Here is a 233,764-nt window from a genome sequence, read left to right as displayed (position 1 = left end):
TGAAATAGCTCCTCATGAGCCTTGAAAGCCTCCAAAAGTTCCCTTCAATATGAACTTACGGTGTAGCACTCCACCGCAGTCGGAGAAACGCAGATCTCAGGGTAGCGCCACCCAGACGTTGAGAACGCAGCTACAACGACCACCCAGGTGCTTAGCACTGACTCCGCCGCCGGACACACGCTCCCCTGTCGGAGGCGGGGCCAGGGCCCGGAAGGGGCGGGGCCCGGAGCCCCAAAAGCCCAACGGAAGAAGCTGTGCTTTCTTTTCCGCGCGGCTGTCGACGGAGGAGGCCTTGCGAAGCTTGGTCGGTCATGCGGCCCGGGCGGCAGCGCCAGCGGACCAGTCGCTGGGTCCTTCGAGGTGGGAGTCCTTGCGGTCTTAGTTCAACCTGTTACTACCGGGAACCCGACTCGTTGCCGGAACCCAGGCCCGCCTCTGGTCTCTGCCCTGGGGCCCCCGTGTAAAGGGCCTCCGACCTTGCCGAGCGCAGCCGAGTAAGCGGCATGGCCGCGAGGTCGGCCCGGGAGGCAGCCTTCCCCTTCTGCCACCCAGAGCGTCCTGGGTTATTGGCTCTGTCGCATTTTTTAGTAACCAGCTGCGAGTCTCTACTGACCCTTTTTTTAAGTAAACGCCCGTTTCGACTGTTCTAAAGTCAAAAATTAATAAAGGACCTTCTCAGATTGAGGTGGTTTCGAGGCGGCTGGAAGGTATGGCGCGTGGTTTTGGTGTACGCCGGGGCCTCCTTCGGAGCAATTTTGTATCCCCAGCAAAGCCTTGTGTGCAGCCTAGACGGTTTTAGGGTCCCTTAGTGGGCGACTTATTTATTCGTAGTACGCAAGCATTTTATAAAAGGGGAAAGGCATTATCTCTAGGATATTAAAGACAACCTTAACTGTAGTTTGTGATTGGCTTTTAAAATTGTTATCAGTTTAGTAACAGTTCTGGTAGCGACTTAGGACAGTGACTTGTCGCATGTGTTTGTGAATCTTCCTTTGTAAATATCTTTTAAAAACGTGATGTTTTGAAGTTAGGAGAACAGTCTGTACTGTTTAGAACCTCCCTAAGCCATAAATGCCTGCTCTACCCTTAGATGCTTGCATTTGTATAGAGATGTGTATTTCTGGACATAATACTGAAGAAACTGGTCAACAGCTGGGAGGCTGGAAGAACGTGTTGCCTATTCAAAAACAAGTTATTGGGGCGCCTGGCTGGCTCAGTTGGAGGATCTTGGGGTGGGGGTTGTCAGTTTGAGCTCCACTTTGGATATAGAGATTACTTAAATAAATACTTTAAAATGGTATTAATACCTCATCGATGAAACGGTATAATCCTGTGTCGGGCTTTTTTGTTGTTACCTCCTCCCAAATATGTTGCTGTCACCAGGGCATTTGATGGCTAAAAATAGTTTACATTTGGTATTAGTCATCTTTATTTTGAGGCATAAGTGGCATCAATCCTACTTTTATTGCTAATTACTGGGGGTTTTAAAACCAAGTGTTTGGTAAAAATACTGATAACAGGTAAATCCTGAAGCATAATAAATACGGAGCCCACCACACCATTTAAGAACTGTGATTTTTCTCATTACTCTAGCATCTAATTCTTTACCTATCACATAACTCCCGCCCTCAACCTATCTTCATAACTACTGAGGTGCCTCTCATCTGGGATTTTGTATCCTGGCTCTTAGCTTTTTGAGCTGAGTGGGAAGGATAGCAGTTTTATTTATTTATTTTTATTTTTTTAATATTTTTTTTCAATATATGAAATTTATTGTCAAATTGGTTTTCATGCAACACCCAGTGCTCATCCCAAAAGATGCCCTCCTGAATACCCATCACCCACCCTCCCCCCCCCCCCCCCCACTCCCCATCAACCCTCAGTTTATTCTCAGTTTTTAAGAGTCTCTTATGCTTTGGCTCTCTTACACTCTAACCTCTTTTTTTTTTTTCCTTCCCCTCCCCCATGGGTTTCTGTTAAGTTTCTCAGGATCCACATAAGAGTGAAAACATGGTATCTGTCTTTCTCTGTATGGCTTATTTCACTTAGCATCACACTCTCCAGTTCCATCCACCTTGCTACAAAGGGCCATATTTCTTTCATTCTCATTGCCACGTAGTACTCCATTGTGTATATAAACCACAATTTCTTTATCCATTCATCAGTTGATGGACATTTAGGCTCTTTCCATAATTTGGCTATTGTTGAGAGTGCTGCTATGAATATTGGGGTACAAGTGCCCTTATGCATCAGTACTCCTGTATCCCTTGGGTAAATTCCTAGCAGTGCTATTGCTGGATAATAGGGTAGGTCTATTTTTAGTTTTTTGAGGAACCTCCACACTGTTTTCCAGAGTGGCTGCACCAATTTGCATTCCCACCAACAGTGCAAGAGGGTTCCCGTTTCTCCACATCCTCAAAAATATGGAACGCTTCACGAATTTGCGTGTCATCCTTGCACAGGAGCCATGCTAATCTTCTCTGTATTGTTCCAATTTTAGTATATGTGCTGCCGAAGCAGGCACAGCAGTTTTATTACAAATATGTATCACTAAACATTCTTGTAGGATTTACACAAATGAGATTATGCATATAGTTGTCAGTAGTTCCCATGAATCTCATTACACTGAAACTTTCCAAGTTGGTATTATTCATAACTAATAGTTTGTGTTCCTAATATTGACGATGTGAAATTATTTCCAGACTTGAAAATGATAAATTGTTTTGCAGGGTACAACATCTGATGTGTCTTCATAAATCATTTCCAGTAGCTGTCTGGTTCAATGATTTACCCTCCTGGGGTGCTGTAAGAGATGATCTGTGGCCCTGGCCATTCTTTGCACTACCTCAGTGTGCTTTCAGGCGACCTGGGACTTAATTCTACAAGACTGTCCAATAATGATGTCAACATAATGTATCTGCTCTAAAACTACATTAGATTTGCCATTGTGATGCTTTAGTTGGAGGTCTACACACTTGTTTTTATACATCTAACCTTTAACCTGACTCATCTCATCCTTGTCAAGCTCTGAGACAGAAAAGCAATGGCTAGGTACTCATTAGGACCATCATGTCCTAACATCGATACTGCCACAGTAAAGAACATCCTATATATAGCCACAATTTTTCCTATCCATGCTAATAAACCCATTTCCAGCTTGGAAAGATCATTTATAGAATTATTAGGGCCTAAACAGTCAAAAGTACTAATCTGTTCAAGCCATTACAGAGGTTCTAAATTTTGGGGTTATCCGTTTGGACTACCAAAAAAAGTAGAACTAAGCAGAAAGTACTTCATTCCATGAGAGATGTGTTAAATAACAAAATTATTCCAGTATATGGCCTCAAATGTTAGTAGTTTTTATAAAAAGTTAGATGGGAGTCAGGAAGGTTGTAAGTAAAATGTTTATGGCTCCTGATGAGAATGAAAAAGTCTTACTGGACCATTCCTGCATATAAGATGCCAAACAGATGGCAAGTACAAATGAGAATTCACAATGAAATATTTTGATTTCTAGGTACAACAGAGCCTATGAGTTGAAGATGAACGTTGTGATGTTTTCCAAAAACATCTGAGGATGGCTGTGATAAAACTACTAGGAGCACAACTGCATGTAATGAGGTACCAAAACTTAATGTTAAACACTGTGCTTTGTTATGTATTTATGGTACTGTCCAAGAAAAGCAGTACCAAAAACATTTAGTAGGTTTTTGACCTAGATAGGTTTAGTAACTGGCACAATGATGACTTAAATTACTTTTTGCCGTTTACCCAGCTGAGGGTTTCTTTGAAGAAATAATTTGAAGACTGAGATGCCAGTTACGTATATTGTTTATGTGAATTACTCAAGTATAATGCAGTTTTTCATTAAAATGGGTTATATGTTCTTTTCAGCATGTAGGTAGCTGCAGATGAATGTCCAAGTCCATAACTGTTGTGGTTAAAAATTCTTCATTGCCTCGGTAAGTAATTCTGGCAATCACAGCTAATAATAATTCAAAAGTATCTGAAACTCCAAAGGGTTTGGGCCATATCCTGTTAAAGTTGCCTGTGTGTGTGTTGTCAGAAGTCTGATTCTCCTTTGATTTTGACTATGGAGTGATTTTCATTGTTGGTTTCTGATTTTTTTTCCCCAGAGGCATGCAGTTGGAAGGAAAAATGAAGAATTGGTCAAGAAGACATGAATAAATACTTTATTTAACATTGATCACCTCACAATAAGTTATGTAGAGAAATACATGCTTGAATACTTTTAACTGTTGGGCAGTAAAGTCTGCTATCTTTAAAATATATCGAGTGTTTAAACATCTCCAGTTCCATAATTACTAGTCAGATTTGTTTTTAGCATACTTTAAGAAAGTATGTTCTTTATCAATAAATAAGTATTTGGAATCTCCTAAACACCTTAACGAATTATCCCTTACAAATAAAGATTTCACCTGTGACCTACATAGTTTAAGTTTTAATCTTATTCTTTGCTTTTGCCTTTGAACAAAAAAAATTGTGATCTTAGTACAAATAATAACATGTCATATTAAGGGAAATAGTGACTGGACAGTCCATTCCAACCAGGACTTAGAATTTATAGGAATTCTAAAGCTGAATTCTTAACTCTGAAGATTTGAACTTAGCTAAATCTTGCTTTTCCCCTGTTGAGTGCTTTTATCTAGGTTATAATTTCATTATGGCAAGTCTAGAATTCTAGAACTGTAATATGTAAATTGTTTTTAAAAACTGGCTTTGCTGACTCCATTTCGGCTCAGGTCATGAAATGGAGCCCAGCCCCATGTCCACACTGAGCATGAAGCCTGCTTGGGATTCTCTCCCACACTCTCAAAAAATATATAAAAGCTTAAAAGACAAAAACAAAACTAGCTTTGCATTCTGAAAAAGTAACACAAGTCTCTGAAACTAGTGAATATTCAGTAAATACTGTTGAATGAGTAGGAATGATTTGTCAAAGGCCTATAGAGAGAGCTGTCAACCTTTATGGTTTAGCTCCATAAAGTGCCAGTTTCTAAAGAATCGGCATGGTAGTATCTTATTTTTTTTATAATTAACTTATTGGGACACCTGGGTGGCTCAACTGCTTTAAGTGTCCAACTTTGGCTCAGGTCAGGATCTCCTGGTTGGTATATTCAGGCCCCATTTGGGCCTTGGAGTCTGCTCCAGATTTTGGGTCTCCTTTCTCTGGCCCTCCCTCACTCACACTGTTCTCTCAAAAACATTTTAAAAATTAACATATTAAACCTTTGAAAAATGAAAAGGATTTGGGGATTTTACAAGTTAAATATATTTTCTCTTTCTCCACACACACCTTTTCAGAATAGATCTCTTCCCTCCAAAAATGAAGATGGTTTGCAAATTGGGTTTCTTTGCCTTTTGGTGCCTTTCTTGTAACCAGTTAGGTTCAAGGAGCCAATTCTTACCCCTTGATTTGTTATAAATTACTTTTTTTCATTAACCTGGCTTTAAAAAATGGAAAATTTCCATGCTTTCCCTGAATTCATAATTAGGGCTTCCAAAACTATAATGGACATAAAAAGTAATGAAGTAGGAAATGTCCTTAAATTGGAGGCTTCTGCTTCTATATGTTGCTGTTATTTACTCCATTTGTCAGGTTCACAGGTGCAAGAAAAATGATTTATTTTTAGGTAAATATTCTCATTTAAACTGTTCTTGCCATCTTGTGACAAGTAGAACTACATAAAAGTGACCGTTTTTAAACATTGCTTAGTTTCCAGATTCTTTTTTTATTTTTTTAATGTTTATTTATTCTTTGAGAGAATGAGCAGGGGAGGGGCAGAGAGGGAGACACAGAATCTGAAGCAAGCTCTGAACTGTCAGCACAGAGCTCAATGCGGGGCTCGAACCCACGAACCGTGAGATCATGACCTGAGCTGAAGTCGGACGCTTAACCAACTGGGCCACCCAGGTCCCCCGACCAGATTTTTAATAATGAGACCTTTTATATTTTTAAGATAGCCTTCTAATGTACTACCATACATAGTATTACCTGAAGCATTACTTCAGAATCACACCTTTCCACTGCTTAAATATGAGTGAAGAAAATGATTTTCCTCAGATTGCCTATTCATCACTAGTGAAAATAGCTGTCCCAGGTCCATATGTGGCAATAAACTGTTGGAGCTGCTGTTGGCATTCATTCAAATAGATATCCCTTTGTTCCAAATATTCTTCATTATACAATTCAAATGGAAATACTGCATTTGGAGCAACACAAAATACAGTGGCCCCTAAGGAAAAAAGTGTAAATGAGAAGTCCTTAAAATGCTAAATGTGAAATCACATTTTCAGCAAAATAGTATGAGTTTGTTTTGTTTTATAGAGTGCAAGCTGGGGAAAGGGGCAGAGGGAGAGAGAATCCCAACCGTGCTCTACACTCTGCACAGAGCCTGCTGTGGGTCTTGAGCCCACGACCCTGGGATCATGACCTGAGCTGAAATGCAGAATCAGATGATTGGGGCATCTGTGGGATTCAGTTGGTTAAGCATCTGACTCTTCATCTTGGCTCAGGTCATTATCTCATGGTTTATGGAATTGAGCCCCACGTCAGGCTCTGCGCTGACAGCACTGAGCCTGCTTGGGATTCGCTCTCTGCCCCTCCCCCACTCTCTCTCAAATAAACTTTAAAAAAGTAGGATGCTCAATCTACTAAGCCACCCAGGCCCCCCCAATAAGAGTTTTTAAGTTCTGACCTATTTAATAGAATATTTCAATAATCATTTAAAACTGATCTGTTTTTGAGACTCATGAAATAGTTTCAGTATATACACAGACTTACCAGAGCCAAGAAAAAATACTACGTTTTAAAACATGGAAACTAGAGGGGCACATGGGTGGCTTGGTTTAGTGTCCAGCCTTGGTTCAGGTCATGATCTCACAGTTCATGAGTTCGAGCCCAGTGTTGGGAGTCACTGCTGTCAGTGCAGAGCCTACTTAAAATCCTGTCCCCTCCACCCTCTCTGCCCCTCCCCAGCTCATATTCTCTCTCAAAAATAACATTTTTTTAAGTGTAGAAACTAGAACTTTGTTATCTGTTGACCTAGTCATTTAGAGTTTTGAACCTGAATAGTGCTGTGGGGAGGTGGAAGAAGTAGGGAGAGAAGGTATTAGAAGGTAGGGAAACACTTTGATAAAGGTTAAGCGGATGACTGAGGATAAAGACATCATTGTAATCTCAATTATTCAGAACCACTGACAAAAAGACATAAACCTATGGAATTGAATAGCCTGGAAACCCCTCAAATACATGGTTAAATGATTTATGTTTAAGAGTGCCAAGACCAATGGGGAAAGGACAGTTTCCAACAAATGGTACTGAAAAAACAATACCCATAAGAAAAAAAAATGAAGTTGGTCCCTTATAGACCTAAGCATAAGAACTGAGACAAAAACAAAAAATTGGGGAAATGCTTCATGACATTGGATTTGGCAGTGATTTCTAGAATTTATGTAACACTAGATTTCTAGTGTTATAACACTAAAGTACAGGCAACAAGAGGGAATAGATAAGTTAAACCACATCAAAATAAACTGGTGCGTCAAATACTACAATGAAGAGTGAAAAGGCAACCCATGGAATGGGAGAAAATACTTGGAAATTGTATCTGATATAGGATCTACAACTGAACAAGAAAATAACCCAATTCAAAAATCGGCAAAGGAGAAACGGACATTTCTCCAAAGAAGATAGGCACATGAATGATGGGCAACATCACTAATCACTAGGTAAATGGTGTGAAATACCATCTTACACCCATAAGGATGGCTACTATCAAGCAAATGTTGGCAAGGATATGAAGAAAATGTACCCTTGTGCACTGTTGGTGAGAATGTAAAATGGTGCAACCCTTATGGAAAACAGTAGCAGTTTATTCAAAAAATTACATGATCCAGGGATTTCATTTATGGACACATACCCAAAATAATTTAAAACAAGGTCTCAAAGAGGTAAGTAAGCATATACTCATGTTCATAGCATTATTCACAATAGCCAAAGGTGCAAGCAATCTAAGGTCCATTGTTGGGTGAATGAATAAACAAAATGGTATGTGTGGTGTGTGTGTGTGTGTACATGTGTATACATACATACAATGGAATAGAATATTCAATCTTGAACAAGAAGGAAATTCTAATGCATGCTACCACATCAATAAACCGTTGGGGACATTATATGAAGTGAAGTGAGCCATAAGATAAACACATATGATTAGACTTATATGAGATACATGGAGAAGTCAAATTTATAAAAATAGAAAGAATGGTGGTTGCCAGGGACTGGAGGAAGGAAGGAGAGATTGGGGAGTTATTGTTTAATGGGTACAGAAAAAAATGAAAGGTTTATAGAGATGGATGGTGGCAACAGTGTGAACGTATTTAACACCACTGAATTATACACTTAAAAATCGTTAAGATGGTAAATGTTAGTATATTTTACCACAACTTAAAAAAACTTTTTGACTACCACTTTAGGAGTTAAGCTCTTAAATTCTGTTTCATTGTTGATTCATTGAATGAGTACATACATGTGACTGGCCAGGAGTACAGTTGCTAGCCAAGCAGACAGTGCCTACCTTCCTAGAACCGTCTGTTATCAGTATGCACTTAACATAGTCTCAGACTGCCGTGACTGCTCCCTTTACCATTCCCTTTATCTTACCTGAATCCTTACTGTTCCTTGAGAACACTGCTTTTCCTGTTGCTCTCTAAAGTGAAGCTGCTTTTTCTCAAAACACCACTCATACCTTAGTAACAAGACAGAGACAGTGACTAACTTGCTGCCCCTTTGCTGCTACCAGACCATTCTTGTCCCTGCTTTCCTCTTAATAAAAATCTCTCTGCTGATGCCCAGTGCCATTTGGGCTTACTACTCTTTCTCTTCCTTGGTGAAGTCAACCAGTTCTCAGCACGTGGCTCACAATATTCCTCTATTCCCTAATACCTGCCATTCAGTGATTTCCATGTGAATGACCCTCTTAATTCCAGACCTCTCTGGAGTTTTTCCTCTACCTCCACCACACATAGGAAAATCACAGGAAACTGACATTACCAAAAACTTACTTCAAAACCATTAGTTCAAATCCCCCTTCCCTCTTATACTTCCAGCTTCTATCCCAAGACCTCCAAGTGGCTTCCTTCAATTCACTTCCTTCTTTTAACCTATTTAAGAATCTATCCCAAGCCAGTGTCCCCACTCCCTTACCCCTCTGCAACACTCTATCACAGTCGCCTATAAAAACCTCAACTCTGCATGAACCCAACAATTTACTTTATGCCTGCACTCAGGCTGCTAGGCAGAAAATCACATAATTGGCATCTCTTGGTTTCACTTTAAATGAATCACAGAAACCTCAAATGGATGCCCACTGCCTGCCAGACAACCCTGCTGACTCTAAGACAAATGTTCTTCTGCCTCCTGCCCCCATGACTATGATATTCCATTCTTCTCTTCTCAAACCTTTTGCTTTTAGCTGATGACCTTGTGTAGAGTGTATGATCAAATGGATACAGACCTGATTCTGTATCCATTTGTCTTCCCTCCTATATAATGAAGTGACTTCTTTCATTAGAGACCAGTATCTTCACATGTGCTCTGGATCCCATCCCCTCTCACCTTTTTAAGGATTTTATTCCTTTGATCTTCCCCTAATTCTGTAAAATCTAATCTTAAACACTCTTGTTTCTATAACTACACTTGATTTTCTTACTACATTGTAGCTGCAGCTTCTCATTCTCCTCTATTTGTTCCCCCTCCTCAACCCCATTTCTAAATATTGGAATTCTTCAAGGGCAGTCCTGGAGTTCTCTGTATAGTCTCAATCTAGGTAATTTCAGGTAATTTCATCCATTCCATGGCTATGAGTACCATCTTTGGGCTGATGGTTCCCAAATTAAATTTCTAAATTAGAACCCTCACCTAAACTCCAGATTCTTGTATCAATCTAAAGGTATCTCTGTAGATGTCTCAAACATATCTATCTATAATTGGGTTTTTCTCCCAACCCTTTTTCTCTTTGTTCCCAGTTGTGGTAAATGGCATCATGGTCCACTCAGTTGCTCAAGGCAGAAAATTGGGAGTTTTCTTTAATTCTTCCCTATGCCCTCTGCCCCAACTTCTAAATCTAGTTCATGAGCACAACCTATTGTTTTTTGCATCCAAGAAAAATGTCCCTGAGTAGGGATCAATTTCTTGCTATGTTTTTTTCTTCTTTTTTTTCTTGTTTCCAATTTCCTGCTGTAACTGAAATAACACTTAAGGAGCTCTTTTTTTTTTTTTTTTTTTTTTAGCGTTTATTTATTTTTGAGAGAGACAGAGACAGAGACAGAGCATGAGCAAGGGAGGGGCAAAGAGAAAGGGAGACAGAATCTAAAGCAGGCTCCAGGCTCTGAGCTGTCAACACAGTGCCCCACGTGGGGCTGGAACCCACAAACTGCGAGATCATGACCTGAGCTGAAGTCAGATGCTTAACTGACTGAGCCACCCAGGTGCTCCAACATTTAAGGATCTCTTAACATTGTTTTGTTTAAGACTTAAAAATCAAGATACCTAACTGAAATTCATTATGAAAATAAAAAATAACTAAAGGAAAAAAAATCTTCATTTAGTTTTATATTCCTCAACAGATGCTTTCTTAAATACTTCACAAAAGTCTTGACAAAATAGTTACCAAGTGAAAATAGCCATATTCTACCATAGGGGTCCTTAATAATAAATAGTACAGTTTCTAAATTCAAAGACACAAATTTTTGTCTTCTTATTGAAATCTAATTATATTTTAATTTTGATAGCATGTCATAATAAACTTGGCAGAATTGTTTTGTTATGGTACATAAAAAATGTGTGTTAGATTTTATCAAGTATGCTTTTAAATACAAATAATAAGAATGTAAAAGATTCGGGCGCCTAGCAGCCTCAGTCGGTAGAGTATGTGATTCTTGATCTCTGGGTGTAAGTTTGAGCCCCATATTGGGTGTAGAGATTACTTTAAAAAATAAAACCTGATTACTTTTAAAAAATAAAATCTGGTGGATATGCAAGCTGGTGTAGCCACTCTGGGAAACAATATGGAGGTTCCTCAAAAAACTAAAAATAGAACTACCCTACAACACAGCAATTGTACTACTAGGCATTTATCCACAGGATACAGGTGTGCTGTTTTGAAAGGACACATGCACCCCCATGTTTATAGCAGCACTATCAACAATAGCCAAAGGATGGAAAGAGTCCAAATGTCCATCGATGGATGAATGGATAAAGAAGATATGGTATATATATATATATATACATACATATATATATATATATATGTATGTATATATATATATATATATGTATGTATATATATATATATATATATACACACACACACACACACACACAATGGAGTATTACTCGGCAATCAAAAAGAATAAAACCTTGCCATTTCCAACTATGTGGATGGAACTGGAGGGTATTATGCTAAGTGAAATTAGAGAAAGACAAAAATCATATGACTTCACTTATATGGGGACTTTAAGAGCAAAACAGATGAACATAAGGGAAGGGAAACAAAAATAATATAAAAACAGGGAGAAGGACAAAACAGAAGAGACTCATAAATATGGGGAACAAACTGAGGATTACTGGAGGGGTTGTAGGAGGGGGGATGGGCTACATGGGTAAGGAGCATTAAGGAATCTACTCCCGAAATCATTGTTGTACTGTACGCTAATTTGGATGTAAATTTTAAAAAATAAAAAATAAAATTAAAAAAAAAATCTGGGGTGCCTACGTGGCTCAGTCAGTGTCCAACTTTGGCTCAGGTCATGATCTCTTGGTTCATGAATTCAAGCTCCACAACAGGCTCTCTCCTGTCAGCGGGGAGCTCGCTTCAGATCTTCTGTCCCCTCTCTGCCCCTCCCCACCCATCAAAAATAAACATTAAAAAAAATAAAAAATAAAAACAATAAAATCTCTAAAAAAGGAAGCCTGTAAAAGATAAAGCAAATTAAAAATAAAAATATTTTTGTATCCTTCCTGTTATTTAGTATTGGTTGGGAATCAATGTCTTTCTCCTTTGGTACATAAAACTAACATGGGATGGTAACTAACTTTTTCTGGGGATCATGAACCTATAAGACATACTTTATAAAACTTACCATTCATCTCTCTAAGCAAAAAGGTGTCAAGCACATACATGTAAATATTTTCATATAATTTAGAGATTCACAAGTCCCGAGAACTCTAAGTATCCATGAATCCCAGGTTAATAATGTTTGATTTTGACAATTATAGAACAAAGTTCTAATGTTCTAATGAGTTTTTGCGAACCGTTATTACTGTATAAATTGAATTTAAGGCAAATTTAAGCACTGAATATATACACACAAAAAAGTCAGTGTTAATACATCCTTTAAGTCCCAAGGTTGGAGCCAGAGTTTGGCTTCAAGGATTGTAGTATCTTATGAAAATTAATGTCTGATCCAATTCGGCAAGAGCTTTGTGAGAATAACTCTGTTTACTCTTACTTTAGGAGCCCTTTCATGTTTTTATTAGCAAAACCATAATAAGCTCAAATTCATTTCAAATAATTAAATGCTAGAGTCATAGTATTATAGCTAGCAATTCAGGGAGGCAGTGATACAAAATGAACACATTTTCTTTGTCTCTGTGCTTAACTATATTGAGGGGACTGCTTGACAATTGAATGCTGCTTGTTATTTTATTTATTTTATGTTTATTTATTTATTTTGAGAAAGAGTGAGAGAGAGAACATGAGGGGAAGGGGAAGAAAGAGAGGGAGAGAGAGAATCCCAAGCAGGCTCCATGCTGTCAGTGTAGAGCCCCATGGCGGGGCTTGATTTCACCAACTGTGAGATTATGACCTAAGCCAAAATCAAGAGTTGGATGATTAATTGACTGAGCCACCCAGGTGTTCCTGTTGCATGTTATTGTAGAAGGAAGATACATTTATGGGGTACCTGGTGGCTCAGTTGGTTAAGCATCTGACTTTGGCTCAGGTCATGATCTCATGGTTCATGGGTTTGAGCCCTGCATTGGGCTCTGTGCTGACAGCTTAGAGCCTGGAGCCTGCTTCAAATTCTGTGTCTCTCTCACTCTCTGCTCCTCCCCCACTTGCGTTCTGTCTCTCTCTCTCAAAAATAAACATTAAAAAAAATGTTTAAGTAAAAGAAAGATAAATTTAGAATCACTTCATGTTGTATTTAATACATGTTTCATCAGAACTCTATAAGCAATGCAAAAGTTTCAGAATCCAAGCAATCATGCATAACAAGGAACGTGTTACATTACCTATAAACAATTAGTAAGTGTTCAAATTGAAACAGGCCTTACCTGACAAAAATTTATTATTCTATGGCACCTGGGTGGCTCACTTGGTTCAATGGGTGCTAGATTTCAGCCCAGGTTATGATCTCAAGGTTTGTGGGATTGGGTCCCGCATCAGACTGTGTGCTGACAGTGTACAGCCTGCTTGGGATTGTCTCTCTGCCCCTTCCTCATTCATGCCTGTGCTCACTCTCTCTCCTCTCAAAAATAAATAAATAAATAAACTTTAAAAAATTTACTAATTTTTAAAATAATAATTAATATATACATAATATTTTAGCAATCCCTATCAAAATAACACCAGCATTCTTCACAGAGCTAGAACAAATAATCCTAAAATGTGTATGGAACCAGAAAGACCCTGAATTGCCTAAGCAATCCTGAAAAAGAAAACCAAAGCTGGAAGCATCACAACTGTGGACTTCAAGCTGTATTACAAAGCTGCAATCAACAAAACCATATGCTAATGGCACAAAAACAGACATATAAATCTATAGAACAGAATAGAGAACCCAGAAATGGACCCACAAACATATGGCCAACTAATGTTTGATAAAGCAGGAAAGAATATCCAATGGAATAAAGACTGTCTCTTCCACAAATGGTGTTAGGAAAGCTGGACTGTGACATGCAGAAGAATAAACCTGGACCACTTTCTTACACCACACACAAAGACAAACTTAAAATGGATGAAAGTCATAAATGTAAGACAGGAAGCCATCAAAATCCTCGAGGAGAAAGCAGGCAAAAACCTCTTTGACCTCGGCCGCAGCAACTTTTTACTTGACATGTCTCCGGAGGCAAGGGAAACAAAAGCAAAAATGAGCTACTGGGACCTCATCAAGATAAAAAGCTTCTGCACTGCAAAGGAAATAATCAGCAAAACTAAAAGGCAACCAACGGAATGGGAGAAGATATTTGCAAATGACATATCAGATAAAGGGTTAATATCCAAAATCTATAAAGAACTTCTCAAACTCTACACCCAAAAAACAAATAATCCAGTGAAGAAATGGGCAAAAGACATGAATAGACACTTTTCCAAAGAAGACATCCAGATGGCTAACAGACACATGAAAAAATGCTCAACATCACTCCTTATCAAGGAAATAACAAATCAAAACTACAATGAGATACCACCTCACACCTGTCAAAATGGCTAACATTAACAACTCAGGCAATGACAGATGTTGGCGAGGATGTGGAGAAAGGGGAACCTTTTGCACTGTTGGTGGGAATGCAAACTGGTGCAGCCACTCTGGAAAACACTATGGAGTTCCACAAAAAACTAAAAATAGAACTACCCTACAACCTAGTGATTGCACTACTAGGTATTTATCCAAAGGATACAGGTGTGCTGTTTCAAAGGGGCACATGCACCCCATTGTATATAGCAACAATATTATTTATAGTTATCAACAATAGCCAAAGCATGGAAAGAGCCCAAATGTCCATTGACTGATGAATGGATAAAGATGTGGTATATATATACATACATACAATGGAATATTACTAGGCAATCAAAAAGAATGAAATCTTGCCAGTTGCAACAATATGGATGGAACTAGAGTGTATTATGCTAAGTGAAATATAAGTCAGAGAAAGACAAATATATGATTTCATTCATATGTGGAATTTAAGATCCAAAACAGATGAACATAAGGGAAGGGGAGCAAAAATAATATAAAAACAGAGAGGGAGACAAAGAGACATTAAGAGATTCCTAAATACAGAGAACAAACTGAGGGTTTCTGGCAGGGTGTTGAGTAGGGAGCTGGGCTAGATGCACAAGGGGCATTAAGGAAGACATTTTTAGGATGAGCACTGGGTGTTATATGTAAGTGATGAGTCACTAAATTCTATTCCTAAAATCATTATTACACTATATGTTAACTAATTTGGATTTAAATTTTAAAAAATAAAAATTAAAAAATTAAAAAATAAAATATCTATAACATTTTATTTTATAAATGCTATAAAATTTATAAAATTTTATAGATATTTTAACAGTCTAAGAATATTTAAATATAATTATTTATAGTGATCATTAACAAATTAATAATAGATTACCATATTTCAGTGTGAGAGATGTTTCAAACAATAAGGCTGCAATTAGTACATCTTCTTTAAGCACTTTATTCCTTAAGTTCAGTCGAGCATGTGCTTCAGCTAGGGAAACTCTGAAAAAGAAAATTGATGCTAATCAAATATGTTGATATTATAAAGATAAAATATATTTTGGCGGGGATAAACCAAGTTATATGTGTATACAAGCCATGCCTTAAAGATCAGCATATTTTTACTTTAAAAAAAATGTTAGTTTCTTTTCAAAGCATTTTTTTCCTACCAACTTCAATAAACTATGCCAGAACAAGCAAGTATCTTGACTTATTATCAGACTTCATATCTGCTCTGGCTTATCTTCATTTTTATGATTCTATACCCCCTTCCTCAATATACAGTTAGGAAAACTAACTCTTATAGTCACCTTTGGTGTTTTCTTCCAGTTCTTCATCTATTTGAAGTCCTCACAGAATCTTGAAATTTTAGTTTTGAAAGAGACCTTAAAGTTCAATCTCCAATCAGATAATTAAATTTTCTCCACAATATCCCAGGCTACTTATTGTCCAGTCTCTTTCGAACATTTCCTATGGTTCACTGGGAATACATTCCTTTATCTTTTATTTTTAAACTAACCTTTGATTACCTAAAAAATCTCCCTCAGGGGCGCCTACATGGCTCAGTTAGGTAAACATCCAACTCTTGATTTCAGCTCAGGTCATGATCTCATGGTTTGGGAGTTCGAGCCCCACATAGGGCTCTGCACTGACAGCACGGAGCCTGCTTGGGATTCTCTCTCTCCTTCTGTCTCTCTGCCACTCCCTAGCTTTCTCTCCCTCTCAAAAATAAATAAACATTTAAAATTGAAAAAAAAATCTCTTTCAAGCTCTCATTAGGCATATGTAATATACTTGAATGACTGCTGAACTTGGAAATCAGAAAACCTGGTCTAAGTCTCTAGACTTTACTAGCTGTGTGACTTCATATAAATCATTCACTTCCCGAAAATTTTTTGAATTTCAGGTATAAAATGGGGACAATAATAACTTACAGTTATTACTATTTCAGATAAAGCATTTGAAAATTTTGGGACTCACCCACAAAGAATATATAAATTTAAGCTGAAATTGGTTTCACTGAAATTTATACCCACTGGTTCTGTCTTCTGTGATTATAAAAAAAGCTTAATACTTCTTAAATATGACATCTCTTCAAATATTCAAAGACAACTTTTCTAGTTGTCCTATGTTTTCTTTTCTCCAAAATAAAATATTCCTAGCTCCTTTAATATGTCATAAGACATGGGGCACCTGGGTGGCTCAGTCATTTAAGCATCTGAGTTTTAGTTTCGGCTCAGGTCATGATCTCATGGTTTGTGGGTTTGAGCCCCGTGTCAGGCTCTGCACTGACAGTGTACAGCTTGCTTGGGATTCTCTGTCTTCCTTTCTCTCTGACCCTTCCCATATCATGCTGTCTCTGTCTCTCTCAAAATAAATAAAATTTTTAAAAAGGTAAAAAAAATGTCATAAGACAATTTTCAGGCCTTTCAACATTCTGACCACTCTCCTCATGACCAGATTTGGTTAATTTTTATTTATTTATTTTTTTTTTTCAGGGGCACCTGGTGGCTCAGTCAGTTAAGCATCCAACTTTGGCTCAGGTCATGATCTCACAGTCTGTGGATTCAAGCCCCACATCAGACTCAGTGTTGACAGCTCAGAGCATGGAACCTGCTTCCGGATTCTGTGTCTCCCTCTCTCTGCCCCTGCCCCACTCTTTCTCTGTCTCTCTTTCTCAAAAATAAGTAAACATTTTTAAAAAATGTTTTTAAACATATTCTTTTTCAGTATAGTATTACGATGTGAGTGTGATTTAACCAGCAATGTAGAGGTGAAGCAGAACTAGCATTTTTTCCCTCTTGATACTATGTTCTACTTAACACAACCTGAATTCACAGTATTTTTAATAGCCATATTACATTGTTTACTCATATTAAGTAGAAAAAGAATAAAACCTCAAGTCTTTTTCATAATAAGCCATCAACCTTTTCTTATCCATTCATACTCAGACCAAGATCATCATTTGAGTCCTTGGAAATTACTCCAGAGTTGTTATTTTCAGATTTGGCTATTATGTTCCTGATATCCTCACCTAAGCTCCTTCTAAAATGTCGACCACAACAGAATATGTATAAAGCCTTTCAGGGAAGAGAAGAGAGTATTGTCCAGCTCTACTTCTCTAGAAGAGCAAGGATAGTGTTATTAGGTACCTGTCTATAGAGGTAGGAGAAAAATTTAAGGTTTATGACTCTTATGAGTTCATTTACTTTGCTATTTCATAAACCTCACCTATACCCCTATACCTTCCAATTTCCACCATGGGAAGTAGATTTATCATATTAAAATGAACTCTGCTTTATATTTGGATTAATATAGTCAAATGTTAACTGAGGTTATATAAGTTTAAATAAATATCTTTTTGCTACAGAGAAAAAATATGAGAAAACAGGATTTCCGAGGCTTCAAGTATTGACTCTTTGAGTATTGATTTGAGTAACTTTTTTTTTTTTTTAATTTTTTTTTTCAACGTTTATTTATTTTTGGGACAGAGAGAGACAGAGCATGAACGGGGGAGGGGCAGAGAGAGAGGGAGACACAGAATCAGAAACAGGCTCCAGGCTCTGAGCCATCAGCCCAGAGCCCGATGCGGGGCTTGAACTCACAGACCGCGAGATCGTGACCTGGCTGAAGTCGGACGCTTAACTGACTGCTCCACCCAGGCGCCCCTGAGTAACTTTTTTTAAGGTAAGCTCCACACTCAACTAAAACCCAATGTGGACTTGAACTCATGACCCAGAGATCAAGAGTTGCATGCTTTACTGACTGAGCACCCCTGATGCGAGTATTTTAAACGTTACTTCAGAAAATGGAAAATATCACAAAATTCCATTTACTATTTTAAAATATCACAGTTGTTTTCTACTTTCTCTTCAGCACTTTTTTTTTTTAGCTCTATGAAGATAAATATAGAGTTGGAAAAGTTAGCTAAACATATTTATCTCTTGTGGACCTATATCTGACATTTCCTTCTAGTCCTTCACTTACCTTATTGTATATTATAGTTATAGCATGTTATTTATGTATTTAATGGATTATTTTACTCCTGGTCCTAGTTCCTAACTTGTTTGAGATTATACATTAGTTTGTATCAAATGAAATATCAAGAGGGAACTGCTTAAATTATGGTACAGCCACATCAAAGCACACTGTAAAGCAGCTATTAAAACAGAATAAGGTAATTCCTTATGTTCTGATAGTATTATAATAGGTAAACCATACATAATTCCATTTGTGCAAAAGGAAAGTATATCCATATGAATATATAGATATTTATATTTAGATCTTCCTCAACTTAGGAAATATCATAAGTCAAAAATACATTTAATATACCTAACCTACCAAACATAGCTTACCCTAGCCTGCCTTAAACATGCTGAGAACACTTACATCAGCCTTCAAAGCTGATTTTATAATAAAGTGTTGGCTATCTCACATAATTTATTGAATACTGCAATGAAAGTAAAGCACAGAATGGCTGCATGGATACAGCATGGTTATCAGTTTTACCCTTTTAATCTCGTGGCTGACTGCGGGCTGCAGCCTGCTGTCACTGCCCAGTAAGAGAGTATTGTACTGCATATTGCTAACCCAGGAAAAGATCAAAATTCAAACTTCAAAGTATGATTTCTACTGAATGTGTATCATCTTCACATCATTATTAAGTCGAAAAATCATTAAGTTGAACCATCCTAAGTCAGTAAACTGTCTCTCTCTATAATATGTTTAACATATTCATTGACAAATATATAACATATTCAAATAAAATATGTATTTAATATACATCATAAATTTAAATTATATATTTGTACACGTTAGTATTTAGATGGATAATTTTGGGGGGCGCCTATGTGGCTCAGTCAGTTAAGTGTCTGACTCTTGGTTTCAGCTCAGGTCATGATCTCTGGGTTCATGAGATCAAGCCCCGCGTTGGGCTCTATGCTGACAGTGCAGAGCCTGCTTGGGATTCTCTGTCTCTCTCTGCTTCTCTCCCACTAGTGTGTTCTCTCCCTCTCTTTCTCTCTCGAAATAAATAAATAAACATTAAAAGAAATAAATGGATAATTTTTGGAAGAGTACATAAAAACTGTTAACAGTGACAATCTCTCTGGAGAGTAGGACAGCAATGGGTAGAGTTAGCTGGACACCTTATTTATTACTTTAGACTTTTCTTTTACGGTGTCTATACTTTACTTTTATAATAAAAATTAGCTTTAAAAAACTTTAAGGAACAATAATAGATGTGTCTATTAAAGTATTTTAAAAGTACACAGAATAATATACTTAAAAAGAATTTTTTCTAGGCTCAACTAAAAAATACCTAGAGTGTAAAAAAGCCACGTTAAAAAAAAAAAATCAATCATTTGTATTTCAAATCAGTGCACTTTACTCAGACACATCTCATACAGAGATTCCAATAAAAAATAACTTAGTGAAAACATGTATTGGAGGTTCAAATGATGCAACAATAGCGATTGTTAAGTCACCTTAAATTCTTTTGAAACAAGATAAATGAGAAATCAACCAACTAGCAATTCAAGAAACAAGTGAAACATAAATAAGTAAGTTAATTAAACACATCACTTAAAAGTCAATACTGGTTTTAAAGTTTTATATTGAATACCTACAAATATTTTAATGCAGATGCTGACAGTTTTGATCCACTTATAGAATCTGTTCTGATTCTGCGACTTGCTAGATAATAGCCATGGATCATTCTTTCTGCCTCCAAACTGAATTCTACATTCAAATTCTTTGCAAAAGCCAGCAGCTAAATTAAAAATGTGAAAAATTTAAGAAATTCAAACTTTGTTATAGAATCTATAGTACAAAAATCCAAAGTTTGCATACTTTATTTACATCAAAGTTGATTAAATATCTGAGGCTGTCCCAAAGTCACTGAACACTTTAAATCATAGTCTTATACTTATAAATATTATTACAGTTTAGCCAGAATAATCTCTTCCTCCCTCTTAGTGCAGAAATGTTCTGTGCAATGTACTTGAATGACTATCAAGTCTTTGCTTCCAGTGGAAAAAAGGCTCACTCACCTCCTTTCTGTGGGAGAGAGGCTTCCCTCAACAGCTCATTTCCCTTTGAATAGCTTTAATTCTTTGACAATTTATTTCCTTATAACTTTCTCTCATGGGCCTTAGAGCTACTTGTTCTCCTTTTCCTTCCTTTTAAACACAAGTGATCACTAGCAATACGGAAGGCACTGTGTTAACTACTATGAAGGTAGGCCTTGGAGATTCCAATAAGCCTTCAACATAATGATTAGCACTATTTTTTCTGAACTTCGTGCTTTTATTCTTTCTGAGTGATTCCCAGTCCCTTAAATCCTTAATTCAGGGACATCATTTCCAGACTTTTCAACATCCTGGTTGTTTTCTGCTTTTTTCAACTCAGAATCAAAAGGAAAATTTAATCATAAGGTTGCTATTAACTATATTATATTTTAAATATAACTTTTTAAAGGATCTGTATATATCTTCTCTTCTTTATTCTCCTTACACTCCACAGTTCCCTCCAGACCTTCACAATTGGAAATTAATACCATTAATAATATCAGTAGCCTTCTCTAGGTTCTACCACATGGAGTCACAGTAATGTGCCACCTATCTCTGTCCTCAGGAAAGGACTTGCCCCAGCTACTGGAACTGCTGTCAGCATTGGTCTCCAGTCGTCAACTTCTTCAGGGAATGCCTCAGGACAGCCCATATCAAATGACTGACTGCAGCGGAAGTGGGGGCAGGTATTGTAAAAAAGTCCCTCTGTTTCTATCCAAAGCAGGACAATTCTGGTGGGTCTCTTTTAAGTCCAGAGCTCATTGTGGGGCTATCTTTGGGCCTGCGTCAGCAGCTTGACTACCTCCTCTGCCCAATCCTGCTCCTCTTCCCTTCCACAGGTATTGATAGAAGAGCTAGAGGAGCACTCCCTAATAAACAATGGCACACTAAACTCTCAGTCAGCCTCTTGGAGAGCCCAGGCAGTGACACACTCCATCCAATCTGTTTTGTGTAATGGACAGTTTTATCTTCTGGAGAAATCATTTTCGGTGTTTCACAAGCCTAGTAAAGTCCAACTGTTCTCTATAGTCTGATGAATCAGCTATAAAATCTTTGGCCGGAGCTTCAAGGCTTATTGTAAATTTGCCAAATAGTAATCCCAATGACTCTACAATAAAATTTTTGCTCCAGTCAGTTATGTCTTCTCATAGTTTTCCATGTATATTCATTTCTACTTTTATATCTTTGCTCCTACTTTTAATTCTGTTTAGAATGCCCATCCTTCCTGTCATTTAAATCATACCTTTCCTTAAGGACTAAAGTCTCACCTCCTTGCAGTCTTCCCAATTCTTGCATTCTACTTGATATCTTCCTTCCTGAATTCCTAAAGTACTTATAGTTAGCACCACCCAGCTTAGCACTTAAATTGTCCCTTAATGGTTTCATATATTTTGTTTATATCTCAATTAAATGATAAACTATTTAAAGAAGAAACTTTATTTTTTTGTGAGAATATAAAAGAGTGAAATAGGTTAATATATATAAAATATTCAGTAAATACCTAATTAATAAATTCCAAGGGTTTGTTGTTGTTGTTGTTTTTCAGGGAAAAACTGGGCAAAAATTTCTCTGGGTCATTAATATATGTAGATATAGATATAGATATAGATATAGATATAGATATAGATATAGATATAGGTATAGATATAGATATAGTACCCTAATTCCTAGAGACTACTACTTTTTTCTTATATACTAAAACAAACAAAAAGAGCTACTTTATCATAAATATTGTTCTTTTTCTATTCCACGTCAATAAACAATGTTCATAATTCAGTTTTAAGTCCACCTCACTTTTCAACCTTTTACCCATGCAATCTGCCTACAAAGAAGGCAGGTATGAACAAAATTGTTAATGACTCATAGATTCCCACTCCCAATATTCCCTGCCTTTTACCTATCCTACCCAGATACTTTAACTCTAGTGTGGATAGATTTCTGAATAGTTAATATTAAAAAGGCTTCACTTGTAAATACTTGTATACCTTTAATAGCTGTAAAAATCATTACTGAATTTACATCATCTACTCTCAGGTTCTCTGAACATGCTGCACATTTCCATGTCAGGACATTGAAATGGGTTAGTGAGTCATGACAGGTATTCTCTAAAGTCAGAACTCTGAAGGCATTTACATAAAGTAAATCCTTTTGAATAGTCTGTAAAATGTAAATAACTGTATACCTATACAGCCTCTCATCATAATTTTCTATAGAAATATTCTGTTGGTTTTCTTTTTATTGAGAAGTTTTAAAGCCATGTGGATAGTGGTGCAAATAATTAACATTTTAATATTTATGTCTTTACACAGTTTTTAATCTAATTATAATCTTAAATATTTTCTATGCAATGTCCTTAAAATATTTAAAAGCGAAAGGGACTTGGAATAAAATAATTCTAAATAAATAAAATTGGATGCTGAAAGTGAGTTCTATTTAAATTGAGAAACCTTAGCACATGTATTCTTGGTAATCATTTCTTCTACCTCTACCTTTTCAAAATCTTCAGTTGTGAACTTCTTAGAAGCTACATAAAGGAGCTCTTCAGGATCGATGGCTTTCTTTAAAGTGTGTTGCACAGTAGAAATAAGTGGGTAGCAAGAAGATGATTCATTGCAGTTAATCAATAATCCAAACGCCTCTACAAGATTAGCTGGAATCAAACTGCAATCCTACATCAAATGAAAATGTAAAAGGCAAACATGAAACTCTGGCATTTCCACAAACACTTTAGATTATTATAAATTAAATACTGTTTATAATTATTTATATTATTAATATATGTATATTATAATATGTTATATACCTATTATTTTTACTTCATTATTTGACATTATTAATTGTTATTTAAAGTGTTTCCTGAATAGCATGGGAACTTACTATGACCAATTTTTAATGCTCTTTATTAATTTCTTACACATTATTCACTAAAGCCTACTCTACTGCCTATTCAATAATAATTTCTAGTAAACAGACACCTGCTTTGCATGACTAAAAAAAATGAAAATTTTCAGACAATTGCACTGTTATTTAGTTCTAGTACCTGATTAAGGGTAGAAATGGGTTAACAACAAAACATTAAGAACAACAAAACATTAAGATTAAAATCTGTGATTAAATTCCATAAACAACATTCTAAAAATAAAAAATACATATACCTTACCATCCGACCAATGAGAGTGTTGGTTTTCTGCATATTTCTCCTTGAAGATGAATCCATATCAACAAAAGACCAAAAACTGCACTGAACTGGAAAAGTCATTTGTTGATTAATATCATCCCCAAACTTCTTTCCTGGGATGTATACTGTGATGCTTCTGCTTTCCACAACTAAGTAAAAAGACATTGCCCATTTGTTATTTCAGTTTATTTTGGTCTATATGTCTATAAATAACTAACAAATATTATTTTTAATAAGAAATACTATTATATAGAATTTTACTGTCTAACTGTGGGACAGTAAAGACACAAGTAAATTTGGTTGTTTTATAAGATATGGCTTAATTGGAGGATCTAATAAAAAGAATAAGGCAAGAGGGGTGCCTCAGTCAGTTAAGCATTTGGCTCTTGATTTTGGCTCAGGTCATACATGGTCTCATGGTTCGTGTGTTTGAGCCCCATGGTCGGGCTCTGTACTGGCAGTGCAAAACCTGCTTGGGATTCTCTGTCTTTCTCTCTCTCTGCCTCTCTCCTGCTTGCTCTCTATCTCTCTCTCTCAAAATAAATAAGTAAACATTTATTAGACTTTAAAAAAAAAACAAGGCAAGAAAAATATTTGAAAGTTTATGTGTCCCATGACTTGATGAGAACAGCAGTCCAAAGCATGTAGCTAGAATTATGGTCAGTGTCTGGGTAGTATAGGCAGAGGGTTAAGACACTGGTTATATTAGTGCAGGCTTATAAAGGGGGCTGAAATTAAGCAATATTCTTTTATGTGGAAAAAAAAGGATATCTATATGAGAGTGAAAGAGAATAAGATTGATAGAGAATATAAACTACAATGACTAGGGGGAAATATATCTCAAATTCAACATGCTAAAAACCAAATTCATCATTTTTCCTTCTCAAATGGCTCTGTGTGCATTATTTGCAATTAGAGGAATCACTATCCAACTACTTAAAACCCAAACAAACAAAAAAAATCTAGAAACAACATAGTTTCCTTTTTATCTTTCCTTCATCCCTTATAACCATTAAACCTATGGATTCAATCCTAGGATGCCATATTCCAAATATTTCTCAAATTAAACTTCTCTTTATTCATGATAAGAGAGTCTTTTCTTTATATTTATCTTTCTCTTGGGTCATAAGGTAAATACATATTTAACTCTATAGAAACTGCCAGAGCAGTTTTCAAAATGGTTGCACTATGTTATACTTTCACATACAGTATATAAGAATTCCAGTTTTTCCATATCCTTGGTAACATCTGTTTTCAGTCTTTTTAATTTTTGCCATTCTAGTAGCCAGGGCCAGTTACTTAATTTTTTTTTAATGTTTTATTATCCAAAGTTGAGATAGAGGGAGAAAGAGCGTGAGCAGGGGAGAGGCAGAGAGAGAGGGAGACACAGAATCTGAAGCAGGCTCCAGGCTCTGAGCTGTCAGCACAGAGCCTGAAGTGGGGCTTGAACTCACAAACCATGAGATCATGCCCTGGGCTGAAATCGGACACTTAACTGACTGAGCCACCCAGGCACCCCCAGGGCCAGTTACTTAATATGTGGGGCCTAGGGTAAACTAAAAATCTGGGCTCCTTAATCAAAATGCTAATTAAGAGTACTAATATAAAAAGCTTTTTCCTTTAAAAATATTTTATTACTTATGAAATGTAATAGGACTGATGTGGAGAATTTAGAACCATTATGCTTTACTCGTAAGAATATAAAATTGCACAGCCACTGTGGAAAACAGTTTGGTGATTTCTCATAAAGCTACACATAGAATTACCTTATGACCCAGCAATTCCACTTTTAAGTATACACCCAAGAGGTGAAAGTAGGGACTCAAACAGATACTTGGACTCATGTTCACAGCAACATTATTCACAATAGCCAAAAGGCAGAAACAACCTAAGTTTCTCTCAACTAATGAATGAATTTTTTTAACAAGTGGTATATACATAAAATGGGATATGATTCAGCAATAAGAAGAAAAGAGATTCTTAAATAGACAAATCCATAAAGACAGAAAGTAGAACAGAGGTTACCAATGGCTGGAGGTACAGGGGAATAGGGTTATTGTTCAATGGGTACAGAGTTTCTGTTAGGGATTATGAAAAGTTCTGGAAATGGATAGTGGTATTAATTACATAACATTATGAATGTACTTAATGCCACTGAATTGTACACTTAAAAATGGTTAAAATGGTACATTTTATGTTATGTGTATTTCACCATAGAGGGGAACTCCTTCAACTTGAAAAAGAACATCTACAAAAAACCTACAGCTAACTTCATATTTAATGGTAACAAAACTCAAAGCTTTCCTGCTAAGACCAGAAACAAGTCAAGGATGTCTCCTTTCACCACTGTTTTTCAGCATCAGAGCTGAAGTCCTAATTAATACACTAAGACAAGACAAGAAAAGAAATCTCGCCCAATACAAATTCACATGTTAGGACAACTGAGAGAAAAATTAAAACAGTGAATTTTCATATTAAATTCCTTTCTTTATTAATACAGGTAAAATGAGAAGTGCCATTTAATATAATTTCTCAGTTCCTAAAATGTGTACAATATGATCCTAACTATTAAGTAATTCCTTGACACTGATGAGACTATAAGTTAAACAGGTGATGGAATGCAAGCTGGTACAGCCCCTCTGGAAAACAGTATGGAGGTTTCTCAAAAAACTAAAAATAGAACTACCGAAAGACCCAGCAATTGCACTACTAGGTATTTATCCAAGGGATACAGGTATGCTGTTTCTTAAATTTTTTTTTTTTAACATTTATTTATTTTTGAGACAGAGAGAGACAGAGCATGAACAGGGGAGGGTCAGAGAGAGGGAGACACAGAATCTGAAACAGGCTCCAGGCTCCGAGCTGTCAGCACAGAGCCCGATGCGGGGCCCGAACTCACGGACCGCGAGATCATGACCTGAGCCAAAGTCGGCCGCTTAACCGACTGAGCCACCCAGGTCCCCAGGTATGCTGTTTCAAAGGGACACATGCACCCCAATGTTTATAGCAGCACTATGAACAATAGCCAAAGGATGGAAAGAGCCCAAATGTCCATCGATGGATGAATAGATAAAGAAGATATGGTATATATACTCGGCAATCAAAAAGAATGAAATCTTGCCATTTGCAACTATGTGGATGGAACTGGATGGTGTTATGCTAAGTGAAATTAGAGAAAGACAAAAATCATACGACTTCACTCATATGAGGACTTTAAGAGACAAAACAGATGAACATAAGGGAAGGGAAACAAAAAATAATATAAAAACAGGGAGGGGGACAAAACAGAAGAGACTCATAAATATGGAGAACAAACAGAGGGTTACTGGAGGGGTTTTGGGAAGGGGGGATGGGCTAAATGGGTAAGGGATTAAGGAATCTACTCCTGAAATCATTGTTGCACTATATGCTAACTAATTTGGAAGTAAATTAAAAAAAAAAAAAAAGGCCAATTCATCAACAAAAATTTTTTAAAAAGTTAAACAGGTGAAAATTAATTCAAAAAAAATATTGTTTACCTGATTGAAGCTGTTCTAGTTTATCTTTTTTGTGTGAAGCCAAGTCTCCTATAAAGCAGATACCACCTTTAGCTAGCAAAGCACTGCCAGCTTGAATACTAACTGCTCCAGTTCCATACTTATTCCTGGATAGAGTAGGAAAAATTTCAGTAGAGACTGGATGACGTATGCCACGAGGCACAAGTTTTATACTAAAATTCAAAAGCCTAGGAAAAAATAAATCATTCATTACTATTATTTACTACTTGATTTTCAGAAGTCATAATGTATAACAGCTACACAATTAAATTTGATTCAGTATTTAGTAAGGAACTTTTTCTTTTTTTGAAGACTTTATTTCTAAGTAATCTTTACACCCAACATGGGACTTGAACTCACAACCCCAAGATCAAGAGTTGCATGCTCTACCAACTGAGCCATCCAGGTACCCCACCCCTAGTGAACACTTTTGTTAGGGATAAAACCACTTTTGAGAGTTGGTCCTTAATTTGGAAAGCTCACAGCCTAGCAAAGGAGACATAAACAAAAAACTAAAACACAATGTGATAAGTACTAAAATAATATCATGAGAACATCCATATCAGAGTATTATTTCTTTCAGGAAGGAAGTTAGAGAAAGGTACAAAGAGATGACATTTGATCTGGGCCTTCCTCTTTACGGATTGCTTTCTCTTGTTTATTCAGAACGTTTGCATTTAGGCTTGCCAATAGCCCATCACGACTATTCCTGCTGCCTATATATCATGGTAACTCTTGATACATCTTCTTGTTTTCTAATTTCTTTGCCAATTGCCTGAGCCTCTTAATTTCTCAAATTTAAATTCTAAGAAAGGATGATGATTATTTTAAGCTTAGCTTTCAAATCTGATGCCACAGAAATCATAGCTCATTGGTGAAATCAACTATGATAAATAGACACAGACATATAGTACAAAAGGGTGAAGTAGTATTCCTTAAATGTGAATAGGTTATGTGGGGTAATGGGTTCTACTTACATAAATGGGTTAGAAAAAAGCTTAGGGCAGAAAGCTGCCACCATGAGGCAAAAAGCACCCAAAGTTAGCTATCGAGATACTGTAATGGGAGCACTAGTAACTTGTTATATCACCTGCAGGAAATTACTTTCCATCTGGTACCAATGTACCTTAATCACAAACTCCACTTGCCCCCCAGACCCTTTGCTTCTTACACACACAAGTTCATGATTACTGTCTGATTGTTTTCTCCACGTTCATCACATGTGTAAGATCTTGTTTTCTTCACATTCCTCACATGGGTAATATCTTGTGAGCTCAATAAATACAGAGATAAAACCCCTATTTGGGGCTCTTGTCTCCTCCTGGACATTAGCCTCCCTCATATTCAATTTTGCATCCGCTCTCTTGCTGGACAAGAGAGAACTCCAGACTCATAGTCTGCAATAAAGTTGATATAAAGTTTCTAGTGTATATGCCATTCCAAGGAATTTGGATGTTGGTTTGTAAAATGGGGGAATGAGATTTAGAAAGAAACTTTTGCAAGCCTGTAGAGCAGTGTTTTTCAACCTTAGCTTACATTAAAATCACCTGGGGAAATTTAAAAAATTCTAATGTCAAGCCCCAGCCCAAACCATGAAATTAGAATTCTTGGGGTGAGCCAGTCATAAATATATATATTTTTTACTTCTCCCAGGTAATTCTAATATGCAGGCAGGCTCAGAACCTAGTTATATAGAAAAATGGGCCTCAAACTTGTCTACACATTGGAATCTAATGAGGAACTTTTAAAAATACTGATAGAAGGTTATATAATGTAAGGTCAAAATACAAAAATCAATTATATTTCTATATTCACAGAAAATATTTGAAGAATGAAATTAATAAAACACTACCATTTTTAATAGTATCAATATTTTCAAATATTTAGAAATAACTTTAGCAAAATGTATGTATGACCTTTATAAAACATTGCTGAGAGAAATTAAGGGGGATTTAAATAAATGGAGATACACATAGATTAAAAGATTCAACACTGTTATGATTTAAATTCTCCCTAAAATTGATTTATAAGTTAAATGCAGTTCCAACAAAAATCTTTAATGGGCTTTTTTGGAGGGTAGGTGAGTAGTATTAACCTCTGGATTCTAAACTTTATAAGAAAATGCAGGATTCTCAACTTTCTAAGAAAATGCAAAGGACCTAAAATAATGAAAAAGAATCTTGAAAATGAAGAATAAAGTTGCACCACTTGATTCAAAACTTTACATAGAGCTACAATAATCAAGAATTATGATATTGGCATAATTATAGACAAATGGGTCAAAATAACAGATAAGAGTTCAAATAGATTTATACCCAATTCAATTTTATACCTAGTTTATACCCACTTCAACTGATTTTCAACAATGGTACCAAAGCAGTTCAATGGGGAAGGGAATTCTTCTCAACAAATGGTATGGGAAGACTGGATAAATGCATAGAAAAAAAACATTAACCTTGACTCCTACCTCACACCATATACAAAAATTAATTTATGATGTATAAAAGACAATATAAAAGCTAAAACTATAATACTTCTAGGAGAAAATATAAAAGACTATCTTCATGACCTTAGGGTAGTCAAAGATTTCTTAGATAGAATCCAGAAAACACTAAACTTAAAAAAAAACAATAAATTGAATTTCAACAAAACAAAAAAGTCTGCTCATCAAAGACATTTTTAAGAAAAAAATACTAGTTTTAGATTGAAAGAAAATTTTCATGGCACATATATGTGACAAAGGACATGCATCTAGAACAACCCCACTTAAAAGTGAGCAAAAGACTTGAACAGACACTTCATAAAAGAAGATATATGAGCAGCCAATAACCACATAGAAAAAAATTCAGATCAGTAGTCATCAGGGAAATGAAAATTACAACCATAATGTGATACCATTTCATATGCACCAGAATGGCTAAAGTGAGAAAAGACTGACACCACCAAGATGTTGGTGATGATAGAAACAACTGGAACCTTACGTTGTTAGTAGGAATGTAAAATGGTATAATCACTCTGGAAAACTGTTTGGCAGTTTCTTATAAAGTTAAATATATACTTATCTAATGACATAGCAATTCCATTCCTAGGTATTTATGAAAGATAATGAAAACATAGATCCACAAAAAGGCCTGTAGAGGAATGTTTACAGCAGATTCATTTATAATAGTCAAAACATGCAAAACCCAATGTCCATCACTAGGAGAATGGATAAACATATTCTGCTATATTTATGTAATCTGCTGTATTTATGTAATCATAAATAATCATCAATAAAAACAATGAGCTACTGATACACACAACTGGGTCAACCTCAAATACATATAGAGTGAAAGAGACTAGTCTCAAGAGAGGCATTGTATGATTCCATTTTTATGAAGTTCAAGAACAGGAAAATTGACCTTGGTTACAGAAATTATGTATGTAGATAGGAATTGATTGAAGGAACTTTCTGAGGTGATGGAAATGTTCTATATCTTACTGTGGTGGTGGTTATAGCAATATATATACTTATCAAAACTCATTGAATTATATACTTAAGATCTGATTATTTACTGATTATTTAGTTATAAATTTTAACTAATAAATAAAAAACCTCAAATCTCTTGTACTACCCCAAATACCATAGGAAAAGTCAAAGGTTAATGACAAACAGGAAAAGGCACAAAGGCATTAATTTATAGGAGGTATCACAAATCATTTAGAAATAAGCAATAGAAAAGGTGACAATGGTCAAGGAGGTTTATAGAAAAATAATAAAAATGTTTAACAAGCTCTTGGGGTGCCTGGGTGGCAGTCAGTTAAGCGTCTGACTCTTGAATTCAGCTCAGGTCTTGATCTTAGGGTCATGTCCTGCATTGGGCTCCACGATGAGTGTGAAGCCTACTTTAAAAAAAAAAAGAGTTTACAAGCTCTAAATAATGCTAAAACTTTTTTTTTTAATTTATTTTTAAGCAATCTCTACACCCAATGTGAGGCTTGAACTCAACCCCAAGATAAAGAGTTGCACACTCCACCAACTGAGCCAGCCAGGTGCCCCACTAAAACTTACTTCTAATTTAAAAAATGCCATTCAAAGTCAAATACCATTTTCTACCCATCAGATTTAAAAGTTTGACCATACCCAGTGTTGGTGAGGCTGTGAGGAAAGAAATACTCTCATGCTCATCAGTGGAGGATTAAATTGGTGCAATCTGTAGCAATTAGTACCACATTTACATTGAAATTTAATTAATTTGCTAAAATTAAATTTTAGCAAAACATCATCTGTCCAACAAACTTAATTTGCATTTTTTTAATTTTAAATTCTATAAATTTGTTTTTGCTTTACAAATGCATCCAAGGTATTAATACAAGAAGCTTATTCCTAGCTTTTTGAACATGTAAGTAACTTTAAAAATGGTACTTGCTAGTGGGGAGCTCCAAAATGCTGAGTAGAAGCTTATTCCAAAGTTAGGGTGATAGTCCCAGAACAGTAATTTTGGTACTTTTCACAGCCTTATTTTGGCACAGTGAATCAGTACTATTGAATGGAATCTTGTAGAAAAATAAGACAATGGTTTGTTGGTTCTTGGGTGGGGTGGGGGGGGAGATTACTTTCAAATGAAAATAAAGTACAAAAGCGAATGTTGAGTTAGGGAATTGAGGAAAAGGAAAAGGAAGTCTGTGAAGGATATATTTATTTGTAAAGGTGTGAGTGGGAAAATTGGTTGAAACTTTTGAGTGGTTAAATCCTGAAAATATTGAAAGCAAATATCCAATTTATTAATTCCTGTGTTTAAAGTTTTGAACTCCATTAATAAAAGTTTATTTAAATATTTATACTGCCCAGATAATTCTAAACATTTGTCTTATAATAATGCTCATGGAAAGGATTTATACAATTAAATGTGTGACCAATTTATAATTTGAAAACATCCATGTCACATATTTTACCTGTCTACAAGTAGAGTATCACTTGTCATGATTAAAATATCCAGGCAATCTTTCAGTTCCTTGTTACGGTCACTTGTCTGTACTAGACTCATCAGCAAACATAGCTTGAGCAAATTGTAAGTCCCAGGAGGAACAATTTGTGATGCAAAGATATTGGCAAGTATCGCTGTAAATTTCCAGCATGAGCTGGAAGTCAAAGAGAGGAGATACCTAAAATTGTCGCTTATTCCTGAAGGAACTGAAAGTAAACATATATTAAAAAGGGTTTTAAAATAAGAAAATGACATTATAGATATCTAATCCCATTTATCAAAAATATTACCAAATTGTAGCTCTTCTAGCGATGCCATATTCAAATTCTTATAATATTAAATTATGATTAAAGGTCACTCTGGTCTCTCAATTTTATCTCAGGGAATGTAATAAAATGAAACAGTTACCCCATGTGTCCACATAAATTGGCTGTGGGATACATGCAAATCCCTCATTCTTCTCCTTTTAAGACCTATGTAAACCAAGCCAGATCATGGGGCACCTGTATTGCAGTGTTTGCTTCTATATGTTTGAAATAATATCATCTTTAGTGAGGGCTAACCAGCAGAAGGGGAAATTTTTGAATGTTGTTGTTAAAAGGGAAGATTTAGGGTGCCTGGGTGGCTCAGTTGATTAAGTATCCAACTCTTGGTTTTGGCTCAGGTCATGATCTCACAGTTTGCAGAGTTTAAGCCCCGTATCAGGCTCCATGCTGGCAATGCAAAGCCTGCATGGGATATTCTCTCTCTCTCTCTCTCTCTCTCTCTCTCTCTCTCTCTTTCTCTCTCTCTCTCTCTCTTCTCTGCCTTCCCCTGCTCACTTCCTCTCTCAAAACAAATAAATAAAAATACACAAATAAAAGGGAAGATTTATTCTCCACTACTTTGAAAGCACTGCACTGTACTATACTGTAACATTCTAGATCTTTTCTACTCCCTTACTCTGTCCAGCTCCTGAAATGAGCCTTTTAATCCACTTAATCATTGAGAAGAATTGCTATGCATGCATAAGCCAGTTCCTTTCTCCTAACTCTTGGGCTGCCATCATAGAGCAATGATTTCTTCTATTCATCCATGGCCATGGACCGAGGGAAGCCTACCTTAGTGTAGCTATTGCCACATTTGGGTGGTTAAATCTGCCTACTTCTGGAATGCAACATGAGAAAAAACACTTTCTCACCTACATATAAGTCCTGTTCTCCTACCAAATCAATAAATCTGGGAATACTTCACAGAAGAAAATATTTTAAATGTCACTAAAATATCTATTGTCCATTAGTGCTTTCTTTGTTCAATATTTTTATTTTTCTAAGAAGCTTTTCTCTTCAAGACAAGCAGAGGTATCTAGAATCTAATTGCATTTATTATTTTTTAAATTTTTATTTATTTATTTAGATATTTATTTATTTATTTTGACAGAGAGGGCAAGCATGCACATGAGCAGGAGAGAGGCAGAAAGAGAAGGAAAGAGAGAATCCCAAGCAGGTTCCTTGCTGTCAGTACAGAGCCTGACTTGGGGCTTGATCTCACGAACTGTGGATCATGACCTGAGACAAAATCAAAGTTGAACAGTTAACTGACTGAACCACCCAGTCTCCACTATTTTTTTATCTTAAAGAGGGAAAGAGAATACAAATGAGTGAGACAGGCAGAGGGGGAGAGAGAATCCCAATCAGGCTCTGTGCTATCACCACAGAGCCCGGTGCTGGGTTAGATCCTATGACCCTTGGATCACGGCCTGAGGCAAAATCCTGAGTTGGATGCTCAACCAACTGAGCCACCAGGTGCCCCAAACAGATTTTATTTATTTATTTACTTACTTACTTACTTATTTTCCTTGAGAGAGAGGGTAAGGCACACACACATGCATGAGTGTGAGCAGGGGAAGGGCAGAGAGAAAAGGACAGAGAACCTTAAGCAGGTTCCATGCCCAGTGCAGAGCCTGAGGGGCCAGATCTCACAACCATGAGATCATTACCTGAGCCAAAATTGAGAGTTCATGCTTAACCGATTGAGCCATCAGGTGCCCCTAGGATCTACTTGCGTTTAACTCAACTTGGGCCTCTATTATTGCAGACGATTATCTAGTGATTCATAAATAAATAAATAAATAAATAAATAAATAAATAAATAAACAAACAAATAAATCTAAAATCTAAAATCTAAAATCTAAAATCTAAAATCTAAATCTATTCAAGATTTAACCAGTCCTTCCTGAACATTTAAATATTTATATGCCAAGTTAAAAGAGTAGGTCTGCTCTCCTCTTTTACTTAATGCTTGTTTGTGTTGGCGTTGTTAAAGGAAATTACTCGTAATAAAGGTGATATTTTGGCCCCCATCTGCCTTTCTCTTTTGTCTTATTTCTTGATTGGTTCAGAACTCAGATGAGGAATAGGATGCTATTTTATTGGGTTCTTTTTCTCAGACAACAAGTTACTTAACATTGCCTTAGCTAGAAAATAAAAGGTGGGGTGAAAAACCTTTTGGTGAATCTCAAACTCCTGACATATGGACACAATTTTCTCATTGCTAATCATGAAAAAAATCAAAATAAAGTTTAGGCAAAAAAAGGAGTCCTTCCTCTGGGCAAGGGTCTATATTATCACATTTTCTTTCTTTCATAGCCTTTATTATCTGTAATCATCTTATTGATTAGTTTATAGGTTTATTCACTATCTACCATATGATTAAGAGAAGGAACCTTGATTGTCCTGATTACAACTATATCTCTAGAGCTTAAAAGAGTGCCCAACAATACTTATTTCCTGAAAAAATACTTATTTCCTGAACACAAGGACTTAAATTTAATTATTTTTTAAATATGATACTAATAATTTCCTTACCTTCTGGATTACAAGAAATGATACTGTTTGCCTCTATACAGACAGCAGTTTGTGAAGTTCTTACACAGGTTGGAATTCCAATAATTTTATACTCATTTCCTATATTCATTTTACTCACAGATTCATCTAAAATTATTAAACACAAAAGAAAATATGTATTCACTAAATGAAACTTGTACGTGATCAAATGGTTCAATGATCTAGAACTAGTAACAATTCAGTAGTTGAGTTAGTTGTATTTACTTTTGTTTAGTATAATATCTATATAGAGTGGCACTAATAATGTAAATTGAGGCAATTTTATTGCTAATAAATTTTGATATTTATAGGCAATGATGAATTAACTTCAAGAAGCATGAGACATAGCAATTAGATAGTCTCCTATAATACAATGAAAGGAAAAACAAGATCATTCTATTTAAGATGAAATATCTTTGCATTAAATGACAAGAAATGTTAATAAAAATGATCTTATAAGTAATAATTTAATTTGGGAAGAAAATAATTTTAAAAGGTTTATTTCACCGTCTATGATATAGGCAAGGTATGTTACATACATCATCTAATTATAAAATGTTAGATATTATTATTCCACTTTGTATATAAAGAAACTGAGAAATTAAGTGATTTGCAGAAGGCATTTACTAAATGGTAAGTAGCAGACTGAAATTCACATCTAGGTCTGCTTATCTCCTTGCACTATGCTAGGTTTCCCTTCTCATACCTACAGATTGTGCAATGCTTTTGCACAAATTCAAAATTTATCTTACAAACATACACTAAAAATCTTGATCCTCCATTAAACGGAAGTTGGGTGGTTATAAAGCTATGAAAAAAAAGGACTTATAAGGAGGAACAAGATTAGCTTCTCTCTGTGAAGAAGATCAAACATTGATCTTCTCCATCATTTTTTTTCTCCTCTCTCTCTTACTCTCTCTACCCTTTTGGTGGGGGGGGGGGTAGTTTCAGAGAGCATATTGGTGTACCCTGTAGACTGGAAGGGAAGAATCAGGCTTGAAAATTGGGAAAATAAAAACTGCAAACCAAACAACCAAACCAAACCAAACAACCAACCCAAAAAAAACAAAAACAAAAACAAAACCAACTAACTGAAGGATACAGAATGAATTACAAGGGGAAAATAAAAGCAAACAATTTTTCAACTGTTCCATGGAATCATAGAGTTTGGTCGATGTATCCTGAGGTCAAGGAAAGGTCATGAGAAAAACAAGGAGATCAGGAAGTCTTGGTATTTCATCTAATATCAACCCCAAAAGGCCTGTTGTTATTAATTTAATCTCTAAAAATTCATTTAGGTTCCATGAAAGAGTTTATCTAAAGAAAGGGTTTTCTACTAAAATATAAGTTGGATAGCCACTTATATTTATACACTGTATGGTTTGTATATGGTATTTAACACAATTAAGTAGATAAAAGCATAGACTTTGAAGCTGGAAGGCCGGAATTTGAATCATGGCTCTGCCATGTACTAGCTATATGACTCTGGATAAGTAACTTCTCTGTGCCTCAGTTTCCAAATTGTAAAATTGAGATAACAATAGAACTTACTTGATAGGGTTACAACTAAATGAGTTAAAATATGTAACAGTGCCTGGCACACAGTAACTGCTATATAAAAATGAACCATTATCATCTGGGCTTACATACCTGCTTCATCCTTGTCAGGCCATGGTGGAAAGAGTTCTTGTTTGAGTCTCTACTTTCCTAACTCTTGAGTTTCCTATACACGGTTGACATCTAAGCTCTCTCTTTCCAAACAGTTTAATTCCTCAAATTTCAACCCAAGAAAGGAGGCTGAGCCTCACCCTCATTTTCACTTGTTCTGGCTTTTCAGTGAAGAGCCATCTCTTTCCTGGGTGACTGACACTGATGATTTTCTCCATGGCAGACTCAGTCTACTCACAGGTCTCTACTCATGAAGTTCTCAACAATTAATCATATGTCACTGCTTGTTCATTATTTTTAAGTTTATTTATTTATTTTTGAAAGAGAGAGAGAGGGAGGGGTAGAGAAAGAATCTGAAGCAGGCTCCACAATGTCAATGCTGAGCCAAAGTGGGGCTCAAACTCACAAACTATAAGATCATGATCTGAGTCGAAGTCAGATGCTTAACTGACTGAGCCACCCAGGCACCCTCATTCATTTTTAAACAAATATTTATTAAGTTTTTACTATGTGCAGTAAAAAAAAAATAACAGAAAACAAAAAACTATGTCCTTACCTTCATGAAGTTTACATTCTAAAAGAACCCCAATATTTACATAAGACACAACATAGAATAATGGGAGGTCTTTACCATAAGTAATTGTGTCCCTGAGACTTAGCACAGTGCCTGGGACATAGAAGGTGCTAATATCTTTTTAAGTAAATAATGTATGAATCAATGAATAATTAATATATTAGCAAAATATAACTCTTTAAAACACTCTCAAAAAGACCTATGATTCTTAAGCTATAGAAGTACCAATTTATGTCATAAACAATAGTCATAAACATAAAATAGTCATAAACAAACATAAATATAATAAACATAAACAATAGTCATAAACAATAGTCTTACATTTTTTAGTAATTTGCTTTTAGATCACACAAAACTTACTTACCCCTTAGAAAAATTGTAAGAGATTGATACCTAAATGGCTGGTTATTGGAATATCCTTGAAAAGCATGAAGTGCCTTTGCTGTGATTATTTCAACTATCTGTTTATCTTAAGGCAAATAGCAAAAAAAAGAATTAGGTATTTGAATACACATTCTATTTAATTTCCACATTAAGATATAAAACACTATTTTAAAACTTATAATTGCAAAATGTAAATGCATTTTTACCACCAAGTACTCTAAATTTTCTGTCTTCTTGAAGTGAAGATGAACACAGATTACACAAAAAGTCATTTCTTACTGTTGCAGATTCAGTAGCACCAGGCACGTGCACTCTTATATACTCAAATCCTAAAAGTAAACAAAGGAAAGCTAAATTTACTTTTAGATTTAGCTATCCATTTTCAATCCTTTAAAATTAATCTAACTCAAAGTATAATTAACTCAATTTTGCACATGGGTTCCTGAGAAGTTCAATTAACATTTATTGCATGGCTCTTTCTTGGCAGGTACTGTGTTAAGGCACTGGTGATATGGATACATAAACACACAGTTTCAAAAGGCAGCAATAAGAAACAGATAATTTCAATATGTAGTTTTCATTTGGACTGTCCAGAGAGAAGAGAGAATGGCATCCAACCCAATGATAAGTGGAGATGAATGGAAAAGATGTCCTGAGAAGGACTGAACTGAAGTTAAGGCAAAGGTCTGAGAGAGGACACTACATGGAGAGGAAACAGCATGAACAAACAGTCATAAAACAATGTGTGAAAACAAGTACTTCAGTAATCCAAGAGCACTGTTAAACTGTGGGAAAAAAGAGGGGAAGAGAGAATGTACTTCAAGATCATGCAAAATAAACGTACAAACATAAGACAACAAGTTTTATTCCATTCTTTCTACTCTATGAATGTTTCATAACTAATGATAAACCTGATTTAGGATTAAACAATAATTGCTTGGTATTTTGATTTTACATTTTTATATCTACCTTTCGACAGAGGGCATGCTTCATCTGAACAAAGAAATCTTGCACCTTGTGTATACTTGGTTACAGTTGTCATTGCAATCACAATACCTTGCATCATATAAAATCTTTGAGATGCATAATCAAGTGGAAATTCACAAAGATCAAGACTATAACTTCGCAGAGGAGGTAAATGTGTTAACTTCAGCACTATATTAATCTAATAAGAATGTAAAAAATGGTATTAATAAAATTGCAGATCTAATTGCACTTGCATTACATTATAGTAAGTATATTTGTGGAGTAAATCAAATAAATGATTTGTTAGTGTTATTAGGAAACAAAATGTAAGCATAAGAAAAAAGATTTAAATATAAAATTAAAGATGCAAAACCCTTAAATCTTACATTTTAATTGGAAATATCATTATGAACTCATTATTTTTATTTAAAACCACACATTTCCTGACTATATCCATCAAAAAGACCTGTAAAAGAATGACAACCCAATAGTAATGAACTCTTCTAGTGCCCAGATTGTGATCTCTTAAATACAATTTCTCACCAAAAGGAACCTAAGCTGCTTAAGAGAAATGGCTGACTCCAGGTCTGGGGTGGAAAATATACCAGATGGACCTGCTGTATCTCCTTGTGCCAGAAACCAAGGGAATTACAAAAAACTAAAACATGGGATCTGTCAAAAGGACATAAAAGCCAGCTTTAAGGGACTCCCAGTGACCAAAGGTAGGGTAAAATAAACATCAAAAGGAATGACAAAGATTCATTGAAATATATCAGATATATTTTAAATATATTAAATACATCAGATATATTAATGTATCAGATGTCAGATATATTTTAAATTCATGAATTTTTCATAATAAAAAAATAAAAAACAAAACCCAAAAAATTACTGGTCATCATTAGAGGCTCACAAAATAATGATTTCAACTCATTATTCTCTGAAAACTTATAAATGGAAAGAACCAACCATTTATTCTGCCTTTCTGGTACAAAGTATATTTCAGGGTAACCAAATAGTTCATGAGAGAAAACTTCTGTTATAGAATAATTTCAGTTAATAAGTTCAGAAAGGTTGCTAAAATTAGAAAAAAATCACAACTTTGCAACTTTAATAAAATAATGGATTCTAGGCAATGGTCATCAGTGGCTGCAAAAACTATTAGGTGGAAGTTGATGGGAGACTGTATACTGAAGAGATCAGACTGACATCACCCAAACCTACTAATCAATTGTGGGATTACTAAAAGTGGACAACAGAGAGTGTATTTCTCCTAATGTAACACAATATGAAATACATGGCACTAAATATGATGTATTCTTGTCAAAATGAGTTGAATCTGAATTTAAGCAAGTTTTAAGAGCAAATTCCCTTTTTCCAGAAAAATGGGGTACGGGAGAGTAAGTTAAATGACACAAGAACATGGGGCACCTAGGTGGCTTGGTCAGTTGAGTGTTCGACTTTCGCTAAGATCATGATCTCATGGTTTGTGAGTTTGAGCCCTGCGTTAGGCTCTGTACTGACAGCTCAGAGCCTGGAGCCTACTTCGGATTCTGTGTGTGTGCCTCTTTCTCTGCCTCTCCCTGCCTCATGCTCTGTCTCTGTCTCTCAAAAATAAACATTAAAAAAATTTTTTAAATGCCACAAAACATAATCAGACAAATCCAGATTATGAGACATTGTACAGGACAATTATCTAGGTTTTTCAAAATTCCAATGGTATAAGAAGGAAGGGGGAGGAAATTGCTCTAGATTAAAAAGGATTTAATAAGATATAAAAACCAATTATAATGTGTAGACCTTGTTTTGATACTGATTTGAACAAATAAATTGTGAGACACTCTTGAGAGCCCAATTGGGTAAATTTAAATATAGACTGGATATTAGATGATACCAAAAAATCATTGTTATTTTGTAAAGGGTCATAGTGACATTGCGGTTATATAAGAAAAATGTCCACAATTTTTAGAGGTTGATAGTAAAGTATGTAGGTGGGACATAAGGATGTCTGGGATTTGCTTTAAAATATTTTGGGGAAAAGATGATGCAGGTATGGCAATATATTACAAACTATTAGATCTGACTGACAGATAATATGGAGGTTCACAGTATTACTCTCTTTATTTTAGGGTATGTTTGAAATGTTTTATTATAAAAATATTTAATGTTATAAGTGATAATACAGGAAATAAAGATGTGTTTTTAAGATGGTCTATTGAATCTGAAAGAAATGTAGTACTTTTTATTTTTTTTTTTAATTTTTTTTTTCAACGTTTATTTATTTTTGGGACAGAGAGAGACAGAGCATGAACGGGGGAGGGACAGAGAGAGAGGGAGACACAGAATCGGAAACAGGCTCCAGGCTCTGAGCCATCAGCCCAGAGCCTGACGCGGGGCTCGAACTCCCGGACCGCGAGATCGTGACCTGGCTGAAGTCGGACGCTTAAACGACTGCGCCACCCAGGCGCCCCTGTAGTACTTTTTAAAATAAACAAAATATTGTTTATTATTTAAAAATAATAAATAAAATATGAATAAACAAAATTGAATATAAAATATTTATTTACAAGTAACATTCAAACTATTTTACCTTGGTTTTCTTTGTTAAATTTAACGAAAACTTACTTGAGCTTCAGTCTGTAATTGTCCAATTAGTGAAAGAGTCTTAACAGCAATAAAACAGACCTGTAATTTCAAACAAACAAAGTTACCAAAAATGCCATGTGGCATAAAATTATTTCTTTCTTTAACTTACAGATTGAAAAACTTGAGCAGCTTTTAGTGGCTGGTGTAAAATGTAATTTCCAAGTTCAGCATCCAATTCAACAATATCAGAGGGATTTATTAAAATACTGAATCGATAGACTGCATAACTTTGTTTTGAATCTGTAAAAATACAAACATAAAAATGAGAATAGCTGCACATAGGAATTTTAAAGTTTCTAAAATATACAGTCACCTTTGCTGAACATACCATTGTAGAACTTGCAATCATCTATAAACTTTTGGAGGCCTCCACTTCTGTCAAGATAGATAAGGGCGGCCTCTTTCATTTTTAGATTTGACATTTTCTCCTACTGAGTCTTCTCTATTACAAATTGATTAAACAACTGCTGGTAAAGAGTACCGATGGTGAAACACACAGAAAAGATGAGAATACCTAGAGATAAAATAAATCAGAATTTACACCTCACGATCTCTAATAAAATCTTACACACTGTTAAAATTGAGAGTGAAATGAAGTAAGGTAAAATTCCCAACTTACAATTCCTACGCAAAAGAAAACAAAGTTTTGCTCTCAATAATATTTTTTATCAACAGTAGGTTATGGGATTCTCCACAAGATTTCAAACTTAACAACAGGAACCTCAACTGTCTCTTTACAGAGTAGGTGCTCCCAAAAAATGGTTGTTGAAATAAATATTAGATGATGATGTCCCCTTGCAGGGGGTGTTTAAAAAATGAAAGTGGTAAAAGTTGTTACAAAAATTCAACCTAAGTAAAGAGTAGTTAAACTAAAAAATCTGAAAACTTAGTGCTAGATCTAGCATTTCCTAGTTGCTATGGGGCAATCACCTGGGCTATCTTGGCTCAGTATCTTCATCTGCAGGAAATGAAAGGGTTGTACTAGATGATAAGGCCTCTTCTGGCCTTAAATCTTTTTCAGTAACCAGCATAAAATATTAAACCTTGGTAATGAGAATGGAATTTGTAAAATTCATTTAAAGATAGCAATCAGCAATTGGAACAGTATATATCAATAATTGTATTAGGTACTAGGGATAAAATGATTCAGGATTGGATCATGCCATCAAGGAGTTGCCAATTTGGAGAAGTCAGATGACCATCACATCTATTCATCATCAAATATTTATTGGGCATTTAGTATTTATTAGATACTAGACTGTCATAGGCACTGGGGCTACAAAGATGAGTAAAATATGATTCCTATTGTTCAGAAAGTACAGAAAGGGATGATGGGCATGTAAAAAACTTACTATAAACTTGCTATAAAAGAAATATTAATGTACTAAGGAGTACAAAAGAAACATGATGTATTAAATAGTTCCTAAAACAGCATCGTCCTTGTGTAGGGGTCATAATGTTTTCTATTGGTATAGGACATTTTGATTTAATACAGTGGGTCATAGGGAAAAAACAATGAATTCTACTTTAAAGGTGGCATTTGATAAAGATTTAATTGGAGGAGAGGTGAAGACAGGAGGACTTTTCCAAAGACAGGGGTAACCCCCTGGTACCCTAATTAATAGACCTACACTACTGAATCCATACCCCTACTACTTGGAACTCAGGCCACTTACCAAAGTAAAGTAATTGAGACAGTCCTTTTGCTATTATATAGGGGGAAAAGTTCAGAGTTTCTCAGTGGCCATAAATACAATGATCTTAAAGTATATGTTGTGTTCAGAACATTTCATCTGTGCTTCATCTGAACATAAGGTTTCTGGGGCTGAATGAAGAGAGTCCATTGATAATGAAACGGCTGGTGAGTCTCAATCAGATTATAACTGTTTGAAGTCCGTTATGATTACACAGGCAAAAAAAAAAAAAAAAAATCCATCAAAGTTTTTAACAGGGAAAAATATGGTCAGATTTTTGTGTTGGTAATCAATGCCTACTGCTATTGTGGAATATGGGTTGGATAGAGGAAGAGATGATAATCAGTTTCTAGCTACTGATACAGTCCTAAGAGACGTACGGCCCAATCTAGGGCATTAGGAATGAAATGAACTGGAGCAGATGTATTCTAGACTTTTAAAGATTTCATGGCGACCAGCCTGTGAGTTTTCAAAATGGGTGTGGATGCTGCTGCTCTAACGGAAATACGGGACCCCGAAAAAGAGCAGGAAAATGATAATGCAAAGTTCATTTGAGATGCTCTAATTCTGATGGCTTCTTAGGCCACCCAGATATATATAAGCACTAGGACCACGTAAATCAGGGCCTGGACTTTAACAGCTTAGGGGAAAAAAAAAAAAAAAAAAAGCTAGCGACAAACCTCTGGGTATCACCTGTGTAAAGCAGAAGTCCTGAGAGTGGATGCATTTTTTGGAAAGGAAAAGTAGAGACACGACATGGAAGCCAGTGAAAAAGCATTAAATAAACGAACGGGGATAAAATTCTACAAATGTTCTCATACTCCAAAGAACTCAAGGGTTAGTTCACTTAGAATAGGCAAAGGAGGTCAGGTCTTCTCCCCCTGCGGCGTCAGCAGAAAAACACAAAGCAGATAAAAGCGAATCTGGCCTCACACCCTGGGATCCACGACCTCTCTCACCCACATCAGCAGCCTCCAGTGAGAGGAACCCCTGCCCAGCAGCACATAGAACCCTCTCCTCACGCACCGAGCGAGCTGAACCAGGCGAGCGCCACCTGAGGACACACACACAACGTGATCCTCACGCGCATGCGCTCACCTCTCTGACGTTAGTTGCGCGAGGGCTGCTGGGACCGCCCTGGACCGCCCCCCCCCCCCCCCCCCCCCCCCCCGCAGCCCCCCGCAACGCTTAGCCAGGGTGATTATCCGGTCATCCTCCACCTCCTTTAATTAAATCACCATGTATCCCTCGCTGCAAGGCAAAAAAGAGGGAGAAAGATAACAAACTTTTGCTAGTTCTTGTTTTAACAACAACCAAGGTTTTGAACACAACCAAGGGTGTCCATGGTTGTTTGTTTGTTTGTTTGTTTGTTTGTTTACTGAGAACTCTCCTGCTGGGAATGCAAAATGGTGTCATCAATTTGGAAAACATTCTGGGACTACCTCAAAGGTGGGATTACTATATGATCAAACAAGTCCCTGCCACGTATAATGAGGGGTTTTAAAACATATGTTCACATGAAGACTAACACATAAAATGTTCATGGTATTACTCATAATAGCCCCAAAGTGGAAACAAGTGATAAATGGATAAATAAAACGTGGTATATCCCTATAATGGAATGTTATTTGACCTTTAAAAGGAATGGTGTACTAATACATGCTGCAACATGGATGAGCCTTGAAAACACTATGCAAAGCAAAGCAAGCCAGAAATAAAAGGCCAAGTATTGTATGATTCCATTTGTATGAAATGTCTAGAATAGGCAAATCTGTACAGAAAGTACATTAGTGTTTGCTTAGACTTGAGGGGAAATGGAGACTGACGGCTAATGGGTATAGGATTTCTATTTATTTAAACAGGTTTTTAAATGTTTATTTATTTATTATGAGAGAGAAAGTATATTGCCTCCTGGCATAAGCGCCCTCAAGTGGGGGAGGGGCAGAGGGAGAAAGAATCGCAAGCCAACTCTGTGCTGTCAGCACACAGTCCAATCAGGGCTTGAACTCACTAACTGTGAGATCATGACCCGAGCTTAAATCGAGAGTTGGACGCTTAACTGACTGAGCCACCCAGGTGCCCCAGATTTTTTTTAGTTGTGGTAAAATATACACAACATAAAATAAAATGAAACTCTGTACCCATAAAATAGTAACTCTCTTTACCCACCCCACCACACCTACCACCTTCTACCAGATCTTGACAACCTCCATTCTACCTTCTGTGTCCATGAATTTGACTACTCTAGTAGGAACCTCATATAAGTGAGGTCCTTAACTTTTTGTGACTGGCTTATTTCACTTAGCAAGATGTCTTCAAGGTTCATGTATGCTGTAGCATTTCCTAACTTTTCAAGATGGAATGATATTCCATTGTATGTATATATGGCATTTGGTTTATCCAACCATTTAAGATTTCTTTTTGAGGTGATGACAATGTTCTAAAATTGATTGTAGTGTTAGTTGCATGACTCAAAAACCTAAAAGCCAGTGAATTGTACACTTTAAATTGGTGAATTGTATGGTATTGGAACTAAATCTCAATAAAGCTGTTACCAAAACAAACTTAAAACTTGTGCTGACTCCTTCCCCATTAGCATTACTATGATAGGAAACAAATATAAAATATAAAAGGATAAAATAGGCAGAAAGAGAAAGGATTAGGACCTGAGGTCTCTGGGTGGGGAAAGACATGTTTTGGAACAATGCTGGGAGTGTCTGGCCACAGCAAAACCACTCCTCCTCCCCCAGGCAAGAAGGTTCATCTTAAGAATGTAACAGACACCACCTACTCCTCCTCAGGTTCCCTCAGGAATTTGACAAAAGACAGGACTAAAAATAAGTAGACCATAAAACCTATGACCCACAAGGAACAGTTTGGCCATAGACCACCCCTCATACAATGGAAACGAGCCAATCAGAAATGGACAACCCAGCACCTAGAGTTATACAGCCAATAAGGGTAGAAAGGAACAAGGAACAAGGGGGAAGGGAAGAGGAACAGGAGGGCTGACCACAACCTTATAAAACAACGACCCTTGCCTATAGTCCTTGGGCATTCATTTTTGAATGTCCCCTCTCTGTAAAGAGAGCTTTCTTACTATTCTTACTTTCTAATCTTATACTCGAATAAACTTTTGCCTGCTTCTCATTTTGTGTCCACCTCTTCATTCTTTGAATCGGCGAGACAACGAATCCTGGGTATTGAGGAATAAAATCTTGCAACATTACTTGGTACAGTTACCTGTCCTCATGTATTCCATGGTTTGAAGAGGACCCAGGTGGTGGAATAAAAGTACTTGAAGCCATTCTTTTCAATATTTACTAGGGTTGACAAAACACCTCAGAGTTTGTTTTTCTGGGGGAATATAATCTTTGTTAGTGTTGAGGTGATAAAAATGCTTTGCTGGAGCCTAAATCAACTTGTAACAGCAAAAGGATGTTAAAACTTTTGTACAACAATTCTGTGGTTATGGATACTATTTTAGATGGAAAGTTCTGGTGATGGCCTTATATTTTAAGATAGAATCAATTCACAAAAAGGTACTCATATATATATTAAGGTCTTGGTTAATTAGTTAACCAAAACAATTCATTTCCATAACAAAGTAATAATGGAGTTTTATATCAACCAAGTCCAGGAAAACCTAATAGGTTTTTACATATTTAATACAATATTTAAAATATATTAAACATAAGAATAGCATTTAAAATCTTAAGTATTCAGTGCATTACTGCACGTTGCAAACTCTCTGAAAATGATGATATCGAAAGTCAAAATTTCATTGCTTCTTTTTGATTTTTTTAACGTTTATTCATTTTTGAGAAAGAGAGAGACAGAATATGAGTGGGGGAGGGTCTGAGAGAGAGGGAGACACAGAATCCCAAGCAGGCTCTAGGTTCTGAGCTGTCAGCACAGAGCCTGACACGGGGCTCAAACTCACAGACCCAGAAATCATGACCGAGCCAAAGTAGGACACTCAACCGACTGATTCACCCAGGTGCCCCAAAATTTCATTGCTTCTCATTGTTACATTGCTATAAATACTTACACTTTATTATTATAGAATATAACTGAACATCACAAATTATTTATTTATTTATTTTTTTAGAGAGAGAGAACATGTGAGTGGGGATGAGGGGCACAGGGAGAGAGAGACTGAGAATCCCAAGCAGGCTCTGTGCTGAGCACTGAGCCTAATATGGGGCTCAATTCCATGACACTGGATCACAACCTAAGCAGAAATCAAGGGACACTCAACTGATTGAGCTACCCAGGCATCCCTCTTTCCTTTTCTTAGTTAGCCTGATTAGAGGCTTATCAACTTCATTGGTTTTTTCACAGAATCAGCTTCTGGTTTTGTTGATTTTCTCTGTTGATTTCCTGTTTTCAATTTCATTGATTTCTGCTGTCATTTTTATTATTTCTTTTCTTCTGCTTACGTGCTTCTTTCCATTGTTTCCTCAGGTAGAAACTTAGATTATTGATTTTGGATCTTTCTTCTTTTCTAATATATGTATCCAATGCTATAAATTTTCCTTTAAACACTGTCTTCATTATATCCCACACATTTCAGTAAGTTGTGTTTTCATTTTCATTTAGTTCAAAATATTTTAAAGTTTCTCTTGAAATTTCTTCTTTGATTCACGTGTTATTTATAAGTGTGTTGTTTAATCTCCATCTATTTTGGTTATGTTATTAATTTTTAGTTTACTTGTGGTTTCAGAGCAGACATTGTATGATTTCTATACTTATAAATTTGTGTTTTATGGCCCGGAATTTGGTCTATATGGGCGAATGCTTCATGTGAGCTGGAGAAGAATGTATTCTACTGTTGTTGGATGAAATAGTCTATAGATGTCAATTGCATCCAGTGGATTGATGGTGTTTTTGAGTTCAACTATGTTCTAACTGATTTCCTGCCTGCTGGATCTGTCCATTTCTGAGAAAGGGTTGTTGAAGTCTCCAACTATGATAGTGGATTGATCTGTCTCTCCTTGCAGTTCTATCAGTTTTTGCCTAATGTAATGTGACACTTTTTTGTTAGGAACATTTACATTAAAGACTGTTATGTCAGGGGCGCCTGGGTGGCGCAGTCGGTTAAGCGTCCGACTTCAGCCAGGTCACGATCTCGCGGTCCGTGAGTTCGAGCCCTGTATCGGGCTCTGGGCTGATGGCTCAGAGCCTGGAGACTGTTTCCGATTCTGTGTCTCCCTCTCTCTCTGCCCCTCCCCCGTTCATGCTCTGTCTCTCTCTGTCCCAAAAAAAAATAAATAAACGTTGAAAAAAAAATTAAAAAAAAAAAAAAAGACTTATGTCATACTGGAGAATTGACTCCTTTATCATTATGTAATTCCCTTCTTTATCCCTGATAAATTTCTTTACTTTGAAATCTGCTGTGTCTGAAGTTAATATACAGTTACTCCTGCTTTCTTTTGGTTAGTGTTAGCATGGTGTAGTTTACTCCAACCATTTACTTTTAATTTGTTGTATGTGTCTTTATATTTAAAATAAACTCCTTATAGACAACATATAGTTGAATCTAGTTTTTTTTTTTTTAATCTACTCTGACAATCTGTGCATTTAGGCCATTTATGTTTAGGCCATTTAGACCATTTATGTTTAAAGTGATTATTGATATATTGGATTAATACTTAACCATATTTGTTACTATTTTCTATTTGTTGCCTTTTCCTTGTTCTTATTTTTGTTTTCTATTCTTTTTCTGCCTTTTGTGATTTTAACTGATTCCATTTTTTTTTAGCATACCAGCTATACTTCTTTTTTCCCCTCTTTTTATAGTGATTGCCCTAGAGTTTGCAATACTCATTTACAACTAATCCAAACTCATGTTTAAATAACACTGTACTGCTTCACAGTACAGTGAAGTACCTCAGTATGAGTATCTTATAATAACAAAATAATCTGACTTCTTCCCTTCTGTCTCTTGTATCATTGACGTCATTCATTTTACTTATCTAAAGGCATAAATAAGCATATGTATATAATATATACATATGCATATTATCAAATACACTGTTGCTATTATTTTGAACAAACTGTTATCTGTTAGATCAATTAAGAATAAGAATAAGGCACCTGGGTGGTTCACTTGGTTGAGCTTCTGATTTCACTCAGTCATGATCTCACAGTGCATGGGTTGGGGTCTGAGTGGGGCTATGTGCTGACAGCTTGAAGCCTGGAGCCTGCTTTGGATTCTGTGTCTCCCTCTCTTTCTCTACCACTCCCCTGCTTGTGCTCTGTGTCACTCTCTCTCTCTCTAAAATAAACATTAAAAAAAAAAAAGAATAAAAATAAAAGTTTTATTTCACCTTCTTTTATTCTTTCTGTGAAGCTATTCCTTTTTTTTTTTTTTTTAATGTTTTATTTATCTTTGAGAGGGTGCAAGTGGGGAGGGGCACAGAGTGAGGGACAGAGGACTGGAAGCAGCCTCTTCCTGCTGACAGCAGTGATCCCAGTGTGGGGCTTAAACTCAAGAACCATGAGATCATGACCTGAACTGGAATCAGATGCTCAACTGGTTGAGTCACCCAGGTGCCCCAATGCTATTTCTTTCTTTATGTAAATCTGAATTTCTAACCTATGTTACTCTCTTTTGCTCTAAAGAACTTCTTTCAACATTACTTGCAAAGCAGGTCTATGGGAAAAAAATTACCTCAATTTTTGTCTAAGAAAGTCTTCATTTCTACTTCACTTTTGAAGGATAATTTGATAGGGTACAGAATTCTAGGCTGGTAGGGTTGTTTCTTTTTTTTTTCTCAGCACTTTTTTTAACTTTTAAAAAATATTTTTAAATGTTTTTTTTTTTTCAATCAAAACCCAGATGTTTATTCTCTGTCTCTTCTGTGGTTTTTTTTTTAAATTTTATAAGTATATCTTTTTAAATTTACATCCAAATTAGGTAGCATATAGTTCAACAATTATTTCAGGAGAAGATTCCTTAATGCCCCTTATCCATTTAGCCCATCCCCCTTCCCACAACCCCTCCATAACCCTCTGTTTGTTCTACATATTTAAGAGTCTCTTATATTTTATTCCCCTTCCTGTTTTTATATTACTTTTGTTTCCCTTCCCTTATGTTCATCTGTTTTGTCTCATAAAGTCCTCACATGGGTGAAGTCACATGATTTTTGTCTTTCTCTGACTAATTTCACTTAGCGTAATACCCTCCAGTTCCCTCCATGTAGTTGCAAACGGCAAGATTTCATTCTTTTTGATTGCCGAGTAATACTCCTTTGTGTATATATATATATATATATATATATATATATATATATACCACATCTTCTTTATCCATTCATCCATCAATGGACATTTGAGCTCTTTCCATACTTTGGCTATTGTTGATAGCACTGCTATAAACATGGGGGTGCAAATGTCCCTTTGAAACAGCACATCTGTATCCCTTGCCTAAATACCTAGTACTGCAATTGCTGGGTCATAAGGTAGTTCTAGTTTTAATTTCCTGAGGAACCTCCATACTGTTTTCCAGAGGGGCTGCACCAGTTTGCATTCCTACCAGCAATACAAAAGAGATCCTCTTTCTCCACATCCTCGCCTACATCTGTTGTTGCCTGAGTTGTTAATGTTAGCCATTCTGACAGGTGTCAGGTGGTATCTCATTGTGGTTTGATTTGTATTTCCCTGAGGATGAGTGATGTTGAGCATTTTTTCATGTGTCAGTTGGCCATCTGGATGTCTTCTTTGGAGAAGTGTCTATGTCTTTTGCCCATTTCTTCACTGGATTATTTGTTTTTTGGGTGTTGACTTTGGAAAGTTCTTTATAGATTTTGGATACTAACCCTTTATCTGATATGTCATTTGCAAATATCTTCTCCCATTCTGTCGGTTGCCTTTTAGTTTTTCTGATTGTTTCCTTTGCTGTGCAGAAGCTTTTTATTTTTATGAGGTCCCAATAGTTCATTTTTTCTCTTGTTTCCCTTGCCGCTGGAGACGTGTTGAGTAAGAAGTTGCTGTAGCCAAGATCAAAGAGGTTTTTGCCTGCTTTCTCCTCAAGGATTTTGATGGCTTCCTGTCTTATCTTACATTTATGTCTTTCATCCATTTTGAGGGTTTTTTTGTGTGTATGGTGTAAGAAAGTGGTCCAGGTTCATTTTTCTGCATGTCGCTGTCCACTTTTCCCAGCACCACTTGCTGAAGAGACTGTCTTTATTCCATTGGCCATTCTTTCCTGCTTTGTCAAAGATTAGTTGGCCACACGTTTGTGGGTCCATTTCTGAGTTCTCTACTCTGTTCCGTTGATCTGAGTGTCTGTTCTTGTGCCAATACCATACTGTCTTAATGATTACAGCTTTGTAATACAGCTTGAAGTCCAGGATTGTGATGCCTCCTGCTTTGGTTTTCTTCTTCAAGATTGCTTTGGCTATTCGGGGTCTTTTCTGATTCCATACAAATTTTAGGATTATTTGTTCTAGCTCTGTGAAGAAGGCTGCTGTTATTTTGATAGGGATTGCATAGAATATGTAGATTGCCTTGGGTAGTATCGACATTTTAACAATATTTGTTCTTCCTATCCAGGAGCATGGAATCTTTTTCCATTTTTTTGTGGCTTCTTCTATTTCTTTCATAAGCTTTCTATAGTTTTCAGTGTCTAGATTTTTCACCTCTTTGGTTAGATTTATTCCTAGGTATTTTATGTGGAATTGTAAATGAGATCGATTCCTTGATTTCTCTTTCTGTTGCTTCATTGTTGGTGAATAAGAATGCAACAGATTTCTCTGCATTGACTTTATATCCTGCAACTTTGCTGAATTCATGAATCAGTTCTAGCAGTTTTTTGGTGGAATCTTTTGGGTTTTCCATATAGAATATCATGTCATCTGTGAAGAGTGAAAGTTTGACCTCCTCCTGGCCGATTTGGATGCCTTTTATTTCTTTGTGTTGTCTGATTGCAGGGGCTAAGACTTCCAATACTGTTGAGTAGCAGTGGCGAGAGTGGACATCCCTGTCTTGTTCCTGACCTTAGGGGGAGAGCTCTCAGTTTTTCCCCATTGAGGATGATATTGGCGTTGGGTCGTTCATATATGGCTTTTATGATCTCAAGGTATGCTCCTTCTATCCCTACTTTCTTGAGGGTTTTTATCAAGAAAGGATGCTGTATTTTGTCAAATGCTTTCTCTGCATTTATTGAGAGGATTATATGGTTCTTGTCCTTTCTTTTATTGGTGTGATAAATCACATTAATTGTTTTGCAGATATTGAACCAGCCCTGCATCCCAGGTATAAATCCCACTTGGTCGTGGTGAATAATTTTTATAATGTATTGTTGGATCCGGTTGGCTAATATCTTGTTGAGGATTTTTGCATATATGTTCATCAGGGAAATTGGTCTATAGTTCTCCTTTTTAGTGGGGTCTCTGTCTGGTTTTTGAATCAAGGTAATGCTGGCTTCATAGAAAGAGTCTGGAACTTTTCCTTCCATTTCTCTTTTTTAGAACAGCTTCAAGAGAATAGGTGTTAACTCTTCCTTAAATATTTGGTAGAATTCCCCTGGAAAGCCATCTGGCCCTGGACTCTTGTTTTTTGGCAGATTTTTGGTTACTAATTCGATTTCTTTACTGGTTATGGGTCCATTCAAATCTATTTCTGCCTGTTTCAGTTTTGGTAGTGTATATGTCTCTAGGAATTTGTCCATTTCTTCCAGATTGCCCATTTTATTGGCATATAATTGTTCATAATATTGTCTTATTATTGTTTTTATTTCTTCTGTTGGTTGTGATCTCTCCTCTTTCACTCTTGATTTTGTGTATTTGGGTCCTTTCCTTTTTTTTTTTTTCATCAACTGGCTAGTGTTTTATCAATTTTGTTAATTATTTCAAAGAACCAGCTTCTGGTTTCATTGATCTGTTTCGATAGCATTAATTTCTGCTCTCATCTTTATTATTTCCTGTCTTCTGCTAGTTTGGGGTTTTATTTGCTGCTCTTTTTCCTGCTCTTTAAGGTGTAAGGTTAGGATGTATATCTGAGATCTTTCTTCTTTCTTTAGGAAGGCCTGGATTGCTATATACTTTCCTCTTATGACTACCTTTGCTGCATCCCAGAGGTTTTGTGTTGTGGTGTTATCATTTTCATTGGCTTCCATATACTTTTTAATTTCCTCTTTAACTTCTTGGTTAGCCCATTTATTCTTTAGTAGGATGTTCTTTAGTCTCCAAGTATTTGTTACCTTTCCAAATTTTTTCTTGTGGTTGATTTCTAGTTTCATAGTGTTGTGGTCTAAAATATGCACGGTATGATCTCAATCTTTTTGTACTTGCTGATGGCTGATTTGTGTCCCAGTATGTGGTCTATTCTGGAGAACGTTCCATGTTCACTGGAGAAGAATGTATATTCTGCTGCTTTAGGATGAAATGTTCTGAATATATCTGTTAAGTCCATCTGGTCCAGTGTGTCATTCAAAGCCATTGTTTCCTTGTTGATTTTTTGATTAGATGATCTGTCCATTGCTGTGAGTGGTGTGTTGAAGTCTCCTACTATTATGGTATTACTACCAATGAATTTCTTTATATTTGTGATTAATTGATTTATATATTTGGGTACTTCCACTTTTGGCACATAAATGTTTACAATTGTTAGGTCTTCTTGGTGGATAAACCCCTTGATTATGATATAATGCCCTTCTGCATCTCTTGATACAGTCTTTATTTTAAAGTCTAGATTGTCTGATATAAGTATGGCTACTCCGGTTTTCTTTTGTTGACCATTAGTATGATAGATGGTTCTCCATCCCCTTACTTTCAATCTGAAGGTGTCTTTAGGTCTAAAGTGGGTCTCTTGTAAACAGCACATAGATGGATCTTGTTTTCTTATCCATTCTATTACCCTATGTCTTTTGATTGGAGCGTTGAGTCCATTGATGTTTAGAGTGAGTATTGAAAGATATGAATTTATTGCAAGTATGTTGCTTGTAGAGTTGGAGTTTCTGGTGGTGTTCTCTGGTCCTTTTTAGTCTTTGTTACTTTGGGTATTTATTTATTTATTTTTTCATCTTTTCACCTCTCAGAGAGCCCCCCCCTAAAATTTCTTGCAGGGCTGGTTTAGTGGTCACAAACTCCTTTAATGTTTGTCTGGGAAACTTTGTATCTCTCCTTGTATTTTGAATGACAGCCTTGCTGGATAAAGAATTCTTGGCTGCATATTTTCCTGATTCAGCACATTGAATATATCCTGCCACTCCTTTCTGGCATGCCAAGTTTCTGTGGATAGGTCTGCTGCAAATCTGATCTCTCTTCCCTTGTAGGTTAAGAACTTTTTTTCCCTTGCTGCTTTCATGATTCTCTCCTTGCCTGAGTATTTTGTTAATTTGACTATGATACACTTTGTTGATGGTCGGTTTTTGTTGAATCTAATGAGGATCCTCTGTGCTTCCTGGATTTTGATGTCTGTGTCTTTCCCCAGGTTAGGAAAGTTTTCCACTATGATTTACTTACATATCCTTTCTACCCCTATTTCTCTCTCTTCCTCTTCTGGGACCCCTATGATTCTGAGGTTGTTGCTTTTTAATGAGTCACTGATTTCCCTAATTCTTAAATCGTGCTCTTTTGCTTTAATCTCCCTCTTTTTTTCCACTTCATTATTCTCCATAAGTTTGTCTTCTATATCACTGTTTCTCTGTTCTGCCTCATCCATCCTTGCTGCCACAGCATCCATTCAAGACTGCAGCTCAGTTATAGCACTTTTTATTTTATCCTGACTAGCTTTTACTTCTTTTATCTCCACAGAAAGGAGTCTAATCTAATTTTGACTCCAGCTAATATTCTTATTATCATGATTCTAAATTCTGGTTCAGACATCTTGCTTGTATCTGTGTTGGTTAAGTACCTGGCTGTCGTTTCTTCCTGCTCTTTCTTTTGGGGTGAATTCCTTCATTTCATCATTTTGAAGGGAGAAAAGGAATTAATGAGGTAGAAAAAATTACAATTTAAAAATACTAAAAGTTAAAAAATATTAAAATTAAAAAATAAAAAACACACGCACACAAAATAAATAAAATAAATGGTGCTAGTTCCTAGGTGTGTTTTGGTCTGGGTGTTGAAAGTGGCTTGATAGAGAAAAAAAGGGGAAAAAGAAGAAAAAAAGGAAATCATTTGAAAACTTGAAAAAATGAATACACTGAAGTAGACTAAAATTAAATGATGGAAGTAAAATAGAATTTGAAAAAATTTACACAAAATATAGTAGAAAAATATATAGCAGAAAAAATATAGTAGAAAAAAATTAAAAATATTTAAAAAAAATTTTTTTTCAGCATTTATTTATTTTTGGGACAGAGACAGAGCATGAACGGGGGAGGGGCAGAGAGAGAGGGAGACACAGAATCAGAAACAGGCTCCAGGCTCTGAGCCATCAGCCCAGAGCCCGACGCGGGGCTCGAACTCACAGACCGCGAGATCGTGACCTGGCTGAAGTCGGACGCTTAACCGACTGTGCCACCCAGGCGCCCCTAAAATATTTTTAATAAAAATAAAAATAAAAATAAAAAAAGAAAATTGAATAGTTGGACCAGCTAACAGACTGAAATATGACTGAAATTACTTCATTTTCCCCTAGGAGTCAAACTATGAAGTACTTTATAGCCCATAAACTAAACAGGTGGTGAGACTTGTGTTCTTGAAGAGCAAGGTTGGCCCAGTTGGGTGGGGCTTAGTGTAATGGCTCTGTTCTCCACTAGATGGCTCTGCTAGCCTCCTGGGGTGGATTGTTGTGGCGCTTGTAGGTGCATATGTGCATGAGCAGGAGCAGTGAAAATGGTATCACCCAGCTACTCAGTCTCTAGTTTCAGAACTCTGTTCTCCCCATCAACAATCACGCACCTGTCCTTCATTTTTGGCTTCTGTCCACTCCCTGCTTCCACACTGTCAGTGACCAAGCCCCAGGCAGCACCTCCCTCCTGAGTTTTGTCTCAGATGTGGCTGCCTTCCCAGGCCCCCTCCCCCCCCCCCTCCTGAGGACTGCGACTTTGATCCACTCCAGTCCTCTGCGGAGGGTCTCACAGAGCAATGGCTGGGTGTCATTCGCACCCAGGAATGCTTGTGGGACCGTGCTGCTGCCGATGCCCAGAAACTGTGGCCAGGTACCAGCCTGCCCTAGAAAAAGTTCACGAGACAGTGTAGCAGCAGTGCCTCAGGGATTATGGAGAATCACAACACACATCTGGCACCAGCCTTCACCCCCAACGACCTTGTTCCAGCACCAGCAAATGTGGCTTTTCTCTGGGGTCTGCTGGGCCCAGGTGGCCTCACAGCCTCTACCAAATGTCTTTCCAGCAGTGGAACTGCTTCTCTCCGTGTGGCCTGAGAACCTCACTGTCCCCACTCTACTCCTGGGGATTCACCCTTCCCACCAGACCACCATCAGGTATCGAGCTCTGGAGTTGCAGACTCTCTGTGCTCCCCATTTACAGTCTTAATGGAATTTAAACCCTCTCCCTTTTTGTTTCTCCTTTTTTCAGTCCCTGTGGCTATTTTCAATTTTCTACTTTCTCTCCAGCTGCTTTTGGGGAGGGGTGCTTTTCCCATATTCTACCCCCACCCCCATCTCCATCCTCTCTCCTCAGGCAAAAGCAGCTCCCTGCCCTCCACAGGTTCTCTCTCCCCAAGTTCACCTCTCCACACTGCATACCTGCTGAATTTTGTGCTTCAGGTTGTGCAGACTGTTGTGTTAATCCTCAGATCAGTTTTCTAGGTGTGCAGGATGGTTTAGTGTTGGTCTGGCTGTAATTCATGGATGCGAGACACACAAAAACTTCCATGCTGTTCCGCCATCTTGGCTCCTCCTAAAAATGTTTATTTTTGAAAGAGAGAGAGAGAGAGAGAGAGAGAGAGAGAGCAAGCGGGGGAGGGGCCAAGAAAGAAGGGGAAACAGAGAATCCAAAGCAGGCTCTGACAGCAGTGAGCCCAGTGTGGGGCTCAAACTCATGAACCACGAGATCATGACCTGAGCTGAAGTTGGATGCTCAACTGACTGAGCCACCCAGGCACCCCCATCTTTTAAAAATTTTTTTATTTTTTAAAGTTTGTTTATTTTTGACAGAGAATGAGCAGGGGAGGGGCAGAGAGAGAGAGAGAGAGGGAGACAGAGGATCTGAAGCAGGTTTCGTGCTGCTAGCACAGTCCAATGCAGAGCTTGATCCCATGAACTGTGAGATCATGACCTGAGCTGAAATCAAGAGTTGGACACTTAAACGACTGAAACACCCAGGTGCCCCCAAAAGATTTTACTTTTAAGTAATATCTACACCCAATGTGGGGCTCAAACTCACAGCCCACAGATCAAAAGTTGCATGCTCCACTGACTGAGCCTGGCAGGTGCCCCTCTCTTAGCACTTTCACTCCATTCTTCTTGCTTGCAGGATTTCCGACGACAAATCAGGTGTAATTCTTTTTTTCCCTTAAATGTTTATTTATTTTGAGAGAGGGGGAGGGGTGAAGGTCAGAGAGAGAGGGAGAGAGAATCACAAGCAGGCTCTGCACTGTCAACACACAGACTGACTTTGGGCTTGATCCTATAAATTGTGAGATCATGACCTGAGCTGAAATCAAGAGTTGGACACTTAACTGAGCCACCTAGGCGCAAGTCAGGTGTAATTCTTATCTTTGTTCCTCTATAATGTTTTTCCTCCAGTTTCTTTCAGGTTGTTTTCATTATCTTTGATTTTCTGAAGTTTGAAAATGACATGCTTCAGTATAATTTTTTGGTATTTATCTTACTTGGTAATCCTGAACTTCTTCAATCCATGGTTTGGTGTCTGATATTAATTTGGGAAAATTCTGTCATAACTTCAAATATTTTTTCTTTCTCTTTCTTGTCCCTCTGGTATTTCTATACATGTACATTACAAACCTTCTGTAGTTGTCCCACTGTCCCTAGATATGGTTCTGTTTTCTTCAGTCTTTGCTCTCTTTGCTTTTCAGCTTTGGAGATTTTTACTGAAATAACCTCAAGCTCAGAGATTCTTTCCTCAGCCATGTCCAGTATACTAATAAGCTCATGAAAGGTATTTCTCATTTGTTAGTTTTTGTTGTTTAAATCTCCAGCATTTCTCTTTAGTCTTATGATTTCCTTCTCTTTGCTTACATAACCCATCTGTTCTTACTTTATCCATTTGGGCCCTAAACATATTAAACATATTTTTTTAAAACTCATGGTCTGATAATTCCAACATCCTGCCATGTCTGTTTCTGATGCTGTATCTGTTCAAATTGTAATTTGTGGGGGTGTTTTGTTTTGTTTTGCTTTTTGCCTTTTAGTATGCCTTGTAATTTTTCTTGGTAGCCAGATATGATGTAGTGGGTAAAAGGAAGTGCTACAAATAGGTCTTTTAAAATGTGGCAATGTGGTATAGTGGAAGGGGAAGTGTTCTATACTCCTTTTGATAGGTCCTTATTTTAGTAAACCTATGCCTCTGGACAAACTTAAGTGTCTTTCTTAGATTTTTTCTCCCTCATTAGGTGGGACAGGGTGGGTGGAGTGGACTGAACTTGGGTCCCTTCTCCTACACATAAGAGTTGAACTGACTATAAGTTTGGTACTTTCCTTCTTGTACATTAGTCTCTGTTAGACTCTGAGAAAACCCCTGCAGGTGACATTCTGACTAACTAGTTTTTCCTAAAGTTAGAAGACCAGAATATCCTGGCATATTTGAAAATTGTCCCTGGGGCACCTGGGTTGCTCAGTCAGTTGGGCGTCCAACTTCAGCTCAGGTTTTCATCTCACAGTTTGTGAGTTCAAGCCTCACATTGGGCTCACTGCTGTCAGCACAGGGCCTGCTTCAGATCCTCTGTCCCCCTCACTTTGCCCTCCTTTGCTTGCATTCTTTAAAAAAGAGAGAAAATTGTCCCTTTTCTCCTCCTGCTGGAAGCACAAGAGAATTTTTCCCCGATATTTCTTGTGAGAAGCTAGGTGGTCAATTTCACAAAACTGTAGGGATCCCTAAGACTGGGTCCCCCTGGACTTTTGAAGTCTCAGTGGTCTACACTTAGCCTCCAGCAATTTGTTAGATCTAGTTCAGGTTTTCTTACTCCTGCACTGGCTCCCGCAGTGTTTGAGTCTCTGCTCCAGTAAGTTCCAATTCTCTATATTCACCCATCTCCCCAGTGTTAGGGGTAGCAGTTTGCCCTGTGTCCTCTCTCTTCTGTATCCAAGAAGAGTTGATGATTCAGTCTGTTCAGTTTACTTGGCAGCTTCTAAGCACTTTACAGGGGAAACTGGAAGTCCCTGTTGTGCATTCTTATATGCTTACATGCCTCAGGTTGTGCTAGTTTCACCTCTTTGCCTTTAGTTTTTCTTTGGCTGCAAATTCCTGAATTCTTTCACATGTAATGTGGTACAATGGCTCAAATACTTAAGATGGTAGCATTTTGGATTACTTATATTTTACTTTTTATCATATATAACTGTTTTTATTTTGAATATTTTTCACTGAGGTATAATTTATATGAAGCAAAACACACAACTCTTAAGTATTCAAGTCGTATGAGTTTTGACAAACACAAAACTCTGCTTTTGACACCCAACTGAGGCATATAGCTAGGGCTATCTAAAGTAAGTGTTAATGTTCAACATCACTGTATCATTAGCAAAGTAGGTTGTAATTTTTCTATTATTACTATCATTGACATATAAGAGAAAAATTCAACAAAGCAAAGCTATATTAACTACTATCTGGAAAGAACTGAAAACGTCTAACACACTGAGATCAAATTAGACTATTTGGGTAAGTCTGTTTTACCGCCTACTGGAATCCATAAGTTAACACAGTAACACTTAAATATTGACAACTCATTGTGGAATTTCCCACAGAAACTTACCTAAACTTGAAGTGCAAATCTCTGCTTCCTAATAACATGAAAATGCTGAAAAATGTTAGAAGAAAATGATAAATCTGTGAGATATATTACTGCAAAAGAGAATTTATAGTAAAAACTTCCATGTTACATTTGAGCACAAGATTTGTAAAATCACCAAATGTGTCTGGTTCTTCCAGTGAGAAGGTTATGTAAAGTGATGCAATTTTTGTTTTACGTTACTAAGATTCATATGATTCATCATTTTCAGTATATGTAAAATTAACCTTTTGTTTGTAGGATCCTTTGATTAGCTACTTCACTGCTATAAATATCACTCTGAATTTATACTTCTCATAGGCTTTTTTTGTGTAATATGCTTTTAAACTATACTCTCTTGACTTTGGGTAAATTATTTAAAAGGTACATTTTGAGACAGCTGTATTTCTTTCTCAATTACCTCTATAAAAATGGGCATGATGTAAGGGAATAGCAAAATTAAATATTTTTGCATAGTGGTCCTTTTAACTATTAAGGACTATGTTTAAAGGATTACAAATGAATGATTATGCAATATTCCCAAGACACCAAAAATGATAAAGATACAAAAATTCCCAATTGGAATGATTTCAGGGAAGTTAGAAGGCAATTTCTTTAAACAACAACAACAAAATTAATTCTTTTTATTTTTAGAGAGAGAGAGAGAATCTTAAGTAGGCTACACACACCCAGTGTGGAGCCCAATGTGGGGCTCGATCCCACGACCCTGGGGATCATGACCTGAGCTGAAATCAAGAGTCGGATGCTCCATCAACTGAGCCACTCAGGTGCCCCAAGAGCAATTTCTCTTAATTAGAGGTGAGTAAAGGAGAACAAAAATGGCAGAGAAGAAGCCCAATCATTTTACAGCAGTGAATCCTTTTGGGCATCTGAACAAAGCCATGTAACACAACTTCCTGTCCCAAGTCAATTTCATTTATACACAGAAGTTGGCATATTATTTCAACGTACTCAAGCCACCTAAAACTCATCTACATATTTCTAGGGTTCTACATAAATGAACAATGACCTTGGGATATGGAATAATCTATAAAAATCCACAGAATTGTAAACACTGACTTTAAAGGTAAGTGGCAGGGGGCGCCTGGGTGGCGCAGTCGGTTAAGCGTCCGACTTCAGCCAGGTCACGATCTCGCAGTCCGTGAGTTCGAGCCCCGCGTCGGGCTCTGGGCTGATGGCTCGGAGCCTGGAGCCTGTTTCCGATTCTGTGTCTCCCTCTCTCTCTGCCCCTCCCCCGTTCATGCTCTGTCTCTCTCTGTCCCAAAAATAAATAAACGTTGAAAAAAAAAAGAAAAAAAAAATTTAAAGGTAAGTGGCAGGAAATCCCATTTTTAAAACAGACCTAATTTCCAAACTACATAAATGAGGAATTAAGTTATTAATTTCAAAACACTTTATTGAAAAAAGTCATTCAAACATCACCAAAAACGTTCCTGTAATTCTCACTCCTGTTTTTCACATAGTGTATGATGTACAAAAGAATGACTCATAAAATATGTAAAGTTTTGTAATATTATGCCTATGGATAATTACTAGTTAACAAGTATGCTAAAAGACACTGGTAATGGTTTTTATAGTGATAAAATTTTACAATAAATCTTTCAAATATTTAAACCACCTTTTAAATGTTCACCATTGCTAAAATTAAATCCAAACAGTGTTTGTTGGCTCTCTCTGTAAATATCTTAAGTTCAGAAATTATTTTGGAATTTAAAAATCTTGAACAGAGAACCTGCTTGCCAGTACCTGCATCATTTAGCACCTCTCCTCAGGTATGCCAAAAATTTGTAATTTTCAGTGTGTGCTATAATGTAACAATGGCTGGGAAGCTCCACACTGTACCATATGCAATAAAATAAGAGGTATGGATAACATGAAGAATGTTAGGCAGTCTTCATTTAGACCTCTGAGTTTATTTTGGTAATAGCCATGAAATGGTTCAACTATTCAAAGGGCACACACTTCTTTTCTAAAAGACTTAGCATGCTATGAAAGAAAAAATAAACTTGAAACTTGGAAGAGGTTTTGTTCCCTGAATATTAAATATGTCAGCCTATGATAATCCATATAATCTAATTTTTATGTGTCCAAATATTTAAGTTTTATACTTTTATTCCTCACATATGCAAATCATTTTTGTAATGACTTTTATAAACCATCACAAATTTAATTTAAAATAATGACAGGAATTAGAGGATTATTAATCTTTTTGCTAGTTTTATTTTACTGTAAGAGTTGTATTTCTTGTATCCAATAAACATCAGCATAATATTTTAAATTTGTTCTTAAAAATATACAATATTGCACTTTAATTTTTGGCAGTTTAATTAACGAGTGGCTGAGTAAAAAATAAATCATACAGGAGACTACAGTTTTTATTTTGCTTTATAATAAGCAAAGAGCTTTGTGTAAAAGCAGAACTTACAGTAGTGCCAAATAAACCAAATATTTACAGTGTCCCTATTAAAGTCTTACCTCTAAAGTAAGATTCAGTGTATTGGATGCAAATATTATTAATCTAACAAAAGCACACTCCCCCACCCCATTTTGATGAACGTTTTTAAGCCAAAGGGTATTGGTGTGAAATGCTTCTGTGATTTTTTTCTCAAGAGGAAATACATGGAAAGAATGCTTGTTCCTTAAGCTTTTAAAGTTGGTCTCGAAACTTTCACAATGTTTCCTACATGACTTGAAGAATCTCTACTCTAAGAAGCAGAATTCCAAGACAAGCACTCTTTTTAGTTTTTCTGTATTCTCTTCATAGTGACAAGTCCACAGTTAGTTGGTTTTTAGTATGATTTTAAGGTCAGTTTCCTGTACTTTTTGTAAGACAAGTAAGATACTGTCATTGCATCTGCTGGAATTATTTTTAACTTGTTACATTGTAGCGAAATATATATATTCACACTGACCTAGAATTTACTATTCTATTTTTTAATTCCCAATTAGGTAAAAACTCCAGAAAGCTCAATATTTTTCACTTATTAACCAATTAGAAAAACAGTTTTACACAGCTGTCTGCAAAAGCAAATACTGAGATTTAGGCCTACTTAACAATAACATCAAAAGACCAGAAAGAACATAAATAGAATGTATTTGTAATATAAATACATGACACAGAGACATTCATTTTTGGCACCACCTAAAAAAAAAATCCAGTAGTATTTTATTACCCTTCAGATCTTTGGGAATATTTAAACCTTCTAACTATTAAGCTTTTACTTTTCTTACAGAAAAAAAAAATTTGCAAATTTGAATTGGTATTTCAAAAGTAAAGGATCTCCTTGTTATTTCTTAATTTGATCTGCAGAATGAACACTTACTCCAAGTGTTAACTCACAGCCCATGTGTTAACTATGCTTTTACATTTTAATCCTACGAAGAACTGATTATGTCAACCAACGACTTCTCATGGAAAGATGTGATTTCTTCTTAACCACATACCAATTGCATAGTTCTGATCTGAGAACAAAGGTCAAAGTAGAGAGTTACAAAGGCATTAATTTATGTTAACTGAACTGAAATAGGCTGTTGCAAAATAGTCTGTCTTGGGTAGATGTTAGTGTAAACTGAGGGGGAAAAACAGTCATTAGCAAAAAGTTTTCTTTAAAAATAGGTTAATGCTGAGAACAATAGCTTTTAAAATTTGTTTAAAAATAAGCTAATAAACAACAATACAAATTTTAATCCAAAACTTAGCTCTTTGAAATGCCCTATTTTCTTGCATACAGCAGAAAATACATTTTTCATATTTAACATTACATGTAAAAATGAGGCACTAGTTAAACAGATTTGAATATATTCACACAAACAGGAGTTTCAGTCTCATCTGTAGGCTTGTATTCGCCTCAATGGTTTCTGGATGGCAAACTGTTCACAAAAATAAATCTTCTGAAGGAGGTGCATAAGAGAAACCGACAAATGCATCATCTGCCTCCAGTACACTGGCATTCACTATAGAATAGTCAGAAGACACACACACAGAATACGGAACTGTTTCTTCTGTAAATGCTGCATCAAAGTTCCTGATATCATCTGGTCCCGCCTAAAACATCAAAAGCATATTATTATTCCTCTTAGCTTTTTTTAAAAAATATTTTTGAGAGAGAGAGAGAGAGAGAAAGAGAGACAGTGTGAATGGCGAAGGGGCAGAGAGAGAGAGGGAGACAGAATCCGAAGCAGGCTCCAGGCTCTGAGCTGTCAGCACAGAGCCCGACATGGGGTTGGATCTCACAAACCACGAGGTCATGACCTGAGCTCAAGTTGGATGCTTAACCGACTGAGCCACCCAGGTGCCCCTCATCTTAGCTTCTGTTTTCATTAATTTAGTCTTTCATTAAAACCCCTTCACGAATTTGTGTATTTATTCCTGGCAAGTTTAGATGTCTTCCTACTTCGTCACTTCTTCGAAGCAATTTCTGCTTTTCCTTTCCAGAGTTTATTATTTAGGTGAGGTTATCTGTCCTAACAAAGTTCTTTCTGTTGGGAGCTGTGGGGAGACAAGGGTGGCTAGCATAACAGAGTCCTTACCTAAGTCAATGTGAACCTCAGGCCCTCCAACTGACTCCCTTTCTCTCTACCCATCACCACCTCTAAGTTTAGAAAAGGAGCCCAAGTAGGTTTTCAAGATGGCACTTTTCACTTGAACTTGCAGAAAAATGCTTGCCTCTCAGTTTCTGAACTCTGGGTAGGTAAAGCCTTTTGCTTAAAGAATGAAGGCGTTGTAAATAAAACCGTGCAAGTTAAACACTCTTTGCGCTACAGAGGTCGTTAAGCATTCGCCTGTGACACCTTAGCTTTAGAGGCCTGAAGTGGCCAAGAACCTGGGAAGTAAAGCATGGCAGCTGCTCGATGGCAGCGGTTCTTAATCTTCCTTTACAAATTTGATACAACCTAATGGACTCTCCGCTTCCAATGTATTTGCAGATAAAAGTTGAGATACAAATTCAGGTGACTCACTCTTAGAGCTCATCCCTGAATCTCTAGATTACCTCTGCTTTAAGGGGTGGGAATCCTTAGCATGTCCAAGTCATCAAGTCTAACTGAGGTAAAAGACAAGGATCCAGAGAAGATATTTTAAGCTAAGGATATAGTTAGTCTGGCAGGTAGGTCTACAAACAGTGGAGCAGAGACAAGGGAAACCCAGAATACTAGATCCCTCAATATGAGAAATTCCCCCACTGAAGAGGAAGAAACTGAATTTAGGTACATATAAAAAATGTCAAATCCTTACTTGTTATTCTAAGAAGTATGGGCTCTGGAATAAGACTAAGGTTTGAATTCTGGCTATGAAATTTGCTAGCTATAATTTTTTATATAAAATACCTCTCTGTGAGCTCATTTCTGCTTCTGTAAAGTAAAAATAGTACCACCCACCTGTTAAGGTTTTTGTGAGGATCTGATGTGTGAATACATAAAATTCCCAGAATCTGACATGTAGAAGGTGTTCAGTAAATGATGGCAAATATGCTTCTACTTGATTTTATAGGTATTTTGTGAATGCCGTTATGGGTTGGCTAGCAGTAACAGGGATAATACTGTATTGCTTATGTTAAGAGTTAGGGAGGTTTTGTCTTCAAAGAGCCTGAGCTCAAATTCTAGTTCTTCAACTTTATTTTATTTTTAAAAAATGTTTATTTTGAGAGAGCGCGCATGAGCAAGCATGTGTGTGTGTGCATGCACAAGCGGGAAAGGGGAAGAGAGAGAGGGAGAGAGAGAATCCCAAGCAGGCTCCGTGCCATCTGCACAGAACTGGATGAGGGGCTAAGTATCATGACCTACCTGAGCCAAAATCAAGAGTCAGAGGCTTAACCAACTGAGCCACCCAGACGCCCCTAGTTCTTCAATTTTAAACTCTGGGCAAACTATTAACCATTTCTGTGACTAAGTTAACTCATCTGTATTACATGGAAAATAGCAGAACTATTTCAAAGAATTGCTGTCAATGTTAAAAAAAAAAAAGGATGCAAGTATTAAGAACATCTACTTAATCATACTCTAGCTTTCTGATCTTTGTTAATCTGTTAAGTGAAAAATGGTAACCTGAGTTTGAACTCTTTTCATATATTTAAAAGCTGTATTTATTCTTCTGTAACTGTGTATTTTGTGTCTTTTGTTCATGTTTCTATTGGTAATTGGTCTTTTTTCTCATTGACTTACAAGAATGCTTTATGTGTTAAAGAAATTTTCTCCAGTTTGTTGTCTGCATTTTTTTTTTTTCATGTAGACCTTTCTAGATTTAATGTGGCCAAATTTACAATTCCCCCCCCTGTGGCTTCTTGGTTGTGGATCTTGCTTTAAAAAAGTTTAATTAGTCATAAAAAGGCAGGAATCCCAACTGAGGTATCTAACTCTGAAGTCTACATTGTTTCCATTTCCAGTATTGCTTAGGAGTACCTAACTCAACTCTTCAATGTGCCTGATGACCTATTTATTTGAAGATAACTAAAGTCAGTAAGACTTTCAATGTAAAAATAAAAAGAAAATAATTCTTTTTTATTTATTTATTTATTTATTTATTTATTTATTTATTTATTTATGGGACAGAGAGAGACAGAGCATGAATGGGGGAGGGGCAGAGAGAGAGGGAGACACAGAATCGGAAGCAGGCTCCAGGCTCCGAGCCATCAGCCCAGAGCCTGATGCGGGGCTCGAACTCACGGACCGTGAGATCGTGACCTGGCTGAAGTCGGACGCTTAACTGACTGCGCCACCCAGGCGCCCCAAAAAGAAAATAATTCTTAAAGGCCCTAGGTTCTTACTGCAAACTCTAGAAATTAGGGACAAAACTGTCCTTAATGGAGTCTGTCCTTACTTCTAAAACAGTCACTTCTGGATAAGCTAAATGAAATGAGGCAATCTATAAATGTTCTGTTAATAGGTGTACAATATCACACCTACTAAATATTAACAGCCATGAGCAATGCATTGAAACAAACATTTAACAAAATCTGAGTAGACTAAATAATACTTTCCTAAAGTATTTTCCTTATCCTGCACTAATCTACTAAAAAGTCTTTCATGAATTTCGCAACACCAAAAAACTTTAAATAAAAGAAACACAAGTTCACCCGTGACCCTGCAAACCCAAATTAATCTTGGTTTATATTATATTCTCTTCCAGTCCTTATGTGTTATTTTTACTGCTATAATCGTAAGTCACAAAAATTATAACTGCCATTTTTTTTAAGTTTATTTATTTTGAGAGAGAGAGCACAAGTTGGGTAGGGGCAAAGAGAGAGGAAGAAAGAATTCCACCCAGGCACCCCATAATTGCCATGTTTTTATTTAGCATTATAAGAATTTTCTAAGTGTCTGCTCATTTAAAAAAATATTTGGGGGGGGGTAGGTGGGAGGGAGGGAAACAGCGGGGGAGGGGCAGAGAGAGAGGGGGATAGAGGATCCAAAGCAGGCTCTGCGCTGACAGCAGCAAGTCCGATGTGGGCCTCAAACTCATGGGAGATCATGACATGAACCAGAGTCAGATGCTCAACGTACTGAGCCACCCAGGTGCACCCTTATTTCTGTATTTATTATTATCATTTACTTAATTAGACACTCAAGCACAAGAAAGCATAGAAAGAATAGTGACTTTGGAATAAGGCACAGATTTGAATCCTTGCTCTGCTACTTTTCAAATCAGCTATGTGGCATCTCTGACTTTTATTTCTTCATTTATAAATCATGTATAATAAGGAGGACAGTAATGGCAGTAACCTGGCAGTATGGGGAATAAACTTCATACTGTGATGCATAAAAGTATCATAAAAGTATATATGCCTATATATATAGCTATCAATAGTTTAGTAATATTATTGGTCTACTATGGATAATTAAAAAATTCCCTATTGTTCTATATTTATTTCCCCAAATTTCCAACTTAATCTTCAATGTAGCTTTCAGCTTTAAAAAAAATTATGTTTATGTAAATTTTTTCTGTCAGCTGATTTACCAAGTCAAGCTAACATGAAAATTTTATTTTCCAAAAAGGGATATGACAATTTACATTACCATTAATGTTTGCCTGTGCCTAGTTTTATATCAATGTAGAAAAAAGATGCATTAATGTTACTTAAAATTAAAAAAGAATTATTTAAAGCACAATCCTCTCTAAATCTAGAGGTATGCTTTTTTTTTATTTTTTTATTTATTTATTATTTTTTTTAATAGAGAGAGAGAGAACATGAGGCAGGGGAGAGGAGCAAAAGGACAGAGAGAGAATCTTAAGGTGGTTCCACACTGAACGTGGATGTGGGGCTCAATCCCATGACCCTAAGATTATGACCTGAGCCAAAATCAAGAGCTGGAGCTTTAACAGACTGAGCCACCCAGGTGCCCCAATTTGCATCTTTTTTAATCTAATGAACTCATCCCTTTCTTATACATGCTCCAAAGAAACATTTCATAATTGCTGTGCTAGGAGATACTTTTACCAATGCAATGTAGCTATAATCTTATTGGTCATCTTGAAGTTATCAGTATACTAGAAAATGCTGAGAAACAGATTTTTAAAGTATTTAAGGTACTGATTCAATTTCATTCACATGAGATTTTGAGATCTATTGCCAAAGTTATGATGAGCTATATAGTTCTACATTTCACTATTTATTTATTTATTTATTTATTTATTTATTTATTTATTTATTTATTCCATTTTACTATTTTAGAAAGCAAGATTTGGATATATACTTACCACATTAGGATTAAATGGTGGTGGAATCTTCTTTTGTACAAGATCAGTCCAGCTGAGTGATTCAAAAAAAGGATGATTCTGAATTTCAAGCTAGAATGTTAAAGAAAATACATATATTTTTTATAATGTTGAAAAATATAATTAAGTACTCACTGAAGAATTATATGAAGGCAAACCATTACCACTTTGTCCCTCACTAATTCTTTTTAGGTACATGTTTATGTTATTCATGTAGCAAAATGGCATAGGGGAGAGACTGCCAGAGCAAAACAGGAAAGACAGTTACTTGGAATGACCAACTTAAGTTATATCCTCTTCACAGTAAGAGTTTCTTCATAGGTAAAATAGAGATACCTCACAGGTTGCTTTAAGGACCAATGGAAAATATGGAAATAAAAGAGGTATGAAAAGAATAAGGTACTACATAGCTACAAAGAACTATAATTATTGTCTGAATGGCAGAGGTAAAAAAGAAGTTAGGCAAAAAGTTTTTTACACAGTGGGGCAGAGGTAAAATCAAGGGGATGAGCTATTTTACCAAAAAAAAAAAAAAAAAAAAAAATTCTATTCTGGGTTAGTATTATCAAAAGATGGCACAGTATTTATTCCAGTTATTTTCCCTGCAAGGGGACACAGAAGTGTATAAAGTAGGATCCAACCTAGTTTGGTGGGTTTAAAAAGACATCTTGGAGACTAAGTAATGTTTGATCAGAAGTCTGAAAGATGATAAAAATTAGATAAAAAATGATGGGGAGAACATTCCAGGCAGAATATGAAGGCCCTCATGTGGCAAAGAGGTTAGTTTGATGAAGAAAACGAGCCAAGGGGCACCTGGGTGATTCAGTCGGCTAAGTGTCTGACTCCTGGTTTCAGCTCAGGACAAAATCTCATGATTCGTGAGTTTGAGCCCCACATCGGGCTCTAAACTGACAGCACAGAGACTGCTTGGGATTCTCCCTCTTCCTCTCTCAGTCCCTCCCCTGCTTGTACGTGCATGCATGTGCATGCTCTCTCTCAAAATAAATAAATAAACTTAAAATACAGGGAAGGATTGGGACTGTCACACAAGGTGAAGCCTAAGAGGTAAACTGACATATCATACTGGTTAAAGAATTACATTAAGAATTTTGAATTTTATCCTAGGATTACGAAAAGCCATCAGGGTATTTTTAGATACGGGAATGTCACAAATATAAGGGATTTCCGGTTTGTTTTTTTTAAGACTTGAATGTAATAGGGAAATGGACTGGAAAGCCATGGCCAGATTAAGGAAACAGAGCTACTGTTGTGGCAAAAAAAAAGTTGAAAATGGTAAGGGTACCTGGCTCAGTTGGTGGAGTGTGCAACTCTTGATCTCGGGGTTGTGGGTTTGGGGCTCAAGCTGGATGGAAAGATTACTTAAAAATAAAATTAAGGGGCGCCTGGGTGGCGCAGTCGGTTAAGCGTCCGACTTCAGCCAGGTCACGATCTCGCGGTCCGTGAGTTGGAGCCCCGCGTCAGGCTCTGGGCTGATGGCTCGGAGCCTGGAGCCTGTTTCCGATTCTGTGTCTCCCTCTCTCTCTGCCCCTCCCCCGTTCAAGCTCTGTCTCTCTCTGTCCCAAAAATAAATAAACGTTGGAAAAAAAATAAAATAAAATAAAAAAAATTAAATTAAATTAAAAAAAAAAGTTGAAAAAGGTAGGAAAAGTGTAGTCACAGTCAAGTAGAAGAGTGTATAGCTATAGGAAAGATTTAGGAGGCAAATGCAACAGGATCTGGCTGTTGGTTGAATATGGAAGGAAGAGAGAGAAGTAGAGAATGACTCATATTTCTGACCTGAGGCACACAAAAGGAAGATGGCAGGAGTTCAGCAGTTTTGAATATGCTGTGTTTAAGGTACTAACCAGAAATCCAAAGACTGGTGCTGAACATGTAAGTATTATGAGTCCAGAGTTAAGAAGAGAGGTCTGGACTGAAGTTATAAACGTGTGAGATGAAAACACAGAGATAACCAAAGCCACTGGGCCAACTGAGACTGTCCAGAAAGAGAACACAGAAGAAGAAAAGGGGGTTTAGGCCAACCACAAGGAACCACAACATTTAACCATCAGGTTGAAGAAAGTGGCTTACACAGGACATTACGGAGGAGGGCCTGGAAATACAGAATGAGATGACTGTGGGCTCTTGCAGAAGCCTATGGAACAAGAAAGAGTGTTGGAAGTTTAATACTGCTGAGAAGGCAAGTTGAGGAATAGAGGGATTTAGCAATTCTAGTAGCTATTTTTGGTAAATTGAGAAATGAGAAGAGGCTGGGAAAGAAAAAAATCAACACAGAAACTTTTATGAAGGGAAAAAGTTATTACCTGGCAGGCCAGCATGGTTGAGGGTTTTCAGTTTAAGAAGCAAGAGATTTGATAATGTCTCATTATTGCTTGGAATGCACTCTAACAAAAGGAAGCAGTTATCTGTGCAGAAAAATAGCATGCACAGGGTTCCCTGCAAGAAGTCAGGATCCAGTGCAGATGTACAAACTGGCCTTGTCCACTACATTAGGAAGAAGGAAATGACAGCAAGCAGGAGTGAGCAGGTCTTCAAATCTGACAGCGAGGCTGAGTTAGTTCCACTCTGCTGATTCTACTTTCCCTATAAAATAGAAGGCAAGATCATCTGCTAAAAGTGAAGAAAAGGAGTCTGGAAATTTGGAGAGAAGGTCTGAAATCATTAATACAGACAGCAGGAGAAGCAGCTAGAGAAACACAGGAACATTACCAAGCAGCGATGAAGCACAAAGGAGATTAATGACTAAACTTCATAGTGCTTCCAATATGCCCAGTGGGACAGCCTTCTTCAGCACTGTTTAGCAGCCCAGAAGATGACAAGTGGATTCATCCAGGGTTGTGATTTCTGGCAGCGAATTCCATAAAAGGCCCAAGGGGCAAGAAGATGTGAAGTATTAGAAAGACTGAATAAAACCAATGGACTATGGAATGAATCCAAGCTAGGCAGAAAACTGTTGACAGAGCTACGTACTGGGGAGTGTGGGAAAGGAAAAGCTCCAGCAGACAAGTTTGTTATTCACAGCTCAAGTTCAGGACTGATAAAAGAATCCCCAAGAATTTGTGAGAAAGTTGAGTTTAAAAGTCCATGTTGACACACCAACATAACACCAGTAGCTACATAAGCAATTTAATTTACACTAATTTTTTAAAAAGATTTTTTATTTTTAAGTAATCTCTACACCCAAGGTGGGGCTCAAACCCACAACCTCAAGATCAAGAGTCACATGCTACACCAACTGAGTCAGCCGGGTGCCCCTAACTGCCCTAATTTAAAAAAAACCAAAAAACCAAAAAAGACCCACCAAACCTGTAGATTCTATGATTACCTCAGAGAGGTGCCACCAAATTCTCAGGAAAAAAAGTTATTTAATGTTAGTTCAAGGCAAAAGGCATTACCTCATGCAGACAGGAGCCACTTATAAATTCTGTTTCAATAAAATGATTTAAAAGTTTAGGTAATCACAAAATTCATGCCACACATTTTTTAAAAAGGGAGGGGAAATTCTTATAAATGAAAAAAATATATAATAGGGTATGAGGGGTGTCTGGGTGGCTCAGTTGGCTGAGAGTCCGACTCCCAATTTCAGCTCAGGGTTCATGGTATTGAGCCCTACATTGGGCTCCACGCTGAGCGTGGAGCTGGCTTAAGATTCTCTCTCTCTCTCTCTCTCTCTCTCTCTCTCTCTCTCTCCACCACTCTCCCCACGTGTGCTCTCAAAATTAAAAAAAAATTTATATAGGGTGTGAAAGCAGGATGTGAGGGGTGAAGCAGAGAGGCTCAAACGGTCATAAAGATCAAACAAAAAAACATACATGCAAGTGCTTCACACCATATAAACATGGTAAAAACTGCTGGGACACATGTGCTTTTTTTTCATGGTGTTATTGAAGAGTTACATTCATCCCATTAAATGCCACATAAAATAAGAATTTTTCTTCAGGGCTCAAATAAGCTTAAATAAAGTGGTACTGGGAAGGATGTACATACAAAGTCTTCTTTGGCACCGAGTCGATTTTGCCTGTCTTTCTCTAGGAGTTCTTCCAGAATGGACCAGGCTGTGAGGCTCACTCCTGGCCTCAAACTTAGGGGCTTGTGAAGAATATTGTCATACATTTCAGCTACATCTCGGCAATAAAAAGGAGGCTGGGAAAAAAAAGGAAAAAAAAGTTAGTTTTTTTTTTAAATTATTATTTTATTTTTAAAGTTTATTTTTAAAGTTTATTTTATTTTTAAAGTTTATTCATTTTGAGAGAGAGAGAGTGTATGTGTGTGCACATGTGCGTGTGCGTGCAGGGGAGGGGCAGAGAGAGGAGAGAGAGAGAATCCCAAGCAGGCTCCACACTGTCAGCACAGAGATCCATGCGGGGCTTGAACCCACAATGAGATCATGACCTGAGCATAAGTCAGACATTTAAACGACTGAGCCACTCAAGCACCCAGTGTTTTTTTTTTTTTTTTTTTTATGTTTATTTTTTAGAGAGAGAGTGTGAGCCAGGCAGGGCAGAGAGAGAGAGAATCTGAAGCAGGCTCTGCAATGCCAGTGAAGAGCCTGACACAGGGCTCTAAGCAGGGCTCAAACTCACAAATCATGGGATCGTGATCTGAGCCGAAGTTGGACACTTAACCAACTAAGCCACCCAGGTGCCCCAGAAGTTAGTGTTAATTGAACTATACCAAAATGAGGTTCAGAGAATTGGATTCAGCCTTGATCTACAGGAATCAGCCTGGGTCTGGACAGCTGCAGAAATGCAAAGGTTTCTGTGGGCACGTGTACATCTGCAGCATAGTCTCCAATGCAAAGAGGTTGGTTTTTATTTTTTTAAGTTTATTTTTAGAGAGAGAGAGAGAGAGAGAGAGAGAGAGAGAGCAGGGGAGGGGCAGAGAAGGAGGGAGGGAGGGGAGGGGAAGGGAGGGGAGGGGGGAGGGAGAGGGAGAGGGAGGGAGAGGGAGAGGGAGGGAGAGGGAGAGGGAGAGGGAGAGGGAGAGGGAGAGGGAGAGGGAGAGGGAGAGGGAGAGGGAGAGGGAGAGGGAGAGGGAGAGGGAGAGGGAGAGGGAGAGGGAGAGGGAGAGGGAGAGAGAGAAAATCCCAAGCAGGCTCCGCACTGTCAGCAGGGAACCAGATGTGGGGCTCGTTCTCATGAACCGTGAGACCATGACCTGAACCAAAATCAAGAGTTGGGTGGGCGTCTGATTTCGGCTCAGGTCACGATCTCATGGTTCATGAGTTCAAGCCCCATGCCGGGCTCTGTGCTGACAGCTCAGAGACTGGATGGAGCCTGCTTCGCATTCTGTGTCTCCCTCTCTCTCTGCCCCTCCCCGCTCACGCTCTGTCTCTCAAAAATAAATAAATGTTAAAAAAAATTTTTAAAGCCAGCATCATGTAGAGCCCACTATGTGGCCACTGAAATGTTTAGGAACACCCTGCAGACAGGTGTAAACTGCATAATAGTATCTGACAGAAAACCACCAACCTCATCAGAAGCATAATGGAAGAATTATTGCAGAGATTCCACACAGATCAAACATTAAATAATTTCTTGAGACTTCAGAATAAACTAATTAAAACAGAGATTGCTAGGAGAGAAGACCTGAAGATAGTGCTCCTTCCTAAGTACTTGCGGTAATGGCAGTATTATGGGTGTACTGTGCAGAATTACAATTCTATTGCTACAGCTTAAAGACCTGTAGAGCTTCCACATGAGGATTAACTAATCATGCAGTTAAGTTTTAAACTAAAAATAATTTTTAAAGTTAAGGGAGCTATAGGCTTGTCACTTTTATTTATTTTTGAGAGAGAGACAGAGCACCAGTGGGGGGAGGGGCAGAGAGAGAGGGAGACACAGAGTCCAAAGCAGCTCCAGGGCTCTGAGCTGACAGCACAGAGCCCGACATGGGGCTCGAACCCATAAGCTGTAAGATCATGACCCGAGCTGAAGTCGGACACTTAACTGATTAAGCCACTCAGGCACCCCGTAACATTTTTACTTTTTAAATTCTTTTTTTTAATGTTCATTTATTTTTGAGACAGAGAGAGACAGAGCATGAAGGGGGGAGGGGCAGAGAGAGGAGGAGACACAGCCATCAGCCCAGAGCCCGACGTGGGGCTCGAACCCACGGACCGCAAGATCGCGACCTGAGCTGAGGTCGGACGCTCAACCGACTGCACCACCCAGGCACCCCGCATTTTTACTTTTTAAAACTGAAATTCATTTTTTCATTTTTCTATTTAAAAAAAATCTTTTAAAGGTTTGAGAGAAAGAGAGAGTGAGAGCATGCAAGTGAGCTGGGGAGGAGCAGAGAGAGAGAATCCCAAGCAGGCTCCACATTCAGTATGGAGCGCCACATAAGGCCTCAGTCTCACCACCATGAGATCATGACCTGACCTGAAATCAAGAGTCAGATGCTTAACTGGGTCACCCTTGAACTTCATTTTTAAATAAAGTCTCATTTATGAAATATATGTTTCAAATGTTCCCTTTTGAGGCAACAGCATTTTACATACAAGGATAATATTTTACATTTTCATGGTCCTCTAAAGAAATTTGAAAGATTCAGAGATAACAGGATGGCAAATATCCAGCAGTTAAAGAAAGTAAGGTGTATCAGGTATTCCAAGTCACTAGCATAACCAGGAAATCGACTCTTTTAATAAGCAAGGGCAAAGAAGAGACAGTGTTGGTTGTCATAGGAATCTATCATTCAAAATTTGCAACATAAGACAAATGTTCTAACATGTGCCTTATGTGTTAAGATTACACTAAGAGCTCCCCAGTTTTCAGTGGGGGGGAAAAGCCCACACAAAACAAGTGAAACAAACAAAAAAACCAAGCCCCAGCTCAGGTCTCAGCTGATGGTATTATTTAGCTTTGTGTGGGCAGCAGCATAGGAGATGAGTGCACAGTTCCCAGCATGAGGTTGCTGGACACTCAGGGGACCACAAAAGGACTCTAGAAACTATTCTAAAAATCTCAAAAAGCCTAAAGAAAAACATGTGTTGTTCCTGTAAGAATATGTAAACTGACTGCCTAAATTGTTTGCTTTGGTTGGAATGATATTAATCAATACAGTAGAACAACTTTACACATGTTAATCAGAAGCTCTGGTTGGTCTTATGGGTCTTTAATTAATAAAAACCAGGGCAATTGATTTCATAGTGAACATCCCTTTTTTTTTCAATAAAATCTTCCAAACATGCTGTTTATGGTAAAGGCAAGAGGAAGTTCCCAATGGTGAAAAAAGTGGAGCACCAGTGTATTATATCCTATAAAAATAAAACACAAGGCAAAACCCGAAAGATATTATCTTCTGATAAATACAAAAATATTTTTCTTCCCATCTTTTTGAAATTGGGCAGAATGATGACTGGGGTAAATTGAATGAAAGTGGATAATATTAAAAAAAAAATAAAGTGGATAATATTAATGTTGTAACTAGTATCTACTTCTAAAAAATCCAAGTGGGATGAGAACACCTGATTAGTACAACAGAAAAAATGACATTAAAAGACCAGTAACAAAGCAAAAGTTTTTTGGTGTGTGTGTGCATATCCCTAATGTGATTTTGGATTTGTTTAACCAGGTTACTATTGCTCTATTAGTGTTAACTAAGAGTCCTCCAGATTACTAAAATGAGAGCGAAAACTCAAAGAATTAAAATATACTGGAATAATAATGAAAGAGTAGAAATACATACCAATCCATACAGCATTTCATAGAGAACAGCACCAAGGCACCACCAATCTACAGTGTTGTCATAGGGCTGTTTTCTGATTACTTCAGGAGCAAGGTACTATGGAAAACATTAAATATTAGAGCAACTTGATACACAACTCATGGTAAAATTTAGGAATAATTAAGAAATTTAACAAATTTAAGATGTTACTATGACACTAAAAACCTATCATCTAGATTTTTAATTGGCTAGGTATTCTCATCCTGTATCAGTGGTTCCAAGGTGATAATACTCTTCAGAATCATCTGGGACATTTTTCAAAATACACATATTCAAGTACTTTCCTCCATAAACTGTGATGCAATTAAGGCAAACAGAAGATGAGAACAAATGTAGAAATCTGTAACACTATGTAAACTAGATATTGGGCTGGAGGGGCAGGGAGTCTTTCACAAGAAATTTATTTTAGAAATTCCTCTAGTCATTACTTGTAATTGTTTCTCTTTAAACAAGAATTTTTAATGTAGCAAATATAATGTTTTTCCCTTTAGTTAAAGAAAAAAGAATTCTATAATTTTTACTAGAGAATTACAAATAGCAATTCTCTAATATAATTATTTAGAAAAGTTGTGATTAGATGGTTATGCACATTTTAATTTGTGAAACATTTAAACTCATCACAATTTCACACATATAAAATGGTGAATTTGAATTCTAGATTCCAAGACATATATTTTCTGTTCCCATATGAAATGAGGAAATAATTTCTTAAGCCTTCTTTCTAATGTGATCCAAAGATATGGCAAAATATATAAAAAGGGTTTAATAATTTCTGATTACATTTAGATTTAGATGACCAAAAAAACTTCTGTTTCCTTTCTAAAAATTATAGGACTTAAAGATTTTGTTACCTATGAAATCAACACACATTCACAAAAAAAAAGGTTTTTTCATACACAAACTGAAACAGAATGATTACAAATATACACAAGAGTTAGGGTGACAGAGAAAGGAAGAAAAGGAAGAAAAGGAAGAAAAGGAAGGAAGGAAGGAAGGAAGGAAGGAAGGAAGGAAGGAAGGAAGAAAAGAAAAAGACATTTCAAAGTACTCTCACTTTTAAGTTAAAAAATTTTTTCTGATCTTGATTAAAAGACTCATGAGCCATTTTATCACACATTGCAACACAATATTCGCAACTACTCTATGATAAAGATGAAATACTACTGGCATCTAAGATAACTATAAATACATTAAAATTAGGACAGTTTAAAATAAACTAAACATACGTGTGTGTGTGTGTGTGTGTGTGTGTGTGTGTGTGTGTGTAGTGAGAATAACAAGGCTTTAACATAGCTTGTAAGGATTATTATTATTGTCTCAAATAGAAGGATACATTTTCTGCTAGCTAACATGATTAGAGAGTGAGATGTTCTGATTAATTCTGACTTGCAATTTTTTCCTTTCATATCCACTACTTTACTCTCTTCTGTTAAATGAACACTTAGTATAATTCAATGGCTGTTAGTACATTTAGAATGGTGTAAACATTACCATTACTTTAGGACTTTTTCATTACTGATTTGTGATTTTTTTAAATAAAGGATATGGTAAACTTTTAACATTATAAGCATAATTTATATCTTTGTTGGGTTATCTGTGGTAGCTCGCAATCATAATTAAAAATACTATCAGTAAACTTTAAATGTTCTGAAGGGATGATTATCATATATTTCCAAGTGGCTGGAAGCTGAAATTCTACTTCAGTAGAAAGCAGAAAATATTCTACTTTTCTGATTTCAAATATTATATATGCAATTTGTGATTCATTTTTGCATTTTAAACATGATTATATAAATGACAAATGAGACATATTTCTTACCTCTGGTGTCCCACAAAATGTTGTTGTCGTGTCAGAAATAGCAATTCCTTCTTTACAAAGCCCAAAATCTGTTAAGACAACATGTCCCTGACAAATACAGGGGCAGTAAGATAAAACAGTGCATGGGCATAAATTCACAATTTTTAAAACCATTTCACTTTAAAATAATTGTAGACACACAGGAAATTGCAAAAATATTACAAAGAGTTTTGTATACCCTTCACCAATGCTGATATCTTATATAACTGCAGTAAAATATCAAAATCAGGAAACTGACATTGGTAGAATACTGTTAACCAGATTGCCAATTTTACCCAGTTTTGGGTTTTTTACATGCATTTGGGTATGTGTGGTTCTATGCAATAGAGGTGTGCAGATTTGTGTAACTATCACCACAATCAAGACAAAGAACTGTCCAACACCTCAAAGGATCAAAAGAACTCACTCATGCTACCCCTTTATCTTTTCACTGTGCTTTTCCCACTGTCCCTGTCACTTTACAACCATTAATCTGCTTTCCATGTCTACAGTTTTGTCATTTTGAGAATGTTATGTAAATGGAATCATGCAGTGTAAAGCTTTTGAGATAGATTTTTTTCCACTAAGCATAAATGAGAATAAAATTGAGAATCAGTAGATTTTTAAAATACTTACTACTGAATCCAGAAGAATATTTTCTGGTTTCAAGTCCCTATTAAATTAAAAGGAAAGCAAAACTAAATATTAACTGAAATAAATAAAATGACATTTTTACAAGAAATACATTAAAATTTACCTGTACACTATTTTGATGGAGTGCAAGTAACCCAATGCACTGGCAATTTCAGCAGCATAAAACCTAGCTCTGTGTTCGGGAAAGGACCGTTCTCTCTGTAAGTGGAAAAACAGCTGTAAAATGGGGGAAAAAGAAAGATATTAAGATCATTCACACATAAGGTGAAACAAACATATCCTATAAACATAAAAATAGGATTTTTGTTATTCTGAACATGAGATAAAAATGCCCCAAAGCCCAGAACTGTGACTCTCCCTTGTGTGTCCCCCACCTAGCAATTATTCTCTCTTGAACCATGCATCTTTCTTTACCCTTGCTAACTTGCTCATCTCTCATTTACTCCTCAATCTTCAATGCATCAGTGTCCTTATCACTCTGGAAAAGATTATCAACAAAGACCATAGCCATGTGGTTATCTCACTAGACCTTTCTTAACTGTGCTTTCATTTGGGAAAAAAAAAAAAAAAAATCAAACCCTATTCAGAGATTGAAAACAAGCGGCAGGCAGACCAAATATAACCCACAGATCTCATTTGTTTGAGCCAAATACTGTTTTTAGAAAAATCTCAATTAACTGGTAACATTTAAAAACGGGAGAAATTTTTGGGGGATAAAAACTCATAGTTCTGGTTTCTTCTGGGGGTGGGGGGGTGGGGGAGAGAAGGAAACTCTGCAACATTAAGCCTAAATTCCAATGTGGTAGCAAATGGTGGGAACTGAGCAGCAGCTGGACTCTCCAGTTCACTTCTTACACTTCTGAATCCTTAACTTATGTCTTACTTACAATCTGCCCTTTTACTCCTTAGGTTACCTGCCTGGGTGAAGTTTGTCCTAGGTCCTTCCTCTAAGTTCCCTGGCTCTTAAAACAATGATCTCGCCTTAGGTCTCCTTCCTTGGAAAGTTCCATCTCTGCTCCTTTCTGCCCCTTTACTCTGCAGGGATAACAAGGTTTTTGTCCTCGGTCTCTTCACAGTCATCCTTCCTCTGGATACCCACCCTGCCCGGGTGACCTAGTCCATTCCAGTGTTTTTAACTAACCCCCTCAACACTGAGGTCTTTCATATGGCCATATCCCACCTAGACCTCTGCTTAGGGCTTCTTCTACAAAGACCTGCTGCCTGCTGTTCTTTCTTGACTATTTCACAAGCCAACAAACTCAACTTGTCTAGAACAGAGCCCCTTGTCTTCTTTTACAAACTTAACTGCCACTGTGGTATTCTACTCTTTTAATGACATCACTTTCTATCCAGCTCTCTAAGCCATGGAAGGCAACAAGGTACAGGTTTTATAGCTGATCAGACCTGGATTCAAATTTTCTCCTTTTGTGTGCAATTCGTTCCACTTCTCTGACTTAACAAAAATTGTCCCCAAATTTTTCTTAACCTCTTCTGAAAGGTTATGGTGAAGATCAGTTATACCAGATCCTGACACAGTAGATAAGTGGATGCTGGCCTGGGATTTACCTAGACTGCTCCTTTACCCTCAGCCTCTGTCTCTAACTAATAAATAAATTCTTCTGCTGTTATCCTTTAATTATTTCTGGAACACTCCCTCCTATTTAGCCCTATTACTGCCTTTGTTAGCTGTGGCTTATACTATTATAATATGCTATATTGATCTGATCACATCTAATATAATAGTAATGAAAATTACCCCAAATGAAAAACTGACCATTCACTAATGATAGCTAACACTATTTACTAAATCAAAGGCAGCATGCTAAGGACTTTATATGCTTGTATTATTTAAATCCACCCAACTATTTTGAGGTAGAAAATTAATGAGGAAGCTGAGGCTCAGGAAGGCTTGTTTATATGCCTCGTATCATAAAACTTACTTCTTTATACTCTACCTGGCTCCAAAACAGATGTGAAGTAGCATGCAAAAGTAAGTATCACACATCAAGGTTAAAATGTTAAGTATGAGAATCAGGGGACAACACTAGTAATAACAACAGGAAACCCATAATGAAATTATACTCTTCATACCTCTATCTGTTCTCCTTGTCTTTACTGCTATTCTACCTACTACTGCCCTTTCAACGCCTCCTCCACCAACCCCAATATTCTATTCCATTCTTTTCATTCCTCATTATCCTAGCCAAGTCTATTTTTTAGAACACAATCCTACCTCTTTCCACCTTTGCCACTCAGTTTATGAGTGATGACTGGGTAAAAAGAGCTCAGAAGCAAGGTCCTAAAACAGCATGAAGAAACCACGGACAAAACAGGAAGCTTGCAAGAGGATCTGCATTTAACGCCTTGCATGACATTTCAAATACACAGAGTGGTACTGAGGTCTAGGTTAATTAAATCCAGGACCTGACACTTACACATGATGACACTGAAAAAGTTACTTAACTTCTCTGAGCCTTAGTTTCCTTATATATAAAATGGGTAGAAGAGTGTATATCTAAAACAATTATATTGACTAATTCAAATAATGCAGGTAAAATAATTACAAAGTGCCAGGCCCTCAATAAATTCTCAATATATGTTAGCACTCATGTACACACAAAATAAAATGACAACCTTAAAACCTTCAACCTTCATAGTCTTGCTTCTACACTGAGGAGGCATTCAGCACTTCTGTCATAGATGTAGGTGGTTGAATAATGATTGTTGAATAATGACTGTTTTATGATCTTCCCCCAAAATGATATAGGGGTAGGGCACCTGGCTGACTCAATCAGTAGAGTGCATGATGCTTGATCTTGGGGTTGTGAGTTCGAGCCCCACGTTGGGTGCAGAGATTACTTAAAAATACAATCTTTAAACACACACACACACACACACACACACACACACACACACACACACACACAAAACAAAACCCAAAATGATCTAGGTGTGTCTGACCATCTTTCAGGTTTGCAGAATAGACAGTCTTTCTTCTAATTCCTTTATTCTACAGCTAAGTGTACTACAGCAAGGCTGAAATAATTATTTTCCTCTCTTTCTGTTCTGGGACTAGGGGATCAAAGACCCTTTGTAAAGATATGACACTACCTACCGGAATAATTTTTAGAGACATTCATAGGTCAGAGAGCAAACTAATTACAAAGGCATGGGGGCTGAGCAACAGAGGAACGGGACTGTCAGCTGCCTAAATCCTGGAATCACACTGCCTGAGTTTAATTCCTGGCTCTAATACTTACTGAACACATGACCTGAGCAAGTTACTAGCTTCTCTGTGCCTCAGTTTCTTTATCTTATATAACAGAATTGTTGTGAAAATAATACATACAAAGAGCCAGAGTGCTGGGCACATCAAGTACACTTGATGCATGTTAGCTATTACTGTAATTATTATCATGATAGTAGCATTTCCCAAAATATATTTCAATATCCCTCTGATTCAGAGTTTTGGGGAATATAATTAATAGATTTGGTTCAAACAAAAAGGAACTACATGGTAAGAAAATATTTTCAAAGAAATCTTTGCTTTGTTTAAGGCAGAACTCAAAGTCTTTAACATGCTGAAACATATTGTGAGTCACCAAGAAACATATTGGTAATTGCCAATGGGATAGAACATGAAATATTTTCCACTGACTTCACCACAGAACTCTTTATTAGAGGATCATCTCATCTGATTATAGTTTGCACATTTTAGAAAATGACAGGCTAATCTTTAAACGCAACTGTGGAGACAATAATTATCTAAATACAAATCATGTTTTATTGTTAACATTTCAGTATATTATTCTTGCTATAGTATCTGTGAAGTCTGCAGATTCAAACCAAGGCTCTTTTATGAATCTTCCACCTACACCATAAACTGCTTAAGAAAAGAGCTTTGTTTACAATTCTTCATTAGCTTGCTTTGTGCCTATTAGCCAGAATCTTGAACATAATAGTGTTAATGCTGGCCTATCCTTCCAAAAACTGATAAGTGAATAAAAACTATGACTTCCTTCTACTTTTTCTAAACATTATCAACATAAGAATACCAATCATAAGGGCACCTGGCTGGCTGGGTCAGTAGAGCATTAGACTCTTGATCTCAGGGTCATGAGTTCGAGCACCACGTTGGGTGTAGAGATTGCTTAAATAAATAAAAACATACAAAAAAAAAAAAAAAGAAAGAAAACTAATTATAAAACTCACCTCCCCTCCATTAACAAAATCCAGAACAAAATAAAGCTTTTCAGTTGTTTGGAAAGAATAATGTAATCCAACCAAAAATGGATGTTTCACATTTTTCAAAAGCACATTACGTTCAGCCATGATATGTTTTTGCTGTTAAAAAAAAAAAAAAGAAAAAAGTATTATATGCCAGAAAACATTTGTTATTTGAGAAAATGGATTTAGGAGAAAAAAATGCTATTCTACTTTACCTCTTTTCTGTTGAGAACTATTTTTTTCTGTAACACTTTGACAGCATAAAATTTTCCATCCAGTTTCCGTTTTGCAAGAAGAACCTGTTGTAAAGATTGTGCATACTATTAGAAATTTCAGTATTTTGATAGAAATAATTCATTTGTCAATAAATTCGTACTTAAATTATGTACAAAAAAAGTCTACAAGGGACCTAGATTGTATGTTTTAGTTTCGAAAACTGAAAAGTACTGAATTTATTTCTATTTCACTTCTCTTTAGATATTTTACAAAAAAAATATTTATCACTTGAATAGCCAGATACCATTTCTTTGTCACTTAATGTGCCAAAGTTTGAGATTTTTACTCAGTTTAAGTCCCCAAATCTAAACTGCTTGAGATCCTCGTGTGTGTGTGTGTGTGTGTGTGTGTGTGTGTGTGTGTGTGCCCACGCGTGCAAGCACCAGCCCTGAGTCCTAAAGAGTGAAAATACTAAGGCTATAAACTTCATGAATATATTTTTTTAAAAAAAGGAGAAGGAAATGGTTTCTATATGATCAAAGTGCATTTCTGTTTGAGCATTTAGGTTTTAATACAAGTCTCAAATTCAGGAACATTCAGAAGAAGAAGCACCCTGTATAGCCGAGTTTTTATAATGGGCAGGTTGCATGCACTTTCAAAGATGTGAAGCAACTTAGAGGCTTTTGCTCCAGAAAAAAAAGTTAACAGACTTAGGATTTTACAAATAATTTTAAGGGATTCAAGATGCCCAGCAAGCTGTGTAACTATTAAACAGGGTACGTTCCAAAGCGTTTTGAGATTATCTGACACAGCAAGTAGGGACACTGCTGGGCCTCATATTCTAGTCCCGGTGTTGTTAACCTTGCTAAAACTTATAACCCCAGACTAATCATGAGTAAAGTACCAGACAAATTCCAATCTTACAATATACCTAACTAGTACTTCTCAAAACCATCAAGGTCCTCAAAAACAAGGAAAGTCTAAGAAACAGTCACAGCTAAGAGAAGCTTAAGGAGACATGACAACTTAATGTAATGTGGTATTGTGGGTGAGATCCTGAAACAAAAACAGGCCATTAGGTAAAAAGTAAGGAAATCTAAATGAACAGTGGACATTAGTTAATAATATGCATCCATATTGGCTGAATATTTGGAACAAATATACCATGTTAATGTAAGATATTCACAATAGGGAAATTGTGTGGAATGGAGGATAGTTTGGGAATTCTCTGAATTTCCTGTATTTTCTCTATATTCATCTTTTCTGTAAATCTGAACTGTTCTAAAAATAAAGCCTATTAATTTAAAAAAATGTTTTTAATCAAAGTAGACTCAAAACATCTTCAAGGTAAAAATGTCTTGTGCTCAACTGTTGGCCATTTCTCCCATTTTCCATTCTTTTGTTTGCTACAATATTTGACTCTACTGAACATCTTTCCTTTCTTAAATTTTTCCTTTTCTCAACACCTCCCACCTCCCAGCCTGACCTTTCCTTCTCTATTTTGATTGGTTCATCTTCAAGTATATTAAGAGAAAATAATTCAAATGTGGCAATCAAGGGATACTGATTCCCTTAAAAGAGCTAAGTATTTTTTCAATAGACTGGTAGATTGGAGAACTGTTAAGAAACAAACTGGGAAAATGAAAATGGAACCAAGACCACTCAGTGGACAAGAGTTTGTAATAAATTTTAGGTTGCCATTATTTATTTTAGTCTATCATATATTTTTTCTACTTTTCAGACACACCGTGGATTTGTATTTGTTTACTTTTCCTTTTTATGTATTCTTTAATTTGTTTTATTGTATTTTATTGGCTTCTAACCATTTTATAAGACTTTTAATTTTTGTTAAACATAACATATATATAAAAAAAACTCACAAATCATTACAGCTCAGTAAATTACTACAAAATGAAGTCACACTGTGTAACCACTATCCAGGTCAAAAAATAAAACATTATCATACAGTTGTGGGTTCATTTCTGGGTTTTCTATTCCATTGATCTATGTGTCTATTTTTGTATTTACCCAAAAAATACAAAAATACTAATTCGAAGGCAAACCTGCACCCTTACATAAGATGTTTACAGCAGCATTATGTAATATATCCAAATCATAGAAAAAGCCTAAATGTCCACTGACTGATGAATAGATAAAGAAGACGTGGTATATATACACAATGGAATATTATTCAGCCATAAAATGAATGAAATCTTGCCATTTGCAATGACATGAATGGAGCTAGAGCACATTATGCTGAGCGAAGTAAGTCGGAGAAAGACAAAGTCTGTATTTCATTCATTCATATGTGGAATTTAAGAAACAAAATAAACAATCATAGGGATTGGCAAGCCAAGAAACAGATTCTTAACTATAGAGAAGAAACTGATGGTTATCAGAGGGGAGGTGGATGGGGGGATGGGTTAAATGGGTGATGGGGATTAAAGAGTGCACTTGTGATGAGCACCAGGAATTGTATATAAATACTGAATCACCAAGTTGCACACCTGAAGCTGATATATTACACTGAATATTAACTAACTGAAATTTTTTTTTTTAATTTTTTTTTCAACGTTTATTTATTTTTGGGACAGAGAGAGACAGAGCATGAACGGGGGAGGGGCAGAGAGAGAGGGAGACACAGAATCAGAAACAGGCTCCAGGCTCTGAGCCATCAGCCCAGAGCCCGACGCGGGGCTCGAACTCACGGACCGCGAGATCGTGACCTGGCTGAAGTCGGACGCTCAACCGACTGCGCCACCCAGGCGCCCCTTAACTAACTGAAATTTAAATAAAACTTTTAAAAAGAAATAAAAAAATAAAAATAAAAATAAAACATTATCAGTAGCTTGAAGCCTCACCTTTCCCCTGATTTCAGAAACTACTTATCCCTGTCTTCCTCAACTATCGCAATTTGTAGTAACACAGATTAAGTTTTGTCTTTTTTTGGGTTTTATGTAATTAGAATCATATAAAGTTGTCTGTGACTTCTTTCATTCTAAATAATGTAATATGCATTCATGTTGTGTCACGTAGCATAATTTTTGTTTTTTACTGTGCAGAATAATGCATTATACAATTTAAAAAAATTTAATTCTAATATAGTTAACATACAGTGTTATATTAGTTTTAGGTGTATAATACAGTTATTCAACAACTCTATATATTACTCACTGCTCATTATGATAAATGTACTTTTTTTTTAACAGTAAGTATATTCTTAATCCCTTTCACCTACTTCACACATTCCCCCCCACCAAGTCACCCCCCCCCCCGTAACTATCACTTTGTTCTCTATAGTTAAGAGTCTATTTCTTGGTTTGTCTCTTTTATTTTTATTTCTTAAATTCCATATATGAATGAAATCATATGGTATTTGTCTTTCTCTGACTGACCTATTTCACTTAGCATTATACTCTCTAGATGTTCCCATGTTGTTGTAAATGGCAAGATTTCATTTTTTTTCATAGCTCGGTGATATCCCATTGTATATATAATACAAACCACATCTTCTTTATCCATTCATCTATTAATGGACACTTGGGATGTTTCCATAATTTGGCTATTGAAAGCAATGCTGCTTGAAACATAAGGGTGAATATATATTTTCAAATTAGTGTTTTTTAATACTTTGGGTACATACCCAGTGGTAGAATTACTGGATCACACAGTTCTATTTTTAATTTTTTGAGGAACCTCCATACTGTTTTCCAGTGGCCACACCAGTTTGCATTCCTACCAACAGTGCACAAGGCCTCCTTTTTCTCCACATCCTTCCCAACACTTGTTTCTTGTGTTTTTGATTTTAGCCATTCTGACAGTTGTAAGGTGATATCTCATTGTACTTTTGATTTGCATTTCCCTGATGATGAATGATGTTGAGCATCTTTTTGTGTCTGTTGGCCATCTGTGTGTCCTCTTTGGAGAAACGTCTGGTCATGTCTTCTGCTGATTTTCAATTGGGCTATTTGTTTTTTTTGGTGTTGAGTTGCAGAAGTTCCCTTCTAGGTTGGATATTAACCCTGTATCAAATATGTCATTTGCAAATATCTTCTTTCATTCAGTAGGCTGTCTTTTTGTTTTATTGATTATCTCCTTAGCTGTGCAGAAACTTTTTATTTTGATGTGGTCTCAATAGCTTATTTTTACTTTTGTTTTCCTTGCTTCAGGAGACATATCTAGAAAAAAGTTTTTCTGGCCGATGTCAGAGAAATTGCTGCCTGTGCGCTCTTCTAGAATTTTTTTTTTCAACGTTTTTTATTTATTTTATTTTGGGACAGAGAGAGACAGAGCATGAACAGGGGAGGGGCAGAGAGAGAGGGAGACACAGAATCGGAAACAGGCTCCAGGCTCCGAGCCATCAGCCCAGAGCCCGACGCGGGGCTCGAACTCACGGACCGCGAGTTCGTGACCTGGCTGAAGTCGGACGCTCAACCGACTGCGCCACCCAGGCGCCCCGGGAATTTTTATGGTTTCAGGTCTCACAGTTAGGTCCTTAATCCATTTTGAGTTTATTTTTGTGTGTGTTGTAAGAACTGTGGTCCAGTTTCATCTTTTTGCATGTAGTTTTCCAAGCATCATTTGTTGAAGAGACTTTCTCCCAGTGCATATTCTTGCCTCCTTTGTTGAACGTTAATTGACTATATAATTGTGGGTTTATTTCTGGGTTCCCTGTTCTGTTCCAATGATCTATGTGTTTATTTTTGTACCACTACCATACTGTCTTGATGACTACAGGTTTGTAGAATATCTTGAAATCTGGGATTGTGATACCTCTGGTTTTGTTTTTTCTTTTTCAAAATTACGTTGGCTATTCGGGGTCTTTTGTGGCTTACAAATTTTATGATTATTTGTTCTGTGAAAAACTGCATTACACAATTTAATCCACTCTAATTGACCGACATTTAGATTGTTTATGAATAACAATGCCATGAATATTATGACATATTCCTTTCCATATTCCATATTAGTGTGTATGTGCATGCATATCTGTTGGATATATAGCTAGAAAGATAAATAGCTAGAAGGATATATAGCTAGAAGTAAAACCAATGTGTCACACAGGTAATGCATATATTCAGCTTCAATAATTAACACCAGTTTTCAACAGCATTTAGAAATGAAACACATAGGAACAAATCCAATTAAAGATATATAAAAACTCTATAGGACATTATAAAACATTATTGAAAAAAATTAAAGAACTAAAAATTAAGAAAGGGATATACCACGGTTAATGGATTGGAAGACTAAATAATGTAAAAATGACAATTCTTCCCAAATTGTTCTAGATTCAGTGCAATCCCAATCAAAATCCAGAATTTGTGGAAATTGGCATGCAAATTTTGTGGAAATTGGTATGCTAATTAAAAATACATGCAAAGGGCTAAGACTCTTGAAGAAAAACAAGGGAGGCCTTGTTTTGTTGGATATCAAACGACACAGACTAACAGAACAAAACAGAAAAACTCAAAACAGAAATATAAAACATAAAATCTAGAAGCAGATGCATGCATATATGGACACCGTATAAATGATGAAGGTTACCCTGTAGATCAGTGGGGAAAGAACAGTCTTTTCAATAAATTGTGTGGGACCAGATGGATATCAATAGGGTAAAAAATGAACTCTGACCCTACAACTTCATACTATATGTGAGAACCAATTCCTGGTAGACTCTAGATCTAAACATCATTATCTAGATCTAAAAAAGAATGCTTTTTGTTTTTAATGACAGATTATCTCAAACATCCCAACAGACTGTGAGGGAGCACTTTGCGTGCACTATCCCTTTCTAACTTTCTGTTGCTATACTAGCACAATGTCCAGCATGTAGTGGGTGGTCAATATATGTGCTGAACTAATAAACACACATGGATTTAATTGTATGGTCACAGTTTCTGGTATCTAGGGAACTCAGAAAACAAACTAGAGATACTGAAAGCTAGGAATGTAGCAACCTATAATTAAACACATGCATATTTATTTTCACTGCAGATTGAAGTATAATGCAAAAAAGCAATTAAATATATCTTATGATTCTGGTAACTCCATCTATGATGCTTCTGGCCTTAAAGTAGATTCTCCTTCCTTGGTTTGGCTACATGGTCAAGTTATATGATTCATCTGACACTGTGTGAGGAGCAGCAGGGTTTTCACACATCCCTTTCCTTCCTCAATTGTTATTTTCATAGCTGCTCATTTATGTCTTTCCTGCTTCAGCTTAAACAGCATCCCTTTAAAGAAGCCATCCTTGGGGTTCCTGCGTCGCTCAGTAGGTTAAGTGTCTGACTTGATTTCAGGTCAGGTCATGATCTCACAGTTCATGGGTTTGAGCCCTGCGATGTCAGCACTGAGTCTGCTTGAGATTCTCTCTCTCTCTCTCTCTCTCTCTCTCTCTCTCTCTCTCTCTCTTCCTCTCTCTCTCTGCCCCTCCCCTGCACACTTTCTCTCCCTCTCTCAAAAATAAACATTAAAAAAAATAAAAAGTAAAAAGCCATCCTTGACCCATCTAAATAGGAATTTTCCCGCCACTGCCTATTGTCTTCTAGTCTTCATTTACTTCACAGTCCCATTACTTTCAATTATTTGACTGTTTTTTTAAAGCTTATTTTGACAGAGACAGAGCACACGCACACAGAGGGACAGAGAGAGGGAGAGAGAGAGAGAATCCCAAGCAGGCTCCATGCTGTCAGTACAGAGCCTGATATGGGGCTCGAACTCCCCAACCATGGGATCATGACCTGAGCCAAAACCAAGAGAGTTGGACACTTAACCGACTCAGCCACCCAGGTGCCCTGACTGCATATTTTTAATTGGTTACTTCTCCTACTAGGTTCTAAGCATCATAAAGGTAGTGACTATGTCAGTTTTGTTCAGTACTATCTAACCAAAAGCCAGTATGGTGCTTGGCACATCATAGGTGCTCAATAAATATTTGTTGAACAAATGAATTTTATGTTAAAATTTGAGTAGATGTCTTATCTCCTTAAGTACTTTGAAGGTAGGGAAAACATCATAACTCCATATCCTGCATACCAACAAGCACCGTGGCCTGGAATATATAATGCATGCATTCCTTAAGTATTTATTTATTGTATGGAAAAATAAAAACTCTTACCTTGCCAAAGCTGCCTTTTCCAATAACTTTTAAGAAATCAAAGTCTGTTGGTTTAGCACTGAAATAAATGAACAATGACAAAAATTAGCCTCCTAGAAATTGGAAAGATGTTAACTTTTAAACATTTCTTAGTACCTCACTCTTTAATAAGTAAATGCTGGGCACAACATTCTAGCATGATGACTCCAGCTTTCACACTGGTAATATACCTCATCTTGAATATAAAATAGGTAATAATAGAAGTAATATCTACTTTCTGATAAGACATTTTATAACCTTCTTAATGCCTTGTTAAGTTCTGCTTAAGAAAGACTTCCATCATGGTCTTTTTGTGAGAAAAGCATTTATCTATATCTATATATTGTTTGAACTCAATGTAGCTTCTCTTTAAACCAATTTTGTTAACCATAAACCTCACCAGTGTTGTTAATGAGGAAACTGAATAACTATATAAATTAGTAATTTATCCCAAGGACTATCTAGTTTGGCAATTTTTCTGACACATACAGATTTTGCACATATATCACTTATCATACATTACAGATAAAAGACCTCTCCGCTTATTCTCATAGATGGCAATGCAGAAAATCCAGGAGTACAGAGATCAAAGAGAATACTAATTTTGTCCTTTTATTTACATTAACTTGTCAGATAAAAACAATATTGGTTACAGGTAGACAAAAGCACATGGCAACAGAAAGCAGAGCGTAAGCACCCAGGAAAGAGGTTTCCTTCAACACGGCCTGAATCTTAAATTGGACTCAGGAGAAGATAATGACTCCATTTAGAGTTTAAATTTCCTTTAATTTACTATCAAAATAAATGGCCAATTCAAACATTAGAATAGCACCAGGCCTAGGTTAAATAATAACAGGTAAAGATTAGGGAAATAAATACTTAACTAAGCTCAGGTGTTTTTCTTCTTCAAGAATCTGCTCTTTGGACTATTTTGTTCTTTACTGATATGTTGAGATACTGAAATAATTTTTTTAAACAAATAGCAAAAAATCATGCAAATTTTTCAAACATAGTAAATAGGCTAACTGAGGCCGTACCCAAGGCACCACTGTTAACTACTGGTGATGAACCCTAGCTGAAAGCGAGTTTGTTTCTGTGCTGCCTGAACAACTCAGTGTATGATGACAGGAAAGCATGCTCAAAACTAAACCTCCCTTCCAGCTACCACTCCAATTCTTTGCTTTCCTTTGCAGTAAAATTCTTCAAGTAAGAGGTTTAAATTCATTGTCTATTCCCACTGTCCTCTCCTGAACTCTTTCCTATCAGGGTTTGTACCCATTACACCACTGAAACAGCTTACAAAGGTCGCCAATGATTTATCAAACCCAATGGTCAATTCTCAACACTTACCTGCTTTACCAGAAACATTAACATAGTTAATTACTCCCCCCTTGACACACTTTCTTCACCTGCTTTTGAGACATCACATTCCCAGTTTTTCTCCTATTTTACTAACTTTTTTTTTTTTTTTCTCCTTTACTGGTTCCTCCCTGACCTTACTACAATGCTGATGTCTCTCAGGACCCAATCCTTGGGCCACTTTTTATCTGTCTTTACTCACTCTCTAAGAGGACCAAAAGAGTGAGGGAAGCATAATGCCTTGGGAGAAAAGCTACACTACTTCAGAATTAATCCAATGAAACTGAAGAATAATTACAAGTAAGGATAGAAACATTATACTCTTTCTCCAAACCATGGCAGGTATCATTAATCTGTCAGGACACTCCTCAAACTGAGCCAAGAAGTGGCCCTGGAATCCTATGTATTCAGCAATCTAGGCATTCACTTCTAATGAACTGCTGGAGTTGATACTCAAAATCAAGATCTAATACTCAAATCTACATTTGCCATTCCTGGTGTTCCTCAAAATGTTTTCCCCGTGCTCAAAAAAATATGGCACTGTGGGAGAAACTGGTTAGAACAAGTTCAATAGACTTTACTATGGTAACGTCCATCATGACTCCTCTGGAACAAGCTGGCTGACAACCAGGGCTGCACCAATAAACACTGAGCACCAGTGAGAATATGTGTTAGACCTGCATGGATACTTCTGTCAGAGCCCCTCCAAGTCCCTCCCAGGACGACTTAAGATCCCCTGAGAAATACAGTCTTCTGATTTTACACACACACACACACACACACACACACACACACACACACACACCAGAAAAATGACAATGGCAAAACAGCAGAACCAAATTAATAATCTGTGGATTTACAAAATCCTCAGAACTCTGTTACAGCAATGGAAAGCTAGAACAGTAAAATAGATAAGCAAAGCATATGATAGCATTATATTCACCATAACTATGGTTATTGTATTTTATTGGGTTCTAGTTAAACTGATATAATTATGTATATCTGCACATTCACAAGACAGGTCTTCCTAGAATTCAGTTAGAGGATTTTTGAAACAAATTAAACTTACTGAGGATTTCCAGATGGTCCCAGGTTGATGTTCTGTGAGGTAGAGTGTAGCTATCAAGATGGAGGAAAAAACAGTAACACTGTTAATAACACTTCAAAGATTATCAGTCAATAAAATAAATGGTTCTGAAATAAAATGTATATAACTCTCCCATAGATATTGATGCATCGCCATGTTAAAGAAAACTGAAGTCCTAATTCTTACTAAATGCATAAACTTATTTGGAAACACACAACCAATATAAACACACGTTTTTATGACAAATTGCAAGAGCAGTTGTAAGGAAAAAAATAACACAGGAATGAAGCTCAAAGTTGTCAAATGAATGAAGTAAACTGGGGAAAGCTCCTTGCATGAGGTGGGTGTAGAAACCACAATTTACAAGGGACCATTTCTACGTTTAAAAACTGGTTAAAATGGCTACCTATGTTTCAAATTTTCAAATAACTGCTCATTAATTTTATGACATGGAAATGATAATATGATGATGATGAAGACTGCAGATGCTGGACTGAATTATAGGAGACAGACTTATTTCTAAAGCAAATACACACAGACAGGAGTGTTTTTCTTTCTAATTCCACCACTGTGGTCTAACAAAAATTTTAGACAGTCTTTTCTCTTTACAATAATTAACATAAATTTAATCCCTAGTATTAATTTAGAACCAAATCTTTACTTACCTACTATGCCATAAAGCAATTTAACTAAAAAAAGATCTAGTTCACTAATAATTAGCTAGAAATATATCCCCAAATCCCGTAAAATTAATCTAGTGATCTTGTTAGTGAGAGCACTTTTTATACAGCCAGGTGTAAGTGAATTCTGTTTCACATAAATTCCCTTTGAAATTCTTTATACATACAATCACAAAGCTGCAGATATTCCAAATATGCAGACTTTTACTAGAGCCTTATTATATAATTATACTTCCATACGTTATAGATACAAAATAAGCTGTAAAAACTTTTCTCTTTAAGCTCATCAGAACTAAAAAATTTTATCTAAGCCATTTATTATTAGTGATATAGATCATATATATTTCCACTTAAATTCATTTGAAAATTATAGAAAATCTCCACAATGCAAACTACTTTTAAAAATAAGGGCAAAGGGGCGCCTGGGTGGCTGAGTCAGTTAAGCATCCAACTCTTGATTTCAGCACAGGTCATGATCTCACAGTTTGTGAGATCGAGGACACACTGGGCTCTGCACTGACAGTGTGGAGCCTGCTTGGGATTCTCTCTCTTCCTCTCTCTGTCCCTCCGCCACTCATGCACATGCCCTTTCTATCTCAAAATAAATTTAAAAAAAATGAAAAATGTAGGGCAAAATTTCCTAAGCATAATAATACGTTTCTTATAAAAATAACAATATTGACACGTTTCCTACTTACAAAACAAATTTATTTTCTACCAATATCTTTACATGAAAAATTTTCAAGTACTACATTTTCAGTCCCCAGAAGACAGAAATTTAGAGAACCATACAATCTAGCACAAGACCAAAAAAAAAAAAAATGTGTAAAAAATCTGGTTCATGAAACGACATCCTATTGTGTCATAATTTTAACATGGAGTAATCTTTTCTGTTTATATATTATAGTGTTTCCGAGGATCTGATAACATAATCCAAACTAAATTACAATTTCAATACACTTATTCTTTGAATGAATGTGCAGAAAACTGGATCACTTTTCCATTCAATTAACTTTCTTTATATATTATATAGGTGAGGGAAGAGGAGGCAGTAAGCATGGATTAAACAAGGGCAACTTGTGCCCTGAATTAACACCGATACATAAAAAGATTTCATTACATAGCAATGATTTTCCTAACAGAGCATATTTCCAAAATAATAATGAAAATTATTGGGAAACATAATTAATTTTTTACCTACTATTTTTAAGACCTTTTAAAAAAAAGTTTTATTTATTTATTTTGAGCAAGGGTGCACACATGTGCATGGGGGAGGACAGAGAAAGAGAATCCCAAACAGGCTCTGAGCTATCAGCAGTACCTTATTTCAGGAACCCGTGAGATGATGACCTGAGCCAAAATCAAGAGTCGGTTGCTGAACTGAGGTACCCTACTACCTACTATTTTTAAAGATTACAGTTAATCACTAAACTGAGGATGTGTTATAGTTTATTAACAGCATAATTATCATTAATAATTAATGATAATTAAACAAAAGCATGTTTCTTAGACTCTATTTTTCTCTAAGTAAGGAGAAAGGTCCTGATGTCCTCGAAGATATTTTCTGGCTATTAATTTAGTTAGCCACTTAGAAGTCCTTAATAAATAGCTATAGCTGTAAGACAAAGTACAGCTTCTTCCCTTTTCTGAACAGATTCTGTTTATCTGTATTTTAAAACTGCAAGAGATCCTAGTCCAATTACAGATTTTATGGATGAAAAAAGAGAAAGGAAATAGAATTCAGATCTAAGGTCAGTAGAGACAGGAATCAGAACTCAGGAAGCTCTCTTCATTTGGTTCTTTCTTCAAAGCCAGCTGCCTCCTATAGCAAGGCAAGATATTTTTCAAATAACCTAAACCTACATACTCTCAACATGATTAGCAAGTAAAACATGGAAAATCAGGATTATATACATTTTCTTTAAAATGTCTTTAATATTTCATTTTTGCATTAAAAATATATATACATGTTTACAAAATATGGAAAACACCAGGAAGGTGCTTTTAAAAAATCCATAACCTTATTAACAGATGATTTTGCAAATATTGCAGTAATTTCACATAGTCTTTGCGTAGCTTTGAAAAACTGACTGGAATCGTAAAAAAATTTTTTTTAATGTACAATATATGGGGACAAATTATTGAATTGGTTTATATTTACATTGATTCTAATTTTTCGTACTAAAATGATTACCTTTGTTTATTTCTGCGTGAAGGATTATTTCATTTGAGTCAACTCCTAAATGACCTGAATATTTTCATGTTTGATACATACTGCCAAACTGCCAAATTATAGGGGTGCCAGGAAAGCCCAGGCAGGGATGCCTGCTGTGCCTTACCCTTATCAGTCCTGAAGTATTTTATTTACATTTTTGTTAATTTGGTAGAGAGAAAAAAAATCTCTATTTTAAAAATTTCACTTGCTGTTGGCATTGAGGTTGAACATTTCCCACATGTCTGTTTACGAACAGTATTTCTTCATGTCCCTTTGCTTTTTATCTACAGGGCTTTAAATATCATTCTTTTCAAAAATCCATCTATATATTTTTACATAAATGTTTTCCCTTCTTAGGCCTTATTACAAATGCTCTCCCAGTTTGTTGTTTCTCTTTTGACAAGTTTCAGATATAAAATTAAAATATCCTTTTATGTTGTCCTGGGATCAACCATGTCACAAATGGAAAACATAAATCAGCTCTCTTAACTTGAAAACCCTCCAGTGGTATCAGAGAAGTAAAATTACTACTTTACAGTAGTTGCAAAAAAGGAATAGGACTATTTTCCAAATGAAGATTTTAGCTATGGGACAGTAATGTTCCGAGTGATACTATCTTTTAAAACACAGAAACAGAACCATGAAAAAACACAACATTATAAAGACAAAAAATGTACTTTAAGGCAACATCTCTGACTTTCATGTATATATTTAGCAAATATATATAGCTTTCATCAATTTTAATTATAAAGGTATTACCATGTTTATATTAATAGTTTTCATTATAATTTTAATTGCTAAATAATAATTCTCTGGGTTAAATTACTATAATTTACCTTTCCCACGTAACTTTCTAAAGTAAATGTTGAAAACATCATTATAATAAGCCAGAGCTTATTATATTTATTTATTGGTTATCACAACTGGTTTAAAAAAAATAAGAATACCCTACTCTTTATTTGGAACACATACTGATTATGTGCATGTACCTACAGGAATAAAACTTAGTTGATGCCAACTGGCACATGCATATTGATTGTTCTGCATATAAAAACCCAGCAATCAAGAGGAAGAAGTATTAAATTAACATTCTGATTAAAAAGGCCTTTCCTGCTGGTCAAAATTCAAAACAATAGTTTAAGTATGTTAATGATTATGAAGACATATAATGATCAAAAATTAAGATGTAAAGTGAAGAGAATAGCATATAAAATTGTATATACTGTATAATTAAAATTAGGTAACTAAAAAATCCCTATATATTAAGAGAAGATTAGTTGGAAAACCACTAACATGTTAAAAATTACTAGTCTGGTTAGTGATAAATACTTCTTACTATTTTCAAAACTTTCTACTAAATACTACCATGGATTACTTTTTATCATAAAAGTACTCATTTTATAAATTTTATAAGAAATAATAAGAGGTGTACACATTTGTTTTTTTGTATTCTACAGGGTAGAAAATTTACAATGGATGAGATTACATCATTTTAAGTAAATGTTGCCCTCAAGTTGCCAGTAATTTCATCTTTGGGGAATGATATTTTTTCTGTTAAAAAATACAATCCCTCTTACTACCTTCTGAGTGCTTCTTTCATCCTCATCTTCGGATGGATCTGACTGATGTTTTGGGCTGTCCATTTGAAGGAATGCTCTGACATCTGGACTAAAAACAAAAATTAACTCTATTATAACTTTAAAAGCATCTCTATAGCTTTTCTCCCTTTTAAAATGAAAATAAAAGTAACCGTAATAGCATTTACAGTATGAATGCCAATACAATCCATCACTACTATTATAAAAGTAACAAGCTGATTAAGTTTTTAAATATAGGGAATCCACCTGACAAATGATCAAAGATAAAAACAGGCAGTTCATAAAGAAAAACCCCAAATGGTAAGAAAGATGTCTAGCTTAACTAATAATCAAAGAAATCCAAAGTCAAACAACAAATGAGATACCATTTTATGTTCGTTAATGGGCAAAGATTAGAAAGACAGATAATATCAAAAGTTGATAGGGATATAGGGAAAGAGACACCCTCATGCATTGCTAGTAAGAAAGTAAAATGAGGAAACTTTTCTGAAAAGGAATTTGGCAATATTGGTTAAACTGTGTAGGGCCCATAATTTCCAGTTGTAGGAATAAACCACAAGAAAATTCTGTACAGGTTCAGTGAAAGACATGTAACTAGGATACTCATAGCAACTTTCTCTATAGTAATAAATCAGAAGAATAGGCATCCACCAATAGAGAAACTAGTAAAGCTATGGTTAACGACCCAGAGAATTCCACTCAAGAGTCAGAAACAAGGAACCATGTAGCACAGTATCATTTTGTATATTTTAAATATTCACAGACATGAAGGAGCACCCAATAAACAAATATCTGAAGACATATAACAAACATTTAAGTAAGGATCAACAGTAGGGATGAAGGGATGGGTATGAAGATCAAACATGAAGAGAAAAAAAAAAGTGGACTAAAATAAAAGGCCTTACTAAGAAACTCAGAAAGATGAAAAATAATTTTTATTTTTTAATTTTTTATTAAAAATTTTTTTAAAATGTTTATTATTTTTGAGAAAGGGAAACAGAGCAAGCAGGGAGGGGCAGAGAGAGAGGGAGACACAGAATCTGAAGCAGGCTCCAGGCTGTGAGCTGCCAGCACAGAGCCCGATGCAGGGCTTGAACCCATGAACAGTGAGATCATGACCTGAGCTGAAGTCAGCTGCTTAACTGACTGAGCCACCCAGGTGCTCCGAAAAATAATTTTCAAAAAAGGGAGGAGCTGGTGAGAATGTAAACTAGTATAGCCACTATGGATAACAGTTTGGCAGTTCCTAAAAAAGTTAAATGTAGAAATTCCATATATTAAGCAATTCCACTCCTAGCAGGTACCCAAGAGAAATAAAAACACATCCATACAAAAACTCACAAATGTTCATAAGCAGCATTATTCACAATAGCCAGAAAGTAGTAACAACCCAACTGTCCATTAACTGATAAATGGACAAAATGTAACATATCCAAAGGAATATTATTCTGCCATACAAAAGAATGAAGTACTGACATATGATATTGCATGGATGAGCCTCAAAAACAGTATGCTGAAAAAACAAAAGACAAAAAAGATCACATATTATATGACCTCATTTATATGCCATGTCCAGAATAGGCAAATTCACAGTGACAGAAAAGTAGATTAGTGGTTGCTAAGGGTTGGGTGAAATGAGAAATTCAAAAGTACAGCTGACCCTTAAACAACATGGGGGTTTAGGGGCCCTGACGCCCCATGCACTTGAAAATCCATGTGTAACTTTTGACTCCCCCAAAACTTAATTACTAACAGCCTACTGTTGACCTGAAGCCTTACCAATAACATAAACAGTCGATTAACACTTATTTTGTGTTATGTGTTTTATATAGTGTATTCTTACAATAAAGTATTCTAGAGAAAAAAATGTTAAGAAAATCATAAAGAGAAAATACATTTACAGTACTGTACCAAAAAATAATCCATGCATAAGTGGACCTGCAAAGTTCAAATGCATATTTTTCAAGGGTCAACTGCAGTCTCTTTCTGGAGTGATGTTAATGTTAGATTAGGCTTGAGACAACAGAATAGGATAGTGGTGATGGTTGTATAGCACTGTGACTATATTAAACATCACTAAATTGTATACTTTTGAAAACAGTTAAAAGGGTGAATTATATTTATGTGAATTTTATCTCAATAAAAAAAAATTTAAAAAAAATTTTAAGGTTTATTTTTGTGTGAGAGAGAGAGCGTGCACGAGCGGGAGAAGGGGGGGGGGGTGGAGAGAGAGACAGAGAGACAGAGAGAGAGAGAGAGAGAGAGAGAGAGAGAGAGAAAGAACTTTGAACAAAGTTCCAGGCTCCGAGGTGTCAGCACAGAGCCCAACACGGGGCTCAAACTCATGAACTGTGAGATCATGACCTGAGCCAAAGTCAGACACTTAACCAACTGAGCCACCCAGGGGACCCTCAATAAAAAAATTTTTAAAGGTGAGGGTAAGGATCTTTAATCTTATCACACAGAAGCAACTATTACTAGTATCTTGGTGGTATTTTATTTCAATCTTTTTTTTCTGTACCACTAAGACCATCTTCTATTTAAAATATTTTTAATGTTTTTCACATAAAAATTACATCACGAACATTTCCCCGTGTTGTTAAAAAGTCTTTGTAAACAGTCACTTTTGATAGATGTATACTGTTGTACAGTGAGAATGCACTAAATGCTACTCAATGATTCTTTCATTTTAGGATACATAGATGGATACAAAGATTCCAAATTTTTACTATAGAATTTTCACTGCTATAAAGTTGTGACTGATAATCTTTGTGCATTCATGATTTTTAAAAACAAAATTATTTGGTCTGAATTATAAACCATTTTCAGGTTTTAAATATAGTTTGTTAAGCTGATTTCCAGAAAGGCTATACTAATTTATTCTCTCCCAGCAGTGTATGAATATCCTGAAGACTCTCTCCAGCTCTGATTGGCATTAAATATTTCGGTTTATATTATTATCTCTAATAATTTAAAAGTGAAAAACAGTAATTTAAAGAAAAGGTATTAGTAATTAGTGAAATACAAATAAAGCAACAGTAAGATACTACAACCCACTTACCAGAACGGCTAACAATACTAAGTGTTGGTGAGGTGAGCAATGTGATCTTATAAATGGATAGTGGAAATATTATTTGGTACAATCACTCTGGAAAACATGTTTAACATTATCCCCTAAGGTTAAACATATACATAGCATAAAACCCAGAAGTTCTACTCCAAGTACATCAGAAATATCTGCACATGTTAATGGCAACATTATTCACAATAAAATAAAAACAACTCAAATGTGCATCTGAGCAGTAAAATGGATAAAATGGAGTATATTCATACAATGGGATAATATACAGCAATGGAAATCAACAGATTATAGCTATATGCAACAACATGAATGACTCTCACATGGTTGAAAATAAGCCAGATAGAGGGGTGCCTGGGTAGCTCAGTCAGTTGAGAGTCTGACTTTGGCTCAGATTATGATCTCATAGTTCATGGGTTCGAGCCCCGCACCGGGCTCTGTGCTGACAGCTTGGAGCCTGGAGCGTGCTTCAGATTGTGTCTCCCTTGCTCTCTGCCCCTCCCCTGCTCATTCTCGCTCTCTCTAAAAAATAAACATGAAAATAAGCCAGATAGAGAATACTGTATGATTCCATTTATTATAAAGTACAAAAATGGCACATTAATCTTTCCTGCTAAAAATCAGGAGAACAGTTATCTTTGGGAAGGAACGAAGAACAGTGATCGAGAGGAGGCATGTGAGGGGATTCAGGTATGCTAGTAATGTTCTACATTTCTTGGCCTGGGGGCTGGCAACTCAGATGCATTCACCTTCTCGTAGTTCATTAAGCTGCATAATCATGATTTGTGGTCTTTTCTGTATGTGTTACGCTGCAATAAAGCTAAAATAAGGTATTTTTACTCCAACTTGCATTTAAAATTTTTTTTAATGTTTATTTATTTCTGAGACAGAGAGAGACACAGCATGAGCAGGGGAGGGTCAGAGAGAGAGGCAAGCACAGAATCCAAAGCAGGCTCCGGGCTCCGAGCTGTCAGCACAGAGCCCAACACAGGGCTCAAACTCACGGGCTGTGAGAACATGACCTGAGCCGAAGTCGGACGCTTAACGGACTGCGCCACCCAGGTACCCCCCAACTTGCATTTCTTAAATAATACAGAAATGTTCAGTTTCTCTGGTAATCAGCCACTTGCATCTCCTCTTTTATAAATCATTAAAGGGCTTTGTCCATTTCTTTTGGTGTCTTAAGTGTGTTCTGTCTGCACATGCTCTTTCTAGATGAAGCAGATTTATCTACTGTTCTTTATTATGGGAAACTTTTTCTACATTTTTGGTTTTTAACTTCACTTGTGATTTCTGGGGTTCAAAAGTTTTTATTAAGTCAAATTTGTCATTGTTTTACTTTACACATATCATGCATTGCCAATATGTTCAGAAAACCCTTTTTTATTCAGAGATCAGAGAAATGTCAACCTGCCTTATTCCAGTTTTTAAATAATTTTAAAAATAAATTTTAATAAAATTGTTTTAAACTTTTTTTTAATGTTTATTTATTTTTGAAGGAGAGAGAGACAGAGTGTGAGTGGAGGGGGGGGCAGAGAGAGAGGGAGACAGAATCTGTAGCAGACTCCAGGCTTTGAGCTGTCAGCACAGAGCCCGACATGGGGCTCGAACCCACAAACTGTGAGATCATGACCTGAGCCGAAGTCGGACGCTCAACTGACTGAGCCACCCAGGCACCCCAATAAAGTTGTTTTAGCATAAGCAAATAAAGGTACTTTTGTTTCTATTTTTTTTATGATTTCACTTTTAAGTAATCTCTACACCCACCATGGGGCTTGAACTCACAAATCCAAGATCAAGAGTCACATGCTCCACTGACTGGGCCAGCCAGGCACCTTATCAAGTAGAAGTATTTTTTTTTTTTCAAGTAGAAGTATTTTTAAAGTGCATTTCCCTAACTGGGAATAAGAGGCACATAGTAAGTGTTCGAAATACACTTGATGATTGGCTTCTCTTCTTGCTCTCTTAAATCTGTACTATTTTATAGTTTGATGTTTAAAAGAAAAGTGTGAAAATTAGCAAAGCTTGGTTAACATCAAGAGGAGATTCAAAAAATATGAAATGTCATTTTTTTATTAAAAAGAAAACAGCAGTTAAAAATTAAGTTTGAAAAAACTCTTGGCTATTTATTTTTGAAGTACTGGAAATGTCCTCGACCATGAATAGAATGGTGGTAGTTACAGGTTGCATATGTACACATAAATCCACTGGGTTGTATACTTAAGAATTGTGTATTTTATGGTATGTGTATTTCAAATGTATAATTAAAATTAATATAATCAAATTGCTTTTAGTTGAATTTTAATACCAAATATAACATTTTTATAATATTACTTTCCAGATCCAGGATGAATATTTAGAACTTAATATAGAGTGTTAGAAGTTCTGAGTAACACTTCAAAATGTCAGGAGAAATAATATCCATCACCACCATTTATTCTATACTTATTCCACGTGAGGCTCTGTCAAAGAAGACACGTTCGACCTCTTAATGTATACATTATATTTAAAACAAGCCACTAATATGCCAATTAGAAATAATGAGTGCATACAGCAAAAGTTAAAGATTAGAGAGATGGATCTAAGCTGAAGACACAGAATTTGTCCTAGGGCAAAGGCATAATGTTTAAAAAATAATTATACAGAGAGCCGAATCACAAAAGGCTCTTTGCTGAGGAAAAGACCAGATGTACAAATCCTGAGTTCAAAGATCCTCCCTAATTTTGTGTTTGTTACTTGCTAGAGGCTCAGGATGAAAAGGCACCTGCTCCTTAATGCACTGGCTAACCCCAGAACTACCACAGGTGCCACACCTCTCCCTGAGCTTATCCTACCTGTGAGCATTGAGGGAAAATCCAAAGCACTGGGCAGGAGACCTTGGTCAGAGGAGGTCCAGTTCTAGAATTTTATTAATTTAGCAAATTAAATTAAGTTAAAAAAAGAGGTCAGAAGACTTGCTCAGAATGGTATAAGCCCTCAATAATTATACTGTGAAAAACTACACAAATGGTAGTCACTTGTTTTAGAACTGCTAAATATACAGTCCTTCAGGCTGTGATTCTGAAAAGACTATTAAAGGGTGTCCTGTTTGCATCACTGTCTATAAGGCAATCTTCATGTCTACACAGATAGGTGAGCTATGGAAAAGCTCCCCAGATATTTTACTTTATCCCCTTTGCTTCTTCTTAGAACACAATACTTTATATATGCAAAACAATGTAAGGGGCACCTGGGTGGCTCAGTCGGTTAAGTGTCCGACTTTGGCTCAGGTCACAATCTCACAGCTTGCGAGTTTGAACCCTGCATAGGGCTCTGTACTGACAGCTCAGAGCTTGGAGCCTGCTTCAGATTCTGTGTCTCCCTCTCTCTCTGTCCCTTCCCCATTTGTGCTCTCTGTTGCTCTCAAAGATGAACATTAAAAAAAAAAATTGTAAAAATAAGATAATGTAGGTAACATATATGTAAATTAAAAATCATAATAAATAGGGGCGCCTGGGTGGCGCAGTCGGTTAAGCGTCCGACTTCAGCCAGGTCACGATCTCGCGGTCCGGGAGTTCGAGCCCCGCGTCGGGCTCTGGGCTGATGGCTCAGAGCCTGGAGCCTGTTTCCGATTCTGTGTCTCCCTCTCTCTCTGCCCCTCGCCCGTTCATGCTCTGTCTCTCTCTGTCCCAAAAATAAAATAAAAACGTTGAAAAAAAAAACATAATAAATATAATGAATACCCATGAATTATCAAACTCAACTGAAAACACATCTCAAACCATGGATCTACCTATATGTTCCTATAGAGGAACTTCATCAGGAGCTGCTGACTTCTGACTTCTGACTTCATCAGGAGCTGCTGGCCTACAGAAAGAAGCTTAAACTCATTAACATGAGATGAAATGTAAACACGTAAGTATCTTCAATATGTCAGGCTTTTTGCAGATTCTGCCCCCTTTGTCTGGATGCTCTCTCCCTACCTTTTCCTGAACAACTGCACATCCTTTAAATTCCAGGAAGCCTTGGGGCGCCTGGGTGGCGCAGTCGGTTAAGCGTCCGACTTCAGCCAGGTCACGATCTCACGGTCTGTGAGTTCGAGCCCCGCGTCGGGCTCTGGGCTGATGGCTCGGAGCCTGGAGCCTGTTTCCGATTCTGTGTCTCCCTCTCTCTCTGCCCCTCCCCCGTTCATGCTCTGTCTCTCTCTGTCCCAAAAATAAATAAACGTTGAAAAAAAAAAAAAAAATTTTAAATTCCAGGAAGCCTTGCTTGACCTCCTCTGAAGAAAAGCTGGCCACATTTTTCTCCATTATCTTCTAGCACCTTTATCATAAAACTTTCCTACCTTTAATTGCTGATTTACATGTCTGTTTCTCCCACTAGACTAGCCTGTGCCTTTGGAAAGTTCTCCTTATATACCAATGCATACAGCAGGTACTTCATAAATGCTTTTTTAAAAAAGGTTTTATCTAGGGGCTCCTGGGTGGCTCAGTCAGTTAAGTATCTGACTTCAGCTTAGGTCATGATCTCGTGGTCCGTGAGTTCGAGCTCTGTGTCAGGCTCTGTGCTGACAGCTCAGAGCCTGGAGCCTGCTTCGGATTCTGTGTCTCCTCTCTCTGCCCCTCCCCTGCTCATACTCTGTCTCTGTCTCTCAAAAATGAATAAATATTAAAAAAAATATTTAAAAAAAAAGGTTTTATCTGAATTCCAGTTAACATTACAGTGTAATATTAGTTTCAGGTATACAGTATAGTGATTTAACAAATCCTTTTTGAATGCAAGTATAACATGAACAAATATAGTTAGAAAAATGTCTTAACTATGGGCTATGCAAATTTCTTTTAAGTTTAATCTACAAAACTAATACAAGTACAAAAGGAAGAAAGAAGATAACCAGGGCCTTGAGTTGATGGGAGGAAAAGGAGTTTTAAGAATACCAGGGAGGGGCGCCTGGGTGGCTCAGTCGGTTAAGCAGCCGACTTCGGCTCAGGTCATGATCTTGAGGTCCGTGGGTTCAAGCCCCGCATCGGGCTCTGTGCTGACAGCTCAGAGCCTGGAGTCTGTTTCAGATTCTGTGTCTCCCTCTCTCTGACCCTCCCCCGTTCATGCTCTGTCTCTATCTCAAAAATAAATAAACGTTAAAAAAAAAAAGAATACCAGGGAAAAACAGCTTGATAATTTTACAAACATATACAGCACAGTAACATTCCACAGAACGTATAAAGTCTAGATCAGTAGCTTATTCATTACTCTTAGGTTTGGTTTCAGCGCCTCTTTAAAACAATAAAAATTACTTACTGGTTGTAAAGTTCTGGATACCTAACTAAGTTCTGAATGAATTCATTCAGTCCTGCTCTTCTTTGTTTAATAAAATCTGTTAAGAGAGACAAACTATTAGGATTATTTAACATCAGACTATGTAATTATCATCAATACAGTTGTATAAGAATAGATAAGCACAAGACAGTGAATTCTGATCAAGAAGCTATTTAATTCATGTTTCCTGATCTACAATAATACTTAGAAATATATATATTTTTAAATCTATAAATACAATGATTATAAAATTAAAATCAAGCAGAAAACATATCTCCCAAAAGAAAACTCTCCAAAGAAATGCCTATTTTAGGTTCTAAATAGACACATTACAAAACTTGGAGAGGTAGGGGTGCCTGGGTGGCTCAGTCAGTTATCCGTCCACCTTTCGCTCAGGTCATGATCTCATAGCTCGTGAGTTCAAGCCCCACATCAGGCTCTGTGCTGACAGCTCAGAGCCTGGAGCCTACTTTGGCTTCTGTGTATCTGTCTCTCTCTGCCCCTCCCCAACTCATGCTCTGTCTCTCTGTCTCTCTCAAAATAAACAAACAGTAAAAACAAATATTAAAGAAAACAAAACGTGGAAAGGTGGTTTGCTTTGTCCAATTCCTCAAGTACTACCAGGCAATGAATAAAAATTAACACTATGACACTGGTGACTGAAAAATCCTGCTAATTAAGATAAAAAAAACAAGAATTACTGGTAGTCCTTGTAACTGGGGAATGGTGATTAACTGGTTGAATATCACCAAAATTTGGCTGCTAAAAAACTGCTGCTTAACATCCCTTGAAAGATACAATGGAACACTCCTAAAGAACAACTGTCCAGCAGTTTCAGAAGTGTCTGTACTATTGATAATTAAGGACCATGCAAGAGTAGTTTTAGCAATAAAGGTTAAGCACAAAAGTTTCTTGGAAATAGAAAACTTAATTCAAATATCTTGTTTCTGCTACTTGCTAGCTAACTGACGTTGAACCGAAGACTTAAATCCTTACTTGTAAAATGAGGATAACATTTATACCTAGTAATTCTGTTATAGGATTGAGAGAACGCATATAAGTTTACAGTAGAATGCCTGGAAGAGATAGCACAATCTTTAACTACTTTCATGGTTTTGTTATTTGTTGTTGTGGGGTTAAAAATCCATCATCCTAAATCCTGATTCTTAAGAGATATACTCTAAAAATGGAAAAATAGGACACTTGGTGAACGTCTCAATAAAATCTGGAAACAATATTCAACTTAAAAATAAGTTTTGCTTCAATACAATTATTTTTACTCAATAAAGCTTTTAATGTATAGCATTTGGCACCAAAATTATAGGTTGTTTCTAGTCACATAGGTTTATTTCCATTTCTTAAATGTAAGGTATGGCTATAAAAGAACAAACAGAAATTAGATCCGGTCTCTTAGATCAGATGCACTTAGTATTTTCTTCTTGTTCAACTGTGAATTTCTTGAAGAATTTCAGGAACGTATCTTTAAAAAAAAAATTTTTTTTAATGTTTTTATTTATTTTTCAAGAGAGAGACTGACAGAGTGTGAGCAGGGGAAGGACAGAGAGAGAGGGGAAGACAGAATCTGAAGCAGGCTACAGGCTCTGAGCTGTCAGCACAGAATCCAATGCCGGGCTCAAACCCACGAACCGTGAGATCATGACCTGAGCCGAAGTCGGACACTCAACCGACTGAGCCACCCAGGCACCCCCTCAGGAAAGTATCTTATAAAACTCTTCCAAGGGCATTCTTTGTTATCACAAGACAGTAAAGCATATGCAAGGTTTACATTAGAAACTATACTTGAAACAGTTATTTTTCAGGAACTGAGCTTAGTAAGTTAACATAAGGGAGAAAACTAAAATGAATGACTACATTTGAAATATTTAGAGAAATCTAATGATTGTAAGGAAACAGCTTTAAATTGTTCTACGGAGACTTACTAAAAGTACATTTTATATTGGGAGACCAACTGTAATTTTCCTTCCTTTGTGAACTACATCCTATGCTGTGGCTAAGTGCTTTCCACTTCCATTACTGATTTTAAAGTTTTAAAGGCCCTATAGAAAGCCTGACATAAGAAAACAAAGAAGTCAATAAATGGAAAAAGAGGCCTACAGTGGTCAGAGTTTAGGGGAAATTCCACACTTAATTTTTAGATCAACATTAAGCATGCAAATATCTGAAAAAATTCCAGGTAAAACTGAAATGGCTAACAAGCTCATTACTGGATAAATTCCAAAAGTTTACATAAAGCTGACATATTATCTTTAAGAATTATAGTTGGAAAGAGATATTTTAAAAAATCTCTCTAAGAACTTATATGAATGTATCTGTTGTCATTCAAGAAGTTTCAGTTAGAGACTGAAAAGAACTCAATGTTTAGACAAAATGAAAGCTTCAGTCTCCACAGTAAGTATGAAACCGACCTATACCGATTTCTCTGTCATTTCACTTCTTCAAGAAAATGAACCAGGAGGACCCAATTTCCAATACCATAGGATAGGGTAAAAACATCATCAAACTCTTGACTTGAGGAAACCTAGAGTTTTAGTGCTAATACTGCTACTGGTGGCCAGAGTGACCTATTTTCATCATCAAAGGAGTTTTAGAGCCCATGGGGACCACGGAGATTCTTTAGTCTTAACCCACACCTTTCAGATTAGGAAACAAAGTTAAGATTTTTGTAATGTTCCAAACAAGTAATTTTTCGTTTTAAAATAACATGAACATAAAAGATTGTAAATTTTGTTTCTAAAGGTACCATGCATAAACCAGACAACAGAGTGAAGTGAAAGAGAACAAACCAGATGAATGTAATTCTATCATTTATTAGCTGTGTGGCTGGGGACAGTGTCTTAACCTTGCTAACTCTCTATTTTCCTCATGCATGAAATAGAGGTAAAAGAGCTACTTTACAGGAAGGAACTCAAATAATAGCAGTTATTATCATTACTATTGCTACTACTATTACATTATTGTATTATTATTATAAATAGTTATCATACTATTTATACTATTATTATAACAATAGCAGCATTTTAAAAAACAGCCTGCCACAGTTAAACAACACTGGAGTTAGAGTCTTAGATGTAACTGAGTCTCAGATACCACTGCCTGTTTTTATAACCACAAACTCCTCCCTTCTGTAGTCTGTCAAGCAGGGGATAGAATTAGATGATCTGTAAGCTCTCTTTCTAGCTGTAACATTTTGTGATTTGCAATAGAAGTCATCCAGAAAAGAAGGGAAAAAAAGAGAAAGACTGGCTGATGAAATTAACGTACCTAATTCAGAATCCTCAACTATTTGAAAATTTAGGTTCTGTGAGAGATATTTAAAATCTTTAACCTAGTACTAGGCAGACTTTCCAGAACAAGTGACTAGTTGAAAATGGCACGCATGTGTTCCATTTGTATTCACCAATGGCATGCATGTATTCATTTGTTCACCAATCATCTATTACACATTTTGTACTGTACAAGGCACCAGAAATTTATAAAAATGTTTAACTAAGTCATGGTATCTATCCTCAAAGATAGAAGGAAGACAAATTTAGTGGAAGACAAATTTAAAGAAATCACTACAATTGGGCATACCAAGGTTAAGCATATAACTTTGGCTCAGGTCACGATCTCACAGTTTGTGAGTTCAAGCCCCACCAAGGGAATGGAGATTTCAAAAGCTGCTATGATACCAGAAAAGAGGCTCCCAACCCTACCTAGAGACTAGCGTTTAAGAAAAATTTCAATCTCCCTCACCCATCCCCCAGCCAAAATCCCAAAGGGAACCAGTTCCTGCCAGGGAACTTGCACTGCGCAAACACCCAACGCTGTGCTTCTGTGGATCCATCCCTCTGGCGGGTCTGACTCTCTCCCAGTGCCACAGGGCCCCTCCCGAAACGGCTAATACGCCAGATCCCCAGCACCACAAGCCTGGCAGTGTGCAAGTAGCCCAGACAGGCCACGCCACCCCACAGTGAATCCCGCCCCTAGGAGAGGGGAAGAGAAGGCACACACCAGTCTGATTGTGGCCCCAGTGGTGGGCTGGGGGCAGACATCAGGTCTGACTGCGGCCCCGCCCACCAACTCCAGTTATACACCACAGCACAGGGGAAGTGCCCCGCAGTCCCGCACCACTCCAGGGACTATCCAAAATGACGAAACGGAAGAATTCCCCTCAGAAAAACGTCCAGGAAATAACAACAGCTAACGAACTGATCAAAAAGGATTTAAACAACATAACAGAAAGTGAATTTAGAATAATAGTCATAAAATTAATCGCTGGGCTTGAAAACAGTATAGAGGACAGCAGACAATCTCTTGCTACAGAGATCAAGGGATTAAGGAACAGCCAGGAGGAGGAGCTAAAAAATGCTATCAATGAACTGCAAAATAAAATGGAGACAACCACGGCTCGGATTGAAGAGGCAGAGGAGAGAATAGGTGAACTAGAAGATAAAATTATGGAAAAAGAAGAAGCTGAGAAAAAGAGATAAAAAAATCCAGGAGTATGAGGGGAAAATTAGAGAACTAAGTGATGCACTAAAGAAAAATAATCTACACATAATTGGTATCCCAGAGGAGGAAGAGAGAGGGAAAGGTGCTGAAGGTGTACTTGAACAAATCATAGCTGAGAACTTCCCTGATCTGGGGAAGGAAAAAGGCATTGAAATCCAAGAGGCACAGAGAACTCCCTTCAGTCGTAACTTGAATCGATCTGCACAACATATCATAGTGAAACTGGCAAAATACAAGGATAAAGAGAAAATTCTGAAAGCAGCTAGAGATAAACGTGCTCTAACATATAAAGGGAGACCTATAAGACTCATGACCAATCTCTCTACTGAAACTTGGCAGGCCAGAAAGGAATGGCAGGAGATCTTCAATGTGATGAACAGAAAAAATATGCGGCCGAGAATCCTTTATCCAGCAAGTCTGTCATTTAGAATAGGAGAGATAAAGGTCTTCCCAAACAAACAAAAACTGAAGGAATTCGTCACCACTAAACCAGCCCTACAAGAGATCCTAAGGGGGATCCTGTGAGACAAAGTACCAGAGACATCGCTACAAGCATGAAACCTACGGACATCACAATGACTCTAAACCCATATCTTTCTATAACAACACTGAATGTAAATGGACTAAATGTGCCAACCAAAAGACATAGGGTATCAGAATGGATAAAGAAACAAGACCCATCTATTTGCTGTCTACAAGAGACTCATTTTAGACCTGAGGACACTTTCAGATTGAGAGTGAGGGGATAGAGAACTATTTATCATGCCACTGGAAGCCAAAATAAAGCTGGTGTAGCCATATTTATATCAGACAAACTAGACTTTAAATTAAAGGCTGTAACAAGAGATGGAGAAGGGCATTATATAATAATCACAGGGTCTATCCATCAGGAAGAGCTAACAATTATAAATGTCTATGCGCCAAATACAGGAGCCCCCAAATATATAAAACAATTACTCACAAACATAAGCAACCTTATTGATAACAATGTGGTAATTGCAGGGGACTTTAACATTCCACTTACAGAAATGGATAGATCATCTAGACACATGGTCAATAAAGAAACAAGGGCCCTGAATGAGACATTGGGTCAGATGGACTTGACAGATATATTTAGAACTCTGCATCCCAAAACAACAGAATGTACTTTTTTCTCGAGTGCACATGGAACATTCTCCGAGATAGATCACATACTGGGTCACAAAACAGCCCTTCATAAGTTTACAAGAATTGAAATCATACCATGCATACTTTCAGACCACAATGCTATGAAGCTTGAAATCAACCACAGGAAAAAGTCTGGAAAACCTCCAAAAGCATGTTAAAGAACATCCTACTAAAGAATGAGTGTGTCAACCAGGCAATTAGAGAAGAAATTAAAAAATATATGGAAACAAACGAAAATGAAAAGACAACAATCCAAATGCTTTGGGATGCAGCAAAGGCAGTCCTGAGAGGAAAATACACTGTAATCCAGGCCTATCTCAAGAAACAAGAAAAATCCCAAATACAAAATCTAATAGCACACCTAAAGGAAATAAAAGCAGAACAGCAAAGACAGCCTAAATCCAGCAGAAGAAGAGAAATAATAAAGATCAGAGCAGAAATAAACAATATAGAATCTAAAAAAAACTGTAGAGCAGATCAATGAAACCAAGAGTTGTTTTCTGAAAAAATAAACAAAATTGACAAACCTCTAGCCAGGCTTCTCAAAAAGAAAAGGGAGATGACCCAAATAGATAAAATCATGAATGAAAATGGAATTATTACAACCAATCCCTCAGAGATACAAGCAATTATCAGGGAATACTATGAAAAATTATATGCCAACAAACTGGACAACCTGGAAGAAATGGACAATTTCCTAAACACCCACATGCTTCCAAAACTCAATCAGGAGGAAATAGAAAGCTTGAACAGACCCATAACCAGCAAAGAAATTGAATCAGTCATCAAAAATCTCCCAACAAATAAGAGTCCAGGACCAGATGGCTTCCCAGGGGAGTTCTACCAGACGTTTAAAGCAGAGATAATACCTATCCTTCTCAAGCTATTCCAAAAAATAGAAAGGGAAGGAAAACTTCCAGACTCATTCTATGAAGCCAGTATTACTTTGATTCCTAAATCAGACAGGGACCCAGTAAAAAAAGAGAACTACAGGCCCATATCTCTGATGAATATGGATGCAAAAATTCTCAATAAGATACTAGCAAATCGAATTCAACGGCATATAAAAAGAATTATTCACCATGATCAAGTGGGATTCATTCCTGGGATGCAGGGCTGGTTCAACATTCGCAAATCAATCAATGTGATACATCACAATAAAAGAAAAGATAAGAACCATATGATCCTGTCAATCGATGCAGAAAAGGCCTTTGACCAAATTCTGCAACCTTTCTTAATAAAAACCCTTGAGAAAGTCGGGATAGAAGGAACATACTTAAAGATCATAAAAGCCATTTATGAAAAGCCCACAGCTAACATCATCCTCAATGGGGAAACACTAAGAGCTTTTTCCCTGAGATCAGGAACATGACAGGGATGTACACTCTCACCGCTGTTGTTTAACATAGTGTTGGAAGTGCTAGCATCAGCAATTAGACAACACAAGGAAATCAAAGGCATCAAAATTGGCAAAGATGAAATCAAGCTTTCACTTTTTGCAGATGACATGATATTATACATGGAAAATCTGATAGACTCCACCAAAAGTCTGCTAGAACTGATACATGAATTCAGCAAAGTTGCAGGATACAAAATCAATGTACAGAAATCAGTTGCATTCTTATACACTAATAATGAAGCAACAGAAAGACAAATAAAGTGATCCCATTCACAAATGCACCAAGAAAAATTTTGTAAGGCACTGGTATCTACATCAAGTTTTATAAAGAACTAGCTGGGTATGACATCTAGGCCTCACCAGAACTCAAAGACTAGAATAATAATGGGGAATTGTCTTTTTATCTTGTATGAACCTATTTCTCTTAAATTAGTAAAAGTTAAAAGAAATAAAAATGGTTTCTTTTAGCTTTTTTTTTTTAAGAGAGGGAGAGCAAGTGAGCGGGGGAGGGGCAGAGAGAGAGGGAGAGAATCCCAAGCTGACTCTGTACTGTCAGTGTGGAGCCCAATGTGGGGCTCGACACCACAAACTGTGAGATCATGACCTGAACTGAAATCAAGAGTCGGATGCTTAACTGGGCCACCCAGCCAAAGCAGTTTCTATGTAAGCCACTGAAGGGTCATGCCTTTAAAAAAACTTAGCCCTCTTTAGCCCTTAACACAGTGTAATGAGAGTTACTTAACTGATGTTTTTGTGAATAAATAACTAAACAAACAATTATATATTCTAACATTCGTAGTTTCTAAAATTCATATGCTGTTTCTTACTTGATTCACACTGATTTTAATTACCTTGTACTTTTTTTTAAAATCATTAAGATAAAATAAACTTTTTTTTTTTAAACTTCAAAAAAACCCAGTACGTAGTTTATATATTGACCTTAGGGTCCTATTGGCAAAAGGCTTGATATTAAACCATTCAAAATATAAAGAGTATAGCTATCTCTCTGCACTCTATGGAAAGATCCTTAAATTGAAAATGAAATTTTAACTTTGAAAAGTATAGGCAGAAATAACCCTTAAGGGGCGCCTGGGTGGCGCAGTCGGTTAAGCGTCCGACTTCAGCCAGGTCACGATCTCGCGGTCCCAGAGTTCGAGCCCCGCGTCAGGCTCTGGGCTGATGGCTCAGAGCCTGGAGCCTGTTTCCGATTCTGTGTCTCCCTCTCTCTGCCCCTCCCCCGTTCATGCTCTCTCTCTGTCCCAAAAATAAATAAACGTTGAAAAAAAAAAAAAAAGAAATAACCCTTAAAATCTACCTTCAAATATGTAAAACTTATTTTATAGATGTTGGCAACCACCAGAATAAAGAAGTGAAAAAAAAAAGAACATGGAGACATGCTCTTAAGCTACACACAAAAGAACTCAAGAGAGATATATGGAAAAGCTCTGCACAATGGCTGTCAAGCATGAAGTAAGTTAACAGGGCAAATTCTTTCTTTGTGCTCTAACTGTTCCATCTTTGGCCAATGAAAGCCCCATCAATTGAGTTCCTGCATCCTTTTGATAAAATCTTAGTAATCTTGTATGGCTTCATTGCTTTTTAGGCAAGATGTCCTAGGGCCATCTTCTACATTTCTTGCCCCAGATCTAGAATCACTGTTTTCCCATGGAACTCTGGTTGCTTTAAGGGGGAAATGGTATTTGGAGATTACAACCTGGACGCTAGGAATGTTCACTGCTATTTGTTACTGTTTTAGGCATTTCCAGAGGTAAGAGCTAGGAAATATGTGTTGTTTTAGAAAAAAATAAATCATGGGATGTCTGCGTGGTTCAGTGGGTTAAGCATCCCACTTTGGCTCAGGTCATGATCTCACAGTGTATGAGTTTGAGCCCACATCCGGCTCTGTGCTGACAACTCAGAACCTGGAGCCTGCTTTGGATTCTGTGTCTCCCTCTCTCTCTGTCCCTCCCCTGCTGACACACTCTCTCTCTCTCTCTCTCTCTCTCTCTCTCTCAAAAATAAACATTAAAAAAAATGAAAAAAAAAATCATGACTTCAAACTGTATTTCCAAATTAAGTTAAAAATTGTAAGATTTAAAATCTGTTTTTCTTTCTTCTTGTTTAAAACTTTGGTTCCCATGAGAGTAACATAATTACCAAATAACAATTCCATATTATAACAATAAGATTATTGGATGCAGTGTAAAATTTTCTGTACATCCTTTTTTGTTCTTAGCATACATCCCAGGAGGACTATTCAGTAAAAATTCTGTTTTGAAGTCATTTAAGATAATTATTGTCCATATGTTTCCACTACCAATCAAAATAGAGTTAGATTTTTTCCTTCAGTTTGTTAGAGATCGCTTTATTATTGTATTTTGTTTTTGTTCTTAAATATATTTAAAATATGCACATCATTCCAAAGTCAAAGCTATAAACAAGACTTATTCAGGAACATCTAACTTCTATCCCATTTGCCTCCCACTGGCCTCTTCCTACTCCTTAAAGTCACTAGTTTTTAGTTTTTCAGTTTATTCTTCCATTATTTCTATACCTTTTCCAATACAAAAAAGATATATTATACATATCTGTACTTTGTCTTTTCCACTGAAAAATGTGTTTTGGAGATCACTCTACTATAATGCACAAAGGGCTTGCTCATTCTTTTTTAAAGCTGCATCATATTCCAAGGTTGGAAGGATATTTCAGTTGTTTCCAGTTCTTGCTACTAAGAATAATGCCACAATAAAGTCTTACATACACATCATTTCATATGCAGTTTATTTTTGGAACAGATTCCTAGATATGTGATTTCCTGGTCACATTGAAATGCATATATAGTTTTGCTAAATACTACCCAATTCCCTTCTATATGGATTGTACCACTTATCATTCCCACTAACAAAATATGCCTGTTTCCCCAAAGCCTAATCAAATGAGCATCTTGTCACTCTGTGATTGTTTGAGTATGGCTTAGATTTGATCTCCCCAATAAAGAGCTTTCCAGATCTCTGTGATATATGGTCCATTACGCTGTTGCCAAGTCATATACAATATGCTCTGGATCGATTTCAAATTGTTCTCCAATAAAAATCTATTTTTTTAGTATCAAATTAATCTACCAGAACATAAATACTACAGGGCATTCTATCTGGGATTTTGCCCTAAAGGAGGAAGTTGCAGGTTTTTATCTCTTTGTCTTCCTCCTGTGATAAAATGAAACGATTCTATCATTAGGATTCAACTAAGGGCTCTCCAGAACTCCAGCCTGAGTTCAAGTCTCCATTCAGCAACACGTAGTTGGATTCCTCAGATGTCCTTCTGCCACTTCAAATTAATTAATTCTCTCATTCACCCAGTCCTGACACCTCAATTATCTCTCATTCTCTTCTCTAGATCTCCTTTACTTAAGCAATCACCAAGATTTCTTACAGATCTTTCCTTAAAAGAATTCCTACATATGAACTCATTTGTTAGCCCATTTCCACCCTAGTCCTGGTTCTAATTATTTAACGTGAGGACTACTGGAATATTCGCTTACCCAGTTTCCCATTCTCCATCCTGTCTCTTCTCTCTGCTGTGCCTACTGTATATTACACACAGTCGGTTTCACGTTGTATTTCATATTCACCTCACCCAAATAACTCTAAGACCCACATGTTGCCCATGATGATGGTTTTCAACCTGTGCTCCACAGATATACTTTACTGCTGTACCAACAAAGCAGCCTCATTTTTATTTGTTCTACACATAACATTTTCTGTGGAAGATTTCCTTGGGACATAAGTGTTCTGCAGCTAAAAGCAAAATTAGTATAAAGGCACTGGCCTATAGAATCAATTCTACAGAAAGTACTATCTGGTTTTGTTGTGGTGACTCAATCTTCTCTTGCTTTCTCTCTTTTTCCTTTTTATTTGCTTCTCTTTATTAATGAATTCATGTATTTAAGTAATATTTACTAAAAACCTAAGATCTACCAGGCACTATAAATCAATAAAAAAGACAAAGTACCAATGTTCATAAAATCTACAACTAGACAAGACACACTGGCAATGACAATAAAGTGTGCTAAAGTCTCCCAAGAGAAAAAAATTCTACCTATGATAGGGAAAGTGAGCAGCCTCTCCAATCCTAAGGTTCATAAAGCATAAAATAATTAAGAGCCTTCAGTTGAGAGGGAGAAACAGCCACAGGGAAAAACCTAAGTTTAATTAAAGCAAAAGTATAAAAGAAATATGAAAAAGATGGAAGATAAAAAGTTTGTTAATCGTGGACAGAATTCCACAGGGCACAGTGAAAAGGTTTGAGAGGGCAAGAAATGATATAAGGCTAAGTTGCAGACAGGAGGCACAGTTAGGATATCCTAAGTGACGTGAGAGCTTATATTTTGAGTAGTGAGCCAAGAAAGCACACATGTAAGGAATCAAAGGTGTAATAGGCTACAAGGTTATAAGTGAATTAGTTACAGAGGTAAGATAGATGAGGATGGACTGCACTCTAGCTTGTCAGGATTCACCTGTGGCACAGATGGCTTTTCTAATCTGCATAAGGAGATTATCTGGCAGATGAAGAACCTTCCTTCTGTCCCTCTGTATGTAGCCATTTGTGACTGGATTGATATTATGGATTCCAGTGAAAAAAGTTCCAGGCTTGAGGCTTGAGACATATAGCTCCAGACTCCTGAGATCTATGTGTCATTAAGCTCCCTAAGAGTAAATAATAGGACATTATCTTAGTATCCCATTCAGAGGCCTGCAAGGTGCTGTGTACAGACTATGTATTTAATAAATGTTTCTGGATGTAACAAAGAATGTCCTTCATGGCTAGAAAAGTACACAAATTATCCTTAATGACCAATAAATTTACCTGAAGCCAGACTGCTTGAATTAACTTTTAAATGAGACACTTAATACCTGTGACTCTGGGCAAATTAATTAATCTAAATGTACCTGGGTTTCCTTATCTATAGAAGAGTGATGATGAGAATAAGAACACCTGCCTCAAAGGATTTTTGTGACCACTGAATCAATTAAAGCATGTTAAGTGTTTAAAACAATGCCTGGTACACAGAGAGCACCTTCCTGAGCTATTATTTTCATAGAACATGAGATCAAATAGCTTTGTGAAGACTTGTACTACTATATAGCACAACAAACACATTAACTACTTCTTCAAACTTCAACCATCACTTACGGCAGGTCTGTAAAGTTATTGCTTACCTGGGTCAAAGTTATCACCAAATATTCTCTTGGCAGGAATCTTCAGGGCCATAGCAGGAAATTGTTTCTTTAACTAGAATTTTAAAAAATAACATTATATGAACTTAATTTTCTAAGTCTTCTAGTTATACATGTACCAAAACAAATTACAATCTGATTTTCAAGAAATTCCATCAATAAGACATACTTTTAAAGTATATAATGATCAAATATACAATATTAAATTATACCAATAAAATACCATTAGTCTGACTAATCATCCTATTTTGTCCCAAGAGAACATTTAGTATCTTTGTGACCCTGGATAAGTTACTTAACATTTCTGTGCTTCAGTTTTCTTGTCTGTAAAATGGAGATGATTTTAGCACTTACCTTACACATCTGTTGAGAGCCTTAAAGGAAATCATTTAGGTTAAGTGCTTAGACAAAAACCTGGAGTATAAGCTTTGAATACATGTTACTCACTGTTTATTGCCTCAAGAGAAGTTGTGACCTTTGTGTTCTTTCTATATGAACATGCTACTGACAATTGTTTTCTAAGAAACCTGATGAATTTTGCTTTCAATATCTTCTGCTCTAGCCTTCCCCTTATTCATATTTTAATACATTTGTTTATCAGATTTGCTTATCCCCAAAGAACTTGGCCCTGGAGACATTAAATGCGGGGCAGTAAAGTCATAAATGTGGATTAACACTCATTTTTAAGTTTGACGTCAAAAAAACCCACACACACACACACATAAACTACATCCCTAACTACCAACTGTCAGGAAATACAAAGAATAGAAGAATGTATTAATCACTCTACACCATGAGTATGCTGTCAGCACAATCCAGACTGAAAAATTTGTAGACAATTGACCCTGCTTTTTCAATGAAAAATCATGAAGGAAAGAAAAGAGAGGCGGACAGGGAAACTTAGTCACCAAAAGACACTTTATAGATTTATCAACCAGTCATATAAGCACTGACTGAATATTTGATATTAAGATGTTATTGTTAATTATACTCAGATGTGATAATAGTACCCTATTTTTTAAAGATCTTTTCAGAGATGAATACAAAAATATTTACAGATGAAATGATACGAAGTCTTAAATTTGCTTCAAAATTACAGAGGACAGGCTAGGGACAGAGATAAAACCAGAATGGCCGTGTATCTGTAACTGCTGTAGCTGGATGGTACGTTATATTATTTTCTGTGTTTGTAGTATTATTCTACTTCTGTATGTGTTCAACAATTTCTACAACAAAAATTTTAAATGCAAACTACACTCATAAAAATACATTTATATGATCAAAATGTTTACAAATTGGGTATTTTACTTTTTGTTTTTTCTTTTATTCTAAAAGGAGCACAAGGAAAGAATCTGTGTTTTCAAACTTAGGGTAACCCAGGCCAGGTTTAACCTCACTTCCGTGGTTTCAAAGAACACAACTGGTACCATTCCCCTGTTCTTTGCTTTGCCTGTCACCACAGGAGGCAGAATTAGAGGAGTTACAGAAAAACAGAGAGACAGAGAAAATGGGGGAAATAAGAAAAAAAGAAAAAAGGAAGAGAAATGCAGGAAAAATGAGGGGGAAGGATAAAAACTCAACTATATATTAAGGAAAATTTTCTGCAAAAAGCTTAAGATGAGGTGTATGATGGAAAAAGAATGAAAGTGATCATGGCGGGGGGGGGGGGGGAAGGTGCCCCAAACACACTGTCCTACTTTACCTTTATACTGAAAGATACTCAAATATTAACACTCTACTTAATTAATCTCTGGCTACTTAAATCATGAAACCATCATGACATTAGGATGGCTTTTTACTCATGCAGATCTCCACACTGCTGAGCTGTTAGGTGACATCCCTGACATTCCTCCTTCTTATGAATAGTTCTACAGAAGCAAACACATTTAGAAGCTAATTCTGGCCCATATAATCTTTTAATCAAAATACAGAAAGAAATCTCAGATTTTCAGTTATTAGTAGTTCACTAAACAAAATTTGACCTTATTTCTCTAAGAAGTTTATATAAACCATCTCTGTGTGTATGTGTGTGTGTGTGTGTGTGTGTTATGTTACCATCATAATAGCAACGGTCAAATCTGTACAATTCTCAAAAAATGCTGATCATGTATATAATGGTATCCAAGAATTTCAACTAGAACTGGCAATTCAACCCTCACCCAGCCTCCAATATCAACTTTTTTTTTTTTTTTTTTAAATCACTCAACATTGCAGAAAAGATCTTCATGCAGAAACTCTTTTTGGCTATTATTTTGTCTCTAAAGTAAAAAACGCTGTCTCAATATCCTTTGATTAAGCACTTTAAAAATATATATACAAAGTTCAGTTACGTATGTATTATAGAAAAATTAAAGAAAAAAGCACAGTAAAAACACTACAGTTATCCCTGAGTAGCAATATGTTTTAGGTGATTAAAAAAAATTTTTTTAGAGGGAGAAAGAGAGACAGAACGTGAGTGGGGGAGGGGCAGGGAGCGAGGGAAACACAGACTCCAAAGCAGGCTCCAGGCTCTAAGCTGTCAGCACAGAGGCTGATGCGGGCCTCAAACTCGTGAACCATACAATAGATCACGACCTGAGCTGAAGTCAGACCCTTAACTCACTGAGCCACCCAGGTACCCCTTAGGTGATTTTTAAGCTTAAATATGTATTTTCCTCCATATTCCAGATTTTCTAGAATATATATTAATTTTACATTGGAAAAAATACCATTTAAAAATACTGAAGTATTATTTTAAAAGTTCAATTTTAACTAGCAAAGCATTTGAATATTATTTGGAAGAAATATAGTGAAATGCTAAATAGAGATGAATGAAAAGCCTAAATATCATGACTTAACAGAACATGAGATGTTGTACAGCTAGACGACGTTTGGTTCATTCTGGCCCATTTAGGAAGTAATTTATCTCTTAACTGAGACACACTTAACTTCCCCTGTAAGTATCTTACCAGGGGCGCCTGGGTGGTTCAGTGGACTTTGGCTCAGGTCATGATCTCACGGTTTGTGAATTCAAGCCCCATATCGGGCTCTCTGTTGTCAGCATAGAGCCAGGTTCGAATTCTCTGTCCTCCTTTCTCTCTGCCCCTCCCCCCACTAGTTCTCTGCCTGTCTCTCTCTCTCAAAATAAATAAATTTTTAAAAGTAATAATAAAGTATCTTACAAATGGTGAGTTACAGACTTATGTATCTATTTAACCCTATTTTTAAAATCAAGAGACAGGGTTAAGAAAATTGAAAAAAATTACCTTAAATATGAAACAATTTTTTCTGAAGGATGCCTGGTAATCTACCACTTATTAAATACAGAAGGAAACTCCTTTTTATTCTTAGGCCAGAAAAAAATTAAATTTGGGATTTGAAGAATTTCTTTTTTTCTTAACTGAAGCAAAAACTGGAATCCAGAGCTGTCTTTATAATCTGGGGTCTATAATGACCAACTCAGGTGGTATTCTTTGGCCTCCAAGGTATGTATGACTAAAGGCAACACACTCTACAAACACTGGTCCCTGCATAGATCTGGCCTGATATGTTAAAATGACATGGTGCTCTTGCTTCCTACTTTAGGGAGTATTTGTAATTACAAAAACACTGGATTAAAAATAGTATTTAATATTTGAATTTTGAATATACAGGTTTTAGTTATTTAAATAGCTAATGCTCCCACACTCCCTACCCCCCACCCTACTGTCAGAACTTATGAAAGTCCATATACATTTTAATTGTATTAGCTACTTAAAATCTGGAACCGAAGACTTATCCCTAAACCAAGAATGAAACTATGGAAGGAGGGTAAGCTTATGACAAACTTTCAGACCTAAATCTAATAGCTAGGCAATTTAACCAGAAATAACAAGATGATTAACAGTTATTAGAGAGGTAGTAAAAGAAATTCTTTTTTTTTTTTTTTTTTTAAGTTTATGTATTTTGAGAGAGCAAGAGAACAAGGGAGAGACAGAATCTCAAGCAGGTTCCTCATTGTCAGCACAGAGCCTAACGCAGGGGTCGATCTCATGAACCATGAGATCATGACCCGAGCCAATCAAGAGTCAGACACTTAACCAATTAAGCTACCCACATGCCCAGAATTTATTTCTAATATTCTGACATTAAGATGTATTTTAAGCTGGATCTAGTTTCCCTATCTTCAACAGTTTATTTGGAATTTCTCAACAATCCTCTCTCTACCCTTCTTTGTAGGAATTCCAAGGTTTGGATGCTTTTGAAGAATCTCATACCCTTTTCTGCTTCTCTATCTGAATATTATTTAATCACTCAAATAAATCTCTCTTATTTGCAAGTTTTCTCAGATGTTCTATTTTTTATTTTAATTTTTTAAGCTTTGTTTAAGTAATTTACACCCAAGGCAGGGCTCAAACTCACGACCCTGAGATCAAGAGTCACATGTTCTTCTGACTGAGCCAGTCAAGATGCCCCTCAGATGTCTTGTTTTAAATAAAAATCATTAAGACTGACATTTACTTACAGTATTGTAAAGTTTATCAAACTCTGCATATCTCCTGAAGACAAACCACTCACTCCTGCCCACTGAGACCAAAACTTTATAAACCTGTGGAAATAAAAAATAGCATAACAAAACTTGACTGCAAAAAAAAACCCATTAGCTATTTAACAGGCAAATAACTTGTTTTCATACTCATGGAACTGATATTAGACATTCATGTTTATACACAATTCTCCAAAATACACAAGTATACCAGCTGAAAGACTTACTTCATCTTTTTGATATTTTATTTTTTAAATGTTATGAAATATTTCCATAGTTTCAGACAATAACACAGTGAACACCTGTGAACTCATTTAGAACTTCTGAATTCTAACATTTTGCCATTCTTGTTTCAGATTTCCCCCCCAACTTTTCTAATATTATAGATTCAATTGATTCCACTTTCCTCTCTTCTTCCCTAGCAGTAACCATTATCCTGAAATTATAAAGTATTTTCAAAAGTGACGCCTGGCACATAGTAAAGACTCAATGATTAGTTCTGCTCCTTCCAGATCGTCTTGTACACAGTATTTTTCAAACTAGAAATTTACCTTCGTATTTACTATCGTCTTACATATGTTTAATAATTTCACATACACATAATTTCATATAACCATAGTCAACAATGCTATGAAGTAAGCAGAACAAATATTATAACCCCTAGTATATACGTAAGGAAATTATGTCCCAAAAAAGTCAAATAACTTGCCCAAATTCATAGACTTATGTGACTAAAATTTAAATCTTCTAACCCTTCATGTACCAGAACCAGTATCAAATCATCAACAATTATAACACAGAATTGATTCTTATAATGCATCCCACAGATACTCTCACAGTATCATAGTAACATAGAGACAACGGTTTGGGACCCCAGAGATCTTGTGTCATTCAAAGGAGAAAAATAACAAGAATCCAGGCATTTGAGGAAAGGCTCACTAATGTATGACTTGGGGTATGAATTACAGAGATAGGAGTTGCTTTTGGGTTTACAATAGTTGTCCACAGTCTATTAGACAACTTAGAGTAAACCAGGTTTATTTTAGAAGATAGGCATACAAATATGTATAAACTATCCTTTCCCAAAAGATTGGAAGCTACATTCACAAGTTCATAGTTAGAGAAAATACTGTGAGAAAAGCACTTCTCTGATACTGCATGTGATTACAACATATGAACTCTATAGCACTGTGTGAGATACGGTCACCTTAACAAGCCACAGTGAGAGGTGTCCCAGAATGTAAAGCCACATTCCTCCATAGGAGAGGATAAGGCCTCACCTGAAAGGTGAAACAAAGTCACTGGTATCAGTCACCTGAGTAAGTGATGTATTACGTATAGGCTAAGAGAAAAAGAGGATCCAGGCCCCTACATGAGCCACATGTGATGATGGATGGTAACATGGCTCTTCTGGTCTTAACCAAAAGGCATCAAGTTCTCTTAGAGGAAGCTGCTGGATGTAAGATTTGTTTGTTTGTGAAATGATAACTGTTCATAAGGAGAGAATGCGGAAGTAGAGAATAAAGAACCTGGTCAAGGTGCCAGTGAAGCTGCACCATGTTTCTAAGACTTAACTACAGATTCATCTCATAGAGCATTTAGGATCAGATTGGACTGGAAGTAGGACTGCTACCAAAGGATCAGAAATTTAGGTTTAGATGATTGCAAGCTTCTTGAATTACTTATGCTGGCTTCCTAGTGTGGTAAGGTGGCTTCCCATGGTTACCCAAGTATAACCAAGACTAGAACCCACACATAGCTTCTAGGCTGAAGTAGTTGTACAGCATATAATTTTTTTAATTTTATTTTAGAAAAGGGTGAGTGAGTGCCTACACAAGGGAGTGATGTTATGGGGGGGAGAGGGGGGAAGAACCTCAAGCAAAGTTTCACAGTCAGCATGAAAACCAACATGGGGCTCGACTCCAAGCCCCTGATCATGACCTGAGCCTAAATCAAGAGTCAGATCCTCAACTGGCTGAGTCACATAGGTGCTCTGGAAATACCTCTACCGTGAAAAAGTAAATGGACCTGAGATAACTCAATGCCTATATTTGATATATATGAACTTCCATCAAACTTGACAGGGAGGTTATGCCCTTGAAGGAGAGAATGCTCAAAAGTAAAAATAAGGAGAAGAAAAAACAAACTTTCACACATTCCACTATTGTACCAAAGGTATACTGACTTCTTGTTTACCATCAGCAAGATACTTCTAAAACTTGCTTATAAGACTGTGGAATGCACAATGCTTAAGATATTGCTGCAACAGAGACTGAGCAGAGGCAAATGGCCAGACACACACTGCAATCTCTACTCTGGGCTTTGGTGCAGGGTGTGGAGGTATGTTTATTAAAAAAGGAGAAGAGAGGACAGAAGCTATTTCCAGCTCCTCGTCTGGGACTTTGGGAGAGAAGTATCATTTGGGGGCCCCAGCCCCACCTAGTTAAGAAGGGAGACTGGATTTGTCAGACCAAAGGGTTTAGTTTAACTCCTCAGTGACAGGAATGTGACAGGAATTCTGAGTTGCAAGTCATTTGTCATAGGATGCACCTGGCAGGAGCCAGGTGACTGACCCCCGAGTCAGAGGCCAAGGTAGATCACTTGAATCAAAAGAGCAGTGAAAGGCATAGCAGAGCCTCAGTGGGCTCTACAGCCATCAAGAGACAAGGAGAAGGTGAACTGGCAGTAAATCTCCACCACTCTGGCCAAGCCAACAAAGAATAGATCACAAATAAGTTGGCTGACTACAGATGACAGCAATGGATGCCAAGAAAATGCCCAGACCTGGATCAGGTCAACCACAGCTGGCTGCTTGCCAGACCAGTCACTGTATATTTGGAACAGCAAAGATCTAGAGGGATGACAAGAATATAAGAGCCTTCAGCAGGCTACCATGAGATCAGTCACTGACTTAAATACTGTGAAAGGGGACACCTCTCCACTCATAAACCATGACGTCAAGTTGGAGAAGTGTGTGTTCATATGGGAGAGAGAGAGCAGAATGAAGACAGCCTGAGCATTTTAACTTAAAAGAACTGCTTAAATTTTAGCTCAAACTAAGTGTTAAACAGAACTGGGTTAAATGAATTTTTTCATACTACTCAGTGGGTGGGGCTTACAAGGAATCAGTTATAAGGATCAGTTATAAACAAGATAAATGGTATTATTTCAGGGGGAGGCGGGCAGGAGATCTCTGGACATACACACTAACAGGGCTACTGGAACTAAATACTGTATGTGTCATTACACTAATTAGAAAAATGGCTATTCTCCAATAATAGTCACTGATATAATGATTCAGCAAACACTCACTGTTCTTATTCTTTATAATTCCATAGTATTATTACAGTGGTCAAAAGTAAAATTAGAAATGGACTTTGCTTTTAAAGTAAACAAAAGATAAAATACTGGATTAAAATTTTAAAAAATTGAGGTAGAAAATATAAATGTCAAGAAAGACACTATGGAAATTTCAAAACCATGTTTGTTTTGTTTTGTTTTGTTGAGACAGTAGTTCTTAACACAAGACTAGTGACTTCTGGAGTCCATTAACCTCCTGACTGCATGCAAAATTACGTGCATGTTTGTAGATCCTTGTGTCTGCACATTTTCTGGTGAGAGGATCTATCAGAGTTTCATAAGCTTTTCCAAGGGGATAGGTAAACAGGCAAAAATCTGAAAAGGTAACTGTATTCCCTTATAGTACACAGGGAAGACTGGGGAGGATACCTCATTTGAAAGATAAGTAAAATCTGGACATGTGGAAACATGGGGAGGACATTCCAGGTTAAGGAAGAACAAAAGCAGAAATGGAAATACTCTCTATATTCAATTTTCCCCCATATGCTTTATATTATATACTTACAGTAAACCTCTTCTTTTTCTCTCTGTGTTCATCTGAGCTGGGAATGCTTACACTGGGGCAGCTTTCCTTGTAGTCCATGGTATAATCCCTTTGGGTTTATTGCCTCAAATGGACACCAAAAAATGAGTCCGAGAAATAGTCAGCAGAGGACAAACACTGTTAGCTAATCCAAAGCATAAAACCTCTTGAGGTAATATTCAAATTCCATCATGCAACCTTAGCCAGCAGAAAAAAACAAAGAAAAAAGATTAGCAAAATAATTTTAAAATACCATCATTCCTTATTCATAGCAACCATTTTATGCTTATTCTGACAAGAATTTATATTTGATTGTAAGTTTCAGTCCAGGTTAGAGATTTAGGATCTCAGGCCTATGAATAGCTAAACCAAAATCAAACATGTGCATCCCATCTACCTTCCTTACTGCTAAATTCTAAAAGCTTGTACACCACAGTTCATGGGACTGAGAGCAACTTTCACCTAAAAGGTCTCTACTTTGATTTAGAGCAGGGTTTTTAATTTTTTGTTTAATGTTTGTTTATTTTTGAGAGAGAGCGCGTGCGTGTGCAAGCAGGGGAGGGGCAGACAGGGAGACAAAGAATCCAAAGCAGGTTCAGGCTCATGACCTTAGCTGAAGTCAGACACTTAACCGACTGAGCCACCCAGGCAGACCTAGAGCAGTGTTTTTAAAAAGTGTGTTTTTATTTTAAGTAATCGCTACGTGCAATGTGGGGCTCAAACCCAAGACCCCAATATCAAGAGGCACATGCTTTTCCAACTGAGCCAACCTATATACCTATAGTATATACCTACAGTATACATACCTATATATACCTATATAGGTATACCTATATACCTATTGCATACCTATATAGGTATGTATATGGAAATATATATACCTATAATAGGTATATATATACACTTATATGTAGTAGGTATACAGTAGGTATATATAGTACCTATAGTAGGTAGGTAAGTAAATATATATATATATAAATATAAATATATATATATACACACACAGTGTGTGCATATACACACACATATATAGTAGATATATAGTTAGTATGCAACTATTTATTATATATAGTATATTTATACAGTATAGATAACTATTTACTCCTGTTTTACAAGTGAGAGACAATTTAGACCTGAAGGCGTTATATAAATCACCCATCCAGGATTTGAACCCAGGCTACGTGGCTCCAGAGTCTTGACTCTTAACCACTGTGTTGTGCTGCATTATAATAAATGGATAATTCTTACGCGCTGGACCTCTGGTCAGAGACATTACAGATCTTCATGTAGAATAAATACAATTATGTTAATATCATTCCACCCAAGGACAAAGGGCTCGAGATGTTAAACTGATGTAACTTTTGCTAAACGCAGCAGCCCATACTCTCCACTGACACCAAATAATTCTCTTTAAAGAGTTAGTCTGGCAGTTTCCCTGGTGATTAATTTTAGGAAGTCACTCTGACAGATCTAATAATTGTAAGTAAATTATATTCAACTAATGATTTCAAATATCTATCAATAGGCATTGAATATTCGGGTAGGGTGAATTTTAACTGATTATAAGGGTACTTCCTTTGAGGTGACTAAAAACCTGCTTGGCTAGATTTGATGCTGGAAATGCAGTCAAGAAGGATTTATATGTAGTTGAATTAGTAGTCAGAAAACAGAAATGTAACTGCCACCTCCTAAGCTCAGAGTGCCCCATAAAAGCAGCCAGCTTCTTCAGCGCCCCCATTAGACCAGGGCAGCCACCTGAGCAGTCTTGCCCTGTAGGCCCAGCACTCTACGGCTAAAGAATCAGAGCAGGTGGAACCTCAGCTCTTCTAAGGCAGATTAACCTGACAGACCCACATCAGCCCATTCTCCAGCTGCAGGAGAAGTGACAAAAAGGTGAAAATTACAGTGCTATGCTTTCCACACCTGTCCCTTGAGAATGTGGGACACCGGGAGTGTGGGTCCTCCTGGTATTGTATTATGTACAAGTTTGAATGTCTGTTTGTGCCTTACTGTCCATGGTCTACAGGAGAACTACAGGAGAACATCATGCCTCCGGTCTTCCCTTTGGAAGGGACCGTTAAGATATGACATTAAGTTGGGGCACCTGGGTGACTCAGTTGAGTGTCCGACTTCAGCTCAGGTCATGATCTCACAGTCTGTGAGTTTGAGCCCAGCATCGGGCTCTGTGCTGACAGCTCAGAGCCTGGAGCTTGCTTCGGATTCTGTGTCTCCCTCCCTCTCTGCCCCTGCCCCACTCACACTTGGTCTCTCTCTCTCAAAAATGAATAAACATTAAAAAAAAAAAAGATAAGACATTAAGTGGCATCAGGAATAGATAAGGGGGAAAGAGCTGGGAAGCAGGATAAGTTGTTTCATATGAGGTACAGGGGACATATAAATGTGCATGCATAGTAGACAATTAAGTAGGATGCCAATTCTCACTACCTATTCCTATCACCTCTTGTTGCATGCTAACAGGAGTTAGATCCCAAAAGAGTACAGAAAGAAGTTCAAAGCCTACTGCCTTTATACTGAAAAATTTGCAGATCTCAAAAATTTTTATTAGCAAGCGTCTGAGGAGCACATAATGGGAGTACATTCGAAGCATACCAGACCAAGGAGAACTAAATATATAAGATTACTGTGAACCTATACATGGCCATAACTGTATCCCATCAATGTTTCTGCAGACATTCCTTAAGAGGGACCCACAGCCATTCACAAGGGTGACTGCCCACTGGGGAAGGAGAAATGTGTAGTTCTTCCAAAGGTTACTAGACACTAGCTCTAAACTGACACTAAACCTTAAACACCCAAAACATGGCCCACCAGTCAGAGCACCTATCTCATTCCAGAAAAGAAATGTGTGATGAAGTCAACCCTTGTATCTCATGGTGGGTACAATGGGACCACAGGCCCATTTTGTGGTTATTTCCCTAGTCCTAAAATTTTTCTACAAACGGATATACTTACTAACTGGCCAAGTTCCCATATTGGTTCCCATCCCACGTCATAAAAGATATTACGAAGAAAGGGCCATGAAGAAGCCCTTGGAACTCTTCCCTCTGTCCCCACTATGAAAGTAAACCCAAAGCTCTACCACATCCATGGGAGAAGTTCAGGAATCAGTACTACTATCAAAAAACTTGAAGGATACAGAGGCGTTGATTCCTATCATATCTCCATTTAACTTGCCTGTTTACCTGTACCAAAGCCAGAAAGATCTTGGAACATGACAACAGATTAGTATAAATTTAATCAGATGGTGAGGCCAATCATGACTGCACTTCTAAATGTAATACTTCTTGCTGGAGAAAATGAGAATAACCCCTGATATCCGGCAAATAAATATGGACTTGGCAAATGTTTTCTTTTCTATCATCATCAGTAAGGACAATATGATGCAATTCGCTATCAAGTGCCAGAAACAACAGTACACCTTCAATGTTTTAACTGAGGGCTATTTCTGCACTGTCATAATATAGTCTGGAAGGACCCTGATCATCTCAATATCCCACAGATCACCACACTAGTCTATCACATTGATGGCACTGTTAACTGGATCTGGTGAACAACAAGCAGCAAACACTCAGGATGCCTTTGTAAGACACATGTAAAAACCAGAGGATGAAGTTATAAACCCCATGAAAGCTCAAAGATCACATTGACGGTTTCTATGGTTCCAGAGGTCTGAGGCAGGATATCCCATGTAAAGTGAGACATTGCTACACTTGGCACTATATCCACTAAGAAACAGATAAAACAACTGGTGAGTTTCCTATTTGGAAATGCTGCTCTGACCTTTATACTGGGTAACCCATGAGACTGCCAGTTTTTACTGGGGCTTGATCCCAAAGAAGGCTCTTCAGCAAGAAAAGCTGCCCTAACTCTTGGGGCTATGCCTTAGCACACCCACTAGTACTACAAAATGACACAGCAGACAGGGATGGGGTAAGGAGCCTCTAACAAGAATCCAGAGAAGTGTAAGAGCTATAGACTCTTTAAGGTACTGTCAGTAACTTTTGTCCATTTGGTTCCTGGCTTGCTACCAGGCTCAGGTAAAGACTGTATACCTGCCCATGGGAAACCAAGAGACTATATAACAAGAACAGCCCATCATGAACAGTATTCTCCAACCCTTGTTGGCTCTCTCAACACATGCTCATGGGGTTCATCCTACAACCAGTTAGCAGAGGAGGGAAAAGACATACCCACTTATGAATGGACATGCATGGTGTGCTAGCCCTGACCAGAAATGAGATAATGTAGCCCATGGTCCAAAAAGACCATATGGTCTTTTATGGTCCCCAAAAGGGAAATATTCCCATTGGGCAGAATTCTCAGCAGTATACGTGACGTCAGGGGAAATGTATGCCAAAGGTACATATTTATGCTGACTTGTGGCCAGTAGCTAATGGATGGCTTGCTGGTGAAAGAGTTAGAAAGAGTAAGATTCAAAATTTTTTTAAAGGGGAGAGTATAGGGGTGCCTGGGTGGCTCAGTCGGTTAGGCGTCTGACTTCAGCTCAGGTCATGATCTTGCAGTCTGTGGTTTGAGCCCCGCATCACACTCTGTGCTGACAGTTCAGAGCCTGGAGCCTGCTTCAGATTCTGTGTCTCCCTCTCTCTCTGCCCCACTGCTGCTCTTGTTCTGTCTCTATCTCTCAAAAATAAATAAACATTTAAAAAAATTTTTTAAAGGGGAGAGTATATTCCCAAATGTTCGTTTCATCTTTTTTTTAATAAAATTTTTCAAAATATTTATTTTGAGAGAGAGAAAGAGAAGCAGAGAAAAAAGGAGAGAGAGAATCCCAAGCAGGCTCCATTGCTGAAGCACAGAACCTGACATGGGGCTCAATCTCATGAACCATGAGATCATGACCTGAGCCGAAACCAAGAGCTGGAAGCTTTAACTGACTAAACCACCCAGGTGTCCCTTTAATAAAAATTTTTAAAGTTTGAAAAGGGGGAGAGGTTTGTGGATGTCTGAATGAACCTTTCAATATAGCACAGAATATGAAAATATTTGTGTCCTACATAAAAGCCCACTATAGACTCTCAATAATCAGATGGTAATATGACAAGTCCTATGGATATCAATCAGCCTCTTTCTCAATCACCCATTGCTTGCTCAATGGACCCATGACAAAGTAGACAAGGTAGGATTTCTTTATTCTAATACCTTCGACCTTTGACAATTTATGGGTTACTTGGAAGGAGTGGAAGTTGACTGTGAAAGTTAGACTTTAACCAGCTAAGACAACTGAGTAGCAGAAAGTTGTTAAAGGTATTTACCCAACTCAGATCTAAGACTTCTAGGAATTCATGAGCATCCTGAGACAATCAATCTATTAGACCTCAAAGAAAAGTTGGACTTCTTTTCCACTGTGACCTGACCTGAACTCCATGGGATCAGAAATTCTGAAGAAGTGCAGATATCTGAGAAAATGAAATCACTCTTTCGGAAGCAATTCACACATTTTGGTGCTGTGAATCATGGCTTAAGCTTCTTTGCTTGCTTTTGATGCTTAAATACAGAAGGTTCCTGAATGATGTCCTATCAGTGTCACTCAGTTTCTGGAGTACTCAGGTTCAGTCTTTGGGCACTGTCTTTGCATGGCTCCATGACAATATACTTCATTTTGTTGACCTTGAGATCCACCATCATCAATATAAACCTAGTATCAGAACTGCAATGGTACCTGACTGAATGCACCCTCAGTTCCCAAAAATACCATATAGGCTGATAGTGGTATACCCCCTGATTTCATCAACAAGGATTGACTAACCCTAGACTAAAAACTATGTTTTTATGTGATGAAATTTGGCCAAATTACCTTCTTGAGTCACTTTATAATTCATAACAACTTGACATTTGAATACAAAAATAATCATAAAAATAGAAATGTATAGAAAAGCACAAAGAAAAATATACATCATCTTAGTACACAACAGACATGTACAACCAATTATTATTTTGCATATATTCCTTTTTTTTCTATGTGCCTATAAACATATGTACAGACTTCTCACACCCATATATCTGTATTACTGTGTACATGTGTGCCTGTGTGTGTTAAAATCATGGAACATACTGCTCTACAAACTTTTTAAACTTTATATTTAAAAAATTTTTTTCTTAATTTTTATTTTTAATAGAGAGAACACAATGGGTGGGGGAGAAGAGAGAGAGGGAGACACAAAATCTGAAGCAGGCTCCAGGCTCTGAGCTGTCAGCACAGAGCCTGATGTGGGGCTCAAACCCACAGACCATGAGATCATGACCTAAACTGAAGTCGTCTGCCCAACCAACTGAGCCACCCAGGTGCCCCTAAACTTTATATTTTAATACCAATAATAGTGATGATTATTACTATATGCCAAGGACTGGGCTAACATATAATCTTCACAGTAACTGTGGAAGATACTATGGTCACTCTCATAAGTGAACAAACAGACATATAATGAAGTTAAGTAATTGCTTGAAGTCATGAGCAGGAAGTTGGTGGAATCAGAATTTGAAGTAATGCCTCACTCCAGAATCTGTGATTTAACACGACACTATACCACATTCCCTCCCAAGACATTAAATTTTCTTCTATTATATATTTTATTAACACTATTTTTCAGACCAGTTTAAGGCTCATAGCAAAATTGAGGGGAAGTTACAGACATTTCCCATGTACCTCCTGCCCCCATACAGATAAAAGGGCATAGAGGGGCTCAACAATATGGCCTTCCTTGCACTGATAATGATCTAGCTTCTGTCCGTGCTGAGTGCCCAACCTCAACAGCTAAAACCAACACTGATCCCCACTATGGCACAATCCCACAGGGGGAACAGACAGCCACATGGGACAACATCTGTCCTCACAGAAGCCCGAGTTGCCTTCCTGGCCTGAAATGCTTCTGACCAGATGCACCATCCTTGGTTACAGCAGGCCTTATTCACTGTCATAAAATCCTATACAACATCACGTCAGACCAAGGCACACATTTAGAGCCAGGAAGTATAACAATAGGCTCAGAGCCATAGAACGTGCTCTTTTTACCATGTATCTCTTCACTTAGAAGCAGCTGCTTGAAAGAGCAGTGGAATGGCTACAGAAGGCTCAGCTCTAGCACCTGTGAGCAAACACCCTATGACACTGGGGCTGGATATGGTATATGTGCCATACCCAGAGCCAACATATGGTTCTATCTCTCACACAGCCAAAATATGCGGGTCAGGAACTAAGAATGGCTCCGCTCAGCGTTATCTCTAAGGAATTTTTGCTTTCCATTGCAACCTTGGGTTTGGGAAGAACGCTTTCACCAAGGAATAGTCTAGCCCTATTAAATTGAAAGCTAAGCCTACCCACTAGCCATTTGTGGCTTATTAAGCCACCCAACCTAATAAGAGAGTGGTTACTCTCCAAGTAAAGTGACTGATCTGAATTTCCAGGAGGAAACTTGGATGCCATTATAGTGTGGGGAGGAGAATGACGTCTGAATTGAGGAGATTCAGTGGGCCATGTCCAACAGTACTAGTCAATGGGAAACTGTTGGCAACTCAATAAAGATGACACTACTACAGGGGCACCTGGGTGGCTCACTCAGTTGAGCATCCGACTTCGGCTCAGGTTATGATCCATGGTTCGTGGGTTCGAGCCCCGCACTGGGCTCTGGCTGAGAGCTCAGAGCCTGGAGCCTGCTTCAAGTTCTGTGTCTCCCTCTCTCTGCCCCTCACCCACTCATGCGCTCTAGCACTCTCTCAAAAGTGAATAAACATTTAAAAAAAAATTTTTTTTTTAAATGACACTACTACAGGGGCGCCTGGGTGGCGCAGTCGGTTAAGCGTCCGACTTCAGCCAGGTCACGATCTCGCGGTCCGTGAGTTCGAGCCCCGCGTCGGGCTCTGGGCTGATGGCTCGGAGCCTGGAGCCTGTTTCCGATTCTGTGTCTCCCTCTCTCTCTGCCCCTCTCCTGTTCATGCTCTGTCTCTCTCTGTCCCAAAAATAAATCAAAAAACGTTGACAAAAAAATTTTTAAAAAAATAAATGACACTACTACAGACTTGGATCCTGTGGGAATGAAGGTTTGGGGTGCCCTACCAGTAAACAACTATGACCAGCTAACATGTTGCAAGAGGGTAGGGGATATACTAGCTACCAACTTGAGCCAAAAAACTAGCTACAGATGCAGAGACTATAGTACTTTTGTTTTATTTTAGTTTTCTTCTCTGCTCCCTTCTATGAACACTAGCAGTGGTTTAGGTGGGAGTATGAATGAACTGGATGCAGTGAGTGACAGGACTTTGGGTTTCCCCTGAGTCAGGAACAAGAGTGTTATGCCCAAAGTATAAGAGGGACTACTAAGGGACAGAAAGGGAGGACTCTGCTGGTTATTCTTGATTTGTCTTTTCAGACCCATCTCCACCGAGCTCCATGCTCCAGGACAAAGACCTCTATAGCCTGCACCTTATAGGCTCCCTTCGCCTCTAGCTGTGGTTGACTTCATCCAGAGAGGCACTGGCAAGGTATGGAGTAGGCAAAGGGGGATAATGACATGTATTTGCTCATCTTGCTCCCTCCTGAGCAGACTGCAGTTTGATAGCTACTGTGTTCCTCTCTCTAAGGCCAAAAACTCCTGAGAGATGATCTTCTCTCCTGTGACTACAACTCTTATGTGGATGAAATGCTGTAATTCTCTATCTCAAGTCCTTGGACAAGATTAAATTATCTGAGCCCTAGTTTCCCAATCTAGAAAATGAGGCTAGCAACAGCTACTTCATACGGTTGTTTTAAGAATTCGAGATAAGTGTAAAAGACCTAGCTCTGTGTAGTAGTCAATAAATTGGATCTAATACACAGCAATTTGTTTAAAATAAGTTTTTATTCCTTTGTTCAACAGACACTTATTAAGCACTCATTATGCATTAAGTAATAAAAAGACAAAGAGAAAATCCTACCTGCAAAGAACTTACCTCATGGGAAAGAATGATAAGCAATATAAAAATTTCAATAGTTGGCTAAGGGTGATAGAGTGATGTTACATGTATGCCTGGTACACCATGCAAGCACAGACAAGGGACACAGATGCAGACTGCCATATATTCTCAGCCTAACTAAAAATAAATCCAGGCAGGTATGGGAGTAGAAGTTTGAAAGAAATCACCCTTGTCTGCCTCAATTTTCTCTGGAAAAAGGGAGCTAAAATCATATACTGGGAAATGAAAATGCTGCTGTGAAGAAAAAAATGAGATTAAATCATTTCCCTGCCCCTCCCTCCGCAAATAACAAGAAGAAAGAAATCACTTGCCCAAGCTACTATCGAGTTAATGGGCTAGGATTCAAGTCCAAATTTGACTACCTCCAAAACCTGTATATACTTGTTTGCTATACCACACTGCCTCACCTTAAGTAAGGTGTTCCTTCCCTTCAAGCTAAATCAATCTAGTAACCTCACAATATTTAATATTCAGTGGCTAAGCTTATTACAAGTCAGCTCACAAAAGCTTTACTGACAGGAAAATCAAGGAGAAACCAAAGCATAAAGGGAGGAGGTAACCTGCCCCAGGTGGTGGAGCCAGGATTTGAACTTCAGGACTTTTACCCATTATACCACACTACCTCTATCTAACACATATATGCTCTAAAGAGTCCTCTGGAGATCAATGAAGAAGGCTCATAAACTTATTCTTAAGAGGTCAGGAATGAAACTATGAAAAAGCAACCCTGCTATTACTTAACATTAAATCTATGTCTATTCTGTGAAACTGAAGCAATTAAAATTCTGCAAAATCATCTTATGGCCAGGCAGGCAAATAAAACAAAATGAGAAGATGACTGATATAAGAACCCCCACAACTAAAAAGAATAGAACAAAAAGCTATGTTGTTCATGTGGGAATAAAACTTGGAATTTGGGGGGAGGTTCATAGATATGTATGTTAAGCTTTTCAAAAGAAGAATAGGAAAAGAATCTGCCTTCACTCTGCTGCAGAGTCACAATAAAGTCTTGTAGATTGGTTCCCAAGGGCAGCTGGCTGGCCTAAGGCTAGATCATGTGGTTCTAATGAGCCTAAATTCAGATACTAACCCAGAATGGAAGAACTAACCTTAATCTTCATCCAGTGATGACAAGCCCAACATGACAAACTCAGACAAGTCCAACATGACAAAAAGAAGTGGTCAGATGAGAAAAGAACTTTTGGGGACCAGCCAGACTTTAAGAGGGACAGTGTTTTGCAAAGGTAATCTAACAGCTAGTAAATTATTATACTTATATAGTGGTTCTCCTCAGGGGGAGACAGGGCAATGTCTGGGGATATCCTCGGTTGTCACAACTTGGGGGGTTGCTAGTGGCTACACATCAAGGATGATGCTAAACATCCTACAATGCACAGGACAAAAGTTATCTAGCCCAAGATATCAATAATGTGGAGGTGAAGACACTAGTATATACTGAGTACTAATGCCAGGCACTATTTTAAGTGCTCACATCTAACCCATCACGTTCTCCTCAAAGAAGCCCATGAGGCAAGTATCTTCATCTCCATTTTACAGACGAAGGAACCTAGGCTCTGAGGTCCACATCCTCACACAACTCTGGATGGCAGCACTGTAAGGTGAACATAGCTCTGACCTCAGAGCCTGGTGTGCACACACTCTCAATTTCTTATAGTACTATTGCAGGCATTCCCTTCTTCTAATTTACCTTTGGAGATATGGGTTGAAGAGAGGAAAATACCAAGTGTCCATCAGCTCTCAGGTTACAGAAAGAAAGCCTTGGCATAGGAAAAGCAGTTTTCTGATTCTGCCACCAGGAGGGGTCAGGTTTGTGGAGCACTGTGTCAGGAGTGGCCCATCTTCTTAAAACATCAGAACGTCAATAACTACCAGTGTGGTACGGAGCAGGTTCTGAGTATTGGCCCCATCACAAAGACAATCGTGGGCTAAATTATGAAGTAAGGATGACACAAGAAAGGATGCTATCACAAGATATGGTTTTTTGAAGAGAAAGGGAAGGTTGTTTCTTTTTTTAAGCACGAATAGATTTCATTTGGGGGGGGGGGGGGCTGTAAAAAGTAGAAATATGGATGAAACACCATGAGAGAAAACTGCCCAAATTCATTGAACATCATAAAACTTTGTTGACAAATACTACTTAAAATAGACAGGCTTTTTTAAAAAAAATAAGCCTTTTACTTCAATTCCAGTATAGTTAACATTAGTTAAGCTTTTTTTAAAGCATTTTTTCCTTCATCATCATGCCCATCTTTTTGTCCATTTTATGCAATTACTGTCCTGGATCTTGTCCAACTTTGTTTCAGACAGCCAAAAAAAAATGTTTTAGAGAAAATCCAAAGATTCTTCTGCTTTTACCTCTAAATTTAAGCAGAGAAGTTCTGTTTTTTAAGTGTTTATTCTTGAGACCAAGTGCGTGCACAAGTGTGCACGTGTGTGCAAGCAGGGGAGAGACAGATGATCCAAAGCAGGCTCTGTGCTGACAGCAGAAAGTCAGATGTGGGGCTCAAACTCACCAACCACGAGATCATGACCTGAGCCAAAGTCGGATGCTTAACTGACTGAGCTACCCAGGTACCCCTAAGCAGAAAAGTTCTTAACCCTGTTTCTTTCACACATCACAGATACTGTTGGGTACTGACTAGTAGACCCTACCCAAGTTATGAGATAGATATATTTATAAGTATCAGTAACCACTCTTAACTAATACGGTAGAGAGGAGTTCAGTGATTCACACCAAGTCATAAAGGGAAATTAAGAACAATCCCATTTCAAATGGCAGGAATCAGACCTGGAAGAGCTACAAATTTCCTCCAGCAGGGGGACAAGGACTGGGTGGTGGGTGTTTGGAAACAAGGTTTCCAAAGGAGGGAACTGACAAAGGAAGAGACAAAACAAAATCCATATACATAGGGATTGGTTTGGAAAATGGGGACTGACCCAGAGAATATGAAAAGGAATCGCATGGGAGTGGTGGCAAGAATTATTCCTGAGAAGACATAATTCTTGAGAAGACATAATTCTTGAGAAGACAGGCCAAGAAAGTTGGGTTTCATTTTAAACCACATTAAAAGGACCTTAGGAAATTCTTACTCCTAATTAGTTACTTTACTGAAAGCCTACTGTAATAGTACATAATCTGTATCTGTTTATTTCTGCCTCTCAGAATACTAGCTCCAAACACATCCAAAAGAAACAAAGCACATCTTTGTCACATTTATAAATTAAATTCACTGCAGAACAGATTAAAAATCTAATAGGATGTGCCAATGGAAGATGCATAGTAACATTCTCCCTACACATATCAACATGATGAATCAGTTACAACTTTTCCTGTTTTCCTTCCTAATATATCCTTCCTCTAGTTCCCACTCCACCCTCATTTGATTTTTCCCTCACTCTATAATCACAAAGCAGTCCTAGTTTTTCCAAAGTTTATCACATTTCTTATTTGAGGTACCTTCTATTTATTGTTTCTTGATAGATAAAAGTGATTTTAAAAAGTGATAAAAGAATTAGAAATAAAATATGTGTAGAGTATTCAATGTTGGGACACAATACAGAAAAATAATCTGTGACCAACACCTTGACAGCAGTATCCAAAAACCTTGACAAAAGTTACAGGAGTCTGTTGGTTCTCTGAAACTAGCTCATTTAATACAGATAGTTTAAAAAAGGACTGAATGAGGTAAAAGTAACAGCTGACAGTCCTGTTCTCCAGTACTAGACTCAAAGCTGCCAGGATAAGGAAGAAGGTCCTAAATTTGCTCCAACTGATAACATGTCCCTCCACTGGTTCCAGAACTGACAGGGTAGGGATGTTAAATGCAACTGCAATGCTCTGCTCTTTCTCAGGCTCCTCAAGTCACTGTCTTGGGCTCCCCATTGCCAGAACACCTGCCCTCTTCCTGGATTCCCAAGCTTTTCCATTGGAAGGCACATTCCCAATGTATCTTCCAAGGAGATGGGAATACAGAACACTTCCAAGGATGATTCCTGGACAACTGTGATCACTGGCAGAGTGATGGGTGGATGGATGATTATATGAGGCACGAGAAAACAAACGTGGAATTTTATACAGAACTAGCAGTGGTAAAATACTGCAGGCCCTAGGAAGCCTTGTTCTGGCTGGGGAAATTGGGAGAACTGAGGAGGAACCAAAAACAAAACAACTACCACCCCCTCCCCAAAAAGACAACAATCAATATCGCATTTCATAGTATCTTTAGAGAACCTCCAACCTGACATATCCACTTCTTCTCTAACCCCCTGCAATCCATTATTCATTCCTGCAGTAGGCAGGGTCATTTTCTTAATCCCTATAAACCTGATAATTTCATCCCATTGCTTAAACCCTTTCCATTGCTTCCCTCTGCTCTTAGAATCCAAACTCTGAATTATCGCTATCAGCCTATAAGCACCTGAATGGTCTAACCTTTTCCTACCTCTTCAGCGGCATCCCACCAGTGCCTCCTAACCCACCACTTACTAGGCTCCCGTAGGAACAGCCCACTTCCTAGTTCTCACACACAGAGCACTCTCCCACCTCATCTCTTGTACCTGTGTCCCCTCTTTCCAATGAGGTCTTTGTTCCAATGCCACTTCCTGCAACAAGCCTTCAAGACCACCCTAACTACAGTGTTCCTTTCCCAAAGCAATCTTGTCATCATCCTGGTTCTTTCCATTTTAGCATTTGTAATCATCTAAGACTGCATGTTATTTATTGAGAATCTCTATGACCAGAGTGTAGCTATTGTGACTTATGTACTGCTACACACTTATTGATACACATTTAATTTATTCTTTCAACAAACAGGTGGAGGGAGTTTGTAAAAATTCCAATATGCTAAAGTGTGCGAGATCTTCAAAGTAACCAACAGATCATCATCCCTAAATCAGTCTCCTGAATCATCAATTTCTCCCTCTTTACTAGATCAATTCCATTTTTTTAAAAAAAATTTTTAGGTGTATTTTGAGAGAGAGCAAGCAGACAGAGAGGGAGAGAGAGAGAGAATCCCAAGCAGGTTCCACACCATCAGCACTGAGCCCAATGCGGGGCCTGAACCCACAAACTGAGATCATGACCTGAGGTGAAATCAAGAACTGGATGCTTAACCAACTGAGCTACCCAGGCATCCTTAGATCAATTCCATTATTAAATATACTAATATGCTACAGTATCTTAACAAAATCCTCCTGAAAAGCACAGATTTATTTATTTAACAGACACAAAGTGTTAACCATGTGCTAGAGATATGTAATTAGGCTCTGCCACAACTTTTACTATTTGTATGAAAGGTCCTATCTGATAAGCACCCTTAACCAGGCTTTTTAAAAATAAGGAAAACTCAGGATAAACACAGATGCTTATACAGTATGATAAAGGAAACCTTACTCCAAAGCAAATATTTGGTTTCAAGATTCTTTTTCTGACAGTAAAACTTTACTGGTTAGCACATAAGAAATTTCCCAAAGGACAAAACTTAGAATCAAAATTGAAAGATATTTAAATCACAGTACCACTTAAACAATAAATTGTCACACATTACCTTTAAATCCTGACCTTATATTAGCTATTTATTAGTAAAAACATAAGCAACATTTTACCTTAAAGTTCTAACATTTAAAAAATTGTGACTTATACATGTATTTTCCCTACCAACTCTTTCCTACCAACAGAAACCACAGCTTCATCCTAGGAGTGGTAAAATAAATTTAGTTGAGTACCTAAAAGTACTCAAAATCAACAAAAAAAGTAAGTTAGGCTAATGCATGCCCTACAATGGGTAAACTCCAGTTGAGGTTTGAGAGGCAATAAGAGAAAAAATTAAATTTCAGAAATGTCTGTAGACTTTAGAGAGACAAGTTTTAATTTAGGAGAAAAAGTCACAAGTAAAATAAAAGCATTCACGCAACTGGAGTATGTGCAAGGATATGTCTGTAATAAAATGAAACAAAATATACTAAACCACATGCTGATATCAAATAAAACCAAAAGCTTCTAACAGTAGATAAATTCAAGTTATATATCTATCACCTTTCTCTGAAGAACAAAAAGCTTCTGGCATGTGTCATCTCCATATACCAGGAAAATAAGAAAAAAGTATGAACATTTTATTAAACAATGAAAGGAAAGAAGGTAACTACTTTCAGACCAGAAAGAGGAAGAGCAAATGTTCAGTCTTATCCAGCACAGAAAACAAAGCAGGGAGACAGTATTATTTGTGCACAGAGATGCAAAAACAAAACAAAGCTTAGAAGTAATTCCCCACAAGAAAAATCCAAAGCTGATGTTGCTCCATAAAGTGTGTCTTGTCCTAATGGTTTCCTGAGTGAGTTTGTGTATCTTTTTAAACTTCTGCCTGTCCAGCTATGTGGGTGTTGGATATGCTGTTCTCCCTACAGCTCTTCCCTTATGAATCCAGATATTATCTTCATTTGGATCTTTTTATGTAGTACTAAATTTCACCCTGCCTTCTTTCTTAATTACTCATACTGTAGAAGTGACTGAAGCTCAATATTTAATGATTTAAAGACCTATAAAATAGAACTTTAAGTTCATCTTTATTTAAAGAAACAAAGAAGCGAGTGTCTTATTTTTTCTTAAAAAAAGGAACTAGAATTTGTGTATGATTCTTGTCCTCCAGGAGCTTGTATGTAGCAAAAAAGAAAAAGATAAATGCCCAAAGAATTACAATTCAAAGTAGACTGTGATAAATTCTCTCAAAGTATGAAAAGATTCTAGGGGCACTTGGGTGGCTCAGTCAGTTAAGCATCAATTCTTGTTTTCGGCTCAGGTCATTATCTCCTGCTTCATGAGATAGACCAGCATCAGGCTCTGTGTTCACGGCACGGGGCCTGCTTAGGATTCTCTTTCTCTTTCTGTCTCTCTGCTCCTCCCCACTTGAGCGCACGTGCGCGTGCACTCTCTCTAAAATTAAATAAACTTAAAAAAATGTATAAAAGCTTCTAGAATTCAGAGGAAGAATAAAACCACTTCCAACTGAACTTATCTAGGTTTCTGGGGTGGTGGTGAAGGAAGAACCTGAAGGCTGGGCACTCAAAGCAGAAAGGGCAGCCAAAGTCCTCACAACAAATAGGGAATAGCTATTCGTCCCATTTGTCTGAATTCCTGCCTCCTTGCAGGGAAAGACTCACTCCATAAAAACAGAAAGAGAAACAGTCAAGAAGCAACATTCACTTTGTGCTTTTACAGGGCATTATCATTAAAGCCTTATTTTATTTTCATATTTACAAGCATAAATTAGAAATCACTTTTCTTGCATACAGGAGACAGAGGCTAGAAAAGTGCATTTGAGATCACAAAGAGAACTCTGAATGCCAGGCTTCTCACTCTGGATTTAATTCTCTAGATGAAGATGTAAAGGTATTTGAAAAGGGAACCTGAAAAGCTATAGGTGTAGAAAATGGAATGAAATAGAGGAGGGCTTGAAGAAAGAGGGGTTTGGCAACAATAAGAATGGCAAGTTTGCAAAAAATTGACAGGACAAATTAGTCAATTGCTATTTGCATGTGGAATGCCAGGTAGAAGGAGGCATTAACACTGCCTCAAGGTTTTATTCCTACGTAACAAGGTTTTATTCCTAAGTTGTTTCCTAGAAATATCTAGAATTAGGTGGAGGGGAGAGCAGGGCAAAATGACAGTGAATTGGCTTAAGTAATTACTAGCCTTAGCTGAAAATGTCTGCATCAGATGCACACATCTAACACCTTCTGGTGCCAGGCACTGTTTCCAGGGACCTAAGACACAGCAGTGAATGCAACCGGCAAGTACCCCAGCCCTCATGGAACTTACCCTCTAATGGCAGACAAGAGATAATGAACAAGTAAATAAAGAGATAAATATATATTACAGGAAGAACAGGGTTGTATGGAATTTTAATTAGGAGGGTCTTACTGAGAGTGTGACATCTAAACAAATACCTAGAGGTAAGGGAGTGAACTACGCAAGAAGCCTGAGAGGAGTCAGCAAGTAAACACCAGTATCTTCAAACAGTCACCCTATGATGCTTTTGAAGTCAGCAGCAATTGCAGTATATCTCTTTGGTGACCCAGTCCTATTTTCTTGGGCTAGCGTTCAGTGTTCCACTTCCTGACTCTATCCTACCCAATCAAGAAAACTTCACCAGTAACACAGTGATAACAAACTGCCTAGTAGGTCAATTTGTTTATACTGGCTGTTTATGTTCCCTACATGGGAGAAAAAGACTACATTTTAAAACAACAAAACCAAAGCACTGTTAGAACATGTTTATACAAAGCTTAGGAAGACAATCATCTTGTTCTCAAAGCAATCATTGATGTAGCAACTTTGAGACTTGAGATTTAAATCAAAGGTGCTAAAGAATGATTATGAATCATGCAATTAAGCTACCAAGGAGGATGCTACAGAGAGGAAAACCATTCACAGCACCATAAAACTGTCAAAAATAAAAATAGTGTAATTATCGAAACCAGAAGTAGTATCATTCTTTGATTTTATAATTTATTGTTCAGAAGAGCTGAATTCTAGTCTAAGCTATGCCTTTTATTGATTCTGGGTCCTGGGGCCTCATCTTTATCTGTAAAGGGCAGCTGTTGTGATTTTTCACATTCCTTTCGATCTGAGATTCTAGGTGGCTAGTTATGGTTCCTATGATGTTTAGTTTATTTATATATTTGGGTACTCTGGTTTACCTCCTTTTCCAATAATAGTACAAATAAGCACCCGTCCCAAGTAACACAACTTGTCAGTTCTGTGTAAAAGGGATACGACCTTCTTTTAAACAAACCTGCCAGAGCTTGGTGTTTAAAATGAGGCTACACTCTGCAAGTGCTGCCTTTTCTCATCCCCGTTTAAGAACAGCCTTCAAGACTCTTAAGGCTTCTTTATCATTTGAGAGTGGATTAGATTTGAAACCAGGTGGATGATCACATCTCTGGTAAATGAGAAAAATAATGAGACCTTATGGTGGGATTCAGCCTTTGAAATTCCAAAGGAATCTGCAAGCATTTCTATCAACAACTCTGCGGAAAGGTTTTCCGGTGTTGACGGCTTTGTTAGATTAAAGCCCATCTGAATGAATAATAAAGAAAACAGCCAACGTTATTGTGGGCTATGCGCCAGGTGGAACTAAGTATTAACTGATTTAATCTCATAACAATCCTATAAGGACGGAACTATCATTATCCTCATTTTATGTATGCAGAAACAAAGTCATAGAGGAATTAGGCAACCTGCCCAACTTTTCACAATTAACAGGTAGATTCAAACTCAGGCATTCTAGCTTCAAATACTCCACAATAACCTCCACAATACGCTGCCTATGTAAACCCTGGAGCTCTTGTTTAAATAACAGTCCCATTACCAGTCGCACTCTTACAGTTCTTGCAAACTGACTAACATGAAGTCAAAATAAAGCTACACTACAAGTTCACTATCGACTTTCTCCTCGAGTCGTGAACCACGAACTAGAAACGCATTTTAAAGAACACAAAAACCTCAGTACCTGAGGTCTCTCGAGATTTGGGGAGGAGGTGTGTAGAGCAACGCAAATGCTTTCTGTCCTGGAGCTAATGCCGTGAACAAGTGCTGCAAAACTAGAGACAGACCTGCGCCTCTCCCTCTGGGGGTTCACGCCAGGAGGCCGCCCACTCGTACCACGCGCTCCTACTACGCACGGAAGTAGCACAGGGGCGGTTCCAAACAACACCTGGCTCAAACGCGCCCGCGGGGGTACCTCCACCTGGCTCTCGCTACGCCCAGACCCTTCCCCATACTTACCTTCGGAGATCCTCGCCCGACGCATAGCGAGTGGGAAACGCCACCACAGCTGCGCCACAATCAACGAGCCTCGGCGCCGCGCTTCTCGCCCCCAGCTGGGCCAGCTACCCTCCCCGCCTTGGCCCGACCTCCTAGTTCCGCCCCCCGCAGGAGGCCCCGCCCACACAAATAAACGGAACCTTCTCGGCCGCCGGCCCCGCCCACAACTGAGGGCGGGGCTAATGCTCACTCAGCTCCGCCCCGGGCTTTAGGAGGCGGTGGACCGCAGCGCAGCTGTAAACTGGATGCAGCCTCGAGGCCCTAAATAAATAAAGGAGGGGGAGCCTGGGGTGCCTGACCCCAAGCAAGGAAGTGCGCGATGCAGGCGGAGGGAAGGGGGAAGGGGGAAGGGAGAGAGCCAAGGGCTAAGATAAGGAAAGAGGCTTGGGAGGCGAAAGAGAAGGCGCTCTCCCCAGGTTCCAGCTGAGGTGTAGTACTGGGTGAGACATGTTAGAGCAGAAGAGTTCACTTTTTCAGCTCCATTAGCTAATGAGCTAATCTCATTCTCCTGCAGGTTAGGAGTCACACGCGACTTTAGGGTTCCATGCATGAATAAGGAATAGCGTTTAGAGAAGCAAAGAAAGGAAGCAAATCCTTTACTGATCTCCGTCCACATCTCGTTCATTTAAAAAATTCTAGAAAGGACTCTCAGTAAGAATAGCTCCAGACTTAAATTAATGTTAATCATTCCTTCTCAAACAGCTCAGGTACTTTTCATGAGAGCAGACTCATTACACTCAAGACGAGTTTGGCATTAATGCCCATAGTATACTGCTACGAAGTTTGCTACTACATGTATGGTTAAAGGAAAAAATCAGACCACTAAGAAGGAGATACTTTATTAATATATTTGATTTTTGAAGGTGAAAACCTATTTGCGAATCATGTCAAACACTAATTGAATTATGGTGGGGAAACACAAGGCTCACTTCACCAACAGTATTTGCTGAAGGAATTTCAGAAAACAGTAGCAAGAAACCAGCCTAGCTGTGTGGTCTTAAGGGAAGTCACAATATCTGAAGCCTTTGATTTGCTTATCTGTAAAATGAAAAATTATGCCAGGTGACTTCATGGCCTGGAAATGCCCTTCCAAACTTGATTTCATCCTGCCAGGCTCAACAATTGAGGGCAAAGGACCATAGGGAAAGTGCTATCCAGTCAGGAGCCACACAGAGAAATTGGGAATTTTTAGAAAAAGCCCCAGGGATCTTTGGCATCACTTCATTTAAGCTCTCTCTTCTGACTTTTCTATTTGTAATAATAATAACTCTTAGCTCAAAACCTCTACTCTTCCCTCTCAATCCTCACATTTGGTCACCAGGTCCTTGGCTTTCTCCATTACAGAGTCTCTTCAATGACCCTTCTCATTTTCACTGCCATCTCTGTATAAAGTACAAATTCAAAGAACTCAAGATCTTAGATCTGACCCTCACCTATTTTTCCTACCTCATCTCCAACTACTCTCTGATAGAAGAGTCTCTCACTGTACAATATCCACAACATACAGCCAACATTCTGGCCATTGAACATTTATATCCACTGCCTCCCACCTCAGAATACTTCTCAGTCCTAGCTGCCTGTCCAGATTGTGATAGCTCAGCTCAGGTACCTTTCTATACAATAAAATCCTATAACACTTAGGATCTATTCCGCTCAAATGTGGCACTTAACAGTCCTACCTTGTTTTTTCTGTTATTTATAATATTTATCTCCAAAACTAAACTGTAAGCTACTTACTGGATCACCCTAGGTCCCAGTAAATTAAAGAAGAAAAAGATATTTTCAGTATCTCAAAAAACCTGAAAGAAATTATACAGGCTATTCAAGTTACCTATACCAGCAAGATTCTGTTTTTTACTTAATTTTTTTTTTTTTTTTTTTAGGTTTTAAGTAATCTCTACACCCAATCTGGGGCTCAAGCTCACAATCCTGAGATCAAGAGTCACATGCTCCCTTGACTGAGCCAGCCAGGCATCCCAAGATTCTCTGTTTTTATCTGAAATTATATGACACTGAAATAACACCAATTACTTCATGTTAACCAAAGCTTTGATGGGCAGTTACATGAGACTGATTTTAAGAAGGGGAAAACAGGGGCACCTGGGTGGCTCAGTTGGTTAAGCATTCAACTTCAGCTCAGCTCCTGATCTCACAGTTTGCAAGTTTGAGCCCCCCATCAGGCTCTGCTCTGACAATGAAGAGCCTGCGTTGGATTCTCTCCCTCTCTCTCAAAATAAATAAATAAACTTAAAAAAAAAAAGGGGGTGGGGGGAACAGGGGCACTTGCCTGGCTGTCAGTAGAGCATGTGACTCTTGATCTTAGTTGGGGTCTTGAGTTCAAGATTTCCAAGTCTCACTTTGGGCATAGAGATTACTTTTAAAAAGTGGGGGGATAAATTACTATTAAATAAGACTTGTTTTTAAGACTAAATCTATGACATTCACAGAGGTACATAAAGATGAAAAGTAGCTAACACATTCTTTTGTCACCGCATTGCCGAAAAAAATGCTATACCCATAGTAAGTGCTTAAAAATACATTCATTAGTCCATGAATATTTTCAGCTTTCTTAAGTCCTCTCTTTCCTTTGCTTTAATTAAAATGCTGATCTTTTCTTTCCATGCAAATATGATTGCAGGAGCTTCCCCTTCAATTTCAAATAAATTTTTAAGAATAAGATAAACAAGAATCACATTGCACTGCTTGGAGTTGGACTAGAAAGGTATTTAGTGTCCCAGAAATAAACCCTGAAATCACAGTAAATTGCCTATTTTAGGGGGTCCTACATAGTACTAATATCTTTAGAGAGTAAATTTGCCTTAATTGCAACCTTACCCAGATGACAAAAGTAGAAGCAGAACCAAGTTTTCAGAATGACTACCCAGTAAGAGTGAAAACTGATTTGCAATCTATCAATGGCCCCTGTGTTTTGAAAATGTCACTGGCATGTTTAAAGGAAGCCCCAGAGCTCTGAAGTCTGGCCCAAACAATCTATAAATCACTATTCACAACAAACCTTTATAATATTTTGGGTGTTTAATAAGTATTAAGTAGGCAGATTAAACAACAGTCACACTTCATTTTACAGACTGGTTGTACCAGAGGCAACTGGTTATAGACTCTCGGAATGTTTCTCTTCCTCTTCTCAAAATGTGAAGTGACTATGAAGATTAGAGCCTTGGGGAACTTCTGAATCCAGCCAAGATATGGTAACAAGGACCATATTTACTCTCCCACCTGACCACCACCACCAACAACAACAACAACAAAAAGGAGCTAGACAAAAATATATAAAACAACAGTTTTCAAGATACTGGATATTAGGCAGTGAAGGAGAATGATGCCTCAGAGATGGAAAATGAACAAGATTTCCCCAGCTTATTATCTTCAGAGGACTTACAGGCCATGGCAATAAAAGAGGAACTGCAGGAGCTCTAAGTCCAAGAAAAACAAGACAGCTAGAGTTCACAACTCAGATATGGGAGATAAGATAACAACATAGAGAATCCCAGAGATCTGCGGAGGGTCTTCCTTGATAATTCAATAGTGCTGATCAGTGCATACCTGCACCCAAGGTCAAGAAAAGAACAAACCGTCTCAGCATTAGAAGGAAAAGTACTGGGCATTCGCAGAGAGCCAGGAATAGTGGCTATTCATATCAGGCCAACTAGAAACCTCCCAATTCAATGAGGTAGAGTACTTGGAAGCATTGCCTTAGTACTGGAGAGTAATTAGCCCTAGATTAAATGCTGCTTTGGTGCTGCCAAAAAAATAAAAGATCCAAAAGGATCTAACTATTTTAAAGTAATTTAAATGCATCTCAAATAAAAATTCAGATGTTTATAGAAATACAAAAATATTCAGCACCCAATAAATTGAAATTCACATCTGCCATTAAATCAGATATTACAAGGCATGTCAAGAAACAAAAATATGACCCACAACTAAGAGAAAAATCCATCACTAAAACTAACCAATCACTGACACAGATGTTAGAATTAGCAGACAAGAACATTAAAACAGTTATTTTATGGTAATATATTGAAAAAATTAAGTAGCGACAAGGAAGTTATAAAAATTTTCTACATCTGACTTTTAGAGATGAAAATAACAATCTCTAGGGGCACCTGGGTGGCTCCGTCAGTTGAGCATCTGACTTCGGCTCATGTCATGATTTCACAGCTTGTGAGTTTGAGGCCCGTGTCAGGCACTGTGCTGACAGCTCAGAGCCTGGAGTCTTCTTTGGATTCTGTGTCTTCCTCTCTCTCTCTGCCCCTCTCCCACTCACACCTTGTCTCTCTCCCCTTTAAAAATAAAACATTAAAAATTAAAAAAAAAAAACAAGCAGTCTCTAAGGTGAACAATACACTAGATGGGATTAATAGAAGAATAGACATTGTAGAAGAAAGCGTTAGTGAACTTGAAGACACACAATATGAAATTTCCAAGATGAATTATAGAGAGAAAAAGGATTTAAAAAGAAAAGGGGGTGCCTAGGTGGCTCAATTGGTTGAGTGTCTGACTCTTGACTTAGGCTCAGGTCATGATCCCAAGGTCATGGAACAGAGCTCTGTGTCAGGCTCCATGCTGAGCATTGAGCCTGCTTGGTATTCTCTCTCCCTTTCTCTTTGCCCCAGTCCCCAACTTGCACATGCTCATGCACGCTCTCTCTCAAAATAAAAAAATGTTTTTCTCTCTAAAAGTAAAAAAAAGTTTTTAAATAAAAAAGAAAAGAGAATCAATAAGCTATGGCAAACCTTTAAGCAGCCTAATATACTTGTAGTTGGAGAGGAGAAAGAAGGGTTTGGGGAAGGGTATCAGAAAAGACAGTTGAAGAAATATGACTGTTATTTTCAAAATTTGATGAAAATTATAAACCCACAGATCTGACAAGCTCAATGAACCTAAACACCAGAAACATGAAGAAAACTACACCAAGATATTTCATAATACAATTACTAAAAACCAGTGATAAGCAAAATCTTAACAGCAGCCAGTGGGGGAAACACATGCTATATATGGAGAAATAGAGATGACAAATTTCTTCTCAGAAATCGTGCAAGAAAAAGACAGCGGACCAACATCTTTGAAATACAGAACAAAAAGCTAAAAACCTAGAAATCTATACTCAGCAAATAATATCTTTCAAAACACAAGATAATATATTTTTTTCAGATGCACAGAAGCTAAAAGACCATAACCAGAAGACTTGCACTACAAGAAATGTTAAAGGAAGTCCATATGATAGGCAGAAAATGACTCCATATTTCTGGAAATATAGATGTACACTAGGAATGAAGAACACTAGAAATAATAACAATAGAGGTGTTGGTTTTTTTTTATAATTTGAATCTTTTTAAAAGATAACAAATGGTTAAACAACAATAGTAATCATTTATTGTGGGTTTTGTGGCCTATATGTAAGTAAAATGTATGACAACAATAGCATAAAGGTTGTGAGGAGAGACATGGAAGTGTATTATTGAAAAGTGTATTCTATAATTAACTGTAAGCATCCTATAAGTGATATGGCATAATTCATTTGGAGATAGACTGTGATAAATTAAAGATATATACTTAAACCCTAAAATAGCCATAAAATAAGGGGAGAAAAGGAGTTACAACTAAAAAGTCAACAAAGGAGGAAAAAATGGAAGCATAATGCTCAATCCAAAATAAGGTAGAATAATAGGAAAAAGGACACAAAGAACAGATAAGACAAATAGAAAACAAACAACAAGAAGACAGACATAAACTTAACTCATATCAATAATAACATTAAATGGCACAAAAACAGACACATAGACCAATGGAATAGAATAGAAACCCCAGAACTAGACCCACAAACGTATGGCCAACTCATCTTTGACAAAGCAGGAAAGAACATCCAATGGAAAAAAGACAGCCTCTTTAACAAATGGTGCTGGGAGAACTGGACAGCAACATGCAGAAGGTTGAAACTAGACCACTTTCTCACACCATTCACAAAAATAAACTCCAAATGGATAAAGGACCTAAATGTGAGACAGGAAACCATCAAAACCTTAGAGGAGAAAGCAGGAAAAGACCTCTCTGACCTCAGCCGTAGCAATCTTTTACTCGACACATCCCCAAAGGCAAGGGAATTAAAAGCAAAAGTGAATTACTGGGACCTTATGAAGATAAAAAGCTTCTGCACAGCAAAGGAAACAACCAACAAAACTAAAAGGCAACCAACGGAATGGGAAAAGATATTCGCAAATGACATATCGGACAAAGGGCTAGTATCCAAAATCTATAAAGAGCTCACCAAACTCCACACCCGAAAAACAAACAATCCAGCGAAGAAATGGGCAGAAAACATGAATAGACACTTCTCTAAAGAAGACATCCGGATGGCCAACAGGCACATGAAAAGATGTTCAGCGTTGCTCCTTATCAGGGAAATACAAATCAAAACCACACTCAGGTATCACCTCACGCCAGTCAGAGTGGCCAAAATGAACAAATCAGGAGACTATAGATGCTGGAGAGGATGTGGAGAAACGGGAACCCTCTTGCACTGTTGGTGGGAATGCAAATTGGTGCAGCCGCTCTGGAAAGCAGTGTGGAGGTTCCTCAGAAAATTAAAAATAGACCTACCCTATGACCCAGCAATAGCACTGCTAGGAATTTATCCAAGGGATACAGGAGTACTGATGCATAGGGCCACTTGTACCCTAATGTTCATAGCAGCACTCTCAACAGTAGCCAAATTATGGAAAGAGCCTAAATGTCCATCAACTGATGAATGGATAAAGAAGTTGTGGTTTATATACCCAATGGAATATTACGTGGCAATGAGAAAAAATGAAATATGGCCTTTTGTAGCAACGTGGATGGAACTGGAGAGTGTGATGCTAAGTGAAATAAGCCATACAGAGAAAGACAGATACCATATGGTCTCACTCTTATGTGGATCCTGAGAAACTTAACAGGAACCCATGGGGGAGGGGAAGGAAAAAAAAAAAAAAGAGGTTAGAGTGGGAGAGAGCCAAAGCATAAGAGACTGTTAAAAACTGAGAACAAACTGAGGGTTGATGGGGGGTGGGAGGGAGGAGAGGGTGGGTGATGGGTATTGAGGAGGGCACCTTTTGGGATGAGCACTGGGTGTTGTATGGAAACCAATTTGTCAATAAATTTCATATAAAAAAAATAAAAAAAATAAAATAATAACATTAAATGCAATAGTCAAAACAACCCAATTAAAATTTGTCTTACTGGCTGAATAAAATAAGACCCAACTATATTTCACCTACAAAAAAACTATACTTCAAAAATATGAAGACACAAAGTTAAAAGTAAAAGGATGAAAAAGATACACCATGCTAACACTAGTCAAAAGAAAGCTGGAGCAGCTAAAATAATATCACATAAAATAGATTTCAGAGCAAATAATATTACCAGGGAAAGAGAAGATCATTTCATAATTATAAAGGGGCCAATTGAGGACACAAAAGTCCTAAATATTTTATGCACCTAATAACAGAGCTTCAAAATAAATGATAAAAAAACTGAAACAACTTCAAGGAAAAATAGGCATATCCTTTTGGGGGGGGATTTAAAAAAAATCTTCATGATAATAGCACAAGTAGAGAGAAAATCGGCCAGGATACTGGCTTAGTCAATTTGGATTGCTGTAACAAAACATCACAGACTGTATAGCTTATAAATGACTGAAATTTAATTCTCATGGGCTCTGGAGACTGAAAGTCTGAGATCAGGGTGCCAGCATGGTTGAATTAAGGGCCCTCTTCATGGTCTATGGCTAGCACCTTCTGTGTCCTTATCTGATAGAGGGTATCTTTTTGTAAGAGTACTACTCCTTTTTTTTTTTTAAGTTTATTTACTTATTTTTGAGAGGGGAAAAGAGAGAGAGAGGAGACAGAGTGAGAGAAAATCCGAAGCAGTCTCCACACTGTCAGCACAAGCTCGACTTGGGGCTTAAACTCACAAACCACAAAATCATGACCTCGGCCTGAAAACAAGAGTTGGGCACTTAACCGACTGAGCACCCAGGTACCCCTAGAGTACTAATCCTATTCATGAGGGCTCCTATAGGCCCCACCTACTACTACCATCATCACCTTTGGAGGTTAAGATTTCAACATATGAATTCAGGGGTAGACACAAACATTCAGACCATAGAAAATATAAAAGACCTAAACAACACTATTAACCATCTTAACTGACATTTACAGATCACTACAAGACACAAGAATATAATTCTTTTCAAGTACACATAAGACATTTATCAAGATGGACCATACACTGGGCCATAAAATAAGTTTCAATAAATTTATAAGGATTTAAGGCATACAAAAACTATGTTCTCTAACTGCAATGAAATTAAATTAGAAATCAATAACAGAAAAACATCTGGAAAATGTCCAAATATTTGAAATCAAAATATACAATTCTAAATAACCCATGGGTCAAAGAAGAAATCAAAAGGAAAACTAGAAAATATTTTGCACTATATATCAAAATTTGTAGACAGCACTAAAGTAGAACTTAGGAGGTAATACCCATAATAAAAAAAGAAAGTTCTTAAATCAATGACCTCAGATTCTACCTTATTAAATAAAAAAGAGCAAATTAAACCAAAATAATGTAAAGAAAGAAAGAAATCTATCAAGAGTACATCCAATGACAAAGAGAAAAATCAATGAGACCAAAAGTTGATTAAAAAAAAAAAAAAATCAGTCAAATTGCTAAACCAGACTAATCAGCACACACACACAAAAGACTGAGAAAGGGGGTTAGGTGCCAAGGGATGCAGGCAGCCTCTAGGAGCTGGAAAAGACAAGGAAAGGAATCCTCTCCTAAAGCCTCCAGAAAGAAGACAGCCCTGCTGACTCCTTGAACTTAGCCCTCCGAGACCTCCTCTGCTGGATTTCTAAACACATAAGTATAAGATAATAAAGTTGTGTTGTTTTTAAGCCACTAAGTTTGTGGTAATTTGTTATGGCATCAATAGAAAACTAATACATGTGGAAATACCAAGAAGCTAGAAAAGTCAAAAAAGGATTTAAACAGAACAAAGACTTAAACTACCTGATACTGAGGACTTATAAAGCTATCATAATTGTCATAAAGGTAGACAAATATATCATTAGAACAAACTAGACAGTAAATAGAGATTTGTGACCTTATAGAGAGAAATTGCCGGAAGTATCACTACCAGTCAATAAGAGAGAGAAGACTTAAATCTAGCTCCTCAACGTTAAGTCCTAAACTCTTTTCACTATAACTGGTTTTTCATACAAGCTTACGTCTGAGTTTCATCCTCCATACAGCTGACTACAATATACTTAACCTGAAGCCTGACCTCTTTCCTCAGCTCTAGTTCCAAATTTCCAAGTACCTGCTAAATATCTTCCACCTGAAAATAAATGAATGCATGGTTTTCCCTCCATGCCTGTTGTATTAACAGCACTACAATTTACTCAGTTACCCATGTTCAAACTTTGGATTCCTCTTTGACTTCTCCCTAGATCTCCCTCCCTTTCCTTTCCTTTCTCAGAGCCTCTGATAATTTTGTTTTCTTAGGTTAACATCCTTTCTTTTGTCTGCCTCCCATTTCCCAGAGGCTAACTCCTCATCATTCAGGTCTTGTTTAAATAGCTGTTCTTCATCAAGACCTTTCCTATCTAAAATAGGCCTTCCTCTGTGATCTCTGTAATAGCAGCTTGTTCATTTTCTTCATAGCACTGATCACAGTTTGCTCTTTATTTCACTGTTTATTGTTCCCTTGTTCCTGCTCCATTAGAGTTCAAGGTCCATGAAAGCAAAATAACATATCCATCTTATTCACTATAGCATCCTCAGGGCCTGGAACATATAACAATGGGGTGCAAATCATTAAACGAACAGACCATTACTTCAGCCCCTTCAAGTCTGCTTCCATAGTCTCTGGTATTTGTCCCTTCTCCTTCACTCCAAAAATATAGGTCTGAGCCTTCCTGTTGTGCTAACTTTTTAAATGGTCTCCCAGACTCCTCTCTTTTCCTTCTTTTTATCCATATTGTAGAATGTCGTCTAAGACAATTCTAGTCACATAATTTTCTCTGTTCAAAATCCTGTAATGATTTTAATGAAATCTTTATCAAAACTCTAACAGCCTTGTTTTGCAGAAATGGAAAAACTGATTCTCAAATTCATATAGAATTGCAAAAGGCCCTATATACCCAAACAATATTGAAAAAGAATAAGGTCTCACACTTTTGATTTCAAAACTTACCACAAAGTTATAGTAATCAAAATAGTATGGTAACAAGCACAAAGATAAGCCTATAAACCAGTGGGATAGAATTGAGTCCATAAATAAGCCTATAATTCATGGCCAAGTAATTTTCAACAAGGATGCTAAGATCATTCAATGGGGAAAAGGCAGTCTCTTCATAGAGTGGTTGGCCACCCGGGTATCCACATGCAAAAAAAAAAAAAAAAAAATGAAGTTGGATTCCTACTTCACACTCTATATAAAAATTGGGGAAGAGCCAAGATGGTAGAACAGCATGGAAGTTTTTTGTGTGTCTCGCGTCCATGAAATATAGCCAGACCAACACTAAACCATCCTACACACCTAGAAAACTGATTGGAGGATTAACACAACAATCTGCACAACCTGAACCACAGAATTCAGCAGAAAGAGAAAAAAATCATTTTTATTTTGAATTTTTATTAAATATATTTTTCTTTAATTTTTTTACTATATTTTTCACTTTTGTGTAAATTTTTTCAAATTCTATCTTACTTCCATCACTCTATTTTAGTCTACTTCAGTGTATTCACCTTTTCAAATTTTCAAACAATTTCTTTGTTTTCTTTTTTCTTTTTCTTTTTTCTCTTTTTTTTTCTTTTTCTTGAATGCAGAAAGTGAAAAACTTCATTTTTACTTTCAATTTCTATTAAAAATATTTTTCTTTAATTTTTTTACTATATTTTTTGCTTTTATGTAAATGTTTTCAAACTCTATTTTACTTCCATCATTTTATTTTAGTCTACTACAGTGTATTCACTTTTTCAAATTTTCAAACAACTTCTTTTTTTCTCTTTTTTCTCTTTTTTGTTTCTTTTTCTTGAATATAGAAAGAGAAAAAAATCATTTTTATTTTTAATTTTTATTAAAAATGTTTTTCTTTAATTTTTTTCCTACTATATTCTTTACTTTTGTGTAAATTTTTTCAAATTCTATTTTACTCCCATCATCTCATTTTAGTGTACTTCAGTGTATCCATTTTTTCAAATTCTCAAACGACTTCCTTTTTTTTTTTCTTTTTCCCCCCACTTTTTTTCTCTAATCTGTCAAACCACTTTCAACACCCAGACCAAAACACACCTAGGATCTAGCATCATTTTTCGATTTTTTTTTTCGTGTGTGTGTGTTTTTAATTTTTTAACTTTAATTTTTTAATTTTAATTTTTCTACCTCATTAATTCCTTTTATCCCTTCAAAATGACAAAATGAAGGAATTCACACTCTATATAAAAACTAACTCAAGATGGATCGATGACCTAAATATAAGAGCCAAAGTTATAAAAATCTTATATAAAACATAGAGATGAATATTCATGAACTTGGATTTGGCAGTGGATTCTCAGATATGACCCTAAAAGCATGAGCAACAACAACAAAATAGATAAATTGAACTTCATAAAAAATTAAAATTAAAAATTAAAACCTTTGTGAGCCACCTGGGTGGCTCAGTTGGTTGAGCATCCAACTCTTGGTTTTGGCTCAGGTCATGATCTCACGGTTCATTCATTTGAGCCCTGCATTGGGCTCTGTGCTGACAGTGCAAATTCTCTCTCTCCCCCTCTCTCTCTGCCCCTCCTCCACTCTTTCTCTCTCTCTCCCTCTCAAAATAAATAAACTTAAAAAAAAAACCTTTGTGAATCAAAGATCATTATCAAGAAAGTGAAAAGACAACCTATGGTGTGGGAGAAAATATTTGCAAATCATATGTTTGATGAGTCTAGTATACAGAATATATAAAGAACTCCTACAATTCAATAACAAAAAGATAAATAACAAGGGTGCCTGGGTGGTTCAGTTGGTTTAGCATCCGACTTGGGCTCAGGTCATGATCTCACAGTTTGTGGGTTTGAGTCCCATGTCGGGCTCTGTGCTGACAGCTCAGAGCCTGGAGCCTGCTTCAGAATCTGTGTCCCTCTCTCTCTCTGCCCCTTCCCCACTCATACTTTCTCTCTCTCTCAAAAATAAATAGACATTTAAAAAAAAAAAAGATGAATAACAATTAAAAAATCGGCAAAGGACCTAAATAGACATTTCTACAAAGAAAATATATAAATGGCTAAGAAGCATATGAAAAGATGCTCAACATCATTAGTCATCAGGAAAATGCAAATTAAAACCACAAAGAGATACCATGTCACACACACTAGGATGGTAATTTTTAAAAAGTGGAAACAAAGTGTTGGCAAGAATGTTAAGAAACTGGAGCCCTTGTATATTGTTGGTAGGAACGTAAAACGGTGCAGTTACTGTGGAAAACAGTTTGTCAGTTCCTCAAAAAAGCTAAACACAGAATTACCATATGACCTGGCAATTCCACACCTAGATATATACCCAGAAGGACTGAATACCTGTGCCCAAATAAATATTTACATGTGCATGTTAACAGCTGTACTATTTACAATAGCCAAAGGATGGAAACAACCAAATATCCATCAATGGATGAATGGGTAGACAAATTGTGGTATATATATTCAACAGATTATTATTCAATCATAAAAAGGAGTGAAGTACTGACACATGCTACAATATGGATGAACCTCAAAAACATTATGCTAAGTAAATGAGGCCTGTCACAAGAAGTCACATCCTGAATAAATCCACTACTTGGAATAGGTAGATCTACAAAAATAGAATGCAGATTGGTAGTTGCCAGGGCCAGGAGGGATGAGGGAATGGGAAATTACTGCTTAATGGACATGGGGTTTAACTCGGGTTAAGAAAATGTTTTAAACTAGACAGAAGTACTGGTGGCACAACACTGTAAATATACTAAATGTCACTGAATTGGTCATTTTAAATGGTTAATTTTATGTTATGTGAATCTCACTTTAATTTTGTGAAAAATGCCTTAACAATATCCCACTGATGACTGAATGAGATCTTCTCAGCCTAGCCTCCTAGATCCTACGTATCTGACTATCATATAACCTACTTCCCCTTTATGCCTCCCATTCTCCAAGCAAAACAAGCCCTTTCCTTTATTTACATGTAACACAGAACTTCATTTCTCTACTTATATAAGTCCTGCTCTTGTTTCATGGCATTGTTCAAATACAAGCTCCTTCAAACGTTTTTCTCAATCTTTCAGTGGGGAATCTCTCTTTCCTGTAAGCCCTTAGGAGAATTTTATCTGTACCTCTTTCTTTCTACCTCAGAGTTATTTATTGTTTCTCCTCTATTAGTCAATAATTGTCAGCAAGATCCATATGTGATTCACCCTACTATTTCCAGGGTCCTTAGGATATTCTTACACGGATCAACCACATAATATTTATTGAAGGAAAAAGATTAATATAAATTTCTACATATGAATCCTCTTGGCTTCCATTATAGAATTGGAGATGTGTTTTTATGCGAATATATTTGACTCTAGCATGTCTAAAACCCTTTAAAAATCACATAAATAGGTAATATTACAGTTTCCTGATGAAAGTTATAAACACATTTCTGAACACTAATAGGAAATAACTAGACCTATTTGCATCCTTGACAGTAATTGCTAATGTTCATTTTTGTCTTTTTGAGGGGGAGAGACAGAAGCAGGTAGAGACAGAGGGAGAGAGAGAATCCTAAGGAGGCTCTGCACTGTTAGTGCAGAACCTGGATGTGGGGCTCAAACTCACAAACCATGAGATCATGACCTGAGGTGAAATCAAGAGTCAGTTGCTCAACAAACTGAGCCACCCAGGCACCCCAATAATGTTCTTAATAGTATGAGTCAAAATAATAATAGCTAACAGTCATATATCACTTTTATATATACTAATATTCACAGTAAGTTTATGAGCTATGTTCTTAATAATAATGTTCTTAATAGTATGAGTCAAAATAATAATAGCTAACAGTCATATATCACTTTTACATATACTGATATTCACAGTAAGCTTATGAGCTATGTTCTTAATAATAATGTTAATAGTATGAGTCAAAATAATAATAGCTAACAGTCATATATCACTTTTACATATACTGATATTCACAGTAAGCTTATGAGCTATGCACAACTATCATCCCCATTTTACAGGTGAAGAAACACTTACAAAGCCAAATCACTTTGCTCAATGTCACTTGCTACTAACTGGCAGATCAGGGATTAGAATCTGGCTACTTTAGTTCCATAGTACATGCTGTTAACCACTATGCTACATCACCTTTCTATAATGACAACTTACCCATGTATAATAAAACGGCTTTGAAAAGTCAATGAGTTTCCAAGAAAAAACCCACTGCTAATATTCTAGAGTAGGTTAATATGAAACTTTCACTGTTTTCTCAGACTTTGTCTCTGGAATTTTGAGATGGCAGATAACTTTTAGAAATAAACTTGATTCCATTGTACTGAGATATACTGACTAAGAAACAAAGTTGAAGCAGGAACACAACATAATGCACTATTAAAGATATAATGACTGGGACACCTGAGTGGCTCAGTCGGTTGAGTGTCTGACCTCGGCTCAGGTCATGATCTCACGGTTAGTGGGTTTGAGCCCTACGTCAGACTCTGTGCTGACAGCTTGCTCAGAGACTGAAGTCTGTTTTGGATTCTGTGTCTCCTCTCTCTGCCCCTCCCCTGCTTGCACTCTGTCTCTGAAAAATAAATGTAAAAAAAAATTTTTTAAATAAAGACATAATGACAAATGAACTATATAATAAAGGGACACAGTAGACGTTTAAGTACACCCCGGGACTATACATTTACTGAAATATAAAGGCGCCTGAAACTTAAAAAGAAAGACTGATAAGTGTAATTTCTGATAATACAACTTTTAAATGTTATTTTCTGAATCCCAAATTCCATATAATTCTTACATATAATAGTTCTTATATATCTTGTGTCTATTTAAAAAAAAAATTTTTTTAATGTTTATTTTATTTTTGAGACAGGGAGAGACAGCATGAACAGGGGAGGGTCAGAGAGACAGGGAGACACAGAATCTGAAACAGGCTCCAGGCTCTGAGCTGTCAGCACAGAGCCCGACGCGGGGCTTGAACTCATGGACCATGAGATCATGACCTGAGCCGAAGTTGGACCCTCAACCGACTGAGCCATCCAGGCGCCCCTCTTTTGTTTAAATCCATGTTGGTTTACATAAATATTAATGTTATAGTGAAGAGACCTAACTCTATAAAAGAGAATTAATGACCTATGATATAATTACATTGAAGCCCTATACAGCAATGGGCCAGAGAAAATAAAATTCAATAAACAACAATTAGGGGTTATTTATCTTAGAAAGGAAATAAAATCTTTGAATTTGACATCCAATTGAATCCTTTCTCAACTCTCAGAAGTCATATCTTTTCTATTAATCTTGTATGCAGAAAATCATCTATTAATGATGTGCTGAGTAATTTTATTTGACACTGGAATTTGAAATAAGCCTTTGGGTTTAAATTTGCCTCAAATGATTTATATGATCTGGTTACTAATTTTTAATCCATGATTAATTACACATATTTCTTTTTAAAAGACTGCCTAATTCAGATTCCATTAATGGAGACACAGATTACAAGAACATTTTTTATGCATTCTTTTGTATGCTAAGGGGGAAAATTATTTTCCAGTGTATTTTCATGATTCAATACACTATGTCATAAATAGGTGATTTTTTTTTTCCAGTTTGGGTCCCAGAGCTTAGCACTAACAGCTTCATTCATATGTATTTCCTTTCTAAAGATTTTAATGTGGGTTTACCATTAACTTCATTAAAACACTCACAAGCTCTCTTCCTTTATAATTTTTCTCTAGTCATATCAAATTTGTATCAAAATACTTATATCTTTTAATGAGAATAACAGAAACACAAAAAAGATGACGTGACAACCAAAATAATTTACAGATAAAGGGAAAAAGGGAAGAAGAGAAAGACAACTGTTCTTGATTCTAAATCCTTGATCTGATACCATGATTTATAAATTACTAATTGATTTAACTAGTGTCTCCAGTAATTGATGACTAACATTTTATTTGGCAAACAGTATAATAAAAATTCAATTTAGGGGCACCTGGGTGGCTCAGTCAGTTGAGTGTCCACCTCTTTTTTTCTTATTTTAATTTTTTAAGGTTTATTTATTTTTGAGAGAGACAGCACGAGGGAGGGAGGGGCAGAGAGAGACAGGGAGACACAGAATCTGAAGCAGGCTCCAGGCTCTGAGTTCAAACTCACCAATTGCAAGATCATGACCTGAGCCGAAGTCAGACACTTAACTGACTGAGCCACTCAGGCGCCCTATCCAACTCTTGATTTCGGCTCACTTTATTATACCAGGGTCATGGGATTGAGTCCCATGTCAGGCTCTGCGCTGAGTGTGGAGCCTGTTTAAGTCTCTCTTTCTCTCTCTCTCCCTCTGCCACCTCCCCCACTCACACGTGCGCACGCTCTCTCTCTCTCTAACTAAAACAAATTTCAATTTAATTCAGCAAGTATTAATTACCTAGTATGTGTACTGCTCTCTACTGGGCTCTATGTACAGTATATCAAGTGTATAAGATGAAATTTTCAATCCCCCCGTGTATCATTGACAGAACAAGAAACAAAGGTTATTAAGTATAAATTATATTTACTACAGTGAGGGGGAGGGAAGATGCTATGAGAGCTCAGATGTCATGTATTCTAATTATTTTTTCAAAGATAATGTGCAAAGTTAACAAAAGTCAAGAAAGAAAAACATAAAGTTTATTATTTACATACATGGAGGGAAATATAATAGGAACTAAAAGCAGAAAAGATTAAAAATAAAAATGGCTCTTTCTCAAAGTTAAATAGACCTAACCAAATTGATTAGAGGAATTATTTTAAGTCACTTCAAAACAAAGTACAGCTGACTCCCAAACAATGCTGGGGGTTGGGGACACCAATAGCCCCCATTCTGCAGTTGAAAATCCATGTATAACTTTAGACTCCTCAAAAACTTAACTACTAATAAGCTACTGTTGACTTGGTAATTGCCTAACTGGTAACAGCTAATTAACACTTATTTTGTATGTTATGTGTACTATATACTATATTCTTTCAATAAAGTAAGCTAGAGAAAAAAATGTTATTTAAAAAAGCACAAGTACTGTATTTATTGAAAAAAATCTGCATATAAGTGACCTGTGCAGTTTGAACCCATGTTGTTCAAGGGTCAGCTGTGTATTCCTGGTGGGATAAATCCCAAAGACAAAAAAGAACTGTAAAGAAAATCTTAAACTCGGGGAGCCTGGGTGGCTCAGTCGATCAAGCATCGAACTTTGGCTCAGGTCACAATCTTATAGTTTATAAGTTCAAGCCCTGCATAGGGCTCTGTGCTGGCAGCTCAGAGCCTAGACCCTGCTTCGGATTTTGGGTCTCCCTCTCTCTCTGCCCTTCCCCCGCTCATTCTCATTCTCTCTCTCTCTCTCTCAAAAATAAATAAACATTAAAAAAAAATCTTAAACTGTATCCAAGCAATCATATGTTGGTAATGGTATTATTATTCTGAGACTGTGTTTGTGTTGTGGGATAAATAAAATGAGTAATTATCTTTGTGTCTTTAAAAACCAAGGATTTTGATGTGAGAGAGAGGAGATATATAGAAGAGATTGGTTTTTTAAAAACCCAAAACACAAAAAATCTATAGTACTGAATTTCACTTGGAAATAACATTATGAATATATTTTGTATTTTACTTTTAAAATATATGCATATATGTATTACCCAGGTTTGATGCAGAAAAGACCTAATATCAATCATCTCAGAGAAATGAGCACCAACAGCACCTAGATAGTGGTCTCTAGACATTTTCCACTAAAATGAACCAGGGCTCCTTACAGGATCAGCAGATTGCAGATCTGGGTCGGGAAATACACAAAATGAGTCTGGAATGTCTTAACTTCCTTACTTCTGGTATGGTATCAGTGAGTACTATAGTCATGTCAAAGTCCTCAGGGCCAATTCAGAGCTAACTAAAGATGGAAAAATCAAGCATAAAAAAGAATTAATGACTATGGTGAACTAAAACACGTGAATGTTAAATACAGGAGTTTACAAAAACACTAAAAAATACAAAACAAACCTCATGGATTACCTATGAGTGATATTAAGGAACTAAATCTTTTTTTTTTCTCTTTTAACTGGTAAATCAATGGTAAGAATGGAACCTTTATACTGCCTTTCCAATACAAATTTCACCCCAAGGTAACCAAATAGTCGATGAGGGGAAGCTGCTTTTTATAGAATAATTCTAGCTAATGAATAAAGCAGAACATAATTAGAATATGACCATTTTGCAACCTCTAACAAGTTAATGCATCTAGGCAATGATCATCAATGACTGTTCACCTTACAAAAGTACAGCCAACCAGACATTTTTTATGAATCCTGATAGAAAAACATATCACCACTCACAGAGGATTCTCGCCAAAAAATTTGAACCCAAATCTCATCAAGTTTCTACTTGTAACTTCCAATTTATAAGAAATACAAGGGCTAGAGATACATGATAAATGACATTTTAGGGATACAATCAGCAAAATTTAGTGGGAAATTATATAGGACAAATGACCTTGTTTCTTCATGATGTAAGCTGTAAGGGAAAAACGAAAGGCAAGAAACACTTAGATTAAAAGACTGAAAAGATATATCAACTACCAATTATATAGATATTATTTTAATCTCAATTGGATTAAACAAACTGAAAAAATTATGAGGTAACTAGGGAAATTTAAATATGACTGGATATCTAATGACATTAAGAAATAATTGTTTTTTAAGATACAATGTTTCTGTTATGTTTCTGAAAAGAGTCTGTATTTTAGACATACTGCTGAAATATTTAAGGATGAAATGACCTGATGTCACAGATTTGCTTCACTGTAGAGACAGGAAGAGAGGGTGATTAGCTGAATGAGATTTAGCTGTAAGTATGTAACTGTTGAAAGTGGGAAACATGTTTATAATGGCTAATTATACTTCAGATTACTTTTGTATATGTTGAAATTTGCTATAATAAAAAGGTTTCTTTCCTTAAAACAGTGTTTGCTTCAGAGGACTGGTGAGGTGGGGGAGTGTTTGTTTTTCATTACAAGCCTTCCTATATTATTTGTTTTTTTTTTTAATTTTTATTTTTAGATACATACATATATTTAATTTCTAAGGAAACAGTCAAATAACAAGATACACACACATGTTAACAGGGGCACCTGGGTGGCTCCGTCGGTAGGTAAAGTGTCCGACTCTTGGTTTTGGCTCAGGTTATGATCTCATGGGCGGGAGACTGAGCTCCACATCAGGCTCCTTGCTGGGTGTGGACCCTGCTTGGGATTCTCTCTTTCTCCCCATCTCTTTCTGCTCCCTCTCTCTCTCAAAATAAATAGATAAGCTTTTTAAAAAATAATAAAATAAAAATGTTTAAAAAAAGAAATATATATATGTTATAAATTTAATCAGTCTATGGTGATCTAGGTCTAAAATGAATAGTATACACGAGCAGTTTTCAAAATATAGTCCGTGGATCCATGGAAGGCCCTATGACCCTATTGGGGGGGGTGGTCTGTGAGGTCTATTTTCATAATAAGATGTTATTTGCGTTTTTCACTGATTTGCACTGATGGTGCAAAAGTAATAGTAGCTAGAACTGCTGGTGCCCTGGCATGAAACAAGGCAGACTCACTGCTTTACTACTCATTATTTTCCTCACCATTACTCACTTGCAGTTTAAAAAGAGGGGGGAAAAAATCAAGTTCACTTAAGGATATCCTTGAAAAAGCAATAAAAATTTTATTAAATCTTGACCTTTGAGTACATTAGTTTTTAATACTCTTGTGTGACAAAATGGGAAGTATGCATAAAGGACTTCTGCTGTATACCAAACTCTAATGATTGTCTGGAGGGAAAGTCCTTCCTTGTGTAATTGAGTTAAAAGCTGAAGTAGCTGCTTTATATAGAACACAATTTTTACTGAAAAGGATGACTGACAAATGACAATATTTGCCAAGCTTGGGTATTTGGCAGACATTTTCTTGAAAATGAACAAAGTAAGCCTGTCACATCAAGGAAAACAACTCAGTGTGTTTGTTGGCATTGACAGAATTCAACCTTTAAAGTGAAATTAAGAGTATTGGAAAATATGTTTCTTCCCCCTTGAGTTTGCCTGCTTCCTTCCACTGAAAGATTTTTCTGACGCACTTAGTGATATTAATAAATATGATTTTTAAAAATATTGTTAAATAAAATGTGTCAACATTTGGAAAATCTGCATACATTAGTGAACCAGTATTTTTCAAAAGACTAATACATGAAGTTACAAAATCATGCCTGCATCAAAGATCCATTCAAAATATAAGATGACTATAGTGGGTTGAATGGTGGTGTCCCAAATGGAACACAAGATAATTTATATTATCCAGGTGAGGCTTAAATCCAATGACAAGTGTCCTTATAAGAGACAGAAAAGAAGACACAGAGACAAGCAGAGGAGAAGGTCATGTGAAGATTAAGGGAGACAAACACCAGAAGCTATAAGAGGTAAGGAACAAATGTCCCGCTGAGTCTTTGGAGAGACTGTGGCCCAGCTGACACCTTGATTTCAGACTTCTAGCCTTCAGAACTGTGAGAGAATAAATTTCTGTTGTTTTAAGCCACACAGCTTGTGTTTAAAAAATGGCCACTTGCCAAGTCTTGGTATAGTATCAAAGAAGAATCTTCACAGTTTTCTGGACAGGCTACTAAAATATCCCTGCTTTTTCCCACTACATATCTTTGTGAGGCCTTAATTTCTCCATACCTCAATCAAAACAACATATTGTAACTGTTTGAATGCAGAAACAGGTGTAAGAATCCAGCAATTTCCTAGTAAGACAGACATAATTCAAGAGATTTGAAATATGTAAAACGGCAATAATCTATTTTTTTTTGCTTTGTGAAATGCTTATTTATCATAAGAATGTTTTATGTTAATATGTAATAGGTAAATTGTTTTAATTTAAATAAATATTTTTGAGGCATCCTGGTGGTGCAGTCAGTTGAGCGTCCAACTTTGGCTCAGGTCATGATCTCACAGTTTGTGAGTTCGAGCCCCATGTCAGGCTCCGTGCTGACAATTCAGAGCCTAGAGCCTGCTTCAAATTCTGTGGTTCCCTCTCTGTCCCTCCCCCACTCGTGCTCTGTCTCTGTCTCTCTCAAAAGTAAACATTTAAAAATATATTTTTTAAAAATTTCTCAGTTTTAACTTCTTATATAGTAATTATTGATAATTCACATAAATACAAACTCTTTGGGGTCCTCAATAATTTTTTAGAGTGTAAGGGGTTTTGAGACCAAAAAGTCTGAGCACCACCGGCATACACAATCAGTAAAAAAGTATAGACAAGTAGGGGCCTGAGTGGTCAAAGGTATCATGTACGTAAGATTTCAGTTATTTTGAACTATGCATTGGATTTTCAGGGCCAGGAAGGCAGAGAAAGACCCTTCTAGGCAAAAGAACCCCATGAACGTATAATGTACTTTAGAAATAGGTGAACACATGATAATGTTGGAAGATGGGGCCATTAATAAACATAATTTTACATACCCAAATTATTTTTTTTTTAATTTGAGAGAGAGGGAAAGAGCACACACTCACCCAAGCATGAGTGGGGGAGGGGTGAAAAGAGGAAGAGAGAGAATCTCAAGCAGGCTCCATGCTCGGCATGGAGCCCAGTGCAGGGTTCAATCCCACAACCCTGAGATCATGACCTGAGCTGAAGTCAAGAGTTGGGCGCTCAACCAACTGAGCCACCCAGGTACCCCTATTATTATCTTTTACAACACTAGATAGTAAACTAGCCAACTACAACTCTCTGAGTCTGTCATTCTCTCTACCTGGAGCACTCATACCTCTACTTTTTACTGATGTATCAGTCTACTAGGGCTGCCATACCAAAGTGCCACACACTGGGTAGCTTAAAGAACAGAAATTTATTTTCTCACAACTGCAAAGGCTAGAAGTCCAAGATCAAGCTGTCTATAGAGTTGGTTTCTTCTGAAGCTTCTCTCAAGGCTTGTAGAGGGCTATCTTCTCCTTGTGTCTTCACTTGGCCCTCCCTTTGTGTGTATCTGTGTCTTCATTTATTTTTATAAGGACATTAGTCATGTTGGGTTAGGGTCCTCCCTAATGACCTTATTTAACCTAAGTTACCTCTTTAAAGATTCTATCTTCAAATACAGTCACATTCTAAGGTACTGGGGGTTAGGATTTCAACATATGAATTTGGAGAGAGACAATTCATTCCATAAGACTTGGCAAACTCCTACTTCCTTTTGGGAATCAGCCTGAATCATACTTCCTCAAGGAAGCATTCTTTCACCCTGGATTTAGGTTAGGGTACTTGTTCCATTCACATAGTATCCAATACTTACCCTACATACCATTTATCACACAAATGTAATGAAACACTTGGTGTAATTGTTTTATGGCCATCTCCCCTTAAGCACCATGAGGACAGAGACTGTGTCTGTCATATTCACCACTGAGTCTGAAAGGGTTTAGGATAATGCCTAACATACTAGAGCCATTTAATGAGAGGGTGAGGGAATGCTGTGTGTGTCACAACATTAGAGAGTTTCACTGATGGAAACTCCAGGTCTGTGAGCCTTCTGGGGAAGCATTCTGAGTACTTAAACAGCTGCCATCCATAAGAGATGTACTGGCAAATCAGTATATTGGAGGTAAAGCCTCACTGGCTTTTAATCCCACTGGGGCAATAGGTTAAGGGGGTAGAGATTTAACTCTAGTCCTGGCTCAATCATTAACTAGCAAAAAATGGGGACAATGTTCCTTAACTTTGCATTGTCTCTCATTCCATCTGTAAATGCAGAAATTATCCAAAATCAAAACTGGTAACAATTTAAACAGAAACCCTCTGATCTGTGAATATCCAAAATATACAAACCAACTCTTGCTATTGGGGCCCTTGTCTGCCCTTGATGGGAGAGTCAACCCCAACTTTTATCAACCAATTCTGCTGAAACTCTGGGAGTATCACCTCAAGACTTCTGTAGACTTCTTTCCCACCACAACAGTCAAAGCTTTGCTAGTTGATTGCTAGTCAAACAAAGTTCCAAAGAGTCACTACCACTTCCCCAAAACTCAGGACTCAGAGGGCAACCGGAGTTCAGAGGTTCGTAAGGGCATTTAAAGTCTAGGGCCAATATTAGTAATCTTGCAACTTGGTTAGGAATTAAGAAATGATATTTATGACTTTAAGGGGGAAGTGCATTTGAATTAAAAAAAAACACAAATACAAGCGAATGGCTACAATATTTCTGGAGTATGGAGAGGGCAGGATCATATTCTTTTATTTTAAGGTTGGGAAAGTATGTAATGTGGGGAAAAGAAAAGTTTCAGCAATTTACAGTGTCTTTGGTTGTTCTTTTCTACATATTGCCTAACCATATATCTTGATTATCCATGGGGCTCGGGACAAGTTTCTACCTTTGTTACTGTCCCCTCAACTGGAGATAAAAATACCACAAGAGGTGGTTGTGAATGTCAGGTGAAATCACATGTGGAAATATATTAAATGCAGATATACTGAAGGGTTCCATAGAATCTATAAAGTTCTGGCTTCTGCCTCTTAGGAACTGCATAACTGCTGGTAAGTGTTAACTTCTTTGTGCCTCGGTTTCCTCAGCTGTAAAATGGAGATAGTAATAGTATCTACCTCTTGTGCCTGAAACAAAGGAAGCATTCAGTTAGTATTAGCTATTTATTTTAGCGCTTTGTAATTCCTAGATCTTTTCCATCTAATATGATCACATTTGACCATCTCAGAAACTTGTGATTTCCCCATTCTTAAACATCGCACCTCCTTTCTTCTTTCTTTCCCTCAGCAGCGCCCTAGTCTCACTGCAAACTTATCTCCCTTTACATCTTTATCTCCATTAACATCTCCCACATCACCAAACCCTGTGGTAAAGAACCTGGGCTCCCTTAGCCTTTAGTGACTTCCCCTTCTCTTTAAGGAAAAAATTACCTATATTTCTCTATAAACCAACTGCTGCACTCTTTCTCTGCCTGAAATGTTCTGTCCCACTGGTTTTTGTTGGGGTAACCCCTACTGTTTCACTGAATTCATTTCATCTTCTCCTTGGCTTCTTTCTGACCAACATCTGCAAACTAGGGCATGTCCCCTTTTGTGTTTGCACAGCCTCTTAAATTTATATCCTAAATTATCATATTATATAATAATTTTCTCTTTGCATTCTTATTTTTTACAACCTCAGAACCCAGCACAGAATCTAGTATGTAGAATAACCTAATGCTCCTGTTTGCCTGGGAGTGTCCTGAAAGTCCTGAATCCAAGGAAACCCCACAGTCGTGGGTAGATGGTCACCCTATTACACATTCATGTATTGAAATCAACAGGGTCCACACTTCCTGTCTTCTCTGTTCCTCTACTGTTCACTCTTCAACTCAATGCCCACTCTTCATCTCCCCAAACTGCTTTGACACTTAGCACAGTGCTCTCCTCATGGCCAAGTCTACTGGACACTTTATAGTCCCTCTTAGATTGACCTCTCAGTAAATGATATTTAGTAACCAGAGATTACTCATGTGGTATACCTGCTTTTTCTTTTAGTGAAGCAAGCCAGTATTAAAATACCCACATTTATTAAGTGCATGAATATATGTGGATTCAAGGCACCGTCCCATGTGTTGTTTACATGGTTCTAAATGTCATGCCATACTTATGAGTTCATTAAAATAATCACAAGATGTGATCAAGAACTACTAAATGTTTTCTGAATAAGAAGTTTCCAGAAGTCATGACTCATGGAATTAAAAAAATATTTGAAGCAATGAGAAAAGCAGTTCTTCTTTTTTGTGAAATCCAAACAAGAAAACAGAATGGTATTCTCTTTAGGAAGAATCATAAAAAAAAATCATAAAAAAAATCCTGAAAGCTTTGAAAGTAGCTGTATTAAAAATTACCTATAAAATGAGTAAGTAAACAGGTACTTAAATTTACTGAGTATTTATTTTAAATCAAAGAACAGGTTTTTAAAAATATCTTAATAGTGAAAGCTTTCCCTTCCCCCTTCTTAAGATTAACTATAAGATTAACTAATCCTATCAAAGTAAATTGCCCAGGAATTGCCTGTTCACATATCCCTCTCTCTCTCTCACTGAACTCTAAGTTCTTTGAGGGCAAGATTGGATCTAGTTTCTTACTACATCTCCTGCACTTAGACAAATAGGTGCCTGGCCCATGCAGGGGCAAAAATAAATATCTTAAGTACAGAGGAAAGGAGGAAATCCTAAAAGTGAGCGAATTTTAGTGGCGCCTGGGTGGCTCAGTGAGTTAAGTGTACAACTCTTGATCTCGGCTCAGGCCATGATCTCATGGATTACAGGATCAAGGCCCAAGTCAGGCTCTATGGTCACAGCACAGAGCCTATTTGGGATTCTTTCTTTCACTCTCTCTGCCCCTCCCCCACTTGCATGTGCACACGTGTATGTGCGTGCTTTCTCTCCCTCAAAATAAATAAATAAACTTTTTTAAAAAGTGAGCAAATTTTAGATAGTTGTAAAGCAAGGATTTTTCAGAAGAGAGGACATTGTATGAGAAATTCACATAAATTCATTTGTAAAACACTTCCAGATATATAGAAAGGAAAGCATTGGCAATAAACACTAATTGTAAACTTGACACAACAGCCATTATTGACTCACTTTTCCTTGAATTTGTAGAAATTCAAATATCACAGTGAAAAAAATTAATTCAGCATCTTACAGTCCATCTTATTTCCAGATGGTAGAAGATGTCCTGATCAAAGCAGGCTGAATGAATATAAAATGCTTTTTTTGTCCAAAAATCAAGCAATCTGAAGGAAATTTTTTCACTGTTCATATTCAGACAATCTCTCTCTCTCTCTCTCTCTCTCACACACACACACACACACACACACACACACACACACACATACACATACACACTACACACAAACCATTTCCAGGCAGTGGCTTATATTCAATTATTCAACTGGTATGTACCAGGACAATCATCTTGGGTTAATACATATTCAATAAAAATTAGCTATTATTATTATTAAGATTATATTCTGATTCCTGAAATTGACTATGTCTTTATCTCATATCTATATATCTATATCCCTACATCCATGTTTAAATGTATCTAAATAGTCTAGAATTCCTCACTTCCTGACTTTTCTGAATAAATCAACTATCTTTAATTCATTCATTTTTCCTAGAAAAATTGCTAAAATTGATACCATATTATCAAACCACTGATTTGAAATAATTTCTCTCAAATCTTCCTTAAATTCATTTTTTTTTTAAAGTAAGCTTCATGCCCAGTGCAGAGCCCAACACAGGACTTGAACTTATGATTTTGAGATCGAGATCTGGGCTGAGATCAAGAGTTAGTCGCTTAACCAACTGAGCCACCCAGGTGCCCTTTCAAATCCTCCTAATTTCAAAGAAAAGCAAATTGAAGTTTTCGTGAAATTCAGAAATTAAGCAATTGGTTTAGTAATTCCACTTTTGCTCATGTGCAACAAAGGACATGTATAAGAAGTCAATGTTTGTACTAGCTCCAAACCTAACAATGACCCAAATGTCCATCAAGAGAAAAATAGATAAGTAAATTGGGACAGTCATACAATGGAATACTACACAGAAATGAAAATGAATGAACCACATCTGTATACATCAACATGGATGAATGTCACCAACACTACTGTTAAAAGTATCAGGAGAGGGGCACCTGGGTGGCTCAGTCGGTTAAGCGTCCGACTTCGACTCAGGTCACGATCTCGCGGTCCGTGGGTTCGAGCCCCGTGTTGGGCTCTGGGCTGATGGCTCGGAGCCTGGAGCCTGCTTCCGATTCTGTATCTCCCTCTCTCTCTGCCCCTCCCCCGTTCATGCTCTGTCTCGCTCTGTCTCAAAAATAATAAATAAACGTTAAAAAAATTTTTTAAAAAAGTATCAGGAGAAATTATTCCATTTATATAAGTTTCAAAAACAAAAAATTCAGCATTTACTGTTTAGAGATAAATACAAATGTTGAAAAAATAATTTTACAGTAAGTCAGGAGAATAATAAATACAAAACTTTGCCATAGTTAATTGGTGGATGGAGGGACATGAACTGAATTGCATAGGGCACATAGGGAATCTAATGTATTACTAGTATTCTATTTCTTAAACTGAGTGGTAGATAAATCGGGGTCTGCTTTAGTGTTATTCTTTATATTTTACACTCTTGTTGTGAATATTCTTTTATGTGTGTTTAATAATATGTTTAAAAAAGAGTATCTTACAAAAAATATTTTAAGCAATTCAAATCTAAGTCCACTGTATCCCTGGAATGTTAAGCCTTCTACTTTTTAACTAAAAAAGCATAAGTGGAGATTTTTGGTTTAATAAAAATATATCTGTAAAGCTATATATTATTTACCCTCAAAATTTAGTCTTCCAAATGCAAGAAACTGCCCATTAATAAAATGATAATTTTTCTATCAGATGAAACTAATCAAATTTTACCCATTTTGTTATATGTTGACCAAAGGTGGTTAATTTCAGAAACTGTATTATAGAATAATTTTCTGAATAATGCAAAATGGATCCATCCCTTACTCTCTATTTTCTTTACCATTCTCTCATATAAGCATTCATACAGCTAGAATATCTAGTTAGACTTTTACTGGAAATAATTTCATTGCAAAATTAGAAATCCCTAATGGCCAACTCTGACATAATGGGTTTCAAATTGATGAGTCCACCATCTTTGCAAAGGTAACCCAGACAAATTGATGACAATAGCATGTGGGCAATTTTCAAAATTAAAATTGATGAGCCTGCTCCTTCTACTTGTCAGAGTAGAGAGTTTATTGATCTCAGTGATAGAGGGAAATGCAAGTCAAGGCAGAGCTGAACTGGTCCTGTGGGTCCCTAGTGCTAGTCAGGTCCAGGAGAATCGTGATGCTGGTGATACCAGGAACAGCCTGGACAAAATATGTCCCACAGGCAGGATGAGCCCAGCATATTTATAGTACATTAGCATAAAAAGGAAGAATCTATCAAGACTTGACGTATTTATAAATTCCCCTAGGTAATACCCAAAGCCTGAGTAGCTTGGCAAAAAAAATTATTGCAAAAATTTGGAATTCCCTCCAGCAATGTACTGTTGTTTTAATAGGTTGCTAATTCACCACAGACAGGATTAACTTTTTTAGAAAGCTCTGAGCATAAATAGATACTACCTTAGTGGCAGTAGGTTTTTGAATTCACCAAAACTATCTCCAAATTAAATCTTCTAAGAATCAGAAGAAAGGATCTGAATTATATAACTTCCTACTGTTAGTTTTGATTCAGCAGAACATCCTGAATAAGTAGGAGGAAAGTAGATGGAAAAGGCACTGAGCTAGATGCTTTACATACCTCAACAGAAGGAACTAACATTAATGGAGCCAAGCCCTGTGCAGAGGACTTCACATATTCTCTCATGTAATCCCCATAGGGACACCTTCTTAACTCCATTCTACAGAAGCGGACAATGAAACATTAAGTAACTTGCTCGGCACTGCTAGAATTCCTGGTGCTCTACTTGCCATGCTATGCTGTAAAGCACATTGCATTAACTTTTGAGTGAGACTGAGCAAATCAAATCAATTAAAAAAAGTAATTGCTAAGTGGCTAAAAGTTTAAAAGATAAGAAGCTTTTTTTTTTTTTCAACGTTTATTTATTTTGGGACAGAGAGAGACAGAGCATGAACGGGGGAGGGGCAGAGAGAGAGGGAGACACAGAATCTGAAACAGGCTCCAGGCTCTGAGCCATCAGCCTAGAGCCCGACGCGGGGCTCGAACTCACGGACCGCGAGATCGTGACCTGGCTGAAGTCGGACGCTTAACCGACTGCGCCACCCAGGTGCCCCGATAAGAAGCTTTTTAACTTTATACTAAAATGGCACACATGTCAAGGAATTTTAAAATAGCGTGTAATACCATTCTTCCATAACATGGCACCATCTCAGGCTTCTCCAGCTTTCTTACTCCTCTAGACCTGGACTTTCTAAAACAGGCATTCTGTACTATTTACTCAAAAACATTATTTGGCTGTTTAAATTATTTGAAGATAGTCTTTTATTTGTAAGGGATTACTCTGTAGGAAATTTTACTGAAGTTACTGGGACGGAGAAACCATGGTCATATGCTCAAAAAGAAAAAGAACACTAAAATGAGGTTAGGGAATAAAACAGTCTATTTTAAAAGTAAACTTCACACCTCAATATCATGAGAACTAACAACTTTCACAAGGCCACCTTCAGCATGCTTCGTATTATGAATTGCCTCCTGATGTCTTATTCTTGATATCTGAATTGGCAACAAGAGAACAACAAATACTGGCCTGCCAAAATCTAAAGTTAAAAGGGGTGGGGGAAAAGGAGAAACTTTGTTTTTTTTTAAAAGAGAAACCACAAAAGGCAATTTAAAATCTATATAGCATTCTTGGGGCTCCTGGGTGGCTCAGTCAGTTAGGAATCCAACTCTTGATTTTGGCTCAGCTCATGATCTCATTTTTCATGAGTTCAAGCTCCGTATCGGGGTCTGTGCTGGCAGTAGAGTCTGCTTGGGATTCTCTCTCAATCTCTCTCTCTCTCTCTCTCTCTCTCTCTCTCTCTCTCTCTCTCTCTCTCTGCCCCTCCTCTGCTCTCTCTCACTCTCTCTCAAAATAAATAAACTTTTTTTTAATTAAAAAAATTTGTGGCGCCTGGGTGGCTTGGTCGGTTAAGCGTCCAACTTCGGCTCAGGTCATGATCTCGCGGTCCGTGAGTGCGAACCCCGCGTCGGGCTCTGTGCTGACAGCTCAGAGCCTGGAGCCTGTTTCAGATTCTGTGTCTCCCTCTCTCTCTGCCCCTCCCCTGTTCATGCTCTGTCTCTGTCTCAAAAATAAATAAATGTTAAAAAAAAATTAAAATATTTATACCATTCTTTCTATGCTCTCTGGAAAACAGTATGCCACTTAATACTTACACAAGGATTTCATCTACATAAATACATTAACAATTAATTAGGTCTCAACATGCCTGTGTAGAAGAAACATTAGCATATTCCCTGCAGTTTTAACAATGTATATGGAAAAAATTTGTGAATTAAAAAGTTCAGTAAGGGATTTATCACTTTAAAATGTGGGTAGAAAGATGTTTCACGTCTTTCTCTCAGAAGTCACCTTAAAACAATAGGAAAACACAAGAGACACCAAACTCCATACTATATGAAGACAGAAAGCATAGGAAGGAGTGGTAAATGGGCAGAGAGGTTAGAAGGTGAAACGTGAGGGTCTGCAGAGGGGACACCAGGCAGGAGTGAGTCAACCTAACCTGTAGATGCCTTGAAAAGTCTCAGGATTTGGTGCAACAGGAAAGAGATGAGAGGCTTCTTATCTGAAAACACTGAATGGTCCTTGAGAAAACAGCTGCTGAGAATGAAAGCTGTGATGGTCCCCATCAGAAAAGCTGGCTCACTTTTAACAAGTTCCACTCAGATACACAGAACCTTTATTCTGTTTTTAATGTATTTTACATGAATTACTCTTTTTTTTTTAATGTTTATTCATTTTTGAGAAAGAGAGAGAGAGAGAGAGAGCACAAGAGAAGGAGGAGCACAGAGAATTTGAAGCAGGCTCCACACAAAGCACAGAGCCCAATGCAGGGATCGAACTCACAAACCATTGAGATCATGACCTGAGCCAAAGCCAGACACTTAACTTACTGAGCCACCCAGGTGCCCTTGGTGTCCTACTCTTAAATGATCATCAGGGACTTAAGGAAAACTTCTAATATAAAGGACCAAAGAGAAAAGGAAAAAAATATGTGAACCAAACAAACTAGAATAAAAACAGGAAATAGAATGCTAGGAATAGACAAAAGTTTTTTAATCTACAAAAAAAAAAAAAAAAATACCTTCAGAGATATAGAAAAATATGCATGGAACAAGAATAAGATTTTTTTCAATAAAATAATTTTTAAAAAGCGTAATCAGACAATAAGAAAGAGGTATTGGAAAGTAACAACGCTGCTAAAACAAAAAATTCAATAAAAAGGTTGGAAGATACAGCTGAGGGACTTTTACAGAAAGCAGAACAAAAATAGCAAGAAACAGACAACAGGAAAAACAGGTAAGAAAATTAGAGGACCAATCCAAAAGACCAAACACACAACTAGTCAAAGACCTACAAAGGGAAAATAGTGAGGATGAAATTATCAAATAAATTTTACAAAACATGAACAACATAAACTCTATGTTAAGAATGTGCACTGAGTACTAGCACAATGGCTGAAGAGAGGACCTCACTGTAACATTTTAGAACAGAAAATATAAAAAGAAGATCTTAACAGCTCCAGAGAGGACTAAAGAGGTCACAAAGTTCAGGAATAAGAATGGCATGGTTTAAATGCCTCAGTGGAAACTAGAAGACAACAAAGCAATGCTTTTAAAAGTGTGAGGGAAGGGGCGCCTAGGTGGCTCAGTTGGTTAAACGTCCAGGTCATGATCTCATGGTCTGTGAGTTCAAGCCCCATATCGGCCTCTGTGCTGACAGCTCAGAGCCTGGAGCTTGCTTTGGATTCTGTGTCTCCCTTTCTCTCTGCTCCTTCCCTGCTTGTGCGCTCTCTCGCTCTCTCTCTCTCTCAAAAATAAACATTAAGAATAATAATAAAAATAAAATAAATAGAAGTCTGAGGGAAAACAATTTTCAACCAGAGTTCTACAGGCAACCAATTTATTACTCAAATGTGAAGGTACAATGCTCACTAAGCTATCGGACTATGTGCTCTATCAAAATAACAGAATAAGCCACAAAAGAGGCAGCAAGGGATCCAGACCAGGTAAGAGGCAAAGAGAGTAATAATGCTAGAACAAGCAATCCTAAAATTTGTATGGAACCACAAAAGGCCCCAAATAGCCAAAGTAATTTTGAAGAAGAAGACCAAAGCAGGAGGCATCACAATCCCAGACTTTAGCCTCTACTACAAAGCTGTAATCATCAAGCCAGCATGGTATTGGCACAAAAACAGACACATAGACCAATGGAATAGAATAGAAACCCCAGAACTAGACCCACAGAACTATGGCCAACTAATCTTTGACAAAGCAGGAAAGAATATCCAATGGAAAAAAGACAGTCTCTTTAACAAATGGTGCTGGGAGAACTGGACAGCAACATGCAGAAGATTGAAACTAGACCATTTTCTTACACCATTCACAAAAACAAACTCAAAATGGATAAAGGACCTGAATGTGAGACAGGAATCATCAAAACCCTAGAGAAGCAAGCAGGAAAAAACCTCTCTGACCTCAGCCGCAGCAATTTCTTACTTGACACATCCCCAAAGGCAAGGGAATTAAAAGCAAAAATGAACTATTGGGACCTCATGAAGATAAAAAAACTTCTGCACTGAAAAGGAAACAATCAATAAAACTAAAAGGCAACCAATGGAATGGGAAAAGATATTTGCAAATGACATATCAGTCAAAGGGCTAGTATCCAAAATCTATAAGAGCTCACCAAACGCCACACCCAAAAAACAAACAATCCAGCGAAGAAATGGGCAGAAAACATGAATAGACACTTCTCTAAAGAAGACATCTGGATGGCCAACGGCACATGAAAAGATGCTCAACGTCGCTCCTCATCAGGGAAATACAAATCAAAACCACACTCAGATCACCTCACGCCAGAGTGGCTAAAATGAACAAATCAGGAGACTATAGATGCTGGCGAGAATGTGGAGAAACGGGAACCCTCTTGCACTGTTGGTGGGAATGCAAACTGGTGCAGCCGCTCTGAAAAACAGTGTGGAGGTTCCTCAAAAAATTAAAAATAGATCTATCCTATGACCCAACAATAGCACTGCTAGGAATTTACTAAAGGGATACAGGAGTGCTGATGCATAGGGGCACTTGTACCCCAATGGTTACAGCAGCAGTTTCAACAACAGCCAAATTATGGAAAGAGCCTAAATGTCCATCAACTGATGAATGGATAAAGAAATTGTGGTTTATATACACAATGGAATACAAATGGCAATGAGAAAGAATGAAATATGGCCTTTTGTAGCAACGTGGATGGAACTGGAGAGTGTGATGCTAAGTGAAATAAGCCATACAGAGAAAGACAGATACCATATGGTTTCACTCTTATGTGGATCTTGAGAAACTTAACAGAAACCCATGGGGGAGGGGAAGGAAAAAAAAAAAAAAGAGGTTAGAGTGGGAGAGAGCCAAAGCATAAGAGACTGTTAAAAACTGAGAACAAACTGAGGGTTGATAGGGGGTGGGAGGGCGGGGAGGGTGGGTGATGGGTATTGAGGAGGGCACTTTTGGGATGAGCACTGGGTGATGTATGGAAACCAATTTGACAATAAATTTCATATATTGAAAAAAAAGAAATTGTGGTTTATATACACAATGGAATACTACATGGCAATGAGAAAGAATGAAATATGGCCTTTTGTAGCAACGTGGATGGAACTGGAGAGTGTTATGCTAAGTGAAATAAGTCATACAGAGAAAGACAGATACCATATGGTTTCACTCTTATGTGGATCCTGAGAAACTTAACAGAAGTCCATGGGGGAGGGGAAGAAAAAAAAAAAAAAGAGGCTAGAGAGGGAGGGAGCCAAAGCATAAGAGACTCTTAAAAACTGAGAACAAACTGAGGGTTGATGGGGGTGGGAGGGAGGGGAGGGTGGTTGATGGGTATTGAGGAGGGCACCTTTTGGGATGAGCACTGGGTGTTGTATGGAAACCAATTTGACAATAAATTTCATATTTAAAAAAAAACAATTTACTATAAAAAAAAAAGAGTGACAGTCCAGCAGCAATCCAGATGGGAACTGGAGAATGGAAGACTCCCCAAGGAAATTCTCCAGAGGCAGAGAGAGAACTGGGAGATTCCACTTTGCTAGACTGAACCATAAGGGGAATTTTATGAAAATGCTATTAAAAGAATTTAGGAAGGATTAGAGACAAGTTCAAAGAAAATCAACACTGAAAATGAACAAAACACCCTAGATACGATATAAAGCAGAGAGGGTAGAATATTTAGAGCTCAAGTGATAAGTCCTTGTCATAAAGTAACATAAAATCTAATTGGGGAGCCAATCCACAGATATGTTAACCAGTGTTTTTCAAAATTTTTTTTTTACCAAGAACTGTAAGAAATATTTCTTACATGATGAGCCAGCATATATAAATATCTATAACAAAAGTACCATAGAACAATATCACCAGTATCCCCTTTTTGAAACTTTGTGTTTACACCACTTTGCTTTTATGAAAAACCTACTTCAGTACCTGTTTTTGCTACCTGAAAGAAATCTGAAGAGGATTTTGGCTTTTACCAAAAAGGTGAAACACAAAAACCGCATTCAGCATTTGTTTTGCAGTGAGCCTTTATGGAGAAGGCACCCCTCAAGCAGCCACAGTGGCACCACCAAGTTCCCTGCCCAGAAACACACTCAGCATCTCAGCATCAAGCTGTGCCAGCTTTGTACAGTGTCTGTGAGCATCTGAACTTTATCTATGATTTATTTTGGGCATCCATTAGCAAGATACATCCTAAGGTATCAGAAAAGCCTAAGAGGTTAGTTTTTGGATCTGGGAACTCTCAAAGTTTTTTGCCAATAAATTAATGGTAATTGCTTCTTTCCTTTACACTATTTTGGTTTATGAAAGTTTTCATAAGAACGCTCTACTTTTGGATAGTGGGGAAAACCTGTACTCCTTTTGATATACAACATATTTTGATATTTTCTATTGTGGTCTATTTTATTCCATGTTTTAAAATGCTGATCACAATCCACTAAATTGACTTCACAAGTCACTAATGGGTTGCAACCCACATTTTTTAAAAGCACTGCAAAAGACTACAGTATGTTTTATTGAAAACAGAAAAGAAAACACTTCTGGAGAATTGGAGGAGGCAAGAAGGAAAGCAAGAAAATCAGAGACTTGATAGAAAAAGGATTGGAAATGAGTTTTCAAGAAAGGATAATTTTATAGGCAGTGAAAGGGAAGGAAGGCGGCTATTCCAAGTGAAGAGAAGGTTAAGTAAAGGCTCAAAAGCAGGAAACAGGGTGTGCAAAAGGTATGGCAGAGCAAAGAGTAAGTTCAGATGAAGGAGACAAATAGAAAATAGAGATAGGGAGGCAGATTAAAGACTAAGCACAAAAGGCTAGACAACTATGCTGAGGAGTCTAATGTTATTCTGATGGCCATGGAAATCCAAGGAGTGGATCCAAGGAAATGTTCCAAGGGGATTAGGGGGTGTTAGCAAATTACAGTGATGTTTCTACTATCTCAGTGTGACTTAGTAATTTTGTATGCATAAATTACATAAATTAAAGGCAACATAGTACGTGACTAGAAGCTGAGCAGTAAAAGCAGCTTATTTTATCCATTCTGATTTATTTTTCTTTAAAAAAATTTTTTAATGTTTATTTATTTTTGAGAGAGAGACACACACAATGCGAGTGGGGGAGGCACGGAGAGAGGGAGACACAGAATCCGAAGCAGGCTCAAGGCTCTGAGCTGTCAGCACAGAGCCCAAGCGGGGCTCAAACTCACGAGCCTTCAACCTGTAATGCACAGCCCATTGACTGTCACCAAGCTAGAAGTCAATGAGCCTAAGAAGCCTTCTCTGATCCTATATAGCTGGGTTAAATGCTCTTGCTATGAACTTGGGCTCCTGGGGCACTTCTCCTGTTCTAGCACTTTCTACCCTGAATTATAACTATTTGCCTTCACAATTACACCAGAATCTCCATGAGGGCAGAGGTTATGTTGATTTTGATGATCACCAAAGCCTCATCCACTATTCCAGTGCCTAGCCCATAGTGAGCACTCAATAAATATTTAATGAATACAAAGTTTTTGTTTAGTGTACCAACATATAAAGTCTATACCCTGATGTTAATGTCTAGATTTGGAAAGCCAAAATCTGCTTTAAGTTAGTACAACCAATCCATATCCCCTACCTATGCTGCCAACATTTTAATTAAGTGGATCTAACTGTACAGACTGATTCTGCAGAAGTGCTGTCCCAAATTAGGTTGAATATGTAAGGCAGGGTGAAAAGTTTGGATTTGAACTAATAAAGAGCTATTGTAGGTTAAGAAAGGTAGGCATGTCATTAAAATAGGGCTTTACGAAGATTAGTCTCTTCTGGTATGCAAGATAGAATGGGGGGAATTTTTCCTCCATTTTTTTAGCCTGTTTTCTTTCTTTTTTTTTTTTTTTTTTTTTTTTTTTTTTTTTTTTTTTGAGTGTGAGCAGATGGCCAGACTAACATGAACAATTTACCACAAAGGCCCAGTCTGCCTAGATTGAGCTTAGTATTCATCAACTCAACAAACATTTTTTGAGGTTCTACTATGTTCTATGAGCTGTACTATATTAAATGAAATAACTTCATAAACTGTAACTTGGGCTTTAATGAAATGAATACAAATTATTGCGAGCTGAACCACGTTAATGTTAGCATTCTGATGCAGTAAGGAGAGTCTGTGGTGCTTAAGTATAAATGGGAAAGTGCCTACATAAAATGAACTTAGTATTATTTTCATAGAACCAAGTTACATTACTTATTATTTTCTTACACTGTTAGTGCTTCTATATTGATAAAAATTTTAAAGTTTATTTATTTTGATGGCACAAAAACAGACCTCAAATCAATGGAACAGAATAGAGATCCCAGAAATGGACCCACAGAAGTATGGCCAACTAATCTTTGACAAAGCAGGAAAGAATATCCAATGGAATAAAGACAGTCTCTTCAGCAAATGGTACTGGAAAAACTGGACAGCGACATGCAGAAAATGAACCTGGACCACTTTCTTACACCATACACACAAAAAAAAACTCAAAATGGATGAAAGACCTAAATGTAAGACAGGAAGCCATAAAAATCCTCGAGGAGAAAGCAGGCAAACACCTCTCTGACCTCGGCCACAGCAACTTCTTACTCAACACGTCTCCAGAGGCAAGGGAAACAAAAGCAAAAATGAACTATTGGGACCTCATCAGAATAAAAAGCTTCTGCACAGCAAAGGAAACCATCAGCAAAACTAAAAGGCAACCGACAGAATGGGAGAAGATATTTGCAAACGACATATCAGATAAAGGATTAGTATCCAAAATCTATAAAGAACATATCAAGCTCAACACCCCAAAAACAAATAATCCAGTGAAGAAATGGGCAAAAGACATGAATAGACGCTTCTCCAAAGAAGACATCCAGATGGCCAACTGACACATGAAAAAAATGCTCAACATCACTCATCATCAGGGAAATACAAAACCACAATGAGATACCACCTCACACCTGTCAGAATGGCTAACATTAACAACTCAGGCAACAACAGATGTTGGCAAGGATGTGGAGTAAGAGGATCTCTTTTGCACTGTTGGTGGGAATGCAAGCTGGTGCAGCCACTCTGGAAAACACTATGGAGGTTCCTCAAAAAATTAAAACTAGAACTACCCTATGACCCAGCAATTGCAGTACTAGGTATTTATCCAAGGGATACAGGTATGCTGTTTCAAAGGGACACATGCACCCCAATGTTTACAGCAGCACTATCCAAAGTATGGATACAATAGCCAAAGTATGGAAAGCGCCTAAATGTCCATCGATGGATGAATGGATAAAGCAGATGTGGTGTGTATAAATATAATGTGTGTGTGTGTATATACACACACACACACACACACACACACGTGTGTGTGTGTATTCTTTTTTGATTGCTGAGTAATACTCCATTATACACACACACACACACACACACACACACACACACACACACATATATATATATATATGTATGTATATGCTCCTTTGTGAGCATACATGTATATATATAAAATGGAGTATTACTCAGCAATAAAAAGAATGAAATCGTGTCATTTGCAACTACGTGGATGGAACTAGAGGGTATTATGCTAAACGGAATTAGTCAGAGAAAGACAAATATCATATGATTTCACTCATATGAGGACTTTAAGATACAAAACAGATGAACATAAGGGAAAGAAAGCAAAAATAATATAAAAACAGGGAGGGAGACGAAACATAAGAGACTCTTAAATATAGAGAACAAACAGAGGGTTGCTGGAACGGTTGTGGGGGGGGGATGGCTAAATGGGTAAGGGGCTTAAGGAATCTACTCCTGAAATCATTGTTGCACAGTATGCTAACTTGGATGTAAATTATAAAAAATAGATTATTATATTTTAAAAAGTTTATTTATTTTGAATGAGACAGAAAGAGAGTGTGAGAGCAGGGGAGGGGCAGAGAGAGAGAGGGAGAGAGAGAATCCGAAGCAGGCTCCCTGCTGTTGGCATGGAGCCTGATGTGGAGCTTGAACTCACAAACTGTGAGATCATGACCTGAGCTGAAATCAAGAGTCAGACACTTAACCAATTGAGCCACTCAGGCACCCCTCAAAAAAAAAATTTAAAGGGGAACCTGGTGGCTTAGTCAGTTGAGTGTCCAACTCTTGATTTTGGCTCAGGTCACAATCCCAGGGTCATGGGATCAAGCCCTGAGTCAGGCTCCTTTGTGAGCATGCAGCCTGCTTAGGATTCTCTCTCTCTCTCTCTCTCTCTCTCTCTCTCTCTCTCTCCTCTGCCCCTCCCTCCTGCTCACGCACATGCTATCTCTCTCTCAAAAGAAAATAAAGTAAAAAAAAATTTTTTTAAATAAAAGAAAATCACCTTATAAGCTCAAAATGTTGTTTATGGCCTACTACCTCAGATGAAATGAGGTACTTCTTGCTTTCTACCTGTAAAAGTAAGTCTGGGGGTGCCTGGGTGGCTCAGTCAGCTAAGTGTATTTCAGCTTGGGTCATGAACTTGAGGTAGCGGGATCAAGCCCCACTTTGGGCTCTGAGCTGATGGCGTGGGACCTGCTTGGGGTCCCCCCCCCCCCGCACCGTGCACTCTTTCTCAAAATAAATAAATAAACAATTTTTTTAATGTTTATTTTTGAGAGAGAGCACAAGCTGTAGAGGGGCAGAGAGATCCAAAATAGCTTCGATGCTAATTTTTTTTTTAATTGTTTATTCATTGGTGCACCTTGGTCGCTCAGTCAGTTGAGCGTCCTACTTCAGCTCAGGTCATGATCTCCTGGTTCCTGAGTTGGAGCCCCATGTCAGGCTCTGTGCTGACAGCTCAGAGCCTGGAGCCTGCTTCGGATTCTGTGTCTCCCTCTCTCTCTGCCCTTCCCCCCCTTGAATTCTGTCTGTCTCTCTCTCTTAAAACTAAACATTAAACAAATAAAAAATTTAAAAAAAGAGAGAAATTGTTTAAAAAAAAAAAGTCTGAAAATCAATATGGTCCTTCAGGATATGGCTAGCTCTGGTGGGTCCTAGAAAGACTTAAGAGCAAATGATGACCAGGGTAGTATACAATTATCCAACAAATATACAGTCTTCAACACAATCACTTACCTTCTTTCTCCAAGCGACCCAAACTTTATATTTTAATGATTAGAAAGTCCATGAGAAGAAACTTCATTACACATATACAAGATCCTTGTCACTGAGGATTTGAGAAATCTGTCATTTTAAGAGAACTGTGTGCCTGATAGATCCTTCTGCTTCTGTAACATACTTGCACAATAAACCATAATGACTCATAACCACCATCCATTACCTTAGTGTTTCGTAACTTGTTTTCCACTTTTCCCTCCTTTTAAAACTGAACCTAAGGCAATGTACACAGAATTATGATAAATGAACTTTAATAGTAAGAGCTTAAAATTACAAAAGAGAAAAACCCAGAGTACATTTCGATGGCTTGCCTCCTGGTTTTTCCATTAAAACTTAAATGGACATTTAAAGTGTACTGTATTCTTTTAATGGAGGTGGAAAAATGGTTTTGGTTGTCATAACTTAACAATTCTTTTTATCTAAAAAAAATTAATGTTATTTATTTTTGAGAGAGAGAGCTGTCAGCACAGAGCCTGACATGGGGCTCAAACCCACAAAGCAGGAGATCATGACCTGTGCTGAAGTCAGATGCTTAACCAACTGAGTCACCCAGGTGCCCCAATTTTAACAATTCTTAAACAATGATGTTGTATATTGTTTTGATATGATTTTGAATCCACCTGCTTGTGACATAAATGAACCTATTTGTAAGAGGAAGGTAAGGAGTAAAGAGTAAAGTTCATAAAGAGTAAAGTTGGTGTAAGTTGTGTCAGGATTTCATCATCTCATCCATTATCATTGATAATTACTCCATAGCTCAGCTGCTGAGGACCCTTCTTGGGCTTATCAATAAAAACATATGAAGAAGCAACTATGGCAAGTGGACATTTAGACTATAAATACCCAGAGTCTGTAAGGACTATCTGAGTGTATTCAGTCTGGCAAGACTACTCTTTGCTGATATAAATAGCTCTCCCAAGACCTCAGGGCACTGGACCCTGGTGTGGTAAAGGCAACTGTTTTATCGGCAGTGGTGAAAACTGTGCAGTCGTCCCAAGAAGAACATCTTTCCGATCAACATCAGTGCCACTGTTCCTTACCAACACGCTCTAGGAACAAAGGACTTTCACTTTTGCTCTGACAGTTTAATGTCAGCTCTCAGTTGGCTGAGCTGTCTCTCCTGAGTACCGACTATATAAAAGTATATACCTCAACTAAATTTGGGCTTTATTTCTTTTATCATCCCTTGCCTGGAACAATAGTGTGATTCATCTACCATTATTTGGGATATGTTATTTCTTTATTGGTTTATTAAGAGACATTATCCTGTATGCTATTGGCTTATGAAATTACTACAGTGAACCTACATTAAATAAATTGCTGGTGTTAACCTTAAAAATAAAACTTCCAGTTATTTTATCAGCAAAAGATGGGTTTATCTGGGAGTAAAAGAGAACTGCAAGCCAGAACAAGTAAGCTACAGCAAAAGGACAGACAAGTCCAAAGAGGGCTCACAGGCTCTTGTATAGAGAAAGAGGGTAAGCTGGGAAGGCAGTTATAAAGAAAGAATTCCATTGGTGCAAACTGGGAATTGGAAGTATAGTGGATTTTCATTGGCTAGATTGTGGCTGTTTCTCATTGGCTGAGTGTTTGGGAGAGAGCCACATAAGATAAGCCTTTCTTCCTTCTGTTGATAGTAAAGTAGTAGCCACATGCAAGGTCTATCTCTTTCTGTTGCATCTGCAGTTGACTACAAGCGTGGGTGTGAGAGTTCCACCTGTCCCCATTTTAGTGAGGTTTCCCATTATTTAAAGAACATTTTTTTACGTTTATTTTTTTGAAAGTGAGAAAGAGAGAGGGGAGCATGCATGCACTTGCGTTGGGGGAGAGAGGGACAGAGAAAGAACCCACGGTAGCGTGGAGCCTGACATGGGGCTCGACCCATGAACCAGAAGACCATGACTTGAACCAAAATTGGGTGCTTAAACAACCGAGCCACCCGGGCGCCCTGAGGTTTCCCATTATTAATTTTCTCACTGGCAAAGACAAACTCAGTCTCTGAGCATAATTTGCCTCTCAAAACAAAAAAAATGTACTACAATGTTGTGATTTATATGAAGAAATACATATATTATTTGGTCTTTATCAGTTTCTGGCAGAGCTCCGAAAACCCTCATAAATGACAAAAATGATAAGGGTGAAACAGGTGTCTTTTGTCATTCATATAACAAGCCTGTCTCAATCACACCTGAGTTTATGTTAGGTGATTTCTGGAAAACCCCTAGGTAATTTATTTATTTAACTTTTTTTTTTTCTTTTCCTTTTTAACGTTTTTTTTATTTTTTTTTTTTTTTTTGGGATAGAGAGAGACAGAGCATGAACGGGGGAGGGGCAGAGAGAGAGGGAGACACAGAATCGGAAACAGGCTCCAGGCTCTGAGCCATCAGCCCAGAGCCTGACACGGGGCTCGAACTCACGGACCGCGAGATCGTGACCTGGCTGAAGTCGGACGCTTAACCGACTGCGCCACCCAGGCGCCCCTTTATTTAACGTTTTTATTTATTTTTGAGACAGAGACAGAGTATGAACGGGGGAGGGGCAGAGAGAGAGGGAGACACAGAATCGGAAGCAGGCTCCAGGCTCTGAGCCATCAGCCCAGAGCCCAACGCGGGGCTCGAACTCACGGACCGTGAGATCGTGACCTGAGCCGAAGTCGGACGCTTAACCGACTGCGCCACCCAGGCGCCCCGAAAACCCCTAGGTAATTTAAGGATAGGGACTGGTTGCCAGGGGAACCAATCTGATTAGATCAGAGGGATGGACCTTTCAGTCCCACCCACCCCCACCCCTGGGGAGGGGAATGGGGCTGGAGGTTGAATAAATCACCAGTGGCCAATGATTTAACCAACTATGCCTACATAATGAAACCTACATAGAAAACCAAAAGGACGGGATCAGAAAGTTTCCGTCTGAATTGGTGCACACAGAGACGTGGGAGAGTGGTGCACCCCTGACTGAGGGCTTGGAAGTTCCCTCATCCCTTCCCACATACCTTGCCCCAAGCATCTCTTCCATCTGGCTGTTCCTGAGTTACAGCTTTTATAATAAACTGGCAATCTAGTAAGTTAACTGTTTTTCCTGAATTCTGTGAGCCACACTAGCGAATTAGTCAAACCTGAGGAGGGAATCAATCGTAGGAAATTTATAGCCTGTCCTTCAGAAGCACAGGTAACCACCTGGCCTTGCCCTTGTCAGCAGAAGGGGGCGGGACGACAGTTCTATAAAACTGAGCTCTTAATCTGTGGGATCTCCAGACAGTGTCAGGATTGAGTTAATTTGTAGGACACACCCAGCTGGTGTCTCAGAACTGCTTGGTGTGTGAAAAACTGCCATACATTTATAACCAGAGAACAGAATTGTTCAGGGTATTTCATGTAAAGGAAAACAAGAGTTTTTTCCTTCACAACTACATGAATATGAATCCATATAACATTTTGTTTTTTTTTAAAACAAAAATGACCAAACACACTGATTCATTATCTAACAGTCACACCATACATCAACATTTCAAAATGGTAAAAATGCTCCCAAAATTTACAGTATCATTAATTTTTTTTACTAGAAATCACACAGATCAGAAAATGTTAACAAAAAGCAGCGACAGTTTCTGTAACAGCTTTGCATGATCTGAGCCACACTTCCCACCTACTTTTCACTCTCCTACAGTGTATTCCACCAGTACATTTTAGAACTTTCGCAAATTAAGTTAGAAGTTCTTGTTCACCTCAATTCATCTCTGGTGAATGGCTGTGTGGAACTCCTAATTTAAGTACAACTGAATTACTGTTCTCTGATTAGTGTGGAATAATTCTTGGATTCATGGCAATGCCAGGCTAAATGACACTGTAAAGAAACCCTTTGTTTTCAAATAAATCAGTGGTTGGTTTTAGATAATGCTATAAAGAATCTTATTCATGTAGTGTACCCTAGTTAAAATTGTAAAAGTTGAAAACAACAAAACTTCCACCTCTATTTAAAAAAATAATCTTTATTTAAAGCTTTTTTCTTTATATGGATTTAATAGAACCATAGAATTTTAGAGGTAGAAGGAAATTTGAGTAATTTACAATCAAAGAAAATCAAGTGACTTGCTAAGGATCCCTTAATAAGTTAGTGGCAGATCTAGCACTGTAACTGGGGCTTTCTAAATTCCTCAGCCAAAGCTATTAAGTATTATAGAATATTATGGATAGGATAATATCAGCCAACATTTATCACATTCCTACTTTGTGCCCTTTACTATGCCAAACATTTTTACATCTATCATCACTTTCCTAAATCAGCTCATAAGATTTTTATTTTTATTTATTATTTTATTATTTTTTTTAATGTTTATTTATTTTTGAGAGAGAGAGAGAGACAAAGTGTGAGCAGGGGAGGGGCAGAGAGAGAGAGGGAGACAAAGAATCTGAAGCCAGCTCCAGGCTTCAGGCTGTCGGCACAGAGCCTGAAACGGGGCTTGAACCCACGAACCATGAGATCATGACCTGAGCCGAAGTCAGACACTTAACCAACTGAGTCACCCAGGTGCCCCTAGATTTTTAAAACACTTAATAAAGCAATCAAATTCATTCCTTTAGTCATTTGGTGTTGCCACAGAGAATATTGCCACATGATCTAAATGGAGAGGGAAAATTCAATTACTGTAATAAGTATAGTACTGAAGAGCATGTGCTCCAATGACACACTTCACTCAGAAATTTCCCTCCCAGGGTAGATATAGATTTAGAAAATCTAGGAATGCATTTCTGTGTACTGGCCTCTTTGCCAAGGACCTAAAAAGACTTCTGCAGCTATGTTCTCCCTCTTAATACACTTCTGTACTTTTTCCACTATTACATTCTTTTTGATTCTTCTGTAGCTACTGTTTGTTCTTCAATCTATCTAACTGCTGTCATCTCTGATAATTCAAAAATCTGGATAATCTAGAAATAATGTAGAATTTTTCCTCTATGTTCTGACCCTCACTCTTTATCTACTTAGGCCAAATGGCCTTCCAAAATGGTCACTGTTGGATAACAGGATTCATTAAATGAGAGATCATTCTAACTACAGTTAAAAAAACAAAACAAAACACTAAAGTGTGGGTATAATTTCAAAACAATAGTTTATTTGTAAAATGCAGAATAATTCCTATATGTGCTGCAAGGCAAGTAAAATTATATTGTCTTCACAAGTACATGATGCTTTAAGGAAAATAATTTATCGGTATTCATACATTTATACATTTTAAAAATTGCCTCTATTAACTGAATTTCACATAGCCTTTCTACCACTGCAAATTTTGAAATGTGTATTTCATAGAATTCTTGTAGGTGCAGATCAAAAAATGTTACCATTGAAAATTAAAAATAAGAAAATTCAACTATATACCAATTCTGCTTAGCGTGAAGATGTGGGTTACATTTGTTACATTTTTTGGAGCAGTCACCTCCACCACATGTTAGCAATAAATTCTTAATTTCCTAATAGGTAAGTTGATCAAATAAGACTGTTGATTCATTTGAGATGAGATGAGTGTCAATACTGTTTGTGAAAGGGCGGGCCTACGCCAGCCGACTCCATCTTGTTCTGTGTCCTTCACCTAGACCACGCCTCCTCCCCTTGAGTAACCTACCGCTCACCCATTCAAACTTCCTGATCAAAACACGCCCAGCGACCTGCGTAACAGGACTCTGACCCTTCCCCAGCCAATCGGCCGAGGCCACGCCCTTTCCCCAGCCAATCGGCTGCCCCTAGACCCCTATAAAACCTTTGTGCTTTTGAAACTCGCTCTCTCTCTCTCTGGTATCTCACCGCTGCGTCGGTGCAGGTAGGGGACTGAGCTCGAGCTAGCTCGAATAAAGGCTCTTTTGCTTTTGCATCGGACTCGGCTCCCTGGTGGTCTTTGGGGATCACGAATTCTGGGCATAACATTTGAAAAACTATTTCAGTGCACTTTACTAGCAAATCCTATCACAAAGATACAAAAGAATCATGGACCTGAGAAAATAGCACTGAACTTAAGTTACATTTAAACTTTAACATTAAAAAGTAATGAAAGTAAATAATTAATTTTTTTTTTTATTTTAGAGAGAAAGAGTGAGAGCAGGGGAGAGGGACAGAGGGAGAGAGAGAATCCCAAGCAGTCTCCACACTCAGCATGGAGCCCGACACAGGACTCCAGTGTGCTGAAAATAAATAATTTTTAAATTTAATTTTGTTTAAATAGCCCACTAAAACAACATTATAAGTTTGCATTTCAATCTTTTATCTTGATAGTAAGTTTTCACATCTATACTAATATAAATCATTAAAATGCTTTAATGGGAACATCTCAGCAGAATATCAATAAGGAAAGAGAAGACATGAACACCAGACACCAATGAGACCTACTAGACATACATAGAACATTTCCAACAACAGAAACAAAATACACAATCCTCTCACATATACATGAAGCATTCTCTAGGGGAGCCCATATATTTGGCCATAATAAGGCCTCATTAAATTTAAAAAGACACCAATCATACAAATTATGTTCTCAGACAACAATGAATTTAAATTAGAAAGCAATAACAAGAGGAAATTTGGTAAATTCACAAATATGTGGAAATTAAACAACACATTCTTAAGTAACCAAGGGGTCAAAGAAGAAATCACAAGAGAAATTAGGAAACACTTTCAGATAAATGAAAATGAAAACACAACATACCAAACCTTCTAGAATTCAATGAATATAGTGTTCAGAAGGATTTTTATAGTTGTGAATGCCTACATTAAAAAAGATCTCAAATCAATAGCCTAAACTTCCACCTTAAGACTCTAGAAAAAAAAGAGCAAGCTAAACCCAAAGCAAACAAAAGGAAGTAATAATGACTACAGTAGAAATCAATGAAATAGAGAACTGAAAAGCAATTGAGAAAACCAAAAGTTGGTTCTTCGAAAAAAAAAAAAAATAACAAGATTGGTAAACCTTTAACCTTACTGATCAAGAAAAGACTCATTAGTAAAATAAGGAATGAATGGGAGCCAATTAGATCACCTAGATGAAATGGACAAATTTGTAGGAAGGAAAAAACTACCAAAACAAACTAAAGAAGAACTGGAAACTAAATAGATATATATAGAGGTGCCTGGGTGGCTCAGTCAGTTAAGCGTGCAACTCGACTTAGGCTCATGTTATGCCAGACTTCTTGCTGGGTGTGGAGCCTTGCTTAAGATGCTCTCTCCCTCTCTCTCTGCCCCTTCCTCTCTCATTCATGTATGCACTGCTCTCCCTTTCTCTCTCTCAAAAAAATAGATATATAACAAGAGATTGAATTAGCAATAAAAAAAAATATATCCCACAAATAAAAGCCAAGGTCCAGATGGCTTTGCTGGTGAATTCTACCAAAAGCTTAAAGAAAAATTAATATCAATCTTTCACCAAATCTCACCTCCTCCTAAAGAAAAAGAAGAGGAAGGAACTCATTCAAGGAGGCCAGTATTACCGATACCAAAACCAAAGATATCAGAAGAAAATTACAGATCAACATAGTGCAAAAATTTGCAACAAAATACCAGCAAACCAGATTCAGCAACATATAAAAAGGATTATATACCTTGACCAAATGTGATTTATCCCAGGGATGAAAAGTTGGATTAACATCTGAAAAATAATCAAATGTATTACTGTATTAACAAAATAAAGGACAGAAACTACACGATCATTTCAACAGAGGCAGAAAAGGCACTTGAAAAATCTAACACTCTTTAATGATAAAAACATAGCAACTAAGAAAACAATGTCCTCAAGCTATTAAAGAGCATCTACAAAAAACCCACAGCTAACATCACATGTAATGAGGAAACACTGGATGCTCTTCTCCTGATATAAGGAATAAGACAAGGATATCAACTCTCTTCATTTATGTTCAATGTTGTACTGGAGGTTCTAGTCATAGCAATCAGGCAAGAAAATATTTGTAAAAAACATTCAGATTGATAAGGAAGAAGTAAAACTATATGTGCAGATAATATAATCTTATATATAGAAAATCCTAATGAATCCACCAAAAAACGATTCAAACTAATTAAGTTCAGCAAGATTAAAGAATACAAGGTCAATGATTAAAAATCAATTGTACTAACATAACATTATGTCAATTGTACCTCAATAAAAAAATTAATTGTATTTCTATATAGTAGCAATGAGCAAACATAAAATGAATTAAGAAAACAATTTCATTTACAACAGTATCAAAAAGAATGAGATATTTAGAAATAAATTTTAAAAATGAAGCAGAAGACTTATACACTGAAAACTACAAAATACTGTTGAAAAATTATAGACGATCTTAATAAATGGAAAAATGACCCACGTTCATGGATGTGAACACCAAATATCATTAAGATGGTAATACTCTCCAAACTGAGCTACAGATTCAATCAAATCCCCATCAAAATCCTAGTTGTCATATTTTGATAAATCGATAAGCAGATTCTTTTTAATTTTTAATGTTTATTTGAGAGAGAGAGAGAAAACACAAGCGGGGGAGGAACAGAGAGACAGGGAGACACAGAATCCGAAGCAGGCTCCAAGTTCTGAGCTGTCAGTACAGAGCCCGACACAGGGCTCGAATCCTCAAACCATGAGATCATGACCTGAGCTGAAGTTAGATACTTAACCAACTGAGCCACCCAGGCGCCCCAACAAGCAGATTCGAAAATTCATATGAAAACGCAATGGACCCCAAATAGTGCAATCTTGAAAAAGAACAAAGTTGGAGGACTCACACTTTCTGATATTAAAACTTACTAAAAAGCCGCACTAAGCTAATTAAGACAGTGTGACACTGGAATTAGAATAAAAATGAGAGTATAGAAATATACCTTTACATTTATGGTCAATTGACTTTTTACATGGATGTCAAGATAATTCAATGGGAAAAGAATATAAAACTTTTTTATTTTCCTTAAGTATTACATATAACAGACTCCGGAGTATGCTGTGGGTAGGCTTATTCTGTCCTCTTTATTCACTGTCTGTGAACTCTTACTTCTTTTTAAACCTTTCTTGAATTTCCTCAGTATCTTTCCTACCATCTTTGCCCATCATATAAATACCTCAGATAACAGAATATGAATTGAGACCTAAAATGTTTTTTTCATTCTTACTTGTGAGCTCATCCAGTAACTGCCAAGACACATGATATACCTACCTTAGCTAACATCCCTCAAAGATTAGCATGATAGATTGTACCTGCTCTATCTCCAAATTTATATAAGTGGTTGCTGATTATCATCTTTAAGGGATTTTAGACAACCATTTCTTAGAGTTGGCAAAGTTCACCAGGCATTGGTTGCTAATAGTAGGAGTTTAATACCTCTGCAGATTCCAACATAAGGCGTTCAAAACCTCTAGGTTCGGGATTTAACCCATTCAGTAATTAAATTTAGAACTTTAAGCTCTTTTTCATTAAGAGATATATTATATTTAAGACATTTTCAGTAAGCTTTCTCCTTGAAGTCAGGCACCAGTTACTAAACTAAAAAAAAAAAAAAAAAAAACAATGTAATCTCAGAATAATAAAGTAAAACTGAAGAGCCAGGCTTCAAACTCATTTAACTACTACCTCAACAGCAGATGGTAATCTGAGTTATCTGTAAATCAATTCTGTCTGTTCTTTCAGATGAGGGGTTTGAGCAGAGTCAGCCTTTAACCCCTTCTCAAAGGCAGAGGAGATCTCCTGGTAAATCCAGGTAGATGTGTTCAGATCAGCACTGTCCTGTGTTGCCTACATATAGCTATCTTCAAAACCTCACTGAGCCCCAATTTGCTCATCTGTAAAATAAAACTAGTCACCTGCTCCCCAGAGTTATTCTAAGTATTTAATAAAATAATGTCTTAAAGCACCCAACACGTGGTAGATACTCAACAATATTCTTTTCTCTTTGCTCTCCACAAAGTAAAATACAGGTCATAAATGGCAAAAAGTAAAAAAAAAAAAAAAAAAAAAAAAAAAAAAATCCTGATGAAAGAAACTATTTGGCTTAGTGTGTGCTGAAAAGAGCAGAATTATCTAAATACTAAAAGTAAATCAAACTTTATTTTCTACAAGCATCAAACTCATACAATCTTAAGTAGGTAAATTATAATCATGATGATAAGATACAAGATACCATGGGGGGAAAATCAACTAATTTTCCACTAATTATGTTGGTATTGTCTAATCGTTTTATTAGGAAACAACTGAGTATCCAATTGGCAGAATACTGCAGACATTTTCAGTTAACTGATTCAGCGAATAAGCCAACAATAACTTAAGATTTGGCTGCATTTGCAGTATCAGGATTTCCTAAGGGAAGGCTTAATAATGAATCTTAGCCACCACACTTGAGAGAGCAGAAGGGAACAGGTCAAGATGCCCGCAAAATACTATTAGTCCTTTGAGACTAGACTACACAAGGATTCTTTTTAAAAAGATTTAAAAGAACAACTTTTTTGAGAGAGACAAATAAAAAAACAGACTCTTAATTATAGAAAACTGATGGTTACCAGAGGGGAAGTGGGTAGGAGGATGGGTTGAATAGGTAAAGGGATTAAGGAGTGCATTTGTTGTGATGAGCACCAGTCATGTATGGAAGTGTTGAATTGCTCTATTGTACACCTGAAACTAATATTACACTGTATATTAATTGGAATTAAATTTTTTAAAAAATATAAAATTGTGTTATTGGACATATGGAAAAGGGAAAACAGAAAAGGGTAGATCTATTTTCTGTTAAGTCAGGAAACCCATAGACATGATTTTTTTTTTAATTAAAAAAAAATTTTGTTTTAAAGTAGGCTCTACACCCAGCATGGAGCCCAATGCCGGGCCTGAACTCACGACCCTGAGATCAAGACCTAAGCTGAGGGGCACCTGGGAGGCTCAGTCGATTAAGCGTCCAACTTAGGCTCTGGGCATGATCTTGCGGTTCGTGAGTTCAAGCCCTGCATCAGGCTCTGTGCAGACAGAGCCTGGAGCCTGCTTCAGATTCTGGGTCTCCTTCTCTCTTTGTCCCTCCCCTGCTCATGCTCTGTCTGTCTGTCTCTCTCTCAAAAATAAACATTAAAAAAAAAAAAAACACTAAGCTGAGATCAAGAGTCAGACACTTAGCTGACTGAGCCACCCAGGTGCCCCCCATAGACATGATTTTAAAAAAGATTTTTATAGTGGGCTATATATTCACACGATTCTAACAAGAGTATGCAAAAAATACACAGTGAAAAGTCTGCTTCCCATCCCTGCCCCTACCCACACAGCTCTCATCACCCAATCCCACTCGATAAACAGTGTTAATTTCTTAAGTAGCCTTCCAGAGTCTGTCTGTGCTTAAGACAAGCAAAGCAAAAATATATTCTTATTCTTTCCTTGTTTTTCTACACAAACGTAGCAATTTATAATACCATTCTGCATTTCAAAGGCAAATTTTTAATCCTAAATGTCAAATAAAAACAACAAATAAATTCAACAGGACAAGGACTTTTGTTCACACTTGAGTGGACTTTTAAAAGGAGGAACATAAATGATGTTAATGTCAATGGGAATCAGAAATAAAGGAAATCCAAAGGAGGAAACAAAATTCAAGGAGAAAAGGGGGCACAGTCTTATTAATCTCTTTAAAAATGTTCTCTGCTAAAACACACAAGTATCTTATCTTTCATTAATTAAAAAGAAATCATTTCCTTATAGACAAAAAAAATAACCAAATATTCATGAGAAGAGAAAAGAGAGAGGAGGGATAAAAGGAGATCAATCAGAAAAGAGAGGTACTTGTGTCAGAAAGGATTAAATGCCAAGTATGCACACATAGAACTACAAAAATAAGAACCACTTTTTAAAATTCTAGCAGTCTCAATTTCTGAATGTTTACTAACCTAGTTCAAATAAGCAAATGACATAGTACTTTCATGTTTAAGCTATCATCAATTTTAGCGTCATGTTGTTTGAAAGCTGAATAAAAATGTCTTTTCACAACCTTTTTCATTCGTATTTATGAAAATAATAGGCCTTTACTCTCAGTGTAGCTATTAAGCAGCTATTGTCTTGGTGTGGAGCTCCTCAAAACATCTCGCCAAAGCACTTTTACAGCTGAGCTGAAGGTGGTATAAAGTCAGCGACCTGGGCCTGACTTGAGAGACTCTCCAATGGCAACCTATCATTCTTGTAACCAGTATTCCTTCTTCTCTGACTCCCAAGGACCAAAGGCTGATCTATGCTTCTCACCAATGCATATCCCTGCTGATGAAAATCTGGAAGGAAAGGGTTTGGAATCCTGACATACCACTTTTCAAAGACAGCTAGCCTTTAATCTAAAATAGCTTTCTTAGTCTTCCACTTACTTAAAACAAAAGAGACTGTTTTTAAGCCAGGTATCTAGAGCTAGATGTGTTTTCTGAAAGGAAGAGTGGTCTTTTCTAGGAGTTAGCTTTCATGACCAAAACAGTGAACTCAATCCATTATATAGCTAACATCTTCAACAGGAAAAAAGTAGCACAAAAGAATGCTATTGCAATGATATGAACTCCCCACCCCTGCAAAATTATAAACAGTTTTAAATTTCATTATAAATGCTAATGCTTAAGGAAAACCAGGTTATTTAGAGAAAAGGAGGTGGGTGGAGACTTCTATGGATATTTTGAAAGGAATTACTGGGTATTCTCAAGGACTTTGAAGGTTGAAACCACTGGTTTTTTATAATGTCTACCTTCCCTCCCAAACTAAAAGCTTTCCTTTCCCTTATGAAAGGCTTGTTCCTAACTGTATCACCATGATTAGTATCTTTTTTGCTCAAGATGAAAATGAAGAGAGTGGGATGGAAAAAGAACAGAAATTTCCTTGAAGCAAAAGCTGGAAGAAAAGGGGATAGGGAGGTTTAAAAGCTACTAAACTGTCAGAAAGGGAGGAAGACGGGAAAAAGATATACGAGGACTGTGTGGGTGATAGTAGTGCACATGCTCAGTGGGTGGAGAGATATTAGCCTGGACAGGTGCTGTCTGGAAAGACTGGTGGCGTTAGTATGCAACTAGGGAGTTGTATGCATGAAATTATACTAAGTCAGGTGTTACTAACTCTAAGACAGTCTATAATAGAATAGGATCACAGGGAACTTCAAGGTCACCTATTCCTCCCTACCACTGGTGGGAGCTTTATTAAACCAAATAGTCCAAACCACGTACTTACATTCAGAGACGATTTCAAAACATCTAAAGTTCAGCTATTCTAATTCTTAACTGAATTTAACACTTTTCTTGGTTCAAGCCTATTACTTCTGCTTCTCCTGTAGTGATCACAGTCAAGTGCATATGAATATTTCATTATTTCTCTTCTTAAACATCTTGTATTTTAGATGTACTTAAAATACAAATATTGACGGACTTCCACTAGAAGGATTTATGCTGATTTGGATGGATTTGTCAGTCCATCTACATACCTTCACCTCATCCCCTTGATGAGCAGTATAGTATAAATTTCCACAAGTGTTATCCAGGTTTAGGGTATGGCAGGTGGCCAGGAAACTGTAAATAACTGGTTCAAACACGCATGGAATCTATGACGTTGTTTGGCTACATAAACATGATTCTCTAACCAACAAAGCATGCCTGTATAAGAGAAATTTTTTATTTTTTTAATATGGAATTTATTGTCAAATTGGTTTCCATACAACACCCAGTGCTCATCCCAACAGGTGCCCTCCTCAATACCCATCACCCACCCTCCCCTCCCTCCCACCCCCCCATCAACCCTCAGTTTATTCTCAGTTTTTAAGAGTCTCTTATGGTTTGGCTCCCTCCCTAACTTTTTTTTTTTCCTTCCTCTCCCCCATGGTCTTCTGTTAAGTTTCTCAGGACCCACATAAGAGTGAAAACATATGGTATCTGTCTTTTTCTGTATGACTTATTTCACTTAGCATAACGTGGATGGAACTGGAGAGTGTTATGCTAAGAGAAATTTTTTAAATGGCATTGAAAATATGGATATACACGCACAGAAGTTTAGAAAGATATACTCTAAAATGCTAGTAGTGATTATTAATGGATGGCAGATTTTGGTGATTCTTATTTTCTCTCTTTTTTTTTTAAATTTTATTAGAGAGAGAGAGAGAGAGAGCGAGCGCCTGTTTCCCAAGCAGGCTCCACGCTGTCAGAGCAGAGCCCCATACAGGGCTCAAACTCAGGAACCATGAGATCATGACCTGAGATGAAATAAAGAGTCAGACACTTAACTGACTGAGCCACCCAGGCGCCCCCATTTTCTCTTTTTCTTTAGAATTTTCTTGAAAAAAATGTATTACTTTGGTGATTTAAATATATTTTAAAAGACACAAAAGAGGGAGCATATAAATACTGGAACTAGAAAATGGATAAATTATTAACTATGTAACTGTCAAATTTTACATACATCTATAGATGTCCATGATCAAGTACTAAATAAGAAAAAAACAAATTGTGTAGAATGATTACCATTAAAAAAAAACCCTCAATGTACATTTACAGATACACAAATTTATATAAACATGGGAAAAAGTCTAGAAGGATATAAAAACTGGCAGTTGTTCTCTTTGTAGGTAAGATTGAGTGGAGATGACTTATTTTTTATGTAACATACTTCTCAGTTGCTTAAATTTAAGGGCATGCATACCTTTGAATTACAGAGGTGTAAATCAAAAATAATGTTTAGAAAACATACAACACAATAATACAAATGTGGGGGAAAGATGATGTATAGCATTTTCTTGGCAAACTAAGGATATGATTCTTATATTCTTTCTTAGCTAGTCATATTATATAATATACATGTGCATTAGATTATATAGTCTATACACTTGGTCTTATATGTATTTTTGTGTGCATATATGGATGCTGAATTGGAAACCAGATCATTTTAAGTTAATTTTAACCTATTTTTATTTTAAAAACAGGGAAATAAATAACTAGAGAAATAAAGGTGCTTCTCATTTTTGAACTCAAGCAAACAATTAGTCAAGTCCTAGTGACACCGCACTGTACTTGAAGACATCTCATCCAGCACTCTCTGGAATGGTTAGTCTATCAATGAGTCCAATTTTGTGTATGCATATATTGTATATGAAGTCTATTTTACCTATAGAAAAAAAATTGGTATTGACTGGCATAGAAAATATATCCAGAACCTGAATGGAAGCAACTAATATGAATCATATTCATTACTATATGCAATATAAATACAATGTATTTTAATACAGTAAATACAGTAAAATAAATAACATTATCATCTCAAAGTTACAGGCATTCTCCAAAAAAAAGTAAGCCTTTAAAAAGGTACAAAATCCAGGCCTTTACTCAGCAAAGTCCTATCAAATGATTCCTCCTCTCAAGTTAAAAGCCATTAAATCAGCCCTCTACATTTTGATTATGTGCAGACAAATTTCTAACACAGCCTGAAGAAACAGCTACCTATAATGATACTTCTTCATTTGGTGGTAAAAACGAGCTCTGCCTGCTGATATCATACAATATCACAGATGTTTTTAATCCTTGCCAGACATTCTTTGATCACATGTAGGTCCCCCCTATATTTATGGCCCTGTTGAGGGGCCAGCACTCTGCACAAATCCACCCTGAGAGCACACTAAATATCTTACTTCACCCACACATCTCCTCTCTTCCATCTTACACATTATCAATCTCTTACCCTACAACAATTCCCTTTATATCATCACCCTTCTACCCTCCTTTCACTCACCCCTACCCCCAACCCCACCTGAGGAAAACAGATTTTGGTTTTGAGTAACAGAAGAAATGCTGACTACAAGGAGATGGACCAAGACAGGTTGTAAGACGTGGGGAATAGGAGAGGCTGTGGGAAACTGGACAAGGGCAAGGATATTGTACACTGCCCTAATTCCCTTTGAAAGTTCCCTGGCTCTGTTTCATACAGGTAATAAAATTTTCCTTATTGATGCTCTGAATCGGCCTTCATCATTTGATTTCCATGTCGTCTTCCTCAGCAAGACAATTAACTCAAAGTTAGTACTGAGTTAAAATTACTCTGACATGAACTACAAGAGGTGGAATCGGCACCTCTTAGATTTACTTTTCTCCATGAAATAGGAAAAAAAAAAAAGTGAACTGAGAACAAAGAAGCCACCATAGGTAATGGAATAGGTAAAGGAAAACAGAAGCACTGAGTCCCTTAAAATAATGTGGGAGCTGTTTCTGTCAGGAATAACATGTTACATAATTTAAGTTTCATGAATCAGCACTTTAGTCAGTAATTTACATGAATTAAAAAGAGAGAGAGAGAAAAAACATGAGGATCAGAAAAGGTAAAGTGGTTTCTGAAACAAGGCAGGTTTCAAAAGTATTTTATTCCACCCCCACACAGAAGAATGTTGACAGGCAGATGACTCAGTCTGGCTTCATTAAGAGCTTCTTACCACCTAATATTCCTCATGGGTAAGTCCATCCCATCTCTCTTTTTTCCATGATACCCTTCTCAATTCCTCCCTCCAGGTAATGGCCATATTTCCTAATTGAAGGTTATCTATCTGGAGGTCACATACGTTAGGATTCAGTGATTATGCTGGAAGGATATAAATAGTTGAGGGCTTTTTTGGTTTGTTTAAAAAAAAAAAAGATCCGTGGGGTGCCTGGGTGGCTCAGTCGGTGAAGTGTCTGACTTTGGCTCAGGTCATGATCTCACAGTTCATGAGTTTGAGCCCCGCATCGGGCTCTGTGCTAGGAGCCTACTTCAGATTCTGTCTTCCTCTCTCTCTCTGCCCCTCCCCTGTTCCCACTGTCTCTCTCTCTGTCAAAAGTAAACATTAAAAAAAACTTTTTTTAAAGCTCCTTTATACTAAAGGACTTGCAACATTTCAAAGAATTCAGTAGTAGTAACGTCAGATGCTTCCCCCGCCCCTGCAAAAAAAAAGACAGTATCTATGATCATTGTGTTTGAATCTAAGTAGCTTAATTGAGTTCACTGACATTGAAAACCTACAGTGATTTGTAGTCCTTAAAAATGACCTTAAATGAGCAGGGAGAGATAAGGAAGCTATCAACACAAACAATGAAACCATATGTCCAATCTAAACTATCTCCAAATCATAGGGAAAAAGGAAGATATTTTAGAAGAAAAAAAAAAAAAAACCAACCTATTTGCTTTTTCAAAAGCCAGAGTGGATAAATCCTATGAAATGAGTCCAAAAAGCATTCTCATCTCTTTTTGTAGACAAGATGTTTATTGTATCAGATACTGTTTGAAATAACTGAGGGATATTGGTATAGGCCTGGAAATCTCTTAGGCACAAATCAATTATGGTATTTGAGAGGCATAATGTCTAGAAAGAGCAAGAAATGTGAAGTCATTCGGAGTCATTCATCCACAATGTTTACTACAGACTGGCACATGCCAAGCTCTGTCCACACACCTGCTCTCTATTCAAGCTCTGTCTCCCACTAGCTATACAATACTGGTTAAAGCATTTTAACATTTCTCTGCCTCAATTTCCTCATCTGTAGAAGCACGAATAAAAAATAGCTGCTAAGGGTGCCTCAGTGGCTGAGTCGGTTAAGTGTCTGACTCTTAGTTTCAGCTCAGGTCATGATCTCACGGTTAATGACTTCAAGCCCCACCTTGGACACTGTGAGTGCAGATTCTGCTTGGAATTCTCTCCCCCCCCCCTCCACCAAAATAAATAAATAAACAAACTTTAAAAAAAAAATGGCTGCCAACTTCACAAATATATCTGGAAGTACTCTGTAATCCAGGAAAGTATTAGTTGTCATTTCACTGAACTGAATTCATGAATGCCACAGTCTGTTGTACCATAAATTATATCAGAGGAAACTGAGCCTTCCTACTTCCAGGAGATACTTCATAAACCTATTAAATAAGGCTTAGAGTCCCATTTAATCATCTCTCTGGAAATTTAAATGAGAGAGAGAGAAAACGCTACAAAGAGAGAAAGCTGGTATAACATGCAGATTTTGACATCAAATTGATAATTACCATAATGATAAAAACCATGATTCACCGTTTTGGGTCTGTAACAATCTATCAGGCCAAGGACTCATTTGAAGAGGGTACTTTATTCTGGAAAAATATTCTCTCTATATGTCTGCAAATCACAAAATGGGCATCTACCAGATTGACCTATCAACTCAACATTACCAACAGTAAATGGCAGTGAAATCACAGAGCATTATTTGTTATGTTGATGTGTACAAACCAAAACATTCTATTTTATGGTATATTTCACTAAACTATGGTTTCATCAATTGTCAAACAGATTAGGAACAAAGCTCCTTTTAAAAACAAAATTAGGCTCAGTGTAGTGGCAGTTGAAAAAAGGGAGAAGTTCTGGTCTCTCCAGAGTTAGCTAATAATGATGGACAGTATAGTGGATGAGAAAGACCATCTTATAGAAGACACTAGGGATCTGGTGGAGATCTGAAAGGAAGAGGTCTCATTCCTGTAGCTCCAGACTCCCTTCCCCCAGGGAATGAAGGGGTGGTGGCTTGTCTTACAGGAGTGGTAGCCAAGTGCACCAGAAGGCACACCCAGTCCTAAAATATGCCTGAAACTTCCTCTAATGTTTCTAGTTCTTGCAATGACATTTGGGGAACTGAAGTGTACACAACCTCTTCACTGCTAGAACTGCTACAATTTAGTATTTTCAGTTAACAATTTGAGTTAATATTTATAAAACATTTAGAAGGAGCCCAAGCATGTAGTAAGAGCCATTTAAGTGTTTGTTAAATAAATAAGTCACTTCCCAGATTGGTTGGGTAAATCCTCAACCTAGAGACCAAGTAGAGAATCAAAACACACTAAACTCTAATATTTTTAAATAAAGACTTAGAAACTATAGTGCTGTGTATTTATTCTTGCATCTCAAGTGTACCTGCATCTCAAATATATAGTCTCTTGGTGCAGAACCGAAATTCAACTTATGGTTCAGAAATCACTGTGCAAAATTAAATGATGGAGTTTAAGTCTCAAGAGATGAACTCTTTCTCTCTTCTACCTTTCCAACTGACCACCACTAAAAATGACAAATCTAAAAATCTCAAAGCACTCTAGATGGTACATATTAATGCTAAAGCTGAGGGAACCAATAGAGCCAAATTCACTTTAAAAGAGATGGAAAGGCTTTAAATAAATCACAGAGAACTTAAGGACAGGAACGCATTAGTCTGAGACTACCATCCGCTGACAACAGGTTAATGATTCCCTTGCCCTCCGCCATCCCTGATCCTCGCAGGTGACCCGCACCCTCCTTCGACTCCAGGAGGGGGTCCCCCACCTTCACAGTTCCCGGCTCGTCTAAGCCGCGAGGCCGCGCACGGGTTAACAATGTCCGTCCACCGACAAGGCTCGAGCGTTTAGGAATCAAAAAGAATCCGAATTCACCTCGAGGAAACACAGACCACCAACTCTCAGAATCGGGGGCTGCGCGGGGGGTATTGCTTCTGCCCTTCTGACCAATTCGGAGGTTTTCGGGCTGAGGGGTCGAAAAGTCACGTCTGCTTCGAGGAGAGGCAGCAGTCGAGGCCCGGGCACCGCTCGCCCCGCCCCGTCTCACCCGCCCGGGGGGCTCCGACTGCGACCGGACGCGCGCGGACCCTGCGGCCGGCCCACCCGCCTCGCGTCCCCGCGTCCCCGCACCTACCCCGGTCCGCGCGGTGCTGCCTCCTAGTGCGGCGGGGCGGAGGCGAGCGCACTCGCGCGCTTCCTCCTTCCCCGCAGGGCCGCCGGGCGCCGCCGTTTCCTCCCTGACGCGTCACGGCGGCCGGCGGCTCCTCCCGCAGTGTGTCGGGCGGCTGGAGAGAGCCGGGCGGCCGGCCGCGCGGCGGTAGGGCGCCCGCTCCGAGCCGGGGGCTGCCGGCGCGCGGCAGGAGACTCAGGCTGGGCGGCCCCTGCTCGGGCCCGGCCGCCGAAAGCCGCTCCCTCTCTCTTCCCCGTGCACCCCGGCGAAAGCCCGGGCCACAGCGCGCGGACTGGCTCCCGCTTCGCCGTGCACGCGAAGTTCTGGGGACACTGGTGGATCCTATCTGGAGGCTACGGCTCCTCGCTGACAGTGACTGCCGCCCTGGGGCCCAGGAGCCGCGTGGGCCAACGCTCCCGGCCGCCCGGTGAAGATGACCCTGGCGTAGGCAGCGAGCGGGACCGCTGGACCGCCAGAGGAGTTAGAGTCACCCCGGGAGCGGCCTGGTGGGCCTGTGGCTGGGTGTAAACTGGAAACTCAGGGAAGTGAAATGAGTATCCGAGTAATTTAGGGCAACAACTGTGCTTCATTTAGTATTATTTGAAGTTTTCTTTCTTTTCTTTTTTTTTTTTTTTCTTTCTCATCAGCAACGTTTTGGCTTTTGTGTTTATAGGTAAAGAGTTCACAATTTGGCAGATCCTGGGTACAGAAAAATTTACACACATTTTTCAGATTTACTTTTTTTTTTTTTTGCATGCATTAATCTCCAAGTCAAATGAGGGCACACTTCACAGTTTCTTATGACTCTTTCTTATTCTTTAAATATAGAAGTTGCATTTTAGACTCTTACTCGTCTCCTTTTTTCCAGGTAAGATAGCGGGAGGTAGAGAAGATGAGTGGAAAACCTAAGGGTTACGTGAATCAGTGGGAGTGGAGTAAGGTGGTTAGGATTTTGAGGTAGGGTGGGTTGTTGTTTGCCCCACAACACTACTATAGTTTAATGTTTTATAAGGTATCACTTGAAGATAGACAACTATACAAAGATTCCCACGTCCATATCATGTTTCAGATTTTGAGGCAACCATCTATACTTCAGACTATATGATTCCAGAGAATGTGCCATAAATCTATGAACAAATAAACTTCCAAAGGTAGTTATAGAGGAACTGGCATTCATGTGTGGCTTCCCTAAATTCAGGGGACATTTCCATATGTTTTAAAATAATATTCAAAAATTTAAACCACAGGTAAAGGTAAGAATATTCATTTGTAATGTCATTTAACACAGTATGGCTTTCTCCTTCTTAAAGAAAATGAATGTGTAATACCGAATTTTTATACTTTGAAATATAATAATCCTGCAGAACTTTCTAAACAATGATTTTCAGTGGCACAAGGAAATGGATATAAAGTACAACAGATACAGTTCAATACGTTGCCATGGTCCTTTGTATGTTTTCCCTGTGATCCACACAATAAGGCACAGAGAAGCTACAGAATTTCCTCTCTTGTAACAAAATCAACAAGTGATCAGTGTATCTCTTAATGAAAACCATATTCACATTGCTGAAAATATTCTCAGACAAAAAGAAATTTTGTGTCAATAAACTCCAAATGGAATGACATCATTCTTGCCTTAGAAATACATACCTGTCTATCACCATATTTCAACTTTCTTCCTTCCTCCCTTCCTCCTTCCTTTCTTTCTTATTTCTCTTTTCTCCTTCCTTCCTTCCTTCCTTCCTTCCTTCCTTCCTTCCTTCCTTCCTTCCTTCCTTCCTTCCTTTCCTCTTAAAAAACAAACATCTGGAAACCATTGTATTTCCAGGATAAATCTGTCTTCCTGCTGTGAAGAATACACACACACACACACACACACACACACACACACACACACACACACACACACCACCTCCTACAACATTTTAAGACAAGAAGGTAGATGAGCCACATTCAACTGATAAGAAATGGTTATTTTCATTTATAATCAGAAAGCTACAATTTACTAGCTTGATTTCTTCAGAATACTAGAGGTTGTAAATATATTCACGAACTTAATACTAAAGGGGTTTTCACTTAAGATTAATTTTAAAGGCTCACTTTAAGGCTGATGACTTTGATTAATCATATTCACCTTTATAGGTCAAATCTCCATTTTCCCTTATGTTCCAATGTCTTTTTAAGCTTATATTGTAAAAGAAAAGTTGTTGAATGTTCAGCTAAATGTCTAGCTGATATTTATGCTTTTATTAAAGGTTTCATATAAATTGGGGCGCCTGGGTGGCTCAGTTTGTTAAGCATCCAACTTTTGATTTCAGCTCAGGTCATGATCTCATGATTCATGAGACTGAGCCCCACGTAGGGCTCTGTGCTGACAGTGCAGAGCCTGCTTGGAATTCTCTCTCTCCCTCTCTCTCTGCCCTTCCCCCGTTCGTTCTCTCTCTCTCTCTCTCTCTCTCTCTCTCTCTCTCCCCTCTCAAAATAATAAACTTTAAAAAAATTAAAAATGAAAGGTTTCATATAAGTAAAATTTTAAAACAAAGTATTTTGTTTAGACTATGGGTTCCAATATTTTCTTTTAAAATAGGACTCCATACAGATAGGGCAAATATTTTGTTTATCTGTTTTATCTATAATGTAGAGATTATGAGCACAAGCTTTGGCATTGAATAGACTCAGGTTTCAGTTCTGGCTCTGCCACTTTCTACTTTGGGCAAATTATTTTACCTCTCTGAGCTTTGGTTTCATCAGTAACATAAGGATAATAGTACTTTTCTCTCCTCAGTGAAACAGAGATAATAATAGTGTTTATCATATAAAATTGCTAGGAGGATCAAATGAACTTAGTAGAATGCCTGGAACATAACATCAGTAGACTGCTGTTGTCATCATCATTATTATTAGCTCTAATACAGATATAAAAATACCAATATTTATATTTCTTTTGTGCTAGTTTAAAGAATGGTCAACGTTTAGAGGTTTTCTTTTCTTTTTTTTTTTTTTTTTGTAGAAGTCCTAAAAGTAACAGGAAAAAAACCATAAAAGAAATACTAAGATATAGTTATGTTCAGAACTTTAGAAAATTGGGCTGGTGATACTGTAAACTGTTGACCCGAATATTAAAAATAAAAACAACTACCTAAGGAGGTAATATAGCATTTTTTTTTTCTTTTTAGGTAATATGTTCCACTGAGATCAGTGCTTGGTTTTTACCTACTTTTCAAAATGGGAAACCTTTTCCCTAAACTGGTGCCTGATATGGAACCATCATGACTTTTTATATCATAATAAAGTCCTCTGTTGTTTGTAGTTCTTTCATTGTAACTTTGGAAGAGTTGAAGAGCATAACAATATAAGAAATACCACTTCCCAGGGCGCCTGGGTGGCGCAGTCAGTTAAGCGTCCATCTTCAGCCAGGTCACGATCTCGCGGTCCGTGAGTTCGAGCCCCGCGTCGGGCTCTGGGCTGATGGCTCGGAGCCTGGAGCCTGTTTCCGATTCTGTGTCTCCCTCTCTCTCTGCCCCTCCCCCGTTCATGCTCTGTCTCTCTCTGTCCCAAAAATAAATAAACCATTGAAAAAAAAATTAAAAAAAAAAAAGAAAAAAGAAATACCACTTCCCACAAGGAGAAAAATTGATAAAATGACAGCTACGGGACCTGAATGGCTTCTATTCATTCATAAGTCAGTTGGTAATGGGAATGAGGGCCAGCATTCATTGGAATATTTGTTTTATAGCAGATAAATCAACAAGACTAGAGAAGTAAGAATAGTGCTACCAACCACATGATTACAAAAGCAAAGATGTTTTTGATTCATATTATTTGTATTGCTTCCATAGCACCTTTTCCTTCATTCTACTACAAACTCATCTACTTAAGTGGGTCAGACACCATGAGTTGTTGCTATAGTTTCCAGCTATGCTTATCCTTTGGTATATCAAATGCAGTATCCCACAGCTTCAAAAAAAAATGAAAACCACTTTTCTTGGAAAGGCAATTTAAGGATAGTCAAAGTCATGAATTGGCTCAAGAAATAATTAACCCGGAAAAGCCTGTTATAAATAGGTAAGAATATGAGAATTAAAGTGACAAATTTATTGAATTTTCTGAGCAAAACCATATAATAAAACACAAAGCCACCCAAGGTATAGGCAGAAAAAACTCAGATATCCATGGGAACTGAAATTGATACTGTTTTATACTGCCTTGGCACAGAGCCAAATTAACTTGTTTCCTTCATCTAGAAAATGGTTCAGAGTATTCTCATTCTGTGTGTTGGGGGTGGGAGTGGTCCACAGCTCAACATCTTTGTTGGGCCAAATTAGCCATGTTCAAACTCAAAACTGAAGTGCCCAAAGTTCAAGTGTGTTTTGTAACAATGTGAAAACCATTTTAAAGCAAGACTACATTAGGATCAAATATAAGGCCTCTTAGATTACAGGACTTTTTCATTTTCTGTATTAGACTCCTGAGAAAAATCCAGGGGAAGTGTTAAGAGACCAGAACCCTTAAAATGCTGGCACAGCTTTTTGATAAATAGTTGCTAGAAATTACTTTAAATTTTGCTAAGATCTGAAGTAAAACCATTATCCTTCCCTATTAAGGAAACCTCATTGTCTTCCAATCTAGTTATTATAAGTATCAAGAACAAAATACAAATCGCCCTTTTTTTCTTTCTCATTTTTTTCTTTTTCTTTCTTTCCTTTTTTTGTTTTGATCTCTGGTTAGTCTGTTACATACATAAACTACATCTGTAAATAGTTGGCAATAACTTACATAAGTTGTGTCAGCAGTTACGATGTTCCTCAGAATCATATTGGGCCTGTAGCTCAAACCTACTGGGTGGACTTTGAAGATAACAATTATTTTAGTTGCTTATCAGTAGGAAATAATAGCTTTTCTTAAACACTATTCATTTGGTGACTCAGTTATTTACTGTTAATTATGTGCAATTAATGATTGAACCCATTTCAAATGCAAAAGCTTAATAGCCCCTGGCTTAAAGAAGTGTGTTGCTGTTATTTCCACAACTGATTCTTTGAGGAGTCTGTGTCTGGCTCACCAAATGTGTCAAAGACTTAAATAGACTTTAAGGGATTATAACGCTTCATATATGGGGAAACCCTTAAATTCTCTAGGTTTTCTAGAATAAACAACCTCAGTCCTTTTAACTTTTTCTCACTTTTTTTTTTTTTAAATTTACAACCAAGTTAGTTAGCATATAGTGCAACAATGATTTCAGGAGTAGATTCGCTAATGCCCCTTACCCATTTAGCCCATCCCCCCTCCCTCACCTCTTTTTTTTTTTAATGTTTATTTATTTTTGAAACTGAGAGAGACAGAGCAAGAGCAGGGGAGAGGCAGAGAGAGAGGGAGACAGAATCCAAGGCAGGCTCCAGGCTCTGAGCTGTCAGCACAGAGCCCAACTTGGGGCCTGAACTCGTCAACCTCAAGATCATGACCTGAGCCAAAGTCAGATGCTCAACCAACTGAGCCACCCAGCCTCCCCTCCTCTTTTTTTTTTTTTTTAAATGTGAAATGACTCTCATATGAATTCTTTCCAAATACTCCATGTTCTTATTTAGATGAGATGCCCAGTATGAGACATGGAACTCTATAAAAGATCAGGTAAGTCCTTAGTACAGTGAGAGCATTCTCTCACAGCTCTTCAATTCGCGCTCCTATATTGGAACTTAAAATTATTCTCACATTTAAAATTACATTTCTTCATTATCAGATTTTAAAATCTGAACTCTAAGTGCTTATTTAGCCCATTTATGTATTCTTGCATTATATTTAAGAAGTTATTTTGATTATCCTATGAAACTTCCCTGTACCTATTTTATCCAAACTGTACTTTTCCTTGGTGATTTTGAATTTTATATTTGTTAAGACAAAAACATCTAAGGTGGAGGGTGCATGTCCTAAGGGTGCTCAAGACAGTCTAATACAGATTAGAAAGAACATATCCCAATGTCTATTTTATCTAAACACAAAGAGGATAAGCTGTCTTATTTAACATATATATTGACAATGGCTTGCTCATACAGTCCTTTGTCAGGCAGTCATTCATGTGCTCTGTGAGGTATCCTGAGAAGGGTGGGCTTCCCCCTTGCAGGGAAGCTCTCCTTTATCCAGCGTCAGTGTATTGCAGTTTTGTGTAGCATAGGAGGTCATTGATGTGGTTAATTTTGTAAAAACAAATCCTTTCAATAGAATATATATAATACTTTGTACTGAGATGGAGAGTAATCGTGGAAACTCTTTATCTTCTATTGAAGTGTCCAAGATACTTCTTGGGGTCAAAAGCATTGTTCCTGCATACACACTGCCTGGTTCTGACCATAGTTCTGCCATGACCAGCCATGTAATCCTGGGCAAATTATTTAACATCTCTGGGGTTCAGTTTCCCCACCTGTAAATTGGAGAGCATAACTGTACCTGCTGTACCGGGTTGTTCTGAGGATGACATGAGCTAAAAATGTGAAAATCTACCACCAAAATAAGCACTACATAAGCACGGGTTATTATTATTACTTAAATAAATAAATAGCAAGATGAATGATACATTTTCCTCTGACAACAATACAAGGGATCCAGATTTCCCTACATTTGTGGTGAGTGGTATTTTCCTTTTAAGGCAAACTTTTAACACTGCCTGAGAGACTAACTCCATCCACCCTCTCCTTTAAGTGTACATATGTTTAGAAAGAAACACTTCAGAGAATGTTTGAAAATTACGTTCAGAAATATTTCTATCAGTGTGTAATTTTGTTGCAAAAAAATGTGTGTGTGTGTGTGTGTGTCCTTTTAAAACTCACATGCATAACTAAAAATTTTGGAAACAATTTTTTATTTCTTTAAATATTTTTCAAGTAATTTCAGTGGGCCTCAAACTAATTAAAATGCAATGCCTTTAAATTAGTTTGCAAGAACTGCTGATTGATAGCAGAGAAAATGAGAATGTACTAATAAGACTTCAGCAAAAACCTTTGCAGAACTGGTTGATAAGACTGAAGAAGAAAATGAGTAATTTAATAGGTAGAAACCAACAACAATGCATTTCTTCAATTTAAATCCAAATAGCTTTTTGAAGTATCTTTTTCAGCTATGACAGCTATTAAAATGTAATATCAAAATAAGCTGAACTTAGTACCCGATCTTCAAATCACTATATCATAAGGTGTTAAACCAAGATTTTTAAAAAGTAATGAATTACCAAGGAATAAAGCATCAAATGAAAGCAAAAAGGCTCTTCTACTATTAATAAAATACCATTGAATTATTTAAAATATATTGATTATTTCATGTTTTTAAATTTCAGGTTTCTGATTTACAATGTGTACAATATATTAGTATAGGAGGTCATAAATTATATGTGTGTGCATGCTGGTTTGGTGTCATCTAAGAATTTAATGTCTTTTGTTCTTTTTCTTCTACATTCAGTAGCTTTTGTTGAGTACCTAGTGTGTGCCAGGTACGGTACTATGCTCAGAGAGGTAGAAATTAAAAATATAATTCTCACCCACAAACAGTAGTTTAAATAATTTATGAAGCATATAATAAAGAACTGTTCCAACAACTAATCTTCACAGAATCACCTATTTCTCAGCTCCCTCCCCTACCTCTTCTCCCAGTCCTTGGCATAGATAATGATTTCCTGTGGGGTCAGGATTTGAATTTGAAACTGGTCATTTGAACACCCACTTAGTTTTCATGTAGTTTACTATTTTTTTAATGTTTATTTATTTATTGTGGGGAGGGGCAGAGAGAGAGAGAGAGAGAGAGAGAGAGAGAGAGAGAGAGAGAGAGAATCCCAAGCAGGCTCTGCTTTGTCAGCACAGCCCCACTAATGTGGGGCTTGATCTCATGAACCATGAAATCATGACCTGAGCCCAAATCAAGAGTAAGATGCTTAACCGACTGAGCCACCCAGGCACCCCTCATGTAGTTTAATTTTTTTTAATTAAGTAATTTGTTTTGAGAGAGAGAGAGAGAGAGAGAGCGTGCACGCATAAGTGGGGGAAGGGCAGAGAAAGGGAGAGAGAGAGAATCCCAAGCAGGCTCCATGCTGTCAGAGCAGAGCCCAATGCAGGGCTCGATTCCACGAACTGTGAGAACAGGACCTGAGCAGGAAGCAAGAGTCGGATGCTTAACTGACTGAGCTACCCAGATGCCCCTCATGTAGTTTAAATAAACCATTTCTGACTTATTTTCTCTTTTAGATATCTGCAAGGCGCTTTTCTGAAATATAAATACCACTGATTCAACAAACATTTCCTCTTCAAAGCACTGTGTTAATACAGCGGTTCAAGGTACAACATGCATTGTGCTTTCAAGGGGATTTTATATCCTTGATAGAAAATGAGAAAAGCACATTAATTTTTCCTTATGCTGTTCGCTATTGAATATTCCTCAGTACCTTGCCTTTTTAACTATCTCACCACTTCTGCCTGGTGTATTTCTTCAAGCCTGATACCATACTGTTTGAAAGTTTTACAAGCGTGCTATTTGGCTTTAAAAGTTTATCTCGTTACTTATAATTTCCACTCGTGACTGGGATAAATTGCTTTTAATTGCTAGTTATTTCCATTGGAGAACAATCATGAAAAAATGAAAAACAGGTAGAAGAAAAAACTGCTAGAAGCTAAGAGCATAGAAGTTAAACTCCTACAATGGAATCTCATAACATTTCCCCAAATAGCAAAATAATAAAAATAAAATAAAAATAACCCAAACCAAACCAAAAAACAGCGCTGTGAGGTACTGAAGGCAAGAAACTGGATCACATAACTACCTGGGGTCTTATTTACTTTTAAACTCTGCAAAGTCAAAGTTCGCAGCCTTGGAGGAACCTGTATCTGTTTGACTTTTTAAAAGCAAGTGGTGTTAACAATCTGGGGCATAGTGTGGAAAGTCAGACTTAGTTGCAGAAGTCTGTGATAACATAAAATTCAATTTAGAAAAATATAAGCACATTAAGGCAATAAAGAGACAATCTGTATTTGAATTTTAACTGATACATATGTACTCCTTGGGCTATCCCACTAACCTCCCAAAAATCCAATTTTCACTATAATAATCATTCTCATAGAAAATAGAAAGAAAAACACCATTTGAACAAATTTCAGAGTAGTGTAGTGATTGGGCACATGGCTTCAGAGGAAAACAGCTCTGGATTTGAATCTTACTTCTGCTTACTAGCTCTGGACTCAGCCACATTTCCTAACTCCTCAGCCTCAGTTTTCTTACTCGCAAGTGTAGTTCCTACTTCACAAGGTGGTTGTGAAGATTAAGTGAGATAAACTTATAGTAATGTACCTACTCATTATGGTAGGCAGACGGATGGCATCCCAAAGACATCACATCCTAGTCCCTGGAACCTGTAAATATGTTACATGACATGGCAAAGAATTAAGTTTGCATGGACAATATGCATGGACTTTGAGGCAATTATTGCAAGTGAATTAAGTCAGACAGGAAAAGACAAATACTATATGATCTTACTTATATATGGAATCTAAAACAAACAAAACAAAAATGAACTCAGATACAGAGAACAGGTTCATGGTTGACAGCATCAGGGATTGGGGAGAGGGTAGATGAAATGAGTGAAGGTGGTCACAAGCTACAAGCTTCCATTTATAAAATAAATAAGTCATAAGATGTAATGTACAGCATGGTGACTACAATTAATAATGCTGTATTGTATATTTGAAAGCTGCTAAGAGAGTAGATCTTAAAATTTATCATAACAAGAAAAACGTAACTATGTGTGGTGTTGGATGTCAACTAGACTTGGAGTGATTATTTAGCAGTCTATCGAATCATGATGCTGTACACTTGAAACTAATGTCATATGTTAATTATATCTCAATTTAAAAAATTAATTTTAAAAAAGGTTATATGAAATAAAGATTGCTAATCAGCTGACCTTAAGATAGGAAGAATATCCTGGATTTTCTGAGTGGGTCCAAGGTGATCACAAGGGTCCTCAAAAGTGGAAGAAGAAGAAGGCAAAAGAAGAGTTAGAGAAAAAGATGTGACTATGGAAGGATGGTTGGAGAGATACAACATTGCTGGCTTTGAAGGTGGAAAAGGGGGCCTCAAGCCATGGAATGTGGGTGGTCTCTAGAAGCTGGAAAAGGCAAGAAAATGGATTCACTCATAGAGCCTGCAAAAGGGTGCAGCCCTGCTGACACGTTAATTTTAGCTCAGTGACACTGATGTCAGACTTCAAACCTAGAGGGATAAAAATGTGGTTTTAAGTCTCTAAATTTGTGGTAATTTGTTACAGCAGCAGATTAAAAAACAAGTTAGATATATAGATACATCAGCAACTCTACAAAAGTTGCAGTGTGAGGGCAAGTGTGGCATATAGAGAATTGTCTCCCTCCCTCACTCCACGTGGTTTTAGAAAACATGCCAACTCACAAACTTTGCCATTTTTATTTTCTTTATATAACTAATTGCAAGAGTTCAATTTACCATGCCACAGGATTATTCTCCAAGCAATCTAAGTGCTGTTGGCTAACAACTTACTTAACCCATTATGGGTCCTTGATGATGGCAGATGACAGTTACAGAATATAAATGTTACCTAAGTACTATCTGGTTTCATATATTTTATTTATTTATTTTAATTTATTATTTTAAAAATTTATCTTATTTTTTTAACTAAATTCTACCGCAGCATGGGGCTCAAACTCACAACCCCAAGATCAAGAGTCCCATGCTCTACCTACTGAGCCAGCCAGGTACCCCTGGTTTCTTATATTTTTATTTGTGTCTAGACACCTGAGACTATCATACAAATTAGTTGTGAATTAACTATCCCAGAGACTTACAGGAGTAGCCCTGTCATCTCCTGAGAGGTGAGCACAGCAGTTGTCAAAGGAGGCAGGCCACACTCACTGAGTCCTTCCTGCCTCTTCTTGGCTTTATCAGAAACACATTATATACATTATTGCCTTTAATCCACATATGCCATCATCATCCCCTTTTTACAGATAAAGGAACAGAAATTCAAAGAGGTGAAATAACGCTACCCAGGTCACATGGCAGGAAAGTGGCAGAGCTGAGTCCATTTGATTTGGAGCCCTGGTGTTTCTAGAGCCTTCAATGTCAATAGGTGGTTCTGGGTGAAAGGCAGCAAGGACCAGGTGTAGAAGTTTACAAACTCAAATGTCTAAAGCACCTGGGAAGCACCTCTAATGGTGAGTGTCAGAAGAGGTGAAAGTGAGGTGATAAATGGCAACCGACCATCAGTCTTCATGAGTGGCAAGAGGTGCATGCCCTCTCTAAATGGAATGGCTGATGGCTGCTACCAGCTGATTGTTGCTATGTGAGCACAAAGCCCCAATTGGCCAGATCCACTAATGTGAAATGGCATAATTCCAAAATGCTAGGAACGAATTGAGATTTTCTTAAAATGCTGTGCAGGCTCGGGGCGCCTGGGTGGCGCAGTCGGTTAAGCGTCCGACTTCAGCCAGGTCACGATCTCGCGGTCCGTCAGTTCGAGCCCTGCATCGGGCTCTGGGCTGATGGCTCAGAGCCTGGAGCCTGTTTCCGATTCTGTGTCTCCCTCTCTCTCTGCCCCTCCCCCGTTCATGCTCTGTCTCTCTCTGTCCCAAAAATAAATAAACGTTGAAAAAAAACAAAAAAATGCTGTGCAGGCCAAATAAGCCACATCTATCAAGCAAATTTTCCCCATCGGCTACCATTTGAGACCAGTAGTATTAATCCCTAGGACACAGGGAGTGGTCCCTAGTCTTGCTAAAAGAGAAGCTATGGAAAGGATTGAATTAGATTCTGATTGAGCTCACTGAGTGAAATACCCTAATCTAAAGAATAAGGGAGGCTTATTCCAAGGCATTGAGGCACATTAAAGAAGGGAATATGACTCAACTTTTTCACAGAATCTTCTTAAGGAGACCAATAATTGGGGCGCCTGGGTAGTTCAGTTGGTTGAGCGTTGGGCTCTTGATTTCGGCTCAGGTCATGATCCCAGGGTCCTGAGTATGGAACCTGCTTAAGATTTTCTCTCTCCTTCTGTTCCTCTTCCACTTGCACTCAGTCTCTCTCTCTCAAATAAAAATAAATAAAAGTCATCTTTTCTTAAGAAAAAAAAAAGGAGACCAATAATTAAAGCAACTCTAAACACATCAACCCATCTGGGTTTGCTGATACATAAGCACTTTTCGGTGAATCATCATTGATAGATATGCTTATCTGCCATATATCTGTACATGATCATTAGAAGCCAGATTATTTTAATTTTTAAATAGAAAACAGCTTAATAACATGAATCTAATTACATATATATGCAAAAAGCCTGACATATAATGTCTGTCGAGTAAGAAGAAATGGCATGACTTTGAAAATATTTATTCAAAATAGTACAATATCAAAAATAAAAACTACACTTAAAATTTGCTGATACATATATTAAGCAGAAAGCTCTGGTTTGAGAAACACAGAAATAGTTGCAGGACACACTGAGGGATGAACTGATGTAGAAGAAATGCAAGTTGTACAATAGATATTATCTTCACAGAGCTCTGCAGCCATGGTATAGGTATGGAGAAGACGGCCACATTAAACCTGGGTTAGGAAGGTTGAAGAGAAGGACAATGGAGGAGGGGAAGAGAGCCCAAGTGGGGGCCAAGCCATTTACACTTATTAAGGAAAGGAGGAGGCAACAGACAGAAGGATGAGACCAAGAGCAAGGGGGACTTGAACAGGTATAGAGTGAGGTTAACAAAAACTTCCTACACGTTTACACTATTAATAATAGTTTACATTTGAGGTGCCTGGATGACTCAGTCAGTTAAGCATCCAACTTCAGCTCAGGTCATGATCTCGTGGTCCATGGGTTCTAGCTCCAAGTTAGGCTCTATGCTGACAGCTCGGAGCCTGGAGCCTGCTTCGGATTCTGTGACTCCTGTGCTCGCTTTGGTAGCACGTGTACTAAAACTGGAACAATACAGAGAAGATTAGCCCGCCCCTGTGCAAGGGTGACGTGCAAATTCGGATCCTGTGATTCCCACTCTCTCTTCCCCTCCCCTGCTCGTGGCCTCTCTCTCTCTCTCTCAAAAATAAATAAACATTAAAAAAAATTGTTTAAATTTTAAAGTACACTATAATTTTTTGGGGTGCCTGGGTGGCTCAGTCGGTTAAGTATCCGACTTCAGCTCAGGTCATGATCTCATGGTTCGTGGGTTCGAGCCCCGCATTGGGCTCTGTGCTGAAAGCTCAGAGCCTGGACCCTGCTTCGGGTTCTGTGTCTCCCTTTCTCTCTGCTCCTCCCCTGCTGGTGTGCCCTCTCTCTCTCAAAAATAAATTAAAAAAATTTTTTTAAAAATTTAAGTACACTGTAATTTTCAAAGCATTTTTTAAAAGACTATTTCTTAAAGCAGTTTTAGGTTCATAACAACATTGGGTGGAAAGTGTAGAGGTCTTATATAACCTGTCCCCACACATGCACAACCTGCCCCATCAGAGTGGTACATTCATTGTCATGGATGAACCTACATTGACACATCATTATCATCAAAGTCTATGGTTTACATTAGGGTTCACTCTTGTTGCATATTCTGTGGACTTGGACAAATGTATAATAACATGTTTTCACCATTACAGTATCCTACAAAACAGTTTCATTGCCCTGAAATCCTTTGAGCTCTGCCTATTCATCCCTCCCTTCCTCCCAACCTCTGGAAACCACTGATCTTTTTACTATCTCCATAGTTTTGCCTTTTTCAGATTGTCATATGGCTGGAATCATATGGCTTCTTTTACTTAGTGACATGCATTAAAGTCCCCTCCCCCCGATCTTTTCATGGTTTAATAGCTCATTTTTTTTTAGAATTAAATAATTTTCTATTGAGGGGTGCCTGGGTGGCTCAGTTGGTTGAGCGTCTGACTCTTGATTTTGGCTCAGGTCATGATCCCAGAGTCATTGGATCAAGTCCCACATTGGGCTCTGTGCTGAGCATGGAGCCTGCTTAAGTTTCTCTTTCTCTCTCTCTCTCTCTCTCTCTCTCTCTCTCTCTCTCTCTCTCTCTCCCCCCCCCCTGCCCCTCTCCCCTGCTCACACACTCTCTTTATCTAAAATAAAAATTAATTAATTTTTATTGTCTGTATGTACTACAGTTTGTCCATTCACCAACTGAAAAACATCCTGGCTGCTTCCAAGTTTGGGCAGTTATGAACAAAGCTGTTATAAATTCCATGTTCAGATTTGTGTGTGTGAACAATACATTTTAACCTTCATAGTCTGAATATAGAACAAGTGTTCTAAGTCAAATCTTAACCAGTCAAATATAACTGGTAGAGTTTATCCTTTGAAACAACAGACAATATGTTACTATGTTAGGAATGAAAAATTCTAAACTGATTTCAACTCATGTTTTGAGGAATGAACTCTCTGTTTTGTCATTTCCCCCCATCTTGTTTCTGCTTCACCCCTTCCCAACCTGGAACACAGTTAGCATGATACAGTGGATCAATGGATGGTGTAGCCAGGACTTTTGTGTTTGTTTCTGTTTGACTATTTGAGGCTCTGACGCTTATGAGCAATGTGACTTGCAGCAAAGTTACTCAACATCTTTGGGCCTCTTCTGCCTCATCTGTAAAGCAGGGGTTTTTAATAGTGCCTACCTCATGGATGAAATGAGTTTATGTCTATAAACTCTTAGAATAATTACCTGGCACATAAGTGTTTGTCAAATAAAATGAAATATATGTACGTGGATCTCTTGTATGAATGATGGTCTCCCAGGCTTGTATACAATTCTGAATTGTGCTGTTGAGTCAAACTGTCAGGTCTGCAATTTGTTTTTATCCTACTTACAAGCCAACAAGGTAACCTTTACTGTTTTACAGATGCTGAAAGAAGACATGGAATATCTGAGGAAGAGGGGGAAAAAACTTTTATAAAAGTTTATTTATTTATTTTGAGAGAGAAAGGAGAGAGAGAGAAAGAGAGAGAGAGAGCAGGGTCGGGCAGAGAGAGAGAAAGAGAGAGAGAATCCCCAGGCAGGGCTTGAACTCATGAACTGTAAGATCATGACCTGAGCTGAAACCAAGAGTTGACGCTCAACAGACTGAGCTACCTAGGCAAAAAAATTTTTTTACCCACAGCACAGCATAAACAGCATGAATTGTTTACATTAACTCCTCTTGCCCCAAGTCCCACAGGTGTGATACTAAGAGCCCCAGATAGATGCCACATGTGCAGTGGGTTTGTGTTCATTGGGGGTAACAGTGAGCTTGGGGAGCCCATTGCTTTTCTAGCAAGCAACAAGCTAAGCCAGCTTCTCTTTCCCAGAGGGAGAGGTTACTTCATTCCTCAAGACTGCTTGATGTAGGCGATCCTGGCTGGCTCAGTCAGTAGGGCCAGGGATCTGAGCCCTCAGATCTGAGGGATCTGAGTAGGGATCTCAGGGTTGTAAGTTCAAGCCCCAAGTTGGGAGTAGACATATGTTTTTTAAAAAGGGCAAGAAACCTGGGTAGCTCAGTTGGTTAAATGTCCAACTCTTGGTTTCAGCTCCGGTCATGATCTCACAGTTGTGAGATCAAACCCCACATCAGGCACCGGGCTGGGTGTGGAGACTTCTTGGGGTTCCTTTTCTCCCTCTCTCTCTCTCTCTGCCCTTCCCCTGTTCTCTTTCTCAAAATAAATAAATAAACTTAAAAAAAAAAGGACTGGGGTGCCGATTTCATCTCATGTCATGATCTCCTGGTTCATGAGTTCGAGCCCCAAATTGGGCTCTGTGCTGACAGCTCGGAGCCTGGAGCATGCTTTGGATTCTGTGTCTCCCTCTCTCCTCCCCTCCCCTCTCTGAAAAATAAGTAAACATTTAAACAAATTAAAAAGAAAAAAAGATTGCTTGCTATAAACACCACCATGAGAAATGGCTTGCGTAAAGTGATATGGTAGAAGGCCTCTACAATGGCTCATAATGATTCTTACCTTCTGGTATTCACTCCTTGGTGTAATCACCTCCAGTTGACTGTGGGCTAGAGTTACTGACTCACTTCTAACTAATTTAATACAGCACAAACGACAGGATATTGCTTCTGACATGAGGTTATAAAAAGACTGTAGCTTCTGTCTTGGGCACCTTCTCATGTTCTCTCTCACTCACTGCGAGGGTAGACAGCATGTTGTGAGCTGCCTTATGGAGAGACCTGCATGGCAAGGAAAGGATGTCTTTGGCCACAGTAAGAACCTGAGGCCTACCAACAACTCTGTTGAATGAGCTTGGAAGAAGAATCTCCCTTATTCAAGACCGGGGATGACTGCACCCTGGCCAACACCTTGACCTGGAACCAGGGGCACCTAGCTAAGCTATGCCCAGATTCCTAATCAAAAGAAACTGTCAAAAAAAAAAATTTTGTTTTTTAAGCCTCTACATTTTGGAGTAATTGGTTATGTAGTAATAGATATGTAATATAAGCTGTATAAGCTGTTAGGGCCTTACATTCTTGGCATACTGTCTAAGACATGAAGGAGTATGAGACACCCACAGATAACCATTCCCAAACAACAGGGTAAAGCTACAAACCAGAAGCAGACAATGCCATCTTTCTAGAAGAGGGCTGACATGTTAAGTGTCCAGTGTGTAGGGAGAGGCAGACACTGAAACTGGAAAGTAGAATTTGGAAGGAAGCCCTTAGCTGGAACTAGCCTTACTAATCTCAGAGCCAGTTTTTGAAGAATTTTGCTTGCTTGAGGACATAGTGCAGGATAGAAAAAAAGTCTTCTGCTTTGTGCATGCAGTGGGAAGCAAGGTATTTCAGTGTCAAATACTGAAATGCCTACTCTGCATTCAGTGAACCAAATTATCTAGTTGTATATTACTCTCTGTACTCATTTGCCTTCTGTTCATCTGAGCCCCTTGTAAACTTTGTTTAAATATTTTCCTGGTCTTATCTGTGCTTAAGGGAATTAGCAAAGGCTTGAGCCACAGTATTAAAGGGGTAACAGTGCCCCCTGGAGGCCAGAGTGGCAATGCCCAGAGACCACCAGAGGTAGAAGCTAGGATAGGCAAGGGAAATGACAAAGTTCTTTATAAATGTTAAGAAAATATTTGATTAAATTAAAAATCTCTTTGATTCAAAGCTTGTAAGAAGTTAGTATGAAACATTTATAACTAGATGTGGTGATGGATGTTAACTAGATTAGCGTGGTGATCATTTCACAGTACGTACAAATATTGAATCATTATGTTGTAAACGTGAAACTAATATAATGTTATAAAAACCCATTCATTCAAAATTTTAAAAAGAAATAAATTGGTATGGAAGATTTCTTTACGTTTATAAAGAGATTTTGTTTTCAAAGAGAGTTAACTTTATACTCTACATAATGGGGGGCCAGCAGTACTGTTATTAAGAACACGGACTTCGGCATAGACAGGACTTCCTTTTGTTAACTGTGTGTCCTTGGCCAAGCTGATAAATCTGAGCCTATTTCTTTTTTCTTTTTTAAGTTTATTTATTTATTTTGAGAGAGAGAGAGTGGGGAGGGGCAGAGAGGAGAGACAGAATCCCAAGCAGGCTTCATGCTGTCAACACAGAGCCTGATACAGGATTCAAACCCACGAACCTCGAGATCATGACCTGAGCTGAGATCAAGAGTTGGATGCTTACTCACTTAACCCACTGAGCCACCCAGGATCTCCTGGGCCTATTTCTTCATCTGTAAAACAAAGATAATATCTCATTGGATTACAGTGATAATTAAATGAGTTCATGTATGTAATATCCTTAGCACTTGGTAAGCGCTTAGTTTTTGAAAGCTGCTATCACTACCATTACTACTACTACTTCTACTAAGACTACCATTGTATGAATAAGATAAGAGTGTTAAGTACTACTTAATATACTATTCCCCATGCTGGTAATGGAATTTTCAGATAAGGAGAATTTACAGAAGGGGTGCCTGGGTGGACCCTGCATTGGGCTCTGTGCTGACAGCACAGCACAGAGCCTGCTTGGGATTCTTGCTCTCCCTCTCTGCCGCTCCCCATGCTCATGCTCACTCTCTCTCAAAATAAGTAAATAAACGTAAAAAAATTTATTAAAAAAAAGGAATTTACAGAAGACATAAATTAGAATAGAGGAAAGGAAGAATCAATGGGTACTAAAACCTAAGAATATATGTAAACATATGGGGAAAAAATACAATCTTTTTTAATAATCTCTATCCAATTTCTATCCAATTTAGAGGGCGTTGTTACAAATATCTAATTAACATCACCAATCTATTGGATAAGTGGTCAAAGGAGATGAAAAAGAGGTTTAACAAGTATGTTATCTAGCAACCTACTTCTTGGTTAAGAAATGCAAAGTAAAACAATTTTCAGCTTTTATATACCTTTTAAAGTCTCAAATATAAATGAAATATAAAAAGTATGGGTATTAGATGGGACGCCTGGGTGGCTCAGTTGGTAAGCATCTGACTCCTGGTTTTGGCTCAGGTCATGATCTCATGGTTTGTGAGTTTGAGCCTTGAGTCGGGCTCAGAGCTACTGGTGTGGAGCCGGTTTGGGATTCTCTCTGCCCCTCCCCTGCTCTCACTCCCTCTCTCTCTCAAAATAAATAAATAAACTTTTAAAAATGCTTTAAAAAAAAGTATGGGTATTTGAGAAGGCATTGACCATGGAACACAACACATCTGACTTCGCCTCCTACCAGGTGTGAGTGCAGATGTTAATCTCTCTGTACCTCAGTTTCCTTATCTGTCCATATGAGACAGCAATAGCATATTATAGATTCATTGTGAGTATTAGATGAAAAGACATGGGAAGCCCAGAGCATAATATGGCTCTTACCAATAGTCTCATCATCCTCGTCATCATTATCTTCATCATTATTACTTCATTTGCTGATATTATTATAGGCAGAATTGGAAAGGAGTCTAGCCCTTCAGGAGATTACTCAGAGCAATGTGTAATAAGAGCCATAAAGTTCCATATACTCTTTAAATCTGTTTTTCCATTTGTGGGAAGAAATTTAAAGAGAAAAAATTACCTGTTTAGAGATGTTTATAGCAAGGCTAATTATGATCCTCAAAGCTTGGGAACAACCTAATGCCCAGAAATGGGGGAGAGTTAAGTAAACAAAGTACAATAATACAAGATACTAAGTACAAAAGGAATATACAAAAATCATAATTTTACTATGTATTAAGAACCATTTCAAAAATATAATGGAAAAATGACACATAATAACCACAACTCTAAAATACCTACAAATTGGGGCACCTGGGTGGCTCAGTCAGTTAAGCATCCAACTTCAACTCAGGTCATGATCTCACAGTTCGTGAGCTCCAGTCCCGTGTCGGGCTCTATGCTGACAGCTCAGAGCCTGGATCCTGCTTTGGATTCTGTGTCTCCCTCTCAAGATCTCTACCCCTTCCCCACTCATGCTCTTTCTCTCATTCTCTCTCTCAAAAATGAATAACATTGAAAAAAAATACCTAGAAATAAAATTAATAAAAAATATTCAAAACCCATTAAAATTATGTTTTACTGAAGGACATATCATTTTTTTTGAAAATGGAGAGTCATATATGGATAAGAAACCTCAGTATTTCCTAAAAGTCAATTCTCTCCATATTGATCTATAAATTAAATGTAATTTTTATCAAAATCCCAATGGAGTTTTTTTAATTTAAAAATTGATTCTCTAGTTTCTCTGGAAGAGTAAATGTTTGAAAATAGCTAAGAAGGTTTTGAAAAACAACTGTAACAAAATAAAAATTGGCTTATAAGACACTAAAAGAACTATAAAACTATATAGTAAACAGGGTAGTATGGTACTGATCAGAAAAAAAGACAACTAGATCAATGGAATGGAACAGAGTCCAGAAAGTAATCCAGGTTCATACTTACAGGATTTCACATGTGCTCAAGGTGGCATTTCTTTACTTCTCTTTTTTTTTCTTTTTCTTTCTTTCTTTCTTTCTTTCTTTCTTTCTTTCTTTCTTTCTTTCTTTCCTTTTGATATCTTATTGTTAAGTAATCTCTACATGCAACATGGGGTTTGAACTCACAACCCCCAAGATCAAGAGTCGCATGCTCAACTGCCTGAACCAGCCAGGTACTCCTCAGGGTGGCATTTCAAATCAGTGGGGGAAGACTAGATAATTCAACATAAACAGCAGAAGGATAATTGGCTTAATTACCCATAAACCATGGGTGATTTAAACATCTAAATGTAAAAAAAACAAAACAATAAAACTATTTGTAAAAAATATATACAGAAAAATGTCTTTACAAACTTTGGGTAGGAAAGAACTTCCTCAGTCTGACACAAAAACCTGGAAGCCATGATGGATTGATGAGATTGTATGATGATTAAACACTTGTAAAGAGTGATGCCTTTCCTTATGGTCATCCTTCTCTCCTTGGAATCCCCAGGGGAACAATAGCATGGGGTGAGAGATGAGAGTTGGGAGGCAAGTGGAGGGAGTCCAGGAAGGCCACCCAGGAGTCTTTTACTATGCTTTGCTTTGATCCTGAGCATTGCTCCCTGCTCAGATAAGCACAGTATTTCTAATTTGAAATGAATTTAAATGAAATGAAAACTCTCTTGTATCTTCTGCCAAACACCAACATAACTTTCAAATAGCAAAATAGCAAAAGAGACTATAAAGTTATGAGTGACGCACAGAAAACATTCACAACCTGGGCAACAAGGGGTTATTATTCACCAAATATCAAGTGTTCTTTTAAAATAAGAAAAAGAGGGGCGCCTGGGTGGCGCAGTCGGTTAAGCGTCCGACTTCAGCCAGGTCACGATCTCGCGGTCCGTGAGTTCGAGCCCCGCGTCGGGCTCTGGGCTGATGGCTCAGAGCCTGGAGCCTGTTTCCGATTCTGTGTCTCCCTCTCTCTCTGCCCCTCCCCCGTTCATGCTCTGTCTCTCTCTGTCCCAAAAATAAATAAATGTTGAAAAAAAAATTTAAAAAAATAAAATAAAATAAGAAAAAGAAAATAAAAAATAGAACTGACCAAGAAAGTGAATAGGCAATTCAATGAGAAAGGAATACATGCTGTCAATAAACAAATAAGCATGCGTTCAACCTCACTGCTAATTAGAGAAATGCAAATAAAGCAAGATGGTTTTTTTTACCTAGCAGCAGCAGCATATAGAGGGATGGATAGGTGGTGTGAACAGTCAGCAGAAAGGAGGGTTCAAAATAATTATGAAACATATCATCATGCTAATTCTAAAATATGTCATTGGCAAAATATTCTTCCCTATGGAGACAGGCCACTCACACTGTCTGTGTGTCAGCAGGCCCATATCAGAACAGCAAAAATGTATAAGAGTGATAGCATCCCATGTTAGTATATGCCCACACACTGTTGGTAGAAGCATACAGCTGTTTTGGATGGCAAATTGGAAGGACTTAATCAATATTTTATTTTATTTATTTATTTTTTTAAATATATGAAATTTATTGTCAAATTGGTTTCCATACAACACCCAGTGCTCATCCCAAAAGATGCCCTCTTCAATACCCATCACCCACCCTCCCCTTCCTCCCACCCCCCATCAGCCCTCAGTTTGTTCTCAGTTTTTAAGAGTCTCTTATGCTTTGGCTCTCTCCCACTTTAACCTCTCTTTTTTTTTTTTTTTCCTTCCCCTCCCCCATGGGTTCCTGTTAAGCTTCTCAGGATCAATATTTTAAATGTGTATTTCCTTTGACCCAATAATTCCACTTTTTGAATCTAGAGTACTGAAATATCCATAATATGTCTAAAGATGTAAGTACAAAAAATTCACATAAACTTTGTAAAGGGGACAATTTGGGACACAACCTAAGTACTAATCACTAGGGGGGTGGTAAATAAATTATGGTACATAGCAGAATTCTCCAGAATGGTTGGCAGACTGGACTAGATAACTCCTCAGATCTCTTACAATTTTCCAATTTTATGACCTTTAGGTTTTTGAGGACAGTTCCAAAAGAGGGGCTTCAAAAATAATTAAACCAATGACATCATTAACAGAATAACCATGCACTCCCCTAAGATAATCATTTAGAAGAGGAAATTAGTATTTTAAAATGTCTGACTGTGATATAATTGATACAGGAGTTGTAAAGATAGTACAGAGTTCACACATACCTTTATCCAGTTTTTCCTAATGTCAACATTTTACATAACAATGGTATTGTTGTCAATAATGTTCATGCACTCACAACCTGTTGAATCAACAAAGCCAAAAGAACTAGTGATCTAATTCTATTTACTGCAAGTAATAAGACTCTGCTCCATTGGCAACAGAGGCTAATTATAGCAAAGAAACCAAAGTCGTCCTTCTCAGAGAGACTGACATTGAGGTGAAGAAAACATGTAGTTTGGTCACTGCTGCTTCTGTGCATCCTCAGAGTGGAACCAAACTTGGCTTTTATTAATGCTACCTCCAGTTCAACTATTTTTAATTTTCTAATTTCTGAAGTGAAAAAGGCTGAGGTTAGCAAGCATTATCTTAATTGCTTTTAAAAACATCTGAGAAACTGCTATTTTCAGATTCTGTTAATTTAATAACAGTAGGCAAATCACAGTGAGTAAGCAGGTCAAGAACCTGAGAAGACTGAATGATAAAATTAAAACCTTAAGCACAAGCACTCTTATTTAACAGCTTGCATTATGCATGCCAAGTGTGGTGAGTGTTGATGGTTCACCAACTGTTTTGTATGCCAGACACCTCAAAGAACATTCCAGAGAGATGGTCTGACTTACTGGAAGTTTGAAGGCTCAAACCCCATATTTTATCCTGCTTTATAAAAATGGTTTTTATTATGAAATATTAGGCATTTTACAGGATTAACTAATCCAGTTTCTACAACAGGTCAATAATAGAAATTTTAAAAAAGGAAAAAAAGAAAAAAAAAAGAACAAAGCAGTGCCGTGGATGAAGAGACTTGAAAGATTTAACAACCAAATGCATTGTGCAGATCTTATTTAGATTCTGATTTGAACAAACCAACTATAAACAGACATTTTTGAGACATCAGAGAAATTTTGTAATGGAATTGGCATTAGATGTTAGCAATAAATTGTTAATTTTGTGAATATGGCTTTGTGGTATGTAAGAAAATGTTCATATTTTGGAGGTGGTTCCTTAATATATGAAGGGACAAAATTATATATTTAGAATCTGCTTTTAAATAGTTCAGCAAAGGGGGGAACCTGGGGGTCTCAGTTGGTTAAGTGTCCGACTCTTGATTTCAGCTCAGGTCATGATCTCACGGCTCATGAGTTTGAGCCCCACGTGCGGCTCTATGCTGACAGCACAGAGCCTGCCTGGGATTCTCTCTCTCCCTCTTTCTCTCTGCCCCTCCACCCCTGCTTGCACACACTCTCATTTTTCTCTCAAAATAAACAAATAAACAAACAAATAAACTTAAAAAGTTCAGCAAAGGAAGAAAAAAAGTAACAGATGAAGTAAATGTCAGCAAACTTAACAATCATTAACAATCATTAATTCCCAAGGTAATGGGATGGGAATTGTATTTATTTATTTATTTATTTATTTATTTATTTATTTATTTATTTATTTATTTATTTTGAGAGAGAGCGCATGCACAAGTGGGGTAGGGGCAGAGAGAAAGGGAGAGAGAAAGAATTCCAAGCAGGCTCCACACTGTCAGTGCAGAGTCCAGTGCGGGACTCGAAGTTACAAATTGTGAGATCATGACCTGAGCAGAAATCAAGAGCCAGATGCTTAATAGACGGAGCCACCCAGGCACCCCTGTACTTTTTTTAAATGAAAGTTTAAAATTTTCAAATCAAAAGTTCTCACAAGATACCCACAAAATTTAAATTGGGGGTGGAGTTAGTTATAACTCTAGACCTTCCAGACCTGTGAAAAGTCCATGATGGTCATCACAAACTGCACAAATGATCTTTTACAGATGAAGTTAAAATCTGTTTCATTTGCCGTTGTGGTTTTAGCAAACTCTCTGACAAGAATGAAACACCCTTTGAGCTCACCAAAAACCCCCATTTGCTAAAGTTGCTGTGAATGGGATCCCTGCTTCCTCTCTTGATCTCCTGTAGTCATTCTACCTTCTGGCTAGAGTTACATTTAAAATCATAAATCTAGTCACCTCATTCTCTGCTTAAAACCCTTCAATGGATTCCAGTTTCTGGAATAAAATCAAAAGCTCTAACGTGGCTCATACAGCCTTATGTGAGCTAGCCTGTGTCTCTCCTAAGACCTCTGGGCTACTCACTGATCCCTCCTCACTGGCTTCTTTCAGCTCTTCACTACCAAGTTCTGTTCTGCCCCACGACCTTCCCAGACCCGGTCACCCCTCTTGGAACATCCTCCCCCAACACATCTTCACAGGACATGCCCCCTCCATTTTCTCTCTTCTAGAAACAGTTCTCTTCTCTTTTAGCATTTTTCACAATTTATTTGGTTTTATTTATTTCATGTCTGTTTTCCCACTCTTCATGTGTATTCTGTTTATCATAATACAGCCAACAATATTCATTTTTTAGTGAATCAGTTAAGAAACATTTCTTCCCAAGCTTCTAGTCCCAGAACTACAGGAATATGGAAATTTAGTTTTGAAATATTAGCGAGAGGGAATTTGGTGAATATTATCCAAAAAAATTGGCTTAAACTTCAGAGGAATTATGGTTGAGGGACTGGGGGAGGGGGTGGGGGTAGGGTGGGAATGGTGGTGGGCATTAGAGGGGAGAAATATCAGAGTGTAGCAAGTATCAGAGTGTAGCAAATGATGATCAGGCTGCAGAGCAGCCTTACAAAAGGGAAAGGTCAAGGTCACTGATTTTTGATGGGTTTGGATTCATAAACTTCCATTTCCCTGTGATGCTTTTTCTGTTCAGTCAGGGCCCTGATTTCCATCCCAGTTCTCTGCGATGAAACACTAACAAGGGTGGGATTAGAGGTGGGATGCAGACAACAGACCAGGGTCTCACTCCTATGCCAGGGAGCGAAAGTTGGTGGAATACACACAAACATGTACAGATCCACAATCACAAGATTTTAGCAAATTTCTTTAAAAATTGAGAGCTCAAGGGGGTACCTGGGTGGCTCAGTTAAGCATCTTGATTTTGATTTTGACTCTTGATTTCGGCTGAGGTCATGACCTCATGATTTGTGAGTTCCAGCCCCATATCAGGCTCTGTGCTGACATTGAGGAGCCTGCTTAGGATTCTCTCTCTCTCCCTCTCTCTCTGCCCCTCCCCCACTCATGCTCACTCTCTCTCTCAAAATAAATAAGTAAAAACAAAAATTTTTTTTTTAATTTTTTTTTCAACTTTTGTTTATTTTTGGGACAGAGACAGAGCATGAACGGGGGAGGAGCAGAGAGAGAGGGAGACACAGAATTGGAAACAGGCTCCAGGCTCTGAGCCATCAGCCCAGAGCCTGATGCGGGGCTCGAACTCACGGACCGCGAGATCGTGACCTGGCTGAAGTCGGACGCTTAACCAACTGCGCCACCCAGGCGCCCCCAAAATTTTTAAATAAAAATTGAGAGTTCAAGCATCCAAAATTTGAATAAGACAGTTAACAAATCTGAGCCAGTGGACTTCTATGTGACTGTACAGCATATGATTATTTAAAAAATGTTAACACTATTTAGTGCTGATAATGTGCCAGGCACTATTGCAAGGGGTTTACAGCTATTGGCTCATTTAAAAAGTACATATTCTTTCTCAGGTTCTATGGAAAAGTTGTAAAAGTGATCATGTACTGATCACAAAGCAAGCCTCAACAAATAATGAAAATTCAGTATCTTTACATCTAATCATATGTAGTAAAAGCACAGAGACATGTAAGACAGCAGGTTCCCTGACAAGGATAAGGAGAGGCAGAGAAGGAGAGAAGGGGATGGGTGAAGCAGGGAAATATTAGCTCTAATGTTTTATTTGAGACGAAGAAAGGAAAGAAGGAAGGAGGGAAAGAAGAAATGATTGAAGGAAGAGGAAGGGAAATTTCTCTTAAGTGGTCCAAAAATAATCTGCATATGTAATACAGAGAGACAAGGATACGCAAGTGTGGCAAAATATTGACATTTGGTAAACGGTGAAAGGTGTGTGGGAACACTTTGTAGTATTTTTTTTATTTTTCTAAAAGTCTGAAATTAAGTTATAATTTCAAAGATTTTATAACAATTATAGTAATGTCAATTTATGGGTAAAGGAGTATCACATTATCTTTTTTTAAGTTTATGTATTTATTTTGAGAGTGAGAGAGAGCGAGAGAGCAAGTGGGGAGGGGCAGAGAGAGAAAGAGAATCCTAAGCAGGCTCCGCACTGTCAGCACAGAGCCCTACTTGGGGCTCAAGCCCACGAAACCATGAGATCATGACCTGAGCCAAAACCAAGAGTTGGACATTTAACTGACTGAGCCACCCAGGCATCCCCATGGAAAGACATTTTGATTAAATGTGATAGATGTTAGAAAATATTAGGCAGAGGAATGAAGTGGTAAATTGTACTTTTATAGAATCACTCCACTTTGGTTATTCTATGGAGAATAGAAACTAGTGGGGTGCCTGGGTGGCTCAGTTGCTTGGGCGTCTGACTTCAGCTCAGGTCATGATCTCATGGTTCATAGGTTCAGGCCCTGCATCAGGCTCTCTGCTACCAGCACAGAGCCTGCTTGGGATCCTGTCACTCTCTCTCTCTCTCTCTCTCTCAAAATAAATAAATAAACTTGAAAAAAAATAGAAAATAGACAACTAAGTAAAAGCAGGAAAACCAATTAGGAGGTTATTGCAGTATTCCAGATAACAAATAATAATAATGGTAATGTGGTGACAGCATCTGGGATTTTTTTTTGTTTTTTTTTTTAGAGACAGAGTGAGTGGGGAGGGACAGAGAGAGGGAGAGACAGAATCCCAAGCAGACTGTGCACTGTCAGCGCAGAGCCTGACTCAGGGCTTGAACTCACGAACCGTGAGTGACCTGAGCTGAAATCAAGAGTTGGAGGCGTAACCGACTGAGCCACCCAGGTGCCCCACATTATCTTTTTTACCTTTTAAGTATTTAATAATTAAAAGAGAAAAAGAAAACAATTAAAATCAAGCATAGCAAATTGTCTGTAAGAGGAACCCCTGATGTCAGAAGAGACAAGTCTGTCGTTCCCCCACAGAACACTGCCTTTGAGTGACCTGAAATAGGGAGTTGTCAGGGGGCTCTGCGACCAGAAGGGGCTGAGGGCTTGGTCCCCACTCTCCTCTGCAGCTGCTGGCCCTATGCAGGGAACAACCTGCCTGACTCTTCAGCCCTGGCTCCACATCCTGTTTATCTACATTTGGCAGTTTTTCTCTATGACAGGATAAATAGATTAATAAACATTAAGACACACCTAAAATTGTTGACCCATCATTCAATTTCTGTGCATGTATGCCAATGATGTTGTTACTATTTATAGGATGCTCACTGTAAACAAAGCACGGCCCTGGATATAGTAGAAAAGTATAAAAATAAATACAAGATGTAGCCAAATGCTCACTCCAAACCCACAACGTGACAGAGAAAGGAAAGGCATGGGTGCCTACATGTGCCAGAGGTTATACCTTCATTTTTGCTGCCTCATTTAATTTCCAAACCAATTCCGTGAAATAGATTTTATTATTCCTATTTTATGCATAAGAAAGTTGAGAGAAGTCATTAAATAGCCCAAACTACACAAGCACTAAGTAACAAAGTTTAGGCCTGTCCGATTCCAAAGTCCATGCTCTTTCCATATCACCATGTTTATAAAAGTCACAGAAACATACATACTGTAAAATTTCACTTACTCAACAGTCTTGGGGATGAGTCATGCTGGACGGATGAGTAAGTAAAAGGCCATTCTCTAGGCAACACTGTTCAAAGCCTTCTAAGGTTAGAGCAGAGAACACTGTAGAAGCCTCTGGGGAAGAGGATTTTCTTCCTTGCATTTCTTTTCTGTCTTGGGCTTCTGGCATTTGAAGCCCAGGACACCTGGTGTCTGACATGTAGCTCCTGCAGAAGATGCCCGAAAATTCTTTTTTCCTTTTGGCTCTCTCAAAGTACAAATGAGACAGACTGGCAGTTCAGAAATAATTTTAGTACGTACAACAGGAGAACAAAACAAGAAATATTTACAGAAAATACAACTAGTGTAAAAACAGTTGAATTTCCAAAGCACAGTTTTCTGATACAGATTGGGTTGGGCACCCACTCAGTCCTGAAAATTACAACACTGTCCCTTGGTCCTGAAGGGTGTTGTGGCTCTACAGGTCTGTTTCTCATCTCCTTTCTCAGTGTTTTGCTATCTCCTGGTCAGGCACCTTTCAGTATTTATCTTGTCCATAGTCCTAGAAATGGGTCTAATAATTCATTCTATTCCTTCCATATATAACCACCCTGAATTTTAAGTTCCTCACCTTTATAATAAAAGGGAATACAAATAAATATCTGAGATCAAATGGAGAGATCATGTAGGTATGTGGTACATAATGAACACTCCTAAGTAATTTTTCTTCTCTTCCCCATCTCTGCACATGTGCATCATCATCATCATCCTGACAATGATAGCTGATGGTTGAGCATTTACTATGTCACAGGCACTGTTCTAAGCATTTTTCATGTCAATTAGTTTAATCCTCACCACAATCTTATGAGGTAGCTACAATGACCACTTCATTTTAATGAAGACACTTTCATTTAAAAGCTGGGACTCAGTCTAACCAGTTGAGTTCCAGAACTAGGACTTCTAACTACCGCACTACACCACACACACAAGGGACTCCTGTGTTGAAAGTTAGCCATATGGACCTTCAGATCCCTCCCCTCACTCTGCCTACAAGTTGACGCCAGAGCAAGAAGAAATAGAATACAGGGAACATAAAAAAGAGCCTACAAGTGTATCCACTCATATATAGTGATATAATTTAC

The 233,764-nt window shown here is 37.4% G+C and overlaps 2 protein-coding genes, 3 long non-coding RNA genes, 2 other non-coding genes and 1 pseudogene across 14 annotated transcripts; 4 read left to right on the top strand and 4 right to left on the bottom strand.

Moving 5' to 3' along the window:
* Window positions 1-204: 204 nt before the first annotated feature.
* Window positions 205-4,449, top strand: LOC102900644. Its single transcript, XR_442347.3, has 4 exons — window positions 205-360; window positions 3,518-3,621; window positions 3,895-3,962; window positions 4,137-4,449. It is a non-coding gene; the product is annotated as an uncharacterized LOC102900644 (long non-coding RNA).
* LOC111558630 lies at window positions 2,418-2,524 on the bottom strand. The gene has a single exon (XR_002739712.1). It is a non-coding gene; the product is annotated as a U6 spliceosomal RNA (small nuclear RNA).
* Window positions 3,389-56,870, bottom strand: MCMDC2 (minichromosome maintenance domain containing 2). 6 transcript variants are annotated; one of them, XR_006592413.1, is made up of 16 exons: window positions 56,737-56,870; window positions 41,709-41,894; window positions 41,490-41,620; window positions 41,360-41,419; window positions 38,738-38,933; window positions 37,975-38,097; window positions 37,749-37,853; window positions 35,125-35,250; window positions 32,247-32,484; window positions 27,294-27,499; window positions 23,758-23,924; window positions 23,087-23,266; window positions 20,157-20,299; window positions 15,422-15,531; window positions 6,017-6,257; window positions 3,389-4,118 (listed from the first exon to the last, which is right to left on the bottom strand). XR_006592413.1 is itself a non-coding variant. In XM_045049824.1 (15 exons), the coding sequence occupies exons 2-15, from the start codon at window positions 41,800-41,802 to the stop codon at window positions 6,091-6,093; spliced, it is 2,046 nt and encodes a 681-aa protein (XP_044905759.1). In that variant the 5' UTR covers window positions 41,803-41,894; window positions 56,737-56,870; the 3' UTR covers window positions 5,864-6,090. The 6 variants fall into 6 exon arrangements, 5 of the variants coding, with proteins under 5 accessions (XP_044905759.1, XP_044905761.1, XP_023104283.1 ...); XM_045049824.1 differs by lacking the exon at window positions 3,389-4,118 and having other exon boundaries at window positions 5,864-6,257; XM_045049826.1 differs by lacking the exon at window positions 3,389-4,118 and having other exon boundaries at window positions 5,864-6,257; window positions 27,294-27,418.
* Window positions 3,732-3,820, top strand: LOC111558614. Its single transcript, XR_002739704.1, has one exon. It is a non-coding gene; the product is annotated as a small nucleolar RNA SNORD87 (small nucleolar RNA).
* On the top strand, window positions 19,995-38,620 carry LOC102900565. The gene is made up of 3 exons (XR_442346.4): window positions 19,995-20,090; window positions 21,163-21,283; window positions 38,256-38,620. It is a non-coding gene; the product is annotated as an uncharacterized LOC102900565 (long non-coding RNA).
* Window positions 56,871-61,338: 4,468 nt separating the features above from the next.
* Window positions 61,339-145,458, bottom strand: SGK3 (serum/glucocorticoid regulated kinase family member 3). Of its 3 annotated transcripts, none has more exons than XM_011291369.3 (17): window positions 145,303-145,458; window positions 126,495-126,710; window positions 122,609-122,692; window positions 118,108-118,180; window positions 105,790-105,865; window positions 97,416-97,503; window positions 92,923-92,972; window positions 90,477-90,534; window positions 83,356-83,439; window positions 83,126-83,257; window positions 79,017-79,129; window positions 78,896-78,932; window positions 78,242-78,328; window positions 76,384-76,479; window positions 72,679-72,834; window positions 68,653-68,742; window positions 61,339-64,005 (listed from the first exon to the last, which is right to left on the bottom strand). In XM_011291369.3, exons 2-17 carry the CDS (start codon window positions 126,570-126,572, stop codon window positions 63,835-63,837), a joined length of 1,473 nt encoding a protein of 490 aa, XP_011289671.1. In that variant the 5' UTR covers window positions 126,573-126,710; window positions 145,303-145,458; the 3' UTR covers window positions 61,339-63,834. The 3 variants fall into 3 exon arrangements, with proteins under 3 accessions (XP_011289671.1, XP_044905484.1, XP_044905485.1); XM_045049549.1 differs by lacking the exon at window positions 145,303-145,458 and adding an exon at window positions 145,028-145,226; XM_045049550.1 differs by lacking the exons at window positions 118,108-118,180; window positions 122,609-122,692; window positions 126,495-126,710; window positions 145,303-145,458 and adding an exon at window positions 104,285-104,358 and having other exon boundaries at window positions 105,790-105,845.
* Window positions 145,459-217,207: 71,749 nt separating this feature from the next.
* Window positions 217,208-222,430, bottom strand: LOC109496025. Its single transcript, XR_002151797.2, has 2 exons — window positions 220,813-222,430; window positions 217,208-217,811 (listed from the first exon to the last, which is right to left on the bottom strand). It is a non-coding gene; the product is annotated as an uncharacterized LOC109496025 (long non-coding RNA).
* Window positions 217,782-217,880, top strand: LOC111558650 (annotated as a pseudogene).
* Window positions 222,431-233,764: the final 11,334 nt, after the last annotated feature.

Source organism: Felis catus, chromosome F2 (genome assembly GCF_018350175.1).
Source record: "Felis catus isolate Fca126 chromosome F2, F.catus_Fca126_mat1.0, whole genome shotgun sequence".
Classification (NCBI taxonomy): Eukaryota; Metazoa; Chordata; class Mammalia; order Carnivora; family Felidae; genus Felis; species Felis catus.
This window is presented reverse-complemented; position numbering and strand designations above follow the sequence as displayed.

What these genes read in the sequence shown, in the direction of transcription:
- MCMDC2 (XM_045049824.1), bottom strand. Translation starts at nt 41,802, where the DNA reads ATGTCAAATCTAAAAATGAAAGAGGCCGCCCTTATCTATCTTGACAGA. An exon ending in CAACTGAAGATTTTGAAAAG is followed by an intron (nt 20,300 to 23,086) that starts GTAGAGGTAGAA and finishes TTTTTAATTTAG; the next exon opens with CTGCTGGCTTTTGCAAAGAA. An exon ending in GCATCTGCATTAAAATATTT is followed by an intron (nt 15,532 to 20,156) that starts GTAGGTATTCAA and finishes TTTCTTTTTCAG; the next exon opens with AGTTTCCCTAGCTGAAGCAC.
- SGK3 (XM_011291369.3), bottom strand. Translation starts at nt 126,572, where the DNA reads ATGGACTACAAGGAAAGCTGCCCCAGTGTAAGCATTCCCAGCTCAGAT. An exon ending in ATGAAAGAAGCACTCAGAAG is followed by an intron (nt 92,973 to 97,415) that starts GTAGTAAGAGGG and finishes CCATCTTGATAG; the next exon opens with CTACACTCTACCTCACAGAA. An exon ending in CACCATTTAATCCTAATGTG is followed by an intron (nt 64,006 to 68,652) that starts GTAAGTATATAT and finishes TTGATGTTTTAG; the next exon opens with GCGGGACCAGATGATATCAG.